General features: G+C 39.7%; 8 protein-coding genes across 28 annotated transcripts; 4 read left to right on the top strand and 4 right to left on the bottom strand.

The window, feature by feature from the left end:
- Positions 1-17,370: 17,370 nt before the first annotated feature.
- Positions 17,371-38,879, bottom strand: taf1 (TAF1 RNA polymerase II, TATA box binding protein (TBP)-associated factor). 5 transcript variants are annotated; one of them, XM_018752262.2, is made up of 41 exons: positions 38,766-38,879; positions 38,417-38,540; positions 37,963-38,079; positions 37,457-37,579; positions 37,112-37,356; positions 36,489-36,704; positions 35,989-36,069; positions 34,421-34,573; positions 33,861-34,059; positions 33,589-33,702; positions 32,931-33,098; positions 32,533-32,660; positions 32,330-32,437; positions 31,951-32,124; positions 31,569-31,742; positions 31,380-31,484; positions 30,852-31,052; positions 29,590-29,731; positions 28,784-28,914; positions 28,013-28,093; positions 27,765-27,914; positions 25,858-25,977; positions 25,508-25,683; positions 25,088-25,317; positions 24,747-24,954; positions 24,483-24,648; positions 24,161-24,372; positions 23,864-23,972; positions 23,620-23,718; positions 23,303-23,480; positions 22,731-22,798; positions 22,023-22,145; positions 21,730-21,822; positions 21,392-21,476; positions 21,223-21,290; positions 20,766-20,882; positions 20,393-20,497; positions 19,900-19,998; positions 19,355-19,565; positions 18,770-18,941; positions 17,371-18,359 (listed from the first exon to the last, which is right to left on the bottom strand). In XM_018752262.2, the coding sequence occupies exons 1-41, from the start codon at positions 38,877-38,879 to the stop codon at positions 18,128-18,130; spliced, it is 5,919 nt and encodes a 1,972-aa protein (XP_018607778.1). In that variant the 3' UTR covers positions 17,371-18,127. The 5 variants fall into 5 exon arrangements, with proteins under 5 accessions (XP_018607778.1, XP_018607779.1, XP_018607780.1 ...); XM_018752263.2 differs by having other exon boundaries at positions 37,112-37,353; XM_018752264.2 differs by lacking the exon at positions 20,393-20,497.
- Positions 38,880-44,183: 5,304 nt separating this feature from the next.
- On the bottom strand, positions 44,184-47,363 carry LOC108934434 (rho-related GTP-binding protein RhoG-like). 5 transcript variants are annotated; one of them, XM_018752261.2, is made up of 3 exons: positions 47,322-47,340; positions 46,406-46,532; positions 44,184-45,712 (listed from the first exon to the last, which is right to left on the bottom strand). In XM_018752261.2, the coding sequence occupies exon 3, from the start codon at positions 45,681-45,683 to the stop codon at positions 45,108-45,110; it is 576 nt and encodes a 191-aa protein (XP_018607777.1). In that variant the 5' UTR covers positions 45,684-45,712; positions 46,406-46,532; positions 47,322-47,340; the 3' UTR covers positions 44,184-45,107. The 5 variants fall into 5 exon arrangements, with proteins under 5 accessions (XP_018607777.1, XP_018607776.1, XP_018607773.1 ...); XM_018752260.2 differs by lacking the exon at positions 46,406-46,532 and adding an exon at positions 46,701-46,714 and having other exon boundaries at positions 47,322-47,338; XM_018752257.1 differs by lacking the exon at positions 46,406-46,532 and having other exon boundaries at positions 47,322-47,363.
- Positions 47,364-51,785: 4,422 nt separating this feature from the next.
- LOC108934387 (UDP-N-acetylglucosamine--peptide N-acetylglucosaminyltransferase 110 kDa subunit-like) lies at positions 51,786-68,608 on the top strand. Of its 3 annotated transcripts, none has more exons than XM_018752120.2 (22): positions 51,786-52,147; positions 53,403-53,553; positions 54,639-54,882; positions 55,983-56,051; positions 59,039-59,155; positions 59,320-59,399; positions 59,775-59,970; positions 60,426-60,566; positions 61,405-61,505; positions 61,625-61,778; positions 61,867-61,968; positions 62,186-62,365; positions 62,536-62,694; positions 62,792-62,881; positions 62,964-63,089; positions 63,615-63,785; positions 64,048-64,164; positions 64,250-64,414; positions 65,804-65,956; positions 66,511-66,763; positions 67,398-67,521; positions 67,629-68,608. In XM_018752120.2, the coding sequence occupies exons 1-22, from the start codon at positions 52,111-52,113 to the stop codon at positions 67,807-67,809; spliced, it is 3,111 nt and encodes a 1,036-aa protein (XP_018607636.1). In that variant the 5' UTR covers positions 51,786-52,110; the 3' UTR covers positions 67,810-68,608. The 3 variants fall into 3 exon arrangements, with proteins under 3 accessions (XP_018607636.1, XP_018607635.1, XP_018607639.1); XM_018752119.2 differs by having other exon boundaries at positions 53,373-53,553; XM_018752123.2 differs by lacking the exon at positions 51,786-52,147 and adding an exon at positions 52,794-52,808.
- Positions 68,609-69,997: 1,389 nt separating this feature from the next.
- LOC108934396 (zinc finger protein 185-like) lies at positions 69,998-92,187 on the top strand. Of its 8 annotated transcripts, none has more exons than XM_018752148.2 (18): positions 69,998-70,285; positions 71,367-71,405; positions 72,300-72,414; positions 72,570-72,680; positions 74,796-74,921; positions 76,968-77,072; positions 77,186-77,308; positions 80,328-80,462; positions 80,775-80,906; positions 81,656-81,760; positions 82,593-82,712; positions 83,102-83,158; positions 84,711-84,773; positions 85,004-85,090; positions 86,024-86,065; positions 88,928-89,027; positions 89,169-89,268; positions 90,113-92,187. In XM_018752148.2, the coding sequence occupies exons 2-17, from the start codon at positions 71,396-71,398 to the stop codon at positions 89,265-89,267; spliced, it is 1,530 nt and encodes a 509-aa protein (XP_018607664.2). In that variant the 5' UTR covers positions 69,998-70,285; positions 71,367-71,395; the 3' UTR covers position 89,268; positions 90,113-92,187. The 8 variants fall into 8 exon arrangements, with proteins under 8 accessions (XP_018607664.2, XP_018607667.2, XP_018607668.2 ...); XM_018752151.2 differs by having other exon boundaries at positions 72,567-72,680; positions 76,971-77,072; XM_018752152.2 differs by having other exon boundaries at positions 72,567-72,680; positions 80,847-80,906.
- LOC108934398 (protein GVQW3-like) lies at positions 87,318-89,006 on the top strand. The gene has a single exon (XM_018752157.2). It carries the CDS (start codon positions 88,031-88,033, stop codon positions 88,493-88,495), a length of 465 nt encoding a protein of 154 aa, XP_018607673.2. The 5' UTR covers positions 87,318-88,030; the 3' UTR covers positions 88,496-89,006.
- A 40-nt stretch (positions 92,188-92,227) lies between the features above and the next one.
- On the bottom strand, positions 92,228-98,750 carry LOC108934397 (myelin proteolipid protein-like). Of its 3 annotated transcripts, none has more exons than XM_018752156.2 (7): positions 98,670-98,750; positions 96,406-96,592; positions 96,152-96,308; positions 95,457-95,634; positions 93,877-93,950; positions 93,699-93,764; positions 92,228-92,836 (listed from the first exon to the last, which is right to left on the bottom strand). In XM_018752156.2, exons 1-7 carry the CDS (start codon positions 98,671-98,673, stop codon positions 92,762-92,764), a joined length of 741 nt encoding a protein of 246 aa, XP_018607672.1. In that variant the 5' UTR covers positions 98,674-98,750; the 3' UTR covers positions 92,228-92,761. The 3 variants fall into 3 exon arrangements, with proteins under 3 accessions (XP_018607672.1, XP_018607671.1, XP_029106992.1); XM_018752155.2 differs by lacking the exon at positions 98,670-98,750 and adding an exon at positions 97,001-97,314; XM_029251159.1 differs by lacking the exon at positions 98,670-98,750 and having other exon boundaries at positions 96,406-96,711.
- A 7,006-nt stretch (positions 98,751-105,756) lies between these two features.
- Positions 105,757-109,663, top strand: LOC108934239 (regulator of cell cycle RGCC-like). Its single transcript, XM_018751802.2, has 5 exons — positions 105,757-106,138; positions 106,885-107,049; positions 108,030-108,110; positions 108,390-108,452; positions 109,075-109,663. The coding sequence occupies exons 1-5, from the start codon at positions 106,120-106,122 to the stop codon at positions 109,080-109,082; spliced, it is 336 nt and encodes a 111-aa protein (XP_018607318.1). The 5' UTR covers positions 105,757-106,119; the 3' UTR covers positions 109,083-109,663.
- A 10,549-nt stretch (positions 109,664-120,212) lies between these two features.
- Positions 120,213-251,141, bottom strand: LOC108934200 (neuroligin-3-like). Of its 2 annotated transcripts, XM_018751753.2 has the most exons (7): positions 251,112-251,141; positions 214,723-215,392; positions 205,298-205,363; positions 192,961-193,110; positions 162,354-162,539; positions 129,096-129,885; positions 120,213-121,187 (listed from the first exon to the last, which is right to left on the bottom strand). In XM_018751753.2, exons 2-7 carry the CDS (start codon positions 215,198-215,200, stop codon positions 120,341-120,343), a joined length of 2,517 nt encoding a protein of 838 aa, XP_018607269.1. In that variant the 5' UTR covers positions 215,201-215,392; positions 251,112-251,141; the 3' UTR covers positions 120,213-120,340. The 2 variants fall into 2 exon arrangements, with proteins under 2 accessions (XP_018607269.1, XP_018607270.1); XM_018751754.2 differs by lacking the exon at positions 205,298-205,363.
- Between the last annotated feature and the right edge of the window lie 566 nt (positions 251,142-251,707).

The following is a 251,707-nucleotide window of genomic DNA, read 5'->3' as shown; positions in this document are numbered from 1 at the left end:
TCTGCATTCCTGATTACAAGTAGTCAAGTCAAACTAATTTGAATTTTAAACAAGAAAAGGCCAAGGTGGGGATTTGTGTCTTTGCTGATCGATTAAGAGGCAGAGATGGAAGACAGATTGCCTACAATTTAATAAAGAAGAAACCGTGAGAGGCCATGACATATCATGTACTGTGACACAGCTAAAGATTATTGATAAGAAGCACATGTAGCAGAGTAAAAGATTCCCTTTCGGTGTAGCGAACCGATGGGGGACCCAGCCCAGACCGAAGCCACACATTCTCTTGAAAGCATGTCTTTGGAATGTGTGAAGAAACCAGAACACCTAGCAGGAATTCATGTGAACAAAGAAAGATTCATACAGGCAAAGATGCTAACGCTACCTGCTGCATCATTTACATTTACATTTATTTGCTTAGCAGATGCTTTTCTCTAAAGCAACTTCCAATAAACTCTATGTAGTGTTACCAGCCCACACAACTTGACCAAGGTGACTTACACTGGTAGATACATTACTTACACTGGATCACTCATCCATACATCAGTGGAACACACTCTCTCTGTCACTCACACACTGGGGGGAACCTGAACAGCATGTCTTTGGACTGTGGGAGGAAACCAGAGCACCTGGAGTAAGCCCACACAGACACAGGGAGAACATGCAAACTCCGTCATTGATCCACCCACAAATGTCGGCCCTTGCAAGCAGATAAAGGCGCACATCACTTACAGAAATTCCTAAAAAAAGGTTTTTGAGCAATGATAATGAAGCAAAATTATGTTCATTTTAAATAATGTAAGCATGGACGTAAATAAAGAAATGATAAATGCAGTTAAGTTTCACTTTGTAGTGAGCTTTCAGTGCAATGTTTGGAAACAACATTTCATGGGATTAATATTTAATTGTAAAGAGTCTTAAAGTAGGGGGTGCGGTGGTGCAGTGGGTTGGACCGGGTCCTGCTCTCGAGTGGGTCTGGGGTTCAAGTCCTGCTTGGGGTGCCTTGTGATGGACTGGTGTCCCGTCCTGGGTGTGTCCCCTCCCCCTCTGGCCTTATGTCCTGTGTTGCCGGGTAGGCTCCCGTGACCCCGTATGGGACAAGCGGTTCAGAAAGTGTGTGTGTGTCTTAAAGTATTTCTGCCTTTATTTTACTGGTGGTAACATTGTCTTGTTGCAGGAAATGTTTAAAACAGGATTATCAAATGCTGAACAATATACGTTAGAGGCATAATAGTACAGCATATAGGATTTGGTGTTTTACATCGCCATTTCATGCTGCACCACCAACGGTACACTGTGCCGTTTGAAGCTTTCAGCACAATTTTTTGTGATTATTCCTCTTAGCATTGTTTATTTGCCATATAGAAACACTTTGCCATTATAGTCAGTTGCCCATGCAGAAAATAAACCTTTAGAATAATCAATGTCACAAAGTCTATTGTAATTCAGAAAGGGGTTTACCAGAAAATGAGGGTGATGTATCATTAGTCACAAAGCCATGCCAGCAAACACCCAAAGCTCATTAAATGCACCTATAGAAAAGCTTATCTTTTATTTGCTTTGTCAGCTTTAATTATTGTTATTCTTTGCTTTGTTTGGCAAAAACTGCCATGAACCTCATTTCATCTTCACTTCCACATTTTATTTATTTTTGGAGAATTCATTTTAAAAACACACTGTTCGAAATCAAATGGAGATTTTTAAACTGTGCAGCCCTGATGCGAAAGTGATATACACAGTAAGCGATGGACGTCATGCTATATTGCATTACGTACACAGCACACAGGAGACAGGAAGGCTCTTGTGGTTACACATGCATTGTGCTATAAGGGGAATGAATATTGCCATCAGAAACCCAGCGACCTGGACGAGGAGCATTCAGGAAAGACTGAATTAGAGCGGTAGATGATGGCCTAGGGAAGGAGGTATTTCGCTTCGCTAAGCCGCGCATCTGTTCCGTGTCTCCTAGCAGCTGTTTCCGAGGCTGAGATTGCCAAGGGTCTTGTACAGTACAATCATGCAAATGCGCAGTGAAGTCTGATTAACACCAGCTCTCGTTCCTGGTCACATTCATATGCAGTTCAATATTTTTGCTCAGCAACATGTAGTGCTACAGTGGGAATAAAAGCACAACATAATATGATCTGTTTCCTCATGGAAAATCACGTAAGTGCTTCGTTCCAATTCTATATTTATACAGTTGGATGTCTAGCAAAATGTATTGAGCTCCAAACAGGAATACTAGTGCTTCACAGGCACAATTATGGTAGAAGTATGTTTTCCTAATAATTCTCTACAACACTAATTCAGTTACAGGGCCACATATTGCACATCTGGGTGAGAGATGTATCGAAGCTCCGAGGGCCAAGAAATGTCCAAACCAGCATTTTAACTGAAGGTGGAACATTAGAAGAGACTTTGCAGTTTAGATTCTTGTTCTTGCCTCTTTTCTCTGTGAAAAGCACATGTTTCACGCAGCAGAGTGATGTGCTAGGCAAGTAAAGTACGCTCATCAAAAATGCCTGGGGTGAGGATCCAAGGGGACCTGAGGTATTCCACACCCTGACTGTAGAGAAAGTTCCGGGAATTTCAAGTGGATGGCAGCGACACGCACAGTTCCTACAAGACTGGAAAGTCACAGAGAAGTACATCGTGGAGCAGTCTGGACTGGCTCTTTGGGGAGGAATGGTGCGGAAGTAGACGTGGACTTGGTGGAGAGGAATAATGAAACCTGATCAGAATATGACCCCATGAGTTTTGAGTAGCTGGTGGGGGATGGAGGGGATGGAGTGGGTGGGAAAGGTTCTGAGGGAGCAGTGGAGGAGAGTGGGAATGGCGCACATGTGGTAGCATATCCCTCCAATTTCAGAAAGATATCATTTTCGTCTCCACCTCATTTCATCTGAGAATAGATGAGCCCCCTGGGATGTGTTTTCACCCTCCTTTAGATCTAACAACAACCCTGTGTCTGTCTCTCTCCCCATCCTCACGCAAAGGATGCTTAAATTCCGTACCGAACAGGCACGCGAGCATCTTTCCTGCCGTTTCCTTACCTGCCACGTGTACACTGAGAACTGAGAAATCCAACGAGAAATTCATCTGACATCTTTAATTTTACTAAAATAACTTTGCTAACATGAAAGCTATTCTTTCCACTAAGAATTTTTCAGGAACTTATTTCAAAGATTTGTCATGCACGAACACGCCATCTGATACCATTTTTTCGATTACTGACATGCATTACTGCAGAAATCCGGCTAGATGGTTCAGTGAACACCATTAATTTAAACTGTAGACTTTTAATTAAAATTAAAAGGCAAGGTCAAATTGCACTTAAGCAGAAAAAAAAAAAAAATCTGCCATCACCAATTTTTATGGGCTGTAAAACAAGAAGAAAAATTATACGGCATGTTCACAAACTTTAAAAGCCCCAACCATAACACTGTTCAATGACAATAGACAATTTACTATTCAAAAGTCTTTTTTTAAGTTTTTTTTTTTTACCATAAACACATTCTTAATGTTACGGGAATGTAATGCTTTCCAGCGTTGTCCAAGATAGCAAACCCTAAATTAATTTTTAATACCTGGGCATATCATCATAATGAAAGGGTGAAAGAGCCACTTAGTACATTTACTACAAATGTCTTGTTCATCATCATTTGGTCTGCACTTAGCTGTCCCTGCTATTTACCCAATGCTTCTGACACATAGAGGCACTTAGATGCTTGCAAACATGGAGTGGGTGAAGCTTCTCGCAGTATGTGACGTGGTTCCCGGTATTTATTCTATCCTTCTTGTAGTATGAGCAGTCCCTAAGTCCCCAACCTCACTCCACCTAACGGCCCTACGTCATATTCCTGTGCTAGATCTACCGATATAATATCCAGCAGGGACAAGTTTCCCAGACAACATGCAGCAACAACCATTCAGATTTAATTGTAGAGCCAATGTACTGCGTCTGGCTGAAAAAACATACAAATAACTAAAAGTGAATGTCCTCCTGTGCATCCTCTTCTTCGGCCCCTTCGGTGATGTGGGCTTTGATATCTCTGTTGTATGTGAAAAGGTTGAAAGGTGTGCATTGTGAGAATCAAAACATGCCCACATTTAGCTGATGCTTTTCTCCAAAGTAGATTGCAAAGGAGTCTGCATGTTCTCCCCATGGCTGCGTGGGTTTCCTTCGGGTGCTCCGGTTTCCATGATGTTCAGGTTCACCCATAGTGTGTGAGTGCCAGAGAGTGTGTTCCACTGATGTATGGATGAGTGACCCATTGTAAGTAGTGTATCTAGCAGTGTAAGTCACCGCGGTGAATAAGGTGTGTGGGCTAGAAACACTACATAGTATCCATTGTAAGTCGCTTTGGAGAAAAGCATCTGCTAAGTGAATAAATGTAAATGTAAGTAACTTCCGCTTATTTACCCATTTATGCAGCTGGATAATTGAGGGTAAGTACCTTGCTCAAAGGTACTACAGCCAGAGGTGGGTATCAAACCTGTAGCCTCTGGGTCCAAAGGGAACAGCTCTAACCATGAAAGTACCAACTGCCCTTAACAATGTTTAACAGTTATGTTGTAAAAAAACATGAAATTTAATGAAATGCAATACAGTATATACAGTACTGGAATTTCCTACTTGCAGTCTTCTGATATTATCGATGTCTAATAATTTCTGGAACACAAATTAAACTGTTTTCTCTTTACTGCCAGATGTATTTAAACAGTTACATTTGCTAAATTCATTAAATTTCTGGCTGGCTCCTTTGCGTGACAAAATGTTTCTAAACTTTCAAATGTTAGTAAAGGGTGCATATTTAATTATCCAAAAGAATCAAAGTGCATAACTACATTAGTTTTTTCAGGCAAAAGCTGATAGCATTCAGCTTAAAATTAGTGTTCTACATAAAATTAACACAGCTCCTTTGTTGCCTTCACAGAAATTGTCAACTTCAATTAGTAAATGAATTTTCTGCACCCAAGAAAAAAGATGTGTGCACTGAAAAAAATAGTTTGTTGGATTTACTCAAATGATTTATGGACATTGGTTCCACATAATTAGTTTGGGTTCACAGTATCCTACACATTCACATGGTTTCAATATAATAATTTTATGTTAATCAGATGTATTTTAATAAAGTAAAATGTCCATGCTCTAATTAAGTTATCCTAATATAATTCAGTCATATTGACAACATCATTCTTTTATATTCAGATACAAGGTCAAAGCATGGGGGGGGGGGGGGGGGGGGTGTAGTAGCGCAGTAGGATGAACTGGGTCCTGCTCTCCAGTGGGTCTGGGGTTCGAGCCCTGCTTGGGGTGCCTTGCAGTGGACTGGCATCCTGTCCTGGGTGTGTCCCCTCCCCTTCCAGACTTATGCCCAGTGTTGCCAGGTTAGGCTCTGGCTCCCTGCAACCCTGTATGGGACAAGCAGTTCAGATGATGTACTGTATGTTTGAATCATGCTATTTTTCTGTAATCTAATCACATCATCTTTACATCATTATCTTTGTTCAGTTTTAATGGTTTACATTGTTACTCAATAAAGTTCCATTTTATTTTTAATAAAACAAAGCTTTAGATTCAAAGGGTTTATTTCATTAAGTGATCCATCTGTCCTTTAAAAGCAACATGAATACTCTTAAATGCATTGCAATGTGAAATACAGAGATTAGCTCTTAAAGGATCATGCTTATCAAAACTTAGTTTAAATTACATCTCTTTAACATGTCAATTGGCAACAGTGTGACTTAAAAGCAACTTCTATCTGAAAATATGTAAAAAATGTGTTGATGTATACACACACAACCATTTTACAGCTTGACATATTAACTATTCCGTCTCGAAGGCCACAAACATCGTAAGAAATATTTTGTTAACAAGACCAATAAGCAACTTAAGTTGCACCTCACATTTCTACATAAACATTAAACTGCATGTCTCTGTAAACAAACAGAACATAACAGCACTAATTAGTCTAATAGCTTTACTTAATAAAATAACTTCGTCCTCTCAGACTCTTCTATACAACTTGAAACCTCAAGTGTAGCACAACTTTGTGGGGAACTTCAGGTTGAGAGCATGAATGAGACCAAACAAGAGCTGCAAAGCCACATTCTTCTTAGGCTCCTGAAGCACAATCACACCCTCAAAGAAAAGAGAGCAGCAATTAGTCATGAATAAGATGAACAACAATAAATAAGTTGAACTATTACTAATAATTTGCATCACATTCAAAGTTACATTAACTTGTGTCAGCATTGACACTGAGGCAAGAAGTGAAGTAATTTAGCTACGGACAGGGAGGGTGGGTGAACTGTACTCAAGAAGCTCTTGGTCTCTCTAGGTTTTGTGCTCATTACTGACGGATTATATGGAAACGTGTGGCGCAATTATAATAAAGAGCTGTTTATTCATTCATTACCTATATATTCATATAATAAATAGTATAAACCACCTGTTTGGTAGCGTATAAAACAAAGTTTTACGAAGAGCAGTGGTCTTCACATCAAGACAAGAGCTTGTGACATCACCACCAGAACATGTTGGTCATGATCTTAGTTAAAAGCACTCTCATAAATTTCTAGATTCGCTTCGAATATTTGAATAAACCACGACTCGTACGATGTAATATTTATCTCAATATTCCCGCGTTCGCAATAGGAAGATAGCCTACTAGATAGGACAGGCGACGACACGAAACTAACTAGGACTGCTGGTAGCTGCGTGCCCCTGATTTCCTGAGCTGTTTTGCCGACCCAATGTAGGTCGGTATCCGGTTGGGTGAAGAAGAACCACAGGCAGCGTTCATTATATTCCAGGCATAAATTAAGTAATATATGATTATGTCTTACTATCAGAAATATCTACAGACAGTAATTATTGAAACCCTCTGCAAACATCGGTGTTATTCTTACCCCCCCCCCAGGGAATTCAAAGATGTAAGCAGTTTCGAATGTCATTTTAAAAGTTTATTATCTCAGCAATCTCTCAATCAGCGTGTGCCAGTTAGAGCGCTTTGACAAGATTGCTTTGCTTTGCTAAGCAGAAGTGGTGTACCTACAGCAAGTATTACATAATTTGAAAGTTATGAAACTTTAAACTGAAATACAGAAGGCATACTTCTGGCACCAGTAAAAGTTACCATGTAAATTGTAATCACACACACACAGTGTCTACAACCACTTGTCGCGAGGTGAACTGGAGCCAAGCCTGGCAACACAGGGCACAGGGATGGAGGGGACACACCCAGGACAGGACGCCAGTCCACTGCAAGGCACCCCAAGCAGAACTTGAACCACAGCCCCAGCACACAGCAGGCCCCAGCCAAACCCGCTGCGCCACCGCACGCCTCTACTAAACAATAATCATACAGAAGGAAAATAGTAATATATCATGCCTACATGCTTGTTAGTATAACAGCATAGTAGGCTGGAGGAAGGTCCACAGATGTAAGACTATTGATGTTACACTCAAAAGCCATAGGCATACAGACTAATATTCCATTTTTCTTTATGTTTATTGCTTGTAAAAAGATTTGGAAAGTTTTGGGGAAAAAAAAAAAAAAAAAACTTTTGTTAAAGCTCTAATAACTACTATGTTAAGAGTATAGAATATATTTATAGTATAGTTCTTGGTACAGTATGGTATAGTTCAGTGTAAATAATTATAGGTGGCTCAACATTGCTTACCGTAGCTTAATGAATAAATGTAAATGTAAATAGCACAAGGCATGTAATATATTTACATGCTAAAATACACCGTTGAAGCATATGCAGTGGAATGACTGCAGTGCACTTAGCAGATGATCACACTCACATTGGAAATCTCTCTGATATGTGAAATTATTATCATCCATCTACACAATAATTTTTTGCCGAGTGTCTAACTATTCACTGTCCACACATTCGTGGTACACTTTGGCACTGATGATGATCTTTTGTGATTTCTGTATATATTTGAACAAACCCAGTGGCTTTAACAAACCTATTTTGTCAGTGTACTCCTCCAGATAGATACGTCCCAAACTCCATGATTATGATAATTACTTTGTTAAAAAGTGCAGGTTCCAGTAGGGTACACAGGGTACACTTCCCTTATACCAATATGAGAAAGAAAAAAAGATTTTTGCAACAATAACAACTGTTCCATTTTATGTAGAAAATAACTTTTAAGGGTTTTTTTTTTTTTTTTTTTTTTTTTCTCTTAAGAAACTTTTATGAATCTGGCACAAGCTCCCAGTATGGGGTTTGATCCAGAAAACTTAGTTTTTTTTCACTAGTTTTTATGAGAGACAAAGCCTTGAAACAGTCCTCAAACTCCGATTACAAAGGCTTAACACAACAGGGTTCACATCTCAGCGGAACTGAAGAAAAATAATGAAATGACACTTTTAGGTGCCATAACCACCTGAGTAACACAAGAAATGCACTTACGGTCTTGCTTCAAATTCCACTCCTACTGTAGCACACTGAATTAAGGTACGTGCACTGTAGCAATACAGTAACACTTGCCAGTCTGTATAAATAATGAATTGTATATATATATATATATATATATATATGTGGGGGTGCACAGTGGGTTGGACCGGGTCCTGCTCTCGGGTGGGTCTGGGGTTCGAGTCCCGCTTGGGGTGCCTTGCGACGGATTGGCGTCCCGTCCTGGGTGTGTCCCCTCCCCCTCCAGCTTTACGCCCTGTCCTGCCAGGCTAGGCTCTGGCTCCCTGTGACCCCGAATGGGACGAGCGGCTCAGACAATGTGTGCGTATAAATATAAATGTAATGTGTGCGGTTCATTTTATCTCCTGATAATCCAGTAGAGACTAAGCACCGCACTCAAGGGTACTTTAGCAGGACCTCTAGCTGATCCGGCAACTTTCAGGTTATGCAACTCCGTGTATTTATCTACCGTGCTTGTCTTAGAAGTACAGAAAATCTGTGCTATTATTTATTTACTTTTGGGGAAGGAACCAGCACAATGTTTTACAGCTTGTTCAAGTCCCATATGTCTGGGGAGCAAATCCTCACTCATCCAGGGCTTTTGTGTCTTCAGAAAAGAGAATTTTTTACTATGGAACTGCATAATTAATCCATCAGCATTTGCCTGCACATTTGTGTGATAAATAATGGACGTGGTGCATTTGGAGTTCCAGCAACATTTGGACCCCATTTCCGTTTAAGTGCTTTGTTTCTATTTAAAAATTTGTATGGGATTATTCGGTGGCGTGCGTGCGCGCGAGAGAGGGAGACAAAGAGAAAGCACAGAAAAGAAAGATTATGTATGTATTGAAAGCAAGAGTGCCTGGGCACACACTGATACCAGCTTCAAATGACGCTCCTATCGCTTCTTAGCTGCAAGCAACTCTCAGCCCCTTCCCCCCCTGCCTGACTGACTGACCCCAGGGTGGGCATTAAGAATTTACCTGCTGCTCAGTGGGTTTAACAGCCCTGTGCTTTGAAACGAAGGGCAGCCCTGAAAGGGGGTCTTCCTACCGTACTAATTAAAAGCCCCTGTCTACCCAGTGCGACGAGCTCCGCTGCGTCGGAGGAATTCGTTACCCTTCTCGGCCCAGCACGTCTCTGGTCTCACGCATCCTGTGCGCTGATAAACATTTCCGCTCCTTAAGAACGCTCAGAGATTCGGTATATTAAGAAATACAGTACACTCTGAAATACAGGACCCACAAACGTAGCACTCAGAGATACAGTACATTTAAAAATACAGTACACTCATAATGTCCAGTACTCAGAAACACAGTACTCAGAGATACAGTACATTCAGAAATATAGCACACTCAGAACTACAGTACTCAGAAACACAGTACTCAGAAATACAGTACTCAGAAATACAGTACTCAGAAACACAGTATACTCAGAGATACAGTACTCAGAGATACAGTACTCAGACATGCAGCTCGTCTCCATTTCAACGTCCCCCCTGCTGTTCGTACTCTATTCTCGATCGAGAAATAAAAACTATGGCACCAATCCAAGGAGTTCACAACTCGGATCCTTGCAAAGTCACATTCTCATCCGGTCAACTGTGACTTAACAGCCAGAAGTGACGTCCTCTTTTGTGCGCTGAGTTCTCTGTGTTTGTTGCCCTGCAGATCTGAAGGATGTGCTCTGTTTCATGGACTACAAGCTCAGTGGCGAAACATCTTCTTTTCCGACAAAGAAGCGATGCACCTATCGCGCTGACGGATACGCCGACCCGGGATGACAGAGGTCCGGACAAAGCGATGAACCACCGAAAGGTGACCACCACCTCGGTCATCAAACTTATACAAAAGGGCAAGAGCAAGAATTTCAACCGAGAGCACAGAAAATCAGCTGCTGCTTTGAGACGAGAACAAGACGTGCTAATCGAAAGAACAATCTAGAAATGACTAATTGAGGTCTGGTCCTTTAGGGATACAGGCTGTGCTGTATTTCACTGGAGCTTTAATTACTTTTAGCTAGGAATTGTCACTCATCAGTCACTGGTCGCTGTTTCAAATGAATATGATTGTCTGAACAATTGAACATACACAGAAATATTTATTATTATATTATATGTAATAAGGGGGTGTGGTGCCGCAGCGGGTTTGACCTGGTCCTGCTCTCTGGCAGGTCTGGGGTTCAAGTCCCGCTTGGGGTGCCTTGCGACGGACTGGCGTCCCATCCTGGGTGTGTCCCCTCCCACTCCGGCCTTGCGCCCTGTGTTGCCGGGTTCGGCTCCGGTTCCCCGCGACCCCACTTGGGACGAGCAGCTTCGGACAATATATATAATAATTATATTATTTAATATAAGTGTTACCATACATACATAACAGGAAAACAAGGACAAAGCTTTTGAAAGTGTTATTGTTGTATTCTGACAATTTGAAAGTTGTTTTGCATCGACATGACATCCAAACATGAATGAACCAGTAAGCCTTATTTTATGCGAATGCCTTAACATTATATCTTGAACCTGAGAAACCGCCAGAATGCTTCCGTAGTGAGGTGAATAGCCCAAAAATTAATGCTACCATAGTGGTTAGTGATACTATCTTTGGCTCTAAAGGTTGCAGGTTTAATTCCACACCTCTGGCTATAGTACCCTTGAGTAAGGTACTTAGGCTAAATTACCTAGGCCCTTAGATGGGTAAATAATGATAACCTTAACATTGTAAGATGCTTTGGAGGAAAGGCATGAGCTAAATTCACATAAAAACTGCTTCACATCCTTTGTATTACAAAATACCAAAAGGTGTTACTTTAAGTATATAAACAGGTGTAAGACCTGGTGAGAGGAAACTTTTCTGTGATACAATAAATGTTTCTCAACACCTGTATTCATTTTCCCAAGGTGAAATACTCTTTTGAATTCTATTATATTTTGACATGCCGCACTCTGGGTTCGGATGGGGCGAAGAAGAATGCACAGACAGCATTCATTAGGAACACTTACTAGAGCACCAACATGCCTTCTTTCCTTCTTTCCTTCTTTCCTTCTTTCCTTCTTTCCTTCTTTCCTTCTTTCCTTCTTTCCTTCTTTCCTTCTTTCCTTCTTTCCACACCTCAAGCAAGCCTGCTTAGCATCCCCCAGCTTCTACTCTTTCTTGCTGGCAAACACAGTCACCCCTTTATATTCCCCGTAAGTCCCCCCAGCGGTTGAACACTTTATTCACATCTTACCCACAATCCAGCTATTTCCAATAGACCCGTTTTCCCCCCCCAAACTCTCGGTAACGTTGGTTGCTACAATATTGATACATGGTAATAGCAGTGCTTGACAAAATACATTTCTGAATCACGTCATGGGCCCTTTCTTTCCTTTGTGTGCGTGAAGATTTTCAACAATTTGTAAATCGACATGAGTCAACTGTTAAAAACTTTTTTTTGTCCAACTCAGCTCGTTCTTTGCATGTCCTTGAAAGTGGTTTCCGTGTGCACCGATGAAACCAGCCAGATTAAAAGCTGCATGAATCAAACTGAATCTTCAGTCTAATTACTTTCATAAATTCTGATCTTAGTGGATGCATGAATAATTGCAATGGCAGCAAGTATGGAGGGGGGGTGTGGTGGTGCAGGGGGGTCTGGAGTTCGAGCCCTGCTTGGGGTGCCTTGTGATGGACTGACATCCTGTCCTGGGTGTGTCCCCTCCCCCTTTGGCCCTACGCCCTGTGTTGCCGGGTTAGGCTCCGGCTCGCTGTGACCCCACTCGGGACAAGCAGTTGTTAACGATGGATGGATGGATGGATGGATAATGAAATGTGCAATTACCTGAATGAAATGTGTGAACAAGTAATATAATTGGATGCACCACCTTTAGCTCCAATGACTGCAACTAAGCACCTCCTTTAGCCATTGGCTGTGGAGAAATTTTGGCGCAGTTCCGCACTGTTCAATGCAGAACTGCTACAGCTCATCATCATTTGCAGATTTTTGAGCATGAACCATGAACAGCTTTTTTCAAGTCTTCCGTATACTGATACAGACATAGAAAATACGTACAATGTGTTTATGTATGTTTTGCAGAATGATAGTGGGGGGCAGGTTTGGCCTGTGCCTGTTCTCTGGCTGAGAGAGAGAATTCATTCCACCACATTGGAGTCAGAACTGAGAACAGCAGGGCTTCAGATTTTGGATCTCTTGTGCATAGGACCATGAAGTGGCCAGAGGGTAATGGTAGCACGATGGTGCAGCGAGTAGTGCTGCTGTCTCCCAGTGCCTGGGTGGTGTGAGAGGATGTGGGTTTGATCCTTGCTTAGTGTGTGGAGTTTGCAGTTCTCCCTGTGTCTGTGTGGCCTTCCTCTGTGTGATCTGGTTTCCTCCCACAGTCCAAAGACATCATGTTCAGGTTCCCCCATAGTGTGTGAGTGACAGAGAGAGTGTGTGTTCCACTGATGTATGGATGAGTGGCCCAGTGTAAGTAGTGTATCTAGCAGTGCAAGTCACTGTGGTGAATAAGGTGTGTGAGCTGATAACACTACACAGAGTTCAGTGAAAGTCTCTTTGGAGAAAAGCATCTGCTAAGTAAGTAAATGTAATGGTCTGGTTGGGGCATAGTGACTGATCAGATCTTGCAGATTTATTGCTCACTTTATTAAAGTAGCTGAAAAGTAACATTCTAATGACTAACGAACTAATATCTCTCCAGCCCTCAAGGACAGGAATTCAAAACCCTTATAAGATCTATGTTTAGCACTACTACTGGGAGACCAGTCCTTGATGGCCACAAGGTGTGTTTTTCATTCTTTCTCATGTCTTAGTTGTTTCATCAAAAGTCACGACTTGTAGTAACTGGTACGGTATTCGAGGTACATAAAATTTGCTGATTAAAAGGTAACTTCAGAATGTCTGCAGATGCTTGTGATCCTCATGAATGGAGGCTACAAATCCTAAGCAATTGCGCTGCATCCACATTCCAATCACACCCTTTACTCTGGCACCTTACTGAAGTGAATCAAGTGTGGAGCAAAGGTTACTGGCTGTAAAAAGAACTGGCTAATGGAAAAGGGTTTTATCTCTGAGAATCCCACCTCAGTGATTTATGGCCTACGAGTATTTGAAATACAGCTTCCCGTAACCTCATACAGTAGAGCTTGCACAATGGCCTAGTCTTCTGAAAAGTCCCAGATGATTCAAGCATCAAATGGAGAAGCTGGTCTACTTGTAATCACTGCCTTGAAAAGGCACAGTGGGTCTCTGCAGTGGGCTGCTGCGAAGCTATTGAATGTTTAGCACTGCCTTTGTGGAGCAGACAATCTCCAGTGGGAACCTAAATAAATCCAAAAAATCTGCTCTGTCAGCTCACTTCCCCAGCAGCTTCCCCAGTGCAACCAAGATGGGTGGAGATTGCAGGAAGACAATTATCTTCACAATACGTGACATCTAAATGAAGCTTTCTTTTCATAGAGTGTTTTTCTCAAGATGAAAAAAGTAATGAGCATGGATTTTTTTTCTATCGACTTCCTAAGTTAGTCTTAAAATTATACACAGAGAAAATGCTGGTACACAAAATATGTATGTGACCCTGGTATTTATGTCAAAATGTATGAAATGCTATAAATGTTTCTTGTCCATACTCAACCACTGCATGTCCACGTGAATATTTTCAGTATTGTAAAGAGGGATATTTGTATGATGCCATAAAGAATTCTGCAATGATGCACGCAACCAGTGATCCTTTCAGATGGTGGATTCTGATCAGTGTTTCAGTTGTTTTTTCTTCCGATTTGTCACCATTAACAATTAATATTTTTGCCTAAGTAACTCCACAACCACCTCTCCAACCTTGTTGGCTCAATCATATCTGACTCACGCCTTCCAGTCTCATTGGCATTTAGTTCCCCTCGACTTAAAGGACTCGTGTGTTAGCAAAGATAGATTCTTTTTTCAATAAATCATTTACTGAGGATGCCAAGGGTCAACGAGGGGATATTCCCTTGAGTAATTAAGCCCATTGTTAAGATGTACCTCCACCTATTATTCATCACAGTGAGCAAATCAGATGCAGAGTTAAAAGCCAAAATAATCAATTACCTGCTTGACAGCTGACCTTTGTGCTAAGGCAGGATTTTTAGTCTTCATTATGTAAAAACAGCCCTGTTCCCTCTCGTGAATTTCTGAAGCATCCTTAATTGAAATGTTTTGCACTGGTTACAATGGAATGATAACAATACAATAGGTTGTTTCGCTAAAAACAAAAAAACATTCCCTCTAATTCCTTTCAGTATGCTGCATCTTTTATTGTAAAAGCACATCCCTTTTGGAAAACAGGAACATCAGTTTATGGATCAATTTTTCATTGCAAGCGTGACAATGGGAGGCTCTAATATTTAATGCAAAAATTTAAAGTGAAAAAATGTGATTAATCACAAAGGAATTACCATAGAGATCAAATACCTTTCACAAACATGTAAGAAAATATTTGCATTACAAAATTTAGCGGAAGGTATGTTTCACCACACTACTGCGACCAGTAAATGAATTTATTGGTGGTCCGTTCCTTACTCCTCAGATGAAACAGAAATTGGTACAATCGATACACACTCCTTTTTTGTATCTTTCTGGTTTAAGTGGTTTAAGAAAAACTGGTCATTGTGTTTAGGAAACCTTGTAGTAGACGACCGGTGTGCCTCCTTGACACAGATTGAGCTGAAAATATTAATATCTAGTGAAGGTGATGTGGATGTACTGTACAATGATTGGAATAATACCTCAGTTAACAAAATTCCATGTTTATTATCAACAAGCAGTCAACAAGAGTCACTGAAAATATTTAGGACTCTGGTGTGTGTATGACAGAAAATAAAGAGAAGCAATTTAACTTCTATTTTGACAACATGATGTGCTCAACTGCACATCTTGACAGTGAGTCTTAATAGGTTCCTATTTAGCAGGCTTTCGAATGGGGAAAAAACTATTTCCACATTTTTGCAGTCCTGAGACGAACAACTCAGCAGGAAACTGACATATGAGGTTAATAGTTATACTTATAGCATCATTCTGAATGCAGTGAATCATTAAGAATGTCATCACTATAGATGTACAACTTTAAAGATTGTTAAATGTGGACTAAATTTGCGCTAGAGATGAATACTTTGGATGGAGCGTGTTAATTAAACATAAGATATAGAAAGAAAAAAAAAATCTGATAATCAGCTGGATGACCCCAAAAAGTCAAAACAGACAGATGGATGTGTGTTAGAGAGGGAAGCGTGTCCACAGTCAATGTAATGCAATTAGCCAGAGAGCACGTTCAACCGGAACTCTGTCACAGGCTGAAAGCGTTAGCAATTCCCAGTGCTTGGGAATCATTACCTTAGTATGTCTGTCAGATGATGCAAAAGTCCAGCTTCAAGCATTCACTAAATTATGATTGCTTATCCTAAGGCTGACAGTGGTCTGGAGCCTATAACAGGAACACAGGGAGCCAATTTAAGCAGAATGCACTCTGGACGGGATGCCTGTCTATCACAGGGTAGCCACACACATAGAAAGGACAATCTAGAATCACTCATCCACCCGAAAGACGTTTTTGGACTGTGGGAAGAAAACACAACAAACATGGTGAGAACGTGTCAATTCCATGCAGAATGAACTGGAATCAAACCGAGGCTCAACTGCACAGCCCTGGTGCTATGAAGCACCAGCACTAGCCCCTGTACAACCTAGCTTCAAAAATATGTTTCAAATAAGGATTTTCAGTTCAATATCAAAAGCTTTTGCAAAGCTTAATGAGACAAGTGGTAAAAATCCAAATGAACAGTGCTTTACAGCTCATGTGGTCAAACAGCTTAGTAAACATCACCTCGTAATTGAATACAAAAGCTGCACGAGAGCACAAATTGCTAGCAGCCACAAACAGGCTGATTAACTGAAACAGAAAAGATGAGCAACTGCTGTTCTTCCATTTGTATTTATGCAGGAATTGACTTTTTATTGATCCAATCCAGGAACACAAGAGCTTCACTACACTCCACAAAGCCTTATGTTTGGCTCTGATGGGACTGGGAGAAGTAGTTCTGTGCCACAGGTAACCACATCTAGTCATCAATGGGATGAAAACTTTCAGCTTTGAAAAGATGCATTTTAATAAACACCTGAAACAAGAGTCGAGGCAAATAGTCACAAAAACAAATACAAGCTAAGGCCAAGAAAATTCAAGTGAAAGGCGTAGCCCTTGAAGATGTACGCACTCCACATCTTCGGTCAGCAGCAGCAGGCCTGTAAATCTACTTTCTATCTGTTCTGTGTTGTGGGGCATCGGTACCTGTACTCAACACCACGACCGCAACCATTATTTTCGTAAATTCACCCCCCTTGTGTTACAGATACACACCCGTTACTAATTGAAAAGCAAACGTAAAACCTGCAGGGCAGAGATCCTTGAGCACTACAATTTCTGTCCCCATGTGTGGAGTGTCTTTAAGAATAAAAGAGCTATAAGAACTCAACCTCTGCCACCTGCAGCTCACGCTTGCCCATCAACTGTCCACTTCTGTACAGTGTGAGAAAGGAGATTATACGCAAGTTCTGCATAGTTAACCTCTTCACAGCAAATAACGTGAATGAAGTGCGAGAACCTCAACTGAAGACCCATAATGATATTGTAACACCTGTCTAAGACCATCTATCAAATCTAACTTCAGAAATGAGAATGACTGCAGCATTAAAGTTAATGTGGGGCTTTATAGGCCAATCTTAAACACTCATTATGAGGAAATAGAATTTCAAATTTACATTTGCAAGACAGAACAGTGTTGCCTCTGAAGGATTCCAGCTGAGAAGCCAGCCCCAATCACAGAAGTGACTCCACTTTTAAGCCTTAATTGCAGTTATTCAGATGTGTTGCAGTGAGCAGACAAAATCCAGTTTCGACTAACTTTGTACAAAAATCTCATTCTTTTATTCAGCTGGATGCACGGAGATGTATTTTCCTGAAGTACAGTTTTCACAGGTACACAGTAGTACTGAAGCAGGGAATCAAACCTGTTACATTCTGGTTATGTGCTTAGTTTCATAACACCACCAAGAAATGCATTATGCAACATCTATCACTGGCATTTAACCAGCCTTAAAGGTCATGCTGTGTCCTCAGCTTTACGTTTATTGACTGAGGTGACCTGTCAATCTCCACTACAGAAAAGTGATCATTCTGGGACCAAAAGATTATTCAGTACACTATGATCAAAAAGGGTTTCAGCATGTAATGAGAATAAAAATAACCTAATAAAAATGTCAATCCTTGATCACCACCTTATCTAAAAAGCAGCTTTCAATATCAAGTAGAATACAGGCAACATACTTTAATTAAATATACAAGTGACATTTACAGAGGCAATTAACATAAAAAAATAAGACAAAACTAAACATACTGTTACTGAAAAAAATAAAACAAATATTCAGAGGTTGTAAATGCAAACAAACAATTTACCTCCTAACATGTCCTGGACATCTTAGAAATTAAAGTAAATATTCCATCAATACAAACCAATGACACTTGTCAAAAATACAAAAATAAATTGCTTCTTTAAACAGGAACAATATTAGCTTTGCAGGGTGTATATGCACAACGTGCAGAAATCTTAACAGTCCACAGCTCCATGGAGACTACTGGTATGAATTCCGAACAAATCTAAGCTCAGTTTAAGGGCGTCTTCTAGGCATCTGAGTCCATGTCGCTGTCCCCACCTATAGATCTGAATTCCTCACTGTCTTCCTCATCCTCACTCAGCTGTACTTGTGACAGGACACTGGGGCCGCGCCTCCGTGCTCCGCTCTCCTCTTCATCATCCTCCTCATCGTCTTCACTTTGCCCGTACCCCTCACCACTGGCCAGGCCGCGGGCCTGTCTCTGTGTCCGTCCCTCGGCTTCATCATAACTGCCATAGCTAACAGAGAAAGGGTAACTTGATACCAGTGGGTTAGCCCCTCACTTTTAAACTCACTCGTTTATACTTCTATTATCAGTAACACTGCCCTGCATAAGCTGGTTTTAGTAAGCTACAAAATGGTCATTTAAATACAGTAATATCGTTAAGTAGTACTCTTGGATATGGATAAAGTCTCTGTCAAATGAATGGCAGTGGCTAAGCATTCACAACAGACTGATTTATCAAGTCAAACTTGTATCAGTAAAAATGATCTAGCTTTAAAAATACAGTATAGAGACAGAGCACAGGAGATGCAAATTAGTAGCTAAAAGTATTTGCCAAATAGTCACATTAAATCTAAATGATTGATCTGGCAGGCACTTGTTATATGTATATCCTGGTAGCTATGCGCTGAGGAAAGTGCACACCTGACATTGCTGTCCTCCATTTGGCCCTCGTCCGCACCCTCGCCCTCGTATGACATCATGCTCTCTTCCTGCTCCAGCCCCATACGTGCCATCTCCTGGTGGCCCCTGGATGGGGCTCCCCTTGTCTCTACCTCACGGTCTGAGTCGCTGCCGCTCTCTGACAGGTGGATGGCTGTGGAATAATAAGAAAGGGAAGATCAGAATTCAACCACTGCCTTCTAAGTTGTATGTTTGCTGGCTCCATTACTTGCTCAATCGCACTGATCTCTTCTAAACCTTCATGTCATGTAAAAAGTAATCCTGTGGCATGTTGATCCAGGATCAAGTGGAAATAAAGGGCATGGAGCATAAAGTAGTAGATTAGAATGCACCTAGTGACAAAGGTATAGTGACACAGGAGTACGAGAGTATAAAGCCCTTGTACCCGCAAAGTTGCTCAGAGATTTTTGTAGTCCACAGTTTGCAGTTCAGGGTTTTTGCATCTTGATAAAGCACATAGACAGACTGCAGCTTCAGCATAACTCCAGGAAGGCTGAATAGCACAATAAATGCAGACAAAGGGAAGTGTTTTGTCTCTAAACCCACAGGAGAAAGGGTTGTCGCCCTCCTCTTCACTGGCGTCATCCTCCCCATCAGACATAAGCAGGTCTTGATACAGCACACTGGCTTGGGCAGGACGGCTGGAACCCTCATCCTCCTCGTCGTCCTCATCGTGTCCATGCAGACGCCTTCTTGGCGGCAGCAGCATGTCCTCATCATCATCCTCATCCTCAAGGTCACCTTCGCCATCTTCTGCCTAAGAAAAGAAGATGACAAAAAAGTAACAGTAAGTCTATTTGACAAACATAAATCTAGAAAACAAGACCTGCGCCAAAAAGTTACTGTACAAACACAAAACTAACAGACACAATACAATTGCCTTATTTTTCCTCGGACCCAGAAATCAGACAAAGTGTGACAAAACAGCCATCTTTAAAAGACACATCAGTACTGCACTAATCTGCAGCCATGCCTGATCTGTCAAGAAAGCCACCAGAAGAGACAGAAATGGAAGCCAGAGGAAGCAGTGAGGAACCCCTCGACCACCTGCCCCCAACCCCCATCTTTTCTTCCTTCTCCATAAGTCTTACAGGAGCTGGGGTCTTGGGTTTGCCATCGTCATCCTCCTCAAACCCTTCGATGTCCACATCTGATTCCTCTTCGCCTAGCCTCCCGCGCCCATGGCGGCCCTGAGGGACACAGATGGGGGTTGTAGGGCGTTGAGGGACAAAAGCCAGGAGAAACAGCCAGGTGAAAGGGAAGGGAAGGGTGGCGCAAAAGAAAAAGGGAAATCAGCCAACCCGTAGTAATCGAACAGAAGTAGATCATGTGAAAAGGCAGAGGGGGAAACGGCAGGACAACAGCGAAGAAACCTCTCTTTTTCCCTAAACCTGACACAACTGAAAATCCCCTGAAATCACAGACCCACACACACACATACGCACAAACACAGCAGCCCAGTCTCAATCCACAATACACCAATAGAGAGAGAGACAGATGAGATGGCTGTGTGTGCAGGAGAGGGGATGGAGGAGAGGTGGCCCTGGATTGAGAACGTGTTCCCCACCGTCTCTCTCCCCATACCTGCCCCCCCCTCTTCTCGGGGGTAGAGGCGGGAGGGCCATCCACGAACAGGCTGGCCTCCCTGTGTAGACCCATTGAATTGCTGCTGTCATAGAGGTCTGGAGGCTACAAGGAAGAAGACAGAAAAGAGAGAAAAGGGCGGAGGGCATACAGCAAAAGAGGCAGCAAGAGGGCCAGATCCCAGGATGGCAGGAAAAAGGACAGGGGTGAGAGCACAGAAATGGCTTGAGCTTTGGTCCTCGTGGGAAGTATCACACCCAGAGTATACAACATCGTGAGGCCAAGGAAGTGAAGGCAGAAAAAGACAATCAGGTATGAACTAACAGAGGAAGCCTGCATCGCACCATTTTTGTGGCCTTATGTTGGCAGGTACCTGTGGGGTATAGGGGCCGGGGGTCATTGGGTCCAGGCTCTCAAGGTCAGCTGCATCAAGGGCTGCTTCCTTGGCAGTGGAGATATCCTTCTCCAGCTGAGTCAGGTGCTCATCGTACTGGAATGACATCCATGCAGACCACTTAGTGATGCCCTAACCCGACCGTTCTAAACTACCCAGAAAAGAAAATGCACTCATGCACACAGAAGCAATTACAGACATTACATTAATTTACAGTGAAAAGGGTTTTATCCAAAGGGACTTGGAACAGCTTACAAATTTCACAGATCTTAAACTATATCCATTTATTCAGCAACATGTACAATAAAGCAGGCACCCACTGTGTACATTTCCTCCCTAGAGGAATATAAATTTAGAGCTGTTTGATCCTAGGTCCAGTTCCTTCACACAAAGCAGCACACAATTGCACACACTAATTCCATTTGCAGCAGCTCACCTCTGCCAGAGTCTGCTTACACACATTCACAATTTCCAAGGCAGTCTTGGTGTAAGGGCTGTCGGAGCCTGAAAAACAGACTGAATTTGTGGTAGCACTAGCAAAAGAAATGAGTCGGATATTGATTTTTCAGCTTTACATTCTAAGTTCTTCATTATGCCCCACTTACCATTATACTTTACGCTGTTGGTGTGGATAAGACTGACATCGTTCAGGAATGTCTCTCGATTCTGGTACTTATGCTTTGAGATGTTCTGTGCAGAAACAGGGAAGCAATAGGAAATGTTCCAAATGGTGAAACTAAATGAAGACTACAAGTTTTCATTCTAACCTAGTAAACTGGAGGAGCCAGAACAGTCAGCAAGATACACTATACATGTGTAAGAACATAAGAACCAAATATTGCAGACAGATTTCACCACATGTAGTCCTTTATGAAATGGGATTTACACACAGCCAGCAATGTGTCAGAGCCATTAAGCACAGCAGGAATCTGTCTCTTCTCACCTTGCGAATGTTCTCCAGGTCCATAGGGTTGGCAATCACCTTGTAATAATCTGGTACAAACTTCTTATTTACAGGATGATGGAAGGGCCACGACTGAAGAGTGGAGCAAAGGAGAATTAGAAGTAAAAGATATGTGACATGTAGAAACACTAACATTATTTCATAAAGCACTTATTCAGTATATATAAACTTTTTACACTATTTCAGCGAAACCCAAATGCTGTTCATTTAATTTTAAAGCAATGCCATAAAAAGTCTTGCTTGCAATACTCTTAGAATGGATGAGAACTCACATCTGGGACAGCCATCATCTTCTGGGTGACAATGTTGTCCAAGATAAAGGAGAAGGCCACTTGATCGTCGTCATCTAACAGGGGATTGATGGCTTTCTCCAGCCTTACCAGTCTGTCCTCTTTCTGTAATGGAGACATGGAACAAACATGAAAGGGAGTTAAAAGTAGCAAGAAATGAGAAAAGACAGTGAAGGGAAGAGTACTACACAGGAACTAACGAAAAAAGACATGGGGAGTGCAGAGAAACTGATCAAATATTAATATTTTTGTTGACATCCAGTAAGTTGCCATGTAGAAAATGCACATACACAAGTATCATCCACCATGTTATCTATTATAACAATAGTTATAAAAAAAAAAAAAAAAAAAAAAACTGTATATAAAACAGTGATGCTCAATAACTCTTCAAGCTGAGAGTTGGCAGACAACCATGTCAATTTTCCGTCATATTAAACTGGATTTTTCCTGAGTGGAAAAAAAAGCAATGCATTTTTGCCCAAAATATGACTGATTATTTTTGGAAATATGCCAGAAATTATCAATTTACCCACTGCTCATTAATTAGTTAATTTTTCAATAGGTTTATGCTGTAATATCTGCAAAAAAACATTCCTGATGTTAATTTCAAAAGAGGAAAAACATGTGACTGAAAAAAGTTGTGGCTGGGAATTCCTGATACATGTTGGTTCAAACAGGTAGTGATCAAACCTCTTTGAGCTTCTCATCACAGAGGTCCAACATGGACTGGGCCACCTGGGTGAGAGGGTGTTTCGCACCTGCAGACACATCACAAAAGAAAATGTTCTTCAAGTGCGAGAATTGAGGCCCAGCAGTATAATTACACAACACAGAATTAAAGTTAAGAAATTACAGGTTAGCTGAAACCTTTATCGGAACCACTTTACTGAAAATGTGACACTATTTAAACAGCTGAACATTTTACAAGAGCAATGCCAAAGAAGATTTCAGGTTTGGGGGCTTTATATGGGAAGTCCTGTTGCTTAATCACCACCCCTGTGGCTGAGATTTTAATTAGGATTTACTGGACTAAAAAAAAATTATTAGAAGTGTGTTTTAATATTAAGAGGCCACAAACGAATGAAAGAAATAGTTAACTAAAATAATAACCAAAGAATTATTTGAGAAAAACAACTTTTTTGTTAAAATATGACCTTAAAACATGTTCAACTGAGAGATCAAGCCATAAGAAACCAGCATACACAGGAGATGAGCAAGTGTTCTATGCTCTCTGCAGCCCCAGGTTATATCTTGAGACCTACCGTTGTATGTGGCACTGTTCTTGACAATTAGTTCTACACTCTCACGGAACTCTTCTCGCGAGGGGTACATGCGCTTCCGCACGTTCTCCCGTAGTGTCTGCAAGTCCATGGGCCTTGTGATGATCTTGTAGTAGTCCTTTACCACCTTGCCATTGACAGGAGTGTGAAATGGATACGTCTAGGGGGAAAAAAAGTACCATTCCAGGTATGAATAATCATTATATCAACAACACCTACAGTTTGTAGCATGTGTCGTATACACATACAAGTAGTATCTAAAAGAGTGAGAAATACAAAAAAAAAAAAAAAGACCTTACATTAGGGTGGTCCCGCATGTCATTGATGATGCCCTCTAGAATAGATGACAACGTGACCATGGGGTCAGTCCGTCGCCTGTGGATGGACTTGTGAGGTTTCTGTAAGAAAGGGAAAGGAAAATTACAATCATGCACGTTGCCAAGAAACAAATTACGATTGCAGAATGACTCCAATCAACAAACAGGACGTGTCTTACACCAAAGAATGATACCAGAGAAAAAGACATGGCACAAGGAGGCTCACGTTCAAGTAGTCACAGTGCACTGTGGTTCCCACGCGCCTCTTCTTCTTGGGTGGTAGCTGCTGTTTGGGGAACTTCAGTACTAGAGACTTCCTGCGTACCTCGTCAGCACTGAAAGCAAAGTGCCAAATGCTTATAATGGAGCTTCACAGGCAACCGCCAATGTCATCTAAACTGGAGTTCTGAGACACAGTGGACCATATCACAGTCTCTCACCTTGAGAGATCTGTAGACTTAACTGTTAAGTCTGCTAAAACTGGAGATTTAAATTAAAATTCTACATGCAGATTTTGACATACCTCTCAATGAGTTGTTTTCCCAAAACAATCTTGGTACCCTCAACTTTAATCAGCTCCTCATTATCATTGTGGATGACTGTTTTCTCCAGTTCTTCCTCCTGCTCTTCTGTCATTGCCACCGGGTTGGAAGGTGGAGCGTTGGTTTGGTAGTATAGTGGACAGAACTTGTTGGTGCGCATGTGGCCTATGGCACCGCAAGCACCGCACTTCAGCTGGTTGTACAAAGGAAGGTGAGGAAAGATGAGGATTAATATACAAATAAAGAAACAGGGGGTTTGAAAAATGAAGTTGTCCAGTCTTTGCCCAAACTGCTCCATAATACCTTAAGGTCAGGACGTTCTTTGACCTTCTTGGCTTTCTTCTCAGGGGGTCCCTTAAACTTATCCTTCTCCTGGTTACGTTTGAGTCGTCTCAGCTGTTCTTGGATGCGCCGTCGCTCCTTCCTCATCTCCTCTCGGTGTTGCTCATCAAAGAGTGCAAACTTCCGTCTGGAGCCAATGGGGGCAAGTCAGATTGAAGAGAACCACTGCTTCCCTGTACCCAATGGCAGAGAAGTGTTCAGACCAGCACAGATGGAGTAACTCACATAAACTCGTCATCCTTGGTAGTACGGATACGGGTGTACGCATCAATGACAGCGGGCTTGCGGACCGTCTCGCAGCGCACATATTCCTTGCCGTCCTCATCCCTAAAGGTGCGGTATATCTTTAGCCTTCTTCCAGTGGCAGAGGAGGTCAGGCTGGTAACAGAAGAGGCATCATCATCTTTGTGGGAGCTGGTAGAGTGGGCACTTGCTGCAGAACAAAAAAAAAGAAAACACCTCACTTTAGCCACAAAGGGAAACGGCCTTGCCATGACAAGTTCATGCCTAGGATCATCGCATCATAAAACCACATATGGGACAAGCCACACATGCCAGATACTCACACAACCCCTTGCGGCGTTCTTTCCGCCCCTTGTCTCGGTCACTCTCTTCCCCCATCAGCATCCTCTGCAGCTGCTTTCTCTCCTGCTCCTCCCTCTCATGGGAGAGTTGGGAGCTTGTCTTCTTGTTCTGCAGCATATTCTCAATATTCTTGCCCATTTCTTCAAAGTCGCTGTCTTCAGCCGAACTGCTGTCTGTGTCTGTTGAGAGGACCTCAGTTGACTCCAGAACCCTGGGTTTGGAGAGCAAAGAACTTTAATATCTAACAAGCATAAAGATCCAAGTAGGACACAAGAACCAACAGACAGGTATGGTTTTCAACATATATCAAGTTTTGCTGATGTGATCTTGTCTTAGTTTACAAACATAAGAAGGGTGATTAAGACCACATCGTGAAATATGGAAGAGTAGGTGGATCTTACTTGTTCTGCAAGTCAAAGATTCTTTGACATTCCTCCTTGTAGCGCTCCTGATGTTCTGCCACTGAAAAGCGTGACCCTCGAGCAAACTTGCTCATTGGTCCCTCGCCTGAGCGTGCCTGTTCTGTGGACATGGTACGTACCACGTCGATAACCTCCCAACGCGATAGCTTCTTAATCTGCAGGGAAATGCACAGACTGACTGCAGGTAGGCTATTTACAATCATTAACTGTTTTGGTGTTTTAAAGTCTTTGGACTTCTAAAAATGAAACTATACTGTCATGAGGACTGCATAAAGACCCCACACATCAGTATGTAAGCAGCTGAGGCAGGTAAATAAGACATAGTTTACCTCTTCTTCCGGGACCCCAAATTTGCGCAGCAGTTGCTTGGCATTCTTGAGAGACAGACGTCTCAGGTCAGCATCTGTGCCTGTCACAGTTTTCTTGGCTGGCTGAGGTTCCTTGTCATCCTAAACAGGTCAGGGGTTTGCAGAAGACATGAAATAGTTCATCATGACACACCTACTTCAGTTCCAATGGTGCTACAGAGGTCACTGGCAAAATGACCAAAGACAAAACTCAACAGAATGACGAATTAAAAAAAATTCTGGGCTTATTGCCATATTTGACTTTTTGTAACGGGCTGTTCGTTCCCTGTATGACCGGAGCAGGAGCTTGGTTCGCATTGCCGGCAGTAAGTCAGACCTGTTCCCGGTGCATGTTGGACTCCGCCAGGGCTGCCCTTTGTCACCGATTCTGTTCATTATCTTTATGGACAGAATTTCTAGGCGCAGCCAGGGAACGGAGGGTGTCTGTTTTGGTGGCCGCGAGATCTCGTCTCTGCTTTTTGCGAACGATGTGGTCCTGTTGGCTTCATCAAGTCAAGACTTGCAGCGTGCACTGGGGAGGTTTGCAGCCGAGTGCGAAGCGGCGGGGATGAGAATCAGCACCTCCAAATCCAAGGCCATGGTTCTCAGTCGGAAAAAGGTGGATTGCCCCCTTCGGGTTAGGGGGAAGTTGCTCCCTCAAGTGGAGGAGTTTAAGTATCTCGGGGTCTTGTTCACGAGCGAGGGAAAAATGGAGCGGCAGGTTGACAGACGGATCGGTGCGGCATCTGCAGTAATGCGGTCATTGTACCGGTCTGCTGTGGTGAAGAGGGAGCTGAGTCGTAAGGCGAAGCTCTCAATTTACCGGTCGATCTACGTTCCTACCCTCACCTATGGTCATGAACTCTGGATCATGACCGAAAAAATGAGATCGTGGATACAAGCGGCAGAAATGAGTTTCCTCCGCAGAGTGGCTGGGCGCACCCTTAGGGATAGGGTGAGGAGCTCAGTCACCCGGGAGGAGCTCGGAGTAGAGCCGCTGCTCCTCCGCATCGAGAGGAGCCAGTTGAGGTGGCTCGGGCATCTGTTCCGGATGCCTCCTGGACGCCTCCCTGGGGAGGTGTTCCGGGCTCGTCCTACTGGGAGGAGGCCTCGGGGCAGACCCAGGACACGTTGGAGAGACTATGTCTCCCGGCTGGCCTGGGAACGCCTTGGGGTTTCCCCAGAGGAACTGGAGGAGGTGTGCGGGGAGAGGGAAGTCTGGAGGACTCTGCTCGGACTGCTGCCCCCGCGACCCGGCCCCGGATAGCGGAAGAAGATGGATGAATGGACTTTTTGTATAAAGGAATCTCTACAAACACTGATTATGTGAGCAACAATAACCATAAAATTCATAATGTCTTCAGAACAATTTCTGCCACAGAACTCTTAAAACCAATTAATAAAGAGTCCTACTCACACATTTCAAAACGTGATATATGAATCTTTCTGATACATTGTATTACTCAGCACAGATGACTGGTCTCATTTATGATACTTGTCAGAACTGTCAGTGATGCAATATTGTTTACATTCTGCACCCACTTGCATAATAATAAATTAGTCTAGCTTGAGCTCTCAATATTTGGATCAAAAGTTAAAGTGATGTCAAATTTAGCAGATTTTGTTCTGCTTTATTTATACCAAACCACTAAATTAGCTGGTTTCATGCCAAAAAGTGAAACATTAAAAGGAAGAAATTTAATGGTTGAACTAATTAAAATGAAGTAAGAGGCATTCAACTTTCAGGTTGGCAGTTTTTTACCAACAGGTTATATATACACTACTATACTATTCTTAACATTAAATGTTTTTTTTTCATGGAAAGTAAAAAAGAAAAAAAAAAAAAAAAAAAGAGAGCAATGCGAAAAAGGGAGATTTAGGGGACCAACCTTCTGCTGTGTCGGTTTGTTGGGAACCTTGACATAGGAGAAACCCTCCCCGCAGCCAGTTGGGTCTGCTACGCCTGTGACTTCCAGCAGGCACTTCCCCTTCATGGCAGCAATGAAGGCTCGTGTGGTGTTCCAGGGGGCCGTGCGCACCTGAGAGCGTGGAGCAGGGTGACTGATGGTATTAACAGTACACTCCATTTTTCTGCAACAAGAGTATCCTCAGTTCCATAGAGTGGAAACAGCATTACCTCATCATCTATCTTCATCTGGAAGTCTTCTTCATTCTCCTCCTCTGGTGCAAAGAAGGACTTCTCTCCATATCCAGCATCCTAAGAAAAAGACAAAACATGCAAAGAATGAACAAACAACATGTTCTGCCAGCCTTTTAAGAGAAATATTAACAGTGCAGAGATAAGGAAGTGGATATTTTCATGTTTCAGCAATGCTGTGCCAATCATCCATTCATTTTAAGTGCTTTTGAAAAAATCTTTGATGGGGGGGGTACAAACTGGTCCGTGTTCCTTAGCGTGGGTGTGACGGCTGAGTTTCTTTTCCCCTCGCTAATCATAGTGACATTATTGACGGAATTGAGTAAACTGCTTTCTATTCAAAATGTTTGCGTTTTAAATGGAGACAGCGTCACATAAGATGAAAGTGGCTCACAGCTTACACACCAGAGGAGGCGTGACCCAGCGTTCACCCTTCTCAAACTGACGTGGGTGTGTTGCTTTGAGGGGAAGTTTAATAACTAGCCAATTGGCTCTGACTGACTAGGAGAAAAAGAGGCAAAAACCAGAAAAATCTACCATCTGCCCCACACTGGCACCCCCAAAAGAACCAATGCTGTACCAGTATTTTACAAGTTTGTTCAATGGTACTATTTATTTTTCAGAGGTGAATGTTCTCCAGGGCACCATACCTATGGAGGTCAGTTTCCCCTGGCAACCTAAAAGCAACAGCAATTTTCCAGCCATTGCAGTGTTTGCTGTCACTACTGCTATAATCCAGTAGGATCTCACCTTTAGCCTCTGCTCTGCCACCAGCATGCTGTAGTAGGCACAACACTGCTCTGGGGAGACCATAGCTCGGATCTCTTCCTCTGTGGGCAGCCTGAAGTCTGGCTTCAGGACCCACCAGTTAGAGTCCATTCCTGAGAACAGCCGCAGGGTGGGAGAGAGCAAAGTGAACACCCGCTACATCCAACACTCTCCCAAAACACATCCCAGTAACCATCTACACTCTTGCCCTGTCAAAAGAATTCCCCTTTCCTTTATGTTTGATTTCTCTCTGCTCTGCATTGTGTGTATAACAGGCAAACTTAGTAATAAGCCAAAAACAAGAACTAAAATTACTGTAACTTAAAAAAAACCCCTTTAATTTCCCACAGGGAATAACAGCTAAAAGAAATTGCTAATACAGCTGAAAATAACAAACTTGCAAAACACAGAAGGATGTTCACAGTCAAAACAAAGCTGGCTTCTCATGATGCAGCTCTGAATTTTCCAAAATGGGCTTCTAGTTCGAAAAGAAATTGACACCTGCCTTCTTTGGCTTTACCATTTAACTATTCAGTTTGCTGTCCAAGATCTTTGTTGTTTCAAAGGAAAAAGAAAGAGCGCCAGGCCTACGACACGTGCAGATGTACAGTCTCTTCAGACAAGTAACAACCACAGAAGTTTAACGTATCTGGGCTTATTTGCAGACATCATAACACAACTTGATAAAACTTGTATGGTGGTTGCAAGGCTAGTTCAGAACAACTTACTGCAATCAAAATGATAAGAGACGCATGGATGAAGCTAATGTCCATCTGGGAACAGTTTACCTGTGCGCTTAAAGTCAGCACAGAGTTTAAGGCGCTTGCGGATGCTGCTCTCTGAATGAGATGGGAAGGCCTTCTTGATGTCTTCCATGCGGATTCTCCGAGGTCGATCTTTGCTCTTCCAGAACAAGCGATAAATGAACACCTACAGAGAAAGACAAAAGCACCAGCCAATAAGAGTCCAATAAGTGAGTATCTTTGTGCAGTTTTGCATACTTAAACACAGAGACAAGCTTATAAAATCACACCTCAAGAAAAATTACTCAGAACCTACAATGGAAAAACAAGAAAACAGAAAAGGCTTCTTTAAACTGTACCAGTAAAATTCTTAAAGAACTGTTCACTTTCAGGCAGTCAATAGCATAACCAAAAAGAAGCTCCTACCATTACTCACATTTCATTGGAAGACTCATCTTGTGCAGAGACACATATACCCTGCCCCCACCCCGCCTGCCTGGACTCACCTTAAAGAGTAATTACGAACCTTAATCATACTTTTCAATTTCAACCTATTTTTTTTTTAGTGTAACAACCTACATGTTGCTTTAAAGAAATAAAAAGCTGTTCGGAGTCATTATTTACCACCTTCTGTTCATATTTTAAAGCCCCTTCGTTTAGACTCTTCCGTCAAATATTTACATTTTTATTCTGAGCACATGATGAAACACAAAACACAAATAAAGCAACAAAACAACACAGGTAAAGATACAGTGTTTCACATAATCACAAAGTAAAACAGTGTTAGTTCCCAGGATCCACAGAGAAACTTGTACGTTCATCCTCTAGGACTAGTCAGTTCAATCGGTCCATAAGAGCCGAGACATTTCACCCTAGTGTTGATACATCTGTCACCCAAAAAGCCTGGAAAACTGGGGGTCTGGTCTTCATACCAGGGTGAGTGGTCAAAATGGATGAAGTCCAGATAAGTGAATATCTATCTGTATGACGTGTCCATATAGGATAGTCGTTTTTAATAATTCATTTTAAGGGTTCATGCAGCAATCACATCTTTCACATACTTTCTTGATATCAGATTTTTTTACTCTGAGGTAATGAGTGCGTTCCTCTGCTTTTACGTAGTACTCGAAACCAAAATATAAGGAACCAGTTCAAGTTGCTGCGTGTAACCTCACCCTTTCAGCACTCTGTGAAGCAGCACTAACCTTCCTCCAAAGCTTGTTTTTATGTGCATATACACATCTGTTCTACTGCGCAACTCACTGTAACTGCATGTTTCATAGTCACATGAATCGAAGGTGCCATACCTGCAGGAAGTCTCTTATGTGGGTGTTGGCTCTCTTGGAGTTGGGACCAGGTACCTCGAACAATGGACACTCCTGACCCACCACAAAGATATCCACCACTTCACGAATGTAGTAACCCTGCCGCGTGCGCAACACTAGGAAATCCGTCTCAGGCATCTTGTGCAGATAGATGGGGGCACGGAAAAGGTTGTTCTCGAAGGCCTGTGGGAGATATGGAAGGTAAACTTTAATCCTTTCATTCGTACACAAAGTGCGGTTATGAATTCATGGTGACAATGATGTGAATCTTAGAAAGCATAGGGAGTGATACAGGGTACCCTATGGTCTTCAGTCTGTGTCATTAATTCAAATATCCAATTAAACACGGCTCATTAATTTATAAGTGATTCAGAGAATACAAAACAAAATCCAAATCTAAGCAGTATATAGACCTAAAAACTAAATGGCATGCAATCTAAATTAATAAATAATGATTTTTAAAAAGCACTGTTTAACCACATATCCCAAGAGTTATCTGTAGTAACAGACCTGCAGCAGCTGGCCGGGATGCAAAGAACCAAGGAATGGCGAAGTATGGCAATAGACAGTTTCCCCATATTTACAGTCTGGTGCTCCAGGGTCTTTCCCAGGTTTCTGTGGAAAAGGAGTACAATGAAACATTGCTGCTTGGAAGCAAGTCATTAGGGAAACCTTTTCCTTAATGAAATGGCAACTCACTCTCTTGTAGTAGTTCTTGATCTTGGTGGCCATGCCTACTTGCATGATGAGAGGAGGGTATTCTTCACTGTACTCTGCTAGGATCAGGTCGCCATCCTTGCCTGTCAAGTCCTGAGCTGTACGCATGAAGAACATATCCCCCCCACCTGAAGCTTGGCGCTCCTGCTCTCGCATCTGTCGGGACAACAGCAACATCAACATCCTTTCAAACTCATTTATTGTCTTAACAGTAAAAGTGGACAGATCCAAAAAGACTGCCATTAAGAACCATAAAGACTGGCTTAAAGACTGACTCAATGCTGGATAACTGTCACAGTTGACAGACACCAAAGCAGACAACAAAGCAAGCAGTGAGGTCCTAAGATTAAAAGAGCCAACCCACCTTGGCCTTCTTTTTGATGTGTTTGAGGAGGGGCTGTACTGGATGGGGACCTGGCTGAGAAAGGGTTCCGTAAGAGTATTTCTTCAGTGATGGCCGATGGAACAGCCGCAGCTTCATGGGACCCATGTGTGTTGGGAAGAAAGGCTGCCTCAACTCCACAGCAGGAATGGAGTGCTGGTGAGAGGCAATAAGTGATTTCATAGTGTATTAGTATTCGGGCATCATCTTCACCTGTGAGAGATGTTTAAAATCCCAAGTTCCCTTCCTACACAACAGTTACTCAGGGGTCATGTCACACATCAGCAATATGAGATGTTTATGAAGTGCATACACATGCTGTAGAGAGATGATGTACAAAGTGTGCAAGAGAGCCACCCACCTGGATGATGTTGCCACCAAAAGTCCCCCTAAGACCTTGCTGCTTGGGGTAATAGAACTCATCATTGGACAGGTTCCAGGGGTCTTTTACTTCTGGTTGAGACATGTTCTGAAAAGGGTAGGGATGGGGGCAGGTTATGAAACTGATTTTAACACCGGAGGGCTTTGTAAATTAGTTTTCTCCACAGCTGATTCCTTTCTGACCTGCTGAGGCTCATCCTTGATTACACCAGTTTTTCCCAGTAGGATGCGACTCTTCTTCAGGGCTGATTCTTTCTTGTTCTCTTTGGATGGAGAGTTCGATGTTTGCTCCTCCTTCTCATCAGGGATTTCTGTGGCCAGAGACAGTGAGAGAATAATTTATAGCACTCGATGAGAGCAACTTTAGCCATCTGAGATAAAAGATCAGATGGGTGTATGCAGGTCTTAAAGGGAGGAGAGGAGGGGGGGAAAAAAGGGAAAAGAGAGAGAAAAAAAAAAAAAAGACTTAATAGCTACAGCCATTGTCTTTGTTGTGCTGTTTTTGTTCATAGAAATCTGTAAAGGAAGAGAAGTAAATGCAGTGAGAGACCGGTTTCTAGACTTCAATATTTCATCCATACCCAAAATTATGTTTTCATCATTAGGGTCCAGCGTGAGGACTGGGGGAGAAAGCAATCGATCCATGCTTTGGTCATCCCAGATGATGTTATCCTCCCAGCGTCCATACACCAACTCCTCATTATCAATTGGGAAGATGGAGAACCATGGGGAATCATCTTCATGGGAAGCTAAACAAAAGGCCAAACAAGATGTAGTGGTTACATTTCAGAACATTTTGCCTCTTTTGTGATCTCTTACCACATGTCCAGTCCTTATTTATGACTTTACATTATTTTTGAGACACTTCAGAATCTCAAGTACTCCTGTCTTTCAAATGGTCTAGAGTATTATGCTTACATTTTTATTTTTATATTCTCTTAACATTATTTCTGGATGTAGCTCCTGTGTCAAAGTGTGCAATGCTATTCAACCAGCTCCACAGTTCTTTATCAGGAAATGTCATATATCTTAGCATGAAGAAATCAAATTTTTCTATCTTTACCTGGAGCATTTTATTTCTCTGACCCACCATTTCCCAACTTCACACCTTCTTAAATAAAAAGTTTCCTATAAAGAATAATTGTTTATTGCTCTGGCGAGATGTTGAGATGGTTTCTTCTGAACATTCTAGATAACCCTGTTCTTATACAAGTATAAAAAAAGTTTCATCTAGCCTACCTTGCTGGTCCTGGTTGTGTTTGTCCCGCTTACTGGATCCAGAGCTGATAGTGGGTGCTTTTGTGATAGGAGGGGGAGTGGGGGGCACCAACTGAGAGTTACTGCGGCTAAGACCTGCGTAGGATAGATGCGTACAGTTAGTGAAGACAGATAAATCCTACCCAAAAAACATATAATAAGGCTATATGTAAACAAGACACTGCAGGTGCACATTGTCTTCTTGGTGTTTGTTGACATTAAGTGAGTAAAGTGGCTGAAGCTCAAGGACTCACCCTGCTGCGCGTTATATGCATTAGCATTGCGAGTCATGCTAGATGGCAGCCATCCTGCTAGGCTGGCACGCTGTGTCTTAGTACCCTTGTGCTTCACATCCTCTCCATTCCAGATGATATCATCTTCCCATTGCAGTTGAGTCACCATTAAGAAGAGCTCGTTCTCCAAAGTCTGGTCATCGTTATCCACATCACTCTCCTGGATAAGTACAGAACCACAGATTCAAATTACAAAGGACAGAATTATGGGCAACACACTTTAAAGCACAGTTTCAGTATTGACACACTGAAGATTTTTCTCCTTTCACTTGTAGACTACAGATAAAGCCTAGTTTTACACTGCAGGTTGCAATTCTTCTTATGCATGGTTTTGTGTCTTATTTTTTTAGCCCATTCAAGGAATTTAAAGTAAGAAGAAATACGATGCTGAATAAAATTCTGAAAAGTTGTAACATTTAAAAAAAAAAAAAAGATTGCAACATGGATTCTCAACTGATAAGGATGAAGAAGAGAGAACAATGACAATTTAAAGAAGTTCTAGTGTAGATCGGGTATCTTGCCTCTTGGGCCGGCACAGGCTTTGGTTCCTGCTCGCCTGGCTTCTCGGATGTTTCTTCTCTCAAACGGAAGCCATAGTGGAAGCCACCCCCATCTTCTGCAACACCCAGCATGTCGTACCACAGTTGGGCTGGCCCATAGCGCCATTCTGCCACCTATAACATTGAAATACATGACATTACACTTGTACCTCATCTTAGGAACACAACTGAGACAGAAGTCTTTCCCACCTTGGAACTGTTCATAAGTTCACCCACTGCATAATCAACAATTAATAATACAGCTTAATACCTTGATTTATTCACTGGTTAGGTTCTGTTAAACACCAGATAACGCTATAGCGAATAAAAATTTGCTGTGAGACGTATGTAGTCTATTTTTATCAACAGCTCATACAATGCAGGGTCTCAGAGTTCTCTACACTAAAAACAATGAGTGTGAGACAAGAAACAATGTGGACGGGATGCCGGTTTATTTTCTTTCATTAACATGAAGCCACATTAAAAGCTATGTTTACTTTAAAATTACTGAAAACTCCTCCAAAACCAGCTATTCAGTGTGTTGTTCAACTTTATACAAGGAAGGTAGTGCCATCTTAATTCTGCACATCAGGAGGCTCAGGAAAATGAAACGCATGAGGGCAAGTTGCAAAGAAATGGAGGATTACATGGGGAGAACAAATTACAAAGTTTTTCCACATAAAATGTAGACCACGTGTCTCATGATAAACTTCTATAAAAGTGGCAACGAGGCAATGAGTGATGCATTACATAAACACATTCATCAGTATCTGGCAATTTTAAGTGTCCAATCAAAAAAGCATAATCACAGACATGTTTATCTGTTTGCAACATAGTTTCTGTAAAGATTTCAGACAGAGCTACAGTACCTAAAAATATGACAGATGAAATCACACATATACAGCTCTGAGATACTGTGCTTTCAATTTATATTCTATCAGTGAGTTTTCTGCCCTCTAACAGTGAAAAGCAGAAATGCAGGTCATTTTCCCACAGCAACAAAGAAACTTCAGAATATAAAATCACAAAAATACAACCAAAATAAAGTGGGGAAGAACTAATATCTTCAAAAACATCTAACTCAAATGTTCACAACAAGAGGTACAAGTGTACACATTACTTAAATAATTCTATGGCAGAAAGTAGTGGTACTTGGTGAATACAAAACATTGAAAGTCAACAGAATCACACTGCTTGTGTGCAAACCGAGCTACACAAGAACAAAATGCGTTTCAAATCTGTGTTATATCACTTGCCAACTGTGACCGGGTGCAGCACTCGTGGAGGTAATGACCCTCTGGTAGGGAGAGTGTGAAATTGGTATAGAATTGCCCTTTTGCTGCTGACTGCACAGAGCCTATATAAATCTGCCAAGAATCTGTTGGTTACCAAGTGAAAGCGTTCAAGGGTTATGTTAATCCTCCTAGCAGCACAGACCAGCTGCCCTCTGAATTCTGACAGACTTGGAGCCATTACGTGTGCAGCCAAGGCAGAAAATCGTTAATTCCTAAATAGGAAAGAAAATGGCAAAATAAAAATAGAAACATCACCTTTGGGCGAGATTCTGGAATCTTATCCCCATCGCCAGCTGACTGAGAAAACTTGGACTCCACTGGAGCCATCATGGTAATCTGAAGAGAAACCCAGGATTTTAGACAGCCATTAAACATTAACTTAACCCATACAATAAGTTTTCCTACTTCCACAAAACACAGCAGAATGAATGACTATTTTATACTGGCTTCTTGACTCTCACTGTACATCCTGCTTCTTTTTTTAATTAAAATTAACAGAAAATTATACACTGACTTTTAGATTTGGCTGATTAATAGAAGACTACAGCATAAGACTATTTATTCTACTTTAGATTTAGTTTTTCTCCACAGTTGTTGCTTTGATAGCTCATTTTCCACATTCTAAAGGTAGATAGGTAGCTTGTACAACAACAAAATGCAAAAGATAACAAATAGCTGAAGCTGTAAAGGACTTCTTACTTTATTTGATCCTAACAACAGGCCTTCGAACTATAGGGGTCAACAAGGTTTCTCACCTCATCATCAGAAAGACACTGCTCTGGGGGTGGAGGTGGGGCATACTCATAGGCCCATCCTGATTTCTTCTCAGGGCTTGGCTCCACTGGTTCGGCCTCAGGTGGAGGCGTTCCAGGCTGTGGGTCACGGTGCTTCCGTTTGCGCTTCCTACGGGCACTACGCCAAACAGATGGCATGTTCTTCCCTGGGCCAAACAGGCGGAGGAAGCGCAGCACCTGACATGAAGGAACACAACAGATAATGGGGAAATCCATATGTGCGTATGGATGAATGAGATGCATAACCATTAACCTCACAACATTTTTCTAAGGATCAATGCCACAACTGCCAATGAAAGATACTTCTTATGTTTTATTATGTCACAATGAGAGTTAAGCACTTAGTTCCTTCTTGCCATGCTGTCCTGACTTGCAGAAAGGACAGACAGTGTTTTAAATTATTTTTTAAACAACTTATGTGAACCACTGTAATACACACAAAAGTCAAAACCTCAGTCAACAAAATGTAACAAAAAAGGCTAAATTTTGACTGTCAAAATTTCTGTCATTCAGGTTTCAAAATGCTCTTGAAAATATTACTAGATCTTGAGAGACAAAAAGCAATGCTATCAGATAGTGCCTACCTTCCCAGGCCGGAATTCGGGAAAGAGCTCAGTGACACAAGGCAGGGCCTTGGCAGCATCTCTATGCATGATGCCTGCAAGGGGCAGCGTCAGGCTACCAGGAGGCCCCCCAATCCCAGGACCCTGGGCTGGCCTGTCTGTTTCAGACTCTGAATCTGAAGAGCTGCTGAAATCCACCCTGTCACCAACAGATGATGGAGCAATGATGGAGGGCAGTATGATCCCATCTCCCTCATCCCCCACTGCTTTAAAAAAAAAAAAAAAAACACAAAAAGTAGAAGTCACATAGTGCTTCAAAGAAGGTAACATACTGTGCAAAATGTAGGTGACAACTGGTATTTTTACCATTTGCAGGCTGAGTAGATTGTTCCTCTTTCTTGCCTGAGGTCTGCAAAGTGGGTGGCGGTGGTGGGGGCATTAACTTTGCATCAATGTCTTCACAATCAGCATCATAGTCATCCTCATCATCTAGGAAACACAAGAGGATTAATGTATAGTGACAAAACCCTCATAGTGGCAGAATTTACTCTTCATTCAGCTGTCAGATTGCTGAAAACAAAGCACTTCAGACATTCATCATAGTTTGTCATATAGGTATGTCCATTTGTGCTCTCCAGACTGAAAACAAAATAAATCCCTTTCCATACCTAATAATGAGTCACTCAGTACAATAATTTTAACTGTTGCAGGTAGACATATAAAGCAGATTTAAATTCATAAAAATAATTTCTCAAAAAAATTCCCATGGATTCCTGAAGCTCCTGGATATTTAAGTAAAAACCACAAATTTTGAGTGTTCAAGACTTTTCAGGCCCATCATGATGTAAAGGTAACATTGCCTGTTGCCTTGCCTGTTCTCCTGGAGGGCTGCAGAGAGCCCATGGCTTGACGGTACTTTCTGGTCTCATCCTCGGCAACCTCATTGATGTCTGAGTAGTCCACAGCATCCTCCGTGCTTTTTACCCAGCCTGCAGGTACAGAAAAGCAGCATAGCAATGATGCAAGCATTTCTCAAAGTAAACATTTACAGGTGTCAAGCAATTCTTTTCACCTGGTAACATAATGAAAAAACTACAGTATTTTTTTCCCTGGACATGTACACACAATGTTTACATTGTAAGTGTGTACATAACATTGGGCTCAGGTGGCCTTTCAGTTCACTACTAATGTGTCCTCAGCATAATGCGTAGTGATATAAATGACGATTACTGGAACCCATGCAAGCAGTTTCACATGAAAAATCCTGAACTAAAGTATGTTTATCAAACGAATGACATGATGACACAATACAAAGCCTTACGTTACCTTCTGCATCAGTACCACTTGGATCCCTTTCCTCTTCAGCCACATCTTCCTCACTGGCAGTGATTTCAGTGATGAGCGTACCCAGGCCCAAGGACCCCAAACCAGCCAAGTGCTTCTTGGACTCCTGAGTGACAGAAAAAGGTGGCAAACATGACAATCAGATGATTAGTACCATCAGAATCAATGTGGGATTCACATGGTTTATTTTTCTGAATAACATGCAAAGCAGTCATAATCACTGTTGACATTAACCTTTGCATTTTTTGTCATCTACATTTTAAACTTAGCTTGAAATTTTTATAGGGTCTCAATTTTTTATGCTATTCTTTCTCCTTTCTTTCTGACTCACCGTATCCAGCACGCTGTCATCTTCTAGCTGACCATCTTCATTGATGTTTCCGAAAAGGAAGCCAGTGAGAGAGAATGGACGATCCTGGTCCTCATCACTGTCTGAGTCTGACATCCTAAAATGTACATGGGAAAATCAAATCCCTTGGTTCATTTTAACACTCATAATCACACATCATAATACTGCTGGGGGAAATGTGTGAATATAGCAAATATTTGCAATGTTTTTCTTTTACTTGAAACAAAACTCTAGTTTTAACAAAACTTCTGTCATCAGTTCTTTAGAAAAGACAAATAAATCCATTTACAATACATACTAAACAATACATGAGCATAAGAAGCATCCTTAGGTGCCAGTGAAGAACAGGATTCTCAAGTCAAACTTTCTGTAACTCCTATGCTGCTCATTCATGCACTCTTCCAAAGCTGACTTAGGTTCAACTTAAGTAAACTCAAAACTTTACTTAAGACACATAATTTTACTTTGTTGGGAAAATTGGCGTTAATATCATGTTAATTTTCAGTGATGTACAACAACTGGCTTGACGATATATTCGTTTTGTTTACAAACAAAACGTCACCCTAAAAAATCCAGAGTGCAGAGACGCCACTGGTGAGCAATGGAGACCCTTACACTTCTTTGATACATCTGAAGTATGAAAAGGACAATGAAGAGTTCTTCAGTTCGACTGTCATTTCATACTTCAGATATGTCATATGAATCATGTGTATGCTCACACCCCAACTGACTGACTTAGCGGCTAACTAAGTTAGCCTGCCTACTTAGTCGATAGCACTGTGTGTTTATTTGACTATTTATAAACAAGCTGCTGTCCGAAATAACATTCAAACAATGCGTGAAATTCCTGCATGGAGTTTTGTTTTTCCATAAATTATGAAGTGTTTCTTACCTGCTGTGACACACACACAGGCCTAGCCTAGCCGCTAGCGCTGCAGAGTTAGCTGCAACTCAACTGCTTCGGCAATTGAATTACTGCGATGTATCTAAGAGCCTGCAGAATTCTGCGCGGGCGAGAATTCCCTTTTTCCCTCCAAAAAGCTGAGCCATAAAATGGGACGTAGCACGCAAAATTTCCTGTAATAAACAATAAAGTCGTGCCCGTCTACTGCTGTATTTCTCTTCCGAAAATGTAAGTACAGGCGGTCGCTTCCGTCTGCACACAACTGCGTCACATCCGGTCGCGTAAAAAGGAAGTGTGTAACTAAGTAGGGCGCGCGTCTTCGCATCTAGGGCGGTTACCTTGCGCTCGTGCCGCAAATACCGCTATCGAGGGCGCCCGTAGCCCAAATGAAGCTCTTAGTTGTTGGAAAACTGTGTCTTTTACGGAATTTATCGATATTTCATCGCTGTTATAACTCTGCTCAAATGTAAGCAGTGTTACACGTAGCGAATTTCAGGTTTTTTTGTGTTTCTGGCCCGTCGCTCGCTGCTTAAACCTTAAGCTCCCTTTTTGGAACATATTTTTCCCACGTATCGCTGCTGCAAGTGCAACCTAATTCAATTGAATTTTCCTGTGGGATTTTATGTTTCTTTCATTCTTTTCAACCTGACTTTTACTTCTGGGGATCTTAGTGGGGACCACCACCCCACTTTATCCCGTCACCCGTGTCCATCTTTAAATTAGATTCCTTTTTCAGAATTTACAGCCATTTATTTTTATTTTCTTCAGTTTGCATATGTTCTATATAATAATATTCTTTTAGAATTTACTTTTTTTTCTTAACATTTTTCCAGGACTTAATAAAAGCTCCTTGAATATCTGATACATGCTGAAGAAGAATGTCTTGCAACCACTACACGTGTGCATTGCAGCGTCACGGAACATTATTAGTTCAGTGACATATATAGCTGCTCTCTTGGCTCTTTGTGGCTTCTGCAAACTCAGCAGATGTGTGTCTTGCTTTTTTTTTTTTTTTTTTTTAAGTTATGCTAGTGTGTGTGCACAGAGGTTCTGAAGCTTTTCTAGGCCATGGATCATTTTATGAATTTGCTGAAAGCTGAGGACACCTAACATGTCCATACATTCACAGAAAATGCTGCATTGAATTTATTTACTGAAACTTGATTACCCTCAGATGGAATTGTATCTTAGATAGTAATGGATTAGCAGTATTTATTTTAAATTTTACAGGATTTTGTTATTTCCAAAGCAGAAATGTTCTTTACAGACCTCCTGAAGCCTGTACACAGAGCACCAAGGTGTCAATGGACCCCTGGTTGCAAACCCAGATCTAGACTGACCTTGATGGACTATGCAAAAATATACCTTTTGCAATCTGCCCGGACAAACTATGCAAAATCCGTTGGCATTCACAGAGACAAAAAAAATCTTTCCCATTTTTATTTACCATAATTTAAAAATTTCCATTAGTTGTTTTATACAAATACCGTTTGTTAAAAATGAGAAAATCAATTTGTAAAAATCAAGTTCCCAGTGTATAAATTTAGTACCACACACTATCGCAGACTGTCCTGAGGAGTTTGCTGTGTGGGGCCCAGTCATCGAGTCAGAATTTGAAATATACAACAGCAATGTCATCAAAGAGGAAAAAGAACACACTGCTGAACTCTGAAGATTGTGCCCTTGTTGGCATTCATCTGTATAACGTGTTACTCATTTTCTGAGAAGAGCCACTCAGATTGTGGCAAAAATGCAAGTTTTGCAGTGTCATCAGATCTCACTGTACCAAAAAACAACAGCCTCCTTAGTTGCCATAAACATAATTACAAAGTACCACATGCACGACATGCTAATGACACAACCCACAGCTGACCATGACCCACTTCCTTAATTCTTTAATAATACAAAGCATTTCTAAAAATTCCCAAATAATTGAAGTTCAGTCATTCAAGCTGCTTTTCTCAACAAGAAAAACACAACAGATATGGCTTTACAAGTTAAATTGAGATTTGCATAATTGCTTAAATTTAAAAATATTTTTTCTTCCAGACAACACTTGTTTCACGGATATGTATTCTGTCCATACATTCAGAATATTAGCCTGGATTTTATCACATTGGCAAATGTTCCACAGAGGAAACTCCAAAGTCCTTCTATCACATGGCATCGGAACAACCTGCAGTCACAATGTTTAGCAGAATTTTTCAGAAAACATTACTTGCACTGCGACAGAAATATTTCTTACATACTTGGCAACAAAAGTAAAAACAAAAGCAAAATTTGTCAGTTTTTTCTTTTAAAGATCTTGCTTCATGCAGCTTGATGACACCGACAGCCTCGAGGGCCCCTGTGTGTATCACACTGCCAAGACACCGAACACCAAAATGCTCCCTTTCACTGGGTCTTTGGGGAAGTTGTACATCGGTAGGCCTGCTGCTGTAAACCCTGAGAGTAGCCTAACTGGACACAGGTGAAAATACAAAACTTTCATAAGTAACGTTCAAAAGCTGTCAGTGGGAACTTTAAAGATGCAAGGCACATTTTACCAGGTTACTTATTCACTTAACCACAACAGTCAAGCCCTGAAAAAAGTCTCTACATTCCATGAGCACAATGCGTTAAAATACAGGTATCTTCCATTTGACGAGCACTAGGGGAAAGGCTGAGAAGTGGCTTTCCGAGAAGCCTAATTGCAGGTTAGGTTTGAAGAGCACCTAACCTCTTCAGGCGAGTACCACACCCTGAAAGATACTATATTCAGAGTAACAAAATGACTGCATATGCAAGAATCCTACACACTGTGTGCACACCAGTCAGTTCTTCTTAATTATGACTTTGGAATTAAATGTGGTGAATCCTGGGTAAACTATTAAAATATAAAATACCTGAAATGTTTTATTTTGTATTAAAATCACCCAATAGCCTAAAGAAAAGCAATTGCAGATGCATGAAAAAGTGATATGTGCACGTTTTCTAAATGTGTCACAGCCATTTAATTTACTGATTCTGCAATGGATACAAAATTAATTTGAAGAATTATCGTAGGGCAAGTTGGAAGCAAACCAGTAAATGCTCACAAATTTAAGAAAGGCTCCATTTCAGTAACAGCAATTCAGCATTAAGATTAAGAAAAAGTCCCTTCCTTAAATTTTACTGAAGTTAAAACAATAAATTGGCACATTAAGTATATTTTAGACTACTTGGGCAAAATAACTGTGAGAACAAAGTCAAAACTGTGAAACTAAACACCTCAACTGGACCAGAGGTCGCTTTCAGTTACGAGATCTTGTTCAAACCAGCGATACACCACTTCCTGCTGCTGCTGCAGGAGGACAAAACATCAGCAGAAGCTGTAATATCAACACGGCAATGAAATAACTGAGCATGAACAAATCTGAGCAAAGCCACAAACATCTTAACTATCAAGAGCACAGCTGGGTTGAATGCTGAGGCCACCACTCTAGTCCTCTGAACAAGGCGTGATAATGCCAAGTAATAATTACCCAGGTAGGTCAGTAATAGAGTACAGTATATGCATAACTGACAATTGCTGATTTCTAAAGAGATAAAAGCATACTTGCTTTTAATCTGAGGCAGCCAGAAAAAAAAAAAAAAATCCCAAATCATCTTTCCAAGATTCTGCTGGAGCTGTCTGGTTTTTAATTCCGCTGAGCATGGCAGAGGGATTCATTGCATTAATTTAGACAGTCAAAATATAAGGAGCAGAATCAAAACTATCACAAAAATAGGCCCTGCTAAATTGCTTTCTCAGTGTAAGAAGGCATGAGAAAATCCACACATACTTGTACTGAGCAATTTAACTGAACCCAGAACAGGTGGAAACAACAATGCAGTTCACAGAGCAGCAGTATAATCTGATTATCATGTAATTCACCTGCACAGTTATACCTTCAGTTTTTCAGTTATATTTATGGAAATCACCATTTAACAACTTGGCAGTCATTCTGCATTCTTCTTTAGAAAAGCAGCAGTACAAATACAAGTAATCTTTGGTGCCTAGGAGACCAAATCAAATTGAATATGCTGATTTAACTTTATATGACAACTGTCAGAAACTGATAATGAAAGCTTACACCTGAGTCATGATACAGGAAGCCCACAAAGTATCTGATAATCAGCTATATTGATAATTAAGCAAATTTAAAATAACAGAAAATGGAATGTATTTTTCCTCACCATTACTTGACAGACTTAGTAAAACTGTAAATCTGATTGACTTTGAGGAGTCATTTTGATTATGATGAACAGAAACACCATTCTAATATTTACAGAGAAATTCTTCTGGCAAATTATAAGACCTTTTCTTTCAATGGCCTACAATGCTTTGCATGACAATGATCTAGCCATCACACATAGGGCAAAAATAATACCAAAAATGATGCTGACTGGCAATACAGGAGACACTGAAAGCAGTGGTACATCATTTATGGTACCTGATTCAGACACACTGCTTGTAAACCATGTATTTCCTTTCAAAATCAGACTTGTATTGCAAAGACTTAACTGACTGAAGAACATCAAGATCATAATAAGGCAGATAAACACATTTTCCACAAAGGAATTTTAAACTACCCTGCAGCTGAAGGCATAAGGTCACATGCATGTTTGAAGTTCATTACTGAGGTGATCTTTGGTCCATTTAGCTTTCTGACCACTCTTTTCAAACAGGAGGATGGTACATTACTGGCTTCAGCACTGACTATGGATCATAAAAGTCTGGGGAACAGAGGGGATTGCAGGTGTTCTGTTGTTCAGTTAGTGCTTCGTGGCAACATACTGTACATAAAGCTAAAAAGCTCTACCCCCACTAGGCCTCCTGGTCAACATAGATGATGTGTAAATGGCTGTGATTACTCACTGACTCCACAATCTTCATTTCACCCCAGCTGGTACACCTGATGTTAGGTCTTGAATTAAGTGCACTTTATACAGCTTATCCCTGTTTGGTGATGTCATGTAACCATTTTATTTAATCTTTCACTTTCTTTATAGACACTGAACCCTTTAACACTTAATTTTCAACCTATTTCCTGTCCACTGAAAGTAATCAAGCTCATTTACACACTCAGTGTTGGAAAAGGCAGACAAAGACATAACTGGAAGAGCCAAGTAATCATAAATGTGGCATTTCTTAAAAATATGTGCAATTTCTGGACACAACAGAAGATAATGGTGGGTCAAAGATCACAGCTCATTCTCATGGCATCATTGCTTTGGTGTTTGTTAAGGGAACAAGTAACAACAAAGACATTCCAAATAACTCTCTGGGCATAAGTTAAAGAATTAACAGCACCAGAACTACAAATCTTGTGCTAGGCTTGAAGCTAGAGAAGCCTTCAGTGAGGAAAACGCAAAGCATCTCCTTGTCCATGTCCTCCAAGTCCTTCGAACCGGGCTAACTATAGGAGGATGCACTTCTTTGTATTCTTCTTGGTGACAGGGTAGAGAACAGCTCGTACAGCCTCCGCAAATACCTCCCGTACTCCTTCCTGCAGGAGTGCTGAGCACTCCATGTACTTGACAGCGCCAATCTGCTTGGCCAATGCACTGCCCTGCTGCAGTGTGGTAGGTGCAAGACCTTGCTCCTTCAGCTTCTTCACCGTCTCGGCATCGGCGCGCAGGTCCCGCTTGGTGCCCACCAGCAGGATGGGCACATTGGGGCAGTGGTGTGACACTTCCGGGTGCCACTTGTGCCGGACATTGGCATGTGAAGACGGACTGCCAATGGAGAAGCAGATGACAAAGACGTTGGTCTGCGGATAGGACAGCGTACGCAGCCGATCATACTCCTCCTGGCCTGCTGTGTCCCACAGATTCAGGCTGACTGTACGCCCATCCACACTCATCTGTGCGCTGTAGTTGTCGAACACAGTAGGGATGTATTCCTCAGGGAAGGCATTGGTTGTGTAAGAGATGAGCAGGCACGTTTTGCCCACTGCTCCATCCCCAACAACAACGCACTTTATTGTCTGCATTCTTCCTTCATCCACTCAGACCACACCACCTGCACAAGGAAACCAAGCTAGTGAGTATAACAGAAAATCCTTTACTATTTCTAAACTTATTAACATTAACAGTTGTCTGTTGAGGGAAGTCTAAATTAGCTTTAGCAAAAAGTTAAAAATAAAGTCCATCCATGGAACAACGGATACCAGAATAATGAATTTTGGGAACAGCATCAAATTTTTTTTTTTTTTTTTTTAAAATTGGTAAGGAAATTTGTGAAAAATTGAAGACTAAAAATTTAGAACATTTGAAAGAGCAAAAATTTCAAAAAACCAACAGACAAAAAAATGCAAAAAAATGAACATATAAATACATATATACATACATGTAAATGTACATAAGCACGTGTGCATACAGAAACATTTGCTAAATGCCTTTACAAGAGCCATATATAATAAAAACCACTTATCCAATACAGGGTCACGATGGTTAGAAGCCTATCCCAAACGTGTAGGGCATGAGGAAGGGTGAAACCTGAACAGCTCACCAGTTCATTGCAGGGCGATCACACAGTCGGGGCAATTTACATCCACCAACTCTCCATCCACCCATCCATCGTCTACAACCGCTTATCCCATGCGGGGTCGCGGCCAGCTAATTTTCCCCAATAAATCTGAATGTATGCACTAGATAAATTACTAAAATACAAATATATCAGCAACGAAGGCCAAGCTGAAGCAATATCACTAACCTAGAAAATCGCAGGGATTGTATGGGAGTTGTGAGAAGTGTTGCAGTCAATGTGCACATTTAGTGAAGACAGTCAACAGTTACAAAAGGCCGCGTTCCAAAGCACTGCTCTCGACACTCAATCATTTCTGTGGAACCCAAACAGGGAGTAACTGCGCATGCGTGAAATCAGAGTACAGACAATTGTCTGGGGCACCAAAACCATCTTTACACCAGTAAACATTCAACAAACAACCACGAGGCCCTCTCACACATGAAACAAACAAAAGAAGTCGGGCTTGGCTAAGCATAATCACCTCGAAAACGCCTTCTGGAAACAACACGGGTTCAGTGAATCACGCGGCGCAGGCGAGAGAGAGAGAGACGAGCTGTCATGCGCCGTGATTTAAATGTTATCGAAAGTAAGTGACACCGTTCACGTTCCGAACCGGAACAAAGCTCTCGGAGCAACTACTTATCGTACAAATCACAAAAGCACAAGGAAGAAGAAAAAGGAAAAAAAAAAAGTGACCCAGCATGTCACATCATTAACACTGACTCTGTTTTCCACTTCTGACTTCACTTCTAAACTAGTTAAGAGAAATTTGCGCACAAATAATATAAATAAGAGGAACAGACTTCTAAAAACCACAGGTCTTTGGCAGCATAAGGCATGTTAATGCTAGCCACGTCACTGAGACTGTGTTAAATATTACTTTTGACTTAATTACCAATTAGGCTAGCTCAGAGCTAGCGAAGCCGAAGTGCGGGGTGTGTGAGAAATCGACAGTCGAAGGAAGGCAAGCTGAGTTTAGTAGGAGATAAGAGTTTTGATTTAACTATCTGTAACACTTCTATTACTTTAAGCAGGTATTTTTACCACTGACTTTGAGTGCTCGTGAAGTAACCGTACAAAACAAAATTACAATCCGTCTCACCGCCTTGCTCACAACTCGCGCTTTTCTTCCTTTCCAGACAGACTTGTATCCGGGGAGCTCCCCGGTTCTTACTACGCATGACTGACTTTTACGCCGGGAATTCTGGTAAATGTAGTACAAAATCGGTACTGTCTACGTACATTACGTAGGAATTCCAACCAGAAAGCAAGAATATATTAGACTTGTGGATTTTTTTCCAGTTGTTTTGGTGCCTTAAGACTATTCACAATTTCAGTGGTGGTAACTGTAATAACTGAAATTCTTTTGACAATATTAATCTAAACTAAATAAAGCTTTTGTGCATTACAATAACGAATTGTCTTTTGTAAGTAGAGGAGTTTTGTTTATATTATATAGTGATGACAAACTATCTCTTAAAGTGAAGCCTTAAACCAACGTCTTAAGATCGGAGCATTGCTCTTGTGAATAATATTGTTCTAATCACCAAAAATAACTTCTAGGTTTAAAATTACAAGTTCTTTTTTATTTCTCACATGATCTATACAGTTAAGCAAAAAATTTGATCAAAATGTGATCTGATCTTCATCTTTGTCATAATAAAGACAAACTCTTTTAACAATCATCATTCACAACATTTTACATTTATACGTACTCTTACATTTAGCAACTAGTGGAACCTACAGCACTTCCTCTTGCCGCTGATCACACCTGCACAGTGGTTAGGAGGTACTGGCTTGTTTCTCATGCAAAACTGTTTCAGTTTGTACTTATTTCTTGGGATGTCTTAACTGAACAGCTTGTTTCAGATCACACCACAGCATTTCAGCGGGGCTGAGGTTTGACTTGGCCATTCATACAGAATTTTTTGTGTTTGAGGCACTCTGTTGTCGATTTATACACGCGTTTCGGATCATTGTCATGTTGTGTCATCCAACTTCCTTTGCGTTTTAGATCGCAGATAGACACCCTGAAATTCTGCTGCAATAGTTTTCATTTGAAATCACTTCATACCAGTCAAACCAGTAATATATTATTCCTTCTCTTCCAACCAGCTCACAGCAGGCTGTCTGAAAGTTTTGGATGACATAATTTATAACAACTTACTCTTGAAGTTAATATTTTTGTCTTTAAAATAAACAAAAGAAAAATAAAACACACTTCAGGTTAGGGAGCTGCAAACACTTAAATGTTTATACAGAAATGTTTATACAAACATCTAAGCTGTTTTTTCTAATATTTAAATCTTACCCTTCTTATATTAAAAACCGATCAAGCTATAGTGCAAAGTGTAACTACTGCAGCAGATTTTGAAGAAAGTAATTCAGTACATTTACAACATATAATATTGCTCGAGCAACCGTAACAACCAATTTTTCTTTGTAATGTTACATTTAGAGACTTGAAATTATTTTAAAAATACATGGCATTTTAATTAAACATACTGATGAAATAGCACTGTGTTGTTTAATTTAAAAAATGGAATTATAATTTGTAACAGCAGACATTTTAGTTATGATATTTGTCACGCCCTGAATTTAATTCACTAAGCACTAACAACATTGTAACTTGAGGAGGGAGATCCAGGGCATGTGGTTGGGCTACAATTGCTAGACAGCTTGCCAGGCCTGGACTATACATTTTCTTACAAAAATATGAATATGAACTTTATTGTACCAAAAGAACAATTATGACTGGTTTCAGGACTTAGAGAAAGGGGTTTAATGGGAGGAAAGCTTCCTAAGAACCTGCAATGGTTTCACTTTTTGTTTGTTTTGGAAGGTATTTCACCTTCTTTGTAACAGGAGTAAGATGTTGTTAGCTTAATCATTTCAATGAATGCATACGGCTGAAGCAGACAAAAATCAGTTTTTTTCTTTTCTTTTTCTTAAATTGTGATTCTCCCTCTTTTTCTGGAAGATTCCACTCTTTAGTTTCAACAGATGTGGAGGCCCTGTCACACATAATGAGGCTGCGCCATGTTTACCCTGGATTTTGCCCAGTGTTGGATAGGTATATGGTTGTTTTTACCCAATGGCCTATTTTATTTTTGATATCATTTTCTGTTTCTCATGTGTCAGTTTAGATACAAAGCTGTAGCTAATCTTAAAACATGTGTTAGTGTTTCGTAGCTCTGCTGTATTAATCATGGGTCAATGGCTGTAGTGTATCTAGCATCACAAATCACCTTAGATAAAATTTTTCTGCAAAATACAAATTAATTGTACATCACTTAGCAAAAAAGCATCAGCTAGATGCATAAATGTAAAATTACAGTAAGGTGTTGTCACCTGCTGGTCGTATATGGCCAACGCAGGTCAAAAGTTCAAACACCAAGTGCCTTTTTAGGATGTTCTTGTCACAACCAGAGAACAAGCGGGTCTAATCCTTCATAATTGTGGTCACTGGCAAAACCCAGTCTTTCCAGCACATTCTTCGGAGAGAAGTGAATTTTTCAATAGTGTATCTGTGCAAATATGGACATAGTGACTTACATGAAATTATACCTTGTATTTGATTCCCTCAGTTGTAAGTAGCTTACATTATAAGTTACGTTACAAAAATGCATCAGCTAAATGAATAAGATTCAAGAGTTTGTCATGTGTACAGTAAACAGTTCATTATACCATACAATGAAATTCTTTCTCTGTGAATCCTCTCAGCAGCCTATGACATAAATTGTAATGACATAAGGAAAGAAAAACACATGAAAAGAAAAATGCAAGACGTAAATCACAAATTACAAAAATTACTATTAGTGCAAAAATCCAAGAAACGAAGTTATATACGTATATAAAGTGTGCAGTGAGCAATGTAAACATGGAAGTCGTACATGTGCAAAGTCCTGCAGCAGTAGATTGGGTCAATTCGCAGTTGAAAGGGGGTGTGTATTTGTGTGCGCATGGTATTCGGAGGTAGACTGTGGTCTCTGATGTTATTGGCGTTGTGGGTGTGTATGTGTGTAGGAAGGATGGGGTAGTTGACACCTCTCAGGCTCAGAGAGTAATCTGTGTCTGCCGTGATGGATGGAGAGGCAGTGGATGGGTGTCGTTCACAAGCCTGATGGCCTGTGCGTAAAAACAGTTTTTCAACCTTGAGGTTCTGGCTTTAACTCTCCTGTAGCATCTGCCTGATGGTAAGGGTGTGAAGAGGCTGTGCTGGGGATGACTGTTGTCCTTGATGATGTTAATGGCTCTCTTGATGGTTCTGGCCTGGTACAGGCTCTCCAGTGATGGTAAGGACGTTCCAGAGATGGTTCGAGCAGCTTTCACCACTCGCTGTAGCGCCTTACGATCCTGTACTGTGCAGCTTCCAAACCACGCAGTGATAGAGTTGGTGAGCACGCTCTCGATTTGCACACCTATAGAAGCTTCTGAGGATTCGGTTTGGCATGGCAAATTTCCTCAGCCTTCTCAAGAAGTGCAGACGCTGACGTGATTTCTTGGCCAGATGTGCAGTGTTGTGAGACCAGGTGAAATCTTCGGTAATGTGAACACCCAGGAATCTGAAGCTGCTCACTTTCTCCACCACTCTCTCACCAATCTGCAGTGATGAGTGTTGCACCCTCCTTCTCCGTGGATCAACTATCAGCTCCTTTGTTTTGTTGACATTGAGGGAGAGATTGTTGTCGTGGCACCACTTCACTAGGTCAGCCACTTCCCTCCTAGTAATAATTATAATAACAACAAAGATCACCACTTCTTGAACTGCTTTTTTGCTTGTTGCTTTTGAGAATATCTGAGGTCAGGATTAAATCATGATTTTTCTATAAATGCCTATAGCATTTAGTCACAGAGTGATTTCTGGAAGTACAGCCACAGAAGATTACTCAATCTAGCCGCCAACACATCTTAAGTATTTTAGGAAATGGGACAGAGCCAAATTAGCTGGGGAAAAACAAATGACCACAGGAGGAAGATGCTCATTTTTCCATTAAAATGTTCCTAATATGGGTGCTGTACTGTAAATGCTTGGGCTGAGAGTCGACAGAATTTTAATTATTAAAACATCCCAAATCACATTTCTACTGAAACAAATTAGTCTTTAGTGCCCTGTAAAAAAAAAAATAATAAATGAAATAAAATATGTGGAAAAAATAAAATAAGAACCCGTATTATTTATTTATTTATTTTTTTTTTTTTTATTTTTTTTTTAAAAAAAAACGTACAGAACTGACTTCAACGCAGCATAACACTCGCCATTCGCAGCCAGGACGATCAACCTACGGTTATTGTGCGCATGCGCTATAGGACCGACTCTATGCCTCCGCGCAATGATCCTCAATTTTAATTCTTCCGCTTGCTAGCGGTAATATTCGTAGTCTACTGAACACGACGTATAGCTTTTGTTTATACCCTTTTATATTAATGTTAAAGTGTACCATCAAACCACCCATAAAAAAGAAAAGTTAAATTTTAACGTAACTGATTTAAATATCACTTATGTGGATCTAACGTTGCATTGGCTCTATTTTGTTAGACTGAAGAAGTCCCAGTCAGATTCCACCATTACAGATACTCGATCAGTACAACTGGTAGCTCAAGCTGAGCATTTTGTAAGATTGCGAGAACGCTGCTAATTAGGTATTTTATTGGTGAAGAGAGCGGAAATAAAATCGATATCATTAGCTCTGATTAGGACAGAGATACAGTCATTCTTACTGTGCCATATATCAGAAATCTTTGATTTTCATCAAACACTCCTCCAATTTCGGGTGGGCTCGTCGAGTCAGACTGAGCTTGCCTTGCTTATCTAATCGTAATTGTGCACGTTTACTTTCACAAATTTGATCACTTTCCAAATCAACGGATAATTAATAATATTCCGGAGGATGGCGAGCTCCGTCGGAAACGTTGCTGACAGCACAGGTAATTTACGCACTTTTCGCATATTCCAAGCGCCAGCGTCTGTGTGCTTGAGGTAACGCGGGCTGGTGGTGGTTGATCATGATGATCGTGTACTCTCTCTCTCTCTCTCTCTGTGTGTGTGTGTGTGTGAGTGAGAGCGCGAGCGAGCGTCGTGGACCGGCGGCTTGCGTGAGTCAGAACAGCTGTTTAACGCAGAAGCGCCCCGCGTTTTTATTCGTGACTTTAATGTTCGATAAGTCAGGCTTTTTCAGATACCGTCACACTCAGGTACCAGGGGCGCGGTCTGGGACCGCGTTCTTCAGCGGTGGTGTATGGAGCGGCGCGCGCCGCTTGCCGTGGAGGCCGCTTTCGCGGGCGAAGTGTCGCGCTCATTGTGCGGAGCTGCTGCCTCCTCCCCGGCGAGGCTATCTGCGCGTGACATCTTCTCTTCACGCTTCGTTCCGTCTTTTTTTTTTTTTTAATAGAGATCAATTTTGGGTGATTTCACCATCCATCGTTCATCCATGCTTTTGTCCGTCGTTGGAATTTGCATTGTATTTGGCCTTTCTTCGAGTTTGGTAGAGTGACTTCTGTGCTGAGCCTGAGGGGCTTTTTTTTTGCTATTTTAACAAACTTTAAATAAAAATCCCCGCGTTTCAACGTTGACAACGTTGGAACTGAGGTAGAATTGTAAGAATGAGAAGGTGGTTGTGTGCCATTTACTTTCACTTTGACTTGCAAAATAATGATCTACGATGTTATAATTAGTATCTAAGTCAGTCTGAGTACAGTTTTTTTTTTTTTTTTTTTTTTTTTTAACCTCTAACAGTACAGTGAACTAGAAATGTCTTGCTGTGGCTCCACACACAGAACTATCTGTACATTACTCAAGGCTTCTGCTTTTTTGTTGTCAATCAGTGTTGCTATCTGTGCAGTCATATTACTTTGCCTAGCCAAAAGTTGCATCTACATACTGAGTTGTACAATCTTTACATTAGTGTAGTTTCTCACCTAACTGTGAGACTTGTGGATTTTTCTTTGTGCAGTCATCTTTCCATCTGAAATTTTAACATTTTTTGTATATTCATATGGATCCAGAGATGAAATGAATCATTTGCTCATTATTTGGCCATAAATACCGCAATTTCCATACAATTGCTTATTTATGTTTTTGTCACTTCGTTGTCATGTGTGTCCATTTGTTCTAACATGTCATTTTTCCCCCTGGGTCGCGTTGGTGCTCCAGAACCGACAAAACATTTGCTTTCCTTCCAAGGGCTGGCTGATCTGGCGCACAGGGAGTACCAGTCAGGTGACTTTGAGGCCGCTGAGCGTCACTGCATGCAGCTGTGGAGGCAGGAGCCTGACAACACGGGCGTCCTGCTGCTGCTGTCCTCCATTCACTTCCAGTGCCGCCGGCTCGACAGGTGAGCAGTGGAGGGTGAGCGGACCAGCAGCCATCTGGCTGGCCGTGGGGCCTTGTCCGGTTAATAACTCCTTTACTTGTTGTTGACTTTTTCCCTGGTGTCTAATTTTCTTCTTGCGCTGTACCTGCAGTGGATTGCCTGTCCTTTCCCCCAGGGCTTTTTGGTGGCAGTGGTAGTCTTCCATGTTTCTTTCCTTCCTTCTTGTGTTCGTTTGCATTTTTAATAGAGCCTCTAAGATTTTGCTGTCACAGGTGTTGCTTCTGGGCCACAAGCTCTGTAGACTGCAAAAATTCTGTGCAATGTCAGCAAAACTGAGAAAGAAAAGGATAACATCTTCATAGTGCCGGAGTTTCTCAACATGTTTTTGGAGCAAATTTCTTAAAATCAGAACGTTATGACAGTGAGCTGTAGGGAATTGCCAAATTACAGGCTTTATTTTATATGCCCTCTTTTCCCTTTTTAGGTCAATTATACTCTGGCATATGTGGCTTGCTAGTGAACTAGCAGCTGACTGGAACCTTATCAAGCTTATTGTATATCACTATGTGACACTGGCTTGTCATGGCAGTAATATTTATATTAGATTGCTTCAGGCTGTTAAGTGCTGGTAATCTGGAAGATATGCATTATGGAAAACTGGTTATTTCAAAATGTTTAGTGTTAAGATAGTTTAAACTTCACGAAGTACATAATGTGTTTACCACATTTACGGTCTTTGTTGAATGGCTTTTTGAGAATGAACCTCAATTTGTGTACTGGCATTCTGCAAATACTTCTGTACAGTTTGAGAAGACTCCTTGTAAAATGCAAGTCATGTGAGTTACATTTTGTGCTTTGTGTACCTTACAGTAGTACAAATTGGTTTCTCTTATGAGATGTTCATTTTAAAATCAAGTCACATCAGTTAAAGTTTCTTATGTTGAGTAGTTGACAAGAATTCCTTATAATGAATACATTTCTTTAAGAAACAAATTGCTATGTTACAGATACAAACAGAAAAACAAATATTTAATTTCATGATTTATGGCTAAAGTTTAACTAGGCTTAATTCTTGTCACCTATCGCCCTTTCTGGCATCCCATTAGGTCGGCTCACTTTAGCACCCAGGCAATCAAGCAGAACCCTATGCTGGCGGAGGCCTACTCCAATCTGGGCAATGTCTTCAAGGAACGTGGCCAACTGCAAGAGGCCATTGAACATTACCGGCACGCGCTGCGCCTCAAACCGGACTTTATTGACGGCTACATCAATCTGGCTGCTGCCCTTGTGGCTGCGGGCGACATGGAGGGTGCTGTACAGGCCTACGTGTCTGCCCTGCAGTACAACGCTGTGAGTCTTGCTGGCTTCCCAACTATCAGATTGCAGCCCCTTTCCCCCCTCAGCTATGGCTTCAGGGATAGAACAGCAATCACAATGTGACATTCAACCATGTATGATGTTTGTTAGAGAAACACAGAAATTAGTGTAGCCTGTTGACTGAATTCTGCAAACTGTTTGTTTTTTTTTTTTTTTTTTTTTTTTTTTTTTTAAAAAAAAAAAAAAAAACTTTCAAAAGCAGGCAGTATGGTGGCACAGTGAGTAGTGCTGCTGTCTCACAGCACCTGGGTGGTGCCAGAGGACGTGGGTTCGATCCCCGCTCAGTCTGTTTGGAGTTTGCATGTTCTCCCTGTGTCAGTTTACTTGCTGGTGCTCTGGAAACCTCCCACAGTCCAAAGGCATGCTGTTCAGGTTCCCCCATACTGTGTGAGTGACAGCGAGAGAGTGTGCTCCATTGATGTATGGATGAGTGATCCATTGTAAGTAGTGTATCTAGCAGTGTAAGTCACCTTGGTGAATAAGGTGTGTGGGCTGATAACACTACATAGTTTGTTGAAAGTTGCTTTGGAGGAAAGCGTCTACTAAATAAATGTAAAAGAAGCTTCTGCCTCTTTTGAAACATAGTATTGTATATACTTGCAGCATTTTTGTATTGTTTACGCTTTCTTGTACATTTCTATTTCTATTAATGTTGGGCTTTAGCTTTTTTCCTTGAGTAATTACACAAGCCTGCTGCTTTTAGTGCATATTTGTATAAATATATGGATGATAATTTTAATTTCTGAAGTGACCTAACCAAAGTAGTTCTGAGTAAAGTACCATGTTTCTTTAAACTCTGTTCATCTGTTCTTTTTTTCTTATTGAACTTGGAGCTCTATGCTAAATTTACTTAGATGCTTATACCTGATGCTGAAATGTTTTTAAAATGCTGTTACAGTTTAGCATTTGAGTTAATTTTTTTTTTTTTTTTTTTAGTTTTCCAATGTGGTATGTACATCTTTGCTCTGATTTTTAGAAGCAGCACTGTTTCATTTTATGCAGACCTTCTTAGTATTTTGTGTGTATTGATTATATTGTGTACATCTGAAGAATGCATGTATTCTACGTTGCAGGATTTGTATTGTGTACGCAGTGACCTGGGAAACTTGCTCAAAGCACTTGGGCGTCTTGAAGAGGCTAAGGTATGTTGTGGTGCTTCAGAATTTTCAGCTGTGGGTATGAGTTTGTTGACCCCTGCCCCCAAATTCCTGCTCAGACTAGCTCTAGTCTTTTGTATAAATTGATGACCACCTTAGAGAAATATGCAGTCATGCCCAGACTTTGGACAGCTTTAACTACTGGAACAATTTTTGCATTTACTTTGTTCCTCTCTTTAGCCTTTGTCTGGCTTTAAATGTATTTAATGTTTTCTGTAATTTCCCTCTTATTGCAACGCATAAATTTACAGCCCCACTCCGAAATGTTGTTATACCTTGCCCTAATCCTCAGGGTTAGTGGCTATCACACAAGAAAAAAGGCTGTAATCTCAATTGCTAATAATGGAAACTTTAGATTAAATGCCTTTTATGTTTTGGGTGGGATAATACTGGCTCGGTCTAAAGTGAACACATGGACTGATGAAGTTAGTTATTCTGCCTACACGTTAAATAAGTTGGCTTCTAACCGACAAATACCCAAACCCTCCCCCTTCCAAAAAAAAAAAATAAAAAATAAACTGGATAACCTCTTGATTTAAACTTTTTGATAAGCTGAGAGTGTGGTGTTGAGCTTTGAGTTTTGTGAGCGTGCTTGGTTAGAAGCTCTCTTATTTACTATCTTTTGGGAGCGGCTTGAGTGACGAGCAGTGGGTTGGCACAACCTGCGCCTCCTTTGCTGTGTTGCTCCCCCGTCTCCACGCGCTGGCTCAGGGTCCGTGGAGTGTGCGCAAATAGAGCTGTTTGCCTGGGCCTCATTATTCCCCCAGTCTACCAGGCCTGCCCAAGCACACAAATGTACCGTACCATTCTTTCTCTCGACATAATTTCTACACTGCTTACTGAACTCCCATCTATTAATGAACTCTGGTCATCGGTGTCCTTCCCTAACTTACCCCGCTTGACTGTTTGTGGAAGATGGCAACAATCAAATTATCAATTAGAGCACTCCTGTTCCCCACCTGATTGCTCTGGGCTGTGCCAGGCAGGCAGCTCGTCATCTGTACTCCACTGCGAGCGTCAGTCGCTGGTATAGTGAGAGATCGCACGCGCGCAGCCGCAGCATTGACCCCTTTATTTCAGAGCTCTGGAGGCTTCTAGATACTGCAAGTAAAAATTCACTTTCCTCCTCTACCCATTGGCCTGGACTGAGGCAAGCAGGACAGACAATAAAATTTAAATCTGAACAATATTTTTTTTTTTCCCTTTTCATTGATATGCCATACTTTATAATATTGATAATAACATGTGGTCAGTTCATTTTGGGTAGATCAAGCCAGCTATCCTTCCTATTAAAATTACTATGTGGAGGTGAATAGTGAATATCAGATTATAGTGGGAATGTCAAACAAAAGCCTTTTTCCTTTTCCACTTCGTCAAAATCTGTTTTATGTTTGTAACAGTCAAGATGCTGTTGCATGAGAATAAATGGTTGACTTTTTTTTTTTTTATTATTTTCCTTAAGTACTGTTTTGACATTTTACTAACAGTCATGTTTTCTTATTTTGTCTCTCCTGGTTCTTTCATGACTAAAATTGTTATTTAGAAGGTTTCAGGTGGGTGACACTTCCTGCGTAGGTGCCTGGCTGAAGGGAACACTAGGGCAGCATCAGTCGTCCTCTTCCGGCACCCCCGTCTGAGTCCAAAAATATGGTAACGGGTTTGTAACTGCCACCACCTACAAGAGAAATACCCCATTTTATTACTGAGTTCCTCTATCTTGTCGCTTTCATTGAGGTGGAGAAAAAATTTAAGGAAAGAAAAGTTATGCTTATATACTACTGACAAGAGTCACTAGTTAATATAATGAAGCCAACATGGATTGTCTTGAGTGTAAAACAATAGCAAGAACTTTTCTAACTTCTGTATTTTTTCCAGTTGATTTTGATTTAAAAAAAAAAATAATTTTAATTTATTTTTGATCTTCATAATTTGGAGTTGCGGTTTTCTGGTTTGCAGATCATGCGCTGTGTGTCTGCAGTAGCGCAAGGGCTGCGCAGCGACATGCGATGGAGGCATGCGCAAGCGAGAACCTCTTACCGCTCGCACCCTCTCCTCCCACCACCCATCTCCAAACTGCTGACTGCATGTCTCTTTGGCGACCTTGCCAGCTGGTTGTCTCTGTTTTTAAATGGGTTTCTATTGGCTATTACTGGGGATACCTTATCCCATACCTCTATAAATGTTTTTTCAAATCTGGTGATAATTTTGACTTGGACACACTTTGTCCTGATTAACAAAATGGGTTGGGTTACAGAGCATCTGCCGTGCTGGCGTGGCTCTGGTCTTTTTGAGCTGCAGTTGGTACACGGAGTCAGTGCAGGCAGCGCGTAATGCGAACAGCATCGTGGTGGACACCACTGGCGCCTGAGCGGCTCATTCCCGCGCTTGCATTACAGGGACCTTCATCCGTGCACGGCTTCTAGCATCTGAGGTTGTGGGAATCTTCCTGACAAGAAAGCCAAAGTTCATATAGGATGCTTGGCCTGAGACCATAGAGTAAAATGTTGTAAAGCATTGTAATTATCCCTCCCCCAAGTGAAGTCTTAAATATAACTTGTATTAATTCAGGAGCTTTACTGTTGAAAAATTTCACTGACACTTAACATTTAGGGTACAAGAAGTTGTGATAATGAAGATAGTTATTAAATGCTCATTCAAGCCCCTCAGCTGAAGATTTTTGGGTTAGTTTAATAGCTTGTTTTTAGTCTGCTCCATAACTGTTGATGCCAGCCTGTGTGCGGATGCTGGTTGGATCAGCGCAGCGCAGGACAAAGCTAGCAGCTTTAGCGCAGCAGATTATTTGCGCCTGCAAGCCCATACTGCAGACTCACTTTTTGCTTTTTGTGGAAGAAAAAATAATGTTTCTTTTTGTCTGCTTTTTGTTTTCTTTTCATTTGGTTTTTCTTTTCCAACTCCCTTTTCCCTTTCCATCTTACCTACTGCTGATGGTTTGTGGCCTTCATCCTTTTAAGGCCTGTTACTTAAAAGCAATCGAGACTCAACCAAACTTTGCTGTGGCATGGAGCAACCTGGGCTGCGTGTTCAATGCCCAGGGGGAGATCTGGCTAGCCATTCACCATTTTGAAAAGGTAAGCAGGTAATCAGGTATACTTTTAGACAGTCCTGATTTAAAGTGGTAGTATCTTGCCATATATCACCCTGTGCGAATTGTTATATTGTTTATTGTGTTAATGGGTTAAAAGGTTTAAACCGTTGGAGTTGTTATAGGCCTTGACTGTTCTTTGTTTTTCAGGCAGTCACTTTGGATCCAAATTTTCTTGATGCCTATATCAATTTGGGCAATGTTCTGAAAGAGGCCCGAATCTTTGACAGGTGGGTTGTCAAAATCAGTATTCTGGTAAGGGATCATTTTTATGCGATCAGTGTTTTCCCTGTAAGCCTGTATCTTGGAAGCTCTTTGTTCTGTGTACAGCATAGTTTTTATCTTTTTTTTTTTTTTTTTTTTTAAAAATCTGATTAGAAAAACATATAAAATGGATAGACATATTCAGTATTAAAGTTCTACGTACTTCGTCTTCAGTTGGTAACATTGAGGGGACATTGGTCATACCACATTTTAAACTACCTTCAAGGTGAAGGTTTTTCAGTAGCTCTGTCCTGCGTGCAATTGTTTTGATGAACTAATGTTGGTATATATTTTTGCTTGACAGCAACCAAAGTGAGACCTGTGACCGTTTGCCTTTGCAGGGCTGTTGCAGCCTACCTCAGGGCTCTGAGCCTGAGTCCCAACCATGCTGTTGTCCATGGCAACTTGGCCTGTGTGTATTATGAGCAGGGCCTTGTGGATCTTGCCATAGATACTTACCGACGTGCTATTGAGCTGCAGCCCCATTTCCCGGATGCCTACTGCAACTTAGCTAATGCCCTGAAGGAGAAAGGAAATGTAAGAATCTGTGTGTGTGAGGAAAACTGCAAAGGCTATCTTGTATTTGCTTGTTAATATGCTTGTGCAGGCATGTGTTGTCTTAACCCTTTGTATAAGATGTACATTGTCAAATGTGTAGTGTGAGCACTAAGCCAGTTAGGCCTCACATACTAATGTCCAATCAGAAAATAGGATATTACTATTAATTAGTATGTCCAGTAGTATTATTTTTAAAATAGTTCTGATTTTTGCTTAAAATAGTTCTGATTTTTGCTTAAAACAGTAAGAAATAAGTTACACATACAGTTTGTTGTTGGAGTTCCAAAACGGTTACAGCAGTTGGGATTTGATGCTGACAGTTTTAGTTCTATAAGTCAGCTTTTATATTTCTCTGAAAAGCCATGTTTTATTACTTTCTGGTTTCCTGTTAATTTATGGGGGAACTGGGACCTGATCTGATTCTGTGTGTTTAGGTGTCAGAAGCGGAAGAGTGCTACAATACTGCACTGCGCCTGTGCCCGACTCACGCTGACTCACTCAACAACCTGGCCAACATCAAGAGGGAGCAGGGTCACATTGAAGAGGCTGTCCAGCTCTATAGAAAAGCTCTTGAGGTAAGAGTTCTGGTTCAACTGTTGGAGCAAAGCTCATGATATGTCACTGTCCTAGGAATATTGTTAGGACAGGTAAGTTAAGAGAAGGTGCATTTGATTATTCCATGTTCATGTTTCATTTCAAAAGGAATGTTGTAATTTTTCTGCTTTGTTTAAAGAAATTCAGTAGCATTCCAAATTTAAAAATATTCGTAGTTCAAATATCTTAATGTTTTTGTTACATCTTTCTCTCACTGTGGATTCATTATTTGAAATTTCATGTTCTGAGCATACTCAGCCTTTATGCAACGGGGTTCTATACAACAAAAAGGTTCTACAGCTTATGAAAATATACCTTTTTGCGTATGACAGGTTTATTGTTCAGTACAGTGCCGTTTTTGGCAAATTACTTCCACAACAAGTGTGTTAGTTTGTACATTGACTTTGTATCTTGCTGAAAAGGTTTTGTTTCTGTCAGTGGTTTCAGTCTGGCTAAGTCTAACATATTAAACTCTAAATTACTCTAGAAATGATGACCACTATTGTAAATACTCTGTTACTAATTCAGCATGGTGCCCGTGTGCTTTGCAGAGTGAGAGTTGAACTTGCCATCATAAATGCCCATAAGTTAAATTATCAAAATGCTTCCAAAAAATTGAAAAGTAGGAAGGGCTACAAAGGTACACATATAAATCAAAAGCAAAAGTACTGTTATGCTTTGCAATGGGCTAGTGCCATATCTGGTATGTATATTGCTTCACGCTCTATGCTGTTGGGATTGGCACCATAATTATAAAGCAATTGGGCAAGTATTGACCTTGGTAGATCTGCACTGGCTCTTAAAATTGTTGTTTTTCAGGTGTTCCCCGAGTTTGCTGCAGCCCACTCCAACCTGGCTAGTGTACTGCAGCAACAAGGGAAGCTGCAGGAAGCTCTCATGCACTACAAAGAGGCCATCAGGTATAACACATGGCTTGGGAAGCACATGAGGAATCCCCTTGCCGCACTTCAGTATTAAGAAATGTTTTATGGTCGGCTCCATGACTTTGAGGGTCTCCATCGACTTTGCTTTCTTGCAGGATCAGCCCTACCTTTGCAGATGCCTACTCAAACATGGGGAACACATTGAAGGAGATGCAGGATGTTCAGGGAGCTTTGCAGTGCTACACACGTGCCATTCAAATCAATCCAGCCTTTGCTGATGCTCACAGCAACCTGGCCTCCATACACAAGGTTCTATCCTATGGCTAACCAGTTATGTCATTTAGAAAGTTTAACATTCAAAATGTATAATGCTTTGAACACTTATCACAAATTTTAGGACTCTGGAAACATTCCAGAAGCCATTGCATCCTACCGCACAGCCCTGAAACTAAAACCAGATTTCCCTGATGCCTACTGCAACCTAGCACACTGTTTACAGGTACTTTCACTGGACTCATTGCTCTTGAAGTTAGGTCATGTTGCTTATGATTCCACATGTAATTTAGGGTTGTCAGGCTTACCTGATTACATCTGTTTAAATTTAATATTGACTTTATATTCTAAAACATAGCAGCAGTTTTAAAATATTCTAAATGAAAAATTTGGGTTTTGATTGCAGTGTCAGAATTAAATCTTAATACCACTTCACTCTTCAGATTGTGTGTGACTGGACAGATTATGATGAGCGTATGAAGAAGCTGGTGAGCATTGTGGCAGACCAGCTGGAGAAGAACCGCTTGCCCTCAGTGCACCCCCACCACAGCATGCTGTATCCCCTTTCGCACAGCTTCCGTAAGGCCATCGCAGAGAGGCATGGCAACCTCTGTCTGGACAAGGTACGATATTCGGACAAGCCTGCAAAACAAAACTTAGTTGAATCAGATACGGTCTCTGGTTTGATCTGTGGTTTGCACACAGTATTAGAAAATGTGATTTCTCTGATTTGTACTCTGATTTCAAGGTTACTCTAGACAACCAGTATTTACAGAATACTTCTGCTTTGCAGATCAATGTTCTGCACAAACCGCCCTATGAACACCCCAAGGACCTGAAGGCCAGCGGTGGGCGGCTTCGTGTGGGCTATGTCAGCTCTGACTTTGGGAACCATCCCACCTCCCACCTCATGCAGTCTATCCCTGGCATGCACAATTCTGAGAAGTTTGAGGTAATGGGGAAAGCCTGCTTCTTCCTATTCTTATTTGCTGGAAGCTAATTTTGAGTCTAGAATTAAGGCAAATAAATCCTATCTCTGGTTGACACAGATTTTCTGTTATGCCTTGAGCCCGGATGATGGTACAAACTTCCGAGTTAAAGTGATGGCAGAGGCGAACCACTTCACAGACTTGTCACAGGCAAGTGCCCTTGCTGTCATCTCTAAACTTGATCCTCTTCTTAACAGAATGTAAGACTACTGATTATTTCTTCTTTCCTTAGATTCCTTGTAATGGAAAGGCTGCAGACAGAATCCACCAGGATGGAGTGCATATTTTGGTGAACATGAATGGCTATACTAAGGGGGCCCGCAATGAGCTGTTTGCATTGCGCCCAGCCCCTATACAGGTAGGAGACAGATTACATGTACAAGATTTTTGTATCTGCTTTAGCAATGTGGTGGAAGATAGTGAATGGTGCATGTCTTAACACTTTGCTTTCAAAATGTTCTTTTGTGGTCAGTATGAGGGCAGTGAACTGTTGCTGTTAACCCCAAGCCTTTAACAACAATCAAGAAACCCTGAGATTTATTTCTGTGGTGTACGTGTGTGTATAAACCCAGCTGGTCACAGGAGGACTGGGTCTTTAACAGTGATCCTTCTGTTATTCATTTTATATATTCGTGTAATTAGTCATGTTTTGTGATGGAGAGTAGAAATCTACACAAGTACTGAAAACAAATTTTAAATGGTTTGTGTTTATTACATAATGAAAACACAATCAGCACAATCAGGCTTGTTCAAAAGTGGTGAGCTTTGTCCTAAAAGTAGGACTAAAATATTATTAAACTGCCAGTTGTGTGTTTATGTCCAGTATACTCCCTCCCATTACTGGGTATATTCGATTTCCTCTGAAGTCCAATGGTCTTCTCAGGCAATGTGGCTAGGCTATCCGGGAACCAGTGGGGCTCCTTTCATGGATTACATAGTCACTGATAAGGAGACGTCACCCCCAGAGCTGGCAGAGCAGTTCTCGGAGAAGCTGTCCTACATGCCTCATACCTTCTTCATAGGTGATCACGCCAACATGTTTCCACATCTCAAGGTAGGATGTTTTGTTTACCATTATGTACACTACTAACTCAGGAACATATAGGCATTTAAAGTATTTGCTTACAGTACCACAATCATTAGAGAATGCATCTGGACAAAATATACTGCAGTTTGTTGTAGAATTTTCTGCTCCCCTTTTCATATTTCTTTAAATGTTGCCTACTTTTCATAGTACATTTTTCACTATCACTTTTCAAACATTTGAAGTGACCCTTTTTTTTTTCCTTTTTTTTCCTTTTTTGTGGTGTCCACAGAAAAAGGCAGTGATTGATTTCAAGTCAAATGGACACATTTTTGATAATCGCATTGTTCTAAATGGCATTGACCTGAAGGCCTTCCTGGACAGCTTGCCTGATGTCAAAATAGTGAAAGTGAGTTTTCTGGTCATCCTTTCACTCGCTCATTCCAATACTTATCACAGGCTTCTTGTGCTAATTTTTTCCTCTTCCTTTTCAGATGAAATGTGATGGCCAAGAGGTTGCTGATGGAAACACAGCCCTCTCCATGCCTGTCATCCCCATGAATGCTGCTGCCGAGGCAATCATCAATATGATCAACCAAGGCCAGATTCAGGTCACCATCAATGGTTTCACAGTCAGCAATGGCCTCGCTACCACTCAGGTAGAGGATTGTCAAACACAATTTTGATGTATGCTATCATAATCAGGAATTGGATTCTTCACTGGAGATGAATAATTTTTTTGATTTTTCACAACTAGTCCTAGCTAGTAGCAGTATAAATATTTCTACTATAGCATTTCTGCTTATATTTATGGGTGAGCTATAGTCATAGTGTCCATTTATACTGAGACTGCTTGATTTACCACACTTCAGAACACAAGCTTGTCACTTCATTACATAAACATTTTCAGTTTTTTTTTTTTTTTTTTTTTTTTTTAATTCTACTGGTTAATCCACCTTTTATACAGGTAATCTTGAAAAGGTTCTGAGTAAGTGACCCTGCTTGTTTGGGACTGGTGTATAACCTGTAAAGGAATGCTTTTATTTTCTCTTTAGTAATGTCACTAGAATGAAAATTTGTGTGTGCTGAGCAGATGGAATGAAATTAGCTTGTTATGCATTGACTGATTTTGTACACGGTTCCTATTATAGTGAATGCAGGTCTTTTTAGTTCTAGATGCGGCAAAGTATGCAGTGAACACCTGAGGCATGTAATATAATGGGTATGAGTCATTGTGCATTGCTCAAGTTACCTTTCAATTCTTGAGTTTATAAAACAAATCATACTGTAGGATGAATTATATTAATGGACAGTAACAAAAAGTGAATTGCTAAATATTATGGACTCAGAACTAGGTAAAAAGGGGAAAAGAGCATCTGAATTTGAGCTTCAAAAAAGCAAAAAATATTACTAAACATAGAAACAAAGATGAGGAAATGGAGAGTACAAGTCATAATTGATGAATGAACTTTGCTAAGCTAGTGAGAAACTACTACAGTGTATTTTCTAAATTCTGCACCTTTCTACCTATAAGGTTATTAAGCTAAAGTCCCAGCAGGTGTTGCATTTGAATATGATAAAGTTCTGAATTCAAGTCCTAAGGTTTAACTGCACTTAATCGTGCATCCACATCTAAGTCTCTTTCTGCTAATGTAATGCACACATTGCATCTTCTGAGATGTATGTCGTTTTGGAGAAAAGCATCTGCTAAATGAATAAATGTAAACATAAGATATGGCGAAATAAGCTGTATGATGGAATGGTCTGTCCAAAGTGACACAAGTTATCTTTATCATGTTTGGATTTTTTGTGGATGGATTCATCTTGTTCTGTATAGATCATAGTTTGGTGGGGAACACAACCGGACTGGGCACACTAGTAAGGTTTATGACTCTCAGAACTACTTTTCTCACAATGTGCTGAGAGTAGGGAGCATTTCATACTGCCAAGTGTAATGGGGTTATTACATTTTGTTTGGAATGTCTTTTTGTCATTGTCCCTGGAATGCTATATTGCCACCTCTGTCCTCTTAATTTTCCTGTTATTAGATTAACAATAAAGCAGCAACTGGGGAGGAAGTGCCACGTACAGTTGTGGTCACAACACGCTCACAGTATGGGCTTCCAGAAGATGCAATTGTCTACTGCAACTTCAACCAACTCTACAAGATTGATCCTCCCACTCTACAGATGTGGGTTAATGTAAGAGCGAGTTGATTCATTATTCATTTAAAAACACAGGAAATTACTGTCATTGTACACACACACACACACACACAGATGCACATGCTCGCGCGCACACGCACACAGTCTGAAGCCGCTTGTCCCAAGCGGGAGCCTAACTCGGCAACACATGGCGTAAGGCTGGAGGGTGAGGGGACGGACCCAGGACGGGATGCCAGTCCGTCAGAAAGTACCCCAAGCAGGACTTGAACCCCAGACCAACCAGAGAGCAGGACCCGGCCAAACCTGCTGCGCCACTGCGCCCCTCGACTGTGATTGTAACAAAAACCAATTGCATTGACCCTTAGTAAACCTTTTCAAAACACTATGGATAGCATTCATAATCTCAGTACTCGTTAGGTAAAACGTAAGGCTCCATTTTTGAGTGTTTAACCTTTTTTGGCTTTACACACCACTGGTCTAATTTATCGTTTCTCAAATTGCTGGATGTTTTGAATGACTTAACATACATTACAAGATGCTACATTACTCTCTCTGCCTTTGTTCTTTGACACTTGTGTGTTTTCTTGTAGATCCTGAAACGTGTTCCCAACAGTGTGCTGTGGCTCTTGCGCTTCCCGGCTGTGGGTGAGCCCAACATCCAGCAGTATGCTCAGAATATGGGCTTGCCTGCCTCGCGCATCATCTTTTCACCTGTGGCCCCCAAGGAGGAGCATGTGCGGCGGGGCCAATTGGCCGACGTGTGCCTGGACACGCCACTCTGCAATGGTCACACCACTGGCATGGACGTGCTCTGGGCAGGCACACCCATGGTCACTATGCCAGGTGAGTATCGCAGTAACAGGAGCATAAACACGTTTATTTTCTAAAGCCATCTATCTTGGTACTAGCACCAATGAAGTATACATATATAGCCTAGTTGTCAACTGTATCTCAGGATCTAGAAGTTTCTGCTGTTTCTGAATGTTACCCGACTGTTCTGCAGTAGAAACCATGTGGTATAAGTTAAGTCTGAGCTCCTTTGGGTGTATTTACATAGCTTCAGTTGTTGCTTTTTTTCAAATGAATATATGTTACACTATTTTCAATGATATACCTGTATGTGCAGATGGGTAATTTTTACTGTATCAGTTCTGGTTAAGGACCTTGCTCATGGGTAATTGGGCAGGAGGTGGAATTTAAACTTTGGTCCTTTTAAATGTATTGTAGTGACTGTAAACACTGCATGCTGCCCTTGGCTACTGCAACTTCTTAGCACTAATGATGTTGTTCTAAATAAGCATTACTCTACATAAATCAAACTTGTAAGGGGCATAGTTGGATTTTATTTCCTGTTCATGTCATAACTGATTTAATCTGCATTTTACCCTATTAAACTTGTCTTGGGTGTTCTTGATTTCTGTGTGTTGCTGATGCAGTGGAAAGCTTGAATTGATAATTTACATTGTATGCTGCATAGGTGAGACTTTGGCCTCCCGTGTTGCTGCCTCTCAGCTGACTTGCCTGGGCTGCCCTGAGCTTATCGCTAAAAATCGTCAGGAATATGAAGATGTGGCTGTCAAATTAGGCACCGACATGGAGTTGTGAGTCTCATGCTGTGGAAAATTTTTCTTCCTCTGCCTTCTTGTATGAGAACAAAGGGTTGTTTTGTTACTGAGTCTTTGTTTGATTCCTTTATTTTTTTAAACAGTTTGAAGACAATTCGTACTCAGGTATGGAAGCAGCGGATCTGCAGTCCCCTATTCAATACAAAGCAGTACACTGCAGACCTAGAGAAGCTTTACCTGCAGATGTGGGAGCACTACGCCAATGGAGGCAAGCCTGAACACCTCTTCCAGCTTCAGCCCCGGGAGAGTGCTGAGAGCACCTGAATGAAATCCCTCTGCTGCTGCTGCTCCTCATTCTCTTTTCCTCCTGCTCCCACAAAAACTGTACATGTCTGTGGAACAGGTGTCTACCAATTGCATGGCTGACTTCCAACATGTTTCTCATTGTCTCTTGAGAGACACCTTTTAACACCACAAAGCACATTACACAGAAATTTATACCATGCAAAATGTCAAAATAGTCACGCAATATTTGTAGTTTGGGATGGAACTGCCTGCCTTTACCATGGTGTTTTTGCAGGTGTAATGATTCATGTAGGCTTGTGTAACATGAAAGGATCAGCAGAAAATTGTGTTGGAGCAAATGATAGTGACTTTATTAAAGCAAATAGCTTTAAAATGCATACATGCAACAAATACTTTGTGGTGTGAATCAGATTATCTGGTCTTTTCCATTTTTTCAGCTCTTGAATCCAATATATGCTTTCTTTTCTTTTGCCCCTGGAGGGTTTTCGGAATAAGAATATATTTGTATTATAAGCCAGCTTTGTGAGTCATTTGTAAATGTTAGTTGAAACTCTTGTGTCCTTCATATTGTGAGATACTATTTTTGAAGACCAAATAGTGTGAACAAATGAACTGGACAGAAGAGCAATCTACCATTCTCATTCTGGAGGCAAATGGACCTAGCATAGTGGTACTTTAACCAGGAATGGCCCCAGGTAAGTATTGTATAAGCCTTATTTTGTACCTTCTCCATTTGTACTGTATTTTCTGCTGTGTGTGCTGTTTACATTGCCTCAATGGTAAAGCTCTAACAATAAATCCTTTTGAAGAAATTAAACTGATCTCCATCCCATTTAAAATTTCTAGAATTTATTAACCCTGTTCAGGATCTTAAATGCATTTTTGAATCCTGACCATTTTTTGGCAACATAATCCCTTTATACAGTGATATTAGTTTAACTGCCTTACCTATAGGGTTAGAATAAAAAATGTAAAACATGAACATACCACATGCCATGCCAATATGACTTGTGGTCACGTGTGTTCAGTATGCAATCTGGTCAGTAAATGAAGTCTCTCGCCCACCTGTAGTGGATCTACTGTGGAATCTAGCCTGACCCCACAGTCTGGTTTGTCTGCATGCTGTTGCCACTTGGCATAGAGGAATTCCATGCTGAGATGAAGAAATTATCAAAAAAAAAAAAAAACTCTTGTAACTGACAGGTTTTCTAGAGAGGGGTGGGGGTTGCCACCATTTTTGTTTATAGCCTGGATATCATTGTTTGTTTGGATCTTTTGAGTTTCCCTTTGCTGCCTTCACTGGGTCATGTGTTTTGGTTTGGATGGTATGGCAGACTGCATTAATGGGGTTATGTAATTCCAATTAAACTTATTTCCTGAGATGTTAAATTTTATTTTCAAAGTTCTCATGTAGATTTTTGCATTGATTAGTTTACTGATTGCAAAAAATACCACATTCTTCTAAAGTCTTTTCTAGTTTGGTACTTTACAGCCATTGGAAGATTGTAGAAGGCACCAGGACATTCTAAGAAATGTCAGATCCTAAAAGGTACTGGAATATTTGGTGCTTGGAACCCGGTGCCAAAAATTATCAAAATTTACTAATTGCAAGAATGTGGAATATTTTTCTAAAAACTGACAAAGTATGACAACACTAAAAATATGTTTAATGTAACAAAATGGAACATGAATGGAACATGTCAAAAATTGTCAATTTTTTTTTTTTACATTGTGTAATTAAGGAACATTTTGTGTGCTTTATTACCAAAATGAAAGGGAATACTTAATGAAGCATCAAAACTTAAATGGAAATACATTTACTTAGCTGTAATTTACTAGTATCTTTTTATTCCTACTTTACATAGTGTACCTTAATGCAGTACATCATTATAGGATATTTGCAGGGAATTTTTTTATTTTTTTTTTTTGCTGCATTATAAGTAAGAAGCTGCTCCAGCCACTTTAATTTATCCTGGGAACATTACAGGTTATAGGTTTACTGGTGTGATAACCTTCACCTACTCAAAATTCCTTGAATATAGAGCCACGTCAATCATTTAAAAAAGTATGGCTCCACTTGGTACACTTATTCTGGGAATCTGACAGAATATAAAATTTCTCGTAGAATAGGTATAGATATAACTTTCAGCAGAGGAATGCCTTCAAACTTGATCACTGTCTTTCCTGGTAATTACAGTATCCCCTTTATTTTGGGTTTTGAAAGTAATTCAACACCTGCTTAAAACAAAAAATGGAAGTTTGATAAGATCAAGAAACAGGTTGTCCACCCCCACCTTATTTTCCAAGTAACACATTTGCCCCTCCTGCTTATGAGGGCAGGGTTGAAACTTCACCTACAAGGTTAGTTCCTCTGTGACTGATCTCAGATCTGCAGTGAAGACCGAGTCAACTGCTCAGACCAGCAGGTGTCCTCCAGCCAGGAGAGGAAACCGATACAAGGACACCTAAACAGGAATTCACCCATTTTCTCCAGGTGAGTTTACGTTTTGTGCCTGACGCCAGAACTTTTGATTGCAGCATTGGGGAACACAGCAGAGCTACAGTCTAATACAGTGATGTGATGTTCTGCTCTTTCAGAATTTTTTAAAAAAAAAAAAAAGTCTTACTGTGTTGTCCTTTCAACGCTCAGCTATAAAATGTGGGCCTGAATCAAAATGAATACTTAAAAATTTATTTGAAGTGCACATGTGGCAATCTTTCGATGATGGTGTGAACTTGCTGAGAAACTAGAAGAAATGAATTCACATTAAATTTCATTCTGAAGTATGAATTGAACTGAATTGCGTGTATTGCGTGTTTTTATGCCTTGAAGCTGACATTTCCCCCCAGGCTTTACCTTTACAACGGATAGATCTTTTACAAAATTAATGTATATTAACACTAACATTATGTAAAATATAAATGTTTTTAATCAATGTTTTTACAGTTCTAAACTCAAGTTTTAATGCATTTTTAGCCAATAGAATATAAAAGCTATCATTATCCATTCTACAGCTTTTTCATACATTTGTGGAAGGGCACATGCTAAATTAGGTTTTCTGATCATAAATACTGTCTGTAATGAGTGGTATAATCATAATTGATAATTATTTCTTTTAAATGCTATATATTCCATGCTCGTCATGTACAGATGCAACACAGTATATGCTGGGTACCTGAGCAGTGAATGCTGGGAAAGCAAAACCCAGTCAATGTGGGTGAGGGTGATATTCAAGAAGGAAATCAGTTAGATGAATCAACTGTACTCTTCTAAGCTCACGGCACTTGTGCAATCTCTGCGATGTTCACCTGAATCTCATTTCCTGATGATTTTGTTGTGTTCATGTTCGTTCCACAGTGGAGAAACACTGTGACCTCAGAATGTGCTTAAAGAATATGCAGTAAATGAAAATGAGCTTTTCTTTGAACAGTTTTAGGTTATTATAGCAGAACCTAATACATAACATGGTCCCCAAAATGCAGTTCAATGGGAAATACATAGTACAAGGCTACTGGTTTTATTGTACCATCATTTTGATGAATTATTAGGCAGCTTTTATTTTTGTTATATACAGGTTTACCAGCGCAAAGGAATCTGCTGACTATGTCGAAAGGTGGGTATTAACCATTTTCATTGTGGTTTAATTTGAGTTATTTCTTTACTTAGTCATTAAATACACACATGGTAGTCTATACTTTGTCTACTTTAATCGGTTTGTTTTTTTTTTTTTTAAACCCTAAGTTGAACGTCAAGTGCTTGCCAAATGACTAAATTTAGATGTTCACCACAGTGCCATTAGTCATTTTTCTACATTATCTTTGATACCTGGACCTTGTTCCACTCAAAATAAATGCTCCTTACCCACATTCAGTCTCTTGCTTTACCCGGATTAAACATATGAAGCACATAAAGAGAACATTCACAAGTTCTCAGTGTCTCATTTTTTTCATCCCATTTATGTCCTTCTGTTTAAAAAAGAAATTGCTCAAATGATACTGTGATGTCCTCACATTTTCCAGTAATGTATATCATAATCCTGAGCAACTAGCTTAGTAAAACTTAGCTTCTCATAAAGCATTATGAGAGAACTCGGAAATTATTTGCTTCATGTACTTGAGGCAAGCCAAAGAGGGTTTTTATTATACTGGCATAAATTTGTATGACAGTAATTGCCTTGGTTGCCCTTTTTCCCCATGCAGACATTTCTTTGTATACAAGCAACTGTGAAGAATACCAGAGTAACCCTTCAGTTTTTTCCCTCATGTTGTGAAATCCTATTGCTCTTTTTTTACTCATTCATATGTCATTCATATATATATAAAAAAATTAGTAAAGGGTGCATTTTAATCATGTGAAATTTTGTTTTGCTTTGTATTTTCCCATGAGCACAAGACATTGTGATGACTATACATTAATGTTTAGAGATCTAGACTTATTGCAGTTTTAAGGTTCCTATGAGAGTAATAGAGTGTGTATTTTTCTAGAGCTGATGTTTACTGACTTGCAGAGGCTGACAGAGAGACAGTGCTTCGTAGTATGAAGGTTCGGACATTTCTGAAGAGAGACGGGAGCTGGATAAAGCACCACAAAAATGTTGAGGAGGAGGAAGAGGAAAAGTCGCGGTAGGAGAATGGGCAGCGGGAAAATAGGTGCAGGTCGATCAGTGCAATCCACCTCCATAACATCAATGATAAAAGTTGTATTTCATTGTTTTGGAGGCAGTGATGGACACTGACTTCAAAACAACTGGTGAATTTCTACACTGTTATACCAGCAGGACTACAGAATGGAGAGATCAACAACGCCAGTTGAGTTTCGTGAATGAACCCAAGACAGCAATCTCTCCCCCAGCCTCACCTGGCATCACAAACACTGCCTCAACAAATAGGTTTGAGATGTTCAGACAATCAGCTCTTTGGCTTACAGCACACTGACATGTGGACTAAACTAGACTGACTCCTCTTGTCAAGTAACCTTACATTTCAGAAAGGATGCTCTTTTGAAAACACTTAGAATTTGTATTACTACTAATTTAAAGAGTAATAAAAATATCCATAGTAATAACCATGGAGGAAAAAGTGTAAAGGTTATAAATTTTGATTCTGGCGTAAGATCTTTGTTGAGTTGAAATGGTTTTTTTTTTGCCTCCAATCTAACATTAAATCCCCTACATCCTTGATCATGTGAGCCAACACAATGAAAAAAGGAGAACCGTGGCCTCTGACAGGAAACAATCACATTAATTTATGTGCATAAATCCATTCGAAAGTTGTTTCTTTACCACAGAGTCTAGTTTTTAGGAAGGCCAGTCATAAGGCACTGTTGTCGCCCACAGCCCCAAACGACAAACATTTACTCATCTCTCTGTAGCGACTTACAATGTTAAGCTACCAACAGTTATTCGCCTCTTTATATAGCTGGGTAATTTACAGTGGAGCAATTTAGGGTAAGTACCTTGTTCAAGGGTACTTCAGGCCTGGGATTTGAACCTGGGTATAAAGGCAGCCGTCTAACCACTACACTACCAGCTTCCCCAGGTTCGTTTTTACAGAGGAATGCTTTTGGCATGGTTATCTGCCTTGAGCAATAGCCAGCTGAAACCTGCTTTTTCAAACAATAGCTTTCTGTTCCAACAGCTCATACCTGGTTGTTAAAAGATAAGGTAAGAAAGAATATGAAAATGGAACTGAAAGGAATAGGAAAGTGACCTGCGTTGTTGAGGTTCCACTGATCAATTAATGTGAACTGTAATTGTTACAATTAACTCGGTATTGTAGATCTAAAGATCCATAAGCTCATCAATGGTTATGTGTTTATACTGTGTAGGGAGAGGAATAACTTTGAGTTAGTACCTTGTTCAAGTAGGGACTCCAACAGTACAGTGGGGATTGGGATCTTATCAAGAGTTTAGCTCCGTCTGTCCATTTGAAATCTCGGTCGTTTCACAGATCTGCTTTGCCAAGAGTTGCAATAAACCACTGGTTACTAAAAATGGTGCCAGAATTGAAGGATCAATGAAAATATCGATTAATTCAATAAGATTGGAATGCCCAGCCTCAATCTGACCGAAGTAGTGGGGAAGGAACTGGAATGCAGAATTAGGGCCATGCCAGGATGGGGGTGATGGAGACTGCTTCTGCTTCAGAGGAGGAATACGGCGCAATATGATGAGCATAAAATATTCCACACCATGAAGCAGCATCTTGAATACCAAAAGAAAAGCATAAAAAAAAAAAAACTTCATTGAAATTCCTCTGAACTACACCACCTGTGCTTTGAGTAAAAAAAAAAAAAAAAAACTACCTACCAGACATCAGTGCTGCTAGTTAATGGAGAAAGGGGGGGGACTTTATTTGTAATTCAGAACTGAGGAGTCTTGCAAAACATTTCTGTGAGCATTGGTTCCCAGGCTGTCCTATTCCTACCCCATTTACACCTGAAATTTTCTCCCCGATTGATGTAATCACAGTGCCTATGCCTATTGTGCATTTCGCATTTGTTTTGAGTCCTCTACAATAGTTTCTGCACATCTTCCTCCTCTTCTTAACCAAAGTAATATAGGTAATCCTGTGCCAAAACTATGAATTTATGCAGGTTTTGATAATTTTTGGCCCAGATCTCTTACATCACATAATTCAGCTGTCAGTGTGTTGGCTCTTTACATGAGCAATAGCCAGAAGAACTTCTGCATGAGAGTGCCTGAACTTCTTGGATCTAAATTTCCATCCAATAATCTACCTTTGATCATTTCCGAAATTAAAGCATGATATGAATAGAATTCCTTTCCAACAGATCCCGGTACACAGTCTTTAGCCCCAAATCAGTTCATGGTGGTTGTGTAGTTAGTTTCAGTTTTAGCCTTCTGGTAGCAAAGTTTAAAAAAAAAAAAAAAAAAAAAACTTAAAGAAATATCAAATTTAAAATCCATTGAAGAGGCAGCATTACTTAATTTTTTTCACCACCAACTTTTCTTTGTTTTTGCGCTGGTACTTCTCGCGTGTAGGGCGCAAGATAATAACGAATGCACCTCTGCTGAAACTCTGAAGGACGTCACTACTGTTCCGGCGGTCACTTCCGAACCTATCGTTTCACCCCAAGAAGCAGCCCTTGAGTCCGCACCACTGAAAGGGTGAGAAATCTCATCTCTATGTTCACATCTGCTGTGAAAGAAAGTTAAATGGTGAGTTTCATCATAGGGATGAAGGTATTTTATGGGACAGCTGGTAGCGTAGTGGTTAGAACAACTGCTTTCGAACCTGAAGGTTGCAGGTTTGAGCCTCACCTCTGGCTGTAGTACCCTTGAGCAAGGTACTTACCCTGAATTGCTCCTGTAAAATTACCCAGCTGTATAAATGGATAAATAATTGTAACCTTAACATTGTAAGTTGCTTTGGAGAAAAGCATCAGCTAACTGAATAAATGTAAATTTCTCAAAACAGGTGAGAGCCTAAACCTTAACACAAGATGCTATTGATGCTTATGGTGAAATGCATTTCAGTTGACATACTGTGTGTGTGCATATATGCATCTATAAATACATATTACAGTGCTGTGAAAAAAATTTGCTCCTTTCCAATTTTTAGTGAAATTTCATTAAATTTTTGTCAGTTTTAGTACTATATGAACAATTCAGAGAAAAAGTGATATCGGCATTGTTTGTAATTTCTTTATTGTGGAGGATACTGAAATGACAAGGGGGCGCCGTGGTGGTGCGGTAGGTTCAGCTGGTTCCCCTCTGTGGAGGGTCTGGGGTTCGAGCCCTGCTTGGGGTGCCCTGCGATGGACTGGCATCCTGTCCTGGGTGTGTCCCCTCCAGCCTTGAGCCCTGCGCTGCCAGGTTAGGCTCCGGCTCACTGTGACCTGCGCTCGGGACAAGCAGTTGTTAACGATGGATAGATAATGAAATGTGCAATTACCTGAATGAAATGTGTGAACAAGTAATATAATTGGATGCACCACCTTTAGCTGCAATGACTGCAATTAAGCACCTCCTTTAGCCATTGGCTGTGGAGAAATTTTGCCGCAGTTCCGCACTGTTCAATGCAGAACTGCTACAGCTCATCAACATTTGCAGATTTTTGAGCATGAACAGCTTTTTTCAAGTCTTCCCTATACTGATATAGACATAGAAAATATGTACAGTGTGTTTATGTATGTTTTGCAGAATGCTAGTGGGGGGGGGGGGGTGCAGCGGGTTTGGCCTGTGCCTGCTCTCTGATGGGCCTAGGGTTTGAGTCCTGCTTGGGGCGCCTTGTGACGGACTGGCATCCCATCCTGGGTGTGTCCCCTCCCCCTCCAGCCCTATGCCCTGTGTTGCCGGGTTAGGCGCCGACTCGCCGCGACCCCACTTGGGACAAGCAGCTTCAGACTGTGTGTGTGTGTGTGTGTGTGTGTGTGTGTGTGTGTGTGTGTGTGTGTGGGGTAAGAAGGCTAGCAAAAGTAATCAGGATGCTGCAGGTCAGAGAGAAGCAAAGCTTCCACAATGAGCGTCCATTCCTACAACCCCTGATCCAACATGCAAGACAGTGTCTATACATGTGGACTGAGCTCTCCTGTCTGCTCTGGGTGTTTATATTTTTCAGGACCAACAGCAGTGGCACATTTCAGTCTCTGTTCACAGCTCAGTCTCTACCGTCCTAAGTATGTGTCGATTGTTACTAAGGGAGCTCCCACGCAGAGTGAAGTAGATGTTAAAGTCATGCTTTGACCGCTGAAACTCTTTGCATGGTGAATGTAGAGCCAGGGTATGTTCTGTTGTCTCTCTGTATTAACATTTGGTTTCTTAAGACATGAAGAGTACATCTTTTGTAAGCTTATTTTAACATCCCATTCATCCATTTATATACATATTATGAAACGTTTCAATATTTGATCAACGACCCCAAAGGCAGCAAATATATTTCTGATACGTGTTTATGTTGTTCAGAGTGACAGTGCTGAGGGATCTGTCTCTAAGTCTAGCAGATGTCAAACCTGTCACTTCAGTACCTAAAGCACCTGAACCAACACCCCAGTCAAGGAGATAAGTTTTATGTTTTAAATAGTTCTGCATCAAACCTCTTTATAGGAGTTAAATTAAGCATATGCGTAAGTATATATAGCTTTTGGTCTATATATGTATGCATATGTCTTTTTATAGCTCACTGACATATTATACCTGGTATGTGTTTGTTAGCAGTGTAAAGGGTAATACTAGCGGTCAAGAAGCTCTACCTAAGATAAAGGCAGATGTCAGAACTTTGGCAAACACCCCTAATGCTCCTGACTCAAAAACTCAAAGGTGAGTTTTCTGTTTTACAATGATATCAGCGTTCCCTGCCTACCAGTGCTTTTTGTTCTAATGGCACCTCATACTGTGTTTTGTACATGACTTTTTGTGGTGGTGAAATATAGATCAATGGCTGATGTGCCCATCAAGGACATTTCTTCTCTGGAGGACAATTCTTCACTATCTGTCAGCATCCCCGAAGACACTGTGCCCAAAGTCGAAATACCTGACTCATCAGCTGCGCAATGGTTAGTCAATAGTCCATATTTATATAAAATATGGGTTTTGGATATAGATGACTTGCACAATAAATGTACATTACCATGCCATTAGAAATTAAATACTATTCCTGTCTAAATGCACCAAAATCTGAGTTTACCAAATTGGTGCTGACATGTCTTGGCTTTAACAATAAAGTGGCTATTTAAATTGGCTATTTAATACATGCTTTCTAACAAAACTATGTACACTGTTGCTGTGGTTTTCCCATGATTTTGTGAAATGACGCAAACTTTTTAAAAAAATTTGTAATCTATTCGAATTCAAAGACCCAAATACTCAGACGTGGACTTCTAAGGGTCACATAATGCACAGTAAATGTCTGAAAAGGTCAAAACGCATTGATCGCATCAGTATTAAGGCCTATTCTTGTAACTCTTATGTGGGAACACCTAGCCTCCACACCAGCTTGATGAAACGGCTTCAGTTGAATGGGGACCACTTCAGGTCTTTGGTTTGGCCTCTCAAACACATCTACTTTTTATTCTTCAGCCAGTTTAAGTCTTTGGTATTTCACCTTTAAGTCATTAGCCCACTGAAAGAGGTTATCCTCTTGTATTTGTGCAATGTTAAATCTATTTTCACCTTGCTCCTTCCATGCTTTCCAGTAACTGTTAAGGAGAGGCGAGATCTGCACAGTACCACCTACAAACCTCTCCGTTATTTACTGTGTTTACTACAGTAGTATAGCTCACCTTCCATTTAATGATCATTCTCCTTTGCTTACAGTGATACTAGGTATTCAGTTTTGATACCTCTAAAAACTTCCCTTGATGCTTTTCAGTGATTTCATCCTTGCCCTTAAAGCTCTTGCGATTTAGGCCTTTGAAATGAATTCACTCTTCACTGAAGAACATTAAATAATTTAAAACCTTTGCAATTGCATCTGCAGATTTTTGGCACCTAAAATTGTTTTGCCAAAAAGACATGTTAAAATATTTTTTATTTCTGTCATTGCATTTCAGTCTTGTTTGATACATTGAGATATTTAGAAGCCCTGAAACAAAGTTTCCAAATTTTTTTTTTAAAACCCCTGTACCTTTTGCTCATTTTTCAAAACTTAGTCACTGTGTTCAAGTGCTCCAAAACTTTGTCCATTTGCATCAATCCCTTAGGCAACTTTTTAATATAAACATCTGAGGTCTCCAGTATTTTAATTGCATTTTGACAGCAGCTGGTGGCTACCCAGAGGTCACTGAAGCACAGTCTTTTCCAGAAGCACTGGGCTGGTTCATGCTGCTCAAGGCATCTTGGTACATTAAAAAACTGTGGCCACCACAAGCCAGTACCATTGCAGTATTTTCCCAGAAATTTTGGTTGTTTTTTCAAGATCTTTCAGACTGTTCTCTATCTTAACTAGATGAGGTATTGGTTAAAGAAAATATCCAGTGAAGTTTCAGGTTGCCTGGCTTTGAGTTTATCAGTGTAGGAATACATTAACATAATTTTAATTTCAAAAGCCACTATTAAAAAATAAAAATAAAATAAAGTCAACATGATTAAGCATTTGGTTGTTATAGCAAAATTCTTATTAAAACATTTTTTTGGCATTTTAAGATGCTTTGTCCCATCACTATAATACTCCCCAAGTGAATATCATGTTTGTAAAACCTGGTATGAGTATTGGAGCTTTCATAACCAAACAGCACAATACAACACAATATTTGGGTTGGGTATTTAGATAAAATAGTACCATATTTGACTACTGCAGGAAAAGAAAATATCCACCAAAAATCAGTCATATGTCATGACTTCTTCAGCCACCTGGAGGCGCTACCGGAATATTGCAAAAAAAAAAAAAGAAAAATCTAAATCCTTACAAATAGGTGACAATATCATGATTGGCAAATCTGAAATGAACCTCAGGCTCACCACAGCACACAAAAAGGTGGTAGAATAGACCTCGTGGGGTCACCACCACAAATCAAGGAGGGGCTACAAAAATAAATTCACAAACCATTAAATGTAAGCCTTGGAGTTATGATACTCCCCCATAAATGTGTCACAATGGATTTATAGGGAGCACTGTAGGAAATTAACACGTTTGCCGTAAATGTGTGAAAAAACCGCCGAGCCTGTCAGCGCACACACACACACACACGCACACTTCAGTGAGCTGCTCTGTGCCATGACCGGTGCAAAAGTTATACACGTTATGTTGGTTAAAACACATTGGATAACATTGCAGCCATCTGGGGCCTTATGAAATAGATTCATTGTGGATATTAGCAAAAAGTTAATTTATCTTATGGAATCATTTTTACAGATGTGTCAAAGCCAAACATTTACTGGAATCGCCGGAAGTAAATGAAACGATAGTATGTTTTAATGTGATTGTGTTTCCTGTAGAGCTTGGGGGGCGAAGCCGAGTATCATGAATTGCTATAGGCAGAGGAAATCTGTAGCAGTGCATCACAGAATGTGGAGCCATGGATATCTCACCCACACACACACAGTCTGAAACTGCTAATCTCAAGCGGGGTCATAGCGACCCAGAGCCTAACCTGGTAACACAGGGCACAAGGCTGAAGGCGTCACCCCCCCCTCTATCTCACCTACATGGCTTTCTTATTCTTTTTTTTTTAAACTTGTTTTATTTATCCCTTTTAACTTTGAACACATGGAATAGGCTGTATGGTCTGAAACACAAAATAACCCTTCAAGGTATCATTATGTATTATGACATGCTTTGGATATTATGAGCTCAAGCCCCATGAAGGGACCTGGTGTTGCACCCATGATTGCAGCCTAAATTGTTTCAGTAAAATATTCAATTGTGTATATAAACTAAATAAATGACAGCTTTTAGGCATCTGTTAAGCCTGGAACTAATACTCATCAGTACTAAATATGACATTATGAAAATACTGGTGTCCGTGACAGAAGACATGACCTGTGACAGTTCCCGCTCCCAACGACATCACACCTGTGGCTCCCTCCCCTAAAGCTCCTATTTGTATTCTGTCGTTGTGTGTATTTGCATTACAGCATAGTGACTGATGCCAAGGAAGTACCTTCACCAGAACACACTTCCTCACCAGCCGCCTGCTTCTCTGACGCTGAAGAACACAAACCATCGACACTGCAAACATCAAAAGCCCCAGAACCATCCGCCACCACAAGGTGTTGAAGTCTTATCGGCTTCCTGTGACTTTTTCATTTTCACACTCTCCATTGTAGAAGCTGAAATGCTTAACCCTCTGATTTCAAGTTTTGGTGTTTAACCATGTCTCGCTGTGTGGTGGGTCTGGGGTTCGAGTCCTGCTTGGGGTGCCTTGCGACGGCCTGGTGTCCTGTCCTGGGTGTGTCCCCTCCCCCTCCAGCCTTATGCCCTGTGTTGTTCCGGCTCGCCCCGACCATGCTCAGGACAAGTGGTGTGTGTGTTTAACAAAGTACCTTGCTCACCCAATGTGTGTGTATTGCTGGGTCATACAGCACAGTGACCAGTGACTGCACTCAGGCTGTCCCTACAAAACACACCAAGGATATTTCCACTCCACATCACAGTTCCCCTTCAGCGCACACTACCACCGAAGACCAAATACCTGAATGGACATTGCAGGACAGGTCAGTGATCCCTTGTGTTCTCCTCCCCTTCATTTTCACACCATCCACTTATATTTCTCTATCTCTGTATCTTCGCTCTTTTTCTAAATTTAAACAAAATTCTGACGTCTAATTATCTGACATCCCTTGGAAAAATGTTGACACTACTGTCACCCACTATTTACTTTTACAGATGTGGGGTAAGTAGCTCTTAAATCAAACTGAAGGCAGAAGTTGCACATGTTTAGGGAAAGCAATTTCTCTTAAATTAAGTACTCTTGAACCATGGGGTGACTGAAAAATGTTCCTCAAGTACAACATTCTGCACTATTTCCTGGTACAGAGAGACATCCTTCAACAACAGATTTACATTTACTCCTTTAGCTGACTGTTTACTGCAAAGTGACTTACAATGTTAGTTTACCTACAACTATTTACCCATTTATACAGCTGGGTAATTTTACTGTTGCAATTTAGGGTAAGTACCTTGCTCAAGGGTACTACAGCTGGAGGTGGGATTCAAACCAATGCCCTTTGGGTTCAAAGGCAGCAGTGTTAACCGCTACTCTACCAGCTGTCCCAGATATGATGAGCACCATGTCTTAGTCCACTGGAGAGCACATGTGATGTCACAACACCTACTGTGGCAGTTAAAGTGTGACTCTGCAATGAAAACGAATCAGTTCTAGTCTTTGCGTCTTGCTGGATTGCTCTACACTGCTACTGTTCTGTGGAAATATAAACAATCAGTACCATGTGTGTTTTAACAGTGCAAAGCCTGAGCTCATTAATCAGGAAGCTCCACCTGAAGATCAGATGGACATCCCACGCTTGCCTTTCGCTGCTAAGGTTCAGGAACCGACAGCACGGACAAGGTCAGTTTGACCGGAGTCGTCTTACTGATTTATAGGAGAGCAGAACTTTCAGGTTTTCCCAAAATACTGCTGTAAAGACCATTATTGAAAAGACGATGCAACTGAGTGGAGGGTGAAGAGTAAAGAGGCTGCATACAGCAGCGCTGTGCACATCACAAATGTGTGCTCTGATGTCACACTATTGGGACACACACACACACAGACTCCATGCAGTGATAGAAGAGCGCTGAATAAAACTGCAAATTCCTCCTCCTCCTCTACCTACTGTAAAACAGACCTCATGGTGGTGTAGTTAAAAAAAAAAAAAAAAAATTACAAAACTATACATGCAGCTTAGACATTCAGAGCAGCTGATATATGATGTATATATAATCTATTCATCTGATGAATGAATACATGTAAATGCAACATGTAAAGCACGCACAAGGAGAGCAGCAGGAATACCCTGCAGCAGTAGCCAAATAAAACAGCTGTTTTTGAGTGACCTTAAGTTAAATTCCAAGATATTTGTGTTCTTTCTCACACTTCAGATAACGTGAATAAAGATTTCTGAGTGTTCATAACATCAAACTTATGGGCATGTGACATATTACATTGATTGTTGTTATACATTGTGATCATGTTCTTAATTACAACATCCATCCAGTTTGATTTCTCTGTATAAGAAGTTTTCTCTGGAGCTAAGTTAATGATGGAAAAGATTTTCGTAACACTTCGATGCTTCCTGTCATAATGCCTCTGTAACATTGCCACATAAACGTGCATATGTAAATAACACGTACAACACGCTGTCCAGAGGAACTGTACATATGTGTGTTTGTGTTACTGACAGCGCGGAATGTGAAACCAGCACCGAAGGAGCTCCATCCCAGGGTGAAGGTGACAAATCTGACGAACTCACGGCGGAACAGGCTTCCGGTCCTGAAGAACCTGAACGAAAACCTCGAACAAGGTGCGTGGCTTTACACATCCTCAGACTTCTTCATCCTTCTGTCTTCACCTTGTCCGTTATGCTTTTTGACCCCGTTATTCATGCCATTTCCCATGAGTTCTCCTCACTATACCTATCCCATCCTTTTAATACTTTCTCTCCTTTATTATTCTCTGACAGCTGCTCTCTGAATTATTTTTTCCTGACTTTTTAATACTTGATCCATTATTTCCTGAAGACGATAATATTCCTCTATCAGTGTCTCCTTTTTAATGGACAAAGCCATTTTGTATTGTTCATTAACTCTCTAACTGCTTTTCATCTCTTAATCTTTTATATTACACCACAGTATTACTGTCGAGCTTTGCTGATCCTGCTGATGGTATTTTTAGTCCCACTCTGTTTCTCAGCTCCACAGACAATAAATCAGACCAAGACAAAGCCACAGTTATCGCTCCAACAGCCAGGTAGGAAAACGCTGAGATTTATAAGCAGCTTTTATATAGCTGTTTGTAACAGCTTAAAATAATAACTAATGATGATGACATAAGAAAAAAATAAACCTTTTCTGAGATATTTTACTCATGGTCAATATACAAATAATGTTAAAGAAAAAAAAACACTGAGAACATCTCTTGATTTGAACATGTATTTTTCAGCTTTAAATGTTAAAATTTTTTTCTTTTGTTTTTATTTAGTTAATTTTCTACGAGAAATAGACTTATTGCATAAATATTTATAAATAAATTAATTTACTCGTGTCTAACAGAATATTAAAATGTGTAGTTAATAGAATTTTAAGTCATGGAAAACAACCCCCCGGTTTCCCTCCTGTCAATTTAAAACTTGCTTATTGATTTAAAAACCATGTTCCACTGCCAGACAGAACAAAATTTGTGTGGGCAGCATTGAAATAGTCTTGTAGATGTTGCTGTAGTGAAAGAAGCTCTGCTGTATAAACTGCCATCAGCATATTAAGGACACACATTGGGTTGTGGAGCCAGTTCCACTGCATCTGGTGCCTCTAATTGCCATATATTGTTCCTTAGAAATTACTGACTTTGAATTACTATAGGGCTATAGTATACTATAGTAGTATGTATATATAGGGAATTATTATAGCACTGCTGCCTCACAGCACTTGGGTGGTGTGAAAGAATGTGGGTTTAATCCCCGCTCAGTCTGTTTGAAATTTCCATGTTCTAACCGTGTTTGTGTCAGTTTCCCCCCTCAATCCAAAGACATGCAGTTCAGCTGAACTGGTGACTTTAAACTCTGGCTGTAGTGAACTAATTGATAGGTGGGTGTGTGTCTGTGTGGGGGGTGCAGTGGGCTTGGCTGGGTCCTGCTCTCTGGCGGGTCTGGGGTTCGAGTCCTGCTTGGGGTGCCTTGCGATGGACTGGTGTCCTGTCCTGGATGTGTCCCCTCCAGCCTAGCGCCCCGTGTTGCCGGGTTAGGCTCTGGCTCGCTGCGACCCCGCTTGGGATGAGTGGTTTCAGACTGTGTGTGTGTGTCTGTGTGTGTCTGTGGCTTCCCTACGATAGACTGTTGTCCCATCCAGGGTGTTTCCTCCCAGCCTTGCATCTAATGCTTCTGGGATAGGCTCTGGTTCACCATGACCCTGCACAATAGTTCAAGTTTATTGTCATAGATACAAGTACCATGTACATGTATCATGAAAATCTTCCTGAATCCTTCTCCACAGACTATGGGCAAGGACAGTAGAAATACTGCACAGAGAAAACAATGACAGTACAAAACAAAACAGTGTCAATGACAGTAAATAACAATAGCAGCAATGACAGCAATAACAATAAATAATGGTAACAGTAGTAACAATAATGCCAGTTGACAGTCAGAGAACTCAGAACGAGAGAATGAGAATGCTTAAAGTGACAGTGTAATTTACCAATGTGCTTGGGTGGATACAAGTGAATACAAGTGAAAATTGAAGTTTGATGGAGGGATTAATCAATATATCTGTCTCACCTATATACTGTATGTGTGTATTGCTTTAAGCACAGAGAAAACAATGGAGAATTTGGAAAACAAAGTTCAGGACCCTCCCAGCTTGGAAAGCAGGTACATGTTCAAGTCTCCTAGACTTACTTGTTTACATACTTTGAAGGTCCCTGTGCCAACCGTACCTAAAGTAAACACTGTATGTTAAAGTACTTGAAGTGTTAATTCTCTCTTATCATTATATGATTGCAGAGGAGATGTACACTCCCAAACTCAGACACTGCTTATTGTCTGTATTTATGAGCTGTCTCGAATGAAGGTCACCTGTAATTCTTTGTGGGATGTTGCAGGCCTGAAGAATCTACCGAAGTCCCAGAGGAGAAATGCGAGAAACTGGAACGTCTAGACATCCGTGAGCCTCCAAGCACAGAAAAGAGGTGCAAACATTTACATTTATTCATTTAGCAGACGCTTTTCTCCAAAGCGACGTACATCTCAGAGAAAATACAATTTATGCATTAGGAGACAGAGACAGTTACAGACATGTGAACAGGCATACTCATTGTATCACACCCTAGTAAATAAGTTTTAAAGAGAAACCTGTTCTCATGAATGTTGTTAACCTCCTCCCCACAAATATATTAACCAGTATTTACTGAGAACAATACACATATGTATCAGTTTTGTTTGACATCACTCAGATCAAGTTTTATTATGCATGTTATACATTATTAAAGCCATATGTGGCATGTGTTTAACAGGAAAATAAAATGAAAAAAAAAAAAAGAATAGTTACAAATGTATGGACTTAAAATGTGTGACTAATAACATTTACATTTGTTCTGACGATAGTACTGAGTAATTATCTTTGCTTGTACCTCTGAAAGTCTCAAGGATGTCTCAGGATGTCCTTCCTATGCGGTAGACAAGACTTTATACTCTTCTGACATGAGACATTGATCTGCATGCTGAGACATAGTGTGATTAAGCACCCCCACCAGAACATAGCTATTAAAAGCTGGTGCTGCAGAAACTATAATGATGTGAGAAATGAGTACAAGATCATAGTTAATTAGCAAATGTATCAGGTACAGTGGTACTAAAGAGCCCAGACTGCAGTCATTAAACCTCCCTTACTATAAAATCGTTTTGCCCAGCTTACCAGTTGTCTAACACCTTTAAGTCATGCCATAGTGGGTAGCTTTTTAATGTATGGCAAATAAAATACAAAACAGTTAAATTTTCTGTTCTAAAATTCATGATTAGCTCATCATTAATTTTTTTTTAACCTTTTTGTTTTATTGAGCTGTTGCCAAGATGCCGCTTCATGTGTTTCACAGCTAATGACAGTTTGTTTTCTGTGCCCGTAGTGAGACTGAAACACCCAGTGTGACGCCATCTGCCGTAAAGAGGTGGGCTTCATTGTTCTTTCCTCAAACGAAGGGCATCAAAAACATCAAACAAAAGAAAGACATTTTAAATTGTGTTCTGCTGCCATATTCTATCATGCTTCTAGAAAGAAACAGTCCTTGGAATAGAAATATTAATCTTTCCACAACAGAAATGCACCACCAATTTATTTTCCCTTCCTCAACTGGTGACTCACGGATGAAAGAGCTTCAGGCACAAATGTGAATTCAGTACAACCCGAAGCATCACTCCTATACTGCCATGAAACCGACCGTGTCAGAAACCGAGCATATAAAATGTATATCATGTATATCGTAATCCTAAAGTTGTTGGGAAAGAATTATCCCTATTGATGCAAAGTTAAACTGGTGCATTTTAATGAAGTCTTCATTTGAAATGATGTAGAAATAAATTGTCTCCTGCAGTATATTTATCTCTGACATGTGACAGCATGTAAATATGGGACAGCTGGTAGTCTCGTAGTTAGAGCTGTTGCCTTTGGACCCCAAGGTTGAAGGTTCAATTCCTTACTCCAGCTGTGGTAACCTTGAGCAAGGTACTTGCTTTGAAATTTCTCCAGTAAAATTACTCAGCTGGCTAAATCATAAGTACATGAATATTGTAAGTTGCTTTGGAGAAAGACATCAATGAGTAAATGTAGTTATGGAGACATTTGTCACCGTTGGATGTAGTGTACATAGCAGAAGCATGCCTGTTGTGATGTATCTACACAGGATTAGGTACTACATGTTACCGGGGTGCTGGCTGTGCAGATTGGCACGGCGCATGACTGTACTGTGTGACAGCCCCACCAATCTTATGACCATGTAATGGTGATCCAGCCTGTCAGTCAGCTTCAGCCCCTGATGGTACAGCAAGAAGAAAATGGTGCATCTCCTAGATACACAGCAGTTCATACTGTATGTGAGAAGTGCACCTTCTAAAGCATAATTTAACCATGTCACAAACACATAGATCAAGAGTAACTAACAGTTGTTTTGTAGGACCTTCTGCTTAACATTTGACCATGAACCACAAGGAAACATTTATCGGTGAACACAATTTCATATTAATGTGACTTCCCACCGATGATTTATATTTCCTTATTGCATTACATTTACAATTATTCATTTATCTGACCCTTTTCTCCAAATTGACTTACAATAGTAAGGTACTTACAACTGTTTACCATTTATACAGCTGGGTAATTTTTACTGGAGAAATTTAGGATAAGTACCTTGCTCAAGCATACTGGAGTAGGTGAGCATACTCAAGTAGGAGCAGTAGGTGAGATTTGAACCATCAGCCTTTTGGATCCAAAGGCAGTAGCTCTAACCACTTCATTGAAAAACAATCAAGGCCCATAATGAATAGTTATCTCAAAAATTCAGAGACTTGTTTCATTTTAACTGTTAGTTACTTCAAGCCCTCCTTCTCCACATTAGTCTCTTTGAGTATCTACTATTGCTTCATGTTCAACCGCCTGTCAAGTTGAAGACTAGATTATGCGTTCCCAAATGTGCACGCACCGTTTCAATAAAAATATTCAGATGTACTATGAGGTGACGCGTAAATATGAGGTACGATCAATAAGTTCGCAGACTGGCCACTGTAACGCTGCCCCCATTGCCAGCCATCAGCGCATGCGTGCTGTGCCTACTGCTATAACGAAGGAAGGCGCTTCGCAAAGGTTGAGCCTCGCGGGTTGCCGTATAGCCCAGGTGGCTCATGGGAAAAAGACACAATCCGTTAACATGCAATGAAAACAGTTTGCCCACGGTTGGTTGTTAGTTGAGTTGAATAAATGTGCGCGTTACGAGGGTTTTGTGGCTCGCAACTGTATGTTGAAACCAAACAGCATTACACTATCTATAGCGCCAAGCGTCTGGTCGCTCACACGTGTACAAGAAGTTGTGTAGCTGAAAAGGCGTGCGCAGCGCTGCGGCGAAACGAACAATCAACAATCGATGTCCACGTTTGAGCAGCGAGCCAACATCAAATTTTGCCAGCTTCTCGGTAAATCAGCAACCGAAACGCTCCAGATGCTGCAGCAGGCGCACGGCGACCAGGCCCTTAGCCGCAGCGTTGTGTTCGCCTGGCATCGGCGGTTCCGCGAGGGCAGAGAGTCTCTGGGAGATGACGACCGGAGCGGTCGGCCGGTCTCGAGCCGCACCGAGGAGAACATCCGCGCGGTGCAGCGCATTGTGCGCGAGAACCAAGCGCACACGATCGACAGCATCGCGAAGCGACTCAACATTTCGCACGGAAGCTGCCACGCGATCCTCACGCAAGATCTCCGGACGCCGCAGCGTTTAGTGCACCGGATGCTCGCCGAGGAGCGGCTCGCGTGCGGCGACACGATCACGGCGGCCGATGACGGGGACGACGGGCTCCTGCAGCGCGTCATCGTCGGTGACGAAACATGGTGCTGAACAAGGTCACAGTGGAGGCAGCAGTGCATTTAACCCCCCTCCCCCAAACACCGATCAGAACCAGATTTTGACACGGTTTTAAAATCCAACTTTAGCGCTTCGAGCAGAGCAGTTTTAATGCTGTTCTTTGTGAAACACGTGGTCGGAAGAAGCCCAAGCGCAAGTGTAGAGAGAGCTGCGGAGAAAAATCAGCAGATTGCTTCACACTGACCATCTCACATGGCGTTCATGCTAAACTGTTCACTCGTGAAAATATCTGGTGGTAGTGTCGAAAGAAAAGCGCTCCTGAGTGCTCAGTCAGCTGCAAATCAGGTGTTTGGTGACACATGATTCTTCAAAATGATGACACGTGAGACACGTGGCTGGTGCTGCTGCAGCCGCACCGTTGCTCCCACTATGATCCGTTTAATGACACCTTCTCGTTTTCTGCAGCAGCAGTAACGTCTGTACAATTTGTGGGAAGCCATTCACAGAGGACTGTAGGATCACTCTAAACCATCTGAACATCTCCTGGCACACCGACTGCTTTAAGGTACCTTCTCTTTCTTTCCTGCTTTGTGTCACTGCCGCATTTTGTGCTGCCCTTTGCAGTACTGTGAGCACCATGCTTGTGCTGTCATGCCTTGAGAAGAGCAGGGTTTTAAAATGTCTCTCTTTTGTGCTTCTTTCACAGTGTGTGGTGTGCAGTAAGCCCATGGGTGACCTCTTACAAAATATGTACCTGCGTGGGGACATGGTCTGTTGTGAAAGCTGCTACTTCAACATTAGTTAAGGTAAGCGATGACAGTTTCACACTTGGGCCGACGAGCAGATTTTGCATAGTTCTCAGTTTTTTTGTTTTATATAGTTACAGATACAGTAAAATTTTTCATACGGTTTTTTTCCAGTTAATCATACCCTGGACACCTGTTTTCTTTGAGTTTCATGTCAGAAACACATTTTAAAGCAATAAATGTAAATTAAACTTTTTTCCGATTATCAATTAAGCTCTTATCATTAACAAAAAAATGGACATAGTGGTCATATTAAAGCTTGTGCACAGTCACTGAACTGATTGTAGAGGGATCAGCTTCTCAGTGTTCTGTGGGACTTTAGGAGCCTTATTATCTGACACTGATGATCCATGTTATACAATATTACCTGTAATGATGATAAAGTAATACCACATGTCACTTTTGTAGTCTGAGATGTACCTCACCAAACCAGTTCATTTAAAAACTGGAAAGATCATTCAATCACACCACATATATTTTAGGATTCCATATTTGGCCATCCACTTCAACTAATCATTTGACATATTTGGGATGTATGAATTTGGATTTTTTTCCTGGAAGCAGTGAACGTAAGGAGAAGTATGTTTTGGACAGTGTATCATTCCATCGTAGGAAATTCACATATGTGGACACTGAAAGCAGTTTACACTCAAAAATGTACCTGTGCAGCCAGTCATTTGAATGGAGTTTTGAATCTGAATACCCAGATATACAAAACTAGAAAAACTGTATGGGCAGATTAGAGCCTGAAGGCTTCGAAGCTGTGAGATGTTTTCTGCTGAGTGACTTGAGTTCAATTAATTCTTCAAAATTGTTGCTTTCTTGTTTTCCTTTCTCCAAACAGGTAATCTCAGCGGAGAAGTCATGCTAACACCAATATTCCCGTTTTTACCTGTGTTTTTTTTTTTTTTTTACTGGTGAGAGAGAATTATACAGTCATCTGTAATACAGAATGCCTTTTTCCATATAAATTTTATTATTTCTGTTTTTCCCCTCATAATTTCTGGAGACTACTGCATTATGAGTTTTTGTGTAGTACCATTATGTTGTTTGCACTACAGTATGAGGTTTGGCCTACAAAGTATATTAAATATTCATAGCAATATTACAGTATGTTACTAAAGTATGCCTTTATAGTTTGCGTAATTGATTGTGTTTGCATCCCAGAAAAGTATGTTTTTTTTTTTTTATTTTTTTTTATTATTATTATTATAAAGAAAAAGTAAAGTTGATACAACAGCTACATGCAGGCAGACATGAAATGGGTCAATTTACTGTAGGGGTTCTTGAAAACAAAAGTTTTTATATTTCATTCAAGAATGACTCTTTTTAAAATTTTGTTTCGTGGCAACGTAGTTCATGTAATATATTATTCCTTAAATTTTTAAATATTTTCGTAGTAAGAAATTTCATTGTATATTTTATACATTTTAATCATTTAAAAAATGGAAACTGTTATTTGTCCTAAATGTTTACCATTTATGCATAAAATACTAAACAATAAATTAAAAGCTTTCTTTCTTCTGGGCCGAAGTAGTATTACTCTCAGAACTTAATGTTTACTCTTCCTGAACTCTGTTGTTGGGGGAAAAAAGTATAGACTCGTGGTAAGCAGCTTCGTTTTTGTTCTGCACACAGTGACAAGCTTTGGAAAATTCCTTGGTGGAAAAGGCTTGCTATTCAGTAGAAGCATGTGAAACTAATCTCTAATATCTAAATACCCCAAACAAAAAATGTTGATGAATATACAGTATATGAATATAATGGTGCTCTGAAATGCTATAATTTGTGACTGCTGACAGTTTTTGATAATCATGAATCTACCCTTTTATTTTGCAGGTTTTATGTATGTTTATATATGGGAGAAACTGGGAGAAAGAATCATTCTGCTGCCACAGAAAGATGTTAATACCAAATACAGTGGTGACAAGTAGATGTAATTGAAGTCTGCAGTTTAATACATGCTTTCTACGAGTAGTCTCTGTTTTGCTTAAATGTTGTGTAGCGTAACAATTTTTTTGATCACCAAATTTCAATTCAGAAGTTCAAAAGAATTAATCATCTTTAATAACAATCAACACAGCAATAAATGTTTTAAACGTACAAATATTAATACAAATTATTTTCATGCAAGTGTAGTGCATGAAATCACAATATCGTTTTAGTTATTTTAGCAGTAATCTCAGTTATAGACAGCTAAATTGACTACAAGAACTAGTTTAGCACCATACGTAGAATGCGGTTGCTGTACGGCACACATAAAATAAATTTGTGTCAGATGACAAATTTAAACTGTTTTGTAGTGCAGAATAGGTTAGAAATACTGTTGGCATTATTGGTACCAAGAGCATGTACGTTTGAGTCCTACATCACATCTTTAAATGCATAGCACTACAAGATTTCGGCACTACCTTTTTTTTTTTTTTTTTATTATAGCACATATGCATTAAGTTGTTTAATGCTGCAATTTTACGTATTTATTTTTTGGCAGAAAGTGCAGCATGATCGAGGGTCATGTTCCCGCATCATAATCATTGTGGTGTAGTCCTTATCTAACTATACGTGTACAACTTTTTACCCAGAGAATGTATTCGTCTGAATGAATGGTTCATCCCTTCTTTGTCCAATGGTTTTCAGACAAGGCAGATGGATTGCTTTTTGAGCCTGGGTGACACCACTGTTTCATGGGTAAACCACTGAATGACTACGGGTGCTTTTTCTCACTGTTGTTGGTCTATTCTGTCCGTGAGAAAAGGCTAAGAAGAAATGTCTGAAAGCTGAGTGCGCTAAGGTCAAATCAAGGTTACAGAATTTGCTTGTCTGGTGCCATGACAACCACTTGTAAGATTCCATGGTGTTTCCACATTCACTATTCTTAGTGATGTTCTTTTGTGCAGTATGGGAATCTGAACAACTGTTTTAGGTTTTTTTTTTTTTTTTTTTTTTTTTTTTTTTTTTTTTTTTATTATTGCGGTGTAATTTTCAGGGTCAATGTTTTATATAGTATTCAGAATTATTAAATTATTGGTTGTGTAGCATTTCAATTTTTCATGCTTTCATGCATCTCTTCCCTTGTCACTTATGCATATAAAGAGAGTAGAGACTGTTATGCAGACATTTCCTTGCAACATATAAACAGCATTAGACTAGCTTTAAAAAAAAAAAAGAAAACATTAAGTACATAATGAAAAGAAAATGGCACTCTTAGAATATCTGAAAATGAAGTTAGTGGCTACATATTATACAGGAATGTACAGGAGCTGTGTATTCAACTCAGACTTCTCTTCAGCAAATAATCACATTTCAGTCCTGGGAGCCCTTCAAGTAAACAACAATGGTTTTGTCTCAGTTTTTAGGCAGTTCACTAAGTGGAGGAGGGATGCAAGAGTTTCATGAGGCTCCTGGATGATCCCTGTAAGGCCTGGTCAAAAGGAAAAGTGCAGCGAAGTGGGGCACGTGGGGGGGGGAGTTGCTTCAAAACAACATGAAGTGCCTAACACCGTATGCCCTTTCTGCCCAGAAACCTCAGGATGGCAAAGTTATAGGTGGTGGAGGTAATATACAGGAACTACAGAGAGAAAGAAACACAAAATCAGAGGAGCACATACATAATATTCCCCTGGACATTTGTCCTTGTGTGTGAAAGAGCAACATCTCTCAACACTTCAGGTGTTTGTGGTGCCAAGAGTGACCTGTTACATGTTGGTAGTGGGCAAGGGTGTACGGTGCTGCTTGTACATATGTGAACCCTATGGGGGTGGTCATTATTCTTGTATAAATCATTGAAATAAACTTAGGAAATTTAGATCGTAAATTTATAAAGAGGTTGTGATTTACACACCTGGTTCTATTTATCTACTTGGTTTATGCAGTGCGGTTTGGGGTTTGCTTATTTTTGCACCTGCACTACTTCTGTTTTTCTACTACACAAGATTTCCTCTAAACCAACATATGGAACAAATAAGTACACACCTGTTATGTCAGAGGAGAAAGACTGCTTCACGTTAAATAACCAGTTTGTGGAAAAGTGAGGGACACAAGGGGATCACATACTTTCAAGCAGTATGTGTGAAATATTTTACAGATAACTTTTAAATATAGTTTTCTTGCTTCTTTTATATGGGACATGGGGCAGCTGGTGCACCCTGAGCAAGGTACTTACCTTGAAATTGCTCCAGTAAAATTACCCAGCTGTATAAATAGGTAAATGATTGCATGTAACTTAACACTGAAAGCTGCTTTAGAGCAAAGCGTCAGCAAAATATGTATGTCTTTATGATATTTATTTGTCCAATAAACAATTTGGGGAAAAAACTATTTGATAGTTAATATTTTATGAATGATGGTTCCTTTGGGCTGCTGTGCACAGACAATGACACAGGAAGCAATGCATATGTGTCAGTGTAACATATACTCTGCTAGAGACCCACCAGAGCTAGAAGGGTGACTCCTGCTCCTGCAAAGGCGGCTATGTACAGGTCATAAGTCAAGAAGAACTGTCAAGAAAGAATAAGCGTGAACCATAGTTTGAAACAATGTCCAGGACACTTGACTATTGAAAATGCCATTTTAAAGAAAGGGGCCAATGTAGCACTTAGTGTGCCTCACCTCCTTAGTTTTGCAAGCAGCTACAAGGGTGGATCCACACACCCTCCCAGGTGTTGTACTCCACGGCAGAAGTCCTGAAGAAGAGAAATGAGCTTCAGTAGTGCATCATTAGCATTACTGTACTTACCCGTATACTAGCACTCACACATGTACTCAAGCAAACTATGCCTTTGAGTCTTTTATTCTGTCCACCCTCTGTTCATTTCTAAATTATATACTGAGTGAATTCACAATATAAAATTGTCTCTGTAGCATTGGTCCCTCAAAGGCCCAGGGGTTTGTGGTTTGGCATGGGTTTGAATCTAGCCCAGCTTGTGTGGAATTTGCGTGTTCGCCCCATGATTGCTTGTGCACTCTGGTTTCCTCCCATAGTCCAAAGGTGTTTATTTCAGCTGAACTAGTGACTAAACTGGATATAGCGTGTATGTGATAGTAAGTGATGGTGTGTGTTACATTGCTCTGGTGTACAGTTGGCTAAATGATTATAGGGATTTCAGTGCAGTGTATCTAGCATTTTAAGTCACCTTGGGCAAAGGTTTCAGCTAATTTCAAGCAGTTGTACATTGCTTTAGAGAAAAGCTTCTGCTATATTAAAAAATTGTGTGTGAATGTCATTTAAGTATCTGTTACAACTAAGATCAATTTTGCAAGCTGGCTTTTTGTAATTTTCACATATCCTTGTTTATAGGAGAATGTGTGCCTAAGAAATCCCTGCAAATTTTGACAAACAATACCATTAATTTACCTGAAAAAAGTAGTTCTGGGCCCAGAAAATTCACACATTTTGGCTGATATAAATATATGATACGGTATATGGCTTATAAACATAAGATGCACCCTCATACAAAAATCATAATCACCACTGAAGACAATTATCAGTCTTCATTGCTTCTTGTAGAGTATGAATAGTTGTCCATACAGTTTATTGAAATGTAAAATTATATACAGTTAAAAAAAACATGTGAATAATAAATCATTTAGGGTGTGGTCTCTCTCTCTCTCTCTCTCTCTCTTTCCCCATGTAGCCTCTGACAGTGTTTGCCATGTATGCTTTGTGTTAAAATACTAATAACTGCAAACATAAAAAGCTATGTATTATGTTACTGAATATTTCATAAAATGTATTTAGAAAACACAAGGGATACATCCATCAGGCTCTGAAAACTTGAGAAGTGAAGTGCCAGGGAGTGTACAGAGCTGTGATATGTTCCTCTACATCATAATGGGGTGTGGTGTGGCTGCTGCTGTCTATTTCTATTTCTATTTCTATGTTATGCCATAAAGATAGCAATTTTTAAAATGATCATTTTCTGCCCCAAGTTTCTGTAATTATGGAAAGCAGCTCATAAACAGAAATTAAAGTACACTTTTCAACAGGTAGTAACAGCAACTTCATATTAATAGGGGCTTTTTTTTTTAACCAAGATATTGGGCTATTGGGAAATTTAGTTATACAATAAAATTGTACTGGTTTTATTTGTCACATGTGATTAACCTAACCATTAAATCAGCAAAAAAAAGAGCAAACAATTTAGAAAATGTTTATGGTCACAGTTCCGAAAAAAACGGAGCGCACGTACCGAATTGCCGGGCATCAATGCACACCCAGGCATGCTGGGTAAGGCTTGCCGTTGTCTCAGAAAGGATGTTAATAGTGTGGCATGCATAGGCCATGTTGTAAAAGAAGTACACAGGCACCGCTGAGACGGCAAACACCACCAGCCAGATAACAGCCAAGGTGTACGTCGCGACGACAAACTGCAGGTTATTAGAGAAAAAAGGAGACGTTTTATACAACGATGCTGATGAAAGGCCGCATGTAGGCATAACTAAGGTCATAACATTGTAACATGCCACTAAGGACTGTAAAATAAGTCTACTGTCCTTTTGTCTCTGGATAGCAATATAGCTGAATATATAATTATTGGCTAACTAACAAAACAATACTTTGAAATTTTATTTGTAATTATACCTCTTAGAAAATTGCATGTTTGTAGTTTAAATTTACAATTAAAGGAATGCTTTCATTCCATTTCATTTCATTCAATAAAGGATTTTGAATGGATTTTAAAAACGCATCGGTTTTCATTGAGCTGAATGAAGAAATAATGAGAAATCACCGTGAACCAAACTATCTGTGAAAACGGCCTGTTAAAAGGACCTGGATCAATGCAGTTGCAAAAATATACACACTTAAGAAAATGGAACAAGAGAAGCGATACTTCTCAAATCATTCCAACGATTCGTGACTCTCGGAGCGTCCCGCGTTCCTCACCGTTGTACTGAGACAGCGGCCGCATCTGGTGCTCCTGAACTCCCCGAAGGTCTGCTTCACGGCGCTAGTGGTGTAGAAGCCTTCCGCCAGCAGAAGGATACAGTAGAGGAAGAAGAAGGCAGCCAAGCCGTAGATGACGTACTGGAAATACTCGATACTGGGACGGGAGAAACGGAGAGAGAACCAATGCAAGACCTTTCTTTTCTGTCTTTTGGCCTTCGTGCCTTTTGCCTTGGACAAAGAACGGTACTCACAAGGAAGCCAGGGTGATGTAGTCCTCCGGGTTGCGGGCAAAGTAAGTCTCGACGAGCGTCTCCGTCTCGGCCAAAGCCTCGTGGCCGCAGCCACAGAACAGCGCCACACCCGAAAAGCATAGCAGTGTGGCCACCAGGGATGCATATGGCACCCCCCCAAGGCAGCGGACACAGCAATCGTAACAACCTGGTGGGGCAAAACATATCAACAAACACACCACAAACACCAGCAGCACGCACATTCTTCAGTACTTGGTCATACTTGAGAAAGGTCTGCTCGTCATTTTTTCGTAGAAAACGCACCAACCAAACATAAATGCCCGTACATTTAAACACAAAGATGCGCGAATACAAAATAAAAACAACTAATACTCAAAATAGCATCAGCTTGTTAAAAAAAATACAAGGAAAAAGAAGGGGGGGAAAAAAAAGGAGAGTAAACTTTTCCAGGAGAAAGAAACAGGTGTGGTATTTGTACACAACGCGGAGCTGTGAAACTCGCGACCTACACGCTTTCCCCGGCCAACAGGGCTAATGTAACAGAAAAAAATACCCGAGCGCTATTTCTGTTTGAAAGAACTGGGATAAGCAGCACCTAATGTTCCAAGAAGCCAAGGTGCTCTGAATGGAATCATTTGTCGCTTTCAATCTCTTAGAGCCAAAAGAAGGAGCGCAAAGCAGGCCTGGTTTTCGCCACGACTTCGGTCAGATCCCTCCCGTCATGCTGATTGTGCTCTTGACCTCTCGAGTGCGGAAGACCCTCGGCGTCTACCAGGGACCGCGTGCGTAAGGCCACGTCTAAGTACCGCGGTGCTCAAGTCCGGTGCCTCGAGCGCTGTGGCAATGAGCCTGTACCAAGTCCAGCCCTGTCTCCAAAGTCTGAAACCATCACAACAAGGAGCGAGTGTGAGAGCGAGGGAGGCTCCCAAAGAAGGTCGACTGAGAACTTTCTATTGTGGCAACGCTGACAATGGCTTCTGTCCCGGCACAGTACAGGGATACAAGGGCTACTGATGTAAAGTAAACAATGGCCAAAACGGCCTTCTCTCCTCACAGTCCAACAAACAAGCTTTTGAAAATGTGCTGCTACGGGGGTGGGGCTCATGGGGTGGGGGGTGGGGGGGGTCAGTGGTGCAGCAGCTCTGAGATCCACAGCAGGAGGGTTAACATCAGCGCCCAGGGTACAGACAGGCTGGGGCTGGTACCGCTGCACAAAGCCCTGGCAGGGGAAGGGAGGGTAGGCAGCTCAAGGTCGCTCCCAAACAGGTAGAAGAAGTTCAGAAAGACACGGTGCTGTCTTGACCGCCCCCCTGGTCAGCATGGTCTAAGGAAGCACCAATGCCGAGGAAGAAATCAACTGACCACATGGTTTTGAGCTTTACCGTCTGCACACATGGCCAGCTTTTCTTATTCTCTTGATGCGGTTCCGAATTTAATGGACGTGGAACAATTTCTCACGAATGGTTTTTAAACACGTACTTCAATTTTCTTTTAAATTGCATGTGAAGTCAAGTTAATGACATAGTTGTAATGGCAGATGAGACCATTTTTAACCAGTCATTTGCAGAGTTCTAAGAGAAGCAACTGTTGACGCTGGCAAGAGTCATGAGTTTCAGATCCATGGTTTAATTAAACTCGCATCGAAATCCAAGAAAACTCAAGAAAAAAATGGTAGCAAATCATTAAAACTGATATATTTTATGTCACTATGTAAACATATTTGTCTGAAACAATCAGTTTTTTTTTCTGCTTAACCAATTCATCAGTTTTCATTCAAGCGTTTCTGTTAGATCTGCTCAATAAGAAAACGTTTCTTCGGTTACAAAAGATTGTCTTCTACGTGTGTATTTCACTGCACATGCAGAAAGCCATTTGAGAAGTGTTAACATCTCTGAAAGCACACAATTTAATTTTAAATGACCATCATAAAAATATAAGGTCTGGTGTACAGAAATAACTGCAAAACTTGACCGATCTAAGATTTACACAGTTTAGAAAAACGAAAAAAAAAACTGCAAAACGTGACCAATTTTACAGGTGTAACACCAGTTTGCCCACCCTAAATGATGTGCTCAGGATGCAAAGGAGCACTTTACAGATTTCTGCACCTTCACTTAAGAACAAACCTAAATTCCACACCGGTTTCCTACTGCTAAGCCTTAAATTGAAATATAACAGCATGCATATGCGCAGAAAGATACTGGATAATCTGAATACTTTTGAAATTAGCCTGAATGAGTGGAACCCAGCCGCTATCCACTTACCCATGTCTAGAGACGTGTGACTTTGGTTTTGCTCGGATGCTCTTTGACTGTTACTCTACTATGATATGCGCCTTTGGCATCAGCTCCCTTTATCAGTCTGAGTGGCGCTTCTGTTTCATCAACAATGAACAGACCTCCATCGCTCCCAGTTTAAAGACACAATGTCGCTTTTCAAACGGCCGGCAAACAACGTTGGGGTCGAGGTCTTTTAGCCCTTTAAAAAACTTTCCTTACTTTATCCCTTGAGGTCGACTTAGGAGCCTCCGGATCCATTTGATTGTGTGCTTGAATGTTGTTTCGAATGACCACAAACAGCATCATCTCACAATTCCAAGTGCCATTGCATCTTAATTCTGAATGCATCTATAAACCTGCAATGACTCATTGCCTGATATATTGTGCAAGTTACTTTACTAGAAAATAAAAGGAATGCAGGTTGAAAAGTGCAAAATAAATCTAAAGTATTTACCATTTTTATAAATTTAATAATGGGATCAATTATATTTGTCCTGATGTTTCCCAAATTAAATTTTCATAACCATTTTTTAAGCATTAAAAATTTGGCAATAGGGTGAAGTATGAGTCAGTGACCGCAGAAAGAATAACGTGCTCTACTACCTTAGTACTTTTTTAAATCTATGACTGCAGATGCTATATGCATAGAATGAACACGGGAACGTGTGTCTGCTTGTCTGTGGAGTTCCACTGAATTCCTAAATTCTTAACATCAGACTGGAACCAGTACATTTTAAAAGATTTTACATCTAGTTATGGGCAGAATATATGTCTTATGAATAGACTTAGAACGTTAAATACTGCAAAATATAATGATGCTACGTTATGCTTTCTTTGTTTTATACGCTTCGTAGAAATGCCACTGCTCCTTATTACCCTAAAATTTGAGCCTCTTCACCGAAAAATCATTGTGAATGAGATTTTCCAAGTGTAATGTGATGGATAGATTTCACATTTATTAATTTAGCAGACACTTTTCTTCTAAGTGACTTCCAATGAACTCTATGGAATGTTATCAGCCCACACACCTTATTCCCCAAGGTGACTTACACTGCTAGATACACTACTTAGAATGGGTCACTCACCCATACATCAGTGGAACACACTCTCTCTCTGTCACTCACACACTATGGGTGAACCAGAACAGCATGTCTTTGGATTGTGGGAGGAAACCAGAGCACCCTGAGGAAACACATGCAGACACGGGGAGAACATGCAAATTCCACCCAGACCGAGCAGGGATCGAACTCACATCTACTCAAACCACCCAGGCACTGTGAAACAGCAGCACTGCTCGCTGTGCCACCATGCCACCTGTTTTCTGAGTATAAGTGTAACAAAGTAAAATACACACACTGTCTGAAACTGCTTGTCCTGAGTGAAGTCGCGGCAAACCGAAGCCTAAACCGGCAACGCGGGGCACAAGGCTGGAGGGGGAGGGGACACACCCAAGACGGAACACCGGTCCGTCGCAAGGCACCCCAAGCAGGACTCAAACCCCAGACCCGCTAGACAGCAGGACCCAGCCAAGCCTGCCATGCCCCCCCACCCCCCACCAACGTAAAATAACGAAACAATTATCTACTTTTCATAGAATAACGAGAAGGTCGTATAACTGAGTAATTGACCAAAATGTTGGTCCTTCCATGATGCTGGTTGTTCCAGAGATAACAGTACGCAGTTGTGAATACAAGAGCTGAGTGGAAGCTGCAGCCTCGGCCTTCCGCGCTGCACATGTTGCGAGGTTCTGCCCCCTCACAGGACTTTCGTGCTGTGTCCATGCAACATATGGATTGGGGCACAAGTACCCTTGAGAGAAGAAGGGGCTCTATCTGAACAAGGGCTCTCTGGGTTTCAACCACGCTGTTGCGGGGTATGACAGCCCAGGCAGAGACTTTCCTGCATCCAACCCCTGGGCTCTGAGAGCCATCTGCTCCTGGATAACCCACCCAGTGAGGCAGTAGCCAAAGGTCCTGAAAGCACCGACAGGGGTGAGGAAACCAGGGCGCTCTAAGAAATAGTAAAATGTGAAGAAAACAAAACAATGGAACAACAAACGCTACACAAACGCTGTTGACCAGCATTTATGAAGTTAAATAAGAAGGAGAACAATGAGGACTGTGTCCAGCTGTGGCACTCGGCTCCTCCCTTTGGCCCAAACTGGACCGTGTCAAAGCCCGGCCTTGACAATGAGGCCAATGTGCAGTTGGAGCGGCTGGAAGTATTGCTGTGTTGAACTCCTGGAACCTCTGTCTCTCACCCACTTATCTGCAATGCCTTTCTTTTCTTTCACAAAATGGTTTTTATTTCTGCCCCCAGCAAGCACATGCACGTGCCCATTTTCCAAATTATTATTTTCTTTCTTCTGACACACAAAAGCCCACATTGATTATGAAATAAACAAACCAGGACTGAACACGGCACACTGTATTTCACTTGGTTTTTGTATTTGTTGGATATGCTGGTTCTCCTGAAATGTTCTTCCCTGCCTTGAACTTCCAGGATTTGATAGTGGAAGGAAATGGCATCAATTTCTTCTTTGCAAAAAGTCTTAATAATAATAATAATAATAATAATAATAAGAAACTTTTTGTGCTCTGCTGGCATCTGCAATTTGTCACATTCATTTCTCCTGGTAAAGCATCTCGCAACGAGAAGCAGTTGTTTCTAAATTCAAGTTTGCGAGCGAAAACTTTAGAGAAGGCTGTCTTTTCTTCTATTTTAAAAGTCATTTTTCAAACTTCACATCTGGACTTTGCAGGAGCATCCATTGTGGTAACACAGTTAAAATTTATTTGGGATTTAATGTGTTACCTAGTATACTGGCAAAAGCCAAATGCTATTAAACTGTTTAAGGGTCAAATTTTATTTTAATAATCAAAATTCTGAGGCATCATGAACGCTTTAATTAACATGAAAAGTGAGGAAACGGAACAGAAAGTTGCAGTCGGTACAAATAATTGTTCCTCTTCTCATCTCCCGCCTTCCTTGTGCCACTGTTGTCCCTTTATATATGTATGGTCATATGTTCATGCTCATATGCAAGACTTCACACACGCACCACAACACACAAACTTGTTATCAGCTTCCACCATAAACTCTCGCACTTCCAAAGTCCTCGTTCTGGGGAAGAGGCTTCACCTGCTGCTCATTTATTCTCCAACACAAAGTCTACAGGTGTTGTCCTCACAGCGGGGAACAGGAGTGTGTTGAGCCTCCATCCTCACACAGGTTTCCTGGTAACACCCCACGGTCCAACTGACACACTTTGACTTGAGCAGCTTTATTCTGCACACCGGTGACTAGAATGAAACACATGGATTCTGGAGCTCTCAGTGCACGTGCAGAAATATGGCCTGGGAATAGTTAAAACAACTAAAACATTAAATAAAACTGCATTCTTCTATTACTTCCTTTTCATGTAACTTACAAGGACTTTTCCATTTATTTACTTTGCAGATGCTTTTCTCCCAAGCAACTTCCAATGAACTCTATGTAGTGTTATGAGCCCACACACCTTATTCACCGCGGTGACTTACACTGCTAGATACACTACTTACACTGGGTCACTCATCCATACATCAGTGGAACACACACACTCTCTGTGTGATACTCACACACTATGGGGGAACCTGAACAGCATGTCTTTGGACTGTGGGAGGAAACCAGAGCACCCAGAGGAAACCCACACAGACACAAAGAGAACATGCAAACTCCACACAGACCGAGCGGGGATCAAACCCGCACTCTCTTGCACCACCCAGGCGCTGTGATACAGCAGCGCTACTCGCTGTGCCACCATACCGCCAAAAATAACCAGTGCTATATTTTGTGAGCATGTTCCTCATCATTTCCACATTCTGCACAGCTGTTAGCAACCCAAGTATAGACTGCATAGACCAACGTCTTCTTTTAACGGATAACTTCAAAGCTTATTGTTATGTTTCACGATCCTTTGTTAAGCACTCTGCGTCACTGTGCGAGAACAGCACCCTAGAAAAATAAATTAAATTGAACTGAAATTGAAGTTAGCCGCTCAGAAGAATTTTAAAAAACCTTCCCCTTTACACACAAAATATCAACGCTCCTTTCTCCGAATACAGCTAGTAAAAGCCTAGTTTACCCACCGAAGGCAGAGCTTTCACCTTGTCGAGTGACCTGAGTAACGCCAAGGTTAGAACTGGTCGCTATAATTCTGCAGAACCTGGGAATATGTCCGGCTCCCCTGAACCGCACACAAAGGAGTCTAGTAGGTGTGTCATACAGATGTTTCTCCTCTGGCCTCTACAGTACGTACACCTTGTCCAGCGTGTGTGCAGCTGCAGTAATTTATGAGGGAGCCTTTTCAGTATCTGCTCCTGCTTCCCGAGCGCATCCCTCGAGTGCAGAGAGAGAGGGCCACGACCGGGAATACATCGGCGGTCTTGCTTGAACATTCACTGTGGGTCCCGTTGCGAGCGCAGTTATACCTCCCTGGGCAGAACAAGACCGTCGGCTCCAGCCGACCCCGAGATGACTCACAAAAGCTCCCGCTGCCTCTGTGTTCCCAGTGAAAGAAGCAGAAGAACTTTCTCGGTAGAGAACACGCACGACCACAGGCCTCTCTTACAGTTCCTAAAATGAATCTAGGATGTCTTCTGACCTGTGATAAGCTATGCTTTACTTCTTGTTTTGCCTTCTCCAAATGATCCCTCACAACAGCTGTGTGGTCTCTCTCTTTATAGTCCCTGAAAGTAGAAATAGTATACAAAGTGCCTTGCCAGTGATAGAACAATATAACGGCAGGACTACCAAAAACCTTTTGGCAGGAGTGACCGTTTCGCTTGGGGCAACCGAGGCAGGGGACCCGCATCTCGAGAGGTTTGCACGGCCAAACCTTACGTATCGGTTTACTGTCCTTTTGGTCAGTTACCAACAGCGCTTTTGGTTTGTATAGTCTGGTACATATGGAGATGTAGGGACATAGCAATGGCTGGGCAAACTTAGCAAACATCACTAGATGTAAGGGGTAAGAGATGTAGAAAAAACATCATGTCATGTTGCTTTGGACTCAAAGATTGTAACTTTGAATCCCACCTCTGGCTCTAGTAAATCTGAGCAAGGTACTTACTCTAAATTGTTTTATGCAAAGTTACCCAGCGGTATAAATGGATAAATAATTGCAAGTCTCTTAAGATTGTGAATTGCTTTGGAGAAAAGCATCAGCTGAATGAACAAATTCAAATGTAGGTAATGTGTGATTATTATAGTAATGAAAATTACAATCAATAATATTTCTGTTATTACTTTTAAATTATACATTTAGCAGGCACTTTTCTTCAAAGCGACGTGCATTTCGGAGAGATATACACACACACACATTATCAGAACCGCTTGTCCCTTACAGGGTCACGGGGAACCGGAGCCTACCCGGCAACACAGGGCGTAAGGCCGGAGGGGGAAGGGGACACACCCAGGACGGGACGCCAGTCCGTCGCAAGGTACCCCAAGCGGGACTTGAACCCCAGACCCACTGGACAGCGGTCCAACCCACTGCGCCACCGCACCCCCTCGGAGAGATATATTGTAACCCATTTTGTATGTTGTCTTGTATTTCATGTCCACCACCAGTCCTGGTATGCTACATACTGGCAATATAAGGGTTATTAAGTGTTCCTAGTTGCGAGAAAAAGCAGATATTTTTTCTTGAGAGGGACGGTATGAGGGGTGGTATGGTATGTTCAGTGATGTTCAATAATGTCAATATTACTGCAAAAATCTTTGTACGTCTTGGGTAAAGAAAATCTTTAGTGATCTCAGTTTGAATGTTGTGATCGGGGTCCATCAGAACACGTTCAAAGTCACAGCTGAAACTACGCTTTTTAAAAAAGAGCTCTTTTTTTTTTTCTCTTTCAAAACAGCATTTCCTTTATTGATAGCTGACAAAATTGCAATTTTCATTATTGAAAGTGGTGTTACCGCAGGTGTCTTTAATATTTTTCTTTACTTGCTTTTTTTTAGGAAAAGTTATAAAATGTACTGTGGAATATATTGTTATAGGTTCATGTAACCGAACAGCTGGTAGCATAGTGGTTAGTACTGCTACCTTCAGACCCGAAGGTTGCAGGTTTGAACCTCGTCTCTGGCTGTAGTCCTCTTGAGCAATGTACTTACAGTAAAATCACATAACTGGGTAAATAATTGTAAGTTTCTTAGGAGAAGAGCATCAGCTAAACAAATCAATGTAATGTCTGTGCTACTGAAAGTAAGATGTGTTTATTTCCGACTGTGGAACAAGCTGCATTATGAACACTTGATGCAAATGATGACATCTTTTTCTTCCAGTTTTGACCATGTTCAGGTCTTTTATCATCAACAGCAATACTGCCACCATGTGGTAAAACAACATTTTTACTGTGCTTTACTGCGTTTAGGGATCACAATTTTTGCAGCCAGAAAACAAAACCTCATTCCCAGGGGCTGGTTGCACAATTTGTGGATTAGTACTTTAATGATATTGTGAAAACATGGTATATTGATTAGCTGATGCTTTAATTCAAATTAGCTTGCAGGACTTGTCACCTGTTTTTACAGTATTTTTGCTGGAGCAATAAAAATGTTGCTCAAATCTGCTACAACAGCGACTGGAAGGAGGGCTTGAGCCGACAACCAGCGTTTAATGTCGATTATGATTAGTATTCAGTGCAGAGTCATGTGTGGCCTGAGGGAGGAATATGGAGTTAAGGTTAAAAAAATAACAAAAACACAGAAATATAACAAGTCGGATAAAGTAAAAATTTGGAAGCGAACATATAGTACACACACACACACACACACACACATTTTCAGAACCGCTTGTCCCATACAGGGTCACGGGGAACCGGAGCCTACCCGGCAACACAGGGCGCAAGGCCAGAGGGGGAGGGGACACACCCAGGACGGGACGCCAGTCCATCACAAGGCACCCCAAGCGGGACTCAAACCCCAGACCCACCAAAGAGCAGGACCTGGTCCAACCCACTGCGCCACCACAGCCCCCTGAACATACAGTATAACATTTTTATATTACTAGTGCACAGTTTAGTGGATTATCATGGTAATATCCGTTTACAGGAAAGCACCTGTTCGGCTAACGTCAGACTCACCGAAATACGAACTCAACACACACCGCAAAGCGCTGGTGTGTCATGACAACTTGCAGCGACATACACTTTTGGTTACTTTTGATCTTGTTGGTTTCACGTACTTGCTCAAAGCGGGAGGCCGACAGCTCTGAGCCTCACAGCAGCCGCGAAATTTCCTAACAGCGGCTGTGTTTCAGTTACACCCCCGTGATCCTTCTCTCTTACTGGAGTAACTCCTTAAGTATGTGTCACTTTGCGCCAGGGCTGTGACCAAACAGAACGTCTCGCAGGAGTACCGGCGGCAGACGCAGCTCTTCAATTTACCATTGACAATGTCATCAGAAAGCATAGGTAAGAATTTACATTTATTTGATCCTTTTCTCCTAAGTGACTTACAATATTAGGCTACTTACAGCTATTTACCCATCTAGGTAATTTTTACTGGAGCAATTTAGGGCAAGTACATTGCTCAAGGGTACTACAGCTGGAAGTGGGATTCAAACCTACGACCTGTGGGTCCAAAGGCAGCAGCTCTTACCACGGCACTACCAGCTGCCCCCTGTTTTGTTAACTTTACTGTTATTCAGAATTTTAAAATTTTACATATTCACAACTCAGCTAAATTTTATTTTATTTAAACGTTCTGTTGGTGGGGGCTGTGGTGGCGCAGTGGGCTGGACCGGGTCCTGCTCTCGGGTGGGTCTCTGGTTCAAGTCCTGTTTGCGATGCCCTGTGACAGACTGGCGTCTTGCCCTGGGTTGCCGGGTTGGGCTCTGGCTCCCCGCGACCCCATATGGGACAAACGGTTCAGACTGTGTGTGTGTTCCACTGATGTGAAAAATGAACCATCTGGCCCATTAAAATGCAATAAAGTAAAACAATTTATCATAAATAAATATAAATTTGTAATATCCACAATATGAAGATAAAACTAATCAAAAGACAGTAATGTCTAAATAAAATACTCCATTTCATTTACTGACGGTGGTACCTTTATTTAGCATGGCTTACTTGGGCCATAAGGTACCATGAAGTACATAGAGTCTCGGTTTAAGAATGAAGAAGTGAAGCTATTGGTATTCCTGACATCATCGCAGATCTCGAGACGGAGCTGGGGGATGTGATGCAGGAGTTTCACAATGTAATGGAGGATCTCATGGCACCATCTTTAAGCACGCCGCATCTCTACGAACATCACCTGACCCAAGCAAAGAGAAGCAGTCAGGGGAACATCAGCGCTCGTGACCACGGGACTGAAGAAAGTAAGTGAATAAGTAAGTGAAAACAACGTATCCTGCTCGAAAATGTGTCTACCTCACCGTACCACCACTATGGTTCATTGCACACGTGTTTTGTGTATGATTTCTGGCAGGCTGAAGCCCATTGTATGATTCTGTCCTCCAACTGCAGCATATTCATAATAAATAATGCTTAGAGTAAAACTACGCGCTCAAGGTGTCAATGTAAATGTAAGTTTTCCGCTGCAGTAGCAACTCGTAGCGAAGTCAATAAATAAATACTGTAAATACATTTACTAACAAAAATCAATGCATTCAGAACCTCTGCTGGGGAGGGTACAAGGTAACGTCTCCTGAAGCCATAAAATCAAGGTATTAGGTGTCAGAGGGAAAGAGCAGAGCCAACAGGCATCGCTGAAGATCGTGCTGGCAACACATACACAAGAGTTCATTCGCCTTACATTACAATGTTTATTGACTCCTAAGAATTAAAAGAGTTTATTTTTATATATTTCACACGATTTTATCGTTTAACGGTACGAATAATAAATGAGTTTCTGTAATCTCAGCTATTCTTTCTTTTCCTTTTCACGTTGCAATGTTACTGTTTACATGTATTTCATGTTGTATATTCTACAAACAATTGACTATTAGAGTAGGGAAACTAAATTTTTACTCCTTTCCAGTAACATTTTAAAGAGTAACCCTTCATGTCTTTTCCTACATATATCCACTTTCATATCTTTCTCGCCGATTCTGTTTGAATGTCTTTGCTGAATAAGTTGCATTCCATGAAGATGCCGTCAACTCTTCAGCGTGAACTCTGTAATGATGCCCATTTGTAACGATGTAATTACATTTATTTTTATACATTTATTCATTTAGCAGACGCTTTTCTCCAAAGCAACGTACATCTCGTAGAAAATACAATTTCTGGATTACCCGATGGCGAGTCGCGTGCCTCTGGGGTAAACACAAACTTTGTGGTTATTGTCCTTGTACAGATGAAGAGCAATCCTTGGGAAGTAGGATGAGTAGTGACAAGAACGATCACGGTACAGCGAACTCGACCGCAACATCGAAAGGTAGTCCTCCGTGAACATGATTCCAGTTGGTAGAGGTACTCTGTTCATGGTTCTCCTGATAAAGAGCACAAGGGATCAGATGAGAGGATGGTGGTGTGACAACACACACTCTACATATGTACTGTATATCAATTTACTGTATATATAGTGGCAAACTGACATGTGAATTAATAAATGCAAACATAAACACAGTATAGGAAACATAGCAACACACTAGTCTGAATGAGAGGTGAAAACCGGAACATTGAGCAATTTTTCTTATTTCCTTCCCGTCTGCAGCAAAACTGGGAGACACAGATGAACTTCAGAGCTTCATCGACAATCTGGATGCCGTTCTGGCGGGTAAAAACTGCCACCCTTTCAAGTGAACTTTGAATATCGGGGAGTTGCTTTGATGCGATATTTCGGCATGTCTTTAAAACGAAAAATTGCCCTATTAGTCTCAGTATCCAAAGGTGCTTTATACCGCACGGCGGTGGAAAGCCGAGTGCTCGTGCAGATTTCAAAATACCTTTGTGTGGGCTGTGTTGACACCTGAGCAGACATGGTGCGCTAATAGTCAACGTGTTCCGCCTGCGCATCTCATCTGCGGCACCTGCTCGTATGTAAAAGAGGCAGCTGGTATAGGAGCCCTAATTAATGAGCAGGATGAGAATTCTTTCATGAACAGTAAATAATCCTGCTGATGTTCCTAACAAGAAAGGAGAATATTTTCCATATGAATGAATCAAAACATGGGCTTAGTGGCATGAATGGCTCCCTCCCTCTGAGTGTGGGGTAGGGGCCCACTGTGCTTGCAGGGGAGACACCCTACAGCGTGTGCCGCACACCAGCGGCCGCGTCACCGAAATGCCACTCATGAATCACGTCTCTATAGGTGGCTGGTCAGAGTTTCCTTCTGGCACTCAAATCAGAAAGCTGTTGCATTTGCGCTAAACTGACGCAATTTCATTTCCCTTGACAGAAATATAGCCTTTCAGAGCATGCCAACAATTACAGCGCTGGGAGCGGACGGATCTGTAGGATGACTAACCGGTCCTGTGCCGACTGTCATTTGCCCCTGAGAAGAGTGCAAAAACAGCGAGAGGAGAAATCCCCTGCTTTTCTAAACGTATGCAATAATGTGTTTCAAACCATGAAAAGCACGAACGCTCGGGTCGTTATTTACGGAGTGGGCAAGTATTCGCCGGCCAGCAATAAAAGTGAAGGCAAGAAAACAACTAGCTTTTATACGTGACACCTGCTCTGAAGAAGAACCAGATGACCACACGTGAGTCCTTGAGGACTGGACTAAACTTGGACAGCGGTTTATAAATCTTTTACTTAATTAAAATGCATCCTTGAGATTTTGGGGTCCTGAATTCACCTCCCACAGACCTGTATCAGCAGATTTGTAATTAGTAAGGAAAACTTGACAGGCTGCCAGCAGAGCTCAGTGGCTCCCAGAGGAGCTCTGCTTTAATTATTATACACACATAACATAAACCTCACAATTTTCCAAAACCCATTTATTAGCTGTAGTCCATGCACAAATTAAAACCTTCTGCTCAGAATTAATTACTCCCCTTTGATTAATCTCCTACAAACATGTGTTAACCCATTGGTTCTTTAACATCTATTTTAGGTCAAAGTTCAGTCACATCTGCTATATCACCTTTTAGATAATTTTGTTTAATATAATATTACATGTTTTACCTTTTAAATCCTTGAAACAACTAAGCAATCATTACCTGTATTCGTGCTGAGATATTTTTATTATTTTATTTCCCACTGGTATGATTATGCTGTGTGCACATGTTTCTTGGATTGTATTGTTATGTGCTCTGAACAATGAGTCCACTCTGCTAGAAAGCAAATTTCACTGGTCTGTCAACTTATTGCCCATGCCTTCAGCTTACGCATATGTGAAATATCTCTGTCCATATGTTTTGAGTGAACTGATCACATAAAATGAGCAGGCAGTGTAGTGGTTTAAACTTTTATTTGCAACTAAAGGGTTGCTGATTCAAGCCAAGAAGGTTTCTGCTATATAATAACTGCTTTAATAAACATATCCATCCATCCATCCATCCATCCATCCATCATAATCTCTTGCCCAGATCAGGGTCACGGGGTTCGTGCTGTACAAATCTGTCATTAGTTATTTAGTTATGTAAAGTATTACGTTTACATAAATGCTGAAACTTTTCGCAATTTTTACATACTGCTGTACATTTCATTATGTGTGTGTCTCCCTCTGTTTGTACTTGAGGACAGGTCTTGGTGAGTCTTGCGGCAGCTACATGAATTCAGGCCTGTCCGCTATATTTAAATGTTCTTAAACCACCTATTGCTTCTGGAAACTGAAAGCTGTTGCCTCGGAACATGTTTCATCGTACAGTGAGTCATATCTGCGCTTCTTCTTTCGCTCTGACAGTTTCCGCCGTTAAACCACATATGCAAACAAGCTACAAGTAAGGCGATGTGCTCTGTGCAGTTGTTTCAAAAAGGAAGTCTGACAACACTGGATATATTTTTCTCTCCGTTTTCTGTGTTTTGGGTTTCTTCGTGTTTGCAGCACATTTTATGTTCAGCTGCAAAGCTGCAGTGCTGTAGCACAACGGAGCAAACATCCCATTTTATGACTTAGAATAAAAGAAGGCAATCATTTATTACTAACTCATGAAGTGACCCATTTAATGTTCTAGTGTCACTTTCATAATATGTTCTTTATTCCCTGTTATCGAAGAGCTGACAAACATAGCCGTTTATCTTGAAAGGTATAGAGTGTGGTTGCCTTCTAAAAACATATCCTTTATATTCATTCATGGACTTTGACTTGACACCAATACATTTTTCCCTCAAGTCTGCAAGCTCTAAATAAGGATTCTGTTAAGATTCAGTGGAATTCTGCATTACCACAGCTGACACTGAATAGGTTAACCGTGCCTTTGCAGAGACAGTTTAAGGTTTAAAAAGAGCAGAACAACGATTTAACGCAAATGCAGGAATAGCAGAAGAAAGTTTAGCTATATAGCGAGCCAGGAGAAAAAGAAACGAAGAGTTATATATGTGACGGCTAGGAAAACGTGATCAGATAATATCTCTGCTTGAGTGCAAAGCGCGATTTTGAAAAACATTGTGATATCTCCAAGGAAATGTCACACTTCAACACTGCATTCGCTCACCTCAATTTTGATTGTGTACTCAGTTTTTACATAAACGAATTATTGTTACTCCAACTGCTAGCAATGTACGATAGAAAAAATTCAGCGTGAAGTGAAAGTTGCGTAAAGTGTTGAATAAATGTTCGGGATGTTAGAGTTTTACCAAAAAGTGAGACTTACACCTCAACATGAGGTTACTAGATACAGCTGAAGATCCGTTAAGATCCAGAGGCAGAAGCATATGGTATCACTTCTCACATCTGAAAAAAATATGCCATGAACATTATTGTCTGTAGCGCTTGATAATGTCACACTTGCATAACTAGTATGTTAAATATTAATATATTTTCATATTTAAAATGCTTGTGACTGAGTAATTTCACCATGCTGCACCTTAAAACTGGTGTAATAATATGGTGCTAGAGGTGACCTCACTAAATTTTAATGGGTAGTAATTGTTAGTGTGTACAATTTGCAGGCACTTAACATGCGTTAGGAGGTAATGTCTCAAAGGCAAGTATAACCTTGCAGAAATAAAAAAAAATACAAATAAGCAACAGCAGAAGAGAAGAATGTTGCAGCAAGAATAGGCAAAGGTGTTCAGCCAAACTATGACATAATAAGCATATATTTGGATGAAAGTAAATCTGAGACTGAAGGGACCTTCGCAGGGCTGGATACCAGTGTTATGCTGCTGTGCTCCAGGATCTTGTAACACCTGGATTTTCTGAGAAGTGGAGCAATATGAGATAATCTAACAATTTGAAGTTGCCCATGTTTCTCTTAAATATGGATACTCAAATTCAGTGACCCTACTACTACTGCTACTACTACTAGTAATATTACTACTATTATTACTCAGTTTTAGAGTGCTTTTCCCAGGAAAACCCAGGTGTAGCTGTTTTACCTCCAAGCGTCGCAGAGATTTTGTGACCGGATGCCCTTCTTGACGTCAACTCTCACCATTTACCCAGGCTCAGGACTGGCATTGACTAAGCAGTGTTTGAGTCTACAGGCAATTTAGCATCATTTAGAAATTGTACAAAGTCAGATTTGCTTGGGTCCACAACATTCAGATTTTGAAGTGATTTTCTTCAGGTGGCTACTGCAAATGCATATGCATTCTTCATGAGAAAAAATGATTATTAAGAACTTGTAGAGTTCAAGAGTGGATGTCTGCAGTAATCTGAAAGTGCACCATTGGACAAATCAGGCATTGGAGCTGAACTGGAAAGTTCTTCATCTTTTCCACCATCTGGAGAGGAACAAGATGATTACATTGAGATTTCACAAAGTAAGCTGGGTCTTTCTGACAGCAAGGTAATTTTGTCTTTATCTTACAGGTGATTTTTCTGCTTATCCAGAGAACATTTAGTTCAGAGGGTAAAACTGCCCCAGAGACTTTGATCAACATACCCATCTGTAAGGAGAAAGGTTCGAGATGTTCAGAAACACAAAGAGAAGTTCTTTGCAAAGAAACACTTTTATAAGTACATCCAGGCCACACATCTGTTTGGCTGTAATCACTTAGAAGCCTTGTAAAGTCCAGTAAAGTAAGGTAAAGTAATAGAGAAATTAAGTATGCAACATGAAAATATAATACTTGTTTCTATTATTATTCTATGTTTATTTTATTGTAACATGATCGATGTGTGAAATTAGTGAAAAAAAAAATTTTGATTAGTATGACAGCTCAAATTCTGGAATGTTTGGACACCCTTCTAGGAGTACTACATGATCACTCTGTGTATATAGACATACTACAGTCCCTTGGTGTATCCTCCCTACCTGTATGTTGTTCATAAATTTGAAAAAGATATGATTGAAAAGTATAACTAAAACCCCAATAATATAATGCAGCATTCATGTACGTTAACTGGCTGTGTGTCCTTACAGTTCATATACTACTGTATAAGGGGATTTGTGATTTGTGACAAAGTTGACTTGCAAAGGGGCCATTGGAACAGAATACCACCATAAGTCAAAGACCACCTGTAATAGTCTGACCCTCAGTAGGACATAACATTGTGACAATAGTGAAAGTCCAGTATTTCTTTCAAAGGACACTATGTAAAATGAATGACACAATAACACATAGCTACACAAAGTAATTCATTCAGAGAAGAATGATTAGAGTATTATATATAGGTGATATTTCAAAATAGGAGGGGCGCGGTGGCGCAGTGGGTTGGACCGCAGTCCTGCTCTCCGGTGGGTCTGGGGTTCAAGTCCCGCTTGGGGTGCTTTGCGACGGACTGGCGTCCCGTCCTGGGTGTGTCCCCTCCCTCTCTCCAGCCTTATGCCCTGTGTTGCCGGGTAGGCTCCGGTTCCCCGTGACCCCGTATGGGACAAGCGGTTCTGAAAATGTGTGTGTGTGTGTATTTCAAAATAAAAAACTAACACTAAGGTCTCAGGACCAAATGTGACAAGCTTAGCTGGAGAACAGTGGAAGACAATGTAAATTATGGAAATTGGCCTGAGCCATTTTATTAAGTAAATGAACAATGGAACTGAAATAAATCACTTAATGCTTCCCTGGAACAAAAAACATTAAAATACCAATGGAAAATAATCGATGACAATGAACCCATCCATTGATGTTGTCATGTTTTAGCATCATAGTCTTAGCTCCACACTTTCTCTCTCCTCTTAACTGCCCGGACACTACTGGGTGACGTGTTGCTGTTCTCTATAAGAGAATTATGACTGGCAGCATTGCTGTCAACAACATGTTCACGACAACATTAGGAAGGCAATGAGAGAGGAAGGGGATTATTTTAAATTTTCAATTTAACACTAAAGTTCTAACATTTTGGTGTATTACTAAACACAATGTGTTCTAAACTAATCAAAAGAGTGCCAATAGAATATTTAAATAAGCATTTATTAAAATAAATGGTATTTATTATTAAAGGGGGGCGCGGTGACGCAGTGGGTTGGACCACGGTCCTACTCTCCAGTGGGTCTGGGGTTCGAGTCCCGCTTGGGGTGCCTTGCGACGGACTGGCGTCCCGTCCTGGGTGTGTCCCCTTCCCCCTCCGGCCTTACGCCCTGTGTTGCCGGGTAGGCTCCGGTTCCCCGTGACCCCGTATGGGACAAGCGGTTCTGAAAATGTGTGTGTGTGTGTGTGTGTGTATTTATTATTATTATTATTATTATTATTATTATTATTATTATTGTTAGTATTTAGTATTTAATAAATAAGTAAGTAAGTAAATAAATACAAAAATAAAAAAAAAATTTTTATCACGTCAGTGAGAACTGAAACACGTAGTTTCACACTTTTCAAGCTTTCACAATTTAATTATTGGCTGCAGTGCAGTAAATTTTTATGTGCATCAAAGTCAAATACACTTCAGTCAAGCTGAGCTCAAAAACTGCACTGCTGGCAGTTATGGAATGAATTTGTTCATTATTTGTTTTGAGAACAGAAAATGTTTGAACACCTCACCAATAAGAATTGCCATACTTAACCTTTAAAAAGTCACATACAAGGCCGCCATGGCAATTTACCAAAATGTTTGGAAATCATATGTCCATGTCTGAGTGTTTCGTTTTGTGAAATAGGAATAGTTCAATGAAAAAAAAAAAAAAAAAAAAACGTGTTTTCATAATTTGTGAAAAAGCTAAAAGTATACAAGTAATATATGTTTTTACAATATAACACTTTGGAATTGTACTCATCTACTTCTTTTTCCTTTTTATTTCTTTGCTTAAATGCTATGTAGGCTACAGTATATTCAAATGCTGTTTCACTGTCGTCTACTTTGGCATTAAAAAATGTCACGATTTTGCAAAAACCACAGGAAATTGGCGAATTACTCAATATCATGCGAGGTTGTAAGTCTGAGGTGCTAACACTGCACCTGCTGCTGCTCCAAATAAATGCCCTTTCCTTTAGCTTGTCCTTCAAAACTTGTCCCCATCTTCCATCCTCAAGCTAATGTCCTTCCATCATCATTTCTTCCTCATGATTGCACCTCCAGTGAATCAAGAGCCCTTTGGTTAAGGCCATTTATTTGTGTTTTGCATTTGCATATTGTTTTAGTTTCATTCACTTAAGAACACCACATAATGACATTCAGTCCATGATTAAATACTTCTTGGCCATAAACCACAAAAATTTAAAACGTTCTAACTACAGATGTACAGATACAGATACATCTGTTTCTGCGTTGCAGGGTTTTAACTGGTATCATACAATTGCTGAAAAAGTATTGATTGTAACAATAATTTCAGCATTTATCAGGATATAGATGACATCTCTAAAGCTGATCTCAGCTTGCACTACTGAACTCTTGACAGGTTTGCATTTTTCTCCTCTTCCTGGAAAGTAAACAGCTCAGATAATCACAGTTACACAAAATGAACTAGATTTTTAATGTTCACATCATATTTAAGTGGCTGACATGTACAGCCTTAGCCATGACAAAGTATACCCTTGGTACAAAAACTTTCTGTGCAGGAAAATGAAAGAAAAACTGTTATTTTCAATAGGCCACAATATGGAATTGGTGAAAAAAAAATCGGTTTACAGCCCATACTTGAGGCAGCTCACCACCATTAAATCTAAATCCATCCTCAGTTAAAGGCTTCCCAAAAATATACAGACAAATCTTGCTCCTGCTCTTGAGTCTTATTTGACAAATGTAAAATCTTTTTTGTTCATTTTGTGATTTTCCAAAACCAAGCCTGGATTAATAATTTACCCCAGAGAGATATTAGTTGTATGTAAAACTGTCAGCATAAACATTAATGAACATTTTCAGATGACTAAAATATAGCAATAGAAATTATTAATAATCATTAAATATATTATCGTCTATATGCTTATGTACGTTTGATTTAAAGACACTTTTGATTCCAGCATAATATATTGGAAAGGATTATTTAAAGATACTTAATTTAGTGTTTAGATTTGCATACTTAATGTGGTGTACTGCAGAGTGTCTAAGCGTGTTTCTGTGTATAATTTGTCTCAGTATGAAGCAGATGAGTAAATCACTAAAGGTGTCTGAAGATCCAAAGTTCCTGTCCAGATGTGCACAAGGAACGTTACCTACATATACAGATGCTCCTCGACTTACGATGGTTCGACTTTACGATGGTGAGCTGACGATAGACATTCAGTAGACACAGTATTTTGAATTTTTGAATTTTGATTTTTTTTTTCCCTGGGCAAGCGATATGCGGTGCGATACTCTCTCGCAATCCGGGGCTGCGGCAGTGATCTATATCTTCCAGTCTGTCACGTGGTCGTGTTTTGTGCATCCATAATGTCTCCCCAAATTATCTTGGGGAGAAACTCAAAATAATTGCCCAGCATGAAGGCGGCAGGCCCGTAGTGGCCATCGCATATATGCTAGGCTATGATGATCGGTACGTTGGCTGTATTAAATACATTTTCAACTTACAATGTTTTTGACTTAAAATGAATTTCGCAGAATGTAACCCCATTGTAAATTGGGGACCACCTGTATAAGAAAATACTTTTCAGTTCATGCAAGCCTAATCGCATAAGACACCTTGGTGAATAAGGTGTGTGGGCTGATAACACTACATAGAGTTCATTGGAAGTTGGTTTGGAGAAAAGCGTCTGCTAAATAAATAAATGTAAAAGAAGCTTCTGCCTCTTTTGCAACATAGTATTGTACGTACTTGAAGCATTTTTGTATTGTTTATACTTTCTTGTACATTTATATTTCTATTAATGTTGGACTTTAGCTTTTTTTCCTTGAGTAAGTTGTTTGTGTATATGTGTTCATGTGAGTATTTCTACATATGAAGGTGTTTGAGCATCACCCTGACAAAGAATTAATACAAGGATTTTTTTTGTTTGTTTTTGCATTGTCTTTTCTGTTTCTCTTTCTTTGTTCTCAGGTTTTCTCTCTTTTCTCTCTCTTTCTTGCTGTTTCTGGGGTTTAATTTGGAGATGGGAAATATTGGCCACTGGGGACGTTTGATGCACAATTTGTAGATGTTTGCTGCAGGAATCCTCTCTTTTTGCATCAAGCTCCTGCCTTCTAAAAATCAGATCTTTATTTGATTGGAAACCAAGCACATTCACCAATACTTTCCAAACAGGTACGACAGTAATGGTGTTAGTAGTCACAGCAAACCTCTAGATCATGAGCACTGGACCTGCAAACTAAAAATATATGTTTTTGCAACCCTTCCTCACTATTCAATATGTGAAAACTGCAATAAATTTCATGAACTCCATGTAACATACATAGCACACTTGAGTGCAAATACAAATGAAATAAACCCAGCAGAATTACCAAATGAAAGAAAAAGTGTCAAAATTATGTTTCACTGAGGCAGCCATAGATTTACAGTATTGATGCATTTGTCCCTTAGCAGCCCAAGTTAAATGCGCAAAACAGCTTGCTCCAGTATACATTAGATGACACTGAAAAAAAATCTTTATTCATGTCCACCTGCTTCGTTCAGAGGAGTGTGATTTTTTTTCATGTTGATGACATGAAAAATTATGATGTACGTTTCATTTCTGAACCAATTTATCAGAGCTCTTATATCTGGGTTTTGCATGAAAACAATTCAAACCAATGTTATGCAAGACAGAGATTAACACATCTTTTAAAATACAAATGTACAATGTAAAATGTATCTTAGAGTCCATTCCTTTTAAGCTTACTGTTATTAAACTGGAGCATGACAGGACCAGCACAAACACGTAAATATAGAGATGGAGCCAGTAAAAAAGTGAAACACTCAGATTTCGATATCCAAAAAGTAAAGTTATTCAAGCCCAATTCAAGAGCAGTGCTGTTTGTCCGTTATAAGCAATTTAAGAACTATTACTTTATTGCACTTTAAGTTACTACCAAAAATGTATAATTGAAAGGAAAAGTAATACTGAAATAAATAGATGAATTACTTCAATGTGTGGTCACAGTTGATTTAGAGCACACTAAATGGCAAAATGAATTTTGTAACGATTGATTAAAAATAATAAAAAAAAATCAAACAGCCACAAGTTGGACTTTCAGGTCATTATACTGTATGTTATTGCCACATAATATGTTTACTATATTTTACAGGAGGTATTCAGTTCAAAAATGTGATATTTTGCTATGGTAGCATAAACAGATATGGGGCTGTGTATCAAGAATGTGATATATTGGCACCATGCAAACAAATGACAAATTTTAATAATGCCTGAGTTCTGATTTATAATTAAACAGTGATAATTGTACAAACCACATGCTGTAGATATTTTTGTACTGTACATTTGTCTGCTGTGCATTTATTAAGAAAAAACACCAAAAGAGCAGTATGCAAGATTTGCCTTCCTCCTTTCTCTTGGCATGTCTCTCAAAGGAGCATGGGATCTTTGAAGAGAAATTTAACAGTAAGTAAAAACTGAAAAGAAAACATGACTGCAATGCAACATACAACATAATATCCTATATGTTTTGTGAAACTTAACCTAAATACATTTTAAGCTCTTTACTCTAATCCTCCTAGACATCTAGTTTTCTGTGCAGTCCAATGAGATGTATGGAAATATGTGGTTCAAATAAAGGACGAGCTTATTTCAGGGGTCTAAACTGAACTGTATTCTGCCAGACAAAAGCCAAGCAACACCAAATCCAGTCCTCGCAATAAAGAAGCTAAAAGAGACCAATATTTATTTGTTAACAAAATAAGCCTTTCTTTAAGCATGATGTGGCCTGTTTACATGTAATTATCAGAGCACAAGTTACACAAATGAAACCCAAATTCAGTATCATTGAAATACTAGTTCAAATCAGTAACGATGACCTTGGTTTCTTTAAATATTTGACATCTGTCCTAAAAAAATATTTTTATAGAGTCTATGGAGTTTATTTTTAACAATAAGTGCCACACACATGTTCCGCAACAGAAAAAAAAATAGCTGGTCTACCTCAGCACAAAAGAGCCAGAGCAGCTAAAAAAGAAAGTTCTTGCAGCCAATAAAATTATATCAGTTAGTTAAGCATATTTTGCTACTTCTTAAAACAAATTTATTTTTCCTCAAAGATTTAAACTAAATTATACGTAAATTATTATTTTCAAAGACCAAAAGTGCTGTTTAGCAAAGACAGACATTAAAACAATTCTCCCTAACCACCACAATATCATAACCTCTGAAAAAAAAATGTGGGAGACACACAAAATCACACATGTGCAAGTATACACATGTCCACACACACTTAGCATTTTACAGGTAAGTATGCAGATGCAGATTCCATGAAAATATTACATCTGACAAAACTCAGATACCCTTGCATTAAAAAGGGACAGATAAACAGATAAACGGACACACACACACACACACACACACACACACACACACATTTGGCGATTGCACATTTACAAGTGTGTTTGCCAATTTCATGAAGATACTGACTCATACAGATACCTTGATTCTTGTAGTGAAAGATGCACTTTTCATAAGAAAACAATCACAGTAATATCTGCTTCACTGCATTTTGTCCCGTTTGCAGTCATCTGAAAGAACGGATAATTTATAATGCACGCCGAAAAAAGAGAGTTTAACATTTCTTGTTGTTTCATCAAGGAATGCAAGAAAGAAGCCAATCCTAATTTTCAGTGAGTGTTTGCGTTCCGTCAGAGTATCCTTGTCACACAAAATTTTCCCGATGAGAATAAATACGGAAAACAAACATTTTTATAAGGCATTGAAAAACACACACAAGCATACTTTATGCAGATGATATATTAGAGGCCATTGATTTAAAATGTGATAAGAAAAATAAAAATGGTAAACAAAAAGCACTTTCCTTCACCTCTGGAATTTATTCCCAAAGTGTTAATTCCGCCTCATTCTGCTTTAAAGGCTTTTTTGAATGACTGTTAGAAAATGATACTGCTTCAAGACTCTTCCTCTTAGCGAGGAAAGAAATAGTTCAATTTTGGCAGTTCTGCTTCATTTGACTCCCAGAAACCATTTTCATGATCCTTGTAGCAAAAACATTTTATGTTAATTCCGTCTTGTTTTATCACCTAACTTTCTTTACTAAAGGAAAAAATCTAGGCTTCTCTTGTTTCCCTCCCGTGCTTCTGTTTTTAAAGCTATACTCGGGTAGTGGAATGCGTATGTGGAAGGCCCGTGGAGTTGAAACCGGAGGTGAAGGTGTTGTAGGGGTGCATGTTCGGCATCCCCACCAATGAATTGGGGATCATGGTAATGGTGTTGGGGGTCATGAGTGGAATGTCATCTGGTGAGCGTCGCAGGGTTAGGGCATAGTCAGGCAGAGAAGATGCACGCAGGGGGTCATGGGTAACTGTGCCATCACACCCATGATGGCTCTGGTTCATTTGCAAGGTCATAATCTCTTCTGGGGGATGGCCCACATCGTTGGCATTAGCCTGCCTCTGGGGGCTGGGCTGGTGGTGCGAGTCCTGTCTGCGCTTATCTTTGCGGTAATAGAGGGCAGCAAATGCCAGCACATTGAGGAAAAGCAGAGAAGCGCCTACAGCAATCGTGACACTCAGCTCCGTAGAATAGTCCCGCGGGTTCTCCACCACCAGTGGACCTGGCTCCTCGTCCCCGTTCCACTGCTCTTTTCCACTCTCCGTGTTGTAGGCTGGTGATATTGGTGGTCGCTTGGTGTTGAAAGGCCAGATCTTGAGGCCAGGCCGTTTTGTGGCTAGAGTATTCTGAGTGGTCTCCAGTGGCGGCACTTTGGTGGTGGTAGAGGTATAGTGGAACATGTCATTAATATTGTACAGGTGGGGTACGAGCTGCTTCCAGAAGGCCACCTTGGTGGCACGGTAGTGGTCCCGGACACGTGGCTTGAGCCCAATGTGCAAGTACAGCTGATCCTGGGGGTTATACTTGGACCAAGCCACCTCCTCAAAACGGTTGGCCTTGGTGTGGATAAACTTGGTGTCCTGGGGGACTGGTTTGTTGGGATCCCTGCAATAAAATGGGTAAAAACACCTTCAGAAAATTAAAAAGTTAAAGGTGAATTTTAATTGAATTAATTGAAATTGTATTATACAACATGAAAAAATGTAATGCAATAGCTAAAATTATAATAGGAAATTTGAAATGACTGAATGTGCAAATTAAATTTCAAACTTTAGTCGTTTCTAGTTCAATGATTCGGTCACTCAAGACACTCAGTAAGCTCATTCCACATACATACAAATTCAGCTCTTTGAATATACAAAATCAGTTTCAGAATGTACACATCCTCATACTCAGCGCAGAGAGGCTAAAAAGAGACTAAGAGGCCAAGAAATATTTTAACATTGCTGACTGTTTATGCGCTAAATGTTCAGCGTTGGTACACTTACCGACCACAACAATTCACTGATCTGTCACAAGCACTTAAATAACTTTTTAGGAGTCTTACCTATTGGTCCTCATTCTTTCTGACCTATTGTCAGATGCAATTAACTCCTGTCTTCTCCTCTCCTCACTTAAAGATCTTGGCATGCCTTGCACAAAGCTGGACTATGTGCAGTTACATCTTTCCACCAGTCCTTCTTTGTGTCTTCGAACAACTTAGTTTTCTCGCATTTGTTCTACCAGTGTTGCTGAGGGATCAGTGTTGGGACCTCTCTGGTTCTCCTATAGATTCCCTCTCTGGGAATCCTCATTTACTTCTCATGACTTCTCCTAACACCTTCATGCAGATGATGCTCAAATCTACATTTCATTTGTTCTTGTAACTCAAGTCTCCAACCAGGCAACATATCTCCTCTCAGAGATAACTTTTTGGATGGCTAACCATGATTTGAAACTCAGTTTCCCTAAATCTGATGTCCTTTGCCTATTCTTTGTAAATCCTTCCGCAGATCTACAACACAAGAGCCCTCTCAGCAACATCAGCCTTTCACTTCCACACTCTGTAAAGAACCTCTGTCACTTTGGGTCACTCACTTAACTGTACTCATCACAGCACTTGTGTTTTGATCCAGACCTGTCACTTATTTCTTTACAATATCAACAAAATCAATCCCTTCTTCGTCGACTACACTACCCAGCTCCTTGCTCGAAACCCTTGGTCTCTCCAGACTTGACTAGTGAAATTCTCTTTTGACTAAGCATCCTGCATCTGCCATCCACCCTCTCCAACTCATACAGTATCCTGCTGCTCTGGCATATATATGTGTATAACAATGCCTTGTTATACACAGACCTCTTCTCTGCTCTGGTCAAATTAAATGGATCCCCATCAGAGTCAGGATCCAGACTCTAGGTTCCAAATGCAGAAATGCCTACATGGCTTGTCTCCTCAGTATCATTTCTTAATACTGTCCTTGTCCTAACATCTACTTTACCTCTACCTGCCTTCCCGTATTCTCGTATCTCCTTTTCCCGAGCACACTAGAAAGGATCAGTCATTCTTCCTTCCAAGTTGTGCACTGGGCTTTCTCTCAATATCAGGTACGCATTTTATCTCCACTCTTTTATCCTGGAAGTTCATATACATTACTTACTCATTAATTTTCCAAGAGTATTTCACTGTCTCATTTGACCTTGCTAGTTTGTAATTGCTTGATTTATCTTTAATAAGTATTTTTTTGTTTACTTCAGTGTTTGCTCCTGTGTTAATTGAAAGACGATATCTCATGCTTTATATTAATCTAACCTTGTGAATTGCCTTGGGCAAAAGCACCTTTGAACTCAATCCATAACAGACTTAAACTTATCATTTGATCCATAAATCATTTTGTCATATCTGTTGAGTTGCTAAATAATGTTTTAGGAACAACCATTTATCAATCAGTAACAAATCATTCACTCGGAATGACTCAGAATCCGGATGCAACTGAATATTTTGATTTTACAAAGTAGTTATATCGGTTGCATAACTCATTTTTTTAGGTAATAAGAAAAAAGTATGAATTTTACTTGTACACAGGCTGTATAAAAGATTGAAAAAGGGTAAAGACGTCAGTGTTACTGATGTCACAGAAAACTCACTCAGCATATGTGGTGAGACATGAGAAGCGAAAGAAAATTGCGAGCCATTTCCACTTCTCAGATTCTGTGCACTTCATGTGTTCCATATAATATGGAAAATGAAGAATAGAGAAGTGAACCATTATGTTAGGTTTGACAATGGTGCGGTGAGTCGTGCTGCTGCCTCACAGTCCTTGGGGCTGTTTGGGAGTAGGCTGAAATCCAGCTCAGTGTGTGTGGAATTTGCATGTTCTTCTCCCTGTATCTGCATAGGTTTCTTCCACAGTCCAAAGACGTGTGGTTTGAATGAACTGGTGACTCTACATTTCCCGAAGTGAATGAACAGGGGTGTGTGGCAACCCTGCAATTCCCTGGCATTCCATCCAGAGTGTGCCCTATTTAGCAGTGCACCTCGTGGCTCTGGAATGCTATGACTTGGACAAGAGTGCAAAATATTACAGAATGAAAAAACTTAATGAGCTTAATGAAAAAACTGCAACTTTTGAAAATAAAAATATTTCAAGTTTTTTGTTCAAAAAGGCACAACTGTATAATTCTGAATCCGTTATTAGCATTAGTTTGCCAGTATTTGCCAGTATTGCCACTATCATTAAAGGTGCAGCTAGGGGGTGTAAGTGATCCCTGGTAGTTTAATCTCATCTTCTGTTTTTATTTAAGGGCAATCCACTTTTTTCTTGACTTTTCAGAGAATACATAATGGGATTAAAGTACACGATCATTAGGACAATGTTGCCGTGGATATCAGACACATGTAGACAACAGAAAATTAAAGAGGGTTAGACAACACAGGTGAAATGTAATAAACTCCACTCCTACAATCAGTTTTTACACTATAGACCTCATCCTCTCACCAAGACTTATACAGAATTGATGCATTGACTGCAATTTTTTTTCATTCAGAGCATACTCTCCTTGTATCAAAGTAGCCCTGTAGTCACATGCAGTCAGAGCGAGTGTGTATTAACTTGATATTTTCTCACTCGAGATTATAATGTGATGTAATACAGTGATCAGTGTAAAGTAAAGAAAAGAACTGTTGTCAGTGAGGATAGGCCTAAAAGTGAGGGAAGCCAGTCCTAATTCTCAACAATGGATATGAATGGATATGAATACTGTCATAACTAATTTCTTGATACTGTGCTCATAGCAATAAATACATCTCTCTGATTAACCTCTGATTTTGTTAGGAAGTTAAAAAATGTTAGATAACAAGGACAAAAAAATGACATTCATACTTTCGATAAATCAGTTGTTCTGAATTTCACTTCAGGGAAAATACACAAACACACACACACACACACGCACACACACACACAGTCTGAAACCGCTTGTTCCAAGTGGGGTCACGGCGAGCCGGAGTCTAACCCGGCAACGCAGGGCATAGGGCTGGAGAGGGAAGGGACACATCCAGGACAGGACACCATGCCGTCGCAGGGCACCCCAGGCAGGACTCAAACCCCAGACCTGCCAGAGAGCAGGCCGGGGCGGCGCTGCCGCGTCGCTGTACCCCCGCCCACTATTTAACTAGATTTCATTAACTGAATACATTACCTACCTTTGTAGTTGAATCTTACAGAAAATGATGAAAGAATGTTGAGTCAGCAATTGGGTTGAGTGAACAGGACTAAAGGCGACACAGGACTATTTTAAGGACCATTATAACCAATAATTATATAATTCAGATGCCATCCTGTGGACAACACAGTTTTTTGCCTGAAAAATATTTTTCACTGTTCTTTTTGAATGAGAACATAGTTTAGGTAATATCTGTCACACTTACTATAGAACAGTTTAATAGAAAGGACTACAACGTGAATAGAATGTTATATAATCTTTGCACTTCTAATTATATAAATGTTTCACAGTTCTTGTACCTGAAATGTTCCAAGAAATCTCCTCCTGTTATGCCGGAATTTCTTAAGTGATGAAATATTAAAAAAATGCGATGGCGTGTAAAACAGTAAATGTGATATTATGGATAAGAGCCCCGTAAGCAATAAAGAAAAAAACAAATATTATAATATCGTTAATGTAGAGAAATGCAGTGCTCATTTATTATGGTTTGAAATGGTGCAGGTTAAGTGTTACTAATTTCTGACCCAGTCAGTATCAATAACCACTTGTCCAGTGCTGGATTGTGGAATCCTGTAGCCCATCCCAGAATCACAGGGCACCAGGAAGTTAGGGTACACAGCTTTTTTCATTTTTATTATGTAATCCATATGCGATGTGCATTGCAATATTTTGAATTACTGACTGACTGAAATCGCTTGTCTCAAGCGGGGTCGCAGCAAACTGGAGCCTAACCCTGGCAACACAGGACACAAGGCTGGAGGGGGAGGGGACACACCCAGGACAGGGCGCCAGTCCGTCGCAAGGGACCCCAAGCGGGACTCGAATCCTAGACCCACCAGAGAGCAGGGACAGGCCAAACCCGCTGCCCCCCCCCCCCCACACACCCCTTTTTTGAATTACTGATTAAAATAATGAACTGAACATTTCTCCTTTGCCATCCCTAGTGAGACAGTGAAATACAAGTTTGCAGATATTAAATCTGCGGTTTTGGTCTATGTTCAGGTAACATACATGTGGTGGAGCTGTGGCTGTCTTGACAACAGGTCTTGTAAAAGATAAGCACCAGTGCCATGATGCAAGTTCACACCGTATAAAGGATGTGACGGAAAAATACAGTCATAAAATCTTAAAACAACCGAGAATTACAACCTGCGGGAGAAAATACACATAAATCTCTTGGTTTAAGCCTCAGTTTTTGTAGCAGTTTGTATTATTGTCTGTTCTGTATTATTCTGCATTATAATTATTCTGAATTTAGTAAATGCTGATGATTTATACTTGAAGACCTGCTGTAACAAACCTTTTTCAACTTCTTTCCTACATTCAATGCATAATTATTACTCAAATTAAATTGTTTCTGTGAAATGTGTATCTCATTATCCTAACAAGTTAAGCTCTATTAATTAAGTTGCTGTCAGACTAATGGTATTCATAGTTTCTTTTAACTGGTTAATAATTTATGTAAATTAATTCATTACTTTCCTGTAAGAGGACAGTAATGAACCCACAGTACACACGTAAATACAATTTAAACATAATCAAAAGCAAAAAAGTCTCTTTCATGATTATAAATAAACTTCTTTTAAAAATATACAGCAAGCATAACCAAGCACAGCAGTGCGATGCTGTCACTGGCACTGCTAGAATCCACACTCATATTTATCCCTAAAATATTAAAAAGCTTGAAATCACTTTCCACAAGTAAAATCCTGAGACTTTTAGATGCCCCAGTTTTGAAGGAAACAAAAAAGCTTTACTGCATTGCAATGTCCGGTAGACCCACTGATCAGGGTATGATATGCATGACTGTGTAAAGGTTTTTATAAACAGTGGATAAATGGGTAAATAACTGTAAACTTATAACAGTAATAATTGCAACCTTAACATTGCAAGTCGCTTTGGAGAAAAGCATCAGCTAACTGAATAAATGTAAATGTGATGTAATGTAACTCAGCTATAACTGTGAACTGTGGGTATTATAGTTACAGAATGTCATGTTTATCAGAAGAAAAAAATGATGCAGAAGATGCCATATTGACACTATGCTACAAGCAATCAAATTTTTTGAAAAGCATATAAAACATATCAAAATCTCAACTCACTACAGCTTTTCTTCAGCTAAATTCCTCTGTTCATTTAGTCTGAACTTTTTCCTTTTTTTTTGAAGTCTCCCACATTAGGGATACCATATCTGCTTTTTTTCCTCTCATCAAGTTGTTTGGTTCAACCTTCCATAACCCACAAAAGTAGCTGATAAGATTATCGGATTGTCAGTCATTGATATGTAAATTAACACAAGGTTTCCGAACATCACTGCCTCTCTCACCACACATCCTGGTGACCACAGGGTAATGAACAGTTGGAGACCATCTGCAGGCTACCTCACTCTTAACCGGAATGAAACAAACTGGTTTTGTTGGTTGTGCTATTTAGTCGACATTCGATGAATGTAACGACATATATAATGATCAAGAGTGCAGACAGAAGAAGGCTATCTATCACAGGGATAAGGTGTACAGACATTCACAAGGCAAAACCCATCCATAGTTTACAAAAAAATCCTAAACCACAACAAGAATGACCATGAACATCTAAAATTTCTCACAAACTTTGACTAGATTGGAGTCACCTCATCAGAAGTGAGCTTCCCTCCCTCCAGAACATCTACACTAGGCGGTGTGTGAGGAAAGCACGGAGGATCATCAGAGATTCCGGCCACCCGATCCATGGACTGCTCTTGTTCCCACCATCAGAGAGACGGTTTCGCAGCATCACATCCTGCACCAGCAAGCTGTGGGACAGCTTCTTCTTGCAGGCCACCAGACTGCTGAACTCTAACTAATAATGCCAGCACACGCACAGCCCGCTCTACCTCCCATGTGTATTGCATCTGTACATCTTGAGTCCTACAGGTATATTGTGTATATTGTATTATGTGAGAAGGGGGCACAGTGGTGCAGTGGGTTGGACCGGGTCCTGCTCTCTGGTGGGTCTGGGATTCGAGTCCTGCTTGGGGTGCCTTGCGACAGATTGGTGTCCTGTCCTGGGTGTGTCCCCTCCCCCTCCAGCCTTACGCCCTGTGTTGCCGGGTTGGGCTCCGTGACCCCGACTGGGACAATTGGTTCAGAAAGTGTGTGTGTGTGTGTGTGTGTGTGTGTTCTGTGAAAACTGTACAGGTGTTTATTGTGCATTTTTTTTTGTGGTCGGTATATTTTTGACTTATGCCACACAGCTACGGAAAACACACCAAAGATTTTCACCGCCTGTGCACTTGTGGTTACGGTGAAATGACAGTAAAGTGATTTGGTTTGATCTGACTTAGTTCACCAGAAAATCTCCTTATTAACTACTACCAAAAAAACTCACTGTACGAACAACCAACAAACCAGAACTAGGCTTGACAATCTATATACATCTTCCAAATTATACAAGTTAATTTCCATTAGCATTTTCCTATCTGCATATCACTGCATTTATAATATTTACAAACAATAATAAATAACATGACCTATACTAATCACTGACCAGTATAGCATAAATATTGGGCTGCCTGTTGATTTGCCCAGTGTCATTTCCTTAGCAAGTCACAATACCTATGGTTTAGAAACAAACTTTATTTTAGATACATCTACTGTTTAATTTACATATGTGCCAATAATAGCATTGGTCAAATCTATTATGCTGACAATTTTTCGATTGCTATGCAAAAAAACAAAATCCTTTCTTTCTTGGTGTTCATTGAGGTTAAATAATTATTTTCCTGTGGCTGTAATGTAATTTTTAAAATTTTAACCATTGTTTGTTTGTCCATTCAGTCGCATGCTAACCCATTTGCCATTTGTTCTTTCACTTAATTACAATGTGTTTGCGCCGCCGCATCATAGTGGTCCAGAGCCTCTTCCAGAAGCATAGGGTGTAAAGAAGGGTACACCCTCGATGAGGCATAAAACACACTCACGCATACACATGCTAAAGGCAATTTAGAGTCATCAGTTCCCTTTGAGACACATGCATTTAGGCTGTGGGTGGAAACCGGAGCACCCAGAGGAAACCCACTCAAACACAGGACAACATGCAAACAACACAAACTGAGCTGAATTTGAGTCCACGCCACAACACACAACCTGTGAGGCACCAGCACTACTTGCTGCACCACCGTCTTGCCAATTTTAACCATTAGTACAAGTACAACTTCATTCCAGTTCAGGAATTTTTGTATATTATTAATCTAAAACCTGTTTCAGAATTCCTCACTGCAAGTTTTGGAAATGAGAAAAAGTTAGCAATCTTGTATTTAGCTTTATAGACACTCACCCAGTCTTGGCAAAGTTGGTCCAGTAGGTCATGACCACAGCACTTAGCATGATGTCATTCTTGGAGAAATTGCAGGGAAACAGGTCAGTGGGACCTATCATAGGGATGCCAAAAACATAGGGCACCTCGTCCCCATGTGCAGCATCAGACCATGCAGGCTTCATCAGGCTTTGGCAGTGGTGGTAGAACGCGTAGAAGTAGGTGGGAGAGCCATATCGTGCATGAAGATCAGCTGTCACCACAGCTGGCTCCACCCATTGGTGGTCGGTGAAGAGGGCCACCAAGGTCTTACGGCGGGTCTCGGGGTTTTCACGGTCAGCCCAGTCAGTGTACATGAATTTGATGGTCTCTCGCAGAGTATCTTTTCCCTCTGGATAGCCATACAGACTATCCACGAAATCCGACACAGAGAAGTCAAAGTCATTGCCCGAGACGCCATCCTCCGAGTCGACCACGTTCTCCACAAAACGCAGTCCCTCACCTTGGTTCACACCCAGCATGATGTCATAATTGAGAAATTCACCCTGCTCCATTAAAATCTCAGGGTCATCAGGGATCACGTCCCCGTCGATCACCGGTCCGAATGCAACATGGTAGCGTGCAGGCTGGATATCCTGTTCCACAAGCTCCCTTGCGCTTTTCTTCCGCAGGCAGTCAACCATATCAAGCGTGTCCAACACGTTGCAGCCAACCTTCTCTGCGAGCAGGCGGGTGTACTTGACGGGCTGATAGTTGACCGCCCAGCTGGACAAAGCCGAGCCACTTTGAATAACGGCTCTGTGAAACAAGCCTGTGGAAAAAGAGGTCAAAGAATCAGAACAGGAATTCTCCATTGTTCATCGCGTAATATTTCCCAATGCAATACCTTTTGGCATTGGCAAAGTGTGTAGTGTCTGTATCAAATCAACATTAACATTAATCTTCTGTTTCAACAGTGATATATGTCCCAGTTTCTTTGTATGTATCCCAGTAGGATTTCGTGAATTCGTTTAAACTGAACTGATTAACTGCAGTAGGGGTCTCTTCTTTCTTTCTTTCTTTCTTTCTTTCTTTCTTTCTTTCTTTCTTTCTTTCTTTCTTTCTCTCTGTCTGTCTGTCTGTCTATTCATTTCACTCCACTCACCTAAACCTTATCCCCCAAGTTCAAATTACTGAAGTTACTGGAGGTGTTGGATTGGACCAAGCATGAAACCACATATGCACATTTCAAGTACATTGCGACCCCCAGAAATGAAACATGAGGCAGCAACAGCAATATGCAGACATCTTCAGGAAGATGCTAGTACATGGGGTATACCTAGATGCATTCTGTGCGATGGGGGCTCATTTGTTTGGGATGAAAAGAGCTTTGAGAAAAGTGTGTTCAAAAAAAAGGCGGAAACAAACCATAGCCTGCCTACCATCCTAAAAAAGAGAAAAAAAAAAAAAACTTCAAAAGAAATTAACTAATCATACAGTATAGGTACTACATTATATATTTTCATTGTTATTTGCCCACAAACCTGATCGTGAATGAGTCCACTGGGTTTTCTCATACTGAGTTGTTACAAGGTAACTCAAGGGAGCTTTTGAGAGAACTGCTGGAACTGCAGCAGTTACACACATTGGAAATGTGCCTGGGCCTTGCTGGTACTGTGCTCAAGTGGTTTAACTTCTATATTACCAATAAATTTCAGTACATATATCCTAGTAACTCTTTTCCATCCTTGTTACCTTCTGTCTGATACGGAATACCTCAGTGTTCATTGCTGAGGCGCTTGCTCTTCTCGTTATATATGCTACTGGTCAGCCATATTAATTAAGAAATATTTGTAATTTCCACTCCTACGGCAATACAAAGCTTTATCTGTCCATGAAGCCTTCAAGTATGTAGATGTCCTTCTGTCTCAACAACATCAAGGCTCAGTTGGGTGCCAACTATCTTGTCTTCAACGTCGATAAAACCATGATCACATTCCTGGGACCAGAACTTCCAAGCAGCATTTTCTCTCAGCTGAGTGTTGAGGCCCTCAATTTCAGTATTGCTATCGATGCAGTTGCAAAGACTTGATTGCTACAGCAGAGTAATATCTCTAAATTAAAATGATTTCTATCTGGATCAGATATCATAAAATTAGTCCATACTTTTATTTCGAGTAGGCTCAATTATTGCAGCTCCTTGCTGTCTGGCTGCTCTGCTTGTCTCATCTCCCCCCTTCAGCTTGTGTAGAGTGCTGCTGCCAGAAACATCACCAGGTCCCAGAAACACTGCCATGTTAATCAAGTTCTTCCTTCGCTTCATTGGCTACCCATTGCACATACTGCTTGTAACCTACAAGGGTCTAGCTCCACCATACATCGTCGATCTCCTGGCCAACTACAAGTCTGGATGCACTGTAAGTTCAGAGGGCAGCAATTTGCTTGAGGTCCTGGAGATCCCCATGAGAACTGTGGGTTGCAGTGTATTTAGTTACTGGACTCCTGAACAGTGGAACACTGTAATACAGTGAAAGATGCGCCCCCATTGAAGTTCAATCTTGCATTTCAATAGCTCATTCAAACTGATGTATTCACAAGCCATTCTATGATTTTTTTTCCATAAGGTGTATTGGTGCCATGTGAACAATAGTTTCTGGCAAGGCCCTCAGTGGCACTAGCATCCTGCTGCCCTCTGGACTGGTAACCTGCTGCCAGGAGCTAATGTCTGCTTCCAGCACCCATTGGGTTCTATGGCTGGAAGCTGATGGCTGCCTGCCTTGACCAATCGAATCAACAACCAGCGGCATGGATGCCTACCTGAGCTTCCACAAACTATATCTCTGCCTGACAGACTTACTGGTCATCATTTCTAGATATGTCAACATAGCTCTACTGTCACCACATTAAACTGCCCATGGAGGCAGGGCAAGCGATAGTTTTTTGAGCCCTAAGAGGTTTATTTTTTTCCCTTTCTTCGCAGAGCAAGTTTTTGGTTTTTCTCTCCTTACATCCCAGCTGGCTTTCCCTAATAGTTGGCTGTAACTATTGCTACTCTATATTGTATCTTTGTATTGTATCCTGAACTTTGCGCAGCCCTTTGAGTCATCTTGGAGAGCAGAGTGCTCTATAAAAACAAACTGAATTGAACTGCGTTGAATTGAATTGAGCTCTCAGACCTGCTAAATGGATTCCTTCTGTCCTCAAAGATATTCAAGAACATGTACAGTATAATTAGAAAAAAGGCTATGGTGAAGCAGTGCCAAAAATATAGTATAACACCATAGAGATGTTGAATGAATGGATACTGAGAAAGAACGTGGATGAAAGCACATGTTCCTTCAAGGTCACTGTGTGGCTTTGCAGCTAAACTGACTCCTTGTTGGGTAGGACTTTGCAGAATCATGGTACATCTGTTCTACTATTTATGAAGTAGAAAGTAAAAAGTAAAAGCTTTGATTTGTGTGCCATGCCTGTAACAGACGTTGATTTCAAAAAAAGGCAAAAAGGTTTTGCACCTTCATCCACAGGAAGGAAATAGTGACGACTTCCACGGCTTTCAGAGAGCTTGCATATCCTCTGAACGTGGAAGCTGGTATGATGTGAGTTCTAAATTTGGAAGTTTTAAGTTTGACTGCCATACCTGGTCTATGAGGGCAGTTTTTTTCACAGCGACTCTCATTACCATTTTATTTGTTTTATGAAACAGGTTTATATATTTTTTACCCATAGCAGTAGGCTTTCTCTGATATTTATTTAAACTGAACAACTGGCACATGCATTTACAGATTTGTGTTGGCCTGCTTTCAATGAGTACTGCTGAATGTGTATATTTATGGACTGCATTACCTCACTTTAGCTTTACCTTCAGTCAGAGCATCCCGGCCAATAAGCTCTACACCAAAATAGAACAACGCACTGATTCTGTCAGTGGCCATGTTCAGCGAGGAAACACTGGTCTCAGCATTTTTTTTTTTTGGTTGTACACAAACTTCTCATACCAATACTCAAAGTAATGAAAAAGAAAATGACATTTTGAAATCTGATTTTATTCAACAAAATTACTTTACAGAAATGATATAAATAACTTTAAAACCATGGAATATTGTTTTGCCAAGGAATTTGTTTTTTGGCTCATTTATGCATTTAACCTTATCACATTAATGCAAAAGAATTTCCAATTAATCCTATTTCAATAACCAATACCACAAGGAGGTCTAGCACATTTGGATGCATTGCCATGTCCAACTGCCTGGAATAAAGTGATAAGAATTTTTGTCCTGGGTGTCTTTGCTATATCTGGGGTCTGTATGAATGCCCATATAGCTTCTTGGATAGAAACAGTAACATAGAGAGGTTTCAATTTGCGTTGAGTTGTTATGAGTTGCACATACATTTCAAGCTATATAGTCAATTTGATACTGTCTATGACTGCAACAAAAGAAATATAAACAATTTTAAAAAGTAGCACTGCTCTGACCACATAATCTAGTTAAGTGTGATTTATTTCTCAACACTCTTACAGTCACTACTGTGGTGCTGTCCTAATGTATCACTCACACACACACACACACACACACAGACTGAAACTGCTTGTCCTGAGCAGGGTTGCAGCAGGTTGGAGCCTAACCCGGCAACGGAGGGTAGAGGGCTGGAGGGGAGAGGACACACCCAGGACAGGACGCCAGTCCATCACAAGGCACCCCAAGCAGGACTCGAACCCCAGAACCACCTGAGAATAGGCACAGGCCAAACCCCCCGTCCCATGTATCAGCATTGCTAATTCACTGTTTCAAAAAATTTAATACTTAAAATAATTGTAGCTGACTCTAATGAAAAAGTAGGTTATCGCTTCAATTGTTGCAGCAGGAAATGGTAATTCTGTCACAACATATGCAAAACACAGAAATATAGTATGGGTATTAAAAGATGAAACATTTGTGATTTAATTCCTTTAGTCTGTGGAAGGAGAACACCATTTACATTAAATATTGCAAACCAAGCAGCCAAAAACATAGAATACAGGTTAGATTTTACCTCAAAGCACATAAACATTGCCCTTAACATAATGCATGGTGCAATTAGATTTGTGGTTGTCGTGCTTAGCTTGCAGAAACACTTGTGGGATTACATCCCTACTTTCTTACCTACTGTGTTGATTGTACAGTTAGATATTTTATATGATAATTTTATGTTTAATCTGTTTTTTTTTTTAATTTCAGATAGCAGGTCGGAAAACGTATTGAACAGGACTCTTTATCACAGCACCACACTATCAGATTCTTGAATGCCGTTAGATTTGTAAGTTTTGTCTAGTTTGCAGAAAAAAGATGACTTTTGATTATACTGCAGAAAAAAGGCACTTACATTTGAAAGAAATGGCAAAAAATAAATTTCCCACCTATTATACAAATGCTTGATATTATTCTTATTATTATTATTATTATTATTATTATTATTAAGGGGGCACGGTGGCGCAGTGGGTTGGGCTGGGTCCTCCTCTCTGGTGGGCCTGGTGTTTGAGTCCCACTTGGGGTGCCTTGCGGTGGGCTGGCGTCCCGTCCTGGGTGTGTCCCCTCCCCCTCCGGCCTTACGCCCTGTGTTGCCGGGTAGGCTCCGGTTCCCCGCGACCCCATATGGGACCAGAGGTTCAGAAAATGTATGTGTGTATTATTATTAGTATTATTATTAGTATTATTATTATTTAGTGTCCACAATTTTCATTTCTTCAGTTCATCTAATAGATTCTTGTAAAGAAATATGCAATACCGCTAGAAAATAAGACTGAATTTGTTTTCTGAAGATCGCATCCTTTTGTTTCATTCTAATTTAAATCCATAGTACAAGTCAATATTGCTTGTATTATGTGAAAATTGTTCAGTTGCAACAATAGTTACTTTAAATAAACACTATGAAATGCCATTTTTGAACCATCATGCAATATTAAAATATTATTATGATCAGTATATGTTTGTTGTAGGCTTCGTTTGCAGGAGCACTTCACACTTCTAACAGGACATGAAGGAAAACTTCTTGCCTACATCAGGGAAATCTGAGGTTGTATAACCTGCCAAAAATACGATATATAGTATATTCTCATTTTTTGTGATATACACTTGAAAAAGTGCAGCAAAAAGCATGTTCCGTTCTGCCTTTCACCTTTCACATTTCATTACAGGTATTTGACACAAGAAATACTTCAAAAGTGGATAAAGTCAGCAGGTCTTTGTGGGTGCAAAGCTCAAAAGTTGGTGATAAACTGTTAGTATATTACCAATAATATGTTATAGCAAGACATTTGCTGTCAGAGAATGACTCTTGTTGATATGGGCTTCATAAAGAAGAACAATGTATTGTGGTGTTTGACAGCATCAGGATCTACTCTCAGCTGCTGGAAGCTGCGCACCCTGCAACCATAGTTCAGCAAATCTTGCAGAATTTGGATTTTTTTTTTTTGGTCCTTTGTTTTAACTAGGCCATTTCTGGATATTTTGTTTCAGCAAGTTTCAGGGAGCTGTACTTTTATTTTCATATTTAGGATAACTAGGAGTTATGTTGCTAATTATTCATAAGTCAAATTCAAGGTAATAATTTCTCATCCTTTAACTTAATGGTTTTATTCTCTTGTTTTCAGAAAACACAAGGAGAAACATAATATATTTGTTGATGCGCGTCTGACGGCATAAGAAGGGCCGAAATAAATTTCATGATCCTAAATTTAGCGAACTATATTAACAGAAATCTCTCTTTTAATAATCTCTATAATTTCTTTCCCTCGGGAAGTACCTTGAAAAATATAATTTCAATTAAATTCTTAGAGAAATTCTCTGGTTTTACAAGCTTTCAGAAATATGCCCTTTATTTATTATAATCCAAAGTTGTTTCAATAAACCCAGCAAATCCGTGGTATTTCTAACTTCCTTTCAATAGTGCAGGTTGGATGACAAGGACATTATTGTGAGGAAGATGCACAGACACAGGAGTCACAAGAGTTTGTGTTCAAACAAAATGCATTTTTCCTTCATCGCAATGTTATAAGAAACCACTCAGTTATGCAACAACAATAGAAAAAGATGAAGGGCAATTTCACCGTTGTAACATCTATTGTGAAATGTTTCTGAGCCTCTGCTGAACGCAGATCAAAAGTAAAATCCGACAGTCACAGAGAGCGGAACAACATTTGTGCCCCAAGCCTTACCAAGTGGCACTGTTCCAGCATGATAATATGAAATACTAAATGTAACCTTCATCTCGTTGTGACAGGAAATTGCTTTTAAAAGTTTTTTTTTTTTTAAATATTTGAACACACTCATGCAAAACTCTGCACTATACTTTCGTAATATTATCATAGAATCTAACAGAAAGGTAACTCATCCTTTGGGTAATTCGTCTCCTACTTGTTCATTATGCCCATTATATAACACTTTTGGAGACCGCTGTGTGTCACCTCTTTCTGGAAGGAAGGCAAAGCGATGCTGTAAAAAGACAGGATTTTTTCGTGTACCTGGCAATACTATTAGGAGCTGTATCTAGTCTTTGATTACTTGACCAAAAAGGGGTTCAAACCTTCCATTCATTTCCTAAGTGCCGCTTGTCCTTTCATTACAGTCTTGTCCTTTGCCATTTGTCTTGCATTTCCTCTCCTGCTGACCAAACTTGCGGAGCGCTTTCTACAGAGGACACAATCAGTTGCCCTGGGCTGGTGCCCAAGTGAAGATAAAGAATGGTGCGGCAGGGATGGGGTGGGTTCAGGACGACCCGGTTAACAGAGCAGCAGCTTCAGAATCAATACTACAAAAAGGACCCTGAGCTTTGGATAGATTTTTCCAATCACAGCTCGACACTGTGGATCCTGCCCATTCATTGCGTAGCCAGTCATCATATAACGTCTCTGATCTGCATCACTTTTCTTTTCCCATGGCATTCGCCTTTAATTGATCACTTTCCAGCCTCTATTGTATGCAGAAGGAAATGGTTTTATAGTGTTAATAATGATCTTCTTTGGCTTCCCTACTGTAAAGACAGCAAGGAACAAAAGATAAGAGCTTACAAAGCATATTCAGTACATTTAATTTATAATGAAATATGAAGCTAGGTTATGTCTGAAACCGCTTGTTCCATACAGGGATCACGGGGAGCCGGAGCCTAACCTGGCAACACAGGGCGGAAGGCTGGAGGGGGAGGGGACACACCCAGGACGGGACGCCAGTCCGTCGCAAGGCACTCCAAACGGGAGTCGAACCCCAGACCCACCGGAGAGCAGGACCTGGTCAAACCCACTGCGCCCCTGCTAGGTTATGTAATGTTGTAAAATACTGGTGGTGCATTTTATAAATTAGTTTCACAATTAATTTTAAATCAGTAGAACACCAGGTTCTAACAAAATTTTATTATAATCGTACAATACAATACAAATACAATAATAATAAATACAAAATGTATAAAATTATTTCGTAGGTGCCTACCAATGAGAAAACCCAAACGGGAGCATGCAGTCATTCTGGATGCACGAGGATTACAGTGCATATAAAGAACATTTTGCAGACTATCTTCTATTTTGTTCTTTTTGCGTGCAGCCCGCACTCTGGGAATTAGCTCCCTTGTGTGAAGTCAGATTAATTTCTAAAAAAAATCTCATTTTACATGAGACCCCTTCATTGACCTACTCAGCAGAATATACATTAAAGCATTTTCAAAAATATTTTAGATATTTAATCTTCAATCTGTCATTTCACATCTGCAAACACAAGCATATGTGCTGTTGCAACCTGGATAATTTTGAAAATACTGTCATTTGAAAGTGCACACACGTGCAGCTAAACAATGTTATACTTTAACAGCAGTTCTGCCACTTGCAGACTCTGAATTTAAAAATTTCGCGGTAAGTTAACAAGTGTATATCAAATGACTGTACAACTACAGATCAGTCAGGTTTGCAAGCTGTTGGTTTCTAGCAGAGACACACACACACACAGTCTGAAGGCACTCATCCTGAGGAGGGTTGAGCCTGACCTAGCAACACAGAGCACATGGCTGGAAGGGGAGGGGACACATCCAGGATGGGACACCAGTCCCTCGCAAGACACCCCAAGCAGGACTCGAACCCCAAACCCACCCCAGAGTGGGACCCAGCCAAACCCGCTGTGCCACCGCACCACCTTCCAGCAGAGACACAATGCTCTTTCTTCTGAGCTCTTGTTGGAGACACAGCTCTCTGTTTTTTTACTGCTGTAGTTTTTACATGCCTTTCACAATCTGTGAAAAAAGTAATTAATTCAAATTGAATAAGAAATATGTGTGTAAAGAAGGATGTGAAAGGCCTTTTGATTGACGATCATTGTACTTATTTAAGTTGTCTTACTCTTAATTTTACAGTTAAAGATCATGGAATTTCATCGTTCATGAATCAATGCCAAACAATATTTTAGAAAATGCAGAGGCTGTTCACCAAAAGCTATTATTCCTAGGCTATTTACAGGATTAAATTCGGGTCAAGAGGAGAAAATGAGGAAATTAATTGAGGAGTAGTGTAGCCTAGAGCTAAAGGAAATTAAACTGCAGCAGCTGGCGGCTGCAAAACTAGTTTGCAAGTCTCAACTCCTAATGCCACTATAAATCAGAGCTCTGCATGTTCTGATGCGTGTGCGTGTGTGTGTGTTCTTCATGACTTTCTCAGTACTTTCTCATGGTGCCGTGTGACCCGGCACTTGAATCAGCACCTGTTCATTGTTAACGTCCCCTTTTCATTGCTGATTAAAAGTCTGTGTTCGTGTTGCCTGGTCTCTGGGGATGGTGCCGTTTTTTTCAACTTTGTGTCTTTCCATTGTGCCAGTAGCGAGCGTTTGTATGAACAATGGTTGGGGGCTCCCCAGAGCTAAATTCGTAGCAAAGGGGGAGAAACACCCCCAGGCACCATTATTTTGAGGTAACCAGCAGCGTACTGCATCTGTCTCTCGGGCGTTTATTCGTGAAATGTTTGCAGTAAGAAAGTGCAGTATGGCAGTTTTGAGATTTTTAAATTGAATGACATTTACAGTGGGGGTGTGGTGATGCAGCGGGTTTGGCCGGGTCCCATTCTCTGGTGGTTCTGGGGTTCGAGTCCTGCCTGGGGTGCTCTGTGATGGACTGGCGTCCCCTCCGGGGTGTGTCCCCTCCAGCCTTGCGCCCTGGGTTGCTGGGTTAGGCTCCAGTTTGCCGTGACTCCGCTCAGGACCAGCGGTTTCAGATGGCGTGTGTACATTTACACCAGTATGTATCAATTTGAAGAAAACATAAAGAGGCTGATCAGTTTATGTCACATATTTTTCGGTAAAGAACGTTCACATGTAATATGTCCCGGCTTTACCACTTTGCTATTTGTCATGTGATCCAGGAAGGCTAGTGAGAGCCTAGAGGTCTGGAGCTGTAAAATCACTTCATAGTTCCTTACTATGAGATATTTGAAAGACTACTCTGTTTTGGCAGCATACTGAAGGACACAGAGTGATTTGTGTCTCAAAGTGGACTGAAATGTTGTCCACTTGAAAGCGTATTGAATTTTCATTAAGGGAGACCAAAGAGAAACAAATGGTTTCCTGATGTAATGTAAATGAGAGGCATGTGCACTCACATGTACACACACACACACTGGTTTGACACTCTTTTTAAACTCACTCTTTGACCATAATTATTCCCATTCTCGCTTCGTCTTTCTGTTTGATTGTGAACTTGTAAACAGAAAATGCTTTCTGGGCAACCATCTCCCACTTGAGTTCTGCCAGAGGCAGATAAATAGCTCTCGGCTATTTCTGCGATAACCACCATTCCCCCATCGCCTTTCTGGAAACAATCGTTCAAAAAGCTCCCTGGTCTCATTCTTTTGTGATATGAAGTTATTTTAAGTACCTACAATAATTAGAAAATCTTGTCAACATGTCAGCACTTTCGGTTACAGCTAAATGATCACATTTAAATCTCCTACTTAAAGTCAGGGAAAAAAGAGACTGGGCGAACAGTAAAGCATGAAAAAGATATAAAAGACCCCCATTTCTTTAAGGGCACATGAAACACTGGAGGGATTTGACTAAACTGTGAACCCTCGGACCCTAAGCACAATCCACGGTGAAAAGTAGTTCCGCCCTCCCTTTGCTCCTCCACATCTGCATCTGGAAAAGCATTACAAAAGAAGGATGATCCAGGACCTTTGTTATAGAAATACTCTCTGTCAAGTAACTTTTATTCTTTTTCATATATACTGGTCTACACTATTTTTTTGTCTGAATGTGCTTATTTACTGTATTTACATATATTGTGTCTGTCCAGTCTTTGTTTCTATGAGTTGTTCTGACACTATGTTGCTGTATGTAGGCTGCTGTAGCCTCATGCAAATCCCCTTGGGACAAATTATATTTCATTCATTCATTCATTCATTCATTCATGCATTCATGCATTCTTTCATTCACTCACTCACAACTTTGCACCAAGCGTGGTGAACATATATGTGTTGGCGGGGGGGAGGAATTGTCAGGTGTCGCTATTCGTTCTGCACAGCCTGGCTCCATGACGATGATTTGCATGTGTTTAGACATTCGCAATATGGCTCGCATCACTGCAGCCCTTGATTGAGAAGGTCCATTTGTGCTGCAAATGAGGTGAGATTCGATTCACCCCTGTAATGAGGGCACTAATGAAAAACACAGTCCTTACTCTATAAAGCAATCCACTCAAAGCATTTAAGACACACAACAGTCCTTTTGGCCATGAGTCTTGAGTTCAAATATTTTACATATTTTGTGACACCGGTAAATTTCAGAGTGAGAGAGAAAAATGCATTGCTTGGTATTTACTTTACCTGTTCCACTTTTTATGCTGAAAAAGCATTGCTAAAGCTATTTTCAGGTGCAAAAACATGTGGGCGTGTTAATTTTATTGTACACAGAGCTACTATTTTTTATGCACCTGAAAAGGTGCATAAAAAATAAAAATTTCATATTGCACATAAATGTGAAGCATCGTAAGAAAGTCTAGCGGAACTGTATTGATTTCTGCCATTTGTCAATCATATAATGAAACGGATATTTAAACTAAAGTTTTGAAGAAGTTGAGGTGACAATACTGTATGCATTTGTGTGTATTATGTAACGACCCGCATTACTGGTTTTGTGTAAATAGTTGCATTCTGGGAAATCTGTAAAAAACGTGTGTAACCACTGGGGGCACTTAAGGGGAAAATGATGGGATGGCTGTTTGCTAGTGTATTTCAAAGAGAGCCTGGGGCACTAAGCAGGCTGGGGAGGCTGGCTGTAAGTGCAGGTCCTAGAGGAAATGGGGTCCTCAGCCTGAGAGCATTATTTCTTTGGTGGTGGTGGTGGTGTTGTTCTAATAAATTGTTTATCGTGAACACTGTGTCTTTCTTTGCCCCATCCAAACCCACAGCACTGTATGCCATAATATATATAGGTATAAGTTTAATCCACATACACAAATAATCACACACTATGGACAATGTAGAGTTGCCAGTTCACCTTAAACTGTGTCTTCATATTATTACACTTGAAAAAGGAGATCAAACCCACAGAGAGAACATGCAAATTCCACGGAGGTTAAGCGAGGATCAAATCCAAGTCCATTTGCACCATCCGACTGCTGTGAGACATTGCTGCTATTTGCAGTAGCACCAATAAAAAGGAGACATTAGCAGACCTGTGATGATGCAAAACATTTTTCTTTAAAATAGAGGCTCCGTGTAACTCAATAAAATTGTTCAGTCGAAACAACTGAGTTTGTCAATAACTTGGAAATCTGTGACAGTGTGACCACAGGTTATGTGTGATCCACACTTTGTGAACAACCGAATTCCTTCTGAGAGCGACTGAGTATTTACGACTGTGGAAGATTAAAAAAGATAAAAGCAAAATCATAACTAATCACAGTTATAATGAGACAGGGATATGTGAAGCCGTTAACTTCAAAATATACAAGATTTATTTAAAAAGCATGGCACCGAAGCAATGCCGCAGGCATCAGTAATGGGCTTGTCAATATGGTGCAGGAAATAGGTTTTGATTTTTACCGTTCTTTCAAATCTCCCCTCATTATTTGACATCTTTGCTGTCATGTATGAGTTTCTCACTGTTGGTTTTAAGACACTGATCTATACAAGATAATCTGTGTTTGACTCATGTTAAGGCTTTGGCAGCTCAAGTGAGACTTTCATATTATACCATCATAAAATAATACCATAGCAAACAAAATGTATACCATATATGAAATAGCATTACGAGTAACTACATTCTGCTCCTCTTGCATATGAAATGTGTTCAAAAAGCAAAAGCAATAGCAATATATAAATATGGTATATTATTGCAACTTGACAGAACAACAGATCAGTATGAAACTCATTTGATGCGTGAAACAATGAAAACGTAAAACACCGGAGCCAAACACAGGTATAAGGAAGGACACGCCATGAACATGACCCTGACCCTGGTCTCTTTCAGGGAAGTTTAGAGGCACTATTTTACAAAAAAAAAGTATTTGGAAAGCAGGAAGAAACAAGAGAACATGCAAAAACTGTTTTCGAACACCTCCCAGACAAAGCTGAAGACAGGCCGAATTTCACGTTCACAACTTGGAAGTTAACAGATAACATTTAAATTATGATCATATTCGCTTAATGTGATCAGAAAAAGGCTTACCTGCATCTTACAGGATATGCACTTAACACAATAACCAAAATATAATCTTTTCAGCAAATTTTGTGTCCTTTCTCTCACTGATGCACTACTACACCAGCAACATAGCAACCAAAAAATGAGATCATGCTTTAACAGAGACACTGGGGCATGTTACGTTACTCAACCTGGAACTATAAATCAATAACTAAGGCATCTAAAATGGAAATAGCTGAATATTTACATTTATTCATTTAGCAGATGCTTTTCTCCAACTTGACGCACATCTCATAGAAAATACAATGTGTGCATTACATTAGGAGAAAGAGACATAGTTGCAGATGTATGATCCTTAAGTACAGTTTGTTTCTTTCCACAATATGAACCATTGTTCATCACACAAATAGCTGCATACTTGAACCAAACAGTTGAGAATAAAGAGAAGGCAGGGCATATGCTACTGGTAATCTTTGTACTTGTGTTCGGTAAACCTTCTTTGCCGAGCGGCAAAGCATATAAAAAAGCATGGAGAAAATGCAGCACTGTAATCATAATTCAGATTGTCTAGCCTAGTCCGAAACCTTTACGCTCTGAAATTGATTGAAACCGGCGCAATGAAAAACACTAATCTCAATATGCGCATTGCTCAAGGATCTTTAGCAATGGCCTTTTGTTACAGGTAATTTGAAACAAGTGTAGGAATTAAAGTGGAGAATGTGAGATGTAATGGTGAGACCAGATTTTGCAAGTTCAGATGAGCGCTAGATGCAGGTGAACCCCACCACAGGAGACGCCGCCGTTCGGCAGCGGCTGTTCTACTTCATCAGTCACCTCTGAGATGAGGCGTCTTTTACAGTCAACATAAGCTGTAGGCAGGGTAAATAACATAAAAAAAAAGACTGTAAAGTCAACAATTTGCCTAATTTGTTTCTTCTTCTCCCCCGACGAACTATTTCAGTTTTTGTGCTCTCTGTATCAAGAGGAGCTTTAATTTTTGCAGGTTTTTGCCCTGTAGCCATGCGGCTTAATGTATGAGTCTATTCTCGGATCAGCCAGGCGAAATGCGTGTTTCTAATTTGGGGATGGTGTTACAATTTTGTGTTGTGGTGTATGAAAAATTATGCAAATTCCTCGTGCTCGTACCCATTCAGGAGTTCAAATACATTTTGAGCAGAACACTGGAAGGCTCAATTCTGTTCTTGCCTTTGCAATGTCAAGCGTGACCGGTCAGAAATAATAAGGTACAACGACAAGTGACAAAAATAATCTTTGGACCACAGGTCCACTCAAGCCGTACACATGTTAGATAAATAAAACATAAGCAATAATAATAGTGTTTGAATGCTTCCATTCACAGACTGACAATATCAAAACAAAAAAATAAAATGAAAACAAATGTCAATGCAGCAGATCAGGCACATGGCAAGACATGACTTCAAGCAGTCTTTTGAAAGTTTCACTGTGTCAGTGCACTGCACCAGCTTTTCCTTTTCGATAATTTCTCTGACGTTCCCACTCCATGTATCCCCAAAGAAATTTCAAAATGTAAGTGTTCTTTGACAGTCATCTACACATAAGCAAATGACATGTCACAGAGTTTCGTGTACGTATGATACAGAGTAGGACTATAGAAAACAGTAAAATAAATAATAATGTGAATAAATGCATATATAGACTATTAAAAAAAGAAAAAACTGTACATATTAACCATAACAACACAAAATAGTTGATTTTATAATATGATTTTACACCCCACTGTGTAAAATCAGATGGGCCACTGTAATTGCCTCTAGTAATGATCATAAGTTAGAATGGTTAGAAAGCATTTCATCCATTACTGCTGAACAATCAACGGTGGATTATTATTATTAATCTTATTATTAAGTAATAAACCAATATTGGGAGCAAAGTCGATCGGAGATTGAGTTACAAAAATTACGTCTGAAATCATGTGTTTGCGTCAAAATTATTAAACTTACAGAGGTTTGGCAGATGGCGCTATAGCAGCACCAAAGACAAAATTGGCCAGTTTTTTTGTCCATAAATCATGAACCGTGCGGCCTGGTGACAACTTCTTGCAGGCACATTTCCTGTCTTTAGAGAAAAAGTTCCTCTAATCCTTCAAAAACATTGTGGTCAACCTCCCTTCATATACAGCACATACTGTATTTTTTATCATTCAGAATTTTGTCCAAAAAATTTAAACGTCTCCTCAAATGCCCTTGAGTCAATTGAAGAAATCTTGGTATGACGGCACTTCGTATCAAGATCCTTACAAGTTCTCGAGAGCTCGTCACTTGATTCTGATGGACAGAAAGTAACAGTCAACCATTTAGTTGCTGCAGCCTTTCAAGACAATTACACCCAAAGATCATGAGATGGAAGATTGTAGTAAGTAAAGAGAGAAGATTGTGCAACTAGCTTAAAATATACTCATATGAAAAATAATAAAGATAAAGTTTCTTAAAACAAAAATAACTAACTTTCCAGAAAAAACTGAGAAATCTGGTGAGGACAAAGTACAGAGGGTTGCGTCAAATGCTTCTGGGACAGACTCCGGCTCACCACGACCCTACTGAGGACAAGTTGTAACTTAAATTTGATTAATGGATGTTTCTAGACTAATGGATGTTGTTAATGACTGGGATCTTTAATAACAGTTTTTTGTAATTCGGATTATTATTTGCAAAGAAGGGTTATGCCGTACTCCAGGGTTTTTGAGGACCACAACTGTCTCCAGTATGCAAGTGATAGGCAGCGCTGCCAACAAATACCTTCATTCTATTATTGTGTATGCTATCTCCATTCTATTTTCATTGCGCATGCTTATAAATGATGATCAGTAAATGACTTACATCCCTTGCTGAGAATATTTGCTCAGGGGGTATGTACACAGGCACAGTCTTACTAAAGTCATTATCATGGAGAAAAGTATGCCAACGAGTTTCCATCAGGATCTGAGCACCCAAATGCATCTGGTATTTTTTACACACTTTCCTCAAAAATAATAGAAAGCAAATAACAACCATTAGTCTATTTCATTAGCTGGAGTTACTATAATTTTTGCTCACAATCAATTAATGTTCACATCTATGACTGTTAATGGAGTAATGTTGCTGTAATTATCCATTTTTTGTTTTTTTGATTATCAGCAAAAAATTAATTATATGTACAGTATTTTGTAGAACCTAAGTCTAAGACGTGTTGAACAAAACACTTTTCGTGTGTTTTTAAAGGCTTTGATGGATGTTTCATCGGTTTTTACCAAGGTAAATGGTCACACAACTGCAATAAATGCATGGTGTTGGCAATGGGATTTATTTGGATCCAAAATAACATTGCAGAACGTGAAAAAAGAACAAAAGTTTACAGAAGGAGCGTTACACAGAACAAGTGTTTGCTTGATCAGTTAATACTGTAGTTTTTAAATATGAAATATATTTCCATAGCAGTGGAATTAGTCATTTTATTACATTTTCAGAGTTGTATGATTGAGTTAAGATAATTAATCATCCATTTCTACCCACGTAATTTCCATTAAAACTTAACAGGGAGCACAGACGTCCTTGGGGAAAGACCATTGTAGGAGGACCTTCACAGAGATCTAATCATTGCTTAATTGGTCAAGTCACATGGTGTGTGTGGGGTGGAATTCTGCTGATCTTTCTGGTCCCTAACTGAATTTTCTCCACATTGAGAAATCTTTTCTCCTCCAACATTCCTGGCAAAGACAGAAAAAAGCATTAGCTAAATTCTTCCTCGAACTACAGCGTTAACACTGTCTCCGGTATGTGTGAGCTTTTGGGAGGCTTCCCAGTAAGTGCCCTCTAGGCTTCACTGCACAATTTCAAATGTGAAATCTTTTTACAATAAAACAAGCCTCGAGCGTGTGCGGCCCCCTGACTAACTGAATATAAATTAATTTCTCTTTTTTCTATGAGTGAGAAAGTACAAGGAACTTTGCTTAGTTTCGACATTTGGACATTGAAAACCATTGGCATCGATATCAGTTATGATACAGGTAAAGTCTAAAAGACTACTGTTGGGTGCAATTTACCTCCCGAGACCAGGAATGAAACTTCACACTATTTATTCTCAAAACAACCTGACACAGTGCCTCTTGCCCCCTTTCTGAGTAGTCTGTTTGCTTTCCCGGGAAAATAACAAGACTCTTTGACCCTTAGGTCCTCGTACTCAAGGCGGAGAGGTACAACATCCACTGATACCGAAACCTTTCAACTACTAGTCTATTTTTGGGTTTTTCTCTCAAAATTGCAAGCAAGTTAATACGAGACACAATGAACTGTCACACAACAACAAAGTCAAGGCGTATTGAGAAAGCATGAAAAGAGGCAACATGGTCAGAGATTTCAGAAAACTCTAACATCCCTTTACACAAGCAGAGCAGGGAAGCAAGAAGCTGAAGATGCTGAAATGTAAGACTGAGTTCTGCAGGCAACTTTTGGACAATTTCTGTGACTACATTTCTGATGGAATATGACATTTATAACATTTTATTGAACAGTTCTCTGCTTCTGGCTAAAGTATCTCAATTTTATCTTGCCAGATAATTTTTGTAGCTTTATGATACTTTCTGAGACAAAATGACAATTTAAAAACAGTGCTTTGTTTTTCCTGCCTCCTTGAGCTATATGGACCCCAGGTGAAACAGGACTGTCCTTTGTTATTTCAGTCAAGTGACAGAAGACTTGCCTGAAGGTTCCGATATCAAACAAATTGCAACGTGACACGACATATTCATAATTTATCATGCACATTAAGGTAATATGATTTCTTTTGCTTGTTTTCTGCAAAGCAATGCTTGCTTCTAACATTCTGCTAATTTTCGCTATGGATATGACTGCCATGAGCCCGAGTTTGGCAGTCGTTGTTATTGAGATTTATGAGAACTGCTTATAAATGATATGACAGTGCTATTAACTAGCTCATTTTCTCTCTTATTTATATTTATAATTTAGATTTTTTTTTGAGAGTGTAGCAGTGATTACCAAAGCAATTACATTACATATAAATTATTCATCAAAATTTGAATTAATACTTGATTTAGTGTTCTCATATAACTATTAGACTTCACATTCTCATAGTGATATCAGAAATACTTATTTAAGTTAAATATAATAAGGGAAGAGCATTCTCTTTTGGCATGCATACTTGTTGATGTGGAGGAGCTGCAGAGTCAGTGAAGTAACCAGTCAGTACCGGTAACATAACAGCAGCTCAGTGCTCACTGAGCTACCAGCAGCTGGTGGGATCTCATCCCTTCTGTTATATTACAATGTTTTTTAAAATTGCACAGTCCATCTATGCCTATGTATGGCTATGCGTGGTACACACACACACACACACACATTTTCAGAACCGCTTGTCCCTTACGGGGTCACGGGGAACCGGAGCCTAACCCGGCAACACAGGGCGTAAGGCCAGAGGGGGAGGGGGACACACCCAGGACGGGACGCCAGTCCGCCGCAAGGCACCCCAAGCAGGACTTGAACCCCAGACCCACCGGAGAGCAGGACTGCGGTCCAACCCACTGCGCCACCGCACCCCCTATGCGTGGTACATTTGGGTAAAAAAATTACACAAGTTACTATGATCTAACAAAATGTTTCAGTCTTAGTACCCTACAGTTGCATCAAATGTGATAAACTCCTTCTCTACACGTTTCACATACAGTACACAGCCATGAAGTTGTTAAGAGGAATGATGGCTTGCCTGGGTCTGGGGTTCGAGTCCTGCATGGGGTGCCTTGTGATGGACTGGTGTCCTGTCCTGGGTGTGTCCCTTCCTCGTCCAGCCTTGTGCCCCGTGTTAGGCTCCAGTTCGGCACGACCCCGCTTGAGATGAGTGGTTTCAGACTGTGCGTGTGTGTGTGTGTGTGTGTGTGTGTGTGGAGGGGGACTTTTTTTATGACGATGCTCCTTGGATATATAGCAACATTACAACTATGAATGCATATAGATGGCTATTTAGAAGCTCTGTATCCTCCACTCCTTTGTTTACTCAAAGGATTCACAGTATTATCCACCCTTTGCTTCAGATTTAAATATATATTTGGCTGGATTTTCTCACGAGGTTAGTTTTTGGTAATTGAAAACTTAATCACAATCCAAGTCTTATCTCTGATGAATGTTTATGTAAATGTATCCACATAAAATAAATTCGACATCAGTGCTTTCTTTCTCCGTGAATAACAGCTCTTGAATGTGATCATCCTGATGCTGAAAACGTTAACCATTATTAAGGCTTCTCTATTTGACATCATTTAGACTTCTTTTGTGCGATGAAAATAGCTCCAGTCGGGGCAGAAAATTGTTTCTTTTCTCTCCTGGCTGCCGCTCTGGCGTTGGTTTACACAAGCACTCGTTCTTTTTCCCAATCCCTTTCATTCGTCCATAACAAGGGACCTTCGGAGGTCACATTTGCAGCCATTTCACCCACATCAAACTGTTTCATCTACGGGATTACCAGATGCTACGGTGCTAAGCGATTTAAATGGCAAATGCAAGAAAATAACAACAGGCTCTTTGTCGCACCATTTTAAATAAGACATGGTACTGCACCTGATTTCTGTAGGCACACTCCAAGGAAGAACAAGCACCTTCACTACAGCATGGACAAACCGATTTGCACAACTGATTTAGGAAAAAATTGACTGGATAACAGAGACAGGACAGAGTGGCAGCTCAACCCTGTAAAAATGAGGAAAAGAAATTCAATTGTAATTGCAAATAGTGACAGAGGACTGAATGTGTATGAAAGCCTTGGTGATATATTTGTTTTCTTCTTTTCTATGCATATTAAAATATTCCCAAACCATAGCAAAAAAAGAGGTTGTTTAGGACGTATTTTGAACGGCTAAAATATGGAACAATATCAGCCGGGGAAGGTAACTCTTGCTTAAATTTGCATATATAAATCTTCCTTGAGGAGCCTCGAGGTGAATGTAAATTGACAACACATTCCTGCGTGATGAAAACAGCAAAACTGTAGCTCTGTTGTCGAACGCCAACATCCGTGAAACAAAGACACAGCATGCGTAAGACGTACCGGGCACAAAGCTTCAGGAATGAAGGATTATTTTTGCTGGGTTTGATGTAACGGGGGCCGACCGATAAAGAACTCCTTGTAGGGAGGAGGAGGCACAGAGGACGTGGTGGGGGATGAGACATTAACGCCCAGCTGTCACTGCCTTTACGTCCGGCTTCCTCTGCAGGTGGGCCGAAAACAGCGCCAGCTCCTTTGCCGCAACACAGACACCCATGCATCAGCCAACAACGGACGCCTTTCGCAGATGATGTGTCTGCAGACCAAACAGTCTCAAGAAGAAGGAAAGTGAGAGAGACACACTCACGGAAAAAGAGAGGAGACGATCGGGGCGAAGCGGCTCGTCCAGAGTGCATAAAAGACATGTTAATAGCACAGGATGCACAGTAGCATGACTGTCTTGGAAGAAGTACAGCAGTCCTCTTTTCTTAGCAGGCTACTCAGATCATACTGATGTAAAGAACCAAAGCCTTAGCCCATAACATCAGAAGTGAAGGGGACGGACATGTAGAGGAGGATGTGTTGGGTAGCATGACGGTGCAGAAGGTAGCGCTCCTGCCTCCCAGCTCTTGGCCAATGTGTTTAGGTGTGGGTTCACATCCAGTTCAGTCTGTGTGAAGTTTGTTTTTGTTTCATCTCACAGTTCAAAAACATGTGTTTCAGGGGTGGGGGGTGGCAGCAGAGTGTTGTGGTTAGTGCTCCTGTTCTTGGCCCGCAAAGCTTGCAGGTTTGAATCTATCCTCCAACTGCAAAACCCCTAACCAAGGTACAAACCCTAAAAATAGTGCTCCAGTAAAATTACCTAGCTGTACAAATGTCAATAATTGCAAGTAGCTTAACGCTGTAAGTCACTTTGGAGAAAAGCATCACCTAAATGAATTGGACTCAGCCCTCAGTGTGTGTTAAAACTGCTCTGTTGGGTGGATGAGCAGATTATTGTAAGTAGTTGAGTGCAGTGCATCTAGCAATGGAAGTTGCCTTGGATAAAGCAATCAGTGAAATATGAATGGATCGTGGAGGATGCTAACGTTCAGCACCGCGAATTTGCGGGTAGGAGCACGGCTCTATTAATTTCCATCTTACCCCAGACCTCTGCGATACATTTGCCAAGACAATTTCTCTGAACTGTGTACTATGGAAGGAGAAACAACATGGGCACATCATAATGTACTCATTGCGTTTACACATTTTACGCTTTGCTGAAGTGAATGGACACACAAAGGCTGGGGAAATTGTCTGATGGCTAAAAGTGACTCATAGAGTTCCAATTTCCTCATCAATGGATTTTTCACAGTGTTTTAAGCACATCAAATTGCTTGAGAAAAATGCGAAATATGTCAAAGAACCAGCGCTGCTCACCAATTTCATACATATGCCAATGTACCGATGTAGTGTGTAATTTAAATTTTATGACAACTACAACTAGTGTTTTCCCTCTCTTTTGAAGGAAGAGAACAAATAATATGTGCAGCTTTTCACGCAAATAAACGATAATAAGAGAATATAAACGCTGCTTTTGGGGGTGATGAGTCATGCCACAATGGGATATAAAAGTAAGCCCCGTTGACTTGATCCTGCCAGTAACCTCAAAGCAATGTATGCTGGGGAATGTTTTCCTCATGTGAACTTATAAAAAGTTTGACTGTAACGCTGTAGATTGCGGTACAGTGAAAGGCTCCCGTACCGCGGTGAATTGAACAAAAGCACAAACAACCCCCATTTTATCACATTTTTGCTGCTTTGCTCCTCTGGATCGGGACCTTGGTCAGCCTTCTGCTGCTACACAGCAGCCTTTGTAGGACGGCTTGACCATTGTAAATGTAACTGAACGATTGGCTCTAGACGCAGAGAAATCCGAATTCCCATGCTTTTACAATGAGCAGATTTGTCATCCCCTTTCCCTGAGCAAAGCGTGCTGGAGAGAGAGGAGGGACCGCTTTCTTCCGAGGCCGAGACGAATGACCTTTTCCCACAATTACTTTCATGCTTTTTCCTTGACAATCAATCCATTTGTCCATCCGTTCTCGGGCCTTTTGTCTCCCACGGCCTATCCATCCTCGCCCCGCACGCTCCCCTCTGCCTTTGCAGTCTCTATCTCTGTACTTATTTCCCTTGACAACGTTTGCTGGGCTTTTTCCTCGTCCCCTAACACGGCTGCTTTGTCTGCGTCCCTTCACAGTGCTAAATCTTGTCTCTCTACGATGGATGTGACAGAGAACCAATAACAAGTCTGGAGTAAATAATGTCTTTACTTTTGTGCCCACTGGCGTTGGCGGGACTGTCATAGTGCGGTCCACTGCAATACAGTGGAACACACACTGCAGCCGTTGCAAACAAACAACAAAGGGAAAAAAAAACCTCTTCCTGTAGTGACAAACCAAACTCAGAAACTTGGAGGGTGCCGTATATTGCGGAGATGGTCCTTCTGTCTGACGTGGGGTGTTCTACTGCAAAACTGTCATTTTAAAAGAAAAGCTGTGCATGATGTGTGGTGGTGCAGTGGGTTGGACTGGGTCCTACTCTCCGGTGGGTGGGGGGTTTGAGTCCCGCTTGGGGTGCCTTGCGATGGACTGGTGTCCTGTCCTGGGTGTGTCCTCTCCCCCTCCAGCCTTGTGCCCTGTGTTGCCGGGTTAGGCTCTGGCTCCCCGCAATCCCGCATGGGACAAGCGGTTTCAGTGATGTGCTGTGCATGATTCTGCCATACTGTGTTTTTACATCCAGCATAAGACAAACTGGATGAGCACTATTTATACACACTGCATATCTATAGAGAGTTATTAGAATTCTTGAGTGGTATTTATAGTCATATTACAACCAGTTCCATCTATATTTCAATGCACCCTTCAATAGCCACACAGACTTCTTTTGGGGAGCTTGAGTAGACCCCTTCTTCACCTGAAAAGGAACTATTTCATACATCACCCTCTTGTCAAAACCAGTCTTCTAAGACATCTAATGAAAGGAAGAAGGAAATCTCAGAGTGCAGCCTGCTGTTTGCGCGCAGTTCTTATACTTAAAAACTGTCGCACGCATGCTGCATTTAGAGAGAATCCCACAGGTTTAATTATCTCAGTTGTCAATCAGTGTGAAAGGGAAAAAAAAAACACCACCTGACACAACAGAGTATACAAATTCTTAAACCTTTCACAGCCTCGCTATCATAATCAAAGAAACTGGAGCTCTTTCAGGTACATTTTAAATACCGCACAGCAGAGGGGGGAAAGAGGCAATGCTTTCTGAAACCGACTGCATCAATATGTTTAAGGTGACACTTTAAGAAATTACTCTGACATTTGGAAAATTGGATTATTCAAATAAAAGCCTCTTTTATAACATCTGCTTGACACTGACAGGCTGCGGCTATTCCCCAGACTACCATATTTACACAACAATGGTTACTCAACTCAGTTCCGTGCAATTTCCAGTGAATAAAGTTAGAAACCAAGCTGATGCAACTGAATTTCGTGTCTGACTTTTGGCACAGATACCCCTTTATATTTGTCAGTGATGTTGATCCTGGACAGAGGTGACTGTTTAGTGAACCATGGGTATGAAACTGTAAAATTTGTGTCACTTTTTTTCTAATTGACCTCGGGTGAGAGGCTTTGGATTGCACCGAGAAACTTCAGGACCTCATTTGAGAGAGTACACCACCCATACAGTGACCATGAACCTATTGGATGAGGTCTAATCAAAACGGTGGTATCTCATTTTAGGCCTTGTTGCACATTTTACATTTCCACTACTCGTTACATCTACTCCAGAATGGTTTGGGGACCACAGGGTTCCATGGTTATTTCAGCTATAGGACTGATAAAATAAAAAAAGCAATGACCACCAGAAACCTGTTCTTGCCATGTCTGGTACGTCGAAAGACTTCTTGTTTCATGCGTTGCTGGGCTACTGGATTATATGTTGTAGGGAACACCCTCCAGGAAAATACATACACATGTCTCTTCCCAGAATCAGTGCAACCTGCTGGTAGAGTTTGTGTCAGGTGATCTCATTGTTATTTCACATCAAGGTCCTACAGTAACTCCAGGTCCAAGGTCCAGAATAATTACAATGATCATCTCAGCATGGCAAGTGGGCTAAAACAAATAAAATTAGTGTTTAATATTTGACAATATTTAACCTGTCCCTTATATATATTTCGGCAGTAAACAATGGTAACATAATATACATGTGTATGCTGTTATGGGTGGGGATGATCATGCTGAAGGGGTAAATCCATTACTAGTACCATTCTTGAACTGTTCAGAAAACATTTTTACTTACATTAAAAATTTGACTAAACAAACTAAGAGTTTTGAGAACTGGTGGGAAGAAAAAAAAAAATCTGTGCTAATTTTTCTGGAAGTCCAATTATTAGAGCATGGCACAGCAACCATTTTTGAACAATGATGGGGAAACCTGCTATTACTGATAAAATGTCAGCTAGTGACATTCTATTGGAAAGTGTGTACAAAAAGCATTATTAACAACAACGTAAGAAGTAAATTTAAGCTTTAAATACGCATATTTCATGCTTGATTATGAAGGCCTGCATATGCTGTCATTACGGCTTCTGTTGAAAAGGAAAACGGACCTTGATGTGAAATAACAATGAGATCAAATGACACAAACTGTACCAGACACTTTCGCTGAAACTTTCTTGAATGTTCGTAGTGTTATTGCGACCTACCATGTAGAGGTAATGCTTTTTAGGTGTTACGTATGCCAATAAATACAGCTTTAAATTATTTACAGGCTTCACGTCACTCCTATAATGGAATCCCAAAAAAACTAAACGTGAATACAACAAATACAAAATATCTGTACGGAAGAAAATAAATTCTGGGCTTTACCATCCTCAGGCCTCCTTCCTTTCTCAAGAGAACAGTTGAAGAAAAATGCATTATTTTCATTTACAGCAGCAAAAAATATGTTGTATTTATTCTATCTGATCTGTGCTAGCTTTTTTCCTTAACATTATTATATGATGTTTGCAGCTAATTGTAACCTGAATGACAATGGGTTTCCTGCTTCCTATTTGCAAGAATATTTAGTCTTCATGGTAGTTTGTGAAAGGAGGCAAAACACTCTCTGGGAAGCACATTCAGTCACAGGAAGAGATGAGAAGAGTGACCTTTATTTGCTTTCCCTTTTAATATTATGATTAGTACATGAAAAACAAAGCCTGAATATGAAGTAAGAACAAGCCCAATGTCAGATGAAACATCATGCAAGTTCCTGATTTGAAACTTCTTGGTGTTGCTGGTGGCAGGAATAAGCAGAACAAAATAAAACATCTTCAGTGGTGTAACTTTTTAATCCAGTTCTAAAGCCAAAAGAACACCTTCCAGCAGAGCAGCTCAGCTTTTATTAAAATTTCACGATGAAATGCAAATGCTTGTGACTACTCTCTAAAAAGAATCATTCATCTTTAATATATCCGGTAAAAGGAAAAATAAATGAAATGGGAGAAAAAAGGGGGTTCTGTACTTTTTAATGCATTATGAAAATACTGAGGTAAGTGCCGTGACATTTTAAGAGGGATGTGGATGGAAGAGAGGCAATACATGTGGTGCAGAGAAGGCTGCCCAAGTCGCACCTTAAGGGAAGTATGACGGTTGACTGCAGTACAACTCAAATCAACCAACAAAAAGTACTCATAATAATGTTTATTAAAAAGTTAAAACTATTTTTGCAGATACTTTTTGACCTTTTATCATACAAAAATGCACTCAAGCTTAAAGCTTGTATTTATTTTTAGGTCCCTCTAAGTGCACACACACAGACACTAGCTGATACCACTTATCCCAGGTGGGGTCATGGCGAACTGGACAACCTGGCAACACAGGGCACATGGCTAGAGGGGGAGGGGACACACCCAGGATGGGATGCCAGTCCACCACAAGGCACCCCAAGCGGGACTTGAACCCTAGACCTGCCAGAGAGCAGGACCCCTCCAAGCCCGCTGCACCACAATGCCCCACACAGACACTCTCCAAAACCACTTCTCTTAAGCGGGGTCACGGCCAGCTGGAGCCTAACTCAACAACACACAGGGCGTTGGGTTGACGAGGGAGGGGACACACCCAGGATAGACACCAGTCTATTATTGCAAGGCACCCCAAGTGGGGCTCGAACCCCAGACCCACTGAAGAGCAGGACCTGGTCAGACCCACTGCCCGACCACACCCCCCTCATACATAATCAGTGATTTTTAATATTTTTAGCACCATATTCTTTTTAATACTGTAGTATTAAAAATCTGATTAGTAGTTGCTTTTTTGATTTGTAATATTTCAGGGGTCACTTTTTCAGTTCAGTTGAGTTCATTTTGCTGTTGAAAATCAGTGTATACATTTTTAAGAGCACTGCAGCTTTTGTGCTGTCCACATTTTATCTTTTCTTAAGGCAAACAGTGCGCACATTCTTCACTAGTCGAAACAACACCTTTATTGGCAAATAACTTGGTTATTTTTACAGTTCAACTTTTATACAGTAGCTATAGATTTTCATTGATGTCTATGGGAACTTTATGCTCAAAGGATTATTATTATTTACTTATGATTAGACGTGTTGCCTCATTGCATTCAACTGTGTCTAATATAGGAAGGTGGACAAGCTGGAAACTCAATGGCATGAAGCTTGATTTGTTCAGATCAGAGGGTGGTGTTAGCTTGGAGAACCATCCTCACCATGACTTACTAACAGAAACCCTGGGTTTTCTCCAAACCAAAAGTATGGCAATTTCCACAAACTATACTGATATACTGGCTCAATCTAATGGATTGATTTTACTAAATTCCCCTGTTGATATGTTTGCACATGTCTGTGGATTCTTGGCACTTCATGAGGGAAAAGTAATCCCTTTGTGCACTATATTCCTGGCTTGGGTTTCACATCACAAAAACTCAATGCTTTAAGAGTTTCCAGAAAAGTTAATGATTGAACTACTATGGTAAACCTGCTATTACGAGTGGATGCCAGAGCCAATGTTTTGATGTTAAAAGGTCTCAGAACAATCTTTTTGCATACAAATTAGGGGACTAATACAAAATCCCCGCTATTCCACCCACCTTTGCAATTTGACCCTAAGGCTTCCTTCCACTTGAATAGCCACAAATATGCATTTAAGCACAAAAATCCCTATAGTTGTAAACAAATTACTTGTGAGGTAACCAACCAACGTCAACAACTCCTTGTCCCAAGCGGGGTCACAGTGAGCTGGAGCCTCACTCGGCAACACAGGGCGCAAGGCCGAAGGGGGGAGGGGACACACCTGGGGGAGACGCCAGTCCATCGCAAGGCACCCAAGCAGGGCTCAAACCCCAGACCAACCACACAGGAGGCACCAGTCAAACCCGCTGCACCACCACAGCCCTCGCTTGTGCCCTAACGTAATATTCATATTAATTATTGTATGTTTTTTATTGGATTCTGGATTCCCAGTCCGTATTTGTATGATTTCAAAACCATTCCATCATTAAAGAAAATGTGTGATTTTTATCTGTTAAAATGTGCATTGTATAGCTTCAAGTTTTTTTCATCGATTTAAGAATAAAGCTTTATTGAGGTCCTGCTAAATTATGTAATCATTTCAGTCAAAGGCTTATATTTAATTTTCCATACAAGAACACACATATTGATTGTCATCTTTACCTAATTCATTTGGAAATGAATAGCTGATTGTTTCCTGCAGTTACATGCTACATGAACTGTAGCATTTTAAAGTGAAGATAAAAATAACATTTATGTAAAGTCAAGTTCTATAGCTAACTGTCATTCAACAAAGAAATACCAAGTAATTATTGACATAGAAAATGAAAAACAGCGATGAAGGGAATGAAAGAGGATTTGGTCCTAGAATTCTTTCTGATCTCAGAATACATTTTAACTCAGGCTAAGTAAACAGGCAATCCCCTGAATGTACATGAAATGTCTACTCACATCAGGAAGGCAAAATTACATCACCTCATTTGCTTTTGTTCTTTTGAGGAAGAACTTGAACAAATATGTAAGTTTTGCTGTTGTAAATCTGAAGGATGTATACATATAGGAATCTTGCTATAATGAATGTAATTGTTAGCAATAATTCAGCTGACTAGACCGGGGTTTTCTATGGTTTTCAGTGTGAAGGAGTCCTGAGATTTACAGCACAGACCTTGTCCCTCCACACAGTACTTACACAAATGGTAGCAATAACCCCATCACAGTGACTTTGACACTAAGTTCATTCTCCATGACCTTAAAATGAACTATATGGTGACACAGAACTTTGAGCTACATTATTGTATGAATTATTCCATACACATGCAGCTTTTGACATTTTGTTATTGATCACCAGTACTCACAAACACCGGACAGGAGCTGTAAACACTGGAAGTGAATTGAATTTATTCGGTCCTGCTTTCCTGCTCTGTCTGGGTGCATTATACAGACTACATTTGTTTCAGAACAAACTGTTGAAAATGGACAAGTCAAGAAAATACAATTAAAATAAGTACTGAACTGGAAACACAGCTGGTTTGGCTGGTTCCTGCTGTGTAGCAGGTCTGGGGTTTGAACCCTGCTTGGGGTCCCGGGTCTGTCCCCTCCCCCTATGGCCTTGCACACTCCGTTGTCGGTTTAGGCTCCGGCTTGCTGTGACCCTGCTCAAAACAAGCGGTTGTTGACAATGGATTGACTGGGAAATATTTTGGAAACACACACACACACACACACACACACACACACATACATTTTCGGAACCGCTTGTCCCTTACGGGGTCACGGGGAACCGGAGCCTACCCGGCAACACAGGGCGTAAGGCCGGAGGGGGAGGGGACACACCCAGGACGGGACGCCAGTCCGTCGCAAGGCACCCCAAGCGGGACTCGAACCCTAGACCCACCGGACAGCAGGACTGCGCCACCACACCCCCTATTTTGGGAACATTCTTTGAAAATTTGCAACTTGTAGTGTGAGGACCCCATGTACTCTGCATGAAACATTTTAATTTGTCTAGATTTACAATAGACATTTTTATCTGGAGACAAGGGTTTACTGAAACTAATAGAGCAAGTGTGTTTTTGGCTTGTGAATAGAGGTATGATACAAAAAATAATAGAAGCAAGGATAAAAACAAAAAAGCTTCAGTTCCATTGAACAAAAAAAAAACAGTTTTTGTTTGACTTTGATAAGCTGTCATAGTTTATGTATTATTTATGTATCATCCATGTTGTTGACTGGGACATAGAAAGTGTTTAACGGTGTTTTCTTCCTTTTGCTTCGGGGTATAATTATTTTCAGGAGAAACAGAGCTTCTCTGAATGAAGTCTGTAGCTTGCTCTTGTACCGATATGTTGGTGGAAAGATCTAGGTAATGTCTAACCTTGCTAATTTTAGCCACCTGAAACTAATTGGGTCCCATTGGGTTAATTGCAGTAACAGTTAAAAAGCAACATAGAAAAATTTGTGCATCAGCTGGAGTTTTCTTTAAATTAAAAAAAGTGTGAATTTGTAAAATTATTAAAATGTGTATTTTCTTACTGAGATCTTTTCTTGTTAATGCAGGTTTTTTGTATTAAAGGTACCTTTTGATTGGCTCTCTTGGGGTTCCTAACAAGGCTGTATACATTTCAGTGTTTGTACCACAGCACATTTTATTTTCTCTTTGGGTCACACACACCCACACACATACACATGTACGCAAGCAAGCTCTCACATACACCTAAGCTTAGTTGTGTGGGTGTAGAGGCAAATCTTCATGTCACTACTGCACCTTTTGTTCCACATAAGCAACTGTTATAATTGTTTCAGTCTAAACACGTACCTAACAGTGAGGACTGCCCAGCAGCTCCAGAGAATTGCCTTGCAGAATAACCCTTGGGTGTGTATTCCAAACACATACACAAATACGCCAGATAATATATCACAGAACTACATGCTATCCAAAGACCCCATCAGGCAAATGAGAGTAAGATATTATAGACCCATGCTGAAAGTGGCCCAAGGCAGGCTCAGTTCAAGTGGTCTATGGAATAGAATTTAGGTTCAAACATTTCATTGGCAGTTTTGTCATTTCAGGCCTGAATAGGGAAAAAAAAAAAACACTCAAAAATACAAAATTTCTGCTTGGGCATTGTTCCAGTGGCAGTGTCCCTCTTTTTGTTCTATTTGTCTTTATTCTGCAATGTAATTTAAAAAGTAGGAAAAACGTAATGATGAACAGCTGAGTTGTTCACTTTGTTCACAATGAAGTTTGGTCTTCCTATGCAAATAAGGGCAATGTGATATGCCATTGGCAGTGTTATTTAAGACAATCAACACCTGAGATTTTTATAACCAAATTGCTGTGCATGTGTCTCTACCATATCATATTATTATGTTAAACATTTATCACTCATAAAGTTATTTATTATGCAAAGTGATTACATTACAAATCCCAGGTCAAGAGTATGTGGCAGATACACTTTTTAACTTAAGGGATGCTGGATAATGTTTGTACTATTTGAAATGTATTTTTAAGATACAGGCTATTTAGGATTATTAATTTCAGAGAAGGGTTTTATTTGCACAGGTTTCAGTCTCAGTCTCATTTTGTAAACTGCCTCAGTACACCCACCCTCCATAAAACATTTTGTACACTGTGAGATTTGAAAGTAAATTGGAATTACAAATTTCATTGAAAGTGCCTCGCTAAGTATACAGAAACAGAAAACAAAACAAAAAAAAAAAAATGGCATCATAATCGAAGACCAAAAGAGATCTCAGGATGCAACACTGTCTTTTTATGGGACGGACAACAACTGTCTATAGGCAATGAAAGGTGGAATAAAGACTGTATTTTATCGCGATGCTTGTTCCTGTGCATTCGGCCACTGCCTGCACAAAAACTGCAAAAGCAGGTGGATTCATTTTCCAGTATTTTCTTCTAACTGGTTCTGAATATTCAAGAATGCAGACTCTGTGCTGGAGAGGGAAGTCTGGTCTTATAGCGGATTGTGCACTTGGAATGCAAAAATAAAATACACACACACACACATATACACACAGAGTCTGAAACCGCTTGTCCCGAGTGGGGTTGTGGTAAACCGGAGCCTAATACGGCGCAAGGCTGGAGGCGGAGGGGACAAACCCAGGACGGGACGCCAGTCCACTGCAAGGCATGCCAAGCAGGACTCAAATCCCAGACCCACCGGAGAGCAGGACCCGGCCAAGCCCACTGCGCTCCCCAATACCAAAAAACACACACACACACACACACACACACACACACACTTTCAGAACCGCTTGTCCCTTACGGGGTCACGGGGAACCGGAGCCTACCCGGCAACACAGGGCGCAAGGCCAGAGGGGGAAGGGGACACACCCAGGACGGGACACCAGTCCGCCGCAAGGCACCCCAAGCAGGACTTGAACCCCAGACCCACTGGAGAGCAGGACTGCGGTCCAACCCACTGCGCCACCGCACCCCCTCAATACCAAAACATATACTCTTAAAAATATAGAAGGATGCATGTGTCCAGGACTGCACCGTTCTAATTATAATATTATGCAATTTAAAGTAATTTTTAAAAAAAAATGTGTGGAAGTCTTCATTTGTCTCTAGAGAAGAGTTCTATAGGTAAGTTATGTGCCATTATTGGACCTTTCCAATTCCACAAATGAATGTGAATGAGAATGAGCTTTACTGGTCACATGTGTTCACACACACAAGGAATTTGCTGTGATTCTTGTTGCTTCCTGTATTTACAGGCAACAAACAGCTGACAGAGATTTACAGACTAAATAAATAATATTGTACTGAACCAGCTGGTGCAGTTCAAGCCTGAGATCATCCTCTGCTGTGCACTTAGTTAAAAGGACATAACCTGGTCAGCAGTTATTTACAGGACCTGACAACAATGTACTGAATATGATCTCAGTTTTGCTACTGTGAATGGTGTAATTCAAATAATGGTATTCCAAACCGAACCTGAGGACTCACTCTTCATATTTAATTGTTAGACAACTAATTTAATTGAAAACATTACAAAAGATGATTTAAATGTCTCATTTAAAAGTAACAATATAGTATTCATTAGGCTAAACTTATTAGAGTACAGCATACCTAATCACTGTTGTCTTAACAATTAACAAACTGAAGCACTGATTGATCCAAATGAGATTAAAAAAGTAATTCACAAAGTTTTGCTTGAGGTAATGATCATCTTGCATGAATTAAATAAACACAGTATCAGTTAAATATAAATGAGACATTTGTTGTGAATAAATCTCTAACATTCCTCTAGACTAAAACAAACGGGTTCACATGACAGAATATTATGTTGAAATATGTTACTAATCCCTACAGCTCAACTTGATTTTAGAATTAAGCAGTTAATTCGACCAACAGGTAAATCGTGACAGATCAGGAGCTCTGATGTAATAAAGACATAGTGGTTTGGAAATACCAGGCATAGAAACTATGATATCAGAGAAAAGACCCCAAATAATGCTGCTGCATTACAGGTGCCTCCTAAAATTTAACATAAACTAGTAAAAGTACAGTGCTTAGCAAAATGAATTTGACTTTGATGTGCAGCATTTCATTTTTATTATCATGAGTTCTTACCTTCAGAGTGATGGGACAGTGTGAGCAGGCTGACACAGGAGGCGCCGATTCCAGATCCGAAGACAGTAATACGATTAGAATCTCCTCCAAAGTATCCAATGTTCTCACTGATCCAGCGTAGTGCCTGGATCTGGTCCAAAAGCCCATAATTTCCTTTAGCTGCCTGATCACCGGTGCTGAGAAACCCTGAAATATATTTGAAGCACTATGAAATAGCATAATGAAACCCAAGAAATTAAGAATTATCAAGGTTTAATAAACTTTTTACAAATGGTACATTTCTGTTGGTCAGTTGATAGGACTTGCAACTTTCCCATTATAATTGAGAAATTCTCACAGAAGCCGTTCAAGACGATAACAGTAGGTCTGCTCTCTAATTCAAGGTAAACCAATCGTGCAACTTGCCAGTGTCTTGTGTAGTTTATAGCTTTTCATATTTCATTCTAAGTTACTCTATGTGTAAGGGTACACAAAAGGTTTGGCTAGTATTCCGAGGGAGACCACAATAAGAGTAGAAGCGGACAGCAAGACACTCTTACATGGGGAATTTTTTCATAGCAATGCCTATGGTCCAACTGTATTTTCGAATACAGATGACTGCTGACGAACCTACCTACTGTATGGGAATAAACTAGACTTTCAAAGTAGACAGATGAACAACCTATTACAGCATTGCCACCTTTTACTTTTGGAATGAGAAATTTAGGAAAGTTCGGTTCCTCATGCTGTCATCTCACATGCACATAAACCTTCACTGAAATCATGTTGGAGGATAACATGTCAGAAAATATTAAATTCTTCTCCTGTACACAAGTTTACAACTGTGTACTGCTGGATCTACAAATGGGCATGCTTAGTTAAAATTACAAAAATTTTTGACAAAATCTCAGGACATTCTAAACAGTTATTTTGCTCTTGATAGAATTCCAGCAAGGACATAACGAAAATATTAGCAATGGTAGTCAGTGGTGTTACACACAAATACTGCGGGGGGTGGTCTGAACCATGGGGGAGGATATCCCTGCACTTTTTTATGAGTGTGTGGTTGAGAATGTAAAAGACCGAGCAATAACTGTGGAAGTAAAAACTACAGCTGTGAACATGGATTTGTTTTTCCTCAAGTTGAAGTTTTAATGGAGTTGAAAAGTATTATTGATTTTTGTATAAAACAATTAAATTTAAAATGGTTGAATATGAATTTCTGTTTATAAACAAACAAATAAAGTACATTGTAAAACGTAGCTTGGCCGCTCCCTGCCGAGACTATCAGCCACAACCGGAATGGACTCGCTGGGAGGAAACAAGCACTGGATGTGGCCAATTTTGAGTAACAAGAAATTTAAAAAGACATGAAGTCAGGTTTCCCTTTTAACTTATATTTCTTTGTCTTCTGGACTGAGGCTAGAACACAGGTTGTGAGCGAAAGTTTGACCTTTTGGATTGTTTTTAATTGAGGGAATTCAAGAGAATTTGAGAGCTTTATGTTAAAGGTCTGATTTTAGTTGTGTTTATGGCTTGTGCTCTTTTACAGCAATCTCAGTCGTCATTTATTCACCAAGGAAGAGTTATTTGAATTTCATTGTTTGGTTGCCGTTACTAAATAATTATGGGGAAAGAAAATTGGCAAAAATTCAGCCACTACAGTTCCCTAGCTGGTCACTTTATGAACCTGACATGCTCTGGCATGTTCCAATGTGCTTTTGCAATATACTTCATCTGAATTGTTTTTCACAAGAAGAATATCTCTATTATAAGCTTTCTCAATATACTTATTACAAAAACAATAATGGAAGTATTTTGCTGTATCAATTTGCTGTTACATTCTCTGCCTTTATTTCTGCTTCAATGGTAACTTCATGTATTTGAGTACTGTTTGGGGAGTCTGTTAAGGTAGCTTAATTGGTTAATTTACAATCATAAGATAAGCACCATTAGCAAATAAATAAGAGCATTTATACACAGAGGATACGTCATTGAAACCAATAAGTGTGAACTAGAAGTTTTCAATTCTTTTTGAAGGACTTAGTATGTGCAATAATAAACCTTCTTCTGACCAGTTGTTATTGACAGCTTTATTTGAGAGTGCAGTGCAAAGATGAGGCTTAGTGGAAGCAGAATGACATAAAAATAGAGTAATTTATTTTCACAGTAGAAAAAGGTATCAAAAATACAATAACTGTAGAAAAAATAAAAAAAGATAACTGAAAACAGAAACATAAAACAGAAAAAAAGGTCTAAGCCAGACAGCCCAAGAATTCTACCTCTCTTTCTCTCTCAAAAAAGTTACAAAAAATTACATAAATCTCAACCCACCAAAACTGACTTAAATGAATCAGAAATAAATTACGTCTGTAAATTAAAATGAGAAATATTTATTTCTCATATATCCTGCTTCCACAGTCATTACTTGGGGCCCACGGATCTCAAATATATCTATATAACTTACTGCACATTACCATGTGAAGCATTTAAAATTCATCAAATCTTACTAATTCCAGTAATTAAATTATGATTATACTTTTTCAGTGGACAGTGAAGTACATAATGCAGATACACAGAGTGAAATGTTGACAATTGTTATCTGCATCCAGGAGAAAATCTCTTAAATGAGAAAATAATGGCTAAAAGATAAAATTATTATTATCTGTTCAGAGGAAGATGACTGTGCTTTTAAACTCGGCGTCAAAAGTGGATAAAATAGTGGTGGTGTGGCATGCACTGACAGGACCTAGGCTGATGTCAGTGTCCAAAGACAGGAATCAAGCTGACACAGAAGGCCAGAAGCACTGAAGATGGGTTTGATGGCACTGGCTTAGGGTTATAGCACATGTCTTTTTTTGGACTTTGCAGGAAGAGGAAAAACAAGCAAACTCTCGAGCAGGCATGGAAAAAAATGGGGGCACAGGATTCTGTTAATTTCCCATCAGAGTGAATGGAAAGTTCTGTGATGTGTTTTGGACAGGAGACAGACGTGCCATATAAAGGTCCGGTGTTTGGGCATCATGATTCACCAGCTCATCCCAGAGAGGGAGCTATTCCCTCAGCGTGTTATCATTTGCTGCTTTCAATGCCTCTGTTCTGAGAAACAGACTGAGAATGAAAAGGGATGAAAGCCGTGCAAGATGCTAAATAACGGCTATTACTAGGCACATCACAGCTCACTTTTCCATCTGTTCCTTGCTGGTAAAATACATTTTTTTTGGAAATGTAAGGACATCAGATAAACTTCTCCTCTCCTGTCATTTACCATCCAGTAACCTAAACTCAGGATAATAAATTGAATGTTGAGGCTTTAGTAAGCTGAGGTGTAATGCAAAATATTTTGCTCTACATTAGGGCCACAGTTATTCTATATAACTCCACAAGCTCAATCAGAAACTATTTTTACAGTTTTTTTTTTTTTTTCCCCAGAAATATGTTCGTTGTTGAAAAATATGACCCAAAATACGTACACACAGTGGCTGAAACCACTTGTCCTGAGCGGGGTGGCGGCAATCCAGAGCCTAACCTGGCAACACAGGGTGTAGGGCTGGAGGAGGAGGGGACACAGTGCCAGTCCATCACAAGGCACCCTAAGCAGGACTCGAACCCCAGAACCACCAGAGAGCAGTACCCGGCCAAGTCCGGGTTGACAGCAATAATGCTGTCAAAATATACAACTGTGGACAAACATTATAGATGCATTGTAGACAGATGCAAATGAATGTTACATTTTCCACTTATTCGTGTTCCGCATGTTATGAGTTTGTTTTTCTTTTATAATGCAATTTCACATTTCTGTTTGTTCTTTTGTAACATATGTTGTTTTTTTCTGTATACTGGTTCTGGCTCTGTTGTTGCCCAGGTCTGTAAATTAAAGAATAATATAAATGAAGATTCATATAGAGATGTAATTTGGAAAGTTAGCAAAGTTAGAAACATTCTAACTCAATACACTGGTGGAAACATTACTTTTATAGGTGAGACAAAGCAACTGAAGGATGCAGCTGCTAAGATTTGGCAAATATTGTTCTGACAGTCCAGCCTGCCCTGGTTCTCCTACATTTGAGTGATGTCTTCTCCCAGGTGCTGCTTTCTGATCCCAGGTTTTATTTGGGGTTTACGTAGTGTGTGAATGACACAGAGAGAGTGTGTTTCACTGATGTATGGATGAGTGACCCATTGTAAGTAGTGTATCTAGCAGTGTAAGTCACCTTGGTGAATAAGGTGTGTGGGCTGATACTACATGGAGATACTACATAGTATCCATTGTAAGTCACTTTGGAGAAAAGTGTCTGCTAAGTGAATAAATGTAAATGTAAATGTACATCTGAACTCATTGCTGGTCACTTCAGAACAATACTTCGTCTTGAACCATTTCTGGTGGGGCATTTTACATTATTGTTGCACTGGAAGACCCATGACCTTCGACGGAGGCCCAGCTTTCTGACACTATGTGGTGTTCTTGCATTGGAGTACCATTAGTTGGCGTTCGGGGTTTTGAGATGCGATGACAGAGAGATAGGAGAAGAGAAGAAGAAGAGTGACAGAGTGTCTGCATGTGGTGATGTTCACTTGGTGTTGTTCCTGTGTTTGTTCGTTACCTTCATTAAAATCTTTGAAGAATAATTCTCCTGCTTCCCTTGCCTACTGTAGACACAGCACACTAGGTATGGTGTTGTGCTCCAAAATGCCTTGGTATGTTCCTGATTTCATGATGCCATACAAACATTCAAGGCATCCACTGCCAGAGGCAGCAGAATAACTCCAAAAGACCACTGAACATCCTCCATGTTTCCCTGTAGTAAAGGTTTTGTTTTCTGTAAGAATACAGATAACGTGCATTACCAAAAAGCTCGAGTTTGATATCATCCACAGGACATTCTATCAGAAGGATTTTGGCATGCTGAAGTGTGTTTTGGCACAAATGTAGTCGGGTTTTCTTATGCCTCTCTGAGGAGTAAGGCCCTCTTGCGTCTCCTACCATAAAATTCATTTCAGTGAGTTGGCAGCAAGTGGTGTGAGTTGAAACTGTCGTGTCTTGAGTCTGAAGGTCAGCTTGAATCCATGTGGCAGTTGATCACAGTGCTTTCTCCTTCATTCAAACAATCTCTTCCTGCGATCTTTGATCAAGTTTTCTCTTTCAGCTATATCCAAGGATGTTGGCTATAGTGCCATGGGCCTTAAACTTCTTGATACCATTGCATACAGTGGAAACAATAACATCAAGATCTATGGAGATGTTTGGCTTGTAGCCATGACATTGTCCATGCTTGGCCATAATCTTGTCTGACCTCAGACAATTCTTTTGTGTTCTTTCTTCTCTCCACTATCATTGCCACAAAACACATTAATGAGTCCCTGTCTCTATTCAAACTGGTTGAATGAGTGATTTTCATATTGAAGGCACCTGCAACTCACGACAGGTCAGTTAAATCCCAAAGTAAAAGAGAATCACTCGTTTGACATTAGTCATTTTAATGACTTGTAGAAGTTGCTAATAAAACTGTCCGGCCATTTCCTTTGGAAAAAAGCAAAAAATGTGCTATATTATTCACAATGGGAGAACAAGTGAGACTTCATTCTGAAGGTAGTACATAAACAGTAAAATTACACAACTGTTTGCATGGAACGTTGAGATTTATTAAGCGTATGAGATCAGTAAGAACACATGAGCATGTGACTCCCTGCATACACTTGTCTCGATGTCTAACTCTGCATTTGCTGATCATTACAATCGCTCGATTCATGTGTATATTGGCCAGAAAGGATGGTGCAAAGCTGCAGATCTGGAAGCTGCAGATCTGCTGGAGGTGAACATAGCTTTGATGGTGTCTACAATCCCATTTTTTTCAACTGCTCTCCGCTCTGACAATTTTTTCTGATGGAAGTCATGTAAACTGACAGCTCTGTACCCAAGGAGTGAATCCAAAAGCACAAAAAGTATCCAGTGTATTTGTCAGACACCCCAGATGACTCAGCAGAGCTTATTAATTTAAATACATATTCTGGAATCCCAAATTCAACACATTAAACCAATTTTTTTGGACATGATTAATTTTTTTTTTCAGAGCATGACTAAATTCTCAGTCCCCTGCTCTCAAACTTGGACAGATATTTTCTTGCAGACTGAATGACATAACTGCTGTAACACGATTGCTGTCCCACTCAAGCCTTATTTGTCACCTAATAATGTATTGGGCATTCAGCACAATGTTATCACTGGAAAATAAATATTGGGAGAATAAGTCACCCTCTTTTAAGAATGTATTAGGATGCCCAGGAAGTTTCTTGCACACTGAGAACCATGGTCATATATCACAGGGTAGAAAGTGTATCCTTAACACCCTGCCAAGATAGATGGGGTGTAAGTGCAGTAATGTCAACCTGATGAATGGCACAGCAATGCCAGGCCAGACTCACATATCGTTTCTCATTTCAGTTAATTGTCCGGCATGGGTACAAGCATCCCGATTTACAACAGGTTCAGTGCACTGATATCTAAATTCCATTGTGCTCTTACAAAACCAACATGTTGCCTGGAGCTTGCGTGACAGATAGAAGACACTTGTCCTTTGATCTGACCACACATATTCTCCCACATTTATGAGTTCTTTCAGACGTTCTTTATAATTCATGTTTTTCTGTTTTATTTAATCAAGCACTGTGAAGAAAAGACCCCGACACTGGCCAACACATAACAGCAGTGCTACCTCCTGTGCCGTCATGCCACTGAAGACACAAGTAATTCACTAAGCAGGAGTTCATATATTAATTATATATAATTATTCACTTGCAAAATTTATTAATATATTACAGTCCTGCCTTGAAAATCAATTAAACAGAACCCTCCTCCGTGTCTACTGGTGCCCCTTTTGATTCACTCCGTGCTTGTGCAATTAAAGTTTTATACCAGTATTGTTGCACTGCATTATAGAACAAGTAGTTAAAATTTTTAAAAGTAAATTCCCTTGAGCATTACCAATACATTTTAGGCACTTCACTCAAAGGTTCCTTTTTCAGAGTGCTAGAGCTGAAGCCAGTGATACAAGCATCTCTAATGCTGTATCTCTACATTTAAGATTCATAAGGGGCAGCAGGTAGCAGGGTGGCTGGAGCTGCCAGCGGGAACCCCACTTCTGGCTGTAGTAACCTTGCTCAAAGTACATACCCTACTAGACACATGAGTCAACAACATATTTGTGGAGGGAGCATCTGGTATACATCATAGCAATGAAATACATTTTCTTCCCACATATGTAAGGGTACAACACAGAAAACCCAACTTTTCGTGAACAATGAACCAAACCACAAAGCCAAAGCCACGCTGGAGTGCCTTAACAACGAAACTGAATGTTTCACTTGCGCTGTCCTCGATTAGACCTGATGAAATTGCAGGGTAAGGTTCAATAAAGGCAGTAAACACATGATCAAAATTTTCTTTTGTTTCTAAAATTCCATTTATGTTAAATTTCTGTACTGTATTTCTAACCAGAAGTGTTACAGGCAGACTTCACTGCACCAGTGTACAATGTATGTCACTGTGTCAGGATTAATTCCCTTGGAATATTTTCAGATGTAGCAGGCACAATCAGACAGCCTGTCTTTTAAGCCTTGGCGCTTGACTGTCATTCTGTGTTATTACAAAAAGCGTACAAATAGTTCGCGAAAGGTAATACGTGTACAATGTATTTTGACCGAAGGTATTAATTCCTGAAACCACAGCTCTTGTACAAAAATGTAATTAAACAAAACCACAGCCCCTTTAAGTGTGTGCTGGCTAAGCACATAGAAACGGGTCACTGTCAAGAGAATTTGCCACCACACTCTTCGGTGACCCATGTCCTGATCGAGCTCTCCAGTTCACTCGGCTGAGATGATTGCAACAGCAATGTAGCGTAAAAATGTGCTCTCCAAGGGCACCGTGTCTTTATGAAATGCCAAGTAATCCTATCAGCATGGAGAACAGGTCAGACATGCAATGGGATGAACAATAGAATTTGTATACTTTTTTCTTCTCAACTTGAATCACTACCGCAGTGCACTGAGCCTCCCAGCTACAAGTGTGCCGAAGCTTCAGGAAATCATGAACTGCTTACAGTAATCCCATTTACATGGTTAAGAATAATACAAAATTCCCTTAGAAACCATTGGCATTTTTTAACATATATATCCTAAAAGCTCAAAGTGGACCATTTCGGAACTAGATTCATAGCAGTTTAGTGCCGAACTCCTTTACATTACAATGAATGACACACCAGACAACACACAAAGAATTTAACGGCCCGAGGACAGTAACAACAGCTTAACGTTCTATATGTATTTTAGGTTTATTGTAATAATCATCTGAAGTTGACATCCGAAAGTTATAATAGTGACTTGAAGAGGAATGATATAATAGTCCTAAAGTTTGTGTACTGTATGTCCTTGTACTGTCAAGCACTGAAATGAAAGAAGCCTGTGTAAGCCACGAAGAGCTGGCTTCTGCATGCACTACAGATTTAAGCCCTGTCAAGATTAAATTCTGGTAGCAATAACTGGAAGAGCAACCGGATACAAACGATGTAGAGAGTGAGTCCTGTCTGCTGGCCTCCCGGTCTGTGTTTATGGCAAGGACTTTCAGAACTGCTTTCAGCGTTTTGGAAATATTCCAAATGCCTCCTAGGCAGGTCTCAGAAGAGATGCTGGGCCAAGGTTGTATCCTGACAGAATTTCTAGATTATAGCCCACGACTGCTACAAAAATTTTCCACACAAGCCTCTCACGATGCCCCTTTTTATCCTCGAGTGACGAAAAGTCAGAAAGTCAGAAAAGTTCAGAAAAGGTGCATAAGCAAATGCTATGAATAACCCAACGTAATTTAAACAGATTCAGGTGCATGAGGTAAAATTAGTATTTTTCGCGGTTACTGCAATGCGCTAAAAGAATTAAGCATGGAGACATTTTTTCAAGCATGTGACTGAGTAGGAAGAAGGAAAAGAAATACCAATGGGCCTCAATTAATATCTACGGTATACAGTATGAAGTATTGCCACCCTGGAGCAGACAAGGTGTGCAAATATACTCCTAAATTTTCATTTGTCTTTAAATAAAAAATGAAATGAACCAAACACCTGCATTCATGCTTAAAAGAAAGCAATTGTCAAAAATTGCCAGAATGCAATTTATTTAATGGGAACAGCACAGCGTGCCTTCACTCATCTCCCTGGGATATCGGACTCCTTTAAAAATGACCCATCGCATCAGCCCCCAATCCCCTACTCTCATTCCACCACATTCAGCTGCACTTTAACACAAATTCAAAACCCTGCTCACAACACTATTTGTGTTATTTTAAAAGAGGAAAAGTTATTACTAAGTATATGTGTAATAGACTGTATAGTCTTCCCTTCAGTTTCAGTAAACTCAAAAATTGAATTGCAATGAGGCAAAACAATATTCTAGCACCTTAACACTGGCAGACAGTGCTGCAAATGACACCGAACATCCAGTCAATTTTCTTATTTTCCAAAACATTTTTTTCTTTTTTTGAAGTTTTATTGTCCTCATCATTCCTCTGCGATGTTCTAATATCACACTAAATGTCAAATTGCGCAGAGCAGCCATCCCAGATGTGTCTGGTAATAATTCATCCCGGATATCAGCTTGTTTGAAAGAGGTACAGTAGGCTGTGCTTCAACTTTTTTACTTTTAGCTGTTAGGAGTTATACAGTACTCTAAGTTGTAGATCTTTATTTCCAGCATTATTCTGCACATAAAATTTTGTGAAATTTATTTCCATTTTTGCCATTTAATGCTATTCATAGTAGGTTTTTTCCTATTTTAAATAGAGAGCTTAACGGAGGGAGTTAGAGAGGGAAAGCTTGAGGTGGTTGTGGGGGAGGAATAGAAAAGATATTGTTCACACCCTGTATGGGGGGAGAGGAAGCATATAGGCGATAACCTAAATTTATATTTGGGCCTATATGGTTCTTTTATGGGTATGAATGTGGATGACAGCAAAGAGTATGGTTAAAGGGGTTTCTCTGTCCAATGCATTTTGTTCTTTTCTAACACACAGTCAGAAGAATCTCATGTTTTCATTCATATTACATCTAAGCATGGATGTGGGGTTTATTCTGTGACTGTAGAGGACAAAACAAACCACTGCTCCACCTCCACAAAATTTTACTGTATTATGTAGCTGAAGCTATATTTCATTCTGCCTCTTAATATTCTTCTGCTGAAGGATTTTTCATTTTAAAAAAAAGGTATAATATTGATAACTGCAGATGTCCTATTTTAACATCTTTCTAGATATTCTAGCAGGCAGTAATACAGTTGTGCAACACCTTTTATCAAATTTCAATAAAGAATAACAAATAACATTTCACACACATTTTCAGAACCGCTTGTCCCATACGGGGTCACGGGGAACCGGAGCCTACCCGGTAACACAGGGCGTAAGGCCGGAGGGGGAAGGGGACACACCCAGGACGGGACGCCAGTCCATCGCAAGGCACCCCAAGCCGGGCTCGAACCCCAGACCCACCAGAGAGCAGGACTGCGGCCCAACCCACTGCGCCACTGCGCCACCGCGCCCCCCTCAGAATAACAAATAATTAATTAATAAAAATGTTATGTCTTAGTATATAATGTACTTCCCATGAGCCAAAGTGACAAACTCTGATGTATTCAGAGATACATTATAATGGACAGAATTACTTCACTAGTTAACAATAATTATCATAACACAACATAACAACACAAGATTTCCCTTCATTAAGTAACCTGTGATACAGAATAGCTGCATACTTTTGCTTGCTCAGCTCTTTGCAAGATGTTATGTATCGTACACTTAACAAACACCTCCAAACAAAACATACATAGTAGAAATGGCTACTGTTGGGGAACTGGCATGGTGTGACACAGTGGCACAACGTGTAGCGCTGCTGTCTCACAGCACCTGAGTGGTACGAGAGAACGTGGATTCAATCTGTGCAGAGTTTGTATGTTCTCCCTGTTTCTGCGTAGGTTTCCTCTGGGTGCTCTGGTTTCTTCCCACAGTCCAAAGACATGCTGTTCAGGTTTCCCCATAGTATGTAAGTGACACAGAGAGAGTGTGCTCCACTGATGTATGGATGAGTGACCCAGTGTAAGTAGTGTATCTAGCAGTGTAAGTCACCACGGTGAATAAGGTGTGTGGGCTGATAACACTACACAGAGTTCATTGGAAGTCACTTTGGAGAAAAGTGTCTGCTAAATTAATAAATGTGAAATCTATCCATCACATTACACTTGGAAAATCTCATTCACAATGATTTTTTGGTGAAGAGGCTCAAATTTTAGGGTAATAAGGAGCAGTGGCATTTCTACGAAGTGTATAAAACAAAGAAAGCATAAAGCAGCGTCGTTTTCTTCATGATATTTTATATTTGTATTTTGCAATATTTAATGTTCTAAATCTATTCATAAGAAATATACTCTGCCCATAACTATATGTAAAATATTTTTAAATGTACTGGTTACAGTCTGATGTTAGTATCCATTGAAAGTCGCTTTGGAGAAAAGCATCTGCTAAGTGAATTAATGTAAACTGGAACACTATGGTTTTTCCAATAAGGGCAACTTTATTAAAGGACATAGCGGCAAGGAGGATAAATGATTAATGCATAAATTGTACTTTTCCTGAGATGTACTTCGCTTTGGACAAAAGCATCTGCTAAATGAATAAACGTAAATGTAAATGTAGCAATCTCATTGCTCCAGCAAGACTAATACACCACCTGCATAACATAGGACTGATGCTCACCCCACAACTAGTGCATGCGATACTGTTTATGGTTGGCAAATCCCCAACTATCTAAAACTAAACAACGATGTAAAACTGTCCTGATACAATATTACACATAATAAACAACACCAGAAATGACAAAAACTTATTTACACAACCATTTAACTAATTGGCACTACAGACATACTGTAGATCCTCTCTAATTCACAAATTAAAGCCGTCCAAGTATTTATAGCTCAGTTCTGGTTGGGCTCCTACATGGAGCCCCAGAGAACCGGAGGTTACAATAAGATACTCAAAGTTTGCTATTAATTCAAGTGTTATATGAAGGAAACCCAAATTTGGACCTCATAAAGACAAAATGTCTTGTCAGCTGAAATACAAATATGATATGAAGCTCCTCATAAAATCATTTTCTTCCAATCACAATAACATTTGTTTTAATGAGATAAAATAATTTATAATATTTAGTATGATAGTTGATCATGACCAGTCATGACTGAAACCAACAGCCACCTTAGTAATTTGTAAACTGACAGGCCAGCTCCCCTGAGCAACACTTTTGGTTGCTAATTAATTGGTTGTTAATGAGTAAGTAAATCAGTTTAATCAGCTTTCAGGGACCTGAAACGAAGGCTTACTGGAGGAGGGTAATTAATGATCTATCAGCATTGCCAGAATGCATCTATGCAATACATATTTTCAGAAATAAATTATCACCTTTTCAAGGTTTTGGCAGGTGGCAAACCACTGAAATCATTGAAAACAGCAGTCAGCTGGTAGATGCTCAAAAAGCAATTTATATTATTTAGTATGCCAAATGTTTAAATAAAGATGGGAAGGACACAGAAATATTTTGAAACAAAACCTTATTTATGAATAATGTTTTTTTTCATTAATATTACCTTACAAACTCACTGCAGTATCTCAGACTTTAGATGCACAATATGTATTATCTGTATCTTGCACATTTGTAATACATTATTGTCGTAGAAGACGCAATGAAGAAATATCACTTTAGCTTTTCCACGAGATGTTTCTCTTCAACAAAGGTTCTTATCTTTAGCTTGTTCCAGTTTATCCTTCATCATAGTTCTTTTGTGTGGCTTGTCCATTTACTCTATATACAGACTGATGCCGAGATTAAAATAGGGATGGCAAGCAGCCAAGCATATAGTGCAAGTGGTGTCAGCCTTAAGGCTACATTTAGATAATTCTGAGAGAAAACAGCCTCAATCCCTTTCTCAGCCTGCAAAGCATGACCGGAACAAGTTTACAAATGTTCAGGGACTTAGGGCTCCATCATTCTAACTTTTAAGAAACAACTCTTTTATGACAGTTCTGTCCTGATCCTTTCTGATAAAGGTTATAGTACTTTTTTTTTACTCCACATTTTATACTGAGGATGGTTCAGCCTACATCTTTCATCCTGTAAGCCTAATGATACGTATCTTTATAATTATTGTTAACAGATTCCAAATTACAGTACCGTGAAATAATTCCATGCAAACCAAAAGCTGTAAGAAAGTGTAAATATATTGATGTATTTGTCTGAAAGAGTTTTATGTAGCTTTACTTGCCATCTTTATTTAATTAAATTTAATCTCAGCCATATAATGGATTTTTCATACGTATATTGGGGGAGCAGTCCTGACTAAACCCAGCAAGCATTCCTGCTCCGTATCTTCTCTGTCCCCAGGTGTCCCTCACATCATTCTCACAGTTCTCAGACCAGCTGCCTATATGTCTATGCTAACTGTCCCATCAACTGGGAGCAGCTGGTTGTCAACCCCGTTAACCAGGGCCAAGCAGTAGAGAACTGATGACATGATAATCCTCATCCAATGCCATGGCTTCACCACCCACCAGGTCACAGTATGCTGCTGAAAAAGCTACCTTTTGTAATGATCAAGTCCATTATTTTAATACTTATTACCTTCATCTCTTGTAAAAAAAATATATATATATATATCTCAGTAGGACTGACTATGAGGCTTTCATCAGCATAGTTAGGTGTCACATTCAGCTTTAAAATGTAAATTCAGATTTTTTTCATGAGATAAAAATAGAATTAATGGATCAGACAAGAGAGAAGCAGAAAAAGTTGCAGATATGTCAAATTGCTGTACAAATAGGAATTCTGAAGCTATGAAGGATGAAGCACCCAAAAAACAGCATCAAGTGCTAAACAGCTAAGAATAGATTGTGTCTCTGTTGCGTCGATTAGTATTTGGAAAACACCTTCTTGTTGCATCTCTGCAGCAGTACACTTCTAGGTTCTCAGAATAGTTTTTGTCCCGCATGAAACCTTAAAAGCTTGACAGTCGAAACTGCAGATATTTCGTTGAAGTGTATGCACCATCCTCAGAATTGGGCACATTAAAAGCCAGTTACATAAAACAGTTCTCCAAAAATGACTCACACACTATCAATGACTGCTTGTACTGCGCAGGGTCACACTGATCCAGGGCCTATCCTGAAAGTTTAGGGCAGTAGGCTAGTCAGGGTAAAACCAAGCATGAGATGCTCATTGCATATAGACACACACATAATTATACAAAAATTCATACCCTACAGTCAATGTTCTAGAGGTTGTATTATAATTTTCAGTCCTAATACAGTGTAATGGTGGTCCAGAGCCTACTCTGGAGATGCAAACTTCATGCAAACTCCACACAGACTAAAGAAGGATCAAACATAAGATGAAGTGCACAGTCCAGCTCCTGTGAGGCACCAGTGCTACCCACTGTACACTATGGTGCCCCTGTGAACCAGATACTGTGGCAGCCTAATTAAAAACATGAAATGTAAAACGTATTTCTAAAATTCTATGAATAGAACAGAAGTGACAACCACTGTTTTGTAATCAATGATGCTGAAATCAGTTTGACTTACTGCAGTGCATGAGTATTTCTAAGCAAATGCATTGTTTCAAATGACAGTTTTGTGAATCATTTAATTATTACTCACTGCTAATTTCTTCCAAGTTATGAGTGAATCTATTTTTGTTAAAACTGTTCTACAGGAGAACAGAATAAACCCAATTAAAGCACATTTAAATTAGAAAGAAAAGTGTTTTACAGATGGCAGCTGGCATAAGACATGACACCGGGTTGTGCCACACTTGATGGGACAAGTTTAAAGGCTATCACTGACCCCATACCAATGGTACCTGATAATGGGAACATACTACCTCAGCTGAAGGAAAACTGAGAAAATGAAGGATAGGATACAATGCAGAGCTAGTTGGGGATTCACAAAACAGCCATTCTAGAACAATCAAACTACAAGAACTACAACTTCTAGAAAAAATAAAAACATTCTCTTCTGAGTCCAAGTGGGACAAGTTGGAGTTGCAATTGGTTCTGAGTTTGACCGTTGTAACCAAGATTCAACACAGTGACTTCAGCTGAGTGACTTTCCCAAACTATGTGTTTTTTGTTAACATTTCCTACTCCATTTTATGCTTGTTAACAGAATTATTTCCTTTATTTACGAATTTCTTGCTAATAGTGTAGGGTACAGAATTTGGCAGTTGGGTGTTTTTGTTCACGTATGTAGCATTGTCTCCCTTGTCTCATTGGCCACTAAACAAGACCAAAGTCAAAGTCAACTTTATTGACATTCCACCTATAGGTGAGTTACACATACAGGAGAATGAAATTTCATTTCTCTTTTGACCTCCTTGCCACGCAGAACATATACAGTAGTGTAGCGTGTTACAAACAGATGAGTGCAAATACAGGAAAGTGCAGTACACGTAATATATGCAGAGCATGGGCACTAGAGACAGTAAAACACTAGATACTAGAAACAGTAACATGAGCTATAGGAGCAGCAATAAAATAGAATAGGGAAACAGTGTGTGCCATGACAATCTGACAGTTTGAATAGTTTTTTTTGGGATAGTACCCCCAAGGAGCAGAGGATTCAGTCATTTGCCACCTATGCTAAATGTTTTATTTAACTATATGTTGACCAGATCTTTTCAGTTGTGGTTATGTACTTTTATATTGCCTGTAAATTGTTACTATTAGAAGTGATTACAATTAAAACATGTGAAGAATTTAACAATAGGGTAAATTCATTCCATGAACTCACCGTTGCTGTTATTAGGAATGAAATTGCTTTTATTTGCTATGGAAAAACTAATGGGGTAAGGGAAAGAATTTGCCCCCTTCCTGATTTACTCTATTATTGCAACATTTCCACAAATGTTTTCAGGTCTTCAGTCAAAATCTAAAATCAATCTTCCTTCTTTCTTTCTTTCTTTCTTTCTTTCTTTCTTTCTTTCTTTCTGTCTTTCTGTCTGTCTGTCTGTCTGTCTGTCTGTGTCAAGTTACCCAATGTTGGCTTTAGGTCCAGACTTTCACTAGGCCACTTGAAACCTTGAATTTAGTGTTAATACTTCCTTTAGTTTGAGTCAATATTTAAATGTTTGTACAGTTTATTTGTAAATGCTGGTATTCAATCTGATGTTTTAGTTGTGAGTTCAATTTACTAAAATCAATGCTGCGTTTGGTCGACACAGACAGTGCTATGGGAAGTTGGAAATTTACAGTGTTGCCTTTTTTTGGAAGAAGTACAGCCTCCTCATGTTTCTCAGAGTGAAGTACATAGTAGTCAGTGAATACAGTTGGGGATGTTAAAAGACCACATAACTAGGCAAAAATGCCACTTACTTAATAATATGACCACTGTATGAAAAAAAAAATATGTACTTTCATAAGTTGTGGTAGTGGTTTTTCACTGTACAGTACCCTGTTATTATGAGAGAATTGTGTAATTACTATGCTGAGCATTAGCAATGCCAAGCAAACTATAAAAGGTCTTTGATGTCTTCTGGATGGTATGAGAACCATATCACTTGTATTTTACATGGTGACCCAATTTCTGAAATTGGCTGCTTCTAACTATCATTCCACAAAGAGTTACATTGAAAACTTTCTTAACAATTGACAGAAACAAAAAAAAAAAAAAAATTGGTGCCATAATGATGACATTTATGGTTGTAGACAATCAACTCTTTGCCCATTCAGCTGACACTGCAGCTACAGTGATGCAATCCATCTGATAAGCTTATTTTTTAAAAAAGAAATACTACCTCTGCAAAAAATGAGAAATGAAAAAGAAATATATGAGTGAAATCATTGGAGTATTTCATTAAAATAAAAAGTCAATCTTTAACAAAGTGGTAGCCGAAACAGGGTGTTTGCCATTCCGTTATCTACATGATTAAAACAGCCCCTGAACTCTCCATTGAGATTATATTTCTGATTTTATATCTTCTGGCTACCCATGTAATAAAAAGACTGAATTTTATTCCCTCTCCTGTATATCCGCCCCCAGAGCAGAATCCTTTGCCTCCCACCTTCCTGGATGGAGGCTGTGGAGCTCAGCAGGTGGGCTCCCCCACATACAGGGTTGGCTGCCATCAGCTTCTCTGTAGAGTTCAGCAACCATTAATCTTCCCTTGAGACAGGCAGCAGGTCTACATACTGACCCAGTATAAATCTACTCTGGCAGTACATTTATACCTTGTTGTTCAATAACATTCCAGATGATCGACAAGCCCTTGACCTCTCAGCTACTCCAACTCTCACCTCCACCATCGGCAGTTAGCAGCTGGAATGTGCCACATGCTGGAATGTACTATAGCATGTTCACTTTTTAACTTCAAATATCATATATGTATCCTTTTTAACAAAGATCACCTAAAAGCAAAAAAAAAAAAAAAAAAATTGTCATGACAAAATACATTGCAGTGCAAGACCACTTGTTATATAGCATGCAAGCTAAAAAAAGGTATATATGAATAGTTTTATCTGCTTTCAAACTGCAACACAGTATCTATAATATAATAAAATCTAGGTTTTATTTAAATCATTAAATAATAAAAAAATAAATATTATAACTTACAACTTAAGTTTAACTTTATAATAATAATAATAATAACAACAACAACAATAATAATAATAATAATAATAATAATAATAATAATAATAATAATCTAACTTACAACTTAAGTTTAACTTATATTAACTTAACTTTAACTTAATATAACTTACAGTAGCTGGTGTCAGCTGTAATTTTATGGATTCTTGTATCTGAATCCATAGCATTGCTTTTCTTTTTCACCATCTCACCATCCAAAGACATGTTGCCCAGTAGAGTTTTAGGGACAACAATTTGCGACATCCCTCAAGCAGTGCTCCATGATGAAAGTTTCAGTTTGTATTTATGAAAGAATAAAGAAATACAGCGATGCAGTGAAGCTGTTCTAGTCAAAGTGTGAAAGAATCACTATTGCAAGCAAGTGGTATCTAAATTGTTTGCTGTTACATACTTAACTATACAGTATATATTACATAGTAACATGCACACATCATCTGAAACCACTTGCCCCATCTGGGGTTGCGGGGAGCCAGGGCCTGGACCGGTGGCGCTGGGGGAGGGGACACACCCAGGGTGGGATGCCAGCCCCTCACAGGGCACCCCAAACGGGACTCAAACACCAGACCCACCGGAGAGTAGGACCCGGTCCAACCCACTGTACCACTGTGCCCCTCCCCCCATAGTCACATATACAGTTATATATATATAAGTACAGATGGTCCCTGATTTATGATGGTTCAACAACCATTTTTATGAATTTACAATGGTGAGCTGGCCATAGATATTCAGTAGAAACCGTACTTCGAATTTTGAATTTTTACTTTTTTCCCGGGCAAGCAATATGCAGTGCGATACTCTCTTGTGATGCTGGTTAGTTGCAACGATTTGCATCTCACATTTTGTCACGCAGAAGTGTGCATTAGGTGTATTAAATGCATTTTCGAATTATGATATTTTCAACTTACAATAAGTTTTGTGGAATGTAACCCCATTGTAAATTGGGGACAATCTGTATATAAATATGCTATTCTTCTTCTTCTTATTCTTCTTCTTCTTCTTCTTCTTATTATTATTATTATTATTATTATTATTGTTATTACCATCATCAACAACAATAATGATAGTTTTCTGTTATAAGTTTCATGCTGAAATGGTGCATAAGCAAATGTTTACTAGATACATTTTCTGAAAAAATGTCACCATTTTCATGTGTTCTCAGTTACAGAGTTTAAACTGAGCATTTGGAAGAAACAAAATAAGCTTCTAAAAAAGCTATTTCATAAGCATATCTGCCACTTGACCTACAGGAAAGAATATTAAAGAAATTCCCAGCACATTTTTGAAATCAAAATAACTACAGTAACACTCTCAGTTTCCTGGATTTTCTGTGCCCCTTCACTGCTTCCTAAGGAATTCTTATTTATTTATAAATGAATTATTAATCACCAATAGTTAGAGTTCAGTTCTGTAGCAAATGTGGAAGAATAAGAAGACTGTTTCTTCAGTAACTGATACTGAGAAGCATCTTTGGTTTGCTGAGCAAAATTTACAGTGAATGAAATTTATAGCATTGGTGTAGTAAATAACAGTACTTCTTAAGTGTAATTAAAGGTATCTGCATACACATACAGTCAGTGTTGCCAACAGTTTTAACTGTGCAATATTGTATCAATGGTTTCAAGCATGATCCCTTATTGGATTATTTGTCAAGCTCTGTAAACCGTTGCATATATCACCTGCCCAAAACCAAAAATTTAATTTACACACATTTACATTTCTTTATTTAGCTGATGCTTTTATCCAAAGCGACTTATGATGTTAAGCTACTTACAGTTATTTACCCATTTTTACAGCTGGGTAATTTGTGGTTATAAAACACATGCAAAACTTTGCAAAAGTAAGACCAATGACCACAAGCTCTTTCATTTTACTTAATCAAAATGGCACACTAAAATTTTTCTCTCTGTGATATTTCATTGTAAAGCACTGAAAACAAAAATTAAATAATATTTTCAGAACATTAAAACAATGGTGTTTTAAGAAAAATTGATAATAACAAGATTAAGTACTATGAAAGAATGAGAGAATTGGTGAAGCTTCTCTATACTTTTGCAAGGCTCTGTGTCACCTAGTATACAAAAACCCAGCTTATCATAAAGCTACCACTGTAATTTTTCTGACATTTAGCACATATGTTAGTGCTGCTGCCATTGGACCCGATAGTTGCAGGTTCAAATCCAGCCTCCTGGTGTAGTACTCTTGAGCAAGGTACTTAACCCTAAATGGCTCTGGTAAAATTGGCTAGCTGTACAAATGTCTATTACAAAAAAAGTCAATAAAACAATCACAAGTTTTTACTAATTATAGTGACATCTTTCAAGTAAATAAAGTTTTCAGAGAAATGCGCTTAACAGGAAAAATGAAGAGAAATCCTGCCCCATTTCTGAAATAAATTATAAACCATGAGCACATATTCAGCTATTTTCAATAATTCATGTAGCTTCCATTCTTTCTTCTCACCTGTTTCACCCTAGGTGATGGTGTAACACAGTGCCAGAGATTTGGAAATCATTAAGAGTAGACTTCAGCAATATATACAACAGGTTTGTGTAGCTTCAGGGAATTTGTTCCAGGAGGAGACAACTGATTCCTGAGTCCCGGTGCTCTAATAAGACTCTCTCCCCACACTTCCCCAAGTGATATAGCCAGGTGATGGTGAGCAGATATGTCGAGGTTCAGCGATAGCTAGTGTAGCTTCCCATTCACACTAGTTCCATCATCAGCATCGTGTTTTAAATCTTACATCAAGGAAAAAATGTCCTTCTTTATAGTACGCTCAACTAATACATTTTGTTTTTAAAAGTGAGAAAACGGCTGAATGCTTGCGCAAACCATTTGTCCAAGATATTCACTCCAGTAAGGGGGATTAACTCAAATGGTGGAGTGCTCACTTAGCATGTGAGAGGTAACGGGATGGATGCCAACATCCTCCACATCCTCCACCTCCATTTGGGCAGCAAATAGCACTGCTGTCTCACAGCACTGGGGTGGTGTGAGAGGATCTGGGTTCAATACCTGCTCAGTCTGTGTGGAGTTTGCATCTTCTCCCCGTGTCTGTGTGGGTTTCCTCCCACAGTCCAAAGAAATGCTGGCCAGGTTCACCCATAGTATGCGAGTGACAGAGAGAGTGTGTGTTCCACTGATGTATGGATAAGTGACCCATCGCAAGTAGTGTATCTAGCAGTGTATGTCACCTTGGTGAATAAGGTGTGTGGGCTGATACTACATGGAGTTCATTAGAAGTCACTTTGGAGAAATGTGTCTGCTACATAAATGTATTGTACTCATAATTTCTGTATTCAACTTGACTTTCAACAAGCTGTGTGCACCTCTACTCCACAGCACTTCATTTTTTTGCTCTACAATCTACCGAGTCATAATATGCTACGCGTTCGTTGGAGATGAGGTACATCACAGTTAGGCAATTACCAAGCGGCAAGCACCTAGACTGCTCATGTCCAAGCAAATTGTGAGGGTTCCCCAACTGCATTTGGCAAACAGCAATCAGACTCAAAGTGCTGCAGAGCTCACATAGAGAGCTATTACTCAGTGAGCCACTTAGGAGCCCACAGTGTGTTTTAAATTGATAATTATTATTATTTGTTTGGCTAATAGAATCCAAATGAAGTGGAACAAAGTTTTACAGTGATGCTCTGCATTTAAGGCATAAATGAACTCAAGTGATTAAAAAAAAAAAAAAAAAACCACTCACACCTACAGGTTAATAAGGGCGCAACCCTCCTGCACTATGACATTGTCTTAAGCCTAGGGCGGTCTACAGCAAATGTCAAAAGTTCACCCATAATTCATGCATGAATATTTCATAAAATGCAATATGCCGTATGATTAATTAAAACTAGCAAAAAGGTAAAAGGTTGAAAGCCACTGACCATGTCCTTTGGGGGCTAGGAAAAAAAAAAAAAAAACATACTCTAAAGTCATGAGCCATTTATCTGTCTTCTATAGAAATGTAAACAAGGGACATCTTGTGATAAATATTTTCAACAAATTGTATTCATAGCTAGTAAGTGAATTCTTACATCTACCCGCTTAGAAACAGTACCTATACCAGCTTAGGAGGGCAGAAGGTAGAACACAGAGACAAACCTCCTAAAGTGTGCGTGCTGTGAACCACCCATGCCTTATCACTGAATAGGCTGCTAGCTTTACAAGGCAATATAACATGCCTGAAAAATAGCACTGCTCACCCTGCAGCCAGATGGCACCACACTGATCTTAGTAGATGCTGAGAAACAATGGGCGACCTCAGCCGTCTCATTAAAAGTGAGCATAGTTCAATTTTTGATTTGTGTGCCTCCCCCAGACGCACAACTGCCCAGTACAGCAGAGTGTGGAATCAATCCTTGGCATGGTATTTTTGGACATCCATTAATCCATGTAGCTACCCATCCAAAATGATCTACTTTAGCAATATAATTAGAATAATTTATTTAACTGCACTATGTACAGCATGCAGCGTTCAGGACTGCCCCCCCCCCCCCACTTTCAGAGATGATCACTTACTTGGTAACATGCAACTGATAAACCACAGAACTTTGAAGATGCTGGGAGCAAGTAAGGTCCAGCTCCTTTGGGGGTTATACAGCAATGCACCTTGTTATGGATAATGAAAAACCACTGATGTGGTAAATGTACAGTTCCCTGGGTGATGGATATATATTTGTATGCATGATGCTGGGTTACATTTGTTACATTATTTTCTGGCACATGACCTCACTCAGGGTTAACAGGAATTTATTACTTTTCCATATGGGTGCAAGAAGACCACTGATATGAAACGCCTAAAGCAACAACAGATGGTGCTCCTCTAGGGTGACTGGTGTGTGCAAAATGTGGAGTGTAGACCATGTAACCCTCTAGGGGGTATCTGATGGATGACTACAAATGTATAAGGGTGAGGCATGACCTACCGTAGCAGATGGAAATTACTACATTGTTAAATAATAACTACAGCAGAAACAACTGCAGGCAAAATCAGAATGTGAAGATGGGATGTCCCAGTAAATGTGTATATTGACAGTGCTTTATAATAACAAGTGACAGTCCAGGGGAAAACCGCAGAGCACCTTTTGCAGAAGGAGAGAAATAAGGCTGTTTGGCGTCTTTCAAACCCTTTTCTTGACATTGTCATTTGGACAATGTTATTGTTACAGGAATGTTTCCAAGTGGACCTGACAAACTGAATGATGGATGGTTAAGGGTAAGTAGACTGACCTGTGAAAGCAAGACCCAACAGAGTAATTAAGGAACTGTAGTAAGAACATTTCTTTTATTAAACTCTATTTCTCTGAAGCCTTCGTTCATGGTGACTTATAGCGTTAGGTTTAAACAAATGTGAGCTCGTACAAATCTGTACCATTTTATACAGTAGGGTGTTTTATACTGGAACAATTACCTTTGCACAGTGGAGGAAAAATTTCTATTATGTGGCCTTAAGTGTATTCTCAAGATTTGAAATGAGTTTCAATGATAAAAAATTGTAAGCTTGCCCAGACACAAACAGTTTAATTTGATAAAATTGAAAATAATTCTATATTTCATGAAATCATCATAACACAACATAACAAGGCAGTTTCCCTTAATGAATTACTCTGTAACACTGTCTGGCTGTTTGTCTGCACTTGTTCAGCTCTTCTGTAGCCATATTTCAGAAAATCCTAACAGTACACTTAACCATAACAGTACCCAGCTGTGTGTTTCCGGTGGATTGGTGACTTTAAATTGACCATAGTGTGTGAATATGTGTGTGTTACATTGCTCTGCCAGTGAAAAGAGTGTAAACCCAAAAACCATCCCCGTGACCACATAAATCTCGTTGGAATAAATGCACCCATGTCTCCCCGTGTTCACGTGGGTTTTCTCCCATAGTCCAAAGACATGTGTTTCAGCATAACTGGTGACTTTGAATGACCTCTGTATATGTGTGTGTGTGTGTGTGGTTGCAGGGAATTTAGTGTAGTGTATCTAAAATTGTAAGTGGACAAAGGTAGCAGCTAAATACCAATTAAAATTCAGTGTATGTCGCTTTGGAGAAAAGTTTCTGGAAAATTAATAAAAATTTTATTTGATCAACCACTACACCCCAACCACACTGCTACACTCTTCCACATCTGCCTGCTTGGTGGTACCGCGCACGAAAGGTAAAGCACGGAGGTTCGTGGTTCTGGCTCCGTTGTGGTGGAACAACCTCCCCCTTTCACTCAAAACCGCTGAATCTCTGTCAAACCCTTGAAAAGGGCCTGAAAACTCACCTCTTCCAGAGTCACTTCAGCCATAATCCCTTAAACTTATGCAAGGTGTAAATGTTCATGCACCAAAACTTTATGCTCATGCCAGGATAAGCCTTTGCCTTTATTACAGCTACTCCTGTAATGTAGCGTAAATGTTTTTTGTATTGCTTAAAAAAATAGTTGGAAAGTGATCAGGAATCATTGATATTCTGAGTTTTATGGAGCTACTCGTGTGATGGACATTGGTTCATATAGTGGAAAGAAACTAACTGCGCTTAAGAATGACGCGTCTGCACCTATGTCTCTTTTTCTCTTAATGTACTGCACAAATTGTATTTTCTATGAGATGTACTCCGTGTAGTGGTTGGCGCTGCTGTCTTTAGACCCAAATGTTGCAGGTTCAAGCCTCACCTCCAGCTCTAATACCCTTGAGCAAGTACCTAGCTGTATAAACAAATAAATAATTGTAAGTAGCTTAATGTTGTAAATTGCTTTGGAAGAAAAGCACCCGCTAAATGAGTGAAAGTAGTGTCTTCCCAGCTATTGGGAGGTGTACAAATCCCTAAGTCAGTCCTTGTAAACATGAATAAGCCTACATTTTTTTTTCATTTAGCTGATGATTTTCTCCAAAGCAACTTAGGATGTTAAGGTCAGAATTATTACATGCTTAGAATCAGCTACCCCTTTATAGAGGTGGGTAATTTTACTGGAGCAAATTAGGGTAAGTACCTTGCTCAAGGGTACTACAACCAGAGGTAGGGATCAAACCTGCAACCTTTTGGGTCCAAAGGCAGCAGTGCTAACCACTACACCACCAGCTACCCCTGAACACTAGCTATGCTTGACAAACCAAAATTGGGGTATAAAATAAAACTATTCAAAAAAGTAAAGTTCTTGACTCAAATAGCCATTCATATGCGTAAAACTGGGAAATATTAACAGTTTTCTCTGAAGCTAATATATCTCTTCTCCAGAACCACCAGTGATGTAGAGATCCAGAACTGAATGAAAGGACTTTGTAATGTTTACATCCTTGCAAATATTAAGCTTGTTTATTTTAGCATCATGCAAACAGTTCTTAAACATCAGTGGCTTGGATGAAACACATCATCAACCATCCGAATGCTTATTCATGAACTATTAATTGGTCTGGATATTAGGATATTGATTGCGTTTAAAAAAAAGGTAGTATGCTGGACAGCTAGGCATTACAGATGGGAGGACAGCTCTTAAACAAGTTGCAGAAGGGTGACTTCTAGATGTAGAGAATACATATTCATAGCTGGGGTATTTGATCTACAGTGGGAGATAATGAAGTGCATAAGGAACCCTAAAAAACCAGAGTAATATTTCAACAAATAGCAGCAGGCAGTAGATTCAAACATTAAGTACAGCTATAATGTATTTCCACCCTTGTTCTTTCATACAATTCCCAATCACTGTCAGAGGGCAGGGGTGTGGCGGCGCGGTGGCGCAGCGGCGCGGAGGGTTTGGCCGGGTCCTGCTCTCTGGTGGGTCTGGTTCCACTTGGGGTGCCTTGTGATGGACTGGCGTCCTGTCCTGAGTGTATCCCCTCCCGTTCCAGCCTTATGCCCTGTGTTGCCAGATTAGGCTCCGGCTCCCCGCAACCCCGTATGGGACAAGCGGTTTCAGATGATGTGTGTGTGTGTGTGTGTGTGTAAATGTCTTGGGAAAACTTTGTAATTTGTGAACATTTCTGATGAACGGCTATGAAGACAAGAAAACATAAAAGGACATGAAGAATCTTAGATCAGAGCAACTTAATATAAAAAGAAAGGAATATGTCAACTACAGGGGAAAGAACTGGGACAATGGAAGGGCCCAAAGCCTTGACAAAGAGGAAGGTGGCGTAGAGGACAACTCTTTTTTACCACTTGCATGATTTTCAAGGTAGAGGAGAGCACAGAAGTGGTTTGGCATTAATTTCTTCAGCATGTCTTTGGATTGTGAGAGGAAACTCATGTGAAAATTTGGAGAAAATGCAAACTCCGCACAACAGAGACACATTGAAAATGATACCCAAAACCTTATAAATACAAACATTACCCTCTGTACTACTGTAATGCTTGTGAAAAAGAAAATTCTCAGAAGGTCCAAAACTAAAACATCAAAAACACGTCCAAAAGAATTTTAAGTTGTAGCTGTACTTAATGTTTGAAGGGGAATTTTTCGCTCCAACCGCTTTTCTTAAGCAGTTACAAGAAACAAGGGAAAAGAAGAAGACAAGCTTTCAGTCCCTAGTTCATGGATCTAGGGTATTGCTTTTTATTTCTTCTCATGTTTTCAAATCAAATACCATGCAGGTCATGTATTTTTAGTTACAATCCATTCACTATTTTGAAACCCTCTTTTCCTGATATCCAGTGATTCATAATCTAGTGCCTGCAAACTGTAATAACTTTAATTTTCTTATTATATCTTTTATATTGTGTTAATAGTTTATTTTTCTCTTTCGGGATTTCACAATACATTTGCTTTCCTTTTGTTTTTCTGGAAATATTATTGTTTAGAACTTCTGAGGTTTCCTCGTAAAACAAGTCACCCAAGTTTCTGCTTTACCCACATGCCAAAATTGTGGTTTCATTTCTGAGAAGTAACTGAAACATTAGTAACTAGAAAAACGCTAATACTCAAAGTCATCTGTGCAAAGAGAACAACGTTCCCACTCTCTGACAAACTTTTGGTGAAGGACGCATATGTCCTCTCAGCATCCATAATCAATGCGTATGATTTTTTTTTTCGCTAATTAAATGTACGTAGCATCTGTATCAATGTAAAAAAAAAAGGAATTTAATTTCACATTATTTTTCCATGATCAGTCCTAGAGAAATGTGGTAATCAATGTGAGAGAAAGTATTAAAAATTATTTCTTTGGAAGTAATTTTTTAAGTCTATAATTTGGTTGAAAATTGTCTGCTGTGCATGCTGTGAATGCCCTTTTTTGCATCTATCAAACCTGAATTGTATATGGTGAGCATATAATCCACAATCCTATGTACAATGTACAGCCTTCAGCCGCTTAACTAATCCAGAAATTGGATAATTTGTGCCTGGAAAAGCCTTTGTAAAGCTAGTTTTAGTAAAAAAACTGAAGAAATCATTTGTTCAAAAAATTAAAAAAATTTTTATGGTTTCCTGAGCCTCTCAACTGACACCCATTCATAAATAAAAAATCAGCGAATTCCATTCAAATGGACATAATAACTTCAACACCTAACAGTAGTTTTCTAGAGAGGAAAGTGGGATCCAGTAGTTGACAGTGTCAATGCTACCAAGAGGTGACCATCTTGAGAGCTTTCAGCACTGCAAGGAAGGCATCCTTGGTGGTATAACTGACTTGAATCCAAAATGCTAAGAGTCAAGGAGATGAATGTAAACAAGGGATGATGGTAACTGGTTGTAGGCAGCACATTCAAAAGATTTGGGTAGAAGAGGGGGACGAGAGACTGGCCTGCAATTCTGGACTTAGAAAGGATTACATAACTAGGGAGCGGTTAAAGAGATTCTGAAGGTTGCCACTTCAAACCCAACTTCCTACTACTACTGGAGTACCCTTACTTTTGATAAAATGTGAGGCTAAAGAAAAAAATGTTTAAAAAATCTGAACTGTTCACCTTTAAAATTTTCTAGGTCAAGTTTAAACGTGAAAGAAAGTTGTTAGCCTGTAGTATCAGTTGTTACTGAACAACAACTTTACTTAGTGTAACATGATTTAGTCTGCTTTTTGAGTCAAATGGTGTCATTTCCATTTCTTAATCATCATACATGTTTTTGAAATCTATGATGAATTATGAAGTGCTACTCTGATTTGCTACTGTGTGAACAGTCTTTTTCGTCCTAGATATTCACATTGCTTTGTTGTAACTAACACAACATATTAAAAGATAAGGTTTTCGTTGTGAACCCACAGAATTAGAGCATTATTTATTTGGTACACCTTTATATAATTCCCTGCTTCCATCTATGACAAATACAGATGTCATTCCCATTGCTTCCAGTATTTCATCTTGATATTTTTTGAATATTTTCTATTGTGCTTTCCTGGTTATTTCCAGGCTCATCATGTTTTCAGAAAGAACTATATTGCAGAACTTCTGAAATGGTATATGCATCATCAGTTCATCATTATTATTATTATTATTACATACTGTGCTGTTTTTTTCATGCTAAGTATATGTGAAAAAGTGTAATGACTGACTAAAATGAAACACTTGAGCCAGTTTTTCTTTTTTTGGTTTTAGTAGCAGCCTTTGTTAATTTTTAATGTATTTGGAAACAGTAATCAAGTTTTCCCCATAAGACCAGGAAATTGCCATGCTCTAGAGAGCCATTGAGTAATTATATTTGTAAAGAGCAATGATACAAGATGCTCCCCTTTGTCTGGGACTCATTACACATAATTGAAGAGACACAGTGACTCGACACTGCTCCCGCCATTTTTATGTGCACACCAATCAATGAATCTAGGCAAACTGTATTAGTCACTTGTAATCAGCATGGACTTCTGGATTTAGGAGTGTCACATCACTGAGCAATTCACCAAGCAATACATCACAAAACCCTAGCTGTCACTATTGAAATATTCTTGTTTGAAATAGTCACAATACTGTTCACTTTTCCACATTGCCAAAAAAAAACATGAATAGCCACTTTTACATTGGACCTTTGCATGCAAATGAAGATCAAACACATGTCCTCAGTTAATATTTTATAATCAGTGATACATGTCTCATGGAGACAATTCCAGAAGGTTTAAATTATGCCTAAAGTCTATAGTCCTATCCTATCATCACAGTAGGGGCCCATTTTACCTTTGTATTGTTATATTCATTCTTATAGTCCTCCCATAGAAATCTCATTTCACAGTAATTCACTCTTGTTTAATCAATTTGAAATTGAAATATCCAAAATACAATATATGCTTCAGTTCAAAGACAATTTTCACTTGTGGAAATGAGATCCTTCTCTTCCAAATTGACCATGACCCTTCTTGGTATTATGTGCAGTAAGAGGATGGATGTGGTGTCCTCTTAGAATTAAACTTGCACATTTGTGAGCTGGAAAGCTCAGTCTTTTGCAGGTTGAGTTCCACAAACGTGAACATGTGCAACAGCAGGTGATCAGTCAATTACATGTACAATAACAGTTGAAAACCAGTTATTTGCCAAGACATCAATTTGTACCTAAGGCTTGCAGTTACTTTCTGGAAATATTTTACAGATTTTAATTTTATGTTTTAAAATTCCGATTATGTTTTAAGGATGCATCCAGCTTCACAATTACAGCTATGTTTTAGGATGATGTCTGTGGTTTAAAATATAAGCTGGTAGCACCAGAACAAAGAAGGAAATACCTGTGAAAATTACAGCAAATAATGATGCCCAGGATGGACTTATTCAGGATGGACTGATTCCAGTTTCTTGCTATTTCCTGTTCGTATGACTACACATATAATAATAATAATAATAATAATAATAATAATAATAATAATAACAACAACCGGTGCCCGCTGTGTTGCAGGCCTGGGGTTCGATTTAGATGTCAGGCAAGAACTATGTCAGGGTCAGTTGGTTTGAGAAATTGTGTGACTAGCTGTAACACACTACCCAGCACATAACTTTGGCAGAATTATGTAAAAAGTTTAATGTTTAGCCTTGCACCTCTCTGCATTCAGGATAGGTTCAGGATGACCGTGATCCTGACTTGGACTCGGTTAAAAATGTACCAGTGAAAGTGCTTTGGAGTGTTATATAGATTTCATAGTTTGGTAACAGTGTGTTTTTAATGTTTTACTACATTTATGCATATAAATGTACTAAATAAGAAATAGTAATTTGTTAATAATAATAAATAATGAATAGTGTTAGTTTTTAGCAAAGACATTTTTGAAATAATACGTTTAAAAGTTCTAAATACATAATTGTTTTCGTAACTTTTCAATTCACAAGAGTCAAATCCAGTTTCTTTTTTAGAACTCATTGTTAAGACATCCACAATGCTTGCTAATATCATAAATATTAATAGCGTTCTGGAAGACACCAAGTTTTCATGCATCCATGCATTTTCAGAATCTTCTTCTCCAGTACAGGGTCCCCATACATACATTTTTTTTCCCAAAATCCACACATGCAGAGTTAGATTCCAACCCACCACCCAAGAACAATGGAGCTTGAGTGCTACTAGGGCTTAACAACTCAAAAGGTTCAGTGCATCCAAGTTTAAAGCTACTGCCGAATTATTAAATTCTCCTATTTAAGCCAAATGAAGAAAAAAACAAGGAAGGATCAAACACCCTTATGTTTTACTTGGCTACATTATCACAAAATGCATTGTTTGCTCTAATGGTTGCAATCACATATTTGCGTCTTCAGTTCGCGGGCGCGTGCGTGCGTGTGTGTGTTAGAGTTCATGAAAACTCCCAGTTTTACCACACATTAAAAGAAATTTGGCATCCACTTAGTATAAGTACACCACATGTCACATGAAAGGTACAATTTAACCAACTGCTAATAATTTGCAATTTGTACAAAGATTAGAGCCCTGCTATGCTTCCCTTCATTCAAACTGAACCACAGCTGTGACCCTGCAATCCACAGGAAATCTATGACAAGTTAAACACAACACTTACCTAATAAACCAACCCGGTAATTGAGCGTGATGACAATCACATTGCCGTAGCTGGCCAGAACGCTGCCGTCAATCATGTTCCCTGTGCCCTCCATGTACGATCCTCCATGGATGTAGACCATCACTGGCTTGGATCCAGAGTCTCGGATATCTGGAAAAGTGGCCACCATCCACACGTTTACATCTAGATGAATTAGGCAAAACAAGCCATAATGGACATTCATAATTTACAGTAGTAAATGATAGCCATCCCTAATATCATCTGTACCAGTCTGCCAGAAATACAAATATGAGCTCAATTCTTGCTATAACTGCATTTATATAGACACACAATTGCACAGTATATATAAAACGCAAGATTTATGTAATTGTATATCAATGCGCTTCTAATAATAGGGATAACAATTACCCACATAATTACTATGACACAACAAAGTTAGGCAACCTTTCTTACAATATGTGTGAAGCACAGACAAAGCATGGAGCTCAATGAAGTGCTGAACTGTAATAGCAAGAAATTAAAGGCAACAAAGACAGTTTTTCCTGGTAGTCCACAAGAGCGGCCAGGTAGAACCTTCAGGTTGTCGGGGGACCTTCTTTGTACACTGACTTCTTTCTTAGAGTTCTGGGATATCTGACACTTTTTTTTTGGAAACAGCTCAAAATTTCAGAAGATAAATCAAACTTCAACTAATAATTATAACAGTGTGGATAACTGTCAGGAAAAGAAAAAAGGGCTTGTGCTAAAAAATTCCGTCTGAACAGCCAAACCTGACTGCTTTTGGGTATACTAGAGCAGGGTTCATCAGGTGTAGGTGTGCTGCCAAGGCTCTCCAGTTCATCCACAATAAAGCTGGCCTGTTTATTATCTCTCCAGATACACACTTTGTCCCCTTTCTGCTAGTTTTTCAGTGTAGCTCCCGCCAAATTCAAAACTTTGGGTGTGATTTACCGAGTCACAAAGGGTTCAGGATGGACTTATTCCAGTTTTTTGCTATTTCCTGTTCATATGACCACACATATAATAATAATAAGAATAATAATAAGAATAATAACAACAACCAGTGCCCGCTGTGTTGCGGGTCTGGGGTTCGAGCCCTGCTTGGGGTGCCTTGCGATGGACTGGCATCCCGTCTTGGGTGTGTCCCCTCCCCCTTCAGCCTTGCGTCCTGTGTTGCCGGGTTAGGCTCTGGTTCGCCGCAACTCCCTCTCAGGACAAGCGGTTATTGAGGATGGATGGATGGATGTATACTTTTTAAAATGTTTAAATCTTACTAATTTGCAGGGCAAAGCAGCCTTTATTTCATCTTATGCATGCAAACAACACCTTTAATCCCTGGGTAAAACAATGCATTTTGGAGGACAGCAACAACAGTACAGCACTGAAACAAGCAAATAGTGAGCTGTGATCTCAAAGGGTAACTAGACTCACACAAGTCAATCTCTGGAGCGAATAACAAGCTGAGAGTTATGAGCGAGTCGGTTCATAAACACAGCATTAAATATCCTTCACCAGTCCTAATCAGCCGAGAGATGAAAAGAAGTGACACAGTGTAAAAGTAAATATTTTAATACGGGCGACTCCAAATCTGTTGTCCACACACAGATAAGACCGAAAAGCATAATGACTTTGGTCTGCCAAAGTTCTCTGAAAAGAAACCGAATGTTTTCTCAAATGGCAGAGTAACAGATCTTATCACGTAGGCATTGTATCAGTGCTCCTCAGAGACGTGTCACCCGGCTGCAAGCGTGAAGCAACTGCATCGCTTTACAATGGGCTGTAACTGAATTGTGCCATGCGTCTCCAAATGTGAGAAAAGACTGCGCCCCCTCTGCCTTCTGTGTTCCCCACAGGCCGAAAAACTCACGAGAAGTTTGAGAATGAGAATAATTGCCAGAAAATAATGCTGGGAAGTATCTCAACTTTGCTGTATTATACAGATTAGTTCCAGCGAAATTTTTTTGCATAATTAATACAATGTTATTCTGCAGGTCAGGTACAAATATAAAAGGGACAAAAATATTACATGCGCATGTCTAAACTTAAGAGAGGCCACTTTGCATCCCGAGGAAAAAAAAAATGTAACTAATTTTCATCTTTATCAAATAAATATATAATTAAGAAGATATCAACAAATACTGTATAATTTGTGTACTAGATGAGACATTTCATTTTGTGATTCCAAGGACCATAGTAAGAAAACTCTTATTCTTTGCTCTTTGGCCTTGAGAATGGACTGTTAAGACATTAGGCTCCCATTCAAAAACCTATACTGTACTTTGGTTACTATGGTTACTAGGAACAAAATTCAGCAGCCTGGATGATAAAACCACATCTGTCTGTGAATTCTGTCTTTGTTCATGCATTTGACAACCATTTACTTCAGCGGTTATCACAAAATAAACTGCATAAATGCAAATTCATCTTTAATAAATTATTATTATGAATTTGCAACTGTTCCATGAAAAATTGGTTGAGAGTAGCCAAAATGACAAATTATGATAAAGACCATAGTAGAAGTAATGATTCATTGTTTAGTACACATCAGCTTGGCACATTTTACATTTAATGAAGTGCAAATTTTGAAAGGTTTGGCATTTCAGGTGGCTTTAACAAAGAAAGGACATAATTTGACACTTATTTCTCAGAAACACATATTTCGCACAATGCTGCACATGTTAAAAATGCATGAATAGAGAAGAAAATAATCAAAAAAAAATTTACTTTATCAAAGTCATTACACAATGAATAGGTGTAATGCAGGAGAAATTTAAAAGAACATACAGAACAGAAAAAGAACAGTATTAGTCATGTCAAGGTCAAAGTTATCAGCTTCCCTGTTGTTGATTCACACAGGTTACTATAACAACAGGCACCACCCATGTCAGACGGGTCTAAAAACATTTTTTCTAATCTTTGCTTTATAACGGATGAAACCAAAATAGTGTGGCTTTGTTCCTATGTATACGTAAAAGCCTTATTAAAGACCACAGACACAACTTGGGCAGATAAACATTACATTAAAACATCACAATTTATAAAGGCACATCTTAATGTTTTATTATTATCCTCATTATTTATTTAACACAATGCAGGGGAAATTGAATGGATTACATGATAAAAAGTAATTTCAAACACATTCACACATGCATATCTTTAAAACGTGTAATTAGATACAAAAACTACCTTCAAATGTAATTAAAGAGACTGCTTTCTATAAATAATATAGATTTACATATAAGCTGTATAGCTGTCACAGTGTATGTACTACAAGGGGTCCCCGGTATACAATGCTAATATGGACCGAAAAGTGTTGCATATAGCAAAGCAACCTCTAGTTTGGATATTTTTCGTCATGAGAAATAACGAAAAATACTGTTGAAACAGCTCCGTGTGGCAAACAACTGACCAGTTCAACTTTTCATCTTTTCTCATCTGCAGACTGTTTCAGCTTTTCATGATTTTGCTGCAGGCACCTTAGATTCTGTTGGTCGACTTTTAAAAATATAAAAGTAATGGTTATTGTATAAATTCACAGTTTTGCAAAAAACATACAAAAGCAAGACAGTGATGGGCTGCGGAGGTGGAAAATGTGGGATGTGTGGAGGGTAAGAAACATATCAGATATGTTTTACATCTCACGCAACATTTTTCTTCCTTTCTTAATCATACATGAGATAAAAGAGATGTACTTTTAGCCTTTATTAAATTTCCCTATTTTTCTAAAGTGAACACTATATATTGAGGGCATCATTTTTATTCATTACATTTCATATTAAGGTTAAGGAGTCACTAATGCCCTGTCACTTAGTCACTGGACATTAATTACATCAGCTCGATTATTTTTGATCGGCAGAGGTACAGTGTTCAATAGTGAGTCATGGTTACAAAGTAGTGACTTATCTGTGAAAGAATGTACACGGCAGCACCGTAAAGTAGGGACTATCTGCACTGTCTTCATTTGAGCTCAATAATTCCCATAGCCATTGCACTGATTTATATGTTCTCATTCTAGTTTTCTTGCTTAATTAAATTGGAAAAAGTGCTGCATATCCCTAAGGATTTTATTAAAGCCGGTAATAAGATACTAGCTTTTTATTTAGTGAGTTTCACAGAAACTGCTCAATTCTTTAAGAAGTGCATGCGAAACAGAAACAAGGTCTCATATAGTTTTCTATATGCAAAACTTTGTGATTTTATACTTGGACCGTCAAAGGGACAGCTCTTCCCTCCGATTAGCCCAATAAAAGATTTTTTTGCTGTTTTGCTAAACTTTGTGTGTCGGCACACTGCAACAGCACAGATTAGCCTGGATCTCACAGACCAGTATCATAAGCATGCACATACTGTGTCTAAACCCTTCTCACCTGAAAGCAGTAGCATTTAATAGGTTGTGTGCGGTGTTACCATGTAGCTTATTCTGGTCATCTTGGCACCCCTGTAGGAACCATCAAGAACTTTGTACATTTTTTTTAAGACGAGAAAAAAAATCCTAAATATTTTATGTTACTGGATGGGACGAGAGGACGTGGGCTCAGCTCTTGCTCGTTCTGTGTGGAACTTGCATGTTCTCCCTGCGTTTGTGTGGGTTTCTTTCATGCCGCCCCCGGACTCTGCCATGAATTCAACCCACTGCACATGCACCATATCAAGGAAAAACATACCAAAGGAACTGTGCCACCATGGTGAACTCACAGAATCTTACTAGAGAACACATGCCTTTCGGAGCGCCACACTCGCTACCAAGACATTCACTTCTCAGTCTCGGTATTGACCTTGTTTCATTGTCAACTCCGTTCACGCCCTTGGCCTTGAACCTGCTTCATCCACGATGAGAACCGTGGCTTAGACCATGCTTTGCTGTAACCCACGTCCGCATTCACATCCTTAGCCTTGATCCTGCTACGTTCATAATGACATCCCTAGCGCTGACCACTGATTCGCTCACGACCACAGTCTAGGCCATGCTTACCGCAAGCGACAAGACCACAGCCCAAGTTCTATACCTCATTTTTGTTCAGTTCTATGCACAGAAATACTTGCTGGAGCCCTGAATTATCACAGTCCCAGGTCGACTCACAGAGACTGCATTCACCGCTGTTTCTTTAAATAAACTCTGCTTGTGAATCCCACAGCAATCCAGCCCCCGTGTATTTCAATAGCAGTTTCCTCCTACAGTCCAAAGACCTGGGTTTCAAGTGCATTAGTGGTTCTGAGTTGCCAGTGTGTGAGAGTACATTGCTCTGATGCGTACGAGTTGACCGTAGGCAGTATACTGTAGCATATCTAGCACAGTAAATCACCTTGGATGAAAGTGCGTCAGCTAAATACTATAGTATTCATTGTAAGTCTCCTTGGAGTAAAGCATAAATACTGAATAAATATAAATATAACAGTTAATAGGCATAAGCAGCAACTTTCTTTAAGCATTGTGGAGCACTGATGCTCCCCTGTCAACCACCGTCAAAATGCATCATTGCCATAATTATTTTTGAGAACTTAATGTGAGGATCCAGGTTCTGCACACATTCTAAGATGAACTGGTGTCTCTAATGAAAAACGCTGCAAAAACCCTCAGATGTGTCTCTTCCGTTCAATTCATCTCTCTTCTCATCACTTCCAGATAGTTTCTGGTGGAATTGCAGTCCATACATATATTTTTAAACTGCACCCACAATGTCTAAGGGTCTGCCCTCCATGCAAGCCTATCTACGCTTCTGCTACAGTGAATCATCTGTCTGTTCTCCTCCATAATGACGCTGAGGCAAGGAGCTCAATTCTAATTCACTGCTTCTCTGATTCTAATTCTATCTGTGCCTTCTAAGTAGTAAATTGCCTCCCTGTCACAATGAGAATGGCAGTCATTTACTTATTAGGCAAGTGAAAATTCATCTCCTTGCATCATGGATTCACTTGGTTAGATCTTTTCTGACTCTTACATTTATATTTGATTTATAAATGCATCCTTGTGTTTTTATATACAGCCCACAGCAGCTATAGAAGGCAAGCTGGTTAAGGATCAGAATCGGTGAAGTCAAAATTTTAAAGTCAACAGCCCTAAATCACCACATAACGCATGACCAACTGGAAACACATCATGATTTAAGAGAGAAGATAATAGTGATATTGAATAATACCTTCAACAAATGACTTTAAATATGCTCATTATTATTATGGTCCTTTGTTTGAAACAACTAAGCGATCACTAAGAATGCTTTTTAAAAACTGTAAATGTACCAGATACATAGGACTTGAGGCAAGCGACATACCTTGAGGGCAGTTTGAAGTCACCGCACACATACATTGTCTGAATCACTTGTTCCATATGGGGTCGCGGGGAGCCGGAGCCTAACCCGGCAACACAGGGCGTAAGGCCGGAGGGGGAGGGTACACAACCAAGATGAGATGCCAGGCTGTCGCAAGGCACCCCAAGCAGGACTCGAACCCCAGACCCACCAGAGAGCAGGACCAGGTCCAAGCCATTGCACCACCACACCTTCCTTGAAGTCACCAATTCACCTTAAATACGTCTCAAGACAGTGGGAGGAAACCCATGCAGGCATGGGGCAGCGTGAAGGCCATACAGAGTGAACCGGATTAAAATGCACTTACAACTTGAAGAGTCCAGTAGCTATGAGGTACCAGAGTAACTCTGTACTTCCCTAATTATACACTGCATACTTAGGTTTATTTTAAGAAGATTTTTTCATTTTAAAATTTCCACAAACTCACAGATTTCACCGCTATCAATATTTAATCATGCCTGTTGGAAATTAATCGCAAACTACATAATATTCATTTAGAATTTAGCTGGGAAGAAAGACCAATATACACAGCAGGTCCCCAGAGGATCACTGCTTCAAAGGCTCTCAGTGTGAAGTGACCACCACGTATGCCTTTGATAATATTTAACAACATGTAAAATTTGTTTTTCTTCGTTGTGTTTTATCCACACATGCTTATATTTAAAATAATTAGCGCTTAAGGATGATATTACATTATGGAGTAGGGAGTTAACTTTCTATGTAATTGCTACCACAGGCACAAAGGAAATAAACTGTACTTTATAACTGCAGTTAATACGGGGAAAAAAAGTGGTTTCGGATGTAGAACGTGAACTAATATGCCCCTTGTGGTTCCCATCATAACCTAGGTGGTTTGGCACCACTGCCAATTGCTGGATTGCTCAAGGAAGAACAAAAACTCATGTTATAATTCTAATGTTCTGTTTCACATTTATTCATTTAGCTGACACTTTCCTCCAAAACAATTTACAATGTTAACCTACCTACAATTATTTACCCATTTGTAGTTTGGAATTTTATTTTCAGACTAGAGTAATTCAGGGTAAGTATTCAAACTTGTAGGTCCAAAGACAGTAGTTCTAACCACTACACTACCAGCTGTCCCTTATCGTCAAAGTGCTTTAATCCCAAGCACAAAAAGGAGTGGAAACCACAACAGAAGCTAATAAATAAATACACATAAATAGATAGATAAACAAACTCTGCATTATAAGCAATATTCCTTATGTACATTTCTTGTGGATTCCGTCTGCAATATTCTGATATAAAGTCTATATTTTTAATCATTCCTATCCTTCCTAAAATTTTATTGCTGTTAAAAAATTATTATCAGTAATTAAAAACTATGGAGAAACAGACCTTGGAGTGGCAGGTCCTACAGGGATACGGTGGCTAGAGATCTACAGCTGCTGGATTAAATACAAAAAGCACCAAGAGAAAAACAAACAAGTAAGTTTATGAGTAGTATATTTTTTCCTATTAAAAATGTCAGGTAGTAATATCATGCAGATTTGGTATAGGGCCATCAATTGCCTTCAGAACAGCTTCAGTCTATGGTGGACTGCTATAATTGCTATAACCCTAAACTGTAAGTACAGTAGTGTGACACGGAACCATTTTTCAAGGGTCAGATGAGATGGAGAAGATGGAAGTCTATTCTGCACTCTGAAATTTCACAGAAGAGCCCAGTAATGTTTAGATCTGGTCTTTGGAGTGGTCATTATGGGGCGGCATGGTGGCACAGTGAATAGTGCTGCTGCCTCACAGGGGCTGGGTGGTGCGAGAGGATGTGGGTTCCATCCCTGCTCAGTCTGTGTGGGGTTTGCATGTTCTCTTTGTGTCTGTGTGGGTTTCCTCCGGGTGCTCTGGTTTCCTCCCACAGTCCAAAGACATGCTGTTCAGGTTCACCCATAGTGTGTGTGTGTTCCACTGATTTATAGATGAGTGACCCATTGTAAGTAGTGTATCTAGCAGTGTAAGTCACTGTGGTGAATAAAGGGTGTGGGCTCATAACACCACATAGTATCCACTGTAAGTCACTTTGGAGAAAAGTGTCTGCTAAGTGAATAAATGTAATGAAAGGTGTCTGACACAGGAATGTTATGGAGAAAAAGTTGGCACCACAAGATACATCTGGCTGCCGAAAATGGCTTAATGTGCCTTGGTTTTCAAGTTTGAAATTTCAGCTGATCATCAGGGTGATGTAACAGTTTATTTGCCACTACTGTACCATTATTATGTGAAAGACTGAGGAGGTGTTTTGAGACTGTCAATATTCAGATCCACTTCCTGCGCACTGGGACAGAGAATGACAAAAGAGGCTATTTTCTCTGCACTGCAATAGGTAGAGCACAAAACATCAGCTCCACTTCAGTGCTATACCAGACGCTGCACTTCAGGGACACAGAAGCTAAGCTTGAAACTTTGTCCATCTTAAAACAAAATTGTCATTCCAAAAGGCAACTGAAAGCTAAATGAATAACAACATTGCTAAATCAAATGCCCAACAAAAATTTGAAATAATTAGTCTTTAAATTGTGTAAAAATGCAGGACAATTGCTGTTGAAATCGGTGTGCTTGCATTGTTCTTGATTTAACACGGTAATACTTTTATAATGATTACACCCAATGAAATATTACTTTTAAAAAGCAATTGCATTAACCGCTTTACCTGTCTTATGATAAAATGTTTTCGAAAATTTTTAGGTAAAAAAAAGAAAGAGGAAATACATAAAGATAAAAGAGGTGTAATAGGTGATGCGCGATCACAGAACGAGAGTGCCGTAAACATGGTCGATGTATTTAAACAATCAAATAGTAGTCACACACACACACACTTTCAGAACCGCTTGTCCCATACGGGGTCACGGGGAACCGGAGCCTACCCGGCAACACAGGGCGTAAGGCCGGAGGGGGAGGGGACACACCCAGGACGGGACGCCAGTCCGTCGCAAGGTACCCCAAGCGGGACTCGAACCCCAGACCCACCGGACAGCAGGACTGCGGCCCAACCCACTGCGCCACCGCACCCCCCAAATAGTAGTCACTTTAAACATTTAAAAATAAACTATTAAAAAGCAGTAATGCTTCCAACTAGCTGTGCACAAGTTAGCTACAGATGCCACCTTATAGAATGCAGACTGTTCTTCATCACGGAGGGAAGTGAAGTGTGAGACTGACATACGGTGACAATTTCATTTTTTTCCATTTGTCTTCCGCTGGAATGCCCTCTGTCAGTCTTAGAGGAGGCAAATAAACCTCCTATATTATAAATGCATTATACAGAAGTATTATTACCTAAAGCACAGTTGTACGATGATTAAAACTCTATTCTAATCAAAGGCTAACATTTGTTTAAAATTGTGCATTTGGGTCTCAAAATCGTAATATCTTCTTTCAAGAAAACATTTAAGAAATTAGAGTACCTACAAAATAAAAATAAACTATCTACTAGCACCAGTCTTCTCTTTACTTTACCAGCCCAAAGTACTGTGATTATGTGTTACTTTTACAATGCCAGATGCCAGCAAACTATGATGTGCATTCATTAAAAAAATTATGTTTCTCCATTTAAAAAGATGGCATAGTTGTAACGTATGTAAGACAAAGAGTTACAAGAATACTGAAAGGTATGACAATTAATCATCAGAAATACATTTCTAACTGCTAAGTTTTTTGGGTGGTAAGGATGGTGGGTGGCCTGTGAGGTCTATGTTCTCCACATGTTCTCATGGGTGTCTCGCCCAGGGGATAATCTGTCTAGTGCTTTATGCTTCTGTGATATAACTCGGACCATGGTAACCCTGTATTAATACAAGTAATCAGTGCTAATGAATAAGTCAATGTGATGACTTGGTTGTAGCCAACTACTGCAAATCGTGTACACTAGCTTTTGCGGGTTGCCAAAGTATCATTTGAACCTCGATGAAATTGTTCTTATGGTCACCGTTTCATAAAGATGGCCATTTTGCTCACTGAGACACAGATGTGTCAGCATATTTGTTAGATCACTTATTACATTCATATGCAGTGAGGTTTCTTGACCAGAAATTAAAATAATCAAAAACTTCATATACTGCATTTACATAATTTCAGCTGTCATACAATTTATGTAATTCACATGCTGCAACCATATTAATACAAACCATTTTGTTAAAAATTTAACAAAATGAGCATTATTTTGTTCCTGGAAGGTAGCACATCTTACATGCTTGCTCTTCCATCTATGCCAGTTGAATCCAAATGGCAAATTAGCCGACATTACTTTAATTGCAGAATATTATCTTAATTGCAATAAAATGCAACAAAACAAAATGGAAAATCCAATATGACAACCTTAATGTATATATTCATGGTAGTGTGGGTTCCATGCATGACCCCACCATGAAAATGAATTTTTTACCAATACTCTTCAGACCCAGTAAACTGTAAACTAACCTAAACTAATTTCAGCATTAATTTATAGAATAGAAGGAAAAAAGAAGATATTTTATATTTTTACATCTATTTCAAATGTAGACTTCAAAAATCAGATTCACAAAGCTGAGGAATGTTCATTGTGTAACAATCATCTGATTTATGAATTTTCAGTTATGCAAACATTTGAAGTTCAGTTATTTCCATTTACTTTCCGTTTACGACTAAAATTTCTCTGTTGCAAGCAAACATGGCCTGCACTTCCACTTTCTGCTATTAGGGGCATGAAACGCATGCAGATGGGAGCAGAGAGTTGACGACTCCTCATAACAATTTGTGAGCATATATTTTAATTTTTGACTTTTATATACAGAAACTGACGAGACAGTAACGGTAGATATGTTTCTATTGTTACATTATTTTGGTTGAAAACCTAAATAAACTTAAAATAAACCAGATGGGGACAAACATGTTTATGTTAAGGATCACTGTTTTTCGTGGCAGGTTTTGATGAAGTTGACCATGAGACATGCAGTCGGTCTTTAATGTGAAACACTTTTTAATACATTCTTTCATGTGTTTCTCCATTACGCTGCTACTGATCCTCCTATTACTCCACTATTTGATTCTCTTATTGCACTGTCTCACACAAACAGCATACTCAGTGGGGAGGTTGTGGACATGGATTTTTTTTTTTTTTTTTTTTTAAATTTTCATTAATTTTAAAGTAGCCTTTAATATTGCTATACGTTAATAAAGGATAATAAAATTAAACTGGCATGCATGTTGCATCCTGCCTCATACCCGATTTTAGCAGGATATGCAAACACTAAGACCCTTCATTTTCTCTCGACTTTCTGATCCAAGCCCTCGAAATGCAAATAACAGATTTTGAGCACTTGGTGAAACACTTCACTACAAACTCAACTATACCCACAACTAAAAATTACAGGTTTGCTACATCTGGGAAGCTGTGTACACTGACGTGGTTTTATCTGTGCTTTTAGAGCTTACTGCTTCAGCCATTTTTGGAGTGGATAACACTTCAGCTGGGTGGAACAATTAATGTCTTTTCAATATGCAATGATGTGCAAACACACTGAACTCGAAGCACTACATTTAATGTACATTTGCAGCAGGTCTAATGCATCCAAATGATGAAAACAGCTCTTATCCAAAGGAAAAGTTTACAGTTCTCCCAGAATGTATAAAGAGACTTTGCAAAATACATAAACAATAAAAATAAATAAATTATTGAAACAGTAACAAAAAACTATGCTTCAATGTCACCTGAACGTTCACACTGAAGAATTTTACCATCACTTTACTATTAATATTAATTCAGTTTCTTCATCAAAGTTGGAAATACACATTTTTCTATATATTAATCTTGATTACATTAGCCACTTTATTCTGTTCCGTTAATATTTTTGACCTTCCTATTTTTGTTAAAAAACATGAAGAAAACAACTGTATACTAATTCACAAAAAAATATCTCTCAATTTATGTAAAGAGTATAGAAGTGCACTGGGCAAGCATGAGCTTACAACAGTATACAAAATAGTATACAGTAAAGAGCTTGTCATGCATTGGCTTTAGGTGCCAAGGAAAATACCTTCATCTTCGTGCCCATCATTATCGAACATATCCTTGCTGTGTTTCTTGGTGTGGGCCCCTGTAACTGAAATAAAGGAGAACAGACAAAGCACAAGAACATTCAAAATAGCATGAATGAAATGGAGAAGAATGGAGAAAGAGAGAGAATCCAATAATACATGGCACACAGTTGCAGCACAACATCATCGCGCTGTTAAACAAGACAGCGTTTATATACAAAATGATTGTTTTTATAATAAATACATAATGGTGTGCATTTAAATGTATGGTATATCAGTATGTTAATACCATAGCATGTACATATACACTAATACGCACAATCCTTTTTCATGCTAAAAGAGAGAGAAATATTAAGCAAACTTCATACTGAAATGTAAAGCTGAAAGTGAATCATACTTCATCTGAGACAGTCACTGCTTCAAAAAGTACAGAACAGTACCTTTTTGTGACTATATAATAAATACAAAATTGTTTACTGTTTTTTTTCCTACTGCTCTCTATTCCATATTTTACTTCACCTCGATTACTAAAAGTCTGTTTTAAATAAAAGCTGGTCACTGGCAGATTTGAACCACTTTTGCTTTTTTATTAATGCATTCTGAATTGTGCAATGGACTCGAGTCTGGGGTATACTTTACTTAGCACTATGTGCTTTGGTTATAGACTCTGGACCGGCAGGATCATGCCTTACAATAAGTGATAATCAACAGTCAGTAAGTGAGTGAGGGAGTAATTTTTTAATTGAAAATTAGTGCTAGATACACACTTGATTATACCCTTTCTGTATTTATTGCATTTTTGCTCATGATATGATCCCTAACAGAAAGCTGACTATTTTTTTCCCTTCAATAGATAAAAGTAAGGAGAATTTGAAATGTTAACGTGAGCTTGACAATCAAGGTGTATATATTATGATAGGTTGACATATCTGCAAAGGCTAGGGCAGAGTAATCACTACATTGCTGAAAGTTCACGTCCAGAGCTGATTAAGAAATTTACACTCAAACATGCCTTTTGAAACACAGAGCAGTTTAAATCTTTAAACTGAATTAAACACCTTACTTTTTAAATGAAGTACAAAATATGCCACAATAAAGTTAAAATAGTGTGCATGGACCAAATGACTATAAATAAAATACTATGGTACAGACCTTAGCTTCATGATGAGTTCCTGGGTAGTAAAGTAACTTTGTAATGAACGATGTTAGGTTTTAAGTTAACATTATTATTTTATATGGGAACAGACATTATAACCAATTAGTTATATTTTATAAATTGTAACTTGAAACCTTCGGTATCGCATTATCCCAGAGCTATGATGTTTTTGCCAGGACAAACTTGTTTGTCTTTATGTTCTGCCCAAATAGAAGTACACACCACATTTTATGGAACTTTTTGGGTATATGACAGTTACGGTAAGTAAATGCACTAACACAAGGGAATTTTCTTAATGGGTACAGTTGACTTGCGTGCATTTGGTGATCTGCTCATGGCAAGAATACAGTTTGCAAATCAAGTGTAATGTCGTTTTATTCAGTCTCTTACGCATATACTTTATCGGAAATAACAAGTTAAATTTTTATGACAAGCTATTTATTATTAAACTTTATTTGTCTGACACTTTTGTTCAAGGCAACTTAGAATATTATATAAAATACAGCAAAAAGTTGCTTACAATGATTGACCCATTTATGCAGCAAGGTATTACTGTGCTGTCAAACCGAGGTAAGTACCTTGCTTAAGAGTAATAAAGCAGGAACCTTCAGATTGCAAAGTAACAGCCATACAACCACTACACTACCTACTCTCCCTTATTTTGACCTAACAGCTGAAGTAGCTTCACAGTTAATTCACACTGTCAGCTGACTAAGTCAAGCTGAATATAAATTTATCACAGTGTGGGTATTTATCATAGTTTTAATATCAAGTAAAATAAGTTACATCAGACGATTATATCAGCTTCAGTCAGCACAATACTCCACAATGCTACTGAGAAGAAAATAATTTTAGTGAAAAACTGTTGCTCATTTCTTGCATTACTGGTATCAAAAGTGTTGCAGAAAAGATTTTAAATATAAAGCAGATAGCTTTAAAATGTCTTCTTTGAAACCTTTTCCAATTTTTCACTGTTTGACCCATTAACATCAATGTGCGGAACATGATGCCCCTATAAATTTCCACTACACTCTGATCTCTATGTAAGTCTGTCCTTCATAATCCTTCAGCTCTTAAACCCTGCAGTTAACGTCAATTCAGAGAGCAACAGTGGAATTCCTGGGATGCAGAGACAGCAAACAGCCACAGACGTGCACTGGGAGTATTGACCTTCACACCACAGTCAAGCAACACAGTGCATCTATCTCTCATTTCATTGAGCAGCTACTGGCAGCAGCCCAAGGAGAGCAGAAGAGATAATGTTGTCCTAGGTCCCATCCAACATGCTTCATCAAGGTTGTACCTGTGCATAGCTCGACCAAAAAAATAAATATTTCTTACACTTTAGTATAGTATAGCTATTTATGGCACATGAAATATGACAGTTGCATCTCTGCTTTGGACTCACTCCTCATCCCAAGCTCTAAAAAAGTGCATTTTGTTTTGTAAACATTTATAATTCTGAGTTTCCTCCAAAAAGTTTTCAATTTACTGTTCAGTCTGCATTCCCAGGTTTATGTAGGTTGACAGGCTGTGGGTAGTTACCCAAAGAATAAGATCACAGTAGAAGTAGTAGAAAGGAGGTTCCTCTGCAGGATTATATCTCCGATCTGGTATAGGTATCACTTCAGATCCTACTCTTCCCTACCCTACCCCCCCATGCCCAGTGACATGGGGACTGTTTAGGGAAGGAGTGTATGGTATGGTTTGCCCCTGCTCGGCTTGTTCTGTCACAGACTGGTACATGTAAAAAACCATGGCAACGCTGAACAGAACATTTAAATATAAGGCATGAAGAAGAGGCAGTAATTAATATTATATCAAGGATTAACTACTCATCCCCATAACTTACTCTTACTCATTACAAGCTTAATTTAATTGCCATAAAACATTATCTAATAAAATTGACATATATATTGTCATAAAAAAGCTACAAAAATATGTTTTAATATATAATGTGTGAAATGAGTGGTGTTACTGCTGCGTGATCCTAAAATATTAGAAAAAAACATGAAAGTTATATTTACACACACACATTGCCTGAACCACTTGTCCCATACAGGGTCACGGGGAACCGGAGCCTAACCCAACAACACAGGGCATAAGGCTGAAGGTGAAGGGAACACACCCAGGACGGGATGCCAGTCCATCACAAGGCACCCCAAGTGGGATTTGAACCCCAGACCCACCAGACAGCAGGACCCGGTCCAACCCACTGCACCACCACACCCCCCAGCAAGTTATATTTAATAACTAAAATATTTTACAGAAATATAAGCACTTTTGATAAATTACAAACATTTGCTTTCCAGTTCTAAGTGGTACTATTGTTCATTGAAACCTTGTATGGTGCCCTTCGGTTTACCAAAAAGCTGGTTCAGTTACTCTTAGATCTCAGTTCATCTTGAGGTAAAATAGCAGCCATAGTTATACACACACATTTTCAGAACCGCTTGTCCCTTACGGGGTCACGGGGAACCGGAGCCTACCCGGCAACATAGGGCGTAAGGCCGGAGGGGGAAGGGGACACACCCGGGACGGGACGCCAGTCCGTCACAAGGCACCCCAAGCGGGACTCGAACCCCAGACCCACCGGAGAGTAGGACTGCGGTCCAACCCACTGCACCACCGCACCCCCTGCCATAGTTATACATTCGAAGAAAATAATTTATGTTCAGATTCTGAAACAAGAAGCGATTTAAGACTTAATTACGTGCTACTAGAGGGGTGCAGTGGCGCAGTGGGTTGGACCGGGTCCTGCTCTCCGGTGGGTCTGGGGTTCGAGTCCCGCTTGGGGTGCCTTGCGATGGACTGGCGTCCCGTCCTGGGTGTGTCCCCTCCCCCTCCGGCCTTACGCCCTGTGTTACCGGGTTAGGCTCCGATTCCCCGTGACCCCGTATGGGACAAGCGGTTCTGAAAATGTGTGTGTGTGTGTGTGTGTGTGTACGTGCTACTAACACTTTAAATATCGAGGTATCAGCTCATTATGATGGTTTTAGTCTTTATAAAAACTCTTTAAAAGTTCTTTGGATTATTAACTGCCAATCACCATTACTAATGGGTGCAGATCCTCAGACTTCACTAGTTTACATCAACATTATGTTTTGTAAGTTCTTATAAGTAATAATTTAAATTAGTTTTTTTTTTTTTTTTTAAATGTCGCTACAACCATGTTTTGGCCTTATTTTTAAAAAGTAAATAAGTTCTGACAAGCACTCTGAAACATTTCACTGGTTTGAGAATTACTGAAGAATTACTCAAGTGAAAGAACACAGTTAGCAAAACATTCTATAAAATGATATCCCGCAGTGCAGTAAATAAAATCTTTCATTATTTTAAATTTACAAAAACAACCTAATTCCATTATTTACACTTCAACCTCATTTCTCTCCAGGACAATGGGAGATTTACACACTTTCTCTAACATACTACTGATGAATCTTCCTTAGCCTTCCTTCCTTATGTCTGGTACTAAATTCATATATAACTAAATAGAAGAACAGCTGGTGGAGAACATGGGAGGATGGTTGATGAACCAGCCTAAATAAATGTGAAATTATCTCATGGAGCTTCGGTTATCTTGATAATTAAATCAGAGCTAATTACATTTCACTGTGTTTAGTTCTGTATAAATATATTCCACAAACTTATGTTTGATGTATATGTGCATGTCTATGGGCATCTTAAAGAGACAGATGAGAAAAAGTGCTTATACAAGTTATCAGTGGACAGATGCTCACGAATGTGGAACATAAACTGCTGTTGGGTTATTACGAGAATGTAAGATACATAAAACAAAAGCTAGTGCCAAAAATAGGCATGAAATATAAGTTCAGTGTTTCGGTTTTCAGTCATATTAAATTCATTTCCGATAAATTACATTCATATTAGTAATCCAACATCGGTGAAAATAAAGAAAAAATTATGAAGAACACTGTATCCAATGTTTATATAATATATAATCTGTCATTTAAATAAGAGGGGGTCAAACCAGTTTGGGAGTAAATGAATGTAAAACATACTTCAATGGGGTTAGCAAACAAAATATTCTGATGTTATAAGTGTGACTAATTAAAAAGTAGACATGACAAAGGCTGGAGTGGACCAACTCCTATTGGACTTCACTCCTGCCAAAGAACATGCCCTTGAGCAGTCCGCAGAAGGCCTATCACTAAGGGATTTGTTGAGGACATATTCTGAATGAAAGACAAAGGAGCACATTTTGGCTGGCTTTAGAGTCAATCACTTCCAACATGGTTATTCAGCAAAATCCAGTTCCATGAAACCATAAACAGATGCTAGGCCATTTTCACAAAAACAGTAAAAATGAAAAAAAAGAAAAAAGAAAAAAACTACAGTAATGATATTACAAAGAACTATTACGGTAGATGCCATGACCCAACACTGAACAAGTGTTTGTAGATAATGAGCGAACAAATGAATTATTTCAGCTAAATACTAACAATAATTACTTATTATAAATCAGGAATAAGTAACTAAAACTGGTTAAGCTATGTGAATACAAGATATGCAAATATGTAAATAAATTGCTTATCAAAGTAGAACTACATACAAGACAGCTTTGAAATGACTAAAATATTTACACTGATAATACATAATTCTCCTTGTGAAATGGGATTTCAGTGACATCAGATGCAGGGAAGGCAAATTTCAGCTGAACACAATAGGCTTAGAATTAATTTGGAAATGAAACAAGTAGCAGTGTGAGACAGACAGGGATGCACTGGCTTGTGGGAACCAAGTACCCACGCTCTCAGCTGCATTTTTGCACACATGTATTTCTGTGTTGCATCCTCTGTGCTCGCCATGTGTTTTGCACCATTCTGCCTTCCTTGTCTTATTATAAATTTATTTAAATGTGACATATAGTCATTGTCTTTCTCAACCCAGTCCATTATCAGGAGGAAATCTTGGTAATTCCATCCCCTCACACAGAAAATCTTGGTAATTTGATCCCCTTACAACAGGAATATGCCTAACTGTGATTTTGCTGAACAAATTCACCCCATTATGTGAAGAATGACTCTATGTTATATCAAGAATGTGGAGCATTCAGAAAATTTTAACTGATTTGTGTCCTGGTCTTGGAGTAATACAGTATTTAAGGACATTTATAACTAGAGCATTCTGTAACCTTTAAAAACGCTTTATACATGCTATATAAACAGTGTGAGTTATTGATTGTAAGAGTTTTCCAACAATGTTTAGGTAATTCATCGTTTTTACGAATTCCATCCAACTTTCCCAGAACTGAGTTGTGGCCAGTTACCACAGTTGTTAGTTGTGTTTGCTGCTGATACCATGACACCCACGCCAACTTGGAAAGAACGGACAGAAGCAAACACCTCCTTCGACACGAATGCTGTCAGCCACCCACTATTTCCACTCAGTAAGCTGCAGGCTTCATCATGACACACTTGAATGAGAAGACCATGTGCCCGGTTCCGGGGTTTGAATACGGGTCGAGTCATTCATTGACTGGGGCCAAGAGCCCCCTAGTGGTGCGATCGAATTGTCAGCGTTCCGTCGAGAGTAATAACGTCTAAATTAGCCAAGGTTTCTAGGCCGACCAGTGCATAAGTAGAACCCCTAGGCTACCGCTACGTTTCGTTTACCAGCATTACGTTACATTTACGTCTACTCATTTCACAGTTGCTTTTCTCCAATGTATGAGGCAATTCAGGAAGTGACAGTTGCACCTCTCTATATAAGCAGAAAAACTGTTATTCAGAAAAGTGGAATGTCTACTGATAGGTATTTTACTTTGGAGGTGCATATGGTCAGATGTTTTTTGAGCTGGAAACAAAAGTATAAAAAAACTGCATCTGGGGAAATTAGTCCTCTGTATGTCTTGGATGGATGGATGGATGGATGGATGGATGGATAGATAGATAGATAGATTACGTTATACAAACAGTAGCGTTATATAAAGAGTACCGCTCATTGCTACTGTTTGTATAACGTTTTTGTATATACAGTTTTTTCGTGCTGTAATATTTTTGTATAACTAATTGTACAACTGTAACAAATTGTTCTGTGATGGTTTTTATTAATGTGCATGTAGCAAAATATAAGATTATACTTGAATGTGACTTAAACCTAGATCTGAAAGACATGCACTGTTTTTAGGATTAACTCTTTGACATTAACATTTTGATAATTAACTTATGCTAATTTTGATTTTTGCCTGATTTTCGTCATGTTCTTATCTAAAGCATTGCATCGGGACTTAAGAAACATGATTTTTTGTGATACGTTAAGAAAAAATGTAAAAACGAAGGGTCTTTTATGCATTTTCCAAAAGTGTGTCTATTTTGCACCGTCCAGTATTTCCGGTAAAAAGAGGAAAAGAATGATCAAATTCAATGAGGTTTCAAAAACAAAGGAAAAAATACATATAAATTAAACACGTAAATTAAACAGTGGTAAACAGCAGCATTCTTCATTTCAGTCACATACATAATAACCTTTGCTCAGAATGTCACTTAAAAACAGTAGACTTAATTATTATGGAAGAGCTCTAAGTGAAACTGTGAATGTGCACATGTTCAAAAACTAATGCAGTTTTCCGTCTCTTAGGAATCACATTAAAAAAAGTACAGGAACCCTTCTGGGCCGAGCCATTCAGGTTATCTTGTACAGCACTTCATTTTCAACGTTTAATTGATATGTTGTGGGCTTTCGAGAAGACACGGCAATCTCTCTCTGCTCTTGTTTTGCGCCATGCTGTCTTGCTTACATACCTCCTTTTCTACACATTTTCTTGTTGGGTTTCCTGGCACATTCCTTGGATATTCGTTTGACTGTAAAATGAATAGAAGACTACAAAATAACAGAAGGCTCTAGAAGATTAGCTGCCACATGCACAAATGGCACTGAAAACCCCCCATCTCCCTCACAGTCTTAAGCAATAATAACAAAAATACACCTGTCAAGAGAGTGAGGGGTGTGCTCAGTATTATAAAATAAACATGATTATCATAAATAAAATAATTACCTGCAACTTGGGATACAAGGAACCTATTTTCACATGCACTTCTATATATGACCCATTATACATACATGAAAGGAATGACAGAAAATAATTGTTCTGGTCATAGTGGATTTTTTGCAATGCAATATTTGTGTTCATGCACAATGTGTAGTTCCAGAAATAATTATGAATTACATATCATAATGCAAAGCAATTGCCACATGTGAAAGCATATATAATTGTTATCCCTTTTTCAAATGGTTCTAAATGGATATTCTTTCCTCTTTCCTCAGTTTACTTAAGGGAAAATAAAATTGCCAATTACTTTCTTAATGGGAATTATGCTAATTTGACTTTTTTTAAAGACACTGTAAATAAGGTTTACAGTCCACAATGTGATTGGACATTAGGTGCATTTTCAGAGTTGTGCATTTATGGTAACTGATAGGCTGGTCGCCAGCCTCACTACACATGGTAAATATGACAGCTTGTTCTAGCTGATGTCATTTCTTCAGGTTTCAAACACTGTCATACATTTGAAACAATATGATTTTATTCCATATATGCGGAAATAGGCTTTATAGCCCAGATACATATAGCCCAGTTTTGTTCATTTAACCTTTCAAGACTGCCGTGCTTTAAAAAATAAAAGGAATGCATTAGCACTACTTATATAATGTAGATGCAGCAGAAAGACAGAGTACATTTGTGTGGAGTTGATGTGGCCAGACATCATATTCTTGGACTTATTCCAGCGTTTCAGTTCTTAAGCTAAGTGTAGGAATGCAATATAGTTTCTTGCAGACACCAGTACCTGCTTTGATTTTCAGACTCTAATTCTAAAAACAGTGAGACAAATCAACAGAAACTGGACCATAAAGGGTCTTACATGGTGATTCCAGAGGCTTCAAATGTACCAGAAATAATTCTTCACCAGTCCCACAGTGTACCAAGGTCATGCATTCAAATCTACCTGATTTTAGGTTTTCATTCTTTGTTTTGAGGTCAGTTTTCTTTGTATGACTCGTTTAAGCTCTCTTTTCTTAAAAAACGAAAAAAAAAAAAAAAAAGGCCATAAAAGAATATAAGTGATAGTGTTATGAAAAGGAGTGGATGACACGCTTCATTAGGAGATTGAGGCAAGATGAAAAGAAAGAAAAAAGAGATGGGAGACACCGACACAGCATGCACCAGACAAGAGCTCATGCCGCAAATGCAAAAGAAAAGGAGGAATAAGACGTTTTTGGCTTATTTGGTATACCCGACACACTCACCATCCTCCGTTGGAACATAGATGTTTAAATAGAGGCAATCCTCATTCTGATCTTGTATGTACGTAGCTACTATATCCAGGTTAAAGGTGAACCACACGGGCATCATGATCTCTGGCACAGCATTGTGAATATTCTGAGGGCAGACAGGTGCAAAGTGAGTGGTGTTCTTGATGCCTGACCAGGAAGAAGGAGGTTCAGGAGGCATGAAGCGCTTCTCTCCGACTGGTGAGGCTGCGTACGGGACCCCCAAGTACTGGTCCACAGGCCCCAGGATCTCGCTGGGCAGGGGGACTCTCACACCTCTCAGTTTTCCGTACTGTGTGTTCACAGTCGGGTGGTAGCTCTGGCCCGAAACTGCTGTGAGGGACCAACTGAGACTCAGTATCCACAAAGAGATGCTGTAGTGGGAGGCTGCCATGGCTCCATGCCGGGTGCAGAGATGGGTGTGTGGCCGATGTCTCCTCCCCGCAAACCACATGGTCAGTGCAAGTGACTGTTCCCGCAGGGTTCCAGTACACGTGGGGCACCCTCTGCTAACGCCACCTGTTTTCTTCAGCCATCGAATCTGGCCCTCCGTGACCTTGTCATGTATTCGGAAACCAGCAAAGTTTGCCTTCTGCCGAAGCACGTTCTTCAACCACTGTGAGATTCCTGAGTCATTTATCCAACACTGCAAAAGAAAACATTTTTCAGTCAAATTAATGTTTTTTTTTTTTTTTTTTAAATAATAGAATACCCCAAACTATGCATATTATCATTCCATTTTAAACTTGCTCAGATTTACTGCGTAAAAAGAAGAAAACATAAAAATCAGAGTTGTAAATGTCAGTTACCTATAGACTTATGTGGAAGTAAATGTGTGATACAAACAATAGCTAACTATTATGAATAAATACAACAATTCATAAAAGATGCCATTTTTTTATTTGAAAAATATCACCATTCGCTTTTCTTACTTTGTTTTGCTTTGTCCAAGATAACTTATAACGTTACACATATCTAATAACTGACCAGTTCCCTCGATTCTGGTTTTCACTTACTGTACTTTATCTGACTTTTAATAATTTTTAAATTTCGCCATATCTACAGTGCCTTTGGTTCAGCTTGGTCGGGAGACCTCAGCCAACTGGCTCTAGCATCGGACACAATTACACACAGTTTCACAGCTTCCCAAACAACCAGAGTGAAAACCAGGACAAATAAGAAGAAACAGATCAAGTTTCAACTTTTGTTTCAGACCTTTGTTCCTTAATTATTACCTGGAGTGTTAATACAAGGAAAAAATAAGCTTAGTGTAGGATACTGAACTCAAAAGTATTCTTCAATAATAGCCAGTCAAAGTTTTAGAAAACTATAAACCATGGAAAATCAATGTCACAGTACACTTCAAACTTAGTCAGCAACCAAAAAAAAAGCAGTAAGAGAAACCACATGCTTTCAGAAATCACTGTTTCTAACTGATTTGGATACTAATTGAAAAACACATATTGGGAAGTACTGGAGTCCTATCCTGGGTGCGTCCCCTCCTCCTTCCGCCTTGCACCCTGTGTTCCTGGGTAAGGCTCCGGCTTGCCACGACCCTGACCGGGACGAGCAGTTGTTGACGATGGATGGATACTGGGAAGTATAAATGGTGGTTCTGAATGAAAGTCACACTATTGTGGTTGCTTGTATTTTTACACATCATTTAGATGTAACACATCATCTAATATGTCTGGTCTTTAAAACTTTTACATTGTTTAGCTGTAACTGTTAATGTGTTAGAGAAAATGAATGACGCCGACACTGTTTTGACATTGCTGAAAATGTACATTGTTGATGCACGCTGTGTGCTATGTCTGTCTTCTACTTTTGCCATGATGATGGTAAAAACTGAATAATTTGCAGATAATATTATTTGAATTCAGTGACATCTTTTCACATGCCATTTATCACAGGCTATAAAAGCAGCTGCAAATGAAAATATTTCAATCAGGTGAAGGACCATTCAAAGCCTCATTTATGGCCCCAGGGTGATGAAGATGCAGAACATAAATGTTTAAGCACTATCTCCGCATACCATCGTGCCTAAACAGCAATACAGATTGCCTTTTTTAAGCAAAATAAAACACAGTCCTGCCCAAAAATGATAAAACTTCTGTTGGTTGTTCCCAGAGTACTGAACACTAAAAATGTGTGTTAGAGGAGTTCATCACAAGTGGGCAAAAAATGAGAGGAATCATATTGAAATACAATGGTGCTGTTCATTTGATCCAGAGAGGCTCATTATTGGAGAGGTCAAAAATTATCCCCTGCTTTCAGTTAATCTTAATAATGATTTTCGACAAACTGTCAGCTAATATTTGTGAGTTCATATCTTAGTTAGCCACGTGTCCACAAATTTCTTACTATAATTTGTCATCAACAGCTGTATTGCGGTTTTGGGTTTGAGTGGTCAAATCTTGCACTGTTTGCATATTACAGAGTCTTCTAGAAGACCTATACAATGAGCAATAGCAACCAGGATGCCTTTTTCAGTAACTTGTGATTACTTGTAAATTCGTATTATGAGTTCAATAAAAACCATAAACCAGTTGAGGTTAATTTAGTATTAAACTGATTTCAGCACTGATAACTGAACCAGTCCAATTTCATTACGCATCCTTGTCGACCTGTGATCCTTCTATATTTCTGCTGGTTTTGTTCTAGAACCCTACTGTTACTATTTTGTCGCTTTTATCCAAAGTAACAAACTTTTTACCAGTTTAAACAGCTGGGCATTTATTAAAGCAATTCAAGGGAAGCTGCAGCAATGGGGAGGTACGGGAGTCAAAGCAAACTGTCAATATTACATATACTAAACTAAGGTACTGCCATGCCCACGCCGCCGAGCCAACGTGGAACACCTGGGGTGCGGCGCAGACTGATGCATAAAAAGCAGCGTCAGACCAGGAGCTGATGCGGAACCTTGTTCAGCCTTGTTAACTGCGACCTCCTTACTTCTCTACTCCTTCCTGATCCCTAAGCCCTTTCCCAGTCCCGAAACCCTACTCTTTTGTCCTTGTGCCTCCTTATGATCATCGACCTCTTGTCTGTGTACCGACCTTGCTTTCCGGATTGCCCCTTTAACGACGTTTGCCCCTCAAAGACCTTTTGCCTGTCCTGTGACGAAGTCTCTTGGTTTTCTCTTAATAAAGCCCTTATTCTGCTCTGCACTTGGGTCCGCCGCTTCCTTCCGGGACCAACCCTGACAGTTACCCATACACACGGCAGAGAAATGTAACCCACACAGTGGCACATACATGCAATACAAGGACGTTAGGATTAGCAATCCATCTGAAACAAGCACCTTTAGACTGTAGGAGGAGACCTTTCAGAGGGCAAGTGGGACATGCAAACTCCATAGATTGAGCAAAGATCGAACCTATGTCCAATCGTGCAGCCCAGGTGCTACGAGGCATCTGTGCAACCCAGGAACCTATTATAAATCAATGTCTTGAACAGCTCTGCTAACTGCTGCCTAAGGCAACTGCTCTAGCTAAAACAATGTGTGAATACAATACATCTTAGCCAAATCAAAATCTCACCTCAAGGGAAAACAGCTAGCATAAAGGAACAATAAATTGTTTTACATCTATCTACTCAGAAGCTGTACAGATGTAATCCTGCAGGTGTATGTTATTCAGAGTCTGTATTACATTGTCTATCAACCTTATTTAATCATGCATATCAGAAACATCACTAAAATTTAGACAAATGTATACCGCACTCCTTACCTTGTTTCAGTGATGTAACAACTTGTCAGGTATAGAAGGGAACGAAAAAAAGCTATATTACTCAGTGTAGGTATGCACAGTCTTTCTTGAATATTAAGAAGAAACCCCCTCCAACCCTTGGTTACGCACATGGCCTATAGGTCACGTTTTACACTCATACAGCATAATGCACTTAATCAGATTCACTGTCTGTTATGTATTTTGTATCACACATGATGTAGTGCTTTTTTAAGTTTCTTTCAGCACTGCAGCATAAAAAGTTTTTATCGTTATTTTTTAATAAAAAGGTGAAAGGCTATATAACAGAAAGGTCTTGAGGTCTGGTTACTCTTCAAGTATTTACTTCTAGATTTGACTGAGAAAAAATAGGATATACCGTATAAAATAATTTCATTTAAAATAAAATTCAATACAACTAAATTCATTGAAAGCTGTCAATAATGATTTCTTAAAAAAAGAAACTACTTTGAAACCTTACCATCTGCTGCTGTAGGGTAAATAAATAAATATACCTTCCACCACAAGAATTCACGTGATAACAGCTAATTTTCCTCTCAATGTCAGTATAAATAATGCCTTCTCAGTAAAAATTTAATGATTTGATTTTGTAACTCACAGTATATTTTCAGAAGCTGGATATAATGCATGTAACAAAATAATCTAATTAGCTAAAAAAAGCATATATCCAATTATTTATAGATTTAGCATCCAATATTTACAGGCAACTTGATCCTTAAGAATTTATTCATGACTTGGCTGTCCCTGGACAGAAATCATTTTGGAACTTTTATCCTGTTCAGTTCCTGCTGCACCTTATTTCAGCAATAATGACATAAACAGGCAACAAAAGGTAACTGGAGAGCCATTATGCAATTTTCCATAATGAAAAAGAGGCAAATTAACATGCACAGTGCTGGGGTAAGGCTGGATCTGGACTTTGTTGTGAGCTAAACACTACACAGAACTGTCAGAGAGTAAATAAAAAAAAATGAATAGTTAAAACATTAACAGCAATATATACAAAACAAAAGCAGTGAGGGAAATAACTGAAAAAAAGTTATCTATGCCGCTCATGCTGAACTCATATTTCAATCCTTGTTAAATGCACACATTTGAAACACCTGCAGCTTTACACGGATAATTCATTATTCAAACACATTTTTACCTTTTTACTAGACATGCCACAATTCACACGGTCAAAAGTTTTTGGATTGTAGCGAATTTCGAAAAGTTGTCAACGTCAAAACTTCAGAAACTTTAAGTGTTTAAACAAATGTTAAAGAGCAGTTTTGGTGACATGTAACAAATTACTGAATGGAAAATTGTTACAGAAGCTTCAGTATTTATTAGCAGAATGTTTTCAGAGGGCTGGTGTGCGAGGTCAGTTCAGCACTGTACCATAAGCCAACTTGCACAATGTAAGCACATCAAATTAATTGAAAAAATATCATGTCGAACACTGTAAAGGTTTGACAAACTAAATTAGATTGTCTATCTGATCCATTCAAACGGAAAACACAAAATGACAGGAATGAATTTCATATTTAGGCCAGATAGCAATGGGTGGTTTCATTGATGACTAAATAGAGTGCTTCTGGGAGGTGTCTAAATGGTGTTGATTCAATTAATCTCAGGTCTGTTAGGGTCTGGCTGGGAGAAGATTTGACAAATAAAGAGTTCAGCACAAAATAACAACGTGCAAATGTCAGCAGAGTTGAAGGCCAAAGGCAGTAGTTGAGTATCAGCTGTCTTTGGAGGATACTATATTATTTAGCCAAAAAGATGTTTTAAAATGCTCTTCAATAAATTGTAACTGATATATCTAGCTTCAGGTTGAAAACACAAAACTAAGAGCCTGAGTTCATTTCAAGCAGTCAGCCACACTGTTTAATACTAAAGTGGAGAAATAAACTTGTATCCCCTTGATTTCAAATGCATTTTATTTCCCTACTGTTTGTTAACATGTTATAATTCATAGTAAATTCTTAAAACACAGTTAGAGAGACCTCATACTGTCATTCATTTTATTTAGTAGTTTTCTTAGTTTGATATTTAGGACATGTAGCATCAAAATTTTCCTGGAAAAAAAGCATATGAAAAAATGCAATGATTTTTGCTCTTATTCAATTACTGTCAAATATGCAGGTCTTTAATTAAACTCCCAGCGTCATCTAGATTAGCTGTTTTTTTTAATGCAAATGTAACCATACAGACTGTGCAAAGGGAAGGAAGTACAGTGTCACTCCATGACATCAAGCGTTGTCTTTTCCATTCATCTCCTGCTAGAATGTTCCATTCTGTCAATCCACAGTGACTCCCACATTTATTATAGTCCTGCAACAGTATGAAACTTGACTCCAATCCCAGCCAAAGTCCATGACATTACAACCTGTACTCTGTCTTTCAGTTAGTGTGAAAAAGAAAAAAATTGAAAAAAAAAAGAATAAACGATGAATAAGACTAGGGTCTTCATTTTAAGTGGGGAGTTAAAAAGATGTTGTTAGTCTTGAGTCTGAGGAATAAAGAAAATGAGAGATGAAGGGGGTTCAGATGAAAAAAACTACAATGATCCATAAGGAGCGCACAGTGAAGATTGTATTTTAAAAAAAACAGGAAAAAATTCACACCACAGTACAGTGAAAAATTTCCATTATACTGCCATTTACATTTCTCAGGCGTATATGGACTGTGATATATTTTGTTGGCGCGTGCGTACACTGCTAATGTGCCCTGCTGTTATGGGATGGCTGGGCTGCAGTTGTCTATAGTCTACATTTTCTCTGACTGAATTAGGTTGGTTGGCAGTTACTGCTGCTCTGTATCAGTATTGCAGGAATGAATGACTAATGTCTGATAGAGTCTTGAGTTGGCGATATGGATTTCAAACCAAGCATTATGTCAGTCTAGCTGAGGAAGCAACGTCACAGAAGCAGAAAAACTATTAAGAAGTACACATGGTGCATGCATTCAGTCATCACCAGTGATCACTTGTCTAGTGGAGGGTTGCAGTGACCCAGAGCACATCCCGGAAACATGTTCAGTACAGCAGGGTCCACCCTGGACAGGACAATACAACAGGGCTTTGGTGTGTATCACTCTAGAATGACTAATCCACCTGAAACATGTCTTTAGAGTGTGTGAAGAAACACACAAGAAGAACATGCAAACTCCACCCAGACTGAGCCGCACTCCAACCAACATCTGAGCCCATGGCCAAGGAACGGTGAGACATAAGTGCTACCCTCAGTGCCAACATTCAACCCTAACTACCCTATACAATATGAATTATTCAATCAGTGTCATCAGAATTTATATTAAGCAGAAAATCACGTATTTCACAGTGACAGAAAGTGATGGATTTGTTCATTTTCATAACAAGATACCATGAACTTGGGGCAATATACCATCAAAGAACACCCGAGAAAGATGGGTACTAAGCAACAAAGAGTATAACATGGTCTTCAGCTAAGCACTAGAAGAAATGCGACACATATTTTTTCTCATTTTTATACATTTAAGCTGCAAAGTAAGAGTGTAACACCCTTTAGGATTGTGGATGACATGAAATGTGTTTTGCCTAATTTCTATTAATACTCCTAAATTAGGTCATTGATTTGGTGAGGGATTACTCCGGATTCTCGATGATGCAGCTATAGCATCCCGTAAAAACAGCCACACAAAGAGCTAAGATTGTTTTAAAGTTCAAAGTAGTTAAAATGATTGATACTGACAGACCGAAACCTTTACTTTGCTTGCTCCTGAAAGAAGGAGTCAGTAAAACATGTCTCCCTATAATACGGTATTAAGTATCCGATTTCATGTTAACTTTTAAATGTTTGCAATGGCAACATGGGTTATGATCCCAGGAGAGGTGTCAGATGTGAGTTAATTTTTTTATGGTTTTTACGAAACATTTTAGTTTTCATCCTTGCGCAGTATTAGTTTTTTTTTTTTTTTTTAAATTTTATTTAAAAAAAATTAGATATCCTTTTAAGACTGAGCATTTGGGAAACAAGACTTTTACTAACAATAAAATGTTTTCTTGCTTATCTGGAGTTTTTAACCAAAGCAACTGAGGATTTTTCCCTTTCGCACAGCAGGATGTTTTACTAGATCAATCTAGGTTAAGTAACTGGAGCAATCCAGGTTAAGTAAGGGTATTATGACAAGACTTCTCTGGGGAGCATTGCTGCGTACATCCAACTGCTCTGTAAGGCAGTGGGTAAAGGCAATGGGTAAAGTACTGCATTTAACAGCATAACTTCATCTAAACAAAGTGAACTTCTCAGCTGGGCACGGAAGATGAAATGATCCCACAGCGTTTCTCCGGAGCCCCATTGTTTGCATGTCCCATCTCCCTGCTTTTGCTGCAATTTTATTACATTTAAGGCAATCATTTATACACAAAACAGGGATTTGTTTCCCATCAAAAAGAAATCAGTAGGATTACATGTGTAAGGCTGAAATTTGTCAAGCACCGCATCGTCCTAAATATATGTGTTTCTGCGTGTATGTATCCAATATCAACAAGGGTGGTCTTTAGTCCATATTATTCTATGCTAAACACCGTCACTTTCTTCTATATAAGTATGTAATACAGTGCATTCTACCACGCGAAATCACTATTTTTGAACACTGAAAGGTTATTTTCCTGAAAATTGCAGAGTCACTCCGCTGTCTACTATCGTTCCTAAAATGTGCATTGTCTTTATCACACTGTCAAATGTCCGTCATAAGTTAGGGGAATTCACTTCAAAAGACATTTACAGGACAAGTGACCTTTCGGTGTTTTTGAGCAATGGTGCCACTGACATCTAAAAATCGAAAATGCTATTCATATACATAATAGTATAATTATTCAAAAATATTATCAAGTCATTCTGCCAATCATAGCATCCAGTGTGTGTGATTAAAGCCTTCCCTTTCCGTAAGTATTCAATGCATTTGCTGTGAGACAATTAGGCTTTGGTCCAACACGTTTTCTGTAGGGGATGAATACAACAGTTGGGTCTTGTGTGTATATAAGATACACCTGGTCACTGTGAATCTGTCCTGATTTGGCAAGGTAACAGGAACTCACCCGTAAAGATCCATAACTGCCCTTACCAAATATTTATTTTACTAGTATTAATTCATCATTGTATTTCATTCATTCATTCATATCAATACCATATCATATCAATAACTCCTTGCCCTAATGCAGGATCATGGCAGTCCATCATCACAGGGGAATCATACACATACACGTTCATTCCCACATACACAGTACAGCCAAATTAGGGCCACCAGTTCACTTAAAACACATCGCTGGACTATAGGAGGAGACTAGAGCACTGGGAGGAAACCCACACAAACACGTGGAGAACATGTAAACTCAAAGATAGATTTGAACACATTCGCAAACACAGAGTACTAGCCACTGTGCCACTATGCCAGCCTTTTTATTTTCTTAAAGAAATTGTCTACAGTGAAAATTTGTCAGCAGTATTTCATTAGATCTTTCACTACTTTTTTCTTTTTTAATACTGGACACATTTTTGCCAGTTTCCTTTTTTATCTCAAACTATTGACATTAGATGGAAACAAAAAGGAAAACATACAGTGTATTTTTGAAAACTATTGTATGAAATTACTCAAATCTATATTCATGTTAAATATGTTCACTAAATCGTATTTTTAAAAAAGCATAAAAACTAAACCTACACTAATAATTACTACAGTATGTATGATTTTGAAGTGTATTTAGGATACAATATATACACAAAGTATTCTTTTAGCATTTCTAAAAACACATCCATTTAAGATCTGAAAGCTTTTTAATTTGATTTTATTTCACCTTCCTGAAAGCTTGCCCTCACAAATATTTCTGCAGGTGTTCAGATAAAATGACTGTTAGTAGATTAAAATGTCAATGGAAATACAAACAAATGTAAGTCTTAGGAAGTCTTTAGGAAGTAGTTCATATTAAAAACTAGTGATGGGACCAATGACAGCTACACTTTTATCAATCCAATAACTGTTTTATGGCAATTTTGAAAGGAAAAATACCTTTGGTGGATGTGATTTGTAAGTAATTTATTAAGAAGAGTGTTTTCTTTCTGTGTTTAAGCTAAGAAATCTGTCATAAAGATGGGAATGCACCTGGAGGATGGCTTTTATTGCAGCCACGCTACACTGAGATAGACTTATGGTGTGTTCTTGTCCTCCCCAATAGATCTGATCACATTGCTCTTTAATGCATTTACAAATGTTGGCCTTCGTGGAATAATTTAAAGTCAAAGTGAAAATCAAACAGAAAGCAGAAAGAGCAGTTTAAGGGTTTCTTTAAGTAATCCTGGCATTTCCAGTAAACACCTTGGTGACTGGCACAGCAGAAACATTTTGTATTTAGATACTACAGAACCAAATTTATTGCTTGATCTAGGAAATGGCGTGTTATGTCAATTAAATAAAAATTTCATTACTTTACGTCTAAGTCTTCGATTGCCAACTGCAGTAGAAAACGTGCATTGTATAACGGAAAATTACATTTTCATTGCAAGGCATATTTGAAAGGCAATCATATTACATCCTCATAATAAAAGTTAGTTAAGACAGATTTATATTTTATGCTTCATATTTATAAATTATCTGATTCACTTGGTGGTTCTTGAGGGCTGAAATCTTTTCCCCATGAAAAATGTAAGCAAGTCACATCCTTGATAATGGAACTGAAATGCAACGTGGTTTATAATTTATTTAATATTATGACTTGAAGATGACACATTTTGGACAAATTATTTCTGAAAGCACTGTACACCGTATTTTTTTCTCCAAAAAAGTTAATGCCACTGGTATTCATATAAATCCTTTCTTGGTAAGAATCTTGCAATGGTGTGGGTATCTCTTAAGCATTTTTACATATTAGCATGCAAGTTTTTGGAAATAAATCACATGGAAAATGCATGATTTAAAACAGCTGTTGGGTATCGACTGAGTGGAAGCTGCATGCAGTACCTCGCTGTGGCTGAATGATTTCAATTTTACAGAAAACAGGCTCGCTCCCGCTCATCCAGTGTTCAGCTGTCAAGTGGAGTCTCTCTCACACACTATATTCTCCCTATCCAGTGTGCTGACACTTTGCAGACGGAGACAAATGAGGGTGCATCTAATGTTAAATACTCTCAATGGCTTGCACATTTTTCCCAAGACCAAGGACTGCACTTGATTTGTGTCTCAGTTCTGCCGTGTGATTTGTGAAGGAGAATTTGATGTTTAGTCTTTTGACAACGTAAAAAATGTATGGGTCGTTCTCTTGCAATATTTTGACCTACATGAGCATTCAGCAACCACATTATCATTTAGTTTGACAATTCCGGGTGTTCCCAAACAATGAATTTTCTACCATATTTTGAAATTCCATGCTCAATAAGCCACATTAAAAACATTTTTCCAAGACATTTTACAGAAGAGGGAAACGACCCAGAGGAGTGAAACTTCTATTTTCCTATACAAAGAACAACTGAAATAAACAAAATGTTTTCCCTGCCATTTTTTGGATGGATGGATGGATGGATGGATGGATCATATTGTGCAAACTGATTCTAAAAGGACATTTTTAGAGGTAACTGACTACATCCATACCTCACATAATAGGGTCCTCAACAATGAAAAAGTGGTACAACAGCTTGTGAGAATATATAGTACCATTTTTTCATACAACAAGCTAATATTTCACTACAATGGCATGTGCCCTTCACGTAATCCTGACATAACAAAGGATTCAACCCCACAAACACAACCCAGTAAAAATAATTCCGACAACACAATTCCTGTCCCTGATCATCAGTTCAGCGCAGTTATTCAACACAATAGCAACACGGTAGATACAAAACAAACATTTGCGTGAGCATCTAAGAACTCACTGTCACTCAACATCAACAATTTACAAACTGAGTTATGAACATTTTTCCAGTCTCAGATGTGTTGAAAATTTGAGGATCTAATATTTTGCGTTCTCATACATACATCCTTATTTTCATTCACTTTGGTACTTTATTAATGTTTATTTTAGTTTCATCATTCACAACAAAAACACTAGGGGAAGCTAATTTAGAAATAAAACTGCTTCTAGCTAGTGGTCAGGGTTTTGCCCAGGAATCGGAAGGTTCTAGTAGGTATCCGCAGTCTAGATGCAGTTTCCTTAAGGGACTTCCTTGAATTGCTCCAGTAAAACACCATGATGTGTAAATGCATAAAAAGTAACTGTCTCTATACAATGGTGACAATTCCTATGAAACTTGCACTCCGATAATGGAACTGGTTTGACAAGGAGGACATCTACATTTATTCATTTAGCTGATGCTTTTCTTCAAAGCAGCTTACAACGTTAAGCTACCTACAAGTATTTATCCATTTATACAGCAAGGTAATGTAACATTTAGAAAACTGGCAAAGGCAAAACATGTAATCATACATATGCCTCTTTAATACAAGAGACAGACGAGATGAACTGCAACCCATGGTCGTGTGAAACTGTGGATTTCAAGAACAGATTGCCAAAACAATCGCTGTGCATCCCTTTGTCACACAACATCTTCTTCCTTTAGGTATCATGAAAAACTGACAGCTTTCTAAATGGTTACGACTATGTATGGCTGAATGTGCACATAAAGCATCTGGAAAGCCAGCTGTAATAAAGTGTTAACAGCTAATGGGTGGCATGGTGGTGTATTGGGTAGTTCCTGCTGCCAGGGTGGTATAAGAGAACATGGATTTGATCTCCACTCAGCCTGTGTGTTCTCCCTGTGTCGGTGTGGGCTTCTTCCCACAGTTCAGGTGAATCAGTGACTCTACAATACCCCTATAATGTGTGAATGTGTGTGTCTGTGACTACCTTGTAACTGGACTGGTGTCCCATCCAGACTATAACCCCCCCAGCCTTTCATCCAATGATTCTGGGATATGCCCTGAATTACTGCAACCCTGTGTAGTTATTAAAATTGGATGGATGGATGGATGGATGGATGGATGGATGGATGGATGGATGGATGTTAACAGCCGAAATACAATCAGACGAGAGGTAGAACTTTTCGGGTAATACTGACCATAGAGTCACACTTACATTACTAAAATAAATGAATCCGATATGGAAATTTACAAAAGCGCTAGAAATGCCTGATGGTATTTTAATATTTTTGATTCATAATATAAGTTTTTGTCAAACAGGAGCATGACTTAAAATAAATAATATTGTGCAAAATAGTTTTTGGACTATTGCATTTTTCTCTTGTGTTATTATCAATACGGTCACCAACTGCTGCAGGCAGATTTGCAGCTGCCGGTCATCCTAAATTGTAAATCTAGGACAGAGGTGGTATATGACTGCCAGACAAATGCTGTGGGCATTGTTTCAAACTAATATTTCTGGATTAAGATGTAGGCGTCTTCTACAGACTGCCAATTTGCTAATGTGCCTGGTCCTCCTCTAAGAGACAGCTTTAATGCTGATTTTAAGTAATTCAAAGAGTGACTCATAAATCTTGTGTGTCCAGACATTAGTCTGACCAAAATACATTAGTCACACAGTCAATCTTAGGGGCTTAACGTGATGAAAAATAAAAATTATGCACCTCTCATTTCAGCATAATGTGTAATATTGTTACGTTTAGGAATCAGTTACCACGTGTCCCGAGGAAGTCTTTAGTATACCTGAAACATTTCTCAGAATAGACGCTCCCAAGACAGGCTCAATGTAAGTACAGTGTTCTGATGTCGCCCAAGGTGACGTTTTTGGCTGCCAGAATTTCTGAATCAAAAAATCCCTCCTTTCTCTCATTTATTTAAAAACTGTCTCTACATATTAGATAATGAACAAAGGCAGAGAAAAATTATGACTAAAATGCTGAACTGAATACAGGGGATATGGGTGTCCTCTACTATCATATTTTCATTCAATACTGTCCCACATTCAAAGTTTTTGAAAGGTTTTTTTTGTGATTTTAACCTTAGTGATTAGTCTGCATGCTTTCATATGGATTATTCTTTTTATAGCTTTGTAGCAAAAGGCAGAGATTCAACTTAAATATTGAGAAAAAAACTAATTACACCGGTATATGCAAAGTTATTGAAATCAAGGTTAATGTTATTCTTACCTTTCCTACCATCTTTTCATATTTTATATCACAGTACTTAATGCACAGGAATGTTGGCTAAGTGCTCTATTAGAAACATGGAGCAGAGCAGTGTGCAGCATATTAAGAAATATTTTAATAAACAAAGTAAACTATGAGCAAAAAAAAAAATCTCCTTTAAATATTGCATAATGCATGTATTTGGCACTCCTTTAGAAATTCCCAACACAATTACAGGGCAGATGTGAAAAACCTTATCAAACAAGGCTCTTTCAGAGACTGAGTGAGCAATGGCTGTCTGAGGTATAACCAGGGGGCACACAACTTTGACAAAAGTTCAAAATGCACTTTCACGGGTTCCAAATAGTTCAAGATGTGCACTTCAAAAGCAAAGAACAAGGACAGAATATGTCAGTGAACTCAGGATGATAGTGTGGCTATGAGTTCAAAACAACCTTCCAAAGCGGATAAACAAAGGGATAAACAAATTGTGTATGTACCCAAAATGCCAGAATGCAGCTGTCACTGGCTGTTTCTCTGAGGACCTCTACACCATGGGTGTAGAAGGTACCGTCAGTCCTCACATGAACACACACACACACACACATTTTCAGAACCGCTTGTCCCATACGGGGTCACGGGGAACCGGAGCCTACCCGGCAACACAGGGCGTAAGGCCAGAGGGGGAAGGGGACACACCCAGGACGGGACGCCAGTCCGCCGCAAGGCACCCCAAGCGGGACTCGAACCCCAGACCCACCGGAGAGCAGGACTGTGGCTCAACCCACTGCGCCACCGCACCCCCCTCACATGAACATAAATGAATAATAACTATTCATACGTTTTTTTTCTTTTCCCATTTGTCTTAGGAACTTAGAAATTTGTTAGAAATTCATAGCGTACTTTTAAACAAATGCAATACAAAGTAATTTAGTGGAACTACACAATTCCTTTGACACCTATTTGACACAGTAACCAGATTGTCACAGACAAGACAAATGAGACTCTAAATTAAGATAAAACATAATAATCCATATAATGTAAACTTATGTGTCCAGTTTTGCCATCTGTATTTATGTATAAAACAGATTATCTTGGGGTACAACTGTCAACCAATCACCACTTGGTCACAAGTTGGATTTGACATATGTGGCACCAGCTAGACAGACCTGGAACACCCAAACGTTCTGTGCGGGTTTACTGGAGGACAGCTCAGTGCAATATCAATTCAACTCCTATCTCTGAGAGAATTTCTCCTGTGAGTGAGGACAGGGACACTGAGTCTGAGCTGACCATGCTGAAGAATTTTTTCATCCACAGTTGTGGATGCAACTTCTAGAAGCTGTGATTTGTGGGCAGTTGGTGCCTCCCTTAGTGGCAATCTTAAGACTTGCTGATGAACACCAGAAGTGAGGGAAGCTTTTAAACTGAAGAAAATGGTCTTCTGGGCAATGCTTTCTGTCAATCTCCTAATTTAGCCAAGAGGTACCAACAGGCCAGGAGGGCTGGAGCAAAGGCAGTTGTTTAAGTGAAAGCTCAGGAACGGAGGAGCTTTGACAGGATGTGGAGAAATCCTGTGAAGTGGCCTCAAGGTTGTTCTGACAAACGACTGGGTGTCTTAGAAAGCAAAAGTGTTATCCTGTGCAGCTTTTGCCATGCAAGGATGGGGAACTGCTAACTACTCCCGGGAAAACATTTTAAGGAACTCCTAAATTTAGTCGACATGCCATCCTACCAGAAGGCAGTGTTTGACATCTCCGGTGCAGTGAAACCCATCACTGTTCTGAAGGCACTAAGGTGGTGCAAGGCATCTGTAGTGGTAAGGCTTCAGGGATTAAATGAATTTAGCCTGAGATGTTAAAAGCACCAAATGGTGTGGGGGTGGCGTGGCTCAGGCATCTCTTCCATGTTGCATATAACGCAGATCAGGTACCTCTTGATGGGCAAGCTGAGGGGGTTGCCCTTATATAAAAGAAAGAAGAGAGCATGGGAATATGCTAATCCAGTCTACATATGAAAAGAGTGGGCTTTTCTCTGCAACTTCATGAGTGATTGAAAAGGGCAACACAAAAAGGCCTACCGATGCAGTTAGGGTTATGGCTTGACGTGCAATCACTGTGACCCTCTCCAGTACAGGGTGAATTAAACCGACACACTGACTGACTGACTGACTGCCTGGGTGGGTGGGTGAATAGTGTGAGCTCACGGGCTGTACCACCATAGCAGGCTTGGAGCTTCTGTACATTGACACATAGCTCCCCACAGTCCACCACTGTCTGAAATGAAATAATGAGGACCAGCTGCAGTTCATTGAGCATCAAGAGGGAAATTAAAGGAGCTGGTCTAAGGACTTTGAGAGGAGGCCAGGGAAGTACTCAGCCAGTGGTTCTACTTAGCAGTTTGTTTTTTTTTTTTGGAAGGGTTTACACTCACTTATGAGTTGCACTGCAAAGCTTATTTTGGGTTTTACTTTAAAGAGGTCATGGCCCCATTTTGAGTTTTCAATAAAGGGTCTGTTTTATGGGAAGATCCCTGCTGTCTGCTGCATCTGTTCTGCCTTTGTGGCTGCCTCTGTCCCAAAACCAGCCACAAAATTATGTTCTTGATTTATTTATTTATTTCTTTTTATTTCACATAGTAAATCTAGTAGGATTTTTAAAAATACATCCTTGTGTATGAATAAGTATTGTACTTTTCTATGGTGATTTTTTTTATGTATTTATACAATGGTGCTTATAGTTTATCTGTAAGATATCATAAAAGTTTTGAAAATCTTTATTATATACTTGTATAAGGACCTTCCTCCAAGGAAGATCTGAAGTTATATAACTGTCAATATAATTGCATCCCAGGACCTGGGAAGCTTTTGGAACTTGGTAAACAAGCAAGAAAGTACAAGAAAGTACTGCAGACCACGAGATGAGAACGTTACTGAAAATCAAGTTGAAAAGCATGTGAATGATCAAATCTGACAAGAGATTATATACAATATATAATTTTAAGACTAGTTTTGTGGCTTATTAAAATGATGATGATAATAATAATTTAGCGTGACACAAAATTTAGTAACCAATTTCACAGATGGTTTGTTGTTTTACCCAAGCATTTATTATTGTTCATTCATTTTTACATAGTGTACAGACAGTGCTTTAAATTTTTTGGAGTGAGCAGCAGGTAGAATAGTGGTTAGTTAGAGTTACTGGCTGGCATTCAAAAGACCTGGATTTGAATCTCCACTCCCACTAAGGAACCCCTGAGCAAGACACTTACTCTGAACAGCTTCAGTAAAAATTACCCAGGTGTATAAAATAATTGCAAGCAGCTTAGCATAAATAAACATATGGAGAAAACTGATAGCTATATAAAAAAATATGTAAATAACATTTACATGCAAAATAATGAAGGTTCTAAATATCAGGAATGTGTCATATAATTTCTGTCCAATGGCAATACTTGCAGTTTTAAGGTTGAATAAGTACATGTTCAATAAAATAAAATATTCATATTTACATTTATACATTTTGAAGACATTTTTCTTCAAAGCAATGATGACAAAAACAATCCTGAAGAAAAAAAATAACAGTCTAGTCATTTCAGAAACATACAAAATATGAAGTGATTGTTTATTTCTAGAAATGTTTATGGATTCTTACAGGTTCCTTCTGATGATAGCAATATCATACCTGTACATACATAGAATGTCTAGTGACTATTTTTGTATATTGTGGACTATTTTTTGTATATTGTTTACTTTATATTTTTTCCTTTATTCACATATTCTATCTTCTCATCTGTGTCTTGTCACTGTCATTCTGTCTGTGCTGTGGAAGTTTCTGTCACCAAGACAAATTCCTTGCATGTGTGAACATACTTGGCAATAAAGCTCGTTCTGATTCTGATTCTGAATATCGGCATGGACAACTTTGTTACATTCAATTTAGCAGCGTTTATTGGAGTATTATCGTCTTGCAGTGTGGGACATCATGAGGAAGCATTCGGTTTGAGTACTGGAAAATCATGTGAAAATAGTGTGTACCTCAGGCTGTATGTGGTCACCAGAAATAATTTTATGTTCCTAGAGCATTATACCACCAGGCAGAGCATCAAATGTATCCTACAAGACTGCTGCCCAGACTGTGACAGATTCACCACAATGTTTAAGATGCAGAAAGTAGAGAAAACTTGCTTTAGTTTTCTCCAAAAATAAATCTGTCTTCCCATATAAAGAAAAATAAATAAAATAAAATAAAATGTTACTATTACTCCTCATTGTTCAGTGGTCTAGGTATTATTTCTAGGTGTAAATACCGACATACACACACACACACGTGTGTATATATATATATATATATATATATATATATATATATATATATATATATATACTGTATATGTAGGTGGTTTTGACCTTTTTCCCATTTCCATATTAAATGATTTTAGTTTTTATGCCCATCAAATTCATGTGTATTTACCACACATTTTGCTATTCTCTTCATAATTTGCAAGAAATTTTCACAGCAAAGATCATGTACTCTAGTGATTATATTTAGTGAAATGACAGACATCAAGGTTATCATGAATACTTATGTCCATGCATTGGTTAGAAAGTCTCATGTCTATATTTTCCCATGAAAGTCATTCAGGACTTCAGTTAAAGATTTGTCTGTCTTTTATGTCACATATAAAAGCCTTACTGATTCGAAAACCCCATTTAAAATCAGGCATTTGTCTGACAAAATGACTGGATCATTATTGCTGCTATTGTCTGGCAAGTCATTACTATGTTAAGTATGAAAAAACTCGTATGTGCTTCACTTTTATGGACTTTTTTGAATGAAAGATATGTAGGATCAAGTTCCTTTTGTACAACTTTAATGTGTACTTAATGAAACTGGACTATAATATCCTAAAATGGCATTAATGAAAAATCCTGAGTAAAATTTACCAGTGGCACACTTCACAGAAAGTGTCATTGCTGGAGTAATTTTGGCTTATTTCCGTTGCCTTGGTTGTCTCCAGCAAAATGTCATTTAGAATACTTTAGTTATTTTAGCTTTTCCATCTGCTCTGCTTGTTAGAATTTTCTACTTATGTACAATCAGCCCCTGTATGCATGATCTTACTCCCACACTTCCAAGAATGAGTCCATAGACATCATGCATCGTAATATTACATTTAATTAATTCACAGGGACTCTAAAATTAACGCAGGTTGCAATGGAAGTTTAAGTGAGTATCTCTAACTTGTTTGTGTACCTTTAAAAAAAATTGTAGGAAGGTGATCAGGAATCGTCATTGAGTTTTATGCACCTACTCGTGAGATAAACATCGGTGCATAAAGTGGAAAGAAACAAACCAAGTTTACTTAAGAATCACACGTCTGCAACTATGTCTCTTTTTCTCCTAATGTAATGCACAAATTGTGTTTCTGAGATGTATGCCGCTTAGGAGGAAAGCGTCTGCTAAATGAATAAATGTAAATGTAACGTAACCCTAACTCTAACGCTAGCCAAAAAGAACAAAAATTCAAGATCTGGGGTCAACCATGTAAAGCTGAGACCATATAAGTCAAATATACAGCAGATGTGACTACACTGAATTTTCACGTTGAATATTCATTAGTTTGTTATCTGTTTACCACTCTGAGAACAAAATAAAAATGCAAAGAGAATGGAGTATACTCTCATAAAATTTTTAAAGGTAATCTGAAAACTGACATTGGTGGTTTACTTCTACAACTGATTCAGAAAGAAAACGGAACAAAATCAGTCAGACAAACAGCTCTACACCCTATTTACTGTATTACTTGCAATTAGCTGTTACAGTCCTTGGATAACAATAAGAGTGTATTGTATGTACTATTTGGTATCTGACATTGCCATCGTCTTCACACGAAGCTGATCTTCATTATAGTCACAAAGAAGTCATTAAGAGACAGAGCAAAATATGCAGTACATTTCCTGTTAACGAAACTGCTGCTGTTCTTCCCCTGTATACCTTTGCATAGCAACTGGCAGTTGACAGTACATTTTCAGACACAAAATCGCCATCTGTTGCACTGAGGTTCCACTGGATCTGCTTCAAGTCATCTTTAGTGAATCATCTCATCACTTACCTCTATATCTGACTCAAAAAACACATATAATGTGTAAATTAATTCTGGTACCAAACACCATAACCTATTGGCAAATTCAGTACATAGAGAGTAGGAGCCAATGCACACGAAACAAAACAAAAAATTCTACTGGAATTACGGCAATTAAATCGTTCTCTCCTATTTAAGAATGTATAATGCAAATCTGATTCTAATAAGTTCCCATGACATCAGAAGTCATGAAAGTATGGCACGGAGGTTCTCGGTTCTGGCTCCGTTGTGGTGGAACGACCTTCCCCTCTCACTCAGAACTGCTGAAACTCTGTCGACATTCAAGAAGGGTCTGAAAACTCACTTTTTCCGGACTCACTTCGCCCAAGATCTCCCCAGCTCATGTATGGTGTAAATGTTCATGCACCGTAACTTTATGATCATCCCCAGTTAGGCCTTTACACAGCCGCTACTCCGACATTGTATGTGAGTGTTTGTTTTTGCAGGAGGTTATCAGGATTCATCTATCCTGCATTTTATGCACCTACTTGAGCGATGAACATCGGTGCATCAAGTGGAAAGTAACAGACTAGGTTTACTTAAGAGTCACATGTCTGCAGCTATGACTCTTTCTCTTAATGTAATGCACAAATTGTATTTTTGCTGAGACGTACATCGCTTTGGAGAAAAGCGTTCGCTAAATGAATAAATATAAATGTAAGATGTAAGTATGAATTTTAGCATGCGTGTCATAAATCGAAGGACAGTACCGTACAAGAAAAAGTTGCTAAGAAGCATGCTGAGTCAAGTTCCCTGACTTAGTGACACAGGCTTCACAGGGAAATTTATTACAGTACCTGAAAGTTTTGAGTATTTAAACAGGCACAAAGGTTCCCTTCAAACTAAATTGTACAATGAAATGTGTCAGGTATCACAAGTGGCGGTGGCTTCAAATACCGGATCAGACAGGGCGTAGAGACGATCTCTCCCCAGTTCAGTGTATGGTTCAAATAACAGACACGGCAGCTTATATGCAGCGATATCTCTATATGGGTGATGTGAGTACAGTCTTAGCATATGCATGCATGCTGAACAGTGTTCACACCTCAGGAAAGCTCAACTGCACTGTCAGTCAAACGAGAGCCACATTTTTCCCCATTACAAATGTGGCACCGGGGCTCTCTGACACTGCAGGAGCAAGCAAGAGGCAGAAGGACCACAGGTGAACCAGAGTAAGCGGAGAAAAGTAAAAAAACACATAGACCATGCTGGCTTTTATATGTGGTCATTTATATCTGTACCCATTTGTGTGTCCGATTTTCAAAAAAATTTATCCAGGATGAAAACGGTCCAAACAAGAAGTGCTTTGCAGTGGCTTAGCGAGTAGGGATCTTATGTCTGGGTGGCGGGAGAGGATATGGGTTTGATCCCCAGTCATTCTGTAAGGAGTTTATATATTCTCTCTCTGTCTATGCAGGCTTCCGCTGGGTACTCTAGTTTCCACCCACACTCCAAAGACATGTGTTCAAGTAAACTGGTAAACTGGTAATTGATGTTACCAATAGGGTGCGTTCCTCTGGTGTTTAGACGAGTGATTTGTACTACTGTAGTGTATCTAGCATTCTAAGTCACCTTGGGTGAAAGGGGGCCAGCTAAGTATTCCACTGTGTTCACTGGAAGTCACTTTGGAGAAAAGTGTCTGCTAAATGAATTTAGGTCATTTTTGAGCAAGTCTGAGTAACTCTGAAATGCCAGGTGCTGCATGAAAACACACCGTAGGGTGATCCTTGCTGAATCATTCCTCCATCTTCAAGCGGCATATTGAAGGACTCGTTTGTTTAGCAACGGAGAGCCTGAACTATTTTTTTGCGATTCTTAAAATTGCGACCTTAGGCACAATTTCAGCCACATTAATGGAAAGAGTCTGAACTCTGCAGCAAGTAGTGCACTGCTTGATGGCCACTTCTGGCTGCTGAATCCATTCTGGGTCACTGCACAACTTAATGGGCCAATATTGCCATGACATGCCAAGATATGCCTCAAGTAGGACACTGAAAATACCTTCCTTATCTTCTGGAGTAACTAGAAAACAATTTCCCTACAACAGGCACCTGTTCTAGACACACTTTTGTTCAGATCAGCATTTATATTTCCATTTTAACATTCCTGACTTAATGTAGCCGAGAGAACAGGGCCTGGTTTTGACCACGCTTGAGACTTTACGGGTCACTGTGAGAGTAACCTGATTTTTGAGCTTTTCATTTAATTTCAGGTGAAATTGATTTAAATCATTTCATTTCGCACATACTTTTCTCCAAATTGACACTTCAGGTAATGCACCAAATACAGTACAGTACAGTACAGTTCGGTATATAGTACAGGCTATACACTACAGTGAACTCTCCACAATTATTCACCCGACTGTATCGCACAGCAGTGTAACACATGCATTCACTCACACATACACACACTATGGGGAATTTATATTGAGCTGCATCACACCTTTTTGGACTGTGGGAGGAAACCAGAGCACCCAGAAAAACAAAACAAAACAAAAAAAAAAAAAACATGCAAAAAGCAGAGAACAAACAAACTTTATAATGACATGAAGTCAGATTCGAATCCATGCCTGAGTGCATAGGCCATACACTGTAAGACATTGATGTTACCTGCTGCTCTACAATATCAAGCAAACGCAGATACCTTCGTACATGAGAACTTGTGGTGAACAAAGTCTAAAATGGAGAGCGGATGAGTGCATCTGCATTACAATATTGCACCCTGCTCTGTACCTAACAGAGTATTGCCGGTGCAAACACCCAGCATGGCAAGTGCCCCGAGGCTATGGAAGACACGGTCCTGGATTCATTATCCCAACTCAGCAGGCATTTGTTATCTGTGAAAAGAGTAAAACGGTACATAAAGGTAGTGGTGAAATTCCTGCACCCTGCACACATCAACAAAGCCTCGTTCAGAGGCGGGGAACAGTTTATCTCATCTGTTAGCAATGTTCAATCTTCCATCTAGTTCTATCCCGCATGACAAGGGACAGCACCACCTCAATGCAATGTAGAGATCCATCACATGCTGGAATGGGATGCGTCTGTGAATTGAAATAAAAATAAACACTAAATGACACCACTTCACATTTTTCGCATTGAATCATGCAGCGAGGCTAACTGGTGAGAACCTGAGGTGTTACTTGATTATATCCAAGTACCATTTTACACCTGTGCTGCTCAGCCTGGACAGGGCTATCTTTTTGTTGGATTACTGCACCCACTGCAGTAATCAGAATATTAAGCAAGCATACGTGGGATGTGCTGAGATGAGGTTTTCCTGTAATAGAATTTTCTCTACAGAATAATTTTCAAAATAAAGAGAATTTAGTGAGCTGAGCATCTCTTTTTTAGTATTTATACTGGTATTATACTTCTCTCCATAGGAACCTTAAGTGTTAGTCAAGCTTATCGTTAATTGATTGAGAGTAAAAAGAATAACCTCCTGTCAAAGCTCAAAAAAGATCCTCAATATTTGGCACTGAATACTTATCTGCTTATTTGCTGTTAACATTCAGAGCTGTGTGATCTTTTTCTCACTGCTCTTCTTTTTTAGTGTGACATTTCAGCATCATGAAGGAACAGCCTGTCTCGGTACTGCTAAAGGTACCCGATCTCTTCCTAAATGATGGCAGATATTTGGCAAAAAGTCTTGCATTCTGCTTGATTTCACATAGTAGATAATATTCACATTTAGCTCCAAAGCTCTTTCTGACCTGTTAGTTTAGAACAATCTCATGCTGTCTCCTCCGTAAGTGCAGAAACGTCACTTTAAGGCATCTTGTCTACTCTTCCGCAGCTTCCGGTACTGTCTGCAGTGACAATGTGACTGGCAGTTGATTCATTTGACCAAGAAATTTGCGTTAATCGATTTTACAGCTGCAGGCTGCTTCTGGAAAACGCCACAAATTGACTACTACTCAGAACGTTCTCAAAACCAAAACACAATCTCCTCTTAACTATGCAATGTATCAGGTACAACTGCTGGTCTCTGAGTCTTACATCAAGTATGTGTCCAAACCTGTAGTGTTCAGACAAAAGGCATCACAAAGATCTGAAGACCTACATAGCTCAGCCCAAGGCTTTCCTGCCAAGCAAAAGGGGGACTGTGTACTAGAGGTTACGATATACCTCATGAATAATGAGATAAAATGTTCCAGACTACTTTTACTTAAACACAACTGAAACACAAGAATACATATTATAGAAATCCAGACACAATGCCTGTAAGTCATGCATTTTTTGGGGGGTGGGGGGTATAAAGGACTATATATGCAATTATACAAAATAACCTGATTTGAAAGGCTCTACAGACCATGCTCTGAGAACCATTGCTTTATAATGTTGTTGAAGGTTATCATTTTCACAGTGACCCAAGAAAGACAATATGGACCATTCTGAATTAAAATAATCAATATAATCCAGCCAGGTATATATTTCTGAGTTTCCTCTACCACAGAATTGGCAGTCAGTGACGTAACCATCACTTATGAGATGTTTAGGGTTTTTCAACATCAGGCAACCTCACCCAGGCAACCCAACCAGTGCTGATCAGACCCCAGCCTGCATTCAGGTAGCGCTACTTTGAATCCACTGTTTAGCCTCTACTGATCGACAGCCATCTAGATGTCCTCTCTGCAACCTCACTTAACATGTTTACACAACTTGTCCAGTACCAACATCAAGAACCGCTTGTCCCGAGCAGGGTCACAGCAAGCTGGAGCCTATCCTGGAAACACAGGGCGCAAGGCTGAGGGGGGAGGGGATACACCCTGGACGGGACGTCAGTTCATCACAAGGCACCCCAAGCAAGACTCGAACCCTGGACCCACCATGCAACAAGAACCAGTCAAACCCACTGCACCACCATACCCCCCTCTCTAGTACCAAGCAACAAAAAAACTGAGGATTAAGCACTCGGCTTCAACGTATTCACGAAATGGTATGAACCTAATATAAACTAATATGACTTAAGATATAGTTTAGTAAAAGAAATGATTGCAAGACATTTCTCAAAAAAGAAGTAGATGGATGGATGTCATTAAGAGTTCTCACTGTTAAAAACATTTTTTATTATACGTATGAATACTACTACTGCTACTACTAATACTACTATGAAAAAAAACGACGCTGAATTGAGATTACATTATTTGCAATGTAACTAAACAGTCATGAAACACACATAACACCTTCATGAGCACATTACTAATTCATAAAATATTCATAATAAATTAATACACTTTACAATCAATGACATAAAGCTTTGACTGACAGCCACTTGGAAATTACTATTACTTAGATAAACTGGTATTCTTATTAATTTTACAGCTTGAAAAAAAAAAATATATATATATATGTTGTCTATTTTACACAGATTAATATCCTTTCATATCGGTATCATATCCACATTTACAAATATAACTTTTATTTTTAATTACTGTTCAATGACTGCTTACAGGCAGTACACTAAATGTAAAGTGTGGTATTGTGAGCAGACAATCTAATTCCTGACAGACAGGACTTCTGAGCAATAGTAGTTGTAACAAATCTTGCTTCTGGTCCCTCCACAATAATAGGTGAGTATTTGACATATGTATTTTATTTGAGTACAGCTCTTACAGCCTGGATTTCAAACATCTTAAAATGCATAATCAGATCCCTGGAGCTGTTGCCAGCTTTGATAAATCTCAACAGGTAATTATTTGCATTAGCCAATGCCATATTTTATCTTGCTGTCAAAATGCTCACAATTACATATGCATTAAGTCAATCTGTTTATGCACAAAATCTAGCATGCAAGAAGAATTCTGTCATTATAATACTGAACACATACAAGTATCATTGCATGCTAATAGTAAGTAACCTTGCAGGCTTTAATGTATTCATTTGTAGTACATTGGTGAATGTGGTATAAGGAAAAACAAGAGTCCTGCAAAGAATTTATGAATTAAAAAAAAATGAACTTATTTAGATGGGATGAGCCTATGTTTTTTTATGGCATAAAAGTAAAAAAAAAATTAAGTATAATGTAAAGTAACATATATAATAGCTATACATAATACTCTTTTGTTATCCCCAAAGTTCTCCCCTCCCATCCCATAGATACACTTCTGACTTCTCCTTGTTGATATTAATGAATCCTCACCAATTCCTTCAAATTGTAGGATAATATTAAAGCTCATGAACACCAAAACTGAAATTTGACAAGTGTTTAAGAATATAAGCCCTTTGAGCCATGTCAGCCTTTGGGACATTTCTATTAAGCCAATTTGAAACCAAAAGTACCCTTGATCATGTATGCCTTAAGCAGTCATTATTTTAAGAAGAATACTTTCAGAATAACAAAATTATTCTGTTTTGCCCATCATACAGTAGTGCATTAAAGAGTTTTGTGAAAGAGATTTTTAGATATGGGAGATGTAATAACTTGTCATTAAATGTTTTAACTCATGTATAAACTTGCAGAATTTTGAAAGCAAAGAAAAAGTCCTGGAAGAAAATAAATTCTACATGAGAAATTCTCGGCTTTGTGATGCAGCAACTGCTGGACAACCGGAGCACACGGGATTATGCAACTTGCAGAACTCATCTAGGTTCCACATCACAGTGCTGGTTTTCGTACCATTCTATTTCATTTTTACACAAAACTTCCATCCATCCATCAATCCACTCATCCGACCAATTTCAATAACCTTTATACATAACTCAATAGGCAGGGGTGAGAAGCTTACGCTCTACATGAGAGAAAGTTCTAAAAAATTTGCTGATATTACAAGACTTAAGTAATGTGTTAAATCACAGCCTAGGAAAACTGTAAAATGTCAACATGAGAATGAGCAGAACCCGGTCCCACTGCTTTCTGTTCAACTTTATTTATATTTTTTCACTTTTAACCATTAAGAAATATGCTGCTATAAAGCATTGGAGTAATGTCCTAAATGTTAAATACTTTAAGTTCACGATCCATCCTGTTCAGCTATTGAAATAACAGAAATCCAACAACTTATGTATAAAGTATGATTTTAAATATGTGTATCTGTAATTTATACACGGATCTGCTCTTCAGAGCACAGCTCAGAACGTTTAAAAATCCAGTATTTTACAGAAAGCTATAAGGTAAAGCTGGGCTTCAGTATCTCTTACAAATGTTTTGATTTGTTATATGTGTTATGCATTAAGGGTTTGCATAGGGTCTGCAAAGTTAGGCAATTTCGATCTCCAGTTGTGTGCGTGTGTGTGTGTGTGTGTGTGTATTTTAATCACATTAGGGATGCATCAATGTATACATCACAGTCCTGTTTCGATATCTGGGTTAACAGAATCAAAACACCTCTGACCTTAGAAATCTTTTAAACAATGGAACGGGTCTTCTAATACTGTTTAAAACCATGCTGACCAGAAAGGTGCTAGAGAAGCCCTCAAAACCTTGAGACTTGCCCTCCGATGCATCATTACTGAAGTAATTATGTGACTAGTTTGGGCAACCTAAATAAGTTATGCATTTTCTGCAACGAAAGTTCTAGAACTACGTCTAACTTCTTCACCACCACAGCTGTGTATTCTGACACATGGTTCCCAGCACTAAAATAAAGACCTTGATCTTTCTCTTTTTGAGTTTTCAACAAAGCTACGATCCAGAACTATAGATTATGCTCCTGCCTCCACTGTTTTTATTATGAAGTGTTAAGTCAAAATTATCATTTCAACCTGTTATTTCATCCTATCATATGGTTTTGAAAATCGGAATTATGAGTGTTCTGCTCAGTTATGAAGAACAATTCTAAATTCAAACAATTCGTCACCGTGAAAATAACTTCCAAGAAAAGAGGGATCACCATAAGAAGTATGCAACTCAGGCTGCCCTTTTTTTACTTTCCTGTCCCATGGACATTAGTGATTACATGAGCTGGCCATGCAGGTTCTCCAACCTCACCATCTTGAACGTATTTTCTAGTTCCTCTCTTTCCTAGCTGGTCCATTCACCTTAGAACACAATTTCAACTTACTATAACTGGATCTGACCTCTTCTGAGTTCTTCCCTTGCTGTTACCATACCCACTGGTCTTCTTACTTCCCTCACTGCAAGCACAGTAACCCCATCTCTACCCTGCCTTCTGTAATTTTCCCACCTACTTGTGTCACACATTCACACTTGAGTTTCATCCTTTTATTCTCCCTCCTTTCTCCTCTTCTCGCCCGCTCAGGCAAGGACCTCCACAGTACGTGTTGAGGGAAGCACTGCAGAGCCAAGTTAAGAGTTAGGGAGTATGAATCGATAGAAATATATAGGGAGAGGTCATAAATACTCTTCTCAATTTTTTTTTTTTTTTTTGGTTTTCATTCAGCCAGTACTTCTTGTAGCCTCACCAATTCCCCTGCTCTTTCACGGCTCACAAAAAATGATCTTACAGCATTTTTTAAGAAAAAAAGAGTAGCTCCCAGTCTCCTAGGTTTGTTTTAGTCTTCTGCTTGTTCCCCTTTAAGACCTTGGTCATGGACCTAGCATCCACAGCACCAAAGTATCTTCAGAGTACCTTTACCCTGTATACCCCTGCCAGAACACTTTAAAACACACTTCCTAGGGACTTAACTGTTCTTAATAACTTGAGTTGCCCTTTCAGAGTTTCTTTCTACTTCACCTCTAACTCCCTCATGAATTCCCTGCCCTTACCTAAGCAACTGTGGTATGAACAGAAAGAATGCAATGCACCTGCTGGCAAGTGAATACTCTTATATGCTTTATAGAAAAGGCACTGATTCTGTTTTTCAGCTTTACTATTTCATTGGTAGTTATGATATCATATCTTGCCAGAATAGCTCTTCAAATCACTGTGGGGAAGAGACTGAATCAAGTGAGCTAATAAATGTATTGACATAAAACCAACTATAGCAGCAACTGAAATTTCTGCTGATAATCAGATGGAACAAAGACATGCAGAATTGCAGCAGACGAGTATTTCAAGGCAAATTAAAGAATTTCACATATCGCATCACATCAGAATTGCACCTATCATATCAGATAGGCGAAGATGATTTGATTATAGAGATCATAAAAAAGTGCAAGGTTTCACAACGATTGTACTCTTTAAATCCATTTCCCCCATGGCACAGATTCAAAAGGGGTTTTAAAACTAAGTTGTTTATTTCTGTGAAACTTGCAAAAGAATGGCTTAAATCAATGCTTAAGCCATTAAAGTCTAGATAATCATTTCTTTAACTTCCCTGGCACCCGCTCAATGTCATCTTACTGGCCACTGCCATGAACTACTACAGCATCCAAGCAAACAGCCCTTAGATCAGAAATTCTAAGGGGATTACTGTGCAGACACTTCAATGCTATTGCCTAGTTTTACATAGTAAAACCATTTCCAGGCTAAATATGAAACATCTAGATGAAGGGTTACAAATCCTCAATGGATGATTAATCTCAAAAGACAGTTTGACATTACCAAGCGAAATATTTTTCAAACCTAAATGGGTTATGATATGAAGCAACAAAGCAGAGACTTTGTAGTCAGTGTCTGTGATATGTATTTACTGACTGTCCATCTTTGAGTGATTAAACACAGAGAATCATATCTGAAACATTTATAAACCGTTTCCAAGAAATGCCTACATAATTCCATGAAACCAATACATCTTTTTAATTGTCAAGAGCAGACAATGTTATCCAGTCATATAGCTGGAAATATTATTTAAGCTAATCAGTATATGACGTTAATGTCAGGATGACATTCAGACCCAATAAAATACAGCTGATTTTATCTGAAGAAATTATATACTCTTTGCACATTTCAGACTTTAAACTTTGTTGCCTTTATGTCATAGGAGGGCTTCACAAGTACCCAGGTGATCCTTTGGGTAAAAAATGCCATTCTGTATGGTCAGTACATACTGGACTGCACTCTGCTATTTCCAAAGAGCAAATACAGCTGGAGCATTTGACAGCATTTGCCTTGTATGGATGTTGAACTATACCCTCTTACTTACTCAAAACAATGCTCACAACATTTGCGCTTGTACCTTTATTTCCATTATTATTGTATTGCAGTCGGAATTATTTACACACATATACTTGACACAAGTTACAAAAAAAAAACTAAAATTCCATTGGTAACAATGTTTCACACACACACACACACACATTTTCAGAACCGCTTGTCCCATACGGGGTCACGGAGCCTACCTGGTAACACAGGGCGTAAGGCCAGAAGGGGAGGGTACACACCCAGGACGGGACGCCAGTCCGTTGCAAGGCACCCCAAGCGGGACTCGAACCCCAGACCCACTGGAGAGCAGGACTGCGGTCCAACCCACTGCGCCACCGCACCCCTCTCATGTTTCAATCAGTAAAAAGTAATCTTTTTAAATAAATTATGTCTCCAAACCTAAGAAAACTGCAGTTTCAGAATATAAGTAGTCAGTGAGAAAAACAATTTTAAAATTGATGTCAAACTTCAACTAAGATGTGAATGAAAGCAGCAACCAATGTACAGTACGTGTATTACAAACTGTTCAAATGTGTGTATAAAAAACATTTAAATATTAAAATATTAATAAAATACTTTGTCTTTTGTGGCGCAGTGGGTTGGACCGCAGTCCTGCTCTCCAGTGGGTCTGGGGTTCGAGTCCCGCTTGGGGTGCCTTGCGGCGGACTGGCGTCCCGTCCTGGGTGTGTCCCCTCCCCCTCCGGCCTTACGCCCTGTGTTACCGGGTTGGCTCCGGTTCCCCGTGACCCCGTATGGGACAAGCGGTTCTGAAAATGTGTGTGTGTGTGTGTCTTTTGTCTAAGGGTATTATGTTGAAAACTACTATGTCATGCAATTACAACAAACTGTGTGTCATGAGAAATTCATACACCTTTATGAAACACATTTAAATGTCAATGAGTCTTTAAGTAAAGTATCGATGCACCATTCTAGAAATATGAAATGACATACAATAAGGAACAAAAGCACTGACAACACTGATTATAGTGAAAGGTTTTTTTTTTTTCTTTGTCATGTATTTCTTTCCATCTTGCACTATCCCAGATTACCGCAATGTGTCAGGACAAACTCTCTTCACCTTGTTTTGTGTGTGTCAGACTATAAAATAACTTAATACACTCACTCACTCGCTGACTATCATTAACTGCTTGTCCTTGTCAGGCTTGCAGCAGTCCAAAACCCATCCCGGAATCACTGATGGGAGGGATCATCAGGACATCAGTCCATTCCAAAGTTCAGCATCAGACAAGACTACAGGGCAACTGGTAGAGTAGTTCAGAGCTGCAGCCTTTGGACCAACAGGTCACAGATTTCAGTCTCACCTCCAGCTGTAATATCCTTAAGCAAGGTACTTACCATTAAATTGTTCCAATAAAAAATAAAATTACCCAGCTGTATAAATGGGTGAAAAATTGCAAGTTGCTTTAGAGAAAAGCATCACATGAATGAAGTAATGTAAATAATATGAGTCAGCATTTATATTGTTTTTGGCTATTTACAGAAATAGGCTTACATTAAATTGATATGCTACATGATGGAGTATACAATATGGTAAAGGTGGCTTACGCACCAGAAACCTTGATCATTAAGACACTGCAAAATAGCTGCTGAAAAAATGTTCGTGTTTACAATAGAAGTTTTTTTTAATTTGTATTTATTTTTTTTAATAAAGAGAAATCAGTATCTAGCCAACTAGCCTACTTACATTTGCATGACGCATGTTTTTCATTATATGTTTGTTGTACTGAACTTATTAGGCTCTTGTCTTTGTGCTGATTTGTAGGAATGACCTATCTCAGAAAAATGTGCCAGTGAACTAAATGTATTACATGAGAGGCTACAGCGGGTTTCCTGAAAAATGGGTAGGACAAAAAAAAAAAAAAAAATGCTCCTGTGAGTCAGGCGTGGGATCAAGACAGGGGATGTCGGAAAAGGAAACAGTCTTGGTTTTGCACAGCAAAAGTTCTCAAAGCGTGATCCACAATGCCTTTCCAATGGGGCTTCAGACATGTTCCCGTTGATCAGTGTGACAGCCATGAATGGACCTTGGCGAGCCCAGGCTCACACTTCTGGCACAACATAAACCCAGCTAGACGTGCCAATTGTTGCTTCTCTCTTTTATTTTTACATGACAACACTGTTACTCAACACCTGACATGTACTGTGCCCAGCCCTCCAAAAAATACCGATCTAGTGGTTTTTTTCAGCCAATTCTACCCATATAGTACATTTATTCATTTAGCTGGCACTTTTCTCCAAAGTGACTTCCAATAGTAAGGTACTTACAATTATTTACCCATCTATAGAGCTGGATAACCTTACTGGAGCAATTTAGGGTTAAAACCTTGTTCAAGGGCATTGAAACCAGAGGCAGGAGTCAAACCAGCAACCTTATAGTCTAAAGCCCTCAGCTCTAACCACTATGCTACCTGCTGTCCCCAAACCCTTAAGTCACCACACACACCTACTGGTGATCACCGGCCCTTGGTGTGGCTCCATCAGAGGCTCCCAGTAACTTCAGTGTGGATGAGGGATTCTTTGTTTTTCCTGGTACTGTCATAAAGGTAATTTATCTGGATCTCTCCTCATTTGACACAACTGAAAAAGGCTGCAGAAAGGGAAATGTACCTGTGCAGCGGAGTACTGCTATGATGCTGCTCACCAGGTGAAGCAGTTTCAGAAAATGGAACAATGGGAGTGATACTCTTGTGACTAGCAAAAAATGAACAATGTTGTTGCTTGCATGTTCTCCCCATGTCTGTGTAGGTTTCCTCTGAGTGCTCTGGTTTCCTTCCACATCACAGAGCAATTTACATTTGTTCATTTAGTAGATAATTTTCTCCAAAGCAACATACACCTCAGAGAAAAATGCAGTTCAGTTAGACTGGTGACTCTAAATGTTCCATTCTGTTTGTGTGTGTAGATACGCTGGAATGGACCGATATCCTGTCGAGGGTGCACCCCCCCTCCCCTCCCCTCCCCTCCCCTCCCCCTTCAGTCTTGTACCCAGTGATTCTGGGATAGGCTATGAGGCTATGGACCACTGTAACCCTGGTCAGGAGAAGCGTTTATTACAAATGGATGGATGGATGGATGGTGTTCTGCATTAGTCAATATATTATAATAACTCAATATAATTTGGAATTATACTGTATAATAAACACTCGGAAATAAATAATTTTACAATATAGCTTAGCACCAGTCTTTTATTATCCAGTTATAGGTCAGTCAGCCAGCTTCCTTTCCGCTTGTCCTTGTGAAGGCTGCAGTTCTCGTTGTAGGTTTGGACAGAACTGCTATAGATGACATAATTTTAGTCCTTTTTTTTTAATTAAAAAAAGACAGCGTTTGCAGGAACCATATGGAACTCTGGAAGCACTAGAAAAGAAACAAATCTTTTATGATTTCTCAGGAACTGAAATTATTTACAGCATGCAGTTCTGCCACGCTTATTCAGCTGTGCAGGAAACCCTGCTGTCCACAGACAAAAATGAGAAGAGCGAGTACACCACCTTTTTCAATGACTTATACCTTTATTTAGTTTATTTCAGAGCCTGTCACAGGACAATGAAAACAAGCTTCTAAGAAAGTCCTATGAAAGCAGCGCTGCAAAGTGTCTTGCACATTTAGCGCATTTAGTGTTTAATGGTGTTTTGTTGACGACACCATCTGGTCGCTGCGTCGACCATGTGTTTCAGGTGAACTGGTGACTCTAAATTGCCCTTAGTGTGTGTATGTGTGTGTATGAATGCCCTGCAAAGGACTGGTGTCCGGTGTAGCGTACACCCTGTCTCACGTCCTATACTTCCGGCATAGGGTCCCAATCAGTGAGCCCCCGTCGTGCCCCTGTACTGGACAAGCAGTTACTGATCACAAATCAGTGCAACAATCCTCATTCATACCCATATTACCCTGCATCCACTGGACAACAGTTCACTGTGCAGTTGTCCACTGCACTACTACTGCCAGTAGTCAAAGTTTAGTTAATGCAACCAATCAAACTCTAGGCTGTACATGATTTGGTTACTTCCACATCTTATTAATAAGTTACAAGTTTACATTTACATTACATGTATTCTTTTAGTGGATGCTCTTCTCCAAAGCGATGCACATCTCATAGAAAATACAATTTGTGCTTTACCTTAGCAGAAAGAGACAGCTGCAGAAGTTTATATTATGGGATGCATATCAGGTTTATAACACAGAAGTTAGCAGAAGGTGCTAAATGGTCTGTAGATTTCAGGGCAGTGCATGTCCTCAGAGTTCAATCAATGAAATTCAGTCAACTGGAGCAAAAACATATCTTTTGTGTTTTCATACATCAGATTTTTATTCCCTCTAGTAGTATCTGCCTGTTTAATATGGTCCTTTTCTGATTTTTTTTTTGGAGCGTAACTGAAATCTGGCAGCATATACCTTTAGAAAATGTCTGCAACTTTCACCTTAAAAATTTGTTTCCTAACACTTGGTAGTGAACACAAGTTTCTCAGCTCTTATGTTATTTAAAACTAAATGTCAATACTTAAAAAGGTAATAAGCATGCAGACATCTGTCTTGGATGCCGACGTAACCTTTCAAACTATTTCTTGGGACAATTTGGCCATTTCTGTAAGTGAGTCATTGAAATTTCCTCCCAAACACGTGCCCACAATGACTCTTCTTTAAATGTCAAGGAGGTCTCCTTAAGCACTGATAATTTTTAATGTAGGATTTAAGGTGTTAGAACATTTGTACGTTTTAAAAAACCTTAATGTTCCATGCACAGTATACCTCGTACTTGCTTCATTTCCCAGTCCAGGCAATTAGACAGTTCTTTCTTTGTATTTCTATGGAGTCCCTTAAAATTAGCACGGAAATGAAGCGATAAGTAACAAGAGCAAAGCAACTCCAGCAAAGCCTCTCGTGTGGAAAGTGGATTTCTCCAAGACAATTCCCATCTGATACGAGGAGATGCTATTCTTCATCAAATAACCATTTTATCAAATTAAGTGCCTTTGTATAGCACGTGCCAAAAGCACACAGATTGTCGATTAAAAGTGAATAAATAAAAAGTACACATGACCCGTTACTTAGTCAGTCTATTTAAAGACAAGCAGTAAAAGTATCTGAATTCAATGCCAAATTACATTAAAACACACTGTCCCCATCCCAGGGAATCACAGCAGAATGTCCATGAAGACTGGAAGCTGCTTACTCTGACTGGTGTGTGACAGGGGTTCTGCGAGAGACCACTCTACGAGACAAGAATATGAATAGAGAAAAGGGGGGGGGGAGAAAAAAAAAAAAAAAACATTGGAGTAAAAAGCGGGGAGAATCTTTCACAAATGGGAACTGCACACACTTGATGAAAAATACATAAGCAACCACATTAAAACTACAAGACAATGCTAGGGAAAGAGCAGCACTGTCCAAGCGCAAATCTGAACATTTGCTAAATTCATAACAAATTTCTCAGGGCCCATTTTTTGAAACGGTTCCAAAAGGAAATCATTACAGAGGCAGTGATCTAAAGCCTACTTCTTAAATTAAACTCTAGTCGTGCCCATTCAAACAACATACGTTTCAATTTGGCAAAGGGCACAGGAAGCCAATTTATGGCGATCCAAAGAATTCCTCTTTAATGTTCAAGCTCAACTGGTACAATTGCTTATTCACAAAATCACCATGACAACGCACACTGACATTTTTCTCTTTTCAGCTCAATCCGGCAAATTCCCTCCACACACTTCTAATGACCTCTCCAGCAAGGGGACACTGTCACCAATTACACATCCCCAAAGAGTTAAACACTCATACACTGACTGACATTCTTCTTCATTTTCTCTCAATTGCAAATGATACTCTCTGGAACACAAACAAAGGTGAATGAATGTATCACATTTTTACTTCGCTGGGTCACTTTGGGGTGAGAAAAAAAAAAAAAAAAACTACGCTGGGAGATAAACTGCTTATTATATACATCATTATACAATATGATGTGTAACATTTAATTTTTTGACCGTTTTTACGATTAGACCATGTTTAAAACAGCAAAGGAAGGGCACATTATTATATAAATAAGGCAGGCATTCATTGCCACACAGAGATCCACGAGATGAAATAATGATCCGTGAGATAAGAGCAACAGGGAAATAACGGTGGACGGCAGGGAAAAGGGTTGTGGACATGTACTCCTCGTGCAGCTCCTTTACCATCGTCGAAATCCGATTCCATTATTATTATTATTATTATTATTATTATTATTATTATTATTATTGCAACTGCTGATGCCGTTGATGCTGATGATGGTGATGGTAATGGTGATGTGTTACTGTTAGTAGCAACTGTGTGGCACCGAGGCAAAGGACAGCGGCATGTGCACGCGCTGTAAACAATTTCCGAGAAACTTACTAACAGGTTTCATCATGGAAGGGAACGAAGCGAAGGCGCCGACGGCGGGATCCGCGATGCAGCCCTCAGATCCAGCAGCACGAGCTCGCGGGCGCAGCGGCGTTTCCGAAGATGATGATGATGTTCGGCCGTACAATGATCGCCTCCGTTCCGAAGTTCAAAGCCATGTCACAGACGTGTCTCTTCGTGGCTTTTCCCACGATCCGGTGCGAAAAGGGGGCAGAGCGCGCGGCAGCCGGGTCGCACACGCCGGCGCAGCACGGGCGGCCGGCCGGGGTAACAGTTCAACTTGCGCTCGGAGAGGAGCGCAAAGTGTGACCGCGAGCAGCGCGAGCCAACTCCGAGAGCTCGCGCCGCCCGGAGAACGCGGCACCTCCGCGCGCGCGCGCGCGTGCGCGCGCGCTGCCCCCACTTGCAACGCGCTTTATCAACACATGACACGAGAAGAAGGTACAAAGAACGCGCGCGCAGGTAACGGCGCTTTAACACTTCTAAGACCGACACTTACCACGTAACGCCAGAAAACGATCGCTCCTCGGACACATGATCCCTGCGACACGGAATTTGAGGGCAAAAACGAGGACTCACCTGCGCTG

This window comes from Scleropages formosus, chromosome 4 (assembly GCF_900964775.1).
Source record: "Scleropages formosus chromosome 4, fSclFor1.1, whole genome shotgun sequence".
In the NCBI taxonomy this organism is placed as follows: Eukaryota; Metazoa; Chordata; class Actinopteri; order Osteoglossiformes; family Osteoglossidae; genus Scleropages; species Scleropages formosus.
Note: the sequence above shows the minus strand (reverse complement) of the source record. Positions and strands in the feature narration are given on the sequence as shown.

Bases quoted from the DNA above. Each gene is read 5' to 3' on its own strand.
- taf1 (XM_018752262.2), bottom strand. From the start codon at position 38,879: ATGTCAGACTCAGACAGTGATGAGGACCAGGATCGTCCATTCTCTCTC. The intron at 32,661-32,930 runs GTATGGATGAAA...CTCTGGCCACAG, and splicing joins TGATGAAAACATAATTTTGG to AAATCCCTGATGAGAAGGAG. The intron at 31,485-31,568 runs GTGAGTTGCCAT...CCTTTTCCACAG, and splicing joins TCAAGAACTACTACAAGAGA to AAACCTGGGAAAGACCCTGG.
- LOC108934434 (XM_018752257.1), bottom strand. From the start codon at position 45,683: ATGCAGACAATAAAGTGCGTTGTTGTTGGGGATGGAGCAGTGGGCAAA.
- LOC108934387 (XM_018752119.2), top strand. From the start codon at position 52,111: ATGGCGAGCTCCGTCGGAAACGTTGCTGACAGCACAG. The intron at 59,156-59,319 runs GTAAGCAGGTAA...TTTGTTTTTCAG, and splicing joins CCATTCACCATTTTGAAAAG to GCAGTCACTTTGGATCCAAA. The intron at 63,090-63,614 runs GTAGGAGACAGA...TGGTCTTCTCAG, and splicing joins TGCGCCCAGCCCCTATACAG to GCAATGTGGCTAGGCTATCC.
- LOC108934396 (XM_018752146.2), top strand. The intron at 77,073-77,185 runs GTGAGTTTTCTG...GGTGAAATATAG, and splicing joins CCTGACTCAAAAACTCAAAG to ATCAATGGCTGATGTGCCCA. The intron at 86,066-88,927 runs GTGGGCTTCATT...CGTTTTCTGCAG, and splicing joins ACGCCATCTGCCGTAAAGAG to CAGCAGTAACGTCTGTACAA.
- LOC108934398 (XM_018752157.2), top strand. From the start codon at position 88,031: ATGTCCACGTTTGAGCAGCGAGCCAACATCAAATTTTGCCAGCTTCTC.
- LOC108934397 (XM_029251159.1), bottom strand. From the start codon at position 96,647: ATGTGCGTGCTGCTGGTGTTTGTGGTGTGTTTGTTGATATGTTTTGCC. The intron at 96,309-96,405 runs GTGAGTACCGTT...CTCCCGTCCCAG, and splicing joins TACATCACCCTGGCTTCCTT to TATCGAGTATTTCCAGTACG. The intron at 95,635-96,151 runs GTGAGGAACGCG...AATAACCTGCAG, and splicing joins GCCGCTGTCTCAGTACAACG to TTTGTCGTCGCGACGTACAC.
- LOC108934239 (XM_018751802.2), top strand. The intron at 107,050-108,029 runs GTAAGTGAATAA...GTCCTTGTACAG, and splicing joins TGACCACGGGACTGAAGAAA to ATGAAGAGCAATCCTTGGGA. The intron at 108,111-108,389 runs GTAGTCCTCCGT...TCCCGTCTGCAG, and splicing joins CTCGACCGCAACATCGAAAG to CAAAACTGGGAGACACAGAT.
- LOC108934200 (XM_018751753.2), bottom strand. From the start codon at position 215,200: ATGTGGTTTGCGGGGAGGAGACATCGGCCACACACCCATCTCTGCACC. The intron at 162,540-192,960 runs GTAAGTGTTGTG...AATATATTTCAG, and splicing joins TTACCGGGTTGGTTTATTAG to GGTTTCTCAGCACCGGTGAT. The intron at 121,188-129,095 runs GTGAGTGTCTAT...ATTTTATTGCAG, and splicing joins ACCAACTTTGCCAAGACTGG to GGATCCCAACAAACCAGTCC.